At 38.7% G+C, this 205,365-nt stretch overlaps 1 protein-coding gene across 3 annotated transcripts; it reads right to left on the reverse strand.

Moving 5' to 3' along the window:
- Positions 1–19,618: 19,618 nt before the first annotated feature.
- On the reverse strand, positions 19,619–192,097 carry LOC126234613 (protein takeout-like). Of its 3 annotated transcripts, none has more exons than XM_049943339.1 (6): positions 191,995–192,097; positions 168,947–169,039; positions 164,228–164,363; positions 144,509–144,642; positions 57,708–57,857; positions 19,619–20,154 (listed from the first exon to the last, which is right to left on the reverse strand). In XM_049943339.1, exons 1-6 carry the CDS (start codon positions 192,071–192,073, stop codon positions 20,003–20,005), a joined length of 744 nt encoding a protein of 247 aa, XP_049799296.1. In that variant the 5' UTR covers positions 192,074–192,097; the 3' UTR covers positions 19,619–20,002. The 3 variants fall into 3 exon arrangements, with proteins under 3 accessions (XP_049799296.1, XP_049799295.1, XP_049799297.1); XM_049943338.1 differs by having other exon boundaries at positions 164,213–164,363; XM_049943340.1 differs by lacking the exon at positions 168,947–169,039 and having other exon boundaries at positions 164,213–164,363; positions 191,995–192,091.
- Between the last annotated feature and the right edge of the window lie 13,268 nt (positions 192,098–205,365).

A 205,365-nucleotide genomic window follows, 5' to 3' on the forward strand; every position in this document is an offset into this window, starting at 1 on the left:
AATAATAATAAGAAGAAGAATGAGAATAATAATAACAGTAATCTGAGACAGACACATAGGAATTGCAACTTAAATTTGAAAGAAACAGACTTTTTTTTATTCTCCTCAGAGGCAGTGAATGATTTACGTCACTTCATGGTGGTGCTGTTGGTGAGGTACCAGGGGAAGCACACTGCACCAGTATGGGAGGGCCTTTGAGGTGTAGTTATCACTTGACGCGAATAGTACTTGACCATTAATTAGCAACTAGGTACACGTAAGCTAAACTGTGCTGCTAGATTATCATATTGGCCACAAATTATGCTAATCAAAGTTCCACTTATGCACTAATAATTGTAATTATAATGACAGTTATAGCCCATTAATTACGTCTTGAATGAACAGAACCAGAGTCCAGATAAGTGGATTGTTACTTAAAATGCTAGGGGAAATGGTAGATTTATTTACAGAAGGAGAAGAATGGGTCCTCGTTGTCGTACGTTCATAGCTGCCTACTGTAATTGTCTACGGTGGTTCCTAGTATGTCTTACATAAGCTATAACGTCAACGTCAGAGCTGATTCTGACTGACCTTTTGTCCTACAAGATACCATTATTTGTTTATTAATCCATGTCATTTTGTAGGCATGAGCTTAATATGCATTACTTCTGATGGAAAACAATTTTCAAATTAAGTTAGGATTTGACTAAGAAATTTATCATTCACATTAGAGGCATTGTACGAACAACCTTGTTCATGTTTTTGAGAAGGTTACTAAACCAATCAATTTTTGGTTTACTGACTACTGTCTTCAACTCCGATTTAGTAGCTTTTGAATCCTGATCAGTATTAAGTTTTTAGGTACGGAACTGCTTGTCATGGTCTGAGTGATCATTGATTATTAGTTTTGTAACATAATTTTGTTCATTAGATCTCTCTACTAAAATTTCATTAAAGACTATTTCTGGACTATACTTACCCCAGGCAGCTTACAAGAAGAATTAAGTTGAATGAAGTAGAATGATAATGTTACTGACTGTAACAAATTCTCTGAAAGACTTGCCAACAAATCATTACTGAAAACACTATTCCTTTGTTTGTTTCTTTTGCTGTTTTGCTGTTAAATATGCCAATAGAGTTTCAAGGCGTATTATGGACGAATTGAATTACCTGCAGATGCTCGATGTAGCTTATTGTAATAAAGAATTTATTATGAAACTCTCGTTCTGTTGCATATGCTACCACATATGGCGCTCCCATCAAAATTTTTTGATGTCTGCGTTCTTCAATTTATCAAAATTGCTGGTTAATGTGGCAACTCCACTGTTCATCACCGAGAAACCACCTCAGTAGGTATCAACCAACAGTCCCACGTTGTTCAAATCATTAATCATAACCTAAGAACTAACAAAGTTTTTGTTCTACTCATGTGTTAACGATAATCATGAAAGATATAAGAAATGAACTTTTGACTCTTGAAACTTTAAAATACGGCTTCCTGAAAACAAACCGAAGCTTTGGCAAAATGTGTGTATTATATACCTACAATGACATTACTGAAAGAATTTGCGAAAATCCGATTAAATATACAATAATAAGGTGTATAAGAAAATTTGCAATTTACTATTACTGGACAATATTCATGAATTACCTGCAGATGCTCGGTGTAGCTTATTGTTATAAAGAATTTATTATGAAACTCTCGCTCTGTTGCATATGCTGCCACATATGCCGCTCCCCTCATTATGTTTTGATGTCTGCGTTCTTCAATTTATCAAAATTGCTGGTTAATGTGGCAACTCCACTGTTCTTTATTTCTGCTCTACAGACGTGAGACGTTAATCTATATCCTATAACTCTGAATATGTCTGTCTCAGTAATCACATGTGTTCTTACAGGTATCTTAAGGCCAACTAACGACTCGTATTCATCAGTAGAAATAAATTCTTGATATCTTTCGCTCCTCTGTTTTTGAATATTTTGTTTCAGTATAGATAGCTGAAATTTCGTTCTGACTAAACTATACTTGATAACTGGATTAAAATAAAATTTCTGGTGGTTGCTGAAAATTTTCAACTAACGGCAGCTTTTCTGTTTAAGCTAGATTTATGCTATTTTGTTTCTTTGTCCGACCAAATGCTTATTCCAATCCCAACCTCTCCTGAAACGTGCTTTCTTTCTGTTTTCACTGCCCTAAAATTATTGCTGCTCCTACACATGTAACCACTGGTATTTTACCATTCAAGGCACTGCCTCCTTCTGTTAACCAGTTGACTCTTCCCTTTCCTGTCGAGCTGAAGTCAGTGCCTAGTACAATCTCATCTACTAATAGAATCAATAGAAATGACGTAAATGTGTAACCCGGACCAGAGGCAAGCAACCTTATGATGGCAGTTTAGCTCTCTTGACAGACGGCTCAAATGAGGTTCCAAATGGTTTAAATGGCTCTGAGCACTATGGGACTTAATCTCTAAGGTCATCAGTCCCCTAGAAATTAGAACTACTTAAACCTAACTAACCTAAGGACATCACACACATCAATGCCCGAGGCAAAATTCGAACCTGCGACCGTAGCGGTCGCGCGATTCCAGACTGTAGCGCCTAGAACCGCTCGGCCACCCCAGCCGGCCTCAAATGAGGCATCTCGGAAACGATACTGATTGAAAACTGAGATGTCTCCAAGCTGACACATCTTTACCACGTTGCATTCTCTATTGTTCTCAAGATCTCTATAATCGGATTGTCTTTTTTAGTGAAATCTTAACTAGGAGATTCAAAGTTCTATGTCACCTCAACCAGACCAGCACTAAATGTAAAAAATTAATGTCCTGGCGTTTTGATGTTTGATCACCTTGAAACAATTTGTCTACACTTCTAGCATGACATCTATCTGAAAACAAAACTATCGCTGAAACTTGTTAAAACCGTGTGTTTGACTGGGATTTGAAATGGTACCTCTGCCTTTCGCAGGCAAGAACTGTGCCCACTGAACCATCCACGCACGACTCGCGACATGCACTTGCAGTACTACTTCCGCTAGTATCTTCTCTTTCTCGTTGCTGACATCCTAGCATTGTTATTTTCCACTGTCGTACTGGAAGTCTATTGTAACCTGTGCACACTTACATCTATCAGAGGTTTATCGGTTTCTAATTGAAGTAACAGGCCAAAATTACTTTTCACACCCACGATAAAGTACTCAGAAAATATCCTATTCCTGTACTTTGTATTACCTGTTTCACTTCTCACACATCCAGCCATAGCTTGTGCAGATCACTGCAAAAAAAAAATGGCTCTGAGCACTATGGGACTCAACTGCTGTGGTTATAAGTCCCCTAGAACTTAGAACTACTTAAACCTAACTAACCTAAGGACAGCACACAACACCCAGCGATCACGAGGCAGAGAAAATCCCTGACCCCGCCGGGAATCGAACCCGGGAACCCGGGCGTGGGAAGCCAGATCACTGCAACTCACATCTAATTCAGCCTGAGGGGCAGCAATTTTCTCTTTCTGTTCCACTGTTCCACTATCTTCCCATCTCTGCTGCACATCGTGAAAAACCACTCCGGAGTCTCATTTACCTGCTCCTTTCCCACACCATTACAATCACCTCAGTAGGAAAAAGAAAACAACAACAATGTCTGTTACACCATACTAATAATTTAAGGACACATCATGCCGTTTTCACCCACGACAGCTGATGATTTGGCAATTGTAAGTTTATTAAATTTTCTGAAATAAGTTATCGTCTGGCGTAACCTTCACTTTCGACTCTCCTACGCAACAGGTGTTTGCATTTGAACCAACGGCGGAACTTAACTTTCTTGTTTTCACATGCCGAGGCTATTACGTAAGTCGGTTATTCTCACATTAAGCAAGTAAATACCGTTTCTAAATTACATTCTGAATATATTTCTTCACGTTCGGTAAATGTTTCTTATCGTGGTCGTGAATGGAAGAACAACTTCCACTTCTCCGAAAAGGTAAGTTTCCCTATTTGTCTTGTATGGAATTTTATTACCAGCACCTCAGGTAGCTTTAGCTTAACCGCTACCCTAAATAGCTGTTAATAAATCGACTGCTAAAAATACGACAGAAAAATTTCTCCATTTGAATGGGGCTCCAATGTTACAATTTAAATTTCAAATGTGCCCACCAAAACGACTTAAATGTATATTTATTTTATATTTTAGTGAATTTATTAATAAATTTGTCATAAGACGGATAAAATAAACTTGTGACGGATACTTAATCTGTAAATGATGTCAGGTGTCCGTACCCTCCACTATACTATTCAGTATGTAATGTATTTGATTTCAGTGGTGCTTAAAATTCCAACAGTTTGACTTTTGGCTTAAGTTGAGCACTCCAATTGTCACGTAAGGAAATTTACTTCTGCTTACGTTTTACAAAGGTTTTACAGAGAACTTGAATATTTACATTACAACATCATTTTGTGCAAAATGATGTTTTCGATTTGTGATTTTAGATTACTGTTTATGACAAAGAAAAGTCTGCAGTCATCAAAGTAAATGAAGCAAGTATATAGTCCTGGTTGTACCTATATTTGTATCGTGCAGCACATGTGAAAAATTGTCGACGACGCAAATGTAACGAAAAAGATGCATCAAAAACAAATTATGTGCTAATGTTGATTACGACAGTGGGATCATGCATTATGCAAATTAGATCTGATGGTTAAATCTTTACCATATTAGCACTGAAGTACGACTTATTACAGAAAGTTGGGAGTGGAAGTTCATTTCTTTTTACAAACTATCCTTAGTTGAAGATGGGGTAATTGGAAAGAATGCAGCCCAAGTTATTGTTGGTAACTGAACAAACACAGAAACCTATTAGGTTTCCACTTTAGTGTTTGGGTGTCGTCCAGGAACAGTGAGAAACAGATATTCTCTAGAAGACCTTTGTGTCTTTTTTATTGTTTTTATTTTAATGTCTTGTATTTTAATCCTCAAAATAATCCGTAATTTCTATCAAAACTTTAAGATTTTGATACCCATGGTGTGCAAATTTCTGGCAAATTATGTTGCCCATATGTGGCCTCTGTTTCTGCAGTGGTCGGCAGTTATGGTCTTCCTTCAGTCTAGGCCAGAGTGACATCATTCATGTTTTCCCTCTTTAACACAAAACACAAAAGAACATGTTCTAGTACATTTCACTTCTGTTGTTTGCTATCTGCTTAGCTGGTGGTCGTGGAATATTTACTGTGTAGTACAGATTAATCCTGCAATAATACATCTGGATTGGTTGAACTCTACAAAATGAAAGCTATACTATATGCAACAAAAATTTGTGTAATGAACGATTAACTTAATTTTTTCGTCTATAACTGTGAAACTTCATCGTGAGTATCGCCAGTGGCCTTACCTCGCTGAATATATTAGTGTTCATCAGATTACGTAAGCTGAGCAATACGATAAAGCAGTGCTTGCATGTCTGTAGGCGACTACAGCTGTTATGAAATATATAAAATGTATTCGCAGTTGAGAATATGTACAACCTTCAGCAGTACAATAGAATGACAGTGATGAAAGTATGTGCCACACCGTGACTCGAACTCGGACTTCCCACTTGTCGCAAGATGACGCCTTATCCACTTTAGCTATCCAAGCACGCTTCAGCTCCAGATCCAAACTTCCGTATGTCGTCGTCCATGTGCCTGGCTGTGAAGCATGCTCAGGCAGAGAATGTTAAGGTGACTTCTCGTGGCATCCGGGTACTAGACCTATTCGCAACAGGGAATACATTTCATGCGTAACGTTGGAAGCTGAGGAAGTGAGTTAAAATTTGTATTGCTGCCAGGACTCGAACCCAGGTCTTTTTGCTTATTAGGCAGATATGCTGATCATTACACCACCACAACATTACGTTCAACACAGCTGCACGAACTACTCAAGTCAAATACCCTCCTCAACTGGAGTTTGTGTTTTTATTTCACTTCTTCAGCTTCCAACGATATCGTAGGTAAATTAGCCACTTAAATATCTTAGGGAAAATTTAATTTAAGATCTATACGATTTCATGCATAAGTTAAGCAACATTCGGCATGGCCGATACTTGGCTGTCTTTGTAGCAAGAGAGAGGAGACAACATGGCATAAGGTTCCTGATCACCAGACTCTTTGCCATTGTCCTAGGTCAAATTCCAAAGGTCTCCACAGCATCTCACGAAGTGACAGCATGTGACATCGTTGATAGTGATCCGTCCGTCGGATGGAAATGTTAAAGCTTGACGGCTCCCTTCGTGCTACTCGAGAGGAGTGGGAGATGTGCTGGCACTGTGTTTTACCGTCTCTCGTCTCTCATCATTCCCGATGTGAAAATGACACTACACTACACGCATCCATTACAGCCACCTACGCTTATGAGATTCACTTAAATACACGACTCTTACGTTCCGCGAAGGAAAGATGTCACTGCCCGCAAAGGACAGGGACAGGGAAAACCTTTCCAATTAGGCTGCTGTACCTGCTCTTCTCTATCTTCCAGCCGACAACGGCGCATGCATTTACTTTATCTGCAGTGTTATGAATGATAAAATGAATAATTTTCTCAGTCAAACACACTGTCAGTTAATCAATTATATTTTGAATAATATCAGTGATGTACTTTGCAGGAACACACTTATGCGACACTCCCTTTGTGGTGCAGTGCTAGTGCTGGCTTCTCACGGTCACCATTTTAAGGACCTACCTTGTGAACTCAAATTTACAAATGAAAGAAAACAGGCTCCGGTCACTATTTTTAACGAATTAACCGGGTTTCAACACTGCTAAGAGGTTGCTACCTGTAACGGCCCAAGTAACGAGCAGCACTTAGTGGCTCGCCATCACAGGTTTTTATCTTTAATATCTTTGTGACTAATGCCCTTTTGGCATATTTATTATTTTATAAATGACATATCCCCCCTATGAACCACGGACCCTGCCGTCGGTGGGGAGGCTTGCGTGCCTCAGCGATACAGATGGCCGTACCGTAGGTGCAACCACAACGGAGGGGTATCTGTTGAGAGGCCAGACAAACATGTGGTTCCTCAAGAGGGGCAGCAGCCTTTTCAGTAGTTGCAGGGGCAACAGTCTGGATGATTGACTGATCTGGCCTTGTAACATTAACCAAAACGGCCTTGCTGTGCTGGTACTGCGAACGGCTGAAAGCAAGAGGAAACTACAGCCGTAATTTTTCCCGAGGACATGCAGCTTTACTGTATGATTAAATGATGATGGCGTCCTCTTGGGTAAAATATTCCGGAGGTAAAATAGTCCCCCATTCGGATCTCTGGGCGGGGACTACTCAAGGGGACGTTATTATCAGGAGAAAGAAAACTGGCGTTCTACGAATCGGAGCGTGGAATGTCAGATCCCTTAATCGGGCAGGTAGGTTAGAAAATTTAAAAAGGGAAATGGATAGGTTAAAGTTAGATATAGTGCGAATTAGCGAAGTTCGGTGGCAGGAGGAACAAGACTTTTGGTCAGGTGAATACAGGGTTATAATTACAAAATAAAATAGGGGTAATGCAGGAGTAGGTTTCATAATGAATAAAAAAATAGGAGTGCGGGTTAGCTACTACAAGCAGCATAGTGAACGCATTATTGTGGCCAAGATAGATACAAAGCCCATGCCTCCTACAGTAGTACAAGTTTATATGCCAATTAGCTCTGCAGATGATGAAGAAATTGAAGAAATGTATGACGAGATAAAAGAAATTATTCAGGTAGTGAAGGGAGACGAAAATTTAATAGTCATGGGTGACTGGAATTCGTCAGTAGGAAAAGGGAGCGAAGGAAACGTAGTAGGTGAATATGGATTGGGGGGAAGAAATGGAAGAGGAAGCCGCCTTGTAGAATTTTGCACAGAGCATAACTTAATCATAGCTAACACTTGGTTCAAGAATCATAAAAGAAGGTTATATACATGGAAGAATCCTGGAGATACTAATAGGTATCAGATAGATTATATAATGGTAAGACAGAGATTTAGGAACCAGGTTTTAAATTGTAAGACATTTCCAGGGGCAGATGTGGATTCTGACCACAATCTATTGGTTATGAACTGCAGATTGAAACTGAAGAAACTGCAAAAAGGTGGGAATTTAAGGAGATGGGACCTGGATAAACTGAAAGAACCAGAGGTTGTAGAGAGTTTCAGGGAGGGCATAAGGGAACAATTGAGAGGAATGGGGGAAAGAAATACAGTAGAAGAAGAATGGGTAGCTCTGAGGGATGAAGTAGTGAAGGCAGCAGAGGATCAAGTAGGTAAAAAGACGAGGGCTAATAGAAATCCTTGGGTAACAGATGAAATATTGAATTTAATTGATGAAAGGAGAAAATATAAAAATGCAGTAAATGAAGCAGGCAAAAAGGAATACAAACGTCTCAAAAATAAGATCGACAGGAAGTGCTAAATGGCTAAGCAGGGATGGCTAGAGGACAAATGTAAGGATATAGAGGCTTGTCTCACTAGGGGTAAGATAGATACTGCCTACAGGAAAATTAAAGAGACCTTTGGAGAGAAGAGAACCACTTGTATGAATATCAAGAGCTCAGATGGCAACCCAGTTCTAAGCAAAGAAGGAAAGGCAGAAGGTGGAAGGAGTATGTAGAGGGTTTATACAAGGGTGATGTACTTGAGGACAATATTCTGGAAATGGAAGAGGATTTAGACGAAGACGAAATGGGAGATAAGATACTGCGTGAAGAGTTTGACAGAGCACTGAAAGACCTGAGTCGAAACAAGGCCCCGGAAGTAGACAACATTCCATTAGAACTACTGATGGCCTTGGGAGAGCCAGTCATGACAAAACTCTACCATCTGGTGAGCAAGATGTATGAGACAGGCGAAATACCTTCAGACTTCAAGAAGAATATAATAATTCCAATCCCAAAGAAAGCAGGTGTTGACAGATGTGAAAATTACCGAACTATCAGTTTAATAAGTCACAGCTGCAAAATACTAACGCGAATTCTTTACAGACGAATGGAAAAACTGGTAGAAGCAGACCTCGGGGAAGATCAGTTTGGATTCCGTAGAAATGTTGGAACACGTGAGGCAATACTAACCTTACGACTTATCTTAGAAGAAAGATTAAGAAAAGGCAAACCTACGTTTCTAGCATTTGTAGACTTAGAGAAAGCTTTTGACAATGTTAACTGGAATATTCTCTTTCAAATTCTGAAGGTGGCAGGGGTAAAATACAGGGAGCGAAAGGCTATTTACAATTTGTACAGAAACCAGATGGCAGTTATAAGAGTCGAGGGGCATGAAAGGGAAGCAGTGGTTGGTAAAGGAGTGAGATAGGGTTGTAGCCTCTCCCCGATGTTATTCAATCTGTATATTGAGCAAGCAGTAAAGGAAACAAAAGAAAAATTCGGAGTAGGTACTAAAATTCATGGAGAAGAAGTAAAAACTTTGAGGTTTGCCGATGACATTGTAATTCTGTCAGAGACAGCAAAGGACTTGGAAGAGCAGTTGAACGGAATGGACAGTGTCTTGAAAGGAGGATATAAGATGAACATCAACAAAAGCAAAACAGGGGATAATGGAATGTAGTCAAATTAAATCGGGTGATGCTGAGGGGATTAGATTAGGAAATGAGACACTTAAAGTAGTAAACGAGTTTTGCTATTTAGGGAGTAAAATAACTTATGATGGTCGAAGTAGAGAGGATATAAAATGTAGACTGGCAATGGCAAGGAAATCGTTTCTGAAGAAGAGAAATTTGTTAACATCAGGTATAGATTTAAGTGTGAGGAAGTCGTTTCTGAAAGTATTTGTATGGAGTGTAGCCATGTATGGAAGTGAAACATGGACGATAACTAGTTTGGACAAGAAGAGAACAGAAGCTTTCGAAATGCGGTGCTACAGGTGAATGCTGAAGGTAAGGTGGGTAGATCACGTAACTAATGAGGAGGTATTGAATAGGATTGGGGAGAAGAGAAGTTTGTGGCACGACTTGACTAGAAGAAGGGATCGGTTGGTAGGACATGTTTTGAGGCATCAAGGGATCACAAATTTAGCATTGGAGGGCAGTGTGGAGGGTAAAAATCGTAGAGGGAGACCAAGAGATGAATACACTAAGCAGATTCAGAAGGATGTAGGCTGCAGTAGGTACTCGGAGATGAAGAAGCTTGCACAGGATAGAGTAGCATGGAGAGCTGCATCAAACCAGTCTCAGGACTGAAGACCACAACAACAACAACAACAAATGACATATAAGTATTGCCAGTCTTTCTCGATGATTCCGTACTTATACCGTGTATCATACGTTTTTAGTCATAATTCTGTGAGCATGTTATAGACCATTCTTTGATTGAAATCCTGAGGAAGACACTCCTATCTGTATTGAAACCCGGTTAATTCGTTGAAAATAGTGAACGAGGGCTGTTTTCTTTCAATTGTAACTATTCACGGTCTCTGAACGTGCAGCCATGTACAAAATTTTGCAACTAAAATTTAGCTGACACCATTGAAGTCAGGTATTACTACCGACGCTAATAACGATTTGCTGACGAAAGTCGCTGCCGGTAGATCCGATTACAACAAAGGAATGGCTATCAACAGTCTATTAAATCATTAACCTGTACAATACCGGACAAAAAACGCTTGAACGCCCATGCCTCTGGGATATACCAGTCACAATGACTTTGTACTACTATTGTACGACTCATCACCTCTGAACCGTGGGCGATTTCGTGTGCCTTGATTTCAGGCATTATTCACTGGTGCTACTATTGGCAGCGCGAATCGATAGTAGTTTGTGCTGAATTATCTCTGGCAGACGGAGTCCTAGAGTAGACCTTGAGTAGCGTTAAGGAGGCAGTAAAAGGCAGGCAGCGAATGATAGTGGACTGCAGGGCATCAAGGGCCGAGTTCTGGACATAGCGGGACAGTCGGGCATTAGCCCCGTTTGTGTCAAGCGTTGGTGTAACTGGTAAAGTCAGAATTCCGTCACTGAGCTTAGTACGATGTCCTTCTGACAATGCCCGCTTACTTTCCCGGCTTTGATAATCCATGATGTACCGGACTGGGTGCTGGGAGACACACTGGATATTTCCAGCATCATCAAATATCTGCCGCATCGTACTTTTATGGTCAGTATATACGATATGCACACCTCTATTGCCTGCGCTTGGTGACTTATTGAAATATTTGTTTGACTATAATAATCTGAGCTAAGGCTCTGTTGCTTCAGATTATTTATATTTTTGATCAGACGAAAATTGGCTGTATACGTAATTGTGCCTGTACCGTACCACTGACAGCTTCAGTGCAGGGTATCTGAATTGGCTATTTGGTGGTTAACGTTAATGGTACATTTTGCCATTGATATGACCATCGGCTTTCTTCCGCTGTAGTATTGCGGGAGAATATTTTGACAATAAGCTGTGGCAAAAATTTTGCTGTTCAGATTGTGATCCTAAATGTTTTTAAGGACTTTGGGCTTAATCTTTTATTGTATTTTTTGTTTGTTTAACTGAAATTTCCTGTATTCAATACATGTGTTAAAACTGAGTTGTAGATTTTCATTTATTTTATGTATGAAACATGGGAGGAAGCACTACTTGTAAGATCTAATTATAAAGCTCATCCTTGTATTGCTAAGCTTGTTATTTTCCTTACACAACTCGTTTATGCTAGGTTCCTTGGTGGGTCATTTGGCTAAATTACTGTCAGATCTTATTCTCTCGGCATTTATTAAATTTTCCTGTATCAAATGTTATTCATCTAAATGGTTTAAGATACATTATCTTCGCCACTACTACGCGTTCTTGATATTTTGTAAATTTGGTTAGAAATCAGTTTTAGAAATTTGGTGGCATATTAAGAGGCCTTATGCTGACCATTTCTCAAGAAGGTTGCCATTAATAGTTGCTTAACTTCTTTGTTTGGCCGATATTTCACCTAAATGGTGTTTGTTAACAACCCTACTTTGTCTTCTGAGCTTCGCGGCTGGTTTTTCAGCAGCTGGGGCCTCGGGACTTGTTGCTGTTAAGTAGCGCCCTGGTGTTTATTGGCTGCATTTGGGGCATGTCTGCGATTGCCTTAGCACCCTGCTTCGCGCTGCTTGATAATAAATTCTGACTTAAGCGGTGGCTATATTACTTAATGTTCTCATCTGTTGAACATTATTTAAAGTTTTTCTGAAAGTCGTGCATCTCCTTTGGAATATGCTTGTAACGCCCATGTTATGAATTTCCGATAGCTAAGTTCCTCTAAACTTGCTTAAGCACGTGATGTTATCTTGATTATTACGTTTATTATTTGCATATACTTTAACCATAATTACTGGTCTGAGACTAAACTGGAATTGTACTTGCCTCATGTGTGGAAAACCTTAATCTATTTTGTTGTTTTGGTACTTGATAAAATTTTCTGATTTTATACTGATAGAATTTGACCGTTTTATACTTATTTTCCGGTTTCATAGTTATACTCGTACTGTGTTTTGTGCCTTGTTGAAATACAATAATTTTCTGTAAGGAACAAATTGCCTTACTCTGCCGCTTATAATTATTTGTAATTATTTTGTTCATTTATTTATGCTGTTATGCTGTGGTTAAGTAAAGGTAACGATTCAAACTACAAATGACGCTGCTATTCTGGGTACTCCCTTCCATACTTCCTCGTCCTACTCCATCACATGTTTAGGGATTTCAGTCTCAAAAAAATTTATAAAACTATTACACAGCAAACGAGGAAGATAACTGGTTCACATGGGATGAAGCGTACTTACAATTACCAAATTGTTGTTAAGATGAATGTCTGTGTACATTTTCTACGACTCATTCATTTTTCAATTCATTTCAATATTATGACGCGTTGCTGTATCACTACCCCATGTATTATTACATAAATTACGGGGTTAACCAGGAAACTTTGATTTATAGATCACGATTACATGGAGATATTAACCTTCTAGGTAGTCTGTTGGAATTCAGTAATAACCTAGATGCGTTTTTAATTAAGGACTAAATTCAAAGTTCATGAAGAGATAATTTACGCAGTGCTGCATAACTTGAATCAATTTTCTTTCGAGAAGGGAGTGGAAAGTGCTCTGTGAATGGCCGAGAAAAAGAAAGCATTTTTGTGAGAGGCTCGATGCGTAGAAGATGCTGGAACGATTTGATCAGTTTGAGTCTCTTTGCAGAAACTGTTGAAGGAAATTCTGCCTTCAATGAATGACAACGGAAGATCGAGGAAATGTAATTGACGATTTTCATTTTCTAGTTCACAAGTGAACATAATATTATTATGAAGATCATTAAACAGATTGGAAATGTGGTTGATCCCATCAGGAGGATCTTTGTAGACTACTAATATATTGTCAACGTATCTACAGTAGGACAAAATGACCAGATCTGTAGCTGAAAACAACGTAAAGAATTTCATGTCTAACGAATTGATAAAAAAATCGATAAGAATTCCGGCTAGCGGGTTCCCCATGGCTAAGCCGTCATTTTTTGGAACAGTTGCCCACTGAACTGAAAGTAATTGTACTTAACTTCAACTGTGATCAAATCCATGAAATCTGTAATTTATTAATCACAGATATCTTTCTTAAATCTACGCAGATTTTCCTCCACAATCTTAAGGGTTTCTTGCACGGGAACATTTTTGTAAAGGTTTTTTATGTCTAACGAAAACAATCTAGTAGCCTGATCACAGTCTATATCCTCTACTTTGTGAACAATAGCAGCACTATTTAAGAGAGAATAGCAATGAGTGAAGACTTTTTCAGCCGATCATGTAAAAATCTAGCAAGTTCATGATAAGCACTGTTCTGACTATTCGAAATCGGACGAATGGGATGGCCAAGCTTATGTGTCTTAAATTGCGCTCTTAATTTGGGAGGTTGTGGATTCATATTAATAAGTGACTCTTTGTGAAATGTGCAAGAAATTGGCGTAGTTAACAGCTAATCCGATTTCTTTCTGGAGGGAGGGAGTGGAAACGACTTGCAGTTAAGAAATACCATTTTCTTCGAAAAAAGACATGGTTTTCGAAATATATTCTTCATTACATGCAATTACTAGTGAAGAGCCCTTATCAGCTTTCGATATAAGAGCATCATTATCTTTAAGTTTCTTATTAATATTTCTAATCAAGGCCTTGTCATTACATGAGGCATTAGGGGAAGCAGCCTGACATTTACTAAAAATATTTATTACAGCATAAGCAATCCTGGTTTGCACAACACTATCGATTTTTATGCAATCTAAACCAGTTTTCAGGTCTACAAGGACATTCTGCACGACCTGATTGTTAGTCAAATCTGGTTTAACATTATACTTAAGCCCTTTTTCTAACAGACTAGTTTCAGCTTCTGTAAATTAATATTAGTCTTATTTAAAACTCAGTGATAAAAGACAAAGTCATTTTTTTAAAATTTTTCGGAAGATCTCTCAGGCGGAAAAAGGCAGAAAAGCTTACTGTTTTTCTTTCCATGCCTGTACATAACACCTTGTATATAATTCTCTAAATAGTCATTAATTTGTGACCATACAACATCGATATTAACATTAAACAAATCGTGACACAATTTTGTAATTTCAAGATACAGGCCGTAAGCCTCTGCATTAAGAGCATCTTTTTTGGCATAAAGCGATTTTACGTTATCATAAATTAATTATTTTACAATAGGCCTGAAGCTCAAAGGATCATTTTTACAATCTCTGAAGTTAATAAAAGCTTTTAAATAAGTGGGGAATTCCCTGCGTACACATTGCTTATTAAAACAGATAGACATGCTGGTATTTAATAATTTTTTCTTTAAATCTTTATATTTAGATACAGCCTTAGATACCCGGGCAGGCAAAAATCTTAAGATTTTTAACATTGCTGTCAATCAGCGCCTGTTGTATAACACAAAATTTTGAAAAACACAGCCCTCATTCGCAAACACAATTAATTTGTGACCTAGGTTTTGGTGTCACAAGGGACACCTTCTTCGGACAAAATTAAAACTAAATGTTACAGCATAACATACCAAAAAATACGAAAGCTACGTTCGTACCTGACAGCGTCACACAGTCAGAATTAAAATAAAATTCAACTCCAATTACAGCTTCGGATAAGCTTTGAGAAAAATTTTCTGGAGTATCAGGCACAGGAAATTCCTTTTGATGATTAGTAGTTCTTTTTGGTGAATAGTGTTCCAAATAGTAGAAGACAAGCTAGACCCACATCACAACACAATTCTCATAAAAGCAGTTTGAAGATATTAAAAAGCGATAATTTCATTATAACAGTTCTTAAGAAGCGAAGAAACTTTGAGAGAGGACAAGTTACTCTCTCGCCTATTTTTCATATACGGGAAATTATTAAAGGTTTTGTTACAACCTGAAGCACCTTGAGCAAGGTTCTAGAAAGTTAACACACTGAGCAGACATTGATGGAGCCTGGTAGGGCACTAAAAGCATGAGGTATTTTTATGGGTATATTATCATAGAAATGGCATGTTGTGAGTTGGAAGCAATTGGCGGCAAGTCCATCCCTCAGTAAATCTTGCCAGACAGTTCCACAGCTGTACAGGGCAGACAGAGCAGCCCCTCGTCATGACAGGTCTCCAGCAGAACAATGTCACACAATAGCTGCATTTGCGCCAGCCAAAGCCTGGGCTGGGGGGGGGGGGGGCAATGGACTGAAGGAATGCATCTACACAGTGGAGTCATAAACCGGGTATTGTGTGGAGAGCCATGTGTAATAAAAATTCACAAGCATTCATGTTCGTTGATACTGCAGATAGGCCTGTGAACCACTTCCATCAGCTGCTTCGGTTGTATAAGAAACACCATCGTTGAGAATCGTTTGGAGATAGAATCTTTATTACACCTCATAGCTAGGACTAACAAGCTCCAAGGCACAGGCGATTTAGATAAAGATCTTTAAGAAAGTATCCTATTGTTGGCATGGGAAGCAACATGACTTTGGAGAAAATCAATTCAGATTGCATTATCCACATTCTTAGGGCCAGAGTACTTAACTCACTTCTGCCACCCAGGATCCCTGTCCATTGTGGTCTTAAACCACCTGTTAGTTGTTTACAGTATTCAATCAATAACTTGTTTAACATAATTTGTCTGTTTTCTTCTTACTTTGAAAAATAAATGTCGTTGGAACTATAGTAAATTTTGCTTCATTCTCAGTCATTTAAACAGTTCCCACAGGGTTAACTTCCAACTTACCTGGCCTCAGTGCTAGGGATTACATAATGAACACGTGTAGAACATATACGTGATCATGCTGTTGCTACTATTTGTGATAATTACGGCAGGGTCAGACAGTACTGCCTACTGTGTTTTTGCGGATGTCCATATTCATTGGAAAGAGAATAACTGTAGATACTAGCTGCTATCATACAACTACAGAATACAAATTTGAATGCCAGCATCGACAATTAACACTGTTTAGTTCATTTTACTTCTGTAACATCCTATGTACTGACTAGTGTAAAGAACTGGATTTCACGTAAACTAAAAAAAAAAGTATCTAAAGTACAATGAGAAAAATGGACTCATTAGTAACAGATTTGAAAACATTAATATTAAAGACGTCATGTACTATCAAACATGTACTGGTTCTTTACAAGTGACCACCGTCTCAGATACCTGCCCCGGAACGTTGTTCATAATCTTCTACAGTTAATCGAAGAAAACCCTTTGATGATTCAGGGAACATTTACCAAGTATCTAGAGATGATTTCTTATTTTAAAGACTCTTGGTTGCAAAAGGTTTGACCAAAGTGAAGCTATCTAGTACACTTCGTAAATTTCATTATGCCTTACAAAATCGATATCATTATATTGATAATACCACTGAGAACTGTTTTCTGTTTACCATCAACTGTGACACTGCATATACTGACAGGACCATATTGAGAAGTAGAAATTGTGACCGTTACTGCAGTTTTATTTATTCCTGTTCTTTACGTTATTGAGGATCTGACATTCCACATTAACCAGGAGAACAAGACATGTCTCTTGTCATAAGTCCAAATTAATGAAAATAATTTGGGCTGTAGACGAAGTCTTTATGTTATGGAAATATAGGGGTGACAAATATTGACTGCATGAAATATTTGAAGTAATCATATGACTGTTTTCAATTCTTTCCTCGATCAAGTAGGGTGACGCAATGGTTGCAACGCTAGAAACGTTGCGGAATCGCAATTCAAATCCCTGGCCGGTGGTGCTGATTTACTTCCTGTGCTCTTACTCCATACAATTGCAACGAATTCTGGTGTAGTTCCTTCTAGAATGACATGTACGATACCTCTAAACATCCAAGTTCAGGTGAACCAATGCTCTCTTTTTAAGCAAGGAAAGAAGATCAGTTTCTAACGTCCCATCGACTACGTTGTCATTTTAGATGGAACACAAACACATATTGAGGAAGAAAGATGGGAGGGGGAGGTCGGTCGGGCCATTTAAAAGGAACCATCCAGATATTTGACCTCAACGGCGAAGGGAAATCATGGAAGTTTCTAATGACGTTGCTGTCAACGAGGTAACAAATTTCTTCTCGCAATGTGTTTCCTTTTAGTCACTGTCTGGTAATTGCAGGAAACGATACTGATTCGATTGTGTATGAGCACTTGTATGTTTTCGTGTGCTATTTTCTTTTAATGTTGCTGTAAACAGACTTGTAGGAGAAGAGGATCCAGTGCGCTGTTCTGCTGGTTGGGTGGGTGTCACATTCTGTTTCCCTCTCCCCTCTCCTTCCCCAAAACCCCAAAAAATCTCCACCACTTCCAAAATATTACGGATGTGTTAAAGTTTAATTAAAGTAAATAATAATGCTAACAGCTTGTTTCCATCAGTACTTAGTACATTAATTTATCATAACTTCCAAGAAATTGCAGTGCAGATGAATAGACGCACCCTTTTTGAATCATTCGCTCGACAATTTGAGATGTACATGACCATAACAAAAAGATTTTTTCTAAGACCTGTAGATGACAGGAAAGTCTGTCGAAACCAGTTGCCTTAAATAGAGACATATTTATGCGATCTAGGCTATCGAATGTTTTTAGCAAGTAAAACAGATCGGTCCTTCGGTCTTCTCAAAATGTGAAAATTCAGTCGTTGAAATGTTTTATGTTACCGATTAAGTCACCACGCTTAACGTGGGAAGTCCTCAAGCAACCAACTGAAAAGTATCCTGTGTTGAACATAATTTGTAAATTACTAAAATCCCCTACAATTTTCGAGACCCTTAGTTTTCAACCTACTTTCTTTTTTAGATGTCACCTGATAACTTACGAAATAGGTAAATGCAAAAATACAAACCAGTTCAGTGAAATATTCTGTGGGGGACTGCGTCATGATCACATGAACTGCCACCGATCCCCACTCCCTCCTCCTCCCATACCCAGCCCCCTCTCGCCCCAACTAGTCACACAAAGGCGCTTGGAGACCCTTCTGCGGTGATCCCTACCTGCTTCTGTCCCTCTGCAGTCCTAGCGTTCTGCATACAATGTAAGATTTTATGATTGGTTATTAAAATGTATATTATTCAGATCACCCACGTATATTTTCATACGTCTTTATGCCGGCAGAAGGTGTTACACATTCTTCATTTATTATGAAAGCTGATTTCCACCAAATAGTTTCCATTTCAGTTCAATATCGTTTCGTCATATAGTTTTTAAATTTCGGTACAATTATGTTACACAAGTGAGTTCATTTCTTGAATTTAACTACGTAATTCTTTTTCCAGTTCAGTAGACATATTCTTGAAGGTGTGAGTGAAAGAGGTCAGTTCCACAAATTTGCCCTTCTCCTTGCACAAAGGTACAAATTACATAATCGTAAGGTTTACACAATGTTAACGTAACTGTAATTAAATGATCGTTTTCCTACGTGTAGCTAATGATTCTAGTTTTGAATTCGTTACTCATCATTATATCAAAATATTCTGTAGCTCGCATACTTTGTCCTACACCAGAGGTGAAAAATATTTAATCCTCTAACCTCTCTGATTCTGTGGATATCCCCTCTCTTTTACATTGTCATGGGCCAGTTAGTCATGAACTTCTTTGCCCTTTTTTCCGACATCTCCAAATTTGTACCCGTTACGTTCAAAGTGGCAACTGTCATACTTGCCGCAACCCTTGACCATTTGCCAATTGCCCGGTCGCGGTGCGCAACGTCACTTCGATATTTCCTTGAAGTTATAGTGTTTGTTTGCAACTAACTTTAAGGGCTTCCCAACCTCTTGATGAGTAACTGGAGCAAGTAGTGAAGAGTCACCTTAAGACTCTGACATGTCCGGTTTTCAGTCACCACTGTCTTGGTCTTCATCAGAACCCCATCTGCCTTTAATTTTCGGAGTTCCCGCGGGATCTCCGCAACCATCGTGACGGTGCACATGTCTTATAAAACTTTCACAACGTTATGAAATAGTCTCAAGATATTAAATACTATGAAAGCTATGTGTCTAGGATTGTGGTGGTCTCAGGAGGTTAACTGCACCAAAAATTAATTGTATGATAACGTCAAGGGGCAGGAAATTGAATCGTAATCAGCATGTGTATATTACAAAATCTGATACTAGTCATAGTTTTTATTTATTCAGATTCAACTGCCAGACTAAAAAGCAGCTGTTAAATTGAGCATTAAGTAACCGACACTTCATTTGAATGTCCTAGGGCTTACCAGAGGAAGAGACCACTACATAATGGCTCTCCAATCTGAGAATGGTGTGTGTAAATAAATCTAACATTACACCTTTAACTAAGAAGTATAAAATAGTTTTTGAATTCTCTACAAAATTTCATTGTAGTGCTCATCGTTTACATTGCTTTGCCTTATAAATTGTGCATTTTTATAGTCCTTATCGACTTTTCTTTAGATATCCATTAGACAGTTTCATTCCACGCCTCATGATATTTCGCACTGTAAGCATATAACCTCTTACAGTGATGTTTCAACACGTAGCTGGCAGACGGTGCGGGAGGCCACCGCACCATTCCTCACACGTACTTCAGAAGACAGATCGGCGACTCATTCGAGGATCACCTTCCTGTAGGGCACGCCGTCAAAGATGGTGTCCACCAAGTTCTGCGCCACGGCTCGAAACGATTCGAACATCGCCGGCCCCACGTCGCCTACCAGAACCTCCCAGTTCTCATTCAGAACTTTGTTAGTGTTATCACCTGAAAGGAAAGGAAATGCATTTCAGTTCGTAAAACACCCAAACAAAATTTTCCAGAGGAAACCATTTTAATCTGATACTAAAGATTACAGTAGTGTCGATAATGATGCTAAGTTGATGTTCTGAAAATCCCACTTCCGTGAAATTAACTGAGAACCCCAGCTGTAATCAATGGTAACGGACAATCATTAAGCTATACAGTTATTTCTTGTAAAACACGGTAAGTGATATGCTTTATTCATGTTAGTTGATGATTCCACTATAAACAGACAGATAGATCTAGCTCTACATTCGTATTCTTACTAATTACTGCTTTGTGAAGATGTGTCCATGTAAACAAGTATGAGGAACATGGCTGTCAGTAGTAGTAACGAGGGCGATGTTCATGCCAGAAAAATGCTTTTCAGCGACGATTTGTACAAATATGATGATGAAGTGGATAACTAAGTCTCAAATAAAGATCCTAAATATGCTCCTGCTTCAAAAGTTATTGATAATAAAGTAAATTTGAATACTTAAACAAGTAAACAGTGCAAAGTTGTGTTCCTTGCCCTAATTTGCATGAATTTACATAACACTGTGAGTGCAGAAATCTCAAGGGCCACCATTAACATAGTTTACGAACTATAATGTGGAGACAATAAAATGAATTTTATACTGTGCTGAATAATAAATTTAATTTTGAGGTTGTTATGCTTTATTATTGCATAAATCTGTAATGCAAACCTTAGTATCGTAAACTGAAACGATGTGAATCTTTTAAATTTGAATTTTTAAGAAATTTCGGATTAATGTTTTGTTAACTCATCCAGCGAGTAAACGATCTTATGTCAGTGTTAACTCATGTTAAGTGCACTCAGTTTCCAAGTAAATAATATTAAGTATACATTGAAGTATTTTTAAGAACAAAATTTTGGATCGAATTTACGATTTTCAGAATAGGTTGTCATTCTAGAAAAACTGTGTATTTCAAAACAATGACTTACATAAATAAAAAAGTCACAGGTATTTTAAGTATATTATTTATGAGATTGTATTGAAGCTTTACTGCGCTATTTCAAGACAGTTAGTTGTTAGTGGTCTGGATGATCTCACAGACATCCTCCGGAAATTACTTAATGCCTTTTCTGAAAAATCTTATAACATGTAATCCGAAACCCCACACCTGACGGAAATATATTGGGTCTAATGGCAAGATGTCCTCATCGAAACTACTATCAGTAACCACAAGGAGGTATTGACAACAATTACTACCAAAGTACTGAGGGCAACTAAAGCAAGGTGAAAAATTATACGATGAGTAAACTAGATAAAAGCAGTCCTATTATATCTCAATGAGGAAACAGACACTTTCAGCACAGGAGAGGAGGTTGTAGTGGGGGCCTGAGGAACTCGCTGGTTTTGAGTGTGACCACTCGACTCTGCTCAGGAGCCTGCTCGTGAAGGGAACGGTAGCGGCAGGGTAGGGAACGACGGAAACGTGCCCGCCACGTGGTCGCGACAACACGTGGGCAACTCCACGTGAGACGCAGAAGGGTCGATTTTGACAGCGGTGCCATCTAAACGCAGCACGGGCAAGTCAATATTGTCCGACATCGACAATGTCTTCACATTTGAACATGTCGTGTGACGAACCTTGTGTTTTTACGAAGAGATGGATCCGCACAGTATTTGATGAATCACATTGAATATTTTCAGGAAGTACAACTTACAAACGCACTACGTATCTTACTACATCAAAAAATACGGAAATAGAAAATTTGAAGGACATGAGCTTACACAAGCTCTCTGAACAAGATGAAAGTAAATCAAGTGAGAGTGCCGTTCGGATGAGGTACAAAATTGAACCACTTTTTAAAAAATTCCCTTCGTCTTTTCATGGATATTGATATAACTCCCGCAGTAACAAGGGGGGTGAGGGGGTGGGGGGTGGGGGGAAGACGTAATGCCCATTTTAACACCATCTTTTGAAAATATTGTGTATAACCGAAAAATTTTGTGTTAGTACTAATTGCGACTTTTCACAACAAATATCATTCACATTTTCAACTTCAGAACCCTTATTACTCATCTATATACCTCTAGAAAGTATCTTGGAAATAAAACTTACAGATTATTAAAGAATTCTGTATTTTTTAAATTATTTTTGTGGTGGTCATGAAGCACCTCTCTTCTCTGTGTAAACATTATGGAAAGTGTTTTGGTACTGCTATGAACGTGCTAAAAGATATTTTCAGGTTGTGGACAATTCTTACACATCAGAACCTGCTTAAAAAGGATGTAGTTGGTAAAGTTAACAACAATTAATTAAATTTGTTTATTTTTAACTTTTTTGTGGGCGTGAAGTACCCCTCCCTCCCCCTGGTAGTACGTGTTATAGAAAATAACGTTGTTATTGCTAGGGTTGGAAGGGAGTGCTTCGTATTTGCAGCTAAATATTTACGTACACTTCGTCACGAATGGGGCCTGCCAGGTTAGCCAAGAGCGCTAATGCGCTGCTGCTTCCTGGTGCGCCAGCCCCAGCGGATTAACGACGAGGACCGGTTTGCAGGCCAGCCTGGATGTGGCTTTTAGGTGGTTTTCCACATCCCACTAGGTGAATACCGGACTGGTTTCCACGGTCCGCCTCAGTTCCACGACTAACAGGCATCTGAACCTGTTCGCCCTATTCCATGGATTACACTAGACACATACAGCTGGGATGCACTAATTCTGTCCAGGGGAGACAGGGTGGCGGCAGGAAGGGCATCCAGCCACCGCTTAACATTAAAATTGCCAAATCCGTACCTAACCAGGCCGACCCTGCGCAGCCGCGGGATACAGACGCAAGCAAAAGAAGAAGAAGAAGAAGAATTCACGTCATAAAAGGTGCCTTTGTCAAACACTCTGTATTGTACACAGATTATGGCAGAAGACGTTCAGAACCAACTTGTAAAATCTTTGTAAAGAGTTTGTTGCATATTCTTTATCGCTTAATGGAAGTGAGGATATTGCAGACATGCAACTGCATCTTACGTTCCTAGCTGTGATGAAAAAGGTTTTTTAGTTTGTCTAAAGATGTAGCCCCAGTCTCGTTGGCAAATGAATCAGGATTCGTAGCGAAACTGAATAGGAACGTGATAAACCATCGAGTACTCATATTGCGATGGTACACAGCCTCAATTAATTGATGCGCAACGCGGCGGTGTTGATAAAGCACATTCTATATTTCTCAAGCATATCCTTCATGATCGATATGCTCACTTACACAAGTCTCTTCAGTGATCCCCGCCCTATTTCCTGTGACGAAAGAGCGGGTCCAGTACTCATTGCTAGCAGACCAGCATCCACCGTCTGTTCACGAAGTACGCTGACTGCGAATCGCTGATGTAGAGGAACTAAAGCTCATGTTTGAAAAAATAGCGGACCATGTGCTGGAGAGATACGTATCCAGTAGAACAACTGGTTATGGAACGAATCCTCCACGGTGTACAGTCATTCTACAGAAGCTTCTAAAGAAACAGAGACTAATGCAAGATAAGCATAAACCAAAGCATAGAGCTATAGATGGATAGATGCTAAATGAAACACATGTAGCTGTCAAGAGAGCAATTCACGATGAATTCAGAGACTACCGTAGCGGAATATCATCTGATGTTTCCCAAAATTCAAAGAATTTCTGGTCGTGTGTAAAGTTTGCTAGTGTACCGAAGTTAACGTCCAGTCACTGGCGGATGAGACAGGAACTTAAGTTTAGGGTAGGAAAGCAAAATCTGAAATGCTTAACTCTATTTTCAATTGTTCCTTTACGAAGGTAAAGTTAGGAATACTTCTTCAGTTTAATTCTCGAAAGTTAAAAAGTCGGTAAAGAAGGCTAGGAGAGTATTCTTACTAGAAAGAGCAGATAAGCAGTTGTTAGCATCCCACTTAGTAAATGAATCGAATTCATTTACTTCCGGTACGATGGAAGTGGAAGAATTATGGGCAAATTTTAAACACATTGTAAATCACGCATTGGAGAAGTATGTTCCGAAAAAGTGGGTTACGGACGGAAAAGACCCACCGTGGTTTAACAGCGCAATTCGGAGAATGCTCAGGAAGCAAAGGCAGTTGTACTCGCGGTTCAAGAAAGATCGGGAGAGCGAGGACGGGCAAAAGTTAGTAGAGATTCGTGCTGCTGTAAAAAGAGCGATGCGCGAAGCATACAATCACTACCACCGTCATACCTTAGCAAAAGATCTTGCTGAAAACCCAAGGAAATTCTGGTCTTACGTAAAATCGGTAAGCGGGTCGAAGGCTTCCATCCAGTCACTCACTGATCAGTCTTGCCTGGCAACGGAAGACAGCAAAACGAAAGCTGAAATTTTAAATTTAGCATTTGAGAAATCTTTCACGCAGGAGGATCGTACATACATACCGCCGTTTGAGTCTCGTACAGATTCCCCTATGGAGGACATAGTGATAGACATCCTTGGGGCTGTGAAGCAGCTGAATGGGTTGAAAATAAATAAATAGCCAGGTCCTGATGGGATTCCAGTTCGGTTTTACACAGAGTACTCTACTGCACTGGCTTCTTACTTAGGTTGCATTTATCGCGGATCTCTTTCCCAACGTAAAGTCCCGAGCGACTGGAAAAAAGCCCAGGTGACGCCTGTATATAAGAAGGGTAGAAGGACGGATCCCCAGAATTACAGACCAATATCCTTAACATCGGTTTGTTGCAGGATTCTCGAACATATTCTCAGTTCGAGTATAATGAATTTATTTGAGACAGAGGAGTTGCTGTCCATGCATCAGCACGGCTTTAGAAAGAATCGCTTCTGCGAACGGCAATTCGCCCTTTTTTCACGTGATATCTTGCGAACCATGGATGAAGGGTATCAGACGTATGCCATATTCCTTGACTTCTGAAAGCGTTTGACTCGGTGTCCCACTGCAGACTCCTAACTAAGGTACGAGCATATGGGATTGGCTTCTAAATATGTGAGTGGCTCGAAGACTTCTTATGTAATAGAACCTAGTACGTTGTCCTCAATGGTGAGTGTTCATCTGAGGTGAGGGTCTCATCTGGAGTGCCCCATGGAAGTGTGGTAGGTCAGCTGTTGTTTTCTATCTGCATAAATGACCTTTTGGATAGGGTGGATAAAAATGTGCGGCTGTTTGTTGATGATGTACGGGACGGTGTTGTCGTCGAGTGATTGTAGGAGGATACAAGATGACTTGGACAGGATTTGAGATTGGTGTAAAGAATGGCAGCTAACTAAATATAGATAAATATAAATTAATGCAGATGAATAGGAAAAAGAATCCCGTAATGTTTGAATACTCCATTAGTAGTGAAGCGCTTGACACAGTCTCGTCGATTAAATATTTGGGCGTAACATTGCAGAGCGATATGAAGTGCGACAAGCATGTAATGGCAGTTGTGGGGAAGGCGGATGGTCGTCTTCGGTTCATTGGTAGAATTTTGGGAAGATGTGGTTAATCTGTAAAGGAGACCGCTTATAAAACACTAATACGACCTATTCTTGAGTACTGCTCGAGCGTTTGGGATCCCTATCAGGTCGGATTGAGGGAGGACATAGAAGCAATTCAGAAGCGGGCTGCTAGATTTGTTACTGGTAGGTTTGATTATCACGCGAGTGTTGCGGAAATGCTTCAGGAACTCGGGTGGGGGTCTCTGGAGGAAAGGAGGTGTTTTTTTCGTGAATCGCTACTGAGGAAATTTAGAGAACCAGCATTTGAGGCTGACTGCAGTACAAATTTACAGCCGCCATCTTATATTTCGTGGAAAGACCACAAAGATAAGAGAGATTAGGGCTCGTACAGAGGCATATAGGCAGTCATTTTTCCCTCGTTCTGTTTGGGGGTGGAACAGGGAGATAAGATGCTAGTTGTGGTACGAGGTACCCTCCGCCACGCACCGTATGGTGGATTGCGGAGCATGTATGTCGATGTAGATGTAGATTCTCGTACCACGAAAAGATGAGTGAAATAAGTATTAGTGTCAGTGACGTTGAGGAACAGCAGAAATCGTAGAAATTGAAGAAAGCACCAGAGCCAGATGGAATCTCTGTGAGACTCTATCCAGAATTTGCTGGCGAGCTAGTTCGTATATTATGATCTATGTAAGGTCCCTCGAAGAGAAAACGGTGTCCAGTAGTTGGAAGAATTCGCAGATCATACCTGGCTACAAGAATGTGGCAGGAGTGCCCCACAAAATTACCGCCCAATCTTAGAACATACTTTGAGCTTAGACATAATGAGGTATCTCGAAGAATGACATCCTTTATGCCAACCAGCATGGATTTCAAAACATCGATTATGTGAAACCCAACTCACACTTTCCTCACGTGACGCATTGAATGTCTTTGATCAAGGCAGTCAAATAGTTGATTTCCGAAAATCATTTGACTCAATATCGCATCTACGCTTATTATCAAATGTACGATGGTAAGGGCATCAAATGAAATTTGTCATTGTATAGAGAATTTTTTGGTAGCGAAGTGTTTTGGGTCCCTCACTATTCATGTGATACTTTAATGACCTACGGACAATGTTAATAGTAACCTCAGACTTTTCGCATACGAAGCAGTTAGCTATATTGAAGTACTGTCTGAAACAAGCTGCATAAATATTCATCTAGATACACATAAGATTTCAAAAGGGGTGCAAAGATTCGCACTGGCTTTAAATGTTCAAAAATATAAAATTTTATTAACAATATGAAAAAAGATAGTGTCCTATGACTATAATATTAACGAGTCGCAGTTGGACTGGGCCAACTTACACAAATTCGTGGGTATAAAGCAGCTGTAGGCATTTGAAATGGTATGATCACATAGGCTCAGCCGTGATAAAGCAGGCTGCAGACTTCGCGTTATTGATGGAATACTGTCGAAATGCTATCAGTCTAAAAATTAAAGTGCTTATAAAACACTCGTGCGTCGCAACCTAGACTGTTGCTCATGTGTGTGGGAGCTGTACCAAATAGGACTGATTATATGGGGATACTGAACGTATGCAGAGAAGGGCAGCACAAATGGACACAGGTTTGTTGGACCCATGGGAGAGTGTTACAGAGACGCGAAAGACACTGTACTGGCAGAGAATCGCGAGAAAACCTTACAGGAAACGACTTTTAATTGTCACTCCAGGAATATATTACAGCCCCTTACGTATCGCTCCAGTAGGGTCGTGAGGACAAGATTAGATTGATTACAGCATGCACAGAAGTATTGAAACAACCATTCTTCCAGCACTCATTACGTGAGTGAAACGGGCAAGAAACCTAATAATTGGTAAAATCGGGTGTACCTCTTGCCATGCACTTCACAGTGGTTTGCAAGGTGTAGATGCAGATGTAGAACTTGCCTATTACCATTGTTTACAGCCGATGTCTTCAAAATGTAATTTGAGCTCAGAGCTCGATCAAGAAATGTACGAAACAAGCATCACGCTGAAAATGTTTGACGTTGTAGAGGGTGTTCCTGTTTAATTCGATGCATACGGTATTTTTTGCAATCAAAGTTTCTTAAATATTTTCAAAGAAATTTCCGTCATTTCGCTGTAAGTTACTAGTGATTTATTTCACACCATCATTATTTCGGCTTTGTAGCCATTCTTACCTGCAAGTTGAACTGAAAAATAATTAAAAATATTACTTACATGTTACAAAATGTCCGACACGCCTAAATGACATGACATGATCCAAATAACATATGTCTCGCTTCATAAACCAGTCATCGTATTAGATTAAAATAAAGAGCAAATACAAATCATTGACAAATAATATCCAGCTTTACAGCTATTACAAGCTTAAATAATTACTTCTAACAAGGGAACATCCCCATCGCACCCCCCACAGATTTAGTTATAAGTTGGCACAGTGGATAGGCCTTGAAAAACTGAACACAGATCAATCGAGAAAACAGGAAGAAGTTGTGTGGAACTATGAAAAAATAAGCAAAATATACAAACTGGGTCGTCCATGCGAAAGATAGGCAACATTGAGGGCAATGTGACGCGAGAAGCGCCGTGGTCCCGTAGTTTGCGTGAACAGCTGCGGAACGAGAGGTCCTTGGTTCAAATCTGCCCTCGACTGAAAATTTTGCTTTCTTTATTTTCGCAAAGTTATGATCTGTCCGTTCGTTCATTGACGTCTCTGTTCACTGTAATAAGTTTAGTGTCTGTGTTTTGCGACCGCACCGCAAAACCGTGTGATTAGTTGACGAAAGGACGTGCCTCTCCAATGGGAACCGAAAACATTTGATCGCAAGGTCATAGGCCAACCGATTCCTCCACAGGAAAACACGTCCGATATTTTGTATACGACACTGGTGACAGCATGTGCGTCACATGTCAGGAATATGTTGTCGACCCACCTAACTAGTACACTTGGCGAATGGGTGAAAAGATTCTTCTACCTTGCCCGATTTAGGTTTTCTTGTGGATGTAATAATCACTCCAAAAAAGTGATGAAAACATAAGAGGTTTTCACATAAACTGAAAATAAAAAGTTAAAATTTTCGGTCGAGGGAAGATTTGAACTGAAGACCTCTCGTTTTGCAGCTGTTCACGCTAACCACTTTTTTTTTCTGCTGGATTTATTAGTCATAACATTCCACAGTAGTACATATTTTTCAACTGACATTTAAAAGTAATAAAACAAAGGTTCCTTGGCATTAAAAAAAATCCAAGTATAAACCAGATAGTGATGTTCGTCACTTGATCGTATTTGTTTTTCAAAGATCAAATTGTCTCTCGTTTCTTCATGTTCTGAATCGCATCATCGAAAATGGTGTTCACATGACTGTTCTTCTGAGGAAGTTGGCGTATGTATGATAATAATTATTCATGCGTAGTAGCTTGTGATGCTGGTCGGAAATGTACGTCCAAAAATCTCCTTCGCTCCTTTCTTTACTGGACAGCAGGTAAAATACCGCGTGTCCCTTCAACCAGTTGACGGCATTTTTCTTCCAGGTGGGGTATAGCTCCTCTTCCGGGTATAAAAGGCACGCTGGCGTTATCAAATACGGCGGTTTTCTCTGCATAGTTATTAATTTTTTTCTGATTGACAACCATATATTATTCGCATTTCCACAGACAAATTGATGTTCATCTGTATCAATCAGGTTGCAAGTGGCACACAAAGGGGAATCAGGCAGGTGAATGGAATGTAGTCTGGAGTTCGTTGGAAATTTCCTATTCACAAAGTAGTACCACAATGACCGCACTTTTGTTGGTAAATACGGGTGGTGTATGTTCCTCCAGATATCATGCCAAGAGTGACCGACGTATTTTTGTTCTATGATGTTCTTGGTCTGAAAGTTCATTAAGTTTTGGTATATTTTCTTGACTTTGATGACATCTTTCTCGGGTGTTCCCAGTCCAATGTAGCTATATTCTACGAAGAAATGTTTTAGGTGGTAAAGTTCATTTGGGATGTGGTGAACGTCTATTGGGGCGTCCTGGCTGGCCGGCGCTATTTCATTTAACAAGAATGCGGTGACACTATCGACTGACCGCTTCCACAGTTTATATGTTTTACAGACGTACAATGATTGTGCTTTATTGTACACGTCTGTGAGATTCAATCCACCATTCCCAGTCGGTAGAGTCAATGTTTGGTACTTGACTTTGAAGATGTGGCCGCGGCTGACGAAATGGCCAAAAGCAGCCAAAATCCTGTTCGCCACTTCCCTCGGCATTGGCAGGGCTTGAGCCACGTAATTTAATTTAGAGGACAAATAGATGTTGACGAGAGCCACTCTTTGTATCTCATCAAGAGTACGGAGATTGTGCTGACGTATACAGGCACGGATGGTGTTGAGGATTCTTCTGTAATTAACTGCGATGGTCTGCCGAATATTCCTTGTGTACTCCACTCCAAGACATGTCATGGTGACAATTTCCTTTATTGGCCCATGAATGGGAACTCCTAATCCGCTTCCAATATTCATTATGCCAGACTTATTCCTATTCATTTTCGCACCAGATACTTGTTCATATTTATTTATTATGTCGAGTGCTTTCTCTATCTCGTCGTTGTCTATGACAATAAATGCAACGTCATCGGCATATGCTCTGCAGACAATCCTACGGCCGCGTGTAGTGTATCCTTGTAGGTTGTGGCTCAGGCGAAAAAGCAATGGCTCGATTGCTATTGCAAAGAGTGACATAGACATCGGGCACCCTTGTCGCACCGAACTTTTCATTACAATGGGCCTACTGGACTGACCGTTTACCATAACTATCGATGTTGACTTCTGCAGAAGATTTGTAATAATGTTGATAAAACCTTGCGGGAAGTTCATGGCACGCATGGTGTGAAAAAGATAAGCATGATCGACTCTATCGAATGCTTTCTCAAAGTCCAATGATACGATGGCGCATTTTATTTTACAGGCTGCGGCAATGGAAATAATATCTCTGTAGTCGCACAGTGTTTGGTAAATTGATCTGTCTTTTCCTACGCTCGATTGATATGATCCAGTGACTGTGTTCAATACTGATTTTAATCTTTCGTTTATGATGCGGGCAAATATTTTATAGTCCGAATTTAGGAGAGTGATAGGCCTAAAATTTGTTACAGATTTTCCTGCAGGATGTTTCGGGATTAGAACAATGGTTCCTTCTAGGAAGTCGCGTGGGACGCCATTGGCGGGATTCATTAATTCGTTACAGATATACGCTAATTTGGGAATCAACTGCCTTCTGAACATTTGATAGAACTCGGCCGGGATTCCGTCAGGCCCAGGAGACTTATTTTTCGGGCTTCGTGTTATATCGTCTGCGACTTCTTCTTCTGTAATTTCAGTTAACAAGTTGTTTGCTTCTACCGGGTCGAGCCTGCGTGTGAATCCCGTCATGATGTCATTGTCCACCGGGATATCCCTTGTCGTTTTGCCTAATAACTCTGCGAAGTACTTGTGAATTTCGTTATTGATGTCACTTTGCTGCGTCAGTAACCTGCCGTCAGAAGATCTTAGTTCGGTTATTATTTTCCTGCGTTGCCCCTTCCTCTCATTAATCACATGATATATAGATGTTTGCTCTCCTTTTACAGCATCGATAAGTCCTGCTCTTACTTTATGACCTTCCAGCTGTTTCCGCTTCAGTCCGAGAAGTTTAGCCTGAATCCGTTTTATTTCCACGTAGTTGACGATTACGGACTCATCAGATTGATATAGGTCACGAAGGACTTGGAAGTAGTATTCTATCGTCCGTTTTTGCCAAACACTTTTCTCGCGGGAGTAATTCATCAGCGATTTTCTTATCGCGGGTTTCACACATTTCATCCACCATGTCAGTGCCGAGGTATAGGAAGTGAATTTGTTCTCGCACGCGTTCCATACGTTATTGAATATTTCGTGGTATTCAGGGTCTTTTAGATGCTCCACGTTCAACTTCCACAAGCCTCGTCCCCTGTACGTTTCTTGCCGTTTTAAGTTCATGGTACATATGTATGCAGCGTGATCCGAAAAGATAGTGGGCCATAACTCTGTCTGGAGAACGTGCGTTTCCAGGTCGACTGTTACATAGATCCTGTCGATGCGACTAGCGGAATGGTTCGTAATATGAGTGAAACCCGGCAATGCACCATTCTTGAGCTCCCAGGTGTCAATTAAGCGGACTTCTGTAATTACGGCTCCGAGTTCTGCACAGTTATTAAAATGCGGCGTCTGGTCTTTTGGAGACAGCACACAATTATAGTCACCTCCAAAAATGATATGCTCGTAGCGGCCACCGAAAAGGGGAACTATATCATCTTTATAAAATTCAGCTCTTCGCCTCCTGTTCCCGGTGCCAGATGGTGCATAAATATTTATAAAACGCGTATTATGAATGGTGACAGCTAGACCTCTGACGTTTACCAGTTTCTCGACATCTTTGATGATAATTCCTTCTTTGGCGAGTATCGCAGTTCCGAGGTCACTGTCGCTCCCTGGAATTACGACTGCATTGTAACCTGTGATGGCATCCAGTCTAATATCTGTTACTTCTTGTAACATAATAACATCAATATCAGCGGCGTAGAGCATGTCTTGCAAGTTATTAAGGTTTAATTCGCTACGGATCTTGTTTAGATTCAAAGTCTCGATTCTATAAGCTTGTAACGAATTCATGATTAATTAAGTAAGTATACAAGTCGTTATGACCCACTGTCGACAAAGTCTAAGGTTTTCCATGTTATGGCCGAGACGATGTCTCGTCCCTCATTTGCTTGTCTTTCTGCACTGGAATCTTTCCTCCTGGTAGGTTTGACACTTCCTTCATTTCCTCATCTGCGGGAAATTCTTCAATGTCATCTGCCCAATTTTTCGTATCACTGCGTTGAGACAACTCTATCTCTGGCCCACGTTGAGATGGAGTTCTGTTCTTTGTTTCTTTACTTGTGGACCGTTTCGTTTCGCCATCCTGTTGCGTCTGCGTTTTCACTTTTCGAAACTCGTCTTTTCCCGCTGTATGCGGGGTCTGTGGGTCTACGTCAAAATTGACGGATGTCATACCACTGATTTTGCGACCAATTTGTTGTGCCTTTTCACGCACTGATTGTACCTTTTGAGGAGCGTCAGGTGGAGCTATCCTCCGTTTTTTATGCTTTTTGGGAAGAGATCCGGATTTCTGTCGCTCTTCAGTCTCGGAAGACGTGCTGGGATCTTGTGCAGCATCCTCGCTCTCGTCTCTCTGTACATCTTGCTCAATAGTTCCGTCATTTTTGGAAAGACATCCTGCTTCTATGATGGGCGCCGCTTCAGGCGACGGAACGACAGTCGTTACTTCAGTAGAGCTAGTGGTCACTGACAAGTTTTGGTCGTCGTCTTTTCTGTCGCCACTGCTCTCCAAAGCGAAACTCGATGTCGTAGCAGTGTGGCCACGGGTGGCCGTAGCATATGTCACTGGTAAGGCCGTCATCGTCATGGGAAGGACTACTTCCCTCGCCGGTACCTGCGTCACTCTCCTCTGTATACATTCTGAACGTACGTGTCCAGTCTGTCCACAGCCGGAGCAAGTACGCGGCTGTCCATCATACATCACAATAGCTCTATAACCGCATACGTAAACATACGAGGGAATATGCTGCTGAAGATCTATTTTTATTTGCCTGACACCATTTAAAACTGGAAACGTTTGAAAGGTGGTCCACTTTTACGCAACATTACTAATGACCTTCCCATATGCTTTGAGGACGCAATTAATTTGTTCCGTAGTTATTTCAAAGGGAAGTTCAAAAATACGGACTGTTCTTATCCCGAAACCTGCATGATCTACTTTGACATCACCGACGTTTCCATCACAGTGATTAAATTTAAAAGATCCTCCACATCCTTCAATAATCCTATCACAGCATTTAGCATTCACCATCTTTACATAAACTGTGCTACTCACAATCGATAAGTGGATCCCAATTATATCAGTGGAACTGAGCTTTACTACAACGCGCAAGAACTGTTCTACTTCGAATGCTTTAGGTCGTGCAAAGCGTTCATCGAACGTGAACTTCAAAGTGTCTTTGCGAAGCGGTTGCGTCATATTCATGTTCGACCCATTTTCAAATATACAATTGGCGTGTAAGCCGCAAGAGCGCCCACTTACTTGTCAGCACGCGGCCGGCCGCAGCGAGCACGTAGACAAGGCCCGTCCGCACAGCTCGCCCACCGAAGCACGACTTGGCGCTGCTCAGGGACTCGTTGACACCGCAAAAACACACGGCAACACTAATTTGTAGGTGAACACACACTAAATTATCTGTATTTTTCAATATTTCTCGAGAACCACACGAAAACTGATGGTTGTTGACGTTGCTAACCAGAGATAACCCTACCACGGGACCACGGCGCTCCTCGCCTCACATTGCCCTTAATGTTGCCTATCTTACGCATGGACGACCCAGTTTGTATATTTTGCTTATTTTTTCATAGTTCCACACAACTTCTTCCTGTTTTCTCGATCGATCTGTGTTCAGTTTTTCAAGGCCTATCCACTGTGCCAACTTATAACTAAATCTGAGGGGGGTGCGATGGCGATGTTCCCTTGTAAGCGTCACGTCGTCGAAAGGGGCATTGTAGCTGGGCTTCCTTTCACACTAGTTCGATGCAAGTTCTGTTTAAACGGTATTCACTGATAGAATCCCTATCGTTGTTCGGCGAATTCATGATAAACTGGCAATGAAGAACTAGTTTTATTGAGCTGCTACGAAGACAACCCCAACCATATCAGTACCATAGAGTTGGAAGTCATGTTATTGGAAGAAGATGACAAGGGACTATACACGGCGTTCAGTTTAATTTATCTTGGTCACCTGGAACAATTTTTTGTCCGGAATCAAAATAACCCGCCAACTTGCTGGAGCTTAGAGTACACAAATGGAAACACAAGAAAAATACACGCTGATCTGCTCTGCTCACATAAATTCTTCGTAGATGAGCACTGTTTCTACCTTCCTTTCGATGTTGTATACTGTAGTCAAAGACACCTTCAACTGAAGATGGTTGACTAAATGAAGAGTATTTATTATCCTTGTGCTTACATTTGTTTATTGTCACCTCTAAAAACCGCACGAGCTACATTACCAAGGGGACCAGAGCTGTATGCTAGTACAGTCAATTTTGTGTTACGTTTTTAATGAAGTCGTGTTTACATAACTGGTACACTGTGATATGCATTTGAACATATCTTGAGAAGAAGGAAACGTATTACCGAATAAAAAGTATTGGATGCTATTTAAAAATTGACGTACTACTGTTCAAATCTTCAGTACGAGTAAAGTCGGAAGAAATATATCATGGTTCATTTTCCCCTCGTAGCTACATGTTTGCTAGATACCTTATTTATGGATGGTAAAAATAATTGGGACACTATATACACTACCGATCAAATGTTTTTGATCACTCATGATAAATAGTACAGTATATGCTGTACTTTATTTCAACGTACAAACGCATGGTACAACCCACATACACCAAGAAAGTAAGCATTTTCTTTCTCTACCATCAAGCACAATACCGTACTCCGCTAAGCCGGTGGGAAGCCCGGGTCCCCATTTCGCAATTAATAGGGAACGAGGAGTTGGAGGAGTAACACCCTGTTTAAAAAAAACCTTCATTAAACTGGCTCCGGTTGGTAGAACCATGTAAGGGCCACTTGCCAGGATACCTGTGTAGACCAGGTGTGTCCACATTCAAAGAGAACAAGTATTTTTGGACCTCATGTAACATACTCAACATTAACAAAGAAAAGAGAGGAGAGTAATTGCGCAACACCAGTGAGAGACTAGCATCGTGTAGCGAGAGTTTCACACTGAAAATATTCAGTTTATCATAATCTTATACAGGGTGTTCCAAAAAGAATATTCGTATTGCAAAGTATTATTTTGTCCACACTATCGATCGCTGCGCCTCGTTCGGCTATTGGAGAAACGAATTATAGTCTAGTTTACATTAAAAGCAGCTAGATGTCAATTGTCTTCTGTTTTGCTTGGTAGCCGTCATACGTTTAAAATGGCTAGTCCGCAGCAGAAATCATTTTGTGTTCACGAGTTTGCGAAGTGCAATTCCATGATTGCAGTGCAAAGATGTTTCAGCTTGAGGTACTAAATTGATCCACCGAATGAGTGGAACATTCGCAGATGGTATCGACAGTTTCTAGATAAAGGATGTGTATGTAAAGAAAAGAGTCCTAGCCGCTCTCGTATTCCTTGAGAAAATGTTGCACGAATTCAAACTGCTTTCCTACTTAGTCCTTCAAAATCAACTCGCTATACCAGTCGGGAGATACAACAACCGCCTACAACAACAATTTGTCGTGTTTTGAGACGTCATTTGGTTATGAAGCCGTACAAGTTACAGCTGCTACAAGCCCTGCGTCCTGATGACAAACGCAAACGTGTGGCATTTTGTAACGAGATATTGATGCTATTGACAATGATAACACTTTTGCACAACGCATCGTATTCAGTGATGAAGCGACTTTCCATGTTAGTCGTCGGTTAAATAAACACAATGTTAGAATTTGAGGCCTACAGAAGCCACATGCAGCCATTGCACATGTACGAGAGTCGCCCAAGTCAATGTATTTTGTGCGATATCCCGATCATCTGTTTTCGGCCCATTCTTCTTTGATGTAAACATGGCTAACGGTCAGCAGTATCTCGCTATGTTATGGAACTGATTGTTTCCGAGGCTGCACGAAGAGAACTTAAATTTTCAACAAGACGGGGCACCCCCTCACTGAAGAAGCCTAGTGCGTGAATATCTGAATGAAACTCTACCGAACGGTTGGATTGGTCGTCAAGGACCTGACGCCTTAGCATGACTCAGCTGGGCTCTACGGTCACCGCATTTGACACCCTCTGACTTCTTCCTGTGGGGTTTCGTTAAAGACAACATTTATGTACCACCACTCCCACAGAACCTGGAAGAGTTGAAGAACCGGATCCGTACTGCCATAACATCAATGACGAAGGACATGCTTGCCCGAGTATGGGAGGAATTTGAGTATTTATGTGTTATTGTTCGTGTCGCTGATGGAGGACATATTGAACATCTGCAAACTGATATTCTATTTGATACACGCTGTATCATCGGAATTTTATCAAACTTTTTCACCGATCGTATGATTGATGTTCACGTCTAGGGAAGCATTGACACCTGTTTTGGACCGCATGCGGTCTTCGGGCTGCGGGTTGGACACCCTGGTGTACATATCAACGGCAGCGACAGCGGAGAAAGGATCTGTTGGAAGGGTGAAGCTGGCGTAAGAGGCGAATTTCAGGTGCAGTACGATTCCTGTTACATTTACTCCGTACACTTACGAACAGGTCTTCCCTGTATTGTATTATTCACGGTCTTCCAGACCACGGAACGCGTTGGCACTAGTTTACTTGAACTCCAGCCAAGTGTACACCACTGTACATGGAGCTACGCCAACGTTTGTTGCTATTGTCCTATTAGACCAGCCTTCCTGATGCAGAGATAAAGTTACAGCACGTTTTTCACTTCGTCTCCTGCTTCCGCCAAATTAGGATGTAGTATGCTATGGATCTGATCGGCTGTCCGAGAACACTACTAGAGACTTTCAACATTCCGTAAAATAATGCGAATTAATCGTTACAGAGGCAGTTTAAGGAATGAGGGCTATTCGAATGGACCAGCCTTAGGTGAAGACAGCCAGCGTTGTTGTGGATATTCATTAGCGCTCCTCTATGCGAGCATTTAGTCAGATGCAAAACACAGGCACTTAGTCATTATGTTTTCATACTTGTTTTATTATCACAAGGGGATATGATAGAATATTTGAAACGAAATCCCTGTTTTAACCATAAATCCATAGTTTTGGTGTGGGGCCGAAATCTTTTTACTGGTCGTGGACACATTTTTAGGTTTGGGCCCTATTGGACCATGCAACGTAATACAAGGGCCATTTACACAGATTTCTCTCATCTTTCCTTTGTGGCCATAGTAGTTCGAATCTCTCAGAGCAAGTTGTTCGGGTTTCCTTCGGTTTTTATGCCAGGCCAACTGTCCAGTCGTGAATATTCTGCCTAAACATTTTCCTGTCCGGTGTATCAAGCTTGCTTAAGGTCTGCATCAATCCATCTCATCCAATTTTTGCTTTGCTGTGACTTCTGTAGAAGTCCGCAACCATGTAGTTAATCTGGTTGGCGCCTTTCGTTTAGTGTGCCTACAGAATTTCCTTTAACGATTTTTTCATACACAAATACTTGTGGTACACTTTTAAATTTATTTGTTTTTAATCTGTACATTCCTTCTTCTATGCAATTTGGATCTAAAACTTCCCTGATTACTTTTCCTTCTCTCTTTTGGATTTCTTCAGTGTCTCTCTTATTTACTTCGAGTGTTTCGACCCCATGAACATAGTCTGCTTCGGTGATTGTCTTACAGTATCTCATTTTTGGTGTACGCTGAGCAACATTTTTTGTTATTGACTTCTTCTGTAGGCCTGAAACCATTTTCCTAAACGTGACAACGAATTTCGTAACCAACCTATTCCAACCCGTTTCCTGAATGACATCGATTAAATATTTGAATTGAACTCTTGATTTTCCCATTTTTACTTCTTAGAATTTTGGGTGTCAGCTTGTTTCTTCGAATGATATTTGAAGCCCTGCTATTTCTGTCATTTTTGTAAAAAAATTATTTCTTTTTGTGCTGTTTGAATGCCACGACGTAGAATCGGTAGGTCGTCTACGAAAACTAAGCAGTCCAACCAAACATTGGTTTCTTCTAACTTGATTGGTTCCAATTTTTTGGTATTTTAGTTTCCCCAGTCTTGGATTTTTTTCCAAGCCACAGCGAAAACTAACTGAGAGTGTGCATCACACTGTGTTACATCTGTTATCATTAAACACGTTTCGTAATTTCTCCCCTGAATTTTACATTTTGTGCCACTACTGTTTCACTAATAAATTCATTAACCTTGAACCCAGACCTTGTTCCTCAGAATTCGTGTCATACTATCCATCAAGTAATAGATTTTTCTAAAATCTACAACTCTAGAAACTATTTTTTTACTAGAAAATTTTTGATGCTGAGAATTACGAGTGTTGCCCAGAAAGTAATGCCACGCTTTTTTTTTCTCAGCCGAAAATAATTCAACTAGTGCGAAGCGTTACAGATGTATTATTTGAAGTCTCCTTAGTGAGCGCGCTAAGTTTCTGTCACTTCCCACCGAACAGTTTCAAAATGGCGGCTGGAGGTGACGTACGTTACAAGAAACGTGTCGTCATGGAATTTCTCACTGCAGAGAAAGAAACTCTGGAGAATATACACAAACGCTCGTGCAAAGTCTATGGAGCATCTGCTGCTGACAGAAGTACACCGGTTAGTCGTCGCTGGGCACGGACGGTGAAGTCATGAGAAGGCGGTTCGGAGGAGATCCACGATTTGCAGCGGTTCGGAGAGACCATCCACGGCTGTCACACCTGACTTGTTGCAGCGAGCTGCTGTGATTCGCGAGAACAGATGTATTACGACTTGGCAGTTGGAAGACATTTTGAGGACGATGAGGAGGTGATTCATACCTCGGCTACCAGGACAGGATTGGTAGCGACAGGGCATACGCGCCCTTGTTTCGAGCTGGAGGAAGGCCATAGAACGGGATGTGGATTACATGGAAAAATAGAGGGGTGTAGATAAAACATCATTCTTTCATGTGTGTAATTCTCATTATGTTCAATAAAGAGTTGTTGACAAAAATGCGGTGCGTTACTTTCTGTGCAGTCCTCTTAGTTCCAGAATTGAAATGTCTTCTGGGCATGATCTATATGGTCTGAAACTTGTTCCATATTCGCAAATTTTGCGTTTCAAGTTGTTGTTGTGCTCGGTCCTGGAGGCACTGAAATAATATTCTGTATGGGACAGGCAGAAGGGAAAACAGTATGATCATTAACATCCTTTCGGCCTCGCTTTTTATGTAGTGGTTTGTATGTAGTGAATGTTTGGTTCCATTTTTCCATTGACTGCAATTTTGTCAGGTTGCCAAATATTTTTCGTGGATAATGTTATTTTGTTTACAGACTTTCAGGCCAGCTGATTCCAGGAATTCTGTAACAATTCCGTCTTCAAGAAACCTTTTATTATCTCTTATGTTTTAATTTGTAAGCTAATTTCTTCTTCATTTGCCGTATCCGGATTGGGTTTTAGGTGAATTTGTGCTGGAAGTCATTTTGTGAACTCAGTTTTTTTTTTAAATACTTGCGAAGTTCTCTGCTGTTCTCTTGCTTGTTAAGTGCCAATTGTTCATTTACCGTATTGAAGCAGATGTCTTTGGTTTGGTACCCATTTAGTTTTAATTCAAAGCTTTTATAATAGGTCCTTGAGTTGTTTGACCTGTGATATCGTAAGGAATGGACAACATACGCCATTACATCTTTTCTTATCTGGCATGAACGTCTTTAGTTTCGCGCCCATAGAAGGGCAGCCGGCCCAATGCCGACCTGACCACCTGCGTCCTGAAGGCACATATTACCTGCTATTTTAATGAAATTCCATTTCTGAGCTATTATATGCATAGATTAGCATAAAATACTATTTTTATTTGTTTTAATAAAATTTTGCAGGTAGTGTCATATTTGGTACCTGTGCATTAAAGCGTTGCGTAATATACATGAAAGGATGGAAAACACATTACGTCCTTATGTTGCAAATTTAAGCTTCAACTTCAACTAACGTAATTTTTTTGGTTACGTACTATGAAACTTCAAGAGACAGTTACGTTAACTTGTGATGCAATATTGCATTCTGTACAACGAATGAAGGTGAGACCCTAACGTCCTGTGATCCTACATTTCGATCTGCATTTCTGATGAGAATTTCTCACCTCTGGCATGTTTAAATCTTTTGATGATCAAGACCGAACCGGTGGCATAGCCCGAGGTACAGTTGGACATTTGGACTCATGCTGTCCATCATTCTCTTCTGAACTGCTATCATTTTGTTTAGCAAGCCTCTAGTAGTAGATCATATTTTTGACAATGTGAAGTTTGAATGCGTAATACTGCATAATTTTCTTTATTGCCCATTTATTTTGGATAGCATCCTGTCTGTAATCTAGCCATGCAGCAGCGATGACAAATTCCACAAAATGATGTATTATTTTTAGTGGCAATTTTTTTGTTCTCCCTCACATTTCGTGTTTCCCCACAACTCTTTCAAAATTTTGAAGTCAAAGGCCTGATATTTAGGCGTTAGTAGTTCAGTGTCCACCAAAACATTGATATGGCTAACATTTATAATTGTAATAATGGAATCCCGGGGTATCATGAGTGATACCATGCCGAAAACTGTTCGTTAGTAATGGTAATATCACTTTCAGCCACTGGATTTCTCGTCGTGTTAGTTCAAAAACATCTTAAAAACAAGATATAATAACATAAGAAGTAATAACAACTGATAAAGCTGTTTAATTTACCTTTTTTGTTCCACATGTCGTTGCAGTACAAAATCCGCTACTACTGAACCCGGCTGCCGTCTGCTGGGATCGGTAAGAATGTGAAACACTTGACAGACGGAAAAGCCGGCCGAAGTGGCCGTGCGGTTAAAGGCGCTGCAGTCTGGAACCGCAAGACCGCTACGGTCGCAGGTTCGAATCCTGCCTCGGGCATGGATGTTTGTGATGTCCTTAGGTTAGTTAGGTTTAACTAGTTCTAAGTTCTAGGGGACTAATGACCTCAGCAGTTGAGTCCCATAGTGCTCAGAGCCACAGACGGTAAGCGCATAACATAAAGCATACGATACCAGCAGCCCAACCCGTCAGAATCAACGCGCGACTAAATAAACGTATCATATACGATACCGAAGGACGCAGGAGGTTAAGCGTAGAAGTCGCGTCCTGGACTGATTTGTGGCACTGCAACCTGTGGTGGGCAAGGCGTAGTACAATGGTGCGAGGCCCTATACAGTGGGCGAGTAAATAAGTTTGTCTCGGCGTGTTTCTACTTCTATGCGTTTCTGCAGTCCAGGCCTGGCTGTTAAGAGGAGAGTCTTTAAGGGACGTTATCCTAACCGCATTAAGTTTGGCACACGACACTGAAGGTTGTGACTCCGGTACCGCAGGATGTTCACTAAACAATAGCTGTTCGGTGATGTCTTTGTTAAAGTTCTTCTTCTTCTACACTTATTGCTCTCTCTGGCCCTTGTACTTATCGTATATTACCCGTCATACCGTATAGCTTACTCCTGTCTTTCTCAGAATTTCGAACGTCTTTCACCATTTTACACCGTAGAACGCCTTTTATAGGCCGAAATATCCTATGATCATGTCTTGAATTTTCTTTATTCTTGCTTCCTTTATCAATCGCAAAGTCAAAATTGCCTCTCTGGTGCCCTACAGCTAAACTGATCGTCATGTAACAGATCCTCAATTTCTTTTCCGTTCTTTCGTATATTACTCTTGTCATCAACTTGCATGCATGAGCTGTTAATCTCCTAGTGCGATGATTCTCGCTCTTGCCAGCTCATGAAATCCTCGGAATTGTATGGATGATGTTATCTCGAAATTCAGATGGTATATCGTCGGACTCACATATTCTACACACTAAAGTCAATAATCGTTTCGTTGTCACATTCCCCAATGATCTCCGAAATTCTGATGGAATGTTATCTATACCTTTTGCCCCATTTGATCTTAAGTCCTAAACCTCTTCTAAATTCTAATACTGGATCCTCTATCTCTTGGCTATAGAATCTATCTCTTTTTCTATCACTTCAACAGGTAAGTCCTCTCCCTCATAGAGGCCTTCAATCTACTCATTCCACCTGTCCATTATCTCCTCCTCATTTAACTCACACATAATGTTACCACCCCTGCTTCCAATTTCACCGAAGGTTGTTTGGATTTTCCTATGTGCTGAATCAGTCCTTCCCACATTCACTTTTTTCGATGTCTTCAAAATTTTCATGCAGACATTTCGTCTTAGCTTCTCTGCACTTCCTCTTTATTTCATTCTTGTATTTCTGTATTCCTGAATTTCGCTGAACATTTTTGTACTTCCTTCTTTCAACGATCAAGTGCAGTATTTCTTCCGTTACTCATCGTTTCTTTGCTGTTACCTTCTTTGTACATATCCTTTTCTTTCCAAGTTCTGTGATTGCCTTATCCGGAGATGTCCATTCCCATTCAACGGAACTGTCTACTGAGCCACTCCTTATTGCAGTATCTATACTCTTGGAAAACTTCAAACGTAACTTTTCATTCCTTAGTACTTCCGTATCCCAATCCTTTGCGCATTGATTCTTTCTGACTAATCTCTTAAAGTTCATCCTACTCTTTATCACTACTACAATTTTGATATGAGTCTATCATCACTTGGGTATGTCGTACAATCCAGTATCTGATTTCTGAATCTCAGTCTGACCATGATGTAATCTAACTGAAATCTTCGCGCAACACTCCGCCTTTTCCGAGTATATCTTCTCCACTTGTGATTCTCTAACACGGTCTTCGCTATTACTAGCTGAAATGTACTGCAGAACTCAGTTAGTGTTTCTTCTCTCTCAATCCTAGTACCGTAACCCTTCCTTCTATATACTTTCTCAGCCTCTTTTTCTTTCACTTTCGACGTCGTCACGTATACCTGAACAATCATTGTCGGTGTCGGTTTGCTATCGATTCTGATGAGAATTCTTTCGTATCAACCGCAAAATACTTTCACAAAACAGGAGGTCAATCCTACAACGTGACACCACGGGAAGCGCTAAATAACGTGCCACAGCCATAGATTTACTAAAAATAAGTAGACCGCCCACTGGCGTTAGTGTAGCGTTCCCATATTGCAACCACCATTTGCAGGCCGCTTAGTAAATGATGGCAAATTTATGATAAAGCGTAGAAAACGCAATTCCTTTATAACACATGGAAATAACATTCATAGGGCCCATGTTTCTTTGTTAGGAACACGTGTGAAAATGAAATGGCAAGTTCAAGTTATATTGGAGATTATACTCATTAAAGTCCAAAATTACTGAAGGAAAACTATGATAAAATTGTTTAAAGGAAGGCAGATAAAACTTTTTCACGTAAAAAAAAATAAGGGGGAAAACCGAAGAATAGAATGTGGCAAGAAATTTTAAATGAGAACCGAAAGTGAAAAACTTATTGAATGGTAGAATATTTTCATTACCTGCTACTTCGTAAGTTTCATGCAGCATTTTGGAATCGATATTTTGCTGCATTTATGCTCCTGCTTGTACTAAACAATACCGACATTCTTGATTACAACTTCACGTCTTTTGCTGTAGCCCTAATACGTAAAAATAGTAAACTATTCATTTAAGAAGGGCTTTATTATTCAGCAGGAGTTATGAAGTAAACATACATTTCTTTCGTTCTTCGGTTTACTTTCGTTGTCTCTCGTCGACATCACTAGACCTTCAAATGGCGGCTCAGCCCGGGAACAGTTGCTTCACTTCTCCGCTACGGTGTAGCATGGACTTGCTGGCTATAATCTATCTCTTTGTTTGTAGCTCTTCCAAGGTTTGCGCGTGTCTTGTATCCAAATTTTACTGCCTGTTCACAGTCATTTCAACAATAGCATTTTTCCGCTTTTGTTTGGGAATTTGGTTTTCGGCTATTTTAGCAAACTTGTTGGAATTGGTCACAATTTTGTCATTGCATTTTGTAAAGTTTGTTTTCTAAGGGTGATAGTTGTGAAAGACATTCATTTAGTAGTAGTCTTTCGAATTATTCATTTTAAGCGAGTTCTGTGAAGCTAAGCTGTTGCATAGCCATTCAGTATCCGGTTTATCAGTTGCTGAGCATACCACTATCTTCGGCCTGTAAACGTAAGGTAAATCTGTAGGCAGTACTTCGGAGATAGAGTGAGATGGTTAACAGGAGACCTGTTGGGGGAGTGTAGCGCGTTATCGTGTCCCGTCCAACAGGAGAAAAAGTTTTATTCATTCTGTTTCTGCTTCCACCTCCCTACGGGAACTGTTATTTCCCGCTTCTCTGCACTTGCTGGAGCTGGCTTATGGACGATGTTTATTTGATTTGAGGTTACGATCCGACTGCCATTTTCATGCTACAACCTGTGAGGATTTCTCTAGCTACGTGGCGTAATATTTTGTTTGCAACTCTTTTAACTCTCTAGAAGTTCCTTCACTCGTGTTCAGATTTAACTTTCGTTGTTCAGAGAGATGTATCTTATTTGTTTACAGTGTTGGCGGTTCACTTGGCCCTTTTCATGCTACAATATATGTGGAGTGTTCTAGATGCGTGGCGTAATATTTTATTTGCAAGACTTTTAATTTTATAGATGTGCCTTCAGTCGTGTTCAGATTTAACTTCTGTTGTTCAGAGAAATAGATCTTACAGTGTTGGTAGTTCACTTCCTGTGAGATTAACGTACTGGCTTTGTTATATTCCCACTGCTTTAATATTCATTATTCTGGTGAGCATGGAATTTTATTGTTCTGCTTTTCATTTATCATGCTTTAGCAAGTGAATAAGACAGCCAATCAGGTGCAGTAAACAGCGGTTTTCAATTAACCTTAACCAGGTTTCAACGGATTTAAACTCGTCTGCTTCAGAAGAACACGAAACAAACTTCACGTAAGCAAAAACGCATTTAGTGAAGCAATTTAACATCTCCACATGAAATGTGTCGGCAAAGATCTGTACATCCATCTGTAAAAGTTAAAGCCAGTAAAACTAAGGGATTGTCACAGCAGTAAAATCAATCATATATAATGCCATACCATGTTACGAGCTACATGCCGACTCATATAGCTGGATTCACACATCCCTTGAAAATGAATTCATGGTAAGTGTTCTGACTGGGAAATTAAAACTTGGAAGTCATCAATTCGTCTTATTCAGTAGGTCGCTGAATATCAAGTGGTTATGGTACAAAAGAAAATATCTTATTTGTTGCTGTTCTGAGAAGTTTCTGAGCGAATTACTTATTGAGTGTAAGATATTATATGTTGTTGTTGTTGTGGTCTTCAGTCCTGAGACTGGTTTGATGCAGCTCTCCATGCTACTCTATCCTGTGCAAGCTTCTTCATCTCCCAGTACCTACTGCAACCTACATCCTTCTGAATCTGCTTAGTGTATTGATCTCTTGGTCTCCCTCTACGATTTTTACCCTCCACGCTGCCCTCTAATGCTAAATTTGTGATCCATTGATGCCTCAAAACACGTCCTACCAACCGATCCCTTCTTCTAGTCAAGTTGTGCCACAAACTTCTCTTCTCCCCAATCCTATTCAATACCTCCTCATTAGTTACGTGATCTACCCACCTTATCTTCAGCATTCTTCTGTAGCACCACATTTCGAAAGCTTCTATTCTCTTCTTGTCCAAACTGGTTATCGTCCATGTTTCACTTCCATACATGGCTACACTCCATAGAAATACTTTCAGAAACGACTTCCTGACACTTAAATCTATACTCGATGTTAACAAATTTCTCTTCTTCAGAAACGATTTCCTTGCCATTGCCAGTCTACATTTTATATCCTCTCTACTTCGACCATCATCAGTTATTTTACTCCCTAAATAGCAAAACTCCTTTACTACTTTAAGTGTCTCATTTCCTAATCTAATGCCCTCAGCATCACCCGATTTAATTAGACTACATTCCATTATCCTCGTTTTGCTTTTGTTGATGTTCATCTTATATCCTCCTTTCAAGACACTGTCCATTCCGTTCAACTGCTCTTCCAAGTCCTTTGCTGTCTCTGACAGCATTACAATGTCATCGGCGAACCTCAAAGTTTTTACTTCTTCTCCATGAATTTTAATACCTACTCCGAATTTTTCTTTTGTTTCCTTTACTGCTTGCTCAATATACAGATTGAATAACATCGGGGAGAGGCTACAACCCTGTCTCACTCCTTTCCCAACCACTGCTTCCCTTTCATGCCCCTCGACTCTTATAACTGCCATCTGGTTTCTGTACAAATTGTAAATAGCCTTTCGCTCCCTGTATTTTACCCCTGCCACCTTCAGAATTTGAGAGAGAGTATTCCAGTTAACGTTGTCAAAAGCTTTCTCTAAGTCTACTAATGCTAGAAACGTAGGTTTGCCTTTTCTTAAGCTTTCTTCTAAGATAAGTCGTAAGGTTAGTATTGCCTCACGTGTTCCAACATTTCTACGGAATCCAAACTGATCTTCCCCGAGGTCCGCTTCTACCAGTTTTTCCATTCGTCTGTAAAGAATTCGCGTTAGTATTTTGCAGCTGTGACTTATTAAACTGATAGTTCGGTAATTTTCACATCTGTCAACACCTGCTTTCTTTGGTATTGGAATTATTATATTCTTCTTGAAGTCTGTGGGTATTTCGCCTGTCTCATACATCTTGCTCACCAGATGGTAGAGTTTTGTCATGACTGGCTCTCCCAAGGCCATCAGTAGTTCTAATGGAATGTTGTCTACTCCCAGGGCCTTGTTTCGACTCAGGTCTTTCAGTGCTCTGTCAAACTCTTCACGCAGTATCTTATCTCCCATTTCATCTTCATCTACATCCTCTTCCATTTCCATAATATTGTCCTCAAGTATATCGCCCTTGTATAAACCTTCTATATACTCCTTCCACCTTTCTGCCTTTCCTTCTTTGCTTAGAACTGGGTTGCCACCTGAGCTCTTGATATTCATACAAGTGGTTCTCTTCTCTCCAAAGGTCTCTTTAATTTTCCTGTAGGCAGTATCTATCTTACCCCTAGTGAGACAAGCCTCTACATCCTTACATTTGTCCTCTAGCCATCCCTGCTTAGCCATTTTGCACTTTCTGTCAATCTCATTTTTGAGACGTTTGTATTCCCTTTTGCCTGCTTCATTTACTGCATTTTTATATTTTCTCCTTTCATCAATTAAATTCAATATTTCTTCTGTTACCCAAGGATTTCTATTAGCCCTCGTCTTTTTACCTACTTGATCCTCTGCTGCCTTCACTACTTCATCCCACAGAGCTACCCATTCTTCTTCTACTGTATTTCTTTCCCCCATTCCTGTCAATTGTTCCCTTATGCTCTCCCTGAAACTCTCTACCACCTCTGGTTCTTTCAGTTTATCCAGGTCCCATCTCCTTAAATTCCCACCTTTTTGCAGTTTCTTCAGTTTCAATCTGCAGTTCATAACCAATAGATTGTGGTCAGAATCCACATCTGCCCCTGGAAATGTCTTACAATTTAAAACCTGGTTCCTAAATCTCTGTCTTACCATTATATAATCTATCTGATACCTATTAGTATCTCCAGGATTCTTCCAGGTATACAGCCTTCTTTTATGATTCTTGAACCAAGTGTTAGCTATGATTAAGTTATGCTCTGTGCAAAATTCTACAAGGTGGCTTCCTTTTTCATTTCTTCCCCCCAATCCATATTCACCTACTATGTTTCCTTCTCTCCCTTTTCCTACTGACGAATTCCAGTCACCCATGACTATTAAATTTTCGTCTCCCTTCACTAGCTGAATAATTTCTTTTATCTCGTCATACATTTCATCAATTTCTTCATCATCTGCAGAGCTAGTTGGCATATAAACTTGTACTACTGTAGTAGGCATGGGCTTTGTGTCTATCTTGGCCACGTTCACTATGCTGTTTGTAGTAGCTAACCTGCACTCCGATTTTTTATTCATTATTAAACCTACTCCTGCATTACCCCTATTTGATTTTGTATTTATAACCCTGTAATCACCTGACCAAAAGTCTTGTTCCTCCTGCCACCGAACTTCACTAATTCGCACTATATCTAACTTTAACCTATCCATTTCCCTTTTTAAATTTTCTAACCTACCTGCCCGATTAAGGGATCTGACATTCCACGCTCCAATCCGTAGAATGCCAGTTTTCTTTCTCCTGATAACGACGTCCTCTTGAGTAGTCCCCGCCCGGAGATCCGAATGGGGGACTATTTTACCTCCGGAATATTTTACCCAAGAGGACGCCATCATCATTTAATCATACAGTAAAGCTGCATGTCCTCGGGAAAAATTACGGCTGTAGTTTCCCCTTGCTTTCAGCCGTTCGCAGTACCAGCACAGCAAGGCCGTTTTGGTTAATGTTACAAGGCCAGATCAGTCAATCATCCAGACTGTTGCCCCTGCAACTACTGAAAAGGCTGCTGCCCCTCTTCAGGAACCACATGTTTGTCTGGCCTCTCAACAGATACCCCTCCGTTGTGGTTGCACCTACGGTACGTCCATCTGTATCGCTGAGGCACGCAAGCTTCCCCACCAACGGCAAGGTCCATGGTTCATGGGGGAAGAAGATATTATATCATAGAACTATATTCCGGAGAGAGCGCTGTGCTGAAGATTTTGGACACCTTTGAGAGGTTTATTTATATATTTCTTATGACAATCGGAATGTACTGCACAGGTAGCAGAAATTTCCTATGAAACAATGTGTGTACTCGATAAACAACAGGTTTCGATATTCAGGTCTGGTGCGAAGAGGCACTGAAGAGGCGAGGAGGAGCAACATGTCAATTAAATGCAATATTTTAATTAAGGATACGTATCCTTATCTGAATATCTATTCAGATTATATCAGCAGTGTCAGAACTGGAAAAAGTTCATCCAGAAATCAGACTAACCTAACATGTACAGTTCTAATACACTCCTGGAAATTGAAATAAGAACACCGTGAATTCATTGTCCCAGGAAGGGGAAACTTTATTGACACATTCCTGGGGTCAGATACATCACATGATCACACTGACAGAACCACAGGCACATAGACACAGGCAACAGAGCATGCACAATGTCGGCACTAGTACAGTGTATATCCACCTTTCGCAGCAATGCAGGCTGCTATTCTCCCATGGAGACGATCGTAGAGATGCTGGATGTAGTCCTGTGGAACGGCTTGCCATGCCATTTCCACCTGGCGCCTCAGTTGGACCAGCGTTCGTGCTGGACGTGCAGACCGCGTGAGACGACGCTTCATCCAGTCCCAAACATGCTCAATGGGGGACAGATCCGGAGATCTTGCTGGCCAGGGTAGTTGACTTACACCTTCTAGAGCACGTTGGGTGGCACGGGATACATGCGGACGTGCATTGTCCTGTTGGAACAGCAAGTTCCCTTGCCGGCCTAGGAATGGTAGAACGATGGGTTCGATGACGGTTTGGATGTACCGTGCACTATTCAGTGTCCCCTCGACGATCACCAGTGGTGTACGGCCAGTGTAGGAGATCGCTCCCCACACCATGATGCCGGGTGTTGGCCCTGTGTGCCTCGGTCGTATGCAGTCCTGATTGTGGCGCTCACCTGCACGGCGCCAAACACGCATACGACCATCATTGGCACCAAGGCAGAAGCGACTCTCATCGCTGAAGTTGACACGTCTCCATTCGTCCCTCCATTCACGCCTGTCGCGACACCACTGGAGGCGGGCTGCACGATGTTGGGGCGTGAGCGGAAGACGGCCTAACGGTGTGCGGGACCGTAGCCCAGCTTCATGGAGACGGTTGCGAATGGTCCTCGCCGATACCCAAGGAGCAACAGTGTCCCTAATTTGCTGGGAAGTGGCGGTGCGGTCCCCTACGGCACTGTGTAGGATCCTACGGTCTTGGCGTGCATCCGTGCGTCGCTGCGGTCCGGTCCCAGGTCGACGGGCACGTGCACCTTCCGCCGACCACTGGCGACAACATCGATGTACTGTGGAGACCTCACGCCCCACGTGTTGAGCAATTCGGCGGTACGTCCACCTGGCCTCCCGCATGCTCACTATACGCCCTCGCTCAAAGTCCGTCAACTGCACATACGGTTCACGTCCACGCTGTCGCGGCATGCTACCAGGTTAAAGACTGCGATGGAGCTCCGTATGCCACGGCAAACTGGCTGACACTGACGGCGGCGGTGCACAAATGCTGCGCAGCTAGCGCCATTCGACGGCCAACACCGCGGTTCCTGGTGTGTCCGCTGTGCCGTGCGTGTGATCATTGCTTGTACAGCCCTCTCGCAGTGTCCGGAGCAAGTATGGTGGGTCTGACACACCGGTGTCAATGTGTTCTTTTTTCCATTTCCAGGAGTGTATATTTCATAATTACACTGAACCACCCTGTATCTCTGAAGGAGATAAAATTGCTGGTAAGGTATGAAAATATTCCACATCTACATCTACATCTACATGGATAGTCTGCAAATCACATTTAAGTGCCTGGCAGAGGATTCAACGAACCACCTTCACAATTGTCTATTATTCAAAACTCGTACAGAGCGCGGAAAGAATGAACACCTATACCTTTCCGTACGAGCTCTGATTTCCCTTACTTTATCGTGGTGATCGTTCCTCCCTATGTCGGTTGGCGTCAACAAAATATTTTCGCATTCGGAGGAGAAAGTTGGTGCTTGCAATTTCTTGAGAAGATTCCATCGCAACGAAAAACGCCTTTCTTTTAATGATTTCCAGCCCAAATCCTCTATCATTTCTGTGACACTCTCTCCCATATTTCGCGATAATACGAATCGTGCTGCCTAGCTTTGAACTTTTTCGATGTACTCCGTCAGTTCTACCTGGTAAGGGTCCCACACCGCGCAGCAGTATTCTAAAAGAGGGCGGACAAGCGTAGTGTAGGCAGTTTCCTTAGTAGGTCTGTTACATTTTCTAAGGGTCCTGGCAATAAAACGCAGCCTTTGGTTAGCCTTCCCCACAACATTTTCTATGTGTTCTTTCCAATTTAAGTCGTTCTTAATTGTAATACCTAGGTATTTAGTTGAATTTATAGCTTTTAGATTAGACTGATTTATCGTGTAACCGAAGTTTAACGAGTTCCTTTCAGCACTTACGTGGATAACCTCACACGTCTCGTTATTTAGGGTCAACATCCACTTTTCGCACCATTCAGATATTTTTTCTAAATCGTTTTGCAGTTTGTTTTTTCCTTCTGATGACTTTATTAGTCGATAAACGACAGCGTCATCTGCAAACAACCGAAGACGGCTGCTCAGATTGTCTCTCAAATCGTTTATATAGATAAGGAACAGCAAAGTGCCTATAACACTACCTTGGGGAACGCCAGAAATCACTTCTGTTTCACCCGATGACTTTCCGTCAGCTACTACGAACTGTGACCTCTCTGGCAGGAAATCACAGATCCAGTCACATAACTGAGACGATATTCCATAAGCACGCAATTTCACTACGAGCCGCTTGTGTGGTACAGTGTCAAAAGCCTTTCGGAAATCCAGGAATACGGAATCCATCTGAAATCCATTGTCAATAGCACTCAGCACTTCATGTGAATAAAGAGCTAGTTGTGTTTCACAGAAACGATGTTTTCTAAATCCATGTTGACTGTGTGTCAATTGACCGTTTCCTTCGAGGTAATTCATAATGTTCGAACACATTATGTGTTCTAAAATCCTGCTGCATATCGACCTTAGCGATATGGGCCTGTAATTTAGTGGATTACTCCTACTACCTGTGCAACTTTCCAATCTTTGGGTACGGATCTTTCGTTGAGTGAACGGTTGTATATGATTGTTAAGTATGGAGCTAATGCATCAGCATACTCCGAAAGGAACCTAATTGGTATACAGTCTGGACCAGAAGACTTGCTTTTATTAAGTGATTTGAGTTGCTTCACTACTCTGAGGATATTTACTTCTACATTACTCATGTTGGCAGCTGTTCTCGAATCGAATTCTGGAATATTTACTTCGTCTTCTTTTGTGAAGGCATTTCGGAAGGTTGTGTTTAGTAACTCGGCTTTGACAGCACTGTCTTCGATAGTATCTCCATTGCTATCGCGCAGAGAAGGCATTGATTGTTTCCTGTCGCTAATACACTTCACGTACGACCAGAATCTCTTTGGATTTTCTGCCAGGTTTCGAGACAAAGTTTCCTTGTGGTAACTGTTATAGGCGTCTCACATTGAACTCCGCGCTAAATTTCGAGCTTCTGTAAAGGGTAGCCAGTCTTGGGGATTTTGCGTCTGTTTAAATTTAGCATGTTTGTTTCGTTTTTTCCTCAACAGTGTTCTAACCCGTTTTGTGTATTAAGGAGGATCAGGTCCGTCGTTTGTTAATTTATATGGTATAAATCTCTCAGTTGCTGCCGATACTATTTCTTTGATTCCAAGCCACATCTGGTCTACACTTATATTATTAATTTGGAATGAGTGGAGATTGTCTCTCAGGAAGTCGTCAAGTGAATTTTTATCTCCTTTTTTGAATAGGTATATTTTTCGCTTATTTTTCTAGGATTTGAGGATTAAAATATTCAATCTCGCTACGACAACCCTGTGTTCACTAATCCCTGTATCGGTTTTGATGCTCGTTATTAAGTCAGGATTATTTGTTGCTAAGAGGTCAAGTGTGTTTTCACAACCGTTTACTATTCGCGTGTTCTCATGAACTAACTGCTCGAAATAATTTTCAGAGAATGAGTTTAGCACAATTTTGGATGATACTTTATGCGTACCTCCGGAATTAAACATGTATTTTCGCCAACATATCGAGGGTAAATTAAAGTCACCACCAACTATTATCGTATGAATTGGGTACGTGTTTGAAATCAAATTCAAGTTTTCTTTGAACCTTTCAGCAATTGTATCATCTGAATTGGGAGGTCGGTAAAAGAATCTAATTATTATTTTATTCCGGGTGCCAACAATGACGTCTGTCCATACTAACTCACAGGAAGTATCTACTTCAATTTTGCGATAAGTTAAACTACTTCTGACTTCAACAAACACGCCACCACCAACCATGTTTAGCCTATCTTTTTGGAACACCGTTAGGTTCTTCGCAAAAATTTCGGTTGAGCTTATATCCGGCTTAAGACAGCTTTCAGTGCCTATAACGATTTGAGCATCAGTGATTTCTATTAGCGCTTGGAGCTCTGGTACTTTCCCAACACAGCTACGACAATTTACAACTGTTTTACCAATGTATCTATGTTCTTCCCATGTTTAACCAGAACCCTTTGTCAGTGAAGCCCTTCTTGCGTTTTCCCGAGACTCTCTAACCTAAAAATTCGCCCACCCAGTCGACGCCACACAGCCCCTGCTACCCGTGTAGCCGCCTCCTGCGTGTAGTGGACACCTATTCATTGGAATCCGAAAGCCAACCACCCTTTGGCGCAAGTCGAGGAATCTGCAGCCTACACGGTCGCAGAACCGTCTGAGCTTCTGATTGAGACCCTCCACTCCGCTCTGTAATAGAGGTCCGCAATCGGTCCTGTCGACTATGCTGCAAATGGTCAGCTCTGCTTTCATCTTGAAGCAAGACTAGCAGTTTTTACCACTTCTGTTAGCCGCTCGAAACCGGAGAGAATCTCTTCTGATCCAAAGGGATACACATCATTGGTACCGACGTGAGCGACCACCTGCAGTTGGCTGCACCCTGTGCTCTTCATGGCATTCGGGAGGACCCTTTCCACATCTAGAATGACTCCACCCGGTATGCACACGGAGTGCACATTGATTTTCTTACCCTACTCTTCTGCGAAGTCCCTAAGGGGCCCCATAACGCGCCTAACGTTGGAGCTCCCGACTACCAATACCAATAATCCCACCCTCTGCGATTGCCCGGATTTTGCAGGCTGAGTGGTTTCCTCTGAAACAGGACAGGCGACAGCATCCGGCACAGCGACTGTGTCAGCCACTGACAGCACCTGGAACTTGTTTGTCAGACAACTCGGAGAGGCCTTGCGTGCGGCCGCCTGGGAACTCTTTCACCACCTGCTTCGCACAGAGGCGACCTCCCACTCGACCACAGGTGATGGGTCAGTCTCAATGCGAGCAGTAACTGGGTTTGCCACCGGTGAGGACCGATTGGAGGACTCTGACGTGCTGGACGTCCGTGGGATCCCCACGGCCGGCCCACAACAGTGGCGCCCATCCACTGCAGCCTCAAGCTGTGTAACCGAACCCATCACAGCCTGAAGCTGAGAGCGAAGCGTCACCAACTCGGCTCGCATCCGCACACAACAATCGCAGTCGCTGTCATTACTAAAGACAGTGGAAAACTGAACTATTCAGATAAACGGACTATCGGCACGTGCTGCGCAAATCTACTGTAGACCCTGACGAAAACGCACGAACTGTGTCTATTAATACGCAGATATTCAAAAACCTATCTACAGAAGCACTCTAATGAAACTAAATAATTTGCCCCCTGATTAGGAACTTTTAATATGTCACAAAATCGGTTTACCTTCTGACGCAAATGAAAACGCAAGAACTGTGGCTATTAGATATTAAATTTACACGCAGACACTCAAGAAACTAAACCATTAAAGTACCCAGATGGTATAATAAAATTAGCTCCTGGTCAGGAACTCGTAAATGACACAAAAACAGTTACTTCCCTGTTGCTGCGTCTGTCTCGGTCGGCAACTGCTGCCTGACTTCCATCATCATGCTCAGTTATATTGTATGTCTTAATTCTGTACATTTAATTTAGTTCCCATTCCATTAAAAGTTACTATGTAATTCAAGCTGAAAGATTTCTGTGTCACGATATGATTGCTGTAGTGTTTCTGATTGTTCCTGTTAGACCAAAACATTTTAACATTACCTCACAATAGCTTGGCAGAGTGGAACAGTGTACAACTATTACAACAAATTTGTATCAGTGAAGTTTGTAGTTCTTTGTAACAAGAATTTTAGCAGCTGTGTTGGAAATATTAAAAACTTGGTTATGATTTCAAAGTCCAAGAGCGTGCAGAGAAACTTAGAATCAAAGGGAGTTAAATGCATTATATCTGTTAATATAATGCGAGGAAGCTAAGTAATATAGTATCAAATGGAATCTATCTCCAGAAACATACGCAGGAGCTGTGGTGAACAGATATAAACTCATCGTCATCATCATCGTCAATAGTTCTTCTTAAATGCAGCAGGTTTAGGCATCCCTCTGTGTCTTGCGCTGTTATCTTCAATTCCACTTACTTATCGCTTTCTTCTCTGACACTGCCCTTTAGATGGTATTTCCTTCCTCCTCCCCCTCTTTTTTCTTTACTGTCCATTCGATCACTTGCTGGAGTAAGCATTCTTATCAAGACCTGGCTCAGCTGAAAGGTCGTCTTTCTCCTTGTGTTTACCATTCTTTCTAACTCTTTTCGATATTTCCATATAGTATGTAATTGATAATTTATTGAAGTACATTTTAAAGACAATACAGCAAGTAAAAGGAATTGAAAATCTAACAATCATGAGTGACTGGAACGCTTTAGTACGTGTGGAATAGAAGACTGTATTACTGGAGAATACGTGCTCCCTTGTAGGAACGAGAGTTGAGAAAGAGTAATTGAGTTCTGCAATAGTTTTCAGTTATTCATAGTGAGTATACTATTCAAAATCACAAGAGAAATAGATATACTTGGAAAATATCTGGAGGCCAGAAAATAGCAGCTTGATTACGTTATGGTCAGACGCAGGTTCCAAAATCAGATATTGGATTGTAAGGCGTTCCCAGGAGCAGATATAGATCAGATCATAAAATGGCAGCGAAGAAAACTATAGCGAAGTTTAAGAGGATCGCCCGAAGGAATCAGTGTGGAGGTAATTATATTACTGAAGTAGTGAGAATAGATTAAAGCTTTTGAAGTTATCTTGGCTGTAGATTCTGTAATAAGGAATACCGCGACAGTCATTTCAGTTGAAGATTAGAAATCTCTAAAATGGGCAGTCACAGAAGTTGGACAGACAAAATAGTAACAAGGAAGAAAACAGCGACGTAATCTTCAATAACTGAAGAAATTTTTGAATTGAAGGAAGAAGGAAGGAAGTTGAAACTGGTGATACCTGTAATAGCACAGACGCTTAGATACATAATTAGTTACGCTTAGAGGAGCCTGAAGATAATGCCAATAAGGCACCGAAACTGGTCCTCAAAATAATTCATGAAATTATGGCTGTCGTTATTTATTTTCTTCAAGATTCAGAACTGGAATTCAAAGTCTTGATCAAAGTATATCAATGATAAGATTCAATGATGAAATTGCTATTTTCAGACAAAGTGAGAAATAACTGCAGAATCCGTTGAATGGGATGAACGGTCTAAAGAGCAGACACAATGGTTTAAGTGTACGTAAACTGATGAAAAACGAAAGCGATGAGTAGTAGCGGAAATGAAATAAGCGATGAACTTAAGATCAAAGATGGTAACAAGGAAGTGGATGAAGTAAAGGAATTTTTCTGCCTTGGAGTCAAAATAACCTTACAAGGACAAATCAAGAAAGACATAAAACGTAGACTAGCACACTAACACAGACACTGCTGAACAAAGGAAGTGTACTAGTAACAAACATACGCTTCAATTTCTGAACTAACGTTTGGACGTTTGGAGCACAGCATTGTTGAAAGGGAATCACGGACTTTGGGAAAACATGCATTTGAGACATGGTGCTACAGAAGGATGCTGAAAAATAGGTGGATTGTTGAAAAGTGAGGCCAACTCAGAACAGGCGAAGGGAGGAACATGCGAAAATCGTTGATAAGAAGAAGACACGGGATTATAGAAAGTGTGTTAAGACATCAAGGAATAACTTCAGTGGTGCTTGAGAAAGTTACAAAGTATAAAAGCTGTAGAGGGAGGCAGAACTTAAGGTATTTCCAACAAATAATTGAGTATGCTACGTGCAGGTACTACTGAGTTCAGTAAGCTGGCGCAGGTGAGGAGATTCTGCATCAAACCAGCCAGAAAACTGGCAAATAAATTAATAAAAATAAAAACTTGCTTGCCAGTTTCTTTTAGTAATACCTTTAGCTCCAGTTTTAAAATCTTCTGATGTATTTAGGTAAGTAAATGAGGCTTGTTTCTCCAGAACACGAAAATCTGCCAGTAAATTATTAATTTGGATAAGCTGTTGAAACTCCATAAATTATTGGCACTTACGGAGAATTTGTCTGCTAAAGAAACTTTCTTATATAAGAATTAAACCACTGTAGACGCCCACACACGAAACAATCATACATCACAGTTCTACTATTAACGGATTTATTTGCATTAACTCAATTTCAGTTGTTCAGGTTAGATGACCTTCCAAATATGTAGTTTAGTTAACGCGATTCCGCATATGGCTGATGACAGGCAGGTTTTTCTAACAAAAAGTTCATTAGATATGTTATTACTTATATACTTTCCGATCACTCACCGAGAAACTTGTCACCATTGAACAGATTCTGCAGGTTAAGTGCCATGTGACCAATTTCACCTCTGGATTGTGCTACTGTTGCTTTTATGTGGTCAGTGTCACCATTTCTGTAAGGTTCGTAGTTTATTTTGTAGTGGATAGTCACGTTTTCTGGAAGAAAAAGGAAAATATGAATCAGACATTATATTATGATTATAATGTTATAGTATAAAGCTAAAGGTAAAATGAACCAGGAGTAACATCCTGTTGTTTATGTAGAACACACATGTGTAGGCACTGGAAATGACGGAGTTGGTCAAATATGTAGGGAGACGTAAAATAATGGCTACCCGAGAGTAGTACAATACTCAGTCCACACATAAGGAAAGGAACACAACAATAAACAAAACTGTGAAATTTATACTAGAATACTCAAAGCGTAAGGTAAGTGACACAGCTTGGTTCAAATGGTTCAGATGGCTCTGAGCACTATGGGACTTAACATCTGAGGTCATCAGTCCCATAGAACTTAGAACTACTTAAACCTAACTAACCTAAGGACATCACACACATCCATGCCCGAGGTTCGATTCGAACCTGCTACCGTACCGGTCACGCGGTTCCAGACTGAAGCTCCTAGAGCCGCTCGGTCACGGAGGCCGGCGACCCAGCTTGATAAAGTACAATTAAGCCCACGCAGAGTGCAAATACCGTGAGCAGCAATAACATAAATGGAGCAACGTGTGCCAGTGTTAATCACTGTTTCTATGGTCTCCTTAAGGAGGACCGAGCGAGGTGGCGCAGTGGTTAGCACACTGGACTCGCATTCGGAAGGACGAAGGTTCAATCCCGCGTCCGACCATCCTGATTTAGGTTTTCCGTGATTTCCCTAAATCGCTCCAGGCAAATATCGGGATGGTTCCATTGAAAGGGCACGGCCGACTTCCTTCCCTAACCCTATGAGACCGATAACCTCGCTGTTTGGTCTCTTCCCCCAAACAACCAACCAACCTTAAGGAGGGGATCACTGGTCTATCAGCACTGCAAGGCATTAGGAAGAGGACTGCAAGAATGTCATGCTTCACGAAAGCAACGCACCTCCTGAGAGCAACTCAGAACAGCCGTATGGTTTCCAACTCTCATTTTTTTAGTTATTTGCGAATTCTGGTGCTCTTTACAATCAAATACTGTGTGATGGTACTTTACAAGCTGAACCGGGACTCACGGGCAAAGTGAAGGGCTTGCCAGTGATCTGCTGTCGTGTTCCCCTCTTAGTTGATCGTTACAAATGCTAGGGTGCCTAGGATACATTCTTTTGCTCGCTCTAATCGACTATGTCGTGAGAATAATAGCAAATATCAGTCATAAATACCTATGTTCCTCTGAATTGCAGACTATTGGACGGCTGAGATTATATGGTGACTCCTAACGATGAAGATGACACATCTGACGGTACAGCAAAAATGAAAAGACTACTGCAACAAGTCTTCCGGCTTTTATATCACCGCCATACTGAGTCAACAAGCAAAACTGTGAGTATTAAGTATTAATCGACAGGTACTTGTTGCTGGTATAACAATCGTTTTCTGAGTTTCCCAGATTCGCAAGAAACACATTCCAGTCTCTGAGATACCCACATAATCGAGCAAACTCATTATCTGTAACAGGGAACAGATAAGCATACACAAGGAGCTGAAAAATTTGCTGTTATTTTTCTTTTTTTAAGACATGCTTTTTAAGGCATGTATCAGTATACTCTCCAGTGCTCACAGACATTAACTGCGATAGATAGCACTCAACTGAAAGTTCTTCGATTCTGACCTCTGCTGCGCGTCCAGTCTTTGCAGCTATGTGAACTATTTCGACACATCATGCGGGAGTCTGATTCGATAGCGAAATGTTCTCAAACGCAACTTCAATTGAGCCGTTGTAAATTTCAAACGATAGTCGATGCTTCGTGAACCTGATCCCTCTCATCATTGTCTGATTTACACTGGAGTAAACGAGTTGACTACCAGTTATGCTTGCAGAAGCGTTTGTGTTAGAGACATAGGAGGAGAGTACAGACATAACTTACAAAATCTTGTTATTGACATTTTTAGGGATATAACGGGGAATACTATACACGGATTTTGCTTGGAACAACTAAATATCTCAGAAAATATGTGCTACATGAAAAAGGACCCTTGTGAAAAGTTAGGGTTTTCAAAGGTCGCATATGTCTGCGCTAACACTAGCCACTCCATCCCCCAAACTCCGATAGGGGAAAAACTTTGTTTTCAAATGACAATGCTCCTTTTTTATCGCGGAATTGCATTCTAGAGCAAAAAACCTAGCGTTTGTCTGAAACAGTTTCATGCATTCAAGGTAGATGTTACCATTGAAAATACTAACTTTTTATCTGGAACATTTTTTCGAGATTTTTAGTTGTTCCAAGTTAAAACAAACAACCTATACAGTTAGAGCCGTGACGTAAAATTTCCCATTGTTCCAGTCGCATTTTCGTGTTTTCTCTTGTTTGCAGATAAGCATTTCTTCATACACTGTCACATTATAGCAACAAACTGCAACATTGCCCTAGTAAAAACGGCAACATAATAAAATTAATACAGTAAGTGCCTGTGTTTTGGCTTTACAAGAAATTAAATTCAGCTGGGAAGACTATCAATAAGACATGTGGATGTATGTGGATAAATGGGCACCCCATTCTTCCTCAGTGGCTGAAATCAGAGTAGGTTGGCTGCCGTGGTCTGTCGACTTCCTATCCCATTCCAAAGGTGTCCCGCCGCGTTCAGGTGTCGGGACTCGGAGCAGACCAGTCCCTTTCGAGAATGTTATTGTACACAAACCACTGTGTCACACCACTTTATAAAATGGCGGATTGTCATGTTGGTGTATACAGTCGTCGTCTCCTCTGATATACGCAGCATACAAAGCTACAAAAAGTCTAAATGTTTCTAAGAAAACGACACACAGACAGCAAAGATTCAGAAAATATCGTTCTTGCGAATCGACACTGGTCTTTCATTCACACAAAATAGTGAGTGGATTGCCAAGAGATCTGAGGGTCAACGTTAAAGGGTAAATTGTAATCAGTTAAATTGCAAAACGGTTGAAAAGTTAAATAGTAAATCATAAAAAAAACTTTATAAGTTGAGTGGGAGAGCGGTAAACGGTTGCTTTTTACTATCTTTTAACATCATCAGAAAATCGATATGACTTACAAATACGATTTTGACGAGATATCTGTATGGCTTTCTGATACTCATTCATTTCGGAGTGGACGAGGGGTTCTAGGCCCTACAGTCTAGAACCGCGCTACCGCTATGGTAGGCTCGAATCCTGCCTCGGGTAGTGGATGTGTGCGATGTCCTTAGGTTAGTTAGGTTTAAGTAGTTCTGAGTTCTATGGGACTGATGATCTCAGAAGTTAAGTCCCATAGTGCTCAGAGCCATTTGAACCATACTCGTTTACTTGTGGGAAACATGCTTGGGACTGTACGTCTACATCTTCATCTGTATGATCACTCTGCAATTCACAATTAGGTGCCTGGCAGAGGGTTCATTGAACCATCTTCGAGTTGACTCTCTTCTATTCCACCTTCTAACGACGCGCGGGGAAAACGAACACTTAAACCTTCCCTTTATTTCTCTTACTTTACTATTACGATAATTTATCACTGTGTAGTTGGGCTCCATCAAAATGTTTTCCCACTCTGAGGAGATAGATGCTGATTGAAATTTCACGAGAAGTTCCTGCTGCAGTGAACAACGCCTTTGTTTTAACGACTGTCCCAATTCGTGTGTCATATACATGGCATTCTCTCCCCTATTTCGCGGTGATACTTTCTCGATGTTTCCGTCAATACTGTTTGATGCGGATCACACACCTCACAGAAATAGTCCAGAGGATGGCGGACAAACGTAGTGTAAGCAGTCTCTTTAGTAGACCTGTTACATTTTCTAAATGTTCCTCAAATAAATCACAGTCATTGGTCGGATTTCACCACAACATTATCTACGTGATTTCCTCCAGTTTAGGTTATTCGGCTTTCAACACAACATTATCAATGTGATTACTCAAATTTAGATTATTCGTAATTGTAATCCCTAAGTATTTAGATGAATTTACAGCCTTTATATTTGCGTGATGTATCGCGTAACCCAAATTTTGCGCTTTGCTTTTAGTGGTCTTGTGGATGACTTTAGACTTTTCATTACTGAGAGTCAATTGCCACTTTTTGCACCATATAGATATCGTGTCTGAATCATTTTAAAATTCGTTTTGTTAATTTGATGACTTTTCAAGACAGTATGTAGTAGCAGCATCTGCAAAGAATCATAAGACGGCTGCTGAGATTGTCTCCTAAATAGTTTATGTAGATCAGGGGTAACAGAGGCCCTATAACCCTTTCTTAGGGAACGTCAGATATTACTTCTGCTTTACTCAATGACTTTCCGTCAGTTATTACAAACTGTGACCTTTCTGAGAGTAAATAACGACTCCAGACAACTGAGACGATACTTCATGGGCATGCACTATGATTACAAGTGGCTTGTGAGGCACTGTGTCAAAATCCCTCTGGAAATCTAAAAATATGGAGTCGCTTTGCTTCCCTTGTCGAAGCACTCACTACATCGTGAGAATAAAGAGCTTGTTGTGTTTACAAGAGCGATACATTACGTATAGGTGATGACTATTTGTCAGTAAATCGTTTCCTCCCAGCTAATTCGTAATGTTAGAGCACAGAATACGACCCAAAATCCTACTGCAAATCGACGTTAGATATATTGGTCTGTAAATCAGCGGATTTCTCCTATTCCCTTTCTTGGATATTGGTGCGACTTTAGCAACATTCCAGTCTTTGGATACAGATCTTTCTGCGAGCCAGTGGTTGTATATGATTGCTAAGTATGAAGCTATTGTATTATAATACTGTGAAAAGAACCATACAGGTATACAATTAAGTGTTTTAAGATGCTTCACTACACCGAAAATATCTAGTTCTGAGTTACTGATTTTGGAAGTTGTTCTTGATTCGATTTCTGGAATATTTACTTCATCTTCTTTCGTGAAGTAATTTCGGAAACCTGTTTTAGTAGCTCTGTTTTAGTGGCACCGTCATCAATAATTTCGCCATAGCTATCGCGCAGTGAAGGTAGTGATTGCGTCTTGTCACTGGTGTACTTTACAGGCGACCAGAATCTCTTCTGGGTTTCTGCCAGATTTCGGGAGAGAGTTCCAGTGTAGAAACTTATTAAAAGGATTTCGCGTTGAGGTTCGTGGTAAATTTCGAGCTCCTGTATAACTTTGCCTGTCTTGGAGACCTTGTGTTCTTTTAAATTTGGCATGCTTTTTTAGTTGCTTCTGCAACAGTATTCTGACCTTCCTTGTGTACCATGAGGGATCAGTACCATCTCTCAGTAATTTATTTGATATATATCTCTCAATTACTGTCGATACTACTTCTCTGAATTTAAACCACATCTGATCTAGGCTTACGTTGTCAGACTGGAAGGAGTGGAGCCAGCCTCTTAGGAAGGTTTCAAGTAAACTTTTATCTACTTTTTTAAAGAGATGTATTTCGCTTTATTTTTGATGGATTTGGGTGATACAGTATGATAACCTTGTGCTCGCTAATCCCAGTATCTCTTATGCTCCTTATTTGGTCAGGTTTATTTTTTGCTTAGATTTCAAGAGGTTCTGACTCTAAGCTGCACCCTCTCATATTATTTATGTAATGGCTAGGTGCAGTTTGTGAGTAACATAAATAAATTTTGATATTTTGATCTGTTCCGCCAATGTTATTTTACCATAACTTAAAATTAAATGCACAGAGCCTCCTCTATTCGAGGCTCGAGATTGCAGTTGTCTTGCAAGTAACAGCTGAGTGTAACAAGACAGCAAAATTTCGCTTACATGTTTTCTTGCTAGAAATGTGGAAGAGAAAGAGAGGGATTTATCTGTCGGAACGGAGCTGGTGGAAAACTTGGCGTTTCTAAGATAAGACTGTGAATGCGCTGACACTAATTCAGGATGTAGGTTCAGCAATATTCAGAAGTAATCTGTTGGGAAGTGTGGTATAAAAGTGTAGCTTCTATTCAACGAAAGAAGTGTCATATCTTTATAGCAACCAACATTGTTTTCCTTTCAGGAGCTCATGTTCAACCGATATATCCTGTACTTCACTATTAACCACCTTAAATTTTTAACTTACTAATAGCTCATTTAAGTTACTTTCATTCAATGTTGCTGTTTCTGCTAGCAGCTGGGGAGAGCAGCGTCGTTTCCTGAAAAATACACAAAATTCGGCACATGTAGCAATACCATACAAAAATGAAGTCAGTTCTTTCACCTACTAATTCTTCTGATTATGTAGTCTACCATTCATTTCCCTGTCATATCTATGAATGCATTCGGACATGTTTTTCATTCAATATTACAGAATATAAAAGCAGCAGCAGAGGATTTACGGTCTCATAGACTCCCGATGTTTGAGCAGGACAAAATCTGCAAGCAGCGCCACTGGAGAATCAGCAGCAGTTGAAGACTATTGGTAGTTGAACCTCATCGACTAATATTATTGTAATGGGTCAACTGGAAGCAAATTTGTTTAAGTTAAATGATCTTGAGTGTGTTACTCTCGACACACGTGAGCGGCACGGAAACTAGGCGTCGCGAGCAGTTCCGCGGCGAGGCTCGGCCGCGGCCAAGCGCATGCGCGAGCGCAAGCGCAAGCGCAGGCGCGAGAGACAAACTGTCTCAAAATTATTTAGAGCAAATATACATATAAACAAAATGTGGCTGAAAGTCGTCTTACAAATGGACAAACCTATCTATTGGTATGGCAACATTAAACAATTTACCTGAGAACAAACTACAAAGCCAAGGTATAAAAAATTTTTTACATTTAAATATTATAGTAAGAGGGCGCTCACACGTGGTCCTTATTTCTGGCCGGCGTGGCTTCGTCTACGTTCGCCTTAATGGTTTTAATTTTGACAGACATAATATTATGATTATGCGTCTTTATTGTTTTAATTTTTAATCTATGACATGGCCAGTGTTTGGCTCTCAAAATAATTTAATTTTTTGCAAGTATCACGATTTCTTTATTATTCAATCATTAGACTGATGATGCATTTCAGTGAGTAATATATGTCCGAATGTGGTTTAATTTATAGGTTCTGAAGAAGATTCAAATGGTTCAAATGGCTCTGAGCACTATGGGACTTAACATCTATGGTCATCAGTCCCCTAGAACTTAGAACTACTTAAACCTAACTAACCTAAGGACATCACACAACACCCAGCCATCACGAGGCAGAGAAAATCCCTGACCCCGTCGGGAATCGAACCCGGGAACCCGGGCGTGGGAAGCGAGAACGCTACCGCACGACCACGAGATGCGGGCTGAAGAAGATTCCATTACTGGAATCGAAACCTAGGTAAACGAGTAAAAATTAACTAGCAACTGTAGGCTGAAAAAATTGTTTATTTTTGATGACCAGTATGATAGAGATGAAAAATAATTCCGAGTTGTACTGCTACATATCGCGAAACACCATCATGAGAAACACTTAAATCTATTAACTTTGCAGTTTGTTAATACAGATGTATTTCGTTTACATAGGATACTTACTGATGCTAGAAAGTCATAGCTTTATGGTCATCAGCATTCAACTGCGGTATGTGATGTATGCATATGTTGTTTTCATTCACAGGATATGTTAGCTACTCATTTCGTTGAATGCTCACAGTTTAAACCAATCAACAGAATATTGCCTAATGGCAGGATAGAGTTAAAATTAACAAAATTCAACAAGAGACTGAAGCTACCATTAATATTTTATAATCAAATTGAATGCGAGTCAGAACCAGCTACTAGGTACTGTCGTAGCACTGACTCTATTTCGCATTCTGATCAGGTACATTTGCATAAACCATTCAGCAATGCCTACTACATACACTGTGACTATGACCACATATATTTCGACACGTTATACACGGGCAAAAACTGCATGGAATGGTTCACTCAACAGCTGTATGCAATCGCTGAGCGTGTGAATGGCTTTTCATTGCAAAATACAAAGACTGATATAAGTCCCAAAGAAAAATAAGGATTTTGCGTAGCAGAGTTCTTCCATATTTACTGGGAAATTTTGGGGAAGGTGATACTAAACACAGAAATCATTACCATTTCACCAGTGTGTCCCAAGGTACAGCATATCCCAGCTGCACTCTGGAAAAACAGGCCTCACTACACCGTACGAGTCGTATTCCACAATCTGAGGAATTACAACGGGCATTTCTTGATCATGAGTATTTGTGAATAAAAGATGTCAGATAGCAACGAAAAATTAAATTAAATCAGGTTGAGTTTCCCTTCTGCTGTCTAATACGGAATTGCATTAATCTTTCATGAAAAGTGCTGCACTTAGAGCAGGGCTGCAGTATAACTTTCCAACTTACGGATTCACTTTAGTTTTTTACATGTTCGCTTAATAAGTTTGCATCATACTAAAAATCAAATTAACTCAAGATAATGAGAAAATTTTTCCAACGATGGAGAGTTTAATCTAGTTAACCGGAAGGGAATTTAATAAGAATTTAAACTTCTTAACTGTGTGAAGGTGATCTTCCAGTACAATATATTTGTTGATCACCTTCACTCATTTAAGAAGTACAAATCTTTATTAACAGGTAAAATTATAACACAGGCCGAGTACCAAAGAGCTACCAGTGATTGAGATATACTTAAGAGTAAAACACACGGAAATTTTAACGATTCATATTTGAAAATTGAAATTGTACTGAAAGACGCAATAGAGGCGGTATAGTCCATCGTTCTTGCAGACAGTCACTTCGTAACAACAGCGTCATGGCCTATTATGTGGACAAAATTATTGAATCTCAGATTATATATCCTGGTGAGAATAGCGTATACAGCCAGGCGGCGTCAAAGTATGTTCCGGTGTCCTGTTTTGAATTTCTTCGTCTAGATAGTGTCGAATCTTTTGTGGTGGGAAACGAACCAGACAATTCCAACATAGGGTATATTTTAAAACTGGATCTCTAATACCCAGAGAGTTTTCTCGATTTCCATTCTGATCCACCATCCAATAGTAATACAGCAAGGAAATTATTATCTAACTTGCAAGATAAGTAAAACTACGTTATTCACCAAGGAATTTGAAACCAAGTTTACGACATAAAATGGTTTTAAAAAAGACTCCAGTAATTTTATCATTCAGGCAAGCTCCCTGGGTGTAGCCTTTCACTGAAATTAAAGCCTATAAATGCACGAGTGCAAGAAATGAGTTCCAGAAGAACTTTTTCAAACAGATAAATGATTGAGTGTTTGGAAAACCATGTCAAATATGAAAAAGAAGCTGCATTCGCGGTATATTTTTGTCCTTTTTTTCTTTTTTTAAGTTGCAGGTAACGAGAAAACAAATAAAAACCTCTTGTGTATGAAAATAAAAGACGACATTCTTCATAAAAATAACAATATCCTTTGAAAACGTAAAACATAAAAGGTAGCTATATTTCCGCAACGGCCTTCTTTTTTTTATTTATTTATTTGTTTATTTAATTATGTGTTTGTTACATGTGTAAGGAAAAAAAACTTAGAAGAGGAGGAGAAAAGAGAAGTGAAATAAAATAGGAATACTTTCCGCGCCATGCTCCACTTTGGCGCGCCATCGGAACAAAATGCATTCTATCATTGACCATTAAAGGGGAACGTGGGATCGTCCAGTCTTGGCTGGCACAGTTCGTTGAGATTCCAGCTTTGAGGCGGGTTGGTGAAAATACTCTGTAAATAGTTCGCGAAAGTGGCCCGATAGTGTCGATGTCGGCGAAGGGTGTGGTGATGTACTTGGAGGCGTGTCCAAAAGTCCGCCGGATCGACGATGTCGTCCCGGAAGAGGTAGTTGACAGCCATGCCACTGATCCATGTGATGGCGTGCCACTTAGCCGATGGAAAGTAGGTCGAGTCGGGATGTATCATCATGGTAGTAGAAACGTGATGTGGTGGTACTCGGAGGTAGAAATCCACAATCTTCTGTGCGAGGGTCCAGACAGCTGCTGCTGGCCCACACTCAAAACAATGTGAATCTGTATCTTCGACATTGCACTTGAGGCACAGGGGTGAGTCCACCAGTGCGGTGCGATGCAGTTTCTGTCTTGTAGTATACTTGCCGTTTACGAGAAGGTACCACATAAAGGTGGTGTCAGTGGTGTGATATGGTTGGTGTATCGCTTTCCAAACTGTAGGCCATGAAACCTGGGGGTGACGTGTTTCGACGGGGTTGCGGGGTGGAGACTTCCGGAGAAGACAATAGATGTCGCGGGTGGTCGTCTTCCTGGTCCTGGGGAGCTCGGTGCATATGTAGCTATACTCCAAAAAGAAACGGCCGATATGTGACATCGGAGGTGGGATGTGTGCCAGAGACGTCGGTGGGCGTCTCGAAAAAGGTGCGAGCTCAGTGGTCAACATTCCAGTAAAACTAGCATTTTGGCTTTTCTATAACCGGAGCATAGTATTGGTGTAAAGTGCCGTAGTCCTGGCTCTCACATTAACCAGATCGAGGCCACCGTCCCGCTTCGGTAAGGTGAAAGCTTCATACTGGTCTTTGAAAATGTGTCCAGAACAAATAAAATAGCCGAAAGCCGCCTGTAATCTGGCCGCCATTGTCGCAGTGATGAGGAGAATCTGCGCTATATGGGGTATCCGGGCTGCCAGATGGGTATTGACGAAGGTGACTCTCTGGCCCATATTCAGCGGCCGTAGTATGTGATTTTGTATGTTGGCCCGGATGCGTTGCAGTAGTGCCCGAAAATTGATCGCCGAGGTGCGGCGAATGTCTCGTGTGTACACCAATCCGAGACAACGAAGGGTGTCCACCAGTTGAAATGGGACTACGCTGTCTGCGGGAAGGCCGCGGCCGATTTTCATGGTGCATGATTTTGCCACGTTCATAGCGCTCCCTGCCCCTGCACTATAACGGGTAATCCACTGCATCGCAGCTTGTACGTCGACCGCCGAACGTACCACGAGGGCCAAGTCGTCCGCGTAAGCTCGGGAGCGGAACATATGATCCCGGAGTGGAATACCTGTCAAACGTCGCCGTAATCCGCAAATGAGTGGTTCCATCGCAATGGCATAAAGCACCGTAGACAAAGGGCAACCCTGCCGTACTGAGCGTTCAATCCGTATAGGTTCTGTAAGTCTGCCGTTGACGAGAAATCTGGACGTTGCTCCACGAAGGAGCCGCATAATCACTTGCGTGAACGTCGGGGGAAGTGCCATTCGGTCCATCACTGCGTTGAGGAATGCATGATTGACGCGGTCAAACGCTTGTTTGAAGTCGTTGGAGATTAAAGCGCCTGGCAGTAGTGAGTGTGTTGCCACAGCGATCACATCTCGATATTCACTGAGGGCTGTCTTTATATTACGATCGCCGCCTAAGGATGTTTGTTCGTGGGAAACAATGTCTCGTAAGACATGTTTGAGTCGCACTGCTAGAAGGCGTGTGAAAATCTTGTAATCGGAATTGAGTAACGTGATCGGCCGATAACTGTCGAGTCGTGTTCCTCCTGCGGGTTTCGGGACTGGTATAAGTAAGCCTTCCATGAAATATGGTGGCGGGTTCGCCGCGCCGGACAAAAGTTCCCAGTGCATGTCCCTCCATCATGGCATCATCAAATCTTGGAAGGTTTGCATGGGGGCTTAATTAAAATAGAATGCAAATAATTTTAATTTTTGCTTTAGTAGCTGTCTGTCCGTTTACGAAGTCTCGTAACGGTTGGCCCTGACTAGTATTATTACGCAATCTGACTGCTTAGAACAATAACAAAGAATGAAATGGAAATTTTCATTAACGCAATTAATTAATTAATTAATTAAGTCCCCAGCAACTATAAAACCTACGAAACCAAAGCACAAGTATCACTGTTCTGTGTGTGGGAGTGTGACTCAACGTACACATCTGGCACGGTTCTTCTTCAAAAGACAAGAATTTCAAATACCATTTATACTGAATTAATTAAAGAAAATACAAATACCATAATTACTCAAGAGAACCACAATTACACTCTAATCCAAGAACACAAGCCAGATGCTTTGTTGACTGAACCTGTAATGACACATTATTTAAAACATGGAAATAATGAAAAATAAATCAAGTTTCGTTACCTTCATATATTGACCAAAATCACTCTCATAATTACAATATATCTCCACACCGACTCGCTATTACCACATCTCAACAAGAACCTTTCAGCATCACATCTCAGCAAGCACTCCCTACTAGCACATCTGAACACGAACTGACTACCACGAGTCCTCGACAAGCACTGACTACTACGACATCCCAATAATCACTTCCCGTGGAGGCGGCGGAACAATAATCTCTAGCGATCTCTGTCGCTGTGGCTCAGTGTAGCCACCTTTCATATGCCCTTCCTCCACGGCTAGAATTTGATGGTATTTTTGCCAGCATTGGTGGTGAAAATACCACCAAATTCGTCAAAAAAATATAGACAAAAATAAAAGATAATATTAATACGTAAATACCATATAACTAGATAAAATTTTGGCTTTGCACTGATCTTTCAATAACCTAATATATAAAATACAGTAAGCAATACAAATTCTTTCATACATGTGACTTTACATAACAGTTTACACAAGTATCATGTGGTTAAACAGTTCAATCAATAGCGTCAGCAATGACGAATATGTGCAGGTAAGAGTCTCATAACTTTCCACAAACAGTAATACACAAAAAATCAGTTTATACAAATATTCACATAAACGCTTTCCATAGCCCAAGAATAAGCAGTTGACAGTTCCAGCAGTAGCACCCAGCAATGGTCAACAGGTGCAAATACCAACAAGTAACATTTTTTCAATAGAAGCAGTCCATCAGTGGCACCCGCAATGTTGATCAGGTGCACACAGCAACAGGTGACTTCATTTCAGTAGAAGCAATCCATCAGTGGCACCCAGCAATGTTGAGCAGGTGCAGACATCAACAGGTCACATCTTTTCACTAGAAGCAGTCCATCAGTGGCACCCAGCAATGTTGAGTAGGTGCAGACACCAACAAGTAACACCATTTCAGTAGAAGCAGTCCCTCCGCCACACACCGTAAGGTGGCTCGCGGAGTATAGATGTAGATGTAGATTAGTGGCACCAGAAATGTTGATCAGGTGCACACAGCAACAGGTGACTTCATTTCAGTAGAAGCAATCCATCAGTGGCACCCAGCAATGTTGAGTAGGTGCAGACACCAACAAGTAACACCATTTCAGTAGAAGCAGTCCATTAGTGGCACCAGCAATGTTGATCAGGTGCACACAGCAACAGGTGACTCCATTTCAGTAGAAGCAATCCATCAGTGGCACCCAGCAATGTTGAGTAGGTACACACAGCAACAAGTCACATTTATCAGCAGAAGCAGTTCCATAAAATCTAGTATCACTTATCACACTGTTCATCAGAGTTTATAAGCAGAAATTAAACATGTCCTAGTGGCACCAATCATGTAGAGAAGGTACAAGTAACAGTCCATAATTTTTTTTTACAATCACTGATCACACAGTTCATCAGCAGAAATTAAACATGTCCTTGTGGCACCAATCATGTAGAAAAAGTGCAAGTAACAGTCCATACTATTCACCATAACTACTGAGACAGTTCAGTCATGAACAATAGTTTGAATGCACATACAATTTCTTTAACAAAATATAATCAATGCTCTTACACTAAACATACAAATCATAATAAACACACAAATGATATCAGTTAATTGTCACATTAACTATTACAGTACACAATAACAGTTAACCTATAATATTTACGGGTGTCAGTGCAAGCCACAACAAACAAGTGAAATAATATTTAGGAGATAGGTTGGTAGGATTAGAAAAGGAAAACACACAAAACACATCCACTCATCTTTCATCCACATTAAGTACTACTGTGTAATTGAATAGTGTTAACTGTGTAAATGTAACTCTGTCCAAGATTTGATGTTCATCATGTGTACCAAGTACTAGTGGCAGCAATGTATAACAGTCAATAATAGTTAAGTCAACGTCATAGTCATCATGTCAAGACCAATGTTTGCCAAGCCAGATCAAATTGTACTGTTGCTGAACAACTGTCAGTGAGCCAAGATATGCAAATACTTCCTCTCTTAAAAAAAAAGTGTATACTGCTTATTGATTTAACAAAGTGTGTGTGTAGGCAATCTTCTTTCTACTTGAGTGTTCTAGTCTGCCATCTTCATCCTCCTTGTTCCATATAAACCCACAAAAACAATATGCTCCTCATTTACTTTACCTCTTATTCACCAAAACTCCAATAATCATCATCATCACTTAATCTTAATACTTCAATAATACCTCATTTACCTTACCTCTTGTCCACGAAACTCGAATAATCATCAACTTCACATAATCTCAATACCTCAATAATACGTCGATACATATAAACCTCAGCACCAATATCATTTCACTTCCATAACAACTCTTTCCTCTAGTCAGTCTCCTCGAACAAGTACAGACAAAATCCTAGTGCAACTTCAATTCAGCATCCCATATAATCCGAAGACACAGTGTCCACACACAACCTCTGTGTAATCCATCTGACCCAAATTTTCTAGTCATTATAAATTATAAGATACATTTTGGTTCCTTGTCCATCATTAAATAAAAGAAATGCATACATGACCTCTAACAGACTTTAGTTCGAATAACTCTCAGTGATTAAGTACGATTACGGAGTGTGAATGATCATAATATTTCACAGTGTGTACACCACTTCAAGAATCATAGCAGAAGCAAACATGTGGAGTATTTTTTTGTGTCAAGTGTCACTTCCTATTTCAATTGCTCACCAAAATGCAGTGTAATACTGTCAATGGTCTAAACCTAGTTTTGGTCTGTCATGTCGTTAGCTTCCTTCCTATTAGCATAAATTTATACAGCTTCCATAAAACCTCAGCTCATGTGACTTCTATGACTTTCTTGTACTAATGTCGTTCGTCGAATTACTGCAGTTCATTTTCTTATCTTAAAAATATAAGGCACTGAGCGTATGCAAAACAAGCAATAGCGAGTAAATATACCAGTAGAGAACAGAATGTCAACAAGTGGATGCAGCACAATCCCTATAACGAGGCTCTGCCAAGCGAACAATCTATAATTAATACCACAGTGTAACCTAAACTCTATGTTCGTACACTGTACATCAGCATTGCTATATTCTAAATTGAAGAGTAGTTATGACAACAAAACAGAAATGTGTAAATATGCAATCCATACGCACAGCAGCAAACATGCCTTACACAATAAACAGGTCATCACATCGACATAAGCAAATAAATGTTCATATGTAATCTTAATAAGTACCCATGAAGGCGCAAGCAGATAAATCACAAAGTATAACTTACATATCTAACCACATCAGCACAATTAATCAGGTGACAATTATAATTTAAATAAATAAGCACAGCAGGCACATAATTAAAAAATATGACATCAGTGAAAAAGCATAGCAGCCAAGCGATGCATAATATATACAAACAACAACCCTGTTCATTAGTCAATCATTTTAGAAATGAGTTAATGTGCGCAAGCACGTCGCTTCACTAGTAAATTCATAGAACATGAAATTAGCACAAAGTATGAATCACGTAATCGCAAGCAGCAAATTACGTCTAAAGTACGTACCTAAGTGGAATTATGTTACCTGAAAAATAAACTCAATTAATCGTTACCTTTTTAGTTTATTAGTTTCATCTTCGAAATTACATTCTTCCTGAAATTTTCTCGATAGTAAGTCCTCTTAACGTCGGACACACACAGAATTTACCTGAAGGTCTTAAATATTTTACACACCGTATCCTGAAAAATACTGAACGTTAATAACATAATTTTTGAAGTCATTATAGCTTTATACTGAATTTAGTCGGAGAAATTAGACTGTGTATTTGTTTACGTCTGTCAGTGCATTCGCACTGAGCGCTCGATCAGCTGTGGGCGCGTGACGTAGAAAGTGATTGTTTGCGGTCAACGACAGCCTTGTGCGGCGCGCAGACTGACTGTTGCTTTGAGTATGTGCCGCCGCCAAAACACAGCGCGGTATCCTTGTACTCTCTTCGTGTTTACATGTAGCTGTTGGTTTCTCAAAAGTATGTCATTCCACAAAAATTTTTACGTTCGATATATGATGTATTCCCTTAGAGCGCCGAGATTTAAGAGTTTCTACTTCAACAGTGTTATCATGAATAATTTGCGAACTCTAAATGGACCGTTATAAAGCAGAAAAAATTTGCGACACAATCCTTTTCCTTTGTGAGACAAACGATGAGACTTAATTAACACCTTCTGACCAACTGACAAAGTTTTTAAACGACCAGGACGCTTAGCTGATTTCTCTCTTCTAGCAGCTGCAGATGCAATATTTTGTAGAGCCAGGTTGACAACTTCAGAATGCCGCTGTTTCCGTGAAGGCGGAAAAGGAACGATTTCAGAAATGCGATTTGTTGGTACTTTATTTTTTAATATCAATAGAGGCGGTAAAGAAGTTGAATCATTAGGGAGTTCATTCAGAATATTTTGAAAAATATGAAGATACTGATCCCACGTTCTGTGATTCTGATGACAATAAAGACGGCACAATTTATTGATTTCCTTCATCCATCTCTCTGAAGGATTAGATTGAGGGTGAAAAAGTGAAATGAAAATTGGTTTAATTTTACGACGCCTTAGAGTACGAAGCCAAATTTTAGAGCGAAACTGTGATCCATTATCTGATATAACCTTATCAACATGACCAACTTCTTTAAGAAAATGTTTGATGAAAGCATTAGATACTGAACGAGCTGTTGCTTTTCGTAAAGGTGTAAAACACACATATTTTGATGTCAATTCCACTGCTACGAAAATGTACGCAAAACCATTAGTAGAACGAACCACTGGACCGAACAAATCGACTGCAGCCATGTCCTTTAATTTCGCTGGAATGATAGGAAACAACGGTGCTCTGTGAGATATCGTTGGCGGTTTAGCCTTTTGACATAATTTGCATTTGGCCAGAACGGATCGAATACGTTTTTCCATATTACTGAAGTAACAATTTTCTCGTAATTTATGAAAGCATTTTCTGGGACCAAAATGCGCATAACTGAAATGTGTGTACCAAATCAATTTATTGACCCACTCATCAGGAATACAAACTAACCAAACAGAGTTGTCGACCGATTTTCGTTTGAAAAGAATATCATTGCGAACTAAATAATACTGTCTGATCGCTACGCTTTCCTTTCTCCTCCACTTCTCCTTAATGTCCTTCCAGATTGGATCCTTATTTTGCTCCTTAGCGATGTCCTGGAGCGAAGACGAAATAAAGTTCTCAAACGCAACACCTTGAATGTACATCAAACAATAATGGTTTTCTTTGCCGTCCTCTTCAGCACTTTGTTTCAAACCCATAGGTGCACGTGATAAAGCATCAGCAACAATATTTGAAGATCCCTGTATGTAAACAATACGAAAATCAAATTCCTGTAGGTACAACGCCCATCGTGACAATCTGCCATGAGTTAATTTTGTCGACATAAGAAATTCCAGAGCTCGATGATCGGTGTAAACCTTAGTATGTCTGCCAAACAAAAATGTGCGAAATTTTGTGAAAGCCCAAACAACAGCCAAAGCTTCAAGTTCCGTAATCGAATAATTCTTTTCGGATTTAGAGAGAACACGACTTCCAAATGCAATAGTCTTCTGTACTACAACGCCGTTTTCTTCTATCTCTTGAAATAAATGTGCACCTAGGCCTTTGTATGATGAGTCCGTCGCCAAACAAAAATCTTTAGATAAATCCGGATGTGAAAGAAGTGGAGCAGCAACTAAAGCATCACGAAGTTGTTCAAATTCTGACTGAGCTTCCTCATCCCAACACCAATTAGAACTTTTTCCAGATAGTTCACATAAACGAGGTGTGGCCAAATTGTCCAATCTAACAAAACGTCTAAGAAAATTACAAACACCAAGGAAACTACGAACATCACGTTTTGTGGTAGGAACAGCATAATTACGAATAGCATCTAGTTTCTCTGGATCGGGAAGAATACCTTCTGTAGAAATAATGTGACCGAGAAATTTCACCTGAGAACGACCAAATTCTGATTTTTCCAAGTTCACTGTCATGCCAACTCGTGCAAAAATACGTAATAATGAATCCAAAATTTTGTTGTGCTCACTCCAAGAACGTTTAGCAATAAGAATGTCGTCAACATAGGAAGTAATATTGTCACGAAGACAAACAGGTAAAATTTCATTTAAGCTACGAATGAATGCTGCTGAAGATACAGTAAGTCCAAACGGTAATTTCCGAAACTGGTAACAGTTACCAAAGGCTAAAAAGGCAGTATATTTTCTACAATCAGGGTGGAGTTCTATTTGCCAAAAACTTGCGCGCATATCAATCGTGGATAAAACTTTAATTCCATGGAAATGTTGAAGAAGTTCATCTAAATTTTGTGGACGGTCAGTTTCCGGAATAATAATATTATTTATCTGTCTGGAATCCAGAACCAAACGAATTGACCCATCCTTTTTAAGAACAACGTGTAATGGGCTGGTATAAGGACTGACTGCTGGCTCAACAATGCCCTGATCTAACATGTATTGAAGTTCATTCTTAACCTTGTCTCTGTAAGCCAAAGGAATAGCGTACGTTTTCCCGCGAAATGGTGTGTGTTCTTTTACCTTAAATAAATATTGTAAGCCTTGTATAGTTCCTGTGTGATGACTAAACACTGTAGCATGTGAAGTCAATATGTGGTGCAGCTCTTCTTTTGCAACGTCATCTGGCACTTCAGCTTTCTTAACCTTTTCATTAATTAATTCTTCGCTACTAATTATATCCTCCATCGCGTCTCTGTATGTATTGTCATTGTCATGAATAAACACACTGTCGTCATAATGCTCAACGAAAGCATCAGAAGTAAGAAACCTTAAACATTTTGTATCTGATTCAGATCTTGCTAAACACTCGAAAAATTTCAAACATTTCGGCATTCCGGCAACAGTCAAATTCACACTTCCTTCTTTAAAGTTCAAAATTGCCTTATGTGTGTTAAGAAACTCCATACCTAATATAATCTGTGTACTGAGTAATGGAACAATAATAAAATTAGCAGACAATTCGTATCCTTGACAAATAAAATTTAGGTTGGTCTGTTGTTTAACTTCCACACCTTTTCCAGAAATCGCTCCTCGAATTGTAGTTTTAGAAATAGGTAACACAGGACAGGCAATAATTCTTTCACATATACGAAAAACTGATTCACTAATGACGTTCAATGGGCTCCCAGAATCTAAAACTGCAGTGAACTTATTCTTACCCACACATACTTCAATAACAGGATGTAAAAATGCGTCTACATTATTTTCCTTTTCATCTAGCAAAATGTCTCTCATGTCTTCCAGGCGTACGTAGTGTAAAGTCGTAGTGTCATTACTTTCCGAACCGTCTATATTGCTGCCAGAAGCCGAAGCTGCTAGTCATTGTCGATTGTTTGCGTCACGTCTTTGATTATTCGCGTCATTTCGCGGATCAATTTCTACTAATTGCACTTGTCTCTCTGAAGTTCTGTCACGTGGAGGATGCCAATTAGGTCCTTCCTGTCTGTTAGATGCAAATTCTTGGTTGTGTCTGTTATTAAAATTTCTGTTTTCCTGTCTGTCTGCATAACTACTTCTTGTATAATTTCGACTGTCACTTCTGAAATTATTGTTAGATCTACTACCCTGGTTATTTCTGTAGTAAGAATTTCTGTTATTGTATGAATAATTTCTATCTTGATGATACCGATTACTGTTTCCGTATGGTTGATCATTCCGGTAGGAATTACCGTTATTATAATTGTCTGTGTAATTTCTGTTAGAACGTCTGTTATTGTCATAAGGCTGGTATCTATTGTCCTGTCTGTTACGTCTGTCATTCTCAAAGTTACCCAAATAACGTCCGTTCCGATCACTATCCCTTTTCTCTGAAAATGTATTGTAATTACTGCTACTGAAGAAATTACAAGAAGTCCCGTCGTCGTTGTCATACTCAAGTTCTTGTAGCAAAGTCTTAAAAGTCTCAATGTCGTCTTTACATCTTCCGGCTAAAGCAATTTGTCTTATGGATTGTGGCAGCTTAGTTAAACAAATGCGAATTAATTCAGTCGGGCTGTAGGGGTTGGAAAGGAACTGATTCTTTCGAATCATGTCTTCAAAATATTCTGCTGGCGTGCGGAATTCAGACTGTTTGAAATTACGCTGCATAATAAGACTGTGTTTGACTCTGTCTTGCGTGTTTTCGGACCAATATGCCGATAGAAATGCATGATAAAAATCATTCAGATTATTACAATCTCTAATGAGTGCACGCATCCGCGTCGCCGGTTCGTTTTCTAAATATCCACACATAAATTCCAGTTTGTGACTTAGTGGCCAATTTGGTGGGAGTGCATACGTAAATTGATCTAACCATGCACATGGATGTATGTCATTCTTAGAATTGCGGAAGATCTTAAATTTCCGAACAGTCAAAAAGTGTTTATAGTCAAAGTTTTCGCCTCGTGGCGACAAAGACCTACCGCGTCTGTCCCAGTCCCAATGTCGATTATTGTCAAGTTCGCGCGCCTGGCGCTCTCTTGTTGCATCCCGTAAATGAAACAAATTACTTTCTTCAAACCCCTCTGCTACCTGTGATTCTAAATTTCTTTTGCTGTCTTTTCCTACAATTTCACCTTCGATTTGTTTGACTTGCTTTCGTAATGCCTCTACTTCCCTTTTAACGCGTTCATTAAACTTTCCCTGATTTTCAACATGCTTATTTATGTTCTGGTACTCTTCGGTTTCTGCAAATGCTAATGGAGCTGTATCATCCGAATCTCTGTCCCCATGTAAACTAAGATTTGTCAATTTATCTGAAATTTCCTCAACTCTTTCCGATAAGTCACCTATTTTTTCTCTCTGTTTACCTACGTCTTCCGTAAGTGTCGCGACTCGGGTTTCAGTGTTGACACATTTGGTAGTTAACTGTTCATATTGTTGTGTTAGGTTATTTATTCTGTCATTTGGTACGGATTCCTCGATTCTCTCAAATATCTCTTCCTTATCGTGTGCACGTTGTAAATTTAACTCTGAAAATTTTTGTACTATCACGCGATCTCTTTCTTCCTGTTCTCTATCCTGTTCCCTTTGTCTAATCTCTACTGCAACTAATCTACTATTGTGAGTATTCAAAATTGGTTGTACTTCTTCTCTGATTTCTCTCTTTAATTCATCTTTCATATTTTTAAAACAAGTCCCTATTCGTGAATCTAACCGTGTTTCCATTGTTTCCATCTGTGTTTTTAATTCAGATCTAAACTGTGTTTCCATTGTTCCCATATCATTTTTTAATTCAGATCCCAAAGTTCCCATCCGTGTTTCCATTCGTGTTTCCATTGTTCCCATCTGTGTTTTTAATTCAGATCCCAAATTTAATATTATACCCATCAACTGCTCCATTTGATCTGGTTCGAAATTCTTTTCGCCCCTATCATTTCTCGCAAAACCAGTTTCCTTCGTCATAGCTGTATAGCCATCTGTGTTCGATACTATTCCAGAATCTTCTGTCGTTAGTCTCGAATTCTGAAAATTTTCTAATTGTGAAAAGTTTTGAATTGGTTCCGGACTATTTTCCCGACTTATTACATTGTTTTCCACTTCATTATTCAACATACTGTTCTCTTGTGTTGGCGAGTTCGCCATGTCAACAATTTCATCATTCTCACTATTCATCATTTTTGCCTTTTTCATTGATCGCGTAATCATTTACAAAACAAACAAAACTCGTCACTGTACGAAAATTACACACAATGACTCTTTATCATCAACAATACCATTCACTCGAAATGTTTCCCTCAAACACGATTAACGAACAATTGAAATAATTGCACTAAATCGTCAAACGCGTATACAAGACAACAAATCAAATTCAGAGAAAAAATACCATTATAAGAATGACAATTACCAAATCTACACATGCAAAACAGACTATAATTACTAAACTACAAGTTACTACAACAATGCTACTGTCTACTATTTTTACAATCAGAAGATTCCAAGGGACGATCCTGGCAGGGTCGCCACGTGCATGGGGGCTTAATTAAAATAGAATGCAAATAATTTTAATTTTTGCTTTAGTAGCTGTCTGTCCGTTTACGAAGTCTCGTAACGGTTGGCCCTGACTAGTATTATTACGCAATCTGACTGCTTAGAACAATAACAAAGAATGAAATGGAAATTTTCATTAACGCAATTAATTAATTAATTAATTAAGTCCCCAGCAACTATAAAACCTACGAAACCAAAGCACAAGTATCACTGTTCTGTGTGTGGGAGTGTGACTCAACGTACACATCTGGCACGGTTCTTCTTCAAAAGACAAGAAATTCAAATACCATTTATACTGAATTAATTAAAGAAAATACAAATACCATAATTACTCAAGAGAACCACAATTACACTCTAATCCAAGAACACAAGCCAGATGCTTTGTTGACTGAACCTGTAATGACACATTATTTAAAACATGGAAATAATGAAAAATAAATCAAGTTTCGTTACCTTCATATATTGACCAAAATCACTCTCATAATTACAATATATCTCCACACCGACTCGCTATTACCACATCTCAACAAGAACCTTTCAGCATCACATCTCAGCAAGCACTCCCTACTAGCACATCTGAACACGAACTGACTACCACGAGTCCTCGACAAGCACTGACTGTCGACGTCGATGAACATTTTGAACAATATGATGCATAGAACGTTCTTCACCGTTAATCCTATCTTGGCTGCGTGCTCGTACAATGGCTCCCTCTAGACGGCATCTGGTCAAGGTTAAAATCTTTGCCTTGATGCGTTGAGCTTCTTTTAGACGATCCGGGGATGGAGGATGATCCATGAGTTCACGTAGAGCGCTATAGTAGAAATCAGTTGTGTAGTGATTCCACCTGGCTTTGGCTCTGCCATAGTGTGTCAATGTGCGTCGGATGGCCGGTTTTGCGCACAGCAACCACCACTGCAGTGTGGTCTCGTTACGCATAATGCGTTGAACACAGGTGTGCCACGTGTCGGTGATCTGTTGTCGACATTCAGGGTCCTGCAGTAGCGCGACATTGAGTTTCCAAGGTCCTGAACTGCGCCATATAGATTGTCGACGAAGGTTCATGGTACAGATGTAGATGTCACGATCCGAAAAGGCAGACGGCCAACGTTCCGCGTTGAGGAGAACTGATTTCAGAGCGTCAGAGATGTATGAGGGCCGTTCAGAAAGTAACCTCCGGTTGATTTAAAAAAATACACCAAGTTAAATAAAAATATTTTAATGTATACATCTTACAACTACATCTTTGCACTATTTTTCTACATAGTCTCCATAGCGATTGAGGCACTTATCGTATCTCTTCACAAGCTTTGAAATTCCTTCTGCATAAAAATCACCCGCTTGTGCCTGGAGCCAGCCTGTGACCGCACAGAACTTACGGTAACCCAATCTTGCTGTCACTATCTCGTACAAGAGAGTCTTAGAAATCTGTGGAAAACCAGTAGACAACTCCGACATTGAGAAACGTCGATTTTCACGAACTTTTGCATCAACTGTCTGAACGAGTTCGTCAGTCACCAATGATGGTCTACCACTCCTCTCTTCATCATGAACGTTTTCTCGTCCACTTTTAAATAAACGTACCCATTCACGGACAACTCCTTCACTCATAACTCTTGGTCCGTAACGGCACAAAGCTCATGATGAATAGCTGCTGCAGAATATCCTTTGGCTGTAAAAAACCTTATGACAGCACGCACTTCACATTTGGCGGGGTTTTATATTGCAGCACACATTTCAAACTGCCACAAAAACTAAACTAGCGCAGGTACGACGTTCACTCGACCACGACTTGATGCCGACTGACCTGTTGAGTGCGTGAACGCACAGATGGCGTCGCTACTCCCCCCACAACCCGCACTGTGACCAATCGGAGGTTACTTTCTGAACCACCCTCGTATATTCTATCAATTCGGCTGGCGGAGTGGCTCGTGATGTGTGTATACCCCGGGCGGTCGCCTTGTACCACTCGCCAAGTATCGAGGAGACGAAGGCGGCGGACGAGGAAGCGAAGTTCCGGACATGTGGTGAAATGGGGGTATTGGTCTGTGTGCTCGAGAACACAGTTGAAATCTCCACCTAAGATGAGGTGATCGTATCGGCCGAGGAATAAAGGCGTGATATCTTCTGCGTAGAACTGGGAGCGATCTCTCCGTTTATCAGTGCCCGATGGGGCGTAGAGATTTATGATTTTGAGTCCTTCAACTGTTATGGCCACCCCTCGCGCCGTTGGGAGGTATGCGACATCGGAAACTGCGATCCCTTCTCGTAGGAGGATGGCTGCGCCTGTGTGTTCCATAGCTGCAGGGGCGGCGTACGTCTCATATCCATAACACCCGGTCCAAGTTGCTGTCCTCAGTTCTTGTAACAGGGCGATGTCGATGTCCGCTGCTCTTAGCGTGTCACGGAGCAGTTGAAGTTTAACGTGGGAGCCGATATTATTAGTATTGATAGTAGCTATTCGGTACGCCTGATGGGAGAGCCGTGCTGCCGATAGGTTCGTAGCTGGTGATAATTGTCGTGGTGGATGCGTGAAGTCCATGTATGAAACGTCCCCTTTTAACAATTTTACATACGACTGTGCTTAACCTGACACACAATATTTTTTTTTTTTTTAGCGCAACGCAATCTGACTTTCAACACACAATATTTTGTTAGCGCAACGCAATCTGACTTTCAAAATTCTCTACAAGAGAATGGCCCTGACTAACATTAACCTATACGTCTCACAAATCACTTACCTCACCAAAAATCTTCGCTGTTCAAGCTACTGCAATACAGCGAGCGCCACTACTGCCAGCTAAATAAAAGATTCAAACTATGGAAGGCACTAACTACTGATAGGGATAGTTAGCAAATGAAAGATATTAATAGAGAACAAACAATGTATTTACCTTGATATCATGACAAATTACAAAACTCCACCATCTCACTCCCCACATCCACCACTGCTGGCGGCTCACCTCCAACTGCCCAGCGCTACGCGCTGTTCACAGCCAGCTGCCTAACACTACAATGGTTGAGTATTACAACAATGCAAAGCAGCCACAGACTGCACACGGCACAGCCGGTGATTTTCATACTGAGGTGGCGTTACCAATAAAAAAACCTAAACAGCCTACTTACACATGGAAGTAGCAAGAGTCGCCGTAGAAACTTCCCCCATTTTAGTGTTGGTCTAACGGAGGATCAGATCTCATTTCCGCATGGATGGAGGTGGGAAATCCGTGTCATCCGCCCATGAAAAATGTCCGTCAGGTTTGACATCGGCGAGAGGTGGCAGCGCTGGCCGAGTCGGCTCAATTGCGTCGGTGACAACAGGCGTGCTATGTTCCATGGCTTCTGGGGGCGGGACTTGCGCACGATCTCTGTTGGACGGTTCACCGTCTTGCGGATGACGCGTCTCCGTGGCAGAGGAGAAAGTGTTATCGTGTTCTCCGTCAGAGTGATGTGCCATCTCTTCGTCCTGTGGAGGGGGCTCAATGGTCGATTCTGGTGTCTTGCGACGTTTTTTTCGTCGTTTGGGCGACTTCTGCTTTAGGCAATGAGTTTCGGTGTCTGAGGAAGGAAGAGATTCACGTCGTTCCGGTACAAAAGCCGCGGGTGTTATGATGTGGTCGTTATTCTTCAGAACAGTCTCGTTGGTATCCTTGTGATCTTCTAGCGTGGGCGTGTCCGGCTGTTGGACATGTTCACGGGCGGCGTCGCCGGTGTCAAGGTGCTGGGACGCCTCCGGGTGTATCGGACCAGAGAGACGCTCATGAATGGCGTCTTGTGAGGGCTGGACGTGCACTGTCGCCGCATAGGTGACCGGAATGGTGGTTGTGGTTCTGTCGGTGTTCGTGTCGTCGTGCCTTAGTTGTGTGATGCGGCGTTGCAGGCATTCATTGCGGACGTGGCCTTCTTTGCCACAACCGGAACATGTTCGAGGTTGTCTGTCCGTCGTAAATGACCACCGCACGGCAGCCGCCGATAGAAACGTACGATGGAACGTGCCGTTTGAGATCGATTCGGACTTGTCTCACACCATTAAGCACCGGATACGTCGTAAACTGTGCCCATGTCTCGGCTACGTGGCTCTGGACTTTTCCGAACGGGCTTAGAGCCGCGATGACTTCATTTTCATTCACCTCAAAAGGCAGTTCGAATACACGGATCGTCCGAAGGCCAAGTCCTGCATGGTCGACATCCACAGGCCGAAATTTTAGTCCATGTCGTGTCCTTTGAATAATCTCATTGCAAGCAGCGTCGGAAGATATCTTAACATAAACGACGCTGCTAATGATCGATAGGTGTATGCCGCCCGCATCTCGTGGTCGTGCGGTAGCGTTCTCGATTCCCACACCCGGGTTCCCGGGTTCGATTCCCGGCGGGGTCAGGGATTTTCTCTGCCTCGTGATGGCTGGGTGTTGTGTGCTGTCCTTAGGTTAGTTAGGTTTAAGTAGTTCTAAGTTCTAGGGGACTGATGACCATAGATGTTAAGTCCCATAGTGCTCAGAGCCATTTGAACCATTTTGATAGGTGTATGCCGATGAGTTTGTCACGGAGGATCTTCACGTCTTCGCGTAGGAAGCGTTCGACGGCCAGTGCTTTCGGTCGTGCGTACTCATTTGAGAAGGTGAACTTAAGAGTGTTCTTCCTGTAAGAGTTGGCCATTAGAGCTTGTTCGACTGAGAAGCGCGGTGACGACGAAGTAAGCCGGCCGGAGTGGCCGAGCGGTTCCAGGCGCTACAGTCTGGAGCGGCGCGACCGCTACGGTCGCAGGTTCGAATCCTGCCTTGGGCATGGATGTGTGTGATGTCCTTAGGTTGGTTAGGTTTAAGTAGTTCTAAGTTCTAGGGGACTGATGACCTCAGATGTTAAGTCCCATAGTGCTCAGAGCCATTTTGACGACGAAGTAAACAAAACACTCCGCGCGCGCAGCGGCGTGGACGGCCGAGCGCGGTGCGCACTGCTGCCATGCCGAACGCAGACTGGCCAACTGAGCTACCCAAGCACGACTCAGACCCCGCCCTCACAGCTTTACTTCTGCCAGTACCTCGTCTCCTACGTTCCAAACTTTACAGAAGCTCTCCTGCGAACCTTGCAGAACTAGCACTCCTGAAAGAAAGTATGCTGCGGAGACATGGCTTAGCCACAGACTAGGGGATGTTTCCAGAGTGAGATTTTCACTCTACAGCGGAGTGTGCGCTGATAAGAAACTTCCTGGCACATTAAAACTCTGTGCCGGACCGAGACTCGAACTCTGGACACAGTTTTAATCTGCCAGGAAGTTTCATATTAGCGCACACTCCGCTGCAGAGTGAAAATCTCATTCTGGAAACACTTGCCCGTGCAAGGCAATGGTCCCGAGTCTCGGTCCGGCACAGAGCTTTAATCTGCCAGAAAGCTCCTTCTCAGGGGTGTGTTACTTTTAACTTGCCATTGATCTGAACAGACTTAATATATTCTTCGATAAGCCCACTGCAGTGGAAATGTTCACTTTTGATATTTCTAAAACCCTTATTTTAGGTCTCAACTATGGACATAGATTACACAAGTTTCTGGCAAATCATGTGATACTGTGCATCTGAGCCACTGGTAGCTTTGTCTTTCACACTACAATTCGAAATACCTACAAAGATGGCAGTACTGCTGTGCATAAAAGGTTCAATAGCTTAGGTTTCGCTGCAGATAAGAGATACAGTATTCCGCTGGTAAATAAAAAAGGGCTTGGTTTGATGAAAGACGAACCTTATCTTGAACCTATTACCGAATTTGTTGGTCTGCAAGCAAAAATGAACGCTCTTGAGACAGATCAGGGTGAATAATGCGCAGAGCAAAATTATATGAAACAGTCATCTGCTAATATATTGTCCAGAGACGATTCATAGGTAATAACTACTGTGCAGTCTGTAATTCATTGAAAGCAGTATGTTCTACTATTTGCAGAAGACAGGATTTATAATTAATTTAGAGAAATCAGCTTCAATTGAACTAAGATTTATTCAAATCACAATCGGTTTCGGGATTTTAAAATCCCATCTTCATGTCTACGAAATTATTGTTTTCGCTAAACGTAATATGCTGTCGGGCCAGTCAGAGCAAGAACTCCAACCATAGCCTGTTGGCGGAAACAGTCCGCCGCTGGGTAGCCGCACAGTAGACATGGCAGTCGAGCTGATGTCCCTAAATTTATTGTAATTTCTTTCAATTGTGGATGTCCTAAGTACCAGATCTTGTGAAGACAGGGGGCTGGGGAGCGGGAGACGAGTGCTTATGACCTGCTAGGTGACAGATAAGGGAGCTTGGCTTGTCAAGTAATAATAAGGTGGGTGTGGCTGCTGCCATCTTGGTTTATGACACCAATGATAGGCCACTGAGCTGGGTCATGTGATGTAACAAATTAACAGTTTTTGACTTGTAAACAAAGTGCACCAGGATCAGCATGGATATACTACTAAACGTAATAGTCCTTACCAGCTTTTGGAGGCTATTTGCAACGTAATGTCATTACTTGTTGTTGCCTCTCAGTTTCACAAACATAAATTGACATGCCAAATCATGGTCTCATAAAGATATTTGATGGCGTGTTTTACATTCTATTCGTCAGTACAACATATTGTGCTGTAGAGGTCTGTTATTTACGATGTATCCACATTCACCCTTAAGTTTTTCCATCCGATGATGCTACAGAATAACATTTGTAACTCTTTGGGAATGATCCTCATCTTGCGCATGGAGTGAGGTCGTGAACGGTGGCAATCTGGCACCATAATTTCCAAAGTCTTGCTATTAAGATTCCGACAGTTAGTATTTAAGACCACTTAGCACTGTAGGCAATCCACGCCACGGAAACAGATCTTGAGGTGTGCTGATCCACAAGAAATTCTGTCACTTATTGTCGAGCATGGTGCCATCACACAATCTGTATACATCACTGAAACCACAACTGTTGGCCTTTCCTAATCTACTCTTTATCTACATTACAACAATCTATGTTTAATGATGTTGATGATAAAATATGTGTGTTATTAATTTCTAGTGTCTGAGGCATCTTATAATTGTGACTCTGGACACTGGACAGCCTACCACTTATTCCAGTTACCTGGGTGTTTACACATGTCAATTGAGGTGATTCAAAGTGGAATTACAGCACACTGTAATTGTGGTATCATGTATTGATAGCACCCCACGGGCATCTTAAAATTGGCAACAGAACTGCAAGTTTCCGTCAACACCGATAGCGGTTGTGCGGACCCAATGGAGCATATCCACGCAGTCACCCCTCCAGCAGCTCTAGACCAGCAGCCCTCTGCCGCTGCAGTATAAGATGGTCAGCTGCAGCGACACAGCCCACTCACGGCTGGGGCCACTTTGTTAAATAACGCTAAGCAGACACCGCCTGCTCACCACACTGACACCATCGTTAGCTCTTCAGTTCAGAGAGCATCATCCTTGTTCACACTGAGAGCTGAAGTCTGTTTCTTGCTGCATGGTTTGTAATGAATTTTCATAAACTTGGAGAAATACAGGTTAACCAAATCTTCTGTTTAATACGTTAACTCGTTCGCTATCATTTCTGCACCTGTTCAGCCTTCCTACGTCGATAGTTGCCGCACCATTCTGTAGCCCTCGTCTCTTTAGCGTTTTGTAGGAAGTCGTACACATCAGTAATGTCTGTAGTATTGTAGCTCATGTTGTGTGCAAGACACTTCTGCAGCGCATACCTGAGTGCTCCTCTTGCGTTTCTTTCCATCAATAGCAAATGAAGGTACTGAGGAGAAGGGAAAATGGCATTATTCGTAAACTGTTCCATTCAGAGATATTATCAATAATCTCTACTGATTGTAGATTGCGAAGGGCTACTTTAACATCAGAGAGGAAGAACAGATTACTCCTCCTATGGTACTCAACATATGAGTTTGACGATAGAAGGATAAGTCACACCTTAGAACTCACAGAGATGATTATTCCTTTTTTTCTGCAGCAACTTGAATGGAAAATATTGTCAGAATATTTGTATTGTTAGCTTTCACACGACTTACTTTTGGACCTAAAAATACGCGTCAATTTCACATGCTGCTTTTTTAATTTTTTCAGTTGTTTGCACCTGACATATTTGACAGATTTTGAACGCTGTTTTCACAGTTCTTTTTGTACGTATGGAATTGTTAAACTACCTAAGGACTTCTCTTACTCTTCCGCTACAAGTGCGACTGTATAGAATGGTTCTGAATCAATTTGCTAGGTCTCCAGCACAGCAGCTGGTCGTTGCCTCGATAATTATCAACGTCACTCAGTTTTCGTCGACAAATTTATTAGGTGCTTTCCTTTCACCTGCGCACTGTTCCACCATACGCTGTGCACTGTAAGCTCTCCCCGGAAATATCAAGCGAACTGGCAGTATTCTTAAGACCCTGTAATCAGACCCTTGAGAAAGAGAGGCAACAGCTACGATCGCGTACAAAATTTAATTGAAGCTTGTGTTCGACGTTTCTGTTAGCAGTTAATCATAAGAGAAGGTAAGGTTCTATTGCAATACAATAAAATAGTATGCCCTTTTAGAGGTTTCAATTTCACTCAAGACTTGTTGTTACAACAGTGCATATGGAGTACATTAAATAATTACATTTAGACATCAATAGCACTGGCGGTATTTATCTACCAAGCACAGACCCCGCTGCAACACATAAATTTATTGTATCGTGTAGCCTCCACGGGCGGCAGTAAAGGCGTTGACGCTGGCATCCAGTCGATCGTAGATACGTTGTGCCACGTCTACTACTCGACCTGTTCATGTTGTTCTGTGCGAGTTGTTGGCTGACGAATAGCACGGGTCACTTCTCGTCCCGTCATATCCCACACGGCCTCGATTGCAGACAAATTCGGAGATGAAACTTCCTGGCATATTAAAACTGTGTGCCCGACCGAGACTCGAACTCGGGACCATTGCCTTAAGGTCCCGAGTTCGAGTCTCGGTCGGGCACACAGTTTTAATCTGCCAGGAAGTTTCATATCAGCCCACACTCCGCTGCAGAGTGAAAATCTCATTCTGGAAATTCGGAGATCATTTTGACCACGGAAGTTGCAGTACGTCTCGCAGAACATGTTAAGATTCATGGGCAGTGTGTGGGCGATAATTATCGTGTAGGAACAGCAAATCACCTTCCTGTTGCAAAAACCCCAAAAGAGCGTGTCTAACAAGATTCTGCACGTACCGAGAGCTGATTAGCCTCTGCTCTAAAAACGCCAAAGGTGTACGAAAGTTGCCGGCCGAAGTGGCCGTGCGGTTAAAGGCGCTGCAGTCTGGAACCGCAAGACCGCTACGGTCGCAGGTTCGAATCCTGCCTCGGGCATGGATGTTTGTGATGTCCTTAGGTTAGTTAGGTTTAACTAGTTCTAAGTTCTAGGGGACTAATGACCTCAGCAGTTGAGTCCCATAGTGCTCAGAGCCATTTGAACCATTTTTGTACGAAAGTTGTGGCTCATCGCACCCCAGACGATAAGGCGTGGGGTGGTTCAAATGGTTCAGATAGCTCTAAGCACTGTGGGACTTAACATCTGAGGTCATCAGTCCCCTAGACTTAGAACTACTTAAACCTAACTAACCTAAGGACATCACACACATCCATGCCCGAGGCAGGATTCGAACCTGCGACAGTACAGCGCGGTTAGGGACTGGAACGCCTAGACCCGCTCGGCCACAGCGGTTGGCTCGTGGAGTGGAGCCAGTACATAATGGACTAATGCACTGTACGAGACAGCACTCACCACGTCTATGTCGTACGTGGAAATGATCGTCACTTACGTGCAGGCAGAATCAGTTTCTTTGTGAAAACAGACATAATGTCTGATAGGATAGCCGCAACCAGTGATTTTACAATGTTAATTATAATCCGTCTTGACTGCAAAACTTTTATTCATATGACCGGTTTCGGTTCATCTAGAACCATCTTCAGATATGATATTTCGGTTACAGGAGTAACCCGTCCAAATATAGCAACTTTCACATGCTGCATGTGTGTCCTATGAGACATGATGTCTGTTTTTACAAAGAAACTGATTCTGCCTGGACGTAAGTGCTGTATTTGGACGGGTTACTCCTGTAACCGAAATATCAAATCTGAAGATGGTTCTAGATGAACCGAAACCGGTCATATGAATAAACATTTTGCAATCAAGACGGATTATAATTAACATTGCAGAGTCAGTTTCATTGCTGAAGACCACGACGCGCCATTCCAAGTGATGCTCTGACGGCGCCAATCGAGCCGTGCACGTCAATGTCTGGCACAAGTGGAAGACAGGCTAGATGTGTGTGGTGCGCCAACGCGCGCGCGCGCGACGCGTTTGTGTGTGTGTGTGTGTGTGTGTGTGTGTGTGTGTGTGTGTGTGTGTGTGTGTGTCCATAGTCCCACTGTTCATAACCGGTTCGTAACGGTCCGTGTTGCGCGTCAGGGCTCACAAGGAATGTTTTCTGTGGTAGCTGTACGATCTGCTAATTGTGCCCTTACAATACGACGATCCTGGCGGGCTCCCTGCTACGTGTACGTCCAGAACGTCTTCTACAGGACTGACAGTGGTCACGTGACCACTGATACCAGCATCCCGCCACTCGGAAGGCCACAGTTTGGCCCCTTTCAAACTCACTTAGTTGGCTGTAGGAAGCACGACCGTAGCATGGTTGCCTGCTTGTGTCACACGTTTGCACCACACTGGCCTTCTGGCTGTCAGGCATTCCGTATCAAAGGGTAGACACAGATAGGGGTTTACTAGCTACGCCACTACCGTGTATATTGGCGGACGACGCTGGAACCATTTTCAGCACACCTACTAGTTCCAGGTAATATATGTCATCATCGGATTAAAATCGACGTCGTCTTTCCAGGTATACTACTTTTTTCCAGCAGTACATGAAGTCCTTTAGCGTAGTCTATTCAACTTTCAACAATACAAACACGCTTAACCGTATCACACTCATTTACTCTGGTGGAACTGAAAACCTACGGAAGTCATTCGCCCTCAAAAAGTCACGGACGATTCCATATTCCTGTTTCAGTTAAATACTTCTCTCTGTGCACTGTTAGACGCTTTCTACCGTATTTCTGCGGACTCCCGTCTTTCGACTCTTTTAGTGGATGCTCACTGGACCGACTGCGTTCCACAACTGCCTTTGCACTATCAGCGCGACACGGAAATACACAGGCCGCCAGAAAAGGCGGGAAATTACAGAAAGTTCTAGAAGTTAAGGCTCGCCAGCTAGCGCTTGCTTCTAAGTAGCTCATCGGCAAGAATATCGATCATGTTATCCTTACAAGTAATGAATTCAGGGAATGGACCGAGGTAGAGGAAAGTCCAGCAGAAACTAAAAACTCCTCCTTCCTCCTTCTCCCCCCCCCCCCAAATTCATACCTATTTTTACATAATATTAAAAGTCAAAATAACGTATTAATTTAAATAATCATCTTGGCTAGTGTAATACAATAAGTAATAACCTAGTATTGTTATAAAACGTTTCATCTGTGCTGGTAGCCTGCTATTTATGAAGTTTGAAATCAATAATGCGCAAATTGTGATAACATTACATATACCAATACTGGGAAAAAGGATTTTTCTCAATATAAAGGCTGAGATCTTCTACACACTATGATAATAATAATCTTCCAACTTTCTAATAAGTTTCAACTTCTTGTACGCACCTATTTTAACAGGTAGCCAACAGCTTACAGTAGAAGGGCGATGTGAATATGCAGTGTTCGTGAGCTCCTAGACAGTTCGTCGAGTAAACTGATGTCTTAGTGTCGAAATACAATGCCGAAACAACAAACTTTATTTTCTTTCTTTGCCGGCCGAAGTGGCCGTGCGGTTAAAGGCGCTGCAGTCTGGAACCGCAAGACAGCTACGGTCGCAGGTTCGAATCCTGCCTCGGGCATGGATGTTTGTGATGTCCTTAGGTTAGTTAGGTTTAACTAGTTCTAAGTTCTAGGGGACTAATGACCTCAGCAGTTGAGTCCCATAGTGCTCAGAGCCATTTTTTTCTTTCTTTTCTTATAAAAAACAGTGTACTACAGAAGACAGAGATAATTGTGAGCCTATTTTGAAAGAACTGCTGATGAACTGCTTCCTGAATCTTCAGTTACTCTTCCTCAGTCTTCGAACGAAAACTATACTAATTCTGACTCATCCTTAAGCCTTCATCCTAAACAAAGTGTAGAACGCCAGTGTAATTGGATTGAAGGTACAATTGGATGTACTTTGGCGGCGATTAGTTGGGGCTTTTTGCAAATTGTGATGATGATTGTGTTTAGTTTGTGGGGCGCTCAACTGCACGGTCATCAGCACCCGTACAAAGTCCCAATTTTTACCCATTTCAGTTTTTGTTTTTTTTTTTTTTTTACAATTCAATCTAGCCACTGTAACGATTGGTGATGAAATGATGAGAATAGCACAAGCACCCAGTCCCCAGTCCCCCAACCCGGCGGGGAATCGAACCCGGGACCCCGGGACCCACAGGCAGCAACGCTCGCCGCTAGATCACGACCTGCGGACTTTTCAAATTGTGTGAAATACATTTAAAAATGATATCAAAGCTCTGCTAGAAACAGGGGGTAGTGTTAATTGCTGTACATCTAGATTTGGAAAAACTGCTAGAAGCACAGGGACACTAGAAAAGCACACAAAGTCAGAAAAACATTCAAAAGCCGTTGCACAAAATGAAACTGAAAGAATGTTAAATCGCCAACTAGTATCTTCTTTAATTCGATATGTGGTTTTTCTTTAGTAAGGAAGAAATCCCCCACACAACAAAATTTGGATGTCTAATTTGTAAGACAGTACTGAAAAGTGACATTAATCTTGAAAATCTGGTTAAATTTCAGTCAAAGTGTTACATATGCTAGCAGACATACTGCTTTATGATTGTTATTCTCCATATTAATGCGTTTCCTTAATGGTGGACTGATTTATAGGTTTTTTCTAAAAAACGTGATATCTTTGTTAGTTCGTTATGTTGCGCCGTCTCCTCCTTTTGAAGTGAAGCAATGGTTTTTATGTCTGGTTGAACTGAGGAGTACTACAGCTGAATCTATATTTACAGCAACTGATAGTGAACTAAAGAAACGTAAAGTTTTTACAGCAAATTAGTAACATGGTCTTTCGATGACACTGCTGGTTCTGTGACTGGGGTCGGTATGCTCAGTTGTCGGAGAAAAGAGGGCACGAGTTGCCGTAAATTTAGCAGAACAACTGTATTGTCATTGGCTGTAACCGTCTGTAAGAAAAAATACTCTATAATAAAACGCACACTACATATTATTGAGGACATTTGTTAACTTGTTCATGGTTCTCCTAAACGAGAAAATGTACTGAATGAAATTGGGAGTGCTTTAGAGCATCTGTTTTAAAAATTCTCGAATCTGTTGACATTCAAAGAGTGAGCACCTATCGCACAGTTCGTTCTATATTCCTATGCTACAAATTTATTATGATGACATGTGAAGATATGATGCACAAGGATGGTGCAAGTTAATCAAGTTTGGCAGGAGGAATATTCTTAGAAATAATGAGTTACAATTTCATTGTACCGTCAACGATTTTTGGCGATGCATTAAATGCTGTCTCAAACTTCAGTAAAATTTTACAAAAACAATCACTTAATGTTTCACAACTTCCTGTATTTGTTTCTCTAACTAAGTAAAGGTAAAAAAAAACTGCAAGTGGATGCAACAGAAGTTAGAAGTGGGCTTCTCACAGAGGACAAGAAACAAACTAGGGGGAACGTTAGGAAATTTGTAAAAAGTATGATTAATGGAATTGAGCAACGTTTCAGCGACAAGGCTATGAAATTGATAGAACTAAGTGCATATTCTGAAAGATATTTAACATTTCAACAATTTAGTGATAGTAATTGTTAGGTATTGTGCCTGATGTTAGGACTTCAAAATGCAGACTTGCATTCTTTTAAGTGTGTTACTTGTATCAAATCAAACAATGGGGAACGTTAGGAAATTTGTAAAAAGTACGATTAATGGAATTGAGCAACGTTTGAGCGACAAGGCTATGAAATTGATAGAACTAAGTGCATATTCTGAAAGATTTTAAACATTTCAATAATTTAGTGATAGTAATTGTTAGGTATTGTGCCTGGTGTTAGGACTTCAAAATGCAGACTTGCATTCTTTTAAGTGTGTTACTTGTATCAAATCAAACCAAATAGGGGGAACGTTAGGAAAATTGTAAAAAGTATGATTAACGAAATTGAGCAACGTTTCAGCGACAAGGCTATGAAATTGATAGAACTAAGTGCATATTCTGAAATATATTTAACATTTCAAGAATTTAGTGATAGTAATTGTTAGGTATTGTGCCTGATGTTAGGACTTAAAAATGCAGACTTGCATTCTTTTAAGTGTGTTACTTGTATCAAATCAAACAAACTAGGGGGAACGTTAAGAAAATTGTAAAGAGTATGATTAACGGAATTGAGCAACGTTTCAGCGACAAGGCTATGAAATTGATAGATCTAAGTTCATATTCTGAAAGATTTTAAACATTTCAAGATTTTTTTTAGTGATAGTAATTGTTAGGTATTGTGCCTGATGTTAGGACTTCAAAATGCAGACTTGCATTCTTTTAAGTGTGTTACTTGTATCAAATCAAACAAACTAGGGGGAACGTTAGGAAAATTGTAAAAAGTATGATTAATGGAATTGAGCAATGTTTCAGCGACAAGGCTATGAAATTGATAGAACTAAGTGCATATTCTGAAAGATATTTAACATTTCAATAATTTAGTGCTAGTAATTGTTAGGTATTGTGCCTGATGTTAGGACTTCAAAATGCAGACTTGCATTCTTTTAAGTGTGTTACTTGTATCAAATCAAACAATAGGGAACGTTAGGAAATTTGTAAAAAGTACGATTAATGGAATTGAGCAACGTTTGAGCGACAAGGCTATGAAATTGATAGAACTAAGTGCATATTCTGAAAGATTTTAAACATTTCAATAATTTAGTGATAGTAATTGTTAGGTATTGTGCCTGGTGTTAGGACTTCAAAATGCAGACTTGCATTCTTTTAAGTGTGTTACTTGTATCAAATCAAACAAAATAGGGGGAACGTTAGGAAAATTGTAAAAAGTATGATTAACGAAATTGAGCAACGTTTCAGCGACAAGGCTATGAAATTGATAGAACTAAGTGCATATTCTGAAATATATTTAACATTTCAAGAATTTAGTGATAGTAATTGTTAGGTATTGTGCCTGATGTTAGGACTTAAAAATGCAGACTTGCATTCTTTTAAGTGTGTTACTTGTATCAAATCAAACAAACTAGGGGGAATGTTAAGAAAATTGTAAAGAGTATGATTAACAGAATTGAGCAACGTTTCAGCGACAAGGCTATGAAATTGATAGATCTAAGTTCATATTCTGAAAGATTTTAAACATTTCAAGATTTTTTTTAGTGATAGTAATTGTTAGGTATTGTGCCTGATGTTAGGACTTCAAAATGAAGACTTGCATTCTTTTAAGTGTGTTACTTGTATCAAATCAAACAAACTATGGGGAACGTTAGGAAATTTGTAAAAAATACGATTAATGAAATTGAGCAACGTTTCAGCGACAAGGCTATGAAATTGATAGAACTAAGTGCATATTCTGAAAGATATTTAACATTTCAACAATTTAGTGTTAGTAATTGTTAGGTATTGTGCCTGATGTTAGGACTTCAAAATGCAGACTTGCATTCTTTTAAGTGTGTTACTTGTATCAAATCAAACAAACTAGGGGGAACGTTAAGAAAATTGTAAAGAGTATGATTAACGGAATTGAGCAACGTTTCAGCGACAAGGCTATGAAATTGATAGAACGAAGTGCATATTCTGAAAGATATTTAACATTTCAATAATTTAGTGATAGTAATTGTTAGGTATTGAGCCTGATGTTAGGACTTCAAAATGCAGACTTGCATTCTTTTAAGTGTGTTACTTGTATCAAATCAAACAAACTAGGTGGAACGTTAAGAAAATTGTAAAAAGTATGATTAATGGAATTGAGCAACGTTTCAGTGACAAGGCTATGAAATTGATAGAACTAAGTGCATATTCTGAAAGATATTTAACATTTCAATAATTTAGTGATAGTAATTGTTAGGTATTGTGCCTGATGTTAGGACTTCAAAATGCAGACTTGCATTCTTTTAAGTGTGTTACTTGTATCAAATCAAACAAACTAGGGGGAACGTTAAGAAAATTGTAAAGAGTATGATTAACGGAATTGAGCAACGTTTCAGCGACAAGGCTATGAAATTGATAGAACTAAGTTCATATTCTGAAAGATTTTAAACATTTCAAGATTTTTTTTAGTGATAGTAATTGTTAGGTATTGTGCCTTATGTTAGGACTTCAAAATGCAGACTTGCATTCTTTTAAGTGTGTTACTTGTATCAAATCAAACAAACTAGGGGGAACGTTAGGAAAATTGTAAAGAGTATGATTAATGGAATTGAGCAACGTTTCAGCGACAAGGCTATGATATTGATAGAACTAAGTGCATATTCTGAAAGATATTTAACATTTCAATAATTTAGTGATAGTAATTGTTAGGTATTGTGCCTGATGTTAGGACTTCAAAATGCAGACTTGCATTCTTTTAAGTGTGTTACTTGTATCAAATCAAACAAACTATGGGGAATGTTAGGAAATTTGTAAAAAGTACGATTAATGAAATTGAGCAACGTTTGAGCGACAAGGCTATGAAATTGATAGAACTGTGTGCATATTCTGAAACATATCTAACATTTCAATAATTTAGTGATAGTAATTGTTAGGTATTGCGCCTGATGTTAGGACTTCAAAATGCAGACTTGCATTTTTTAAGTGTGTTACTTGTATCAAATCAAACAATGGGGAACGTTAGGAAATTTGTAAAAAGTACGATTAATGGAATTGAGCAACGTTTCAGCGTCAAGGCTATGAAATTGATAGAAGTAAGTGCATATTCTGAAAGATATTTAACATTTCAACAATTTAGTGATAGTAATTGTTAGGTATTGTGCCTGATGTTAGGACTTCAAAATGAAGACTTGCATTGTTTCAAGTGTGTTACTTGTATCAAATCAAACAAACTATGGGGAATGTTAGGAAATTTGTAAAAAATACGATTAATGAAATTGAGCAACGTTTCAGCGACAAGGCTATGAAATTGATAGAACTAAGTGCATATTCTGAAAGATATTTAACATTTCAACAATTTAGTGATAGTAATTGTTAGGTATTGTGCCTGATGTTAGGACTTCAAAATGCAGACTTGCATTCTTTTAAGTGTGTTACTTGTATCAAATCAAACAAACTAGGGGGAACGTTAAGAAAATTGTAAAGAGTATGATTAACGGAATTGAGCAACGTTTCAGCGACAAGGCTATGAAATTGATAGAACTAAGTTCATATTCTGAAAGATTTTAAACATTTCAAGAATTTAGTGATAGTAATTGTTAGGTATTGTGCCTGATGTTAGGACTTCAAAATGCAGACATGCATTCTTTTAAGTGTGTTACTTGTATCAAATCAAACAAACTATGGGGATCGTTAGGAAAATTGTAAACAGTACGATTAATGGAATTGAGCAACGTTTGAGCGACAAGGCTATGAAATTGATAGAACTAAGTGCATATTCTGAAAGATTTTAAACAGTTCAAGATTTTTTTTAGTGATAGTAATTGTTAGGTATTGTGCCTGATGTTAGGACTTCAAAATGCAGACTTGCATTCTTTTGTGTTACTTGTATCAAATCAAACAAACTATGGGGAACGTTAGGAAAATTGTAAAAAGTACGATTAATGAAATTGAGCAACGTTTCAGCGACAAGGCTATGAAATTGATAGAACTGAGTGCAAATTCTGAAAGATATTTAACATTTCAATAATTTAGTGATAGTAATTGTTAGGTATTGCGCCTGATGTTAGGACTTCAAAATGCAGACTTGCATTCTTTTAAGTGTGTTACTTGTATCAAATCAAACAATGGGGAACGTTAGGAAATTTGTAAAAAGTACGATTAATGGAATTGAGCAACGTTTCAGCGACAAGGCTATGAAATTGATAGAACTAAGTGCATATTCTGAAAGATATTTAACATTACAATAATTTAGTGATAGTAATTGTTAGGTATTGTGCCTGATGTTAGGACTTCAAAATGCAGACTTGCATTCTTTTAAGTGTGTTACTTGTATCAAATCAAACAAAATAGGGGGAACGTTAGGAAAATTGTAAAAAGTACGATTAATGGAACTGAGCAACGTTTCAGCGACAAGGCTATGAAATTGATAGAACTAAGTGCATATTCTGAAAGATATTTAACATTTCAATAATTTAGTGATAGTAATTGTTAGGTATTGTGCCAGATGTTAGGACTTCAAAATGTAGACTTGCATTCTTTTAAGTGTGTTACTTGTATCAAATCAAACAAACTAGGGGGAACGTTAAGAAAATTGTAAAGAGTATGATTAACGGAATTGAGCAACATTTCAGCGACAAGGCTATGAAATTGATAGAACTAAGTTCATATTCTGAAAGATTTTAAACACTTCAAGATTTTTTTTAGTGATAGTAATTGTTAGGTATTGTGCCTGATGTTAGGACTTCAAAATGCAGACTTGCATTCTTTTAAGTGTGTTACTTGTATCAAATCAAACAAACTATGGGGAACATTAGGAAAATTGTAAAGAGTATGATTAATGGAATTGAGCAACGTTTCAGCGACAAGGCTATGATATTGATAGAACTAAGTGCATATTCTGAAAGATATTTAACATTTCAATAATTTAGTGATAGTAATTGTTAGGTATTGTGCCTGATGTTAGGACTTCAAAATGCAGACTTGCATTCTTTTAAGTGGGTTACTTGTATCAAATCAAACAAACTATGGGGAACGTTAGGAAAATTGTAAAAAGTACGATTAATGAAATTGAGCAACGTTTGAGCGACAAGGCTATGAAATTGATAGAACTGAGTGCATATTCTGAAAGATATTTAACATTTCAATAATTTAGTGATAGTAATTGTTAGGTATTGCGCCTGATGTTAGGACTTCAAAATGCAGACTTGAATTTTTTTAAGTGTGTTACTTGTATCAAATCAAACAATGGGGAACGTTAGGAAATTTGTAAAAAGTACGATTAATGGAATTGAGCAACGTTTCAGCGACAAGGCTATGAAATTGATAGAACTAAGTGCATATTCTGAAAGATATTTAACATTACAATAATTTAGTGATAGTAATTGTTAGGTATTGTGCCTGATGTTAGGACTTCAAAATGCAGACTTGCATTCTTTTAAGTGTGTTACTTGTATCAAATCAAACAATGGGGAACGTTAGGAAATTTGTAAAAAGTACGATTAATGGAATTGAGCAACGTTTGAGCGACAAGGCTATGAAATTGATAGGACTAAGTGCATATTCTGAAAGATTTTAAACATTTCAATAATTTAGTGATAGTAATTGTTAGGTATTGTGCCTGATGTTAGGACTTCAAAATGCAGACTTGCATTCTTTTAAGTGGGTTACTTGTATCAAATCAAACAAACTATGGGGAACGTTAGGAAAATTGTAAAAAGTACGATTAATGAAATTGAGCAACGTTTGAGCGACAAGGCTATGAAATTGATAGAACTGAGTGCATATTCTGAAAGATATTTAACATTTCAATAATTTAGTGATAGTAATTGTTAGGTATTGCGCCTGATGTTAGGACTTCAAAATGCAGACTTGAATTTTTTTAAGTGTGTTACTTGTATCAAATCAAACAATGGGGAACGTTAGGAAATTTGTAAAAAGTACGATTAATGGAATTGAGCAACGTTTGAGCGACAAGGCTATGAAATTGATAGAACTGAGTGCATATTCTGAAAGATATTTAACATTTCAATAATTTAGTGATAGTAATTGTTAGGTATTGTCCCTGATGTTAGGACTTCAAAATGCAGATTTGCATTCTTTTAAGTGTGTTACTTGTATCAAATCAAACAAACTATGGGGAACGTTAGGAAATTTGTAAAAAATACGATTAATGAAATTGAGCAACGTTTGAGCGACAAGGCTATGAAATTGATAGAACTAAGTGCATATTCTGAAAGATATTTAACATTTAAACAATTTAGTGATAGTAATTGTTAGGTATTGTGCCTGATGTTAGGACTTCAAAATGCAGACTTGCATTCTTTTAAGTGTGTTACTTGTATCAAATCAAACAAACTAGGGGGAACGTTAGGAAATTTGTAAAAAGTACGATTAATGGAATTGAGCAACGTTTGAGCGACAAGGCTATGAAATTGATAGAATTAAGTGCATATTCTGAAAGATTTTAAACATTTCAAGAATTTAGTAATAGTAATTGTTAGGTATTGTGCCTAATGTTAGGACTTCAAAATGCAGACTTGCATTCTTTTAAGTGTGTTACTTGTATCAAATCAAACAAAAAATTTGTAAAAAGTACGATTAATGGAATTGAGCAACGTTTCAGCGACAAGGCTATGAATTTGATAGAACTAAGTGCATATTCTGAAAGATATTTAACATTTCAATAATTTAGTGATTGTAATTGTTAGGTATTGTGCTTGATGTTAGGACTTCAAAATGCAGACTTGCATTCTTTTAAGTGTGTTACTTGTATCAAATCAAACAAACTATGGGGAACATTAGGAAATTTGTAAAAAGTACGATTAATGACATTGAGCAACGTTTGAGCGACAAGGCTATGAAATTGATAGTACTAAGTGCATATTCTGAAATATATTTAACATTTCAAGAATTTAGTGATAGTAATTGTTAGGTATTGTGCCTGATGTTAGGACTTCAAAATGCAGACTTGCATTCTTTTAAGTGTGTTACTTGTATCAAATCAAACAAACTAGGGGGAACGTTAGGAAAATTGTAAAGAGTATGATTAATGGAATTGAGCAACGTTTCAGCGACAAGGCTATGATATTGATAGAACTAAGTGCATATTCTGAAAGATATTTAACATTTCAATAATTTAGTGATAGTAATTGTTAGGTATTGTGCCTGATGTTAGGACTTCAAAATGCAGACTTGCATTCTTTTAAGTGTGTTACTTGTATCAAATCAAACAAACTATGGGGAACATTAGGAAATTTGTAAAAAGTATGATTAATGAAATTGAGCAACGTTTCAGCGACAAGGCTATGAAATTGATAGAACTAAGTGCATATTCTGAAAGATATTTAACATTTCAACAATTTAGTGATAGTAATTGTTAGGTATTGTGCCTGATGTTAGGACTTCAAAATGCAGACTTGCATTCTTTTAAGTGTGTTACTTGTATCAAATCAAACAATGGGGAACGTTAGGAAATTTGTAAAAAGTACGATTAATGGAATTGAGCAACGTTTGAGCGACAAGGCAATGAAATTGATAGGACTAAGTGCATATTCTGAAAGATTTTAAACATTTCAAGAATTTAGTGATAGTAATTGTTAGGTATTGTGCCTGATGTTAGGACTTCAAAATGCAGACTTGCATTCTTTTAAGTGTGTTACATGTATCAAATCAAACAAACTATGGGGAACATTAGGAAATTTGTAAAAAGCATGATTAACGGAATTGAGCAACGTTTCAGCGACAAGGCTATGAAATTGATATAACTAAGTGCATATTCTGAAATATATTTAACATTTCAACAATTTAGTGATAGTAATTGTTAGGTATTGTGCCTGATGTTAGGACTTAAAAATGCAGACTTGCATTCTTTTAAGTGTGTTACTTGTATCAAATCAAACAAACTAGGGGGAACGTTAAGAAAATTGTAAAGAGTATGATTAACGGAATTGAGCAACGTTTCAGCGACAAGGCTATGAAATTGATAGATCTAAGTTCATATTCTGAAAGATTTTAAACATTTCAAGATTTTTTTTACTGATAGTAATTGTTAGGTATTGTGCCTGATGTTAGGACTTCAAAATGAAGACTTGCATTCTTTTAAGTGTGTTACTTGTATCAAATCAAACAAACTATGGGGAACGTTAGGAAATTTGTAAAAAATACGATTAATGAAATTGAGCAACGTTTCAGCGACAAGGCTATGAAATTGATAGAACTAAGTGCATATTCTGAAAGATATTTAACATTTCAACAATTTAGTGATAGTAATTGTTAGGTATTGTGCCTGATGTTAGGACTTCAAAATGCAGACTTGCATTCTTTTAAGTGTGTTACTTGTATCAAATCAAACAAACTAGGGGGAACGTTAAGAAAATTGTAAAGAGTATGATTAACGGAATTGAGCAACGTTTCAGCGACAAGGCTATGAAATTGATAGAACTAAGTGCATATTCTGAAAGATTTTAAACATTTCAAGAATTTAGTGATAGTAATTGTTAGGTATTGTGCCTGATGTTAGGACTTCAAAATGCAGACTTGCATTCTTTTAAGTGTGTTACTTGTATCAAATCAAACAAAATAGGGGGAACGTTAGGAAAATTGTAAAAAGTACGATTAATGGAATTGTGCAACGTTTCAGCGACAAGGCTATGAAATTGATAGAACTAAGTGCATATTCTGAAAGATATTTAACATTTCAAGAATTTAGTGATAGTAATTGTTAGGTATTGTGCTTGATGTTATGACTTCAAAATGCCGACTTGCATTCTTTTAAGTGTGTTACTTGTATCAAATCAAACAAACTAGGGGGAACGTTAAGAAAATTGTAAAGAGTATGATTAACGGAATTGAGCAACGTTTCAGCGACAAGGCTATTAAATTGATAGAACTAAGTTCATATTCTGAAAGATTTTAAACATTTCAAGATTTTTTTTAGTGATAGTAATTGTTAGGTATTGTGCCTGATGTTAGGACTTCAAAATGCAGACATGCATTCTTTTAAGTGTGTTACTTGTATCAAATCAAACAAACTATGGGGATCGTTAGGAAAATTGTAAACAGTACGATTAATGGAATTGAGCAACGTTTCAGCGACAATGCTATGAAATTGATAGAACTAAGTGCATATTCTGAAAGATATTTAACATTTCAACAATTTAGTGATAGTAATTGTTAGGTATTGTGCCTGATGTTAGGACTTCAAAATGCAGACTTGCATTCTTTTAAGTGTGTTACTTGTATCAAATCAAACAAACTATGGGGAACGTTAGGAAAATTGTAAAGAGTATGATTAATGGAATTGAGCAACGTTTCAGCGACAAGGCTATGATATTGATAGAACTAAGTGCATATTCTGAAAGATATTTAACATTTCAATAATTTAGTGATAGTAATTGTTAGGTATTGTGCCTGATGTTAGGACTTCAAAATGCAGACTTGCATTCTTTTAAGTGTGTTACTTGTATCAAATCAAACAAACTATGGGGAACGTTAGGAAAATTGTAAAAAGTACGATTAATGAAATTGAGCAACGTTTCAGCGACAAGGCTATGAAATTGATAGAACTGAGTGCAAATTCTGAAAGATATTTAACATTTCAATAATTTAGTGATAGTAATTGTTAGGTATTGCGCCTGATGTTAGGACTTCAAAATGCAGACTTGCATTCTTTTAAGTGTGTTACTTGTATCAAATCAAACAATGGGGAACGTTAGGAAATTTGTAAAAAGTACGATTAATGGAATTGAGCAACGTTTCAGCGACAAGGCTATGAAATTGATAGAACTAAGTGCATATTCTGAAAGATATTTAACATTACAATAATTTAGTGATAGTAATTGTTAGGTATTGTGCCTGATGTTAGGACTTCAAAATGCAGACTTGCATTCTTTTAAGTGTGATACTTGTATCAAATCAAACAAACTATGGGGAACGTTAGGAAATTTGTAAAAAATACGATTAATGAAATTGAGCAACGTTTGAGCGACAAGGCTATGAAATTGATAGAACTAAGTGCATATTCTGAAAGATATTTAACATTTCAACAATTTAGTGATAGTAATTGTTAGGTATTGTGCCTGATGTTAGGACTTCAAAATGCAGACTTGCATTCTTTTAAGTGTGTTACTTGTATCAAATCAAACAAACTAGGGGGAACGTTAGGAAATTTGTAAAAAGTACGATTAATGGAATTGAGCAACGTTTGAGCGACAAGGCTATGAAATTGATAGAATTAAGTGCATATTCTGAAAGATTTTAAACATTTCAAGAATTTAGTAATAGTAATTGTTAGGTATTGTGCCTAATGTTAGGACTTCAAATTGCAGACTTGCATTCTTTTAAGTGTGTTACTTGTATCAAATCAAACAAAAAAAATTGTAAAAAGTACGATTAATGGAATTGAGCAACGTTTCAGCGACAAGGCTATGAAATTGATAGAACTAAGTGCATATTCTGAAAGATATTTAACATTTCAATAATTTAGTGATAGTAATTGTTAGTTATTGTGCTTGATGTTAGGACTTAAAAATGCAGACTTGCATTCTTTTAAGTGTGTTACTTGTATCAATTCAAACAAACTATGGGGAAAATTAGGAAATTTGTAAAAAGTACGATTAATGACATTGAGCAACGTTTGAGCGACAAGGCTATGAAATTGATAGTACTAAGTGCATATTCTGAAATATATTTAACATTTCAAGAATTTAGTGATAGTAATTGTTAGGTATTGTGCCTGATGTTAGGACTTCAAAATGCAGACTTGCATTCTTTTAAGTGTGTTACTTGTATCAAATCAAACAAACTAGGGGGAACATTAGGAAAATTGTAAAGAGTATGATTAATGGAATTGAGCAACGTTTCAGCGACAAGGCTATGATATTGATAGAACTAAGTGCATATTCTGAAAGATATTTAACATTTCAATAATTTAGTGATAGTAATTGTTAGGTATTGTGCCTGATGTTAGGACTTCAAAATGCAGACTTGCATTCTTTTAAGTGTGTTACTTGTATCAAATCAAACAAACTATGGGGAACATTAGGAAATTTGGAAAAAATATGATTAATGAAATTGAGCAACGTTTGAGCGACAAGGCTATGAAATTGATAGAACTAAGTGCATATTCTGAAAGATATTTAACATTTCAACAATTTAGTGATAGTAATTGTTAGGTATTGTGCCTGATGTTAGGACTTCAAAATGCAGACTTGCATTCTTTTAAGTGTGTTACTTGTATCAAATCAAACAATGGGGAACGTTAGGAAATTTGTAAAAAGTACGATTAATGGAATTGAGCAACGTTTGAGCGACAAGGCTATGAAATTGATAGAACTAAGTGCATATTCTGAAAGATTTTAAACATTTCAAGAATTTAGTGATAGTAATTGTTAGGTATTGTGCCTGCTGTTAGGACTTCAAAATGCAGACTTGCATTCTTTTAAGTGTGTTACTTGTATCAAATCAAACAAACTATGGGGAACGTTAAGAAAATTGTAAAGAGTATGATTAACGGAATTGAGCAACGTTTCAGCGACAAGGCTATTAAATTGATAGAACTAAGTTCATATTCTGAAAGATTTTAAACATTTCAAGATTTTTTTTAGTGATAGTAATTGTTAGGTATTGTGCCTGATGTTAGGACTTCAAAATGCAGACATGCATTCTTTTAAGTGTGTTACTTGTATCAAATCAAACAAACTATGGGGAACGTTAGGAAAATTGTAAAAAGTACGATTAATGAAATTGAGCAACGTTTGAGCGACAAGGCTATGAAATTGATAGAACTGTGTGCATATTCTGAAAGATATCTAACATTTCAATAATTTAGTGATAGTAATTGTTAGGTATTGCGCCTGATGTTAGGACTTCAAAATGCAGACTTGCATTCTTTTAAGTGTGTTACTTGTATCAAATCAAACAAACTAGGGGGAACGTTAAGAAAATTGTAAAAAGTATGATTAATGGAATTGAGCAACGTTTCAGTGACAAGGCTATGAAATTGATAGAACTAAGTGCTTATTCTGAAAGATATTTAACAATTCAATAATTTAGTGATAGTAATTGTTAGGTATTGTGCCTGATGTTAGGACTTCAAAATGCAGACTTGCATTCTTTTAAGTGTGTTACTTGTATCAAATCAAACAAACTAGGGGGAACGTTAAGAAAATTGTAAAGAGTATGATTAACGGAACTGAGCAACGTTTCAGCGACAAGGCTATGAAATTGATAGAACTAAGTGCATATTCTGAAAGATATTTAACATTTCAATAATTTAGTGATAGTAATTGTTAGGTATTGTGCCTGATGTTAGGACTTCAAAATGCAGACTTGCATTCTTTTAAGTGTGTTACTTGTATCAAATCAAACAAACTATGGGGAACGTTAGGAAAATTGTAAAAAGTACGATTAATGAAATTGAGCAACGTTTGAGCGACAAGGCTATGAAATTGATAGAACTGAGTGCATATTCTGAAAGATATTTAACATTTCAATAATTTAGTGATAGTAATTGTTAGGTATTGCGCCTGATGTTAGGACTTCAAATTGCAGACTTGCATTTTTTTAAGTGTGTTACTTGTATCAAATCAAACAATGGGGAACGTTAAGAAATTTGTAAAAAGTACGATTAATGGAATTGAGCAACGTTACAGCGACAAGGCTATGAAATTGATAGAACTAAGTGCATATTCTGAATGATATTTAACATTACAATAATTTAGTGATAGTAATTGTTAGGTATTGTGCCTGATGTTAGGACTTCAAAATGCAGACTTGCATTCTTTTAAGTGTGTTACTTGTATCAAATCAAACAAACTATGGGGAACATTAGGAAAATTGTAAACAGTACGATTAATGGAATTGAGCAACGTTTCAGCGACAAGGCTATGAAATTGATAGAACTAAGTGCATATTCTGAAAGATATTTAACATTTCAACAATTTAGTGATAGTAATTGTTAGGTATTGTGCCTGATGTTAGGACTTCAAAATGCAGACTTGCATTCTTTTAAGTGTGTTACTTGTATCAAATCAAACAATGGGGAACGTTAGGAAATTTGTAAAAAGTACGATTAATGGAATTGAGCAACGTTTGAGCGACAAGGCTATGAAATTGATAGAACTAAGTGCATATTCTGAAAGATTTTAAACATTTCAAGAATTTAGTGATAGTAATTGTTAGGTATTGTGCCTGATGTTAGGACTTCAAAATGCAGACTTGCATTCTTTTAAGTGTGTTACTTGTATCAAATCAAACAAACTATGGGGAACGTTAAGAAAATTGTAAAGAGTATGATTAACGGAATTGAGCAACGTTTCAGCGACAAGGCTATTAAATTGATAGAACTAAGTTCATATTCTGAAAGATTTTAAACATTTCAAGATTTTTTTTAGTGATAGTAATTGTTAGGTATTGTGCCTGATGTTAGGACTTCAAAATGCAGACATGCATTCTTTTAAGTGTGTTACTTGTATCAAATCAAACAAACTAGGGGGAACGTTAAGAAAATTGTAAAAAGTATGATTAATGGAATTGAGCAACGTTTCAGTGACAAGGCTATGAAATTGATAGAACTAAGTGCTTATTCTGAAAGATATTTAACATTTCAATAATTTAGTGATAGTAATTGTTAGGTATTGCGCCTGATGTTAGGACTTCAAAATGCAGACTTGCATTCTTTTAAGTGTGTTACTTGTATTAAATCAAACAAACTAGGGGGAACGTTAAGAAAATTGTAAAAAGTATGATTAATGGAATTGAGCAACGTTTCAGTGACAAGGCTATGAAATTGATAGAACTAAGTGCTTATTCTGAAAGATATTTAACATTTCAATAATTTAGTGATAGTAATTGTTAGGTATTGTGCCTGATGTTAGGACTTCAAAATGCAGACTTGCATTCTTTTAAGTGTGTTACTTGTATCAAATCAAACAAACTAGGGGGAACGTTAAGAAAATTGTAAAGAGTATGATTAACGGAACTGAGCAACGTTTCAGCGACAAGGCTATGAAATTGATAGAACTAAGTGCATATTCTGAAAGATATTTAACATTTCAATAATTTAGTGATAGTAATTGTTAGGTATTGTGCCTGATGTTAGGACTTCAAAATGCAGACTTGCATTCTTTTAAGTGTGTTACTTGTATCAAATCAAACAAACTATGGGGAACGTTAGGAAAATTGTAAAAAGTACGATTAATGAAATTGAGCAACGTTTGAGCGACAAGGCTATGAAATTGATAGAACTGAGTGCATATTCTGAAAGATATTTAACATTTCAATAATTTAGTGATAGTAATTGTTAGGTATTGCGCCTGATGTTAGGACTTCAAATTGCAGACTTGCATTTTTTTAAGTGTGTTACTTGTATCAAATCAAACAATGGGGAACGTTAAGAAATTTGTAAAAAGTACGATTAATGGAATTGAGCAACGTTACAGCGACAAGGCTATGAAATTGATAGAACTAAGTGCATATTCTGAAAGATATTTAACATTACAATAATTTAGTGATAGTAATTGTTAGGTATTGTGCCTGATGTTAGGACTTCAAAATGCAGACTTGCATTCTTTTAAGTGTGTTACTTGTATCAAATCAAACAAACTATGGGGAACGTTAGGAAAATTGTAAACAGTACGATTAATGGAATTGAGCAACGTTTTAGCGACAAGGCTATGAAATTGATAGAACTAAGTGCATATTCTGAAAGATATTTAACATTTCAACAATTTAGTGATAGTAATTGTTAGGTATTGTGCCTGATGTTAGGACTTCAAAATGCAGACTTGCATTCTTTTAAGTGTGTTACTTGTATCAAATCAAACAAACTAGGGGGAACGTTAAGAAAATTGTAAAGAGTATGATTAACGGAATTGAGCAACGTTTCAGCGACAAGGCTATGAAATTGATAGATCTAAGTTCATATTCTGAAAGATTTTAAACATTTCAAGATTTTTTTTAGTGATAGTAATTGTTAGGTATTGTGCCTGATGTTAGGACTTCAAAATGAAGACTTGCATTCTTTTAAGTGTGTTACTTGTATCAAATCAAACAAACTATGGGGAACGTTAGGAAATTTGTAAAAAATACGATTAATGAAATTGAGCAACGTTTCAGCGACAAGGCTATGAAATTGATAGAACTAAGTGCATATTCTGAAAGATATTTAACATTTCAACAATTTAGTGATAGTAATTGTTAGGTATTGTGCCTGATGTTAGGACTTCAAAATGGAGACTTGCATTCTTTTAAGTGTGTTACTTGTATCAAATCAAACAAACTAGGGGGAACGTTAAGAAAATTGTAAAGAGTATGATTAACGGAATTGAGCAACGTTTCAGCGACAAGGCTATGAAATTGATAGAACTAAGTGCATATTCTGAAAGATTTTAAACATTTCAAGAATTTAGTGATAGTAATTGTTAGGTATTGTGCCTGATGTTAGGACTTCAAAATGCAGACTTGCATTCTTTTAAGTGTGTTACTTGTATCAAATCAAACAAAATAGGGGGAACGTTAGGAAAATTGTAAAAAGTACGATTAATGGAATTGTGCAACGTTTCAGCGACAAGGCTATGAAATTGATAGAACTAAGTGCATATTCTGAAAGATATTTAACATTTCAAGAATTTAGTGATAGTAATTGTTAGGTATTGTGCTTGATGTTAGGACTTCAAAATGCCGACTTGCATTCTTTTAAGTGTGTTACTTGTATCAAATCAAACAAACTAGGGGGAACGTTAAGAAAATTGTAAAGAGTATGATTAACGGAATTGAGCAACGTTTCAGCGACAAGGCTATTAAATTGATAGAACTAAGTTCATATTCTGAAAGATTTTAAACATTTCAAGATTTTTTTTAGTGATAGTAATTGTTAGGTATTGTGCCTGATGTTAGGACTTCAAAATGCAGACATGCATTCTTTTAAGTGTGTTACTTGTATCAAATCAAACAAACTATGGGGATCGTTAGGAAAATTGTAAACAGTACGATTAATGGAATTGAGCAACGTTTCAGCGACAAGGCTATGAAATTGATAGAACTAAGTGCATATTCTGAAAGATATTTAACATTTCAACAATTTAGTGATAGTAATTGTTAGGTATTGTGCCTGATGTTAGGACTTCAAAATGCAGACTTGCATTCTTTTAAGTGTGTTACTTGTATCAAATCAAACAAACTATGGGGAACGTTAGGAAAATTGTAAAGCATATGATTAATGGAATTGAGCAACGTTTCAGCGACAAGGCTATGATATTGATAGAACTAAGTGCATATTCTGAAAGATATTTAACATTTCAGTAATTTAGTGATAGTAATTGTTAGGTATTGTGCCTGATGTTAGGACTTCAAAATGCAGACTTGCATTCTTTTAAGTGTGTTACTTGTATCAAATCAAACAAACTATGGGGAACGTTAGGAAAATTGTAAAAAGTACGATTAATGAAATTGAGCAACGTTTGAGCGACAAGGCTATGAAATTGATAGAACTGAGTGCATACTCTGAAAGATATTTAACATTTCAATAATTTAGTGATAGTAATTGTTAGGTATTGCGCCTGATGTTAGGACTTCAAAATGCAGACTTGCATTCTTTTAAGTGTGTTACTTGTATCAAATCAAACAATGGGGAACGTTAGGAAATTTGTAAAAAGTACGATTAATGGAATTGAGCAACGTTTCAGCGACAAGGCTATGAAATTGATAGAACTAAGTGCATATTCTGAAAGATATTTAACATTACAATAATTTAGTGATAGTAATTGTTAGGTATTGTGCCTGATGTTAGGACTTCAAAATGCAGACTTGCATTCTTTTAAGTGTGATACTTGTATCAAATCCAACAAACTATGGGGAACGTTAGGAAATTTGTAAAAAATACGATTAATGAAATTGAGCAACGTTTGAGCGACAAGGCTATGAAATTGATAGAACTAAGTGCATATTCTGAAAGATATTTAACATTTCAACAATTTAGTGATAGTAATTGTTAGGTATTGTGCCTGATGTTAGGACTTCAAAATGCAGACTTGCATTCTTTTAAGTGTGTTACTTGTATCAAATCAAACAAACTAGGGGGAACGTTAGGAAATTTGTAAAAAGTACGATTAATGGAATTGAGCAACGTTTGAGCGACAAGGCTATGAAATTGATAGAATTAAGTATATTTTGAAAGATTTTAAACATTTCAAGAATTTAGTAATAGTAATTGTTAGGTATTGTGCCTAATGTTAGGACTTCAAAATGCAGACTTGCATTCTTTTAAGTGTGTTACTTGTATCAAATCAAACAAAAAAAATTGTAAAAAGTACGATTAATGGAATTGAGCAACGTTTCAGTGACAAGGCTATGAAATTGATAGAACTAAGTGCATATTCTGAAAGATATTTAACATTTCAATAATTTAGTGATAGTAATTGTTAGTTATTGTGCTTGATGTTAGGACTTCAAAATGCAGACTTGCATTCTTTTAAGTGTGTTACTTGTATCAAATCAAACAAACTATGGGGAACATTAGGAAATTTGTAAAAAGTACGATTAATGACATTGAGCAACGTTTGAGCGACAAGGCTATGAAATTGATAGTACTAAGTGCATATTCTGAAATATATTTAACATTTCAAGAATTTAGTGATAGTAATTGTTAGGTATTGTGCCTGATGTTAGGACTTCAAAATGCAGACTTGCATTCTTTTAAGTGTGTTACTTGTATCAAATCAAACAAACTATGGGGAAAATTAGGAAATTTGTAAAAAGTACGATTAATGACATTGAGCAACGTTTCAGCGACAAGGCTATGAAATTGATAGTACTAAGTGCATATTCTGAAATATATTTAACATTTCAAGAATTTAGTGATAGTAATTGTTAGGTATTGTGCCTGATGTTAGGACTTCAAAATGCAGACTTGCATTCTTTTAAGTGTGTTACTTGTATCAAATCAAACAAACTAGGGGGAACGTTAGGAAAATTGTAAAGAGTATGATTAATGGAATTGAGCAACGTTTCAGCGACAAGGCTATGATATTGATAGAACTAAGTGCTTATTCTGAAAGATATTTAACATTTCAATAATTTAGTGATAGTAATTGTTAGGTATTGTGCCTGATGTTAGGACTACAAAATGCAGACTTGCATTCTTTTAAGTGTGTTACTTGTATCAAATCAAACAAACTATGGGGAACATTAGGAAATTTGTAAAAAGTATGATTAATGAAATTGAGCAACGTTTGAGCGACAAGGCTATGAAATTGATAGAACTAAGTGCATATTCTGAAAGATATTTAACATTTCAACAATTTAGTGTTAGTAATTGTTAGGTATTGTGCCTGATGTTAGGACTTCAAAATGCAGACTTGCATTCTTTTAAGTGTGTTACTTGTATCAAATCAAACAATGGGGAACGTTAGGAAATTTGTAAAAAGTACGATTAATGGAATTGAGCAACGTTTGAGCGACAAGGCTATGAAATTGATAGAACTAAGTGCATATTCTGAAAGATTTTAAACATTTCAAGAATTTAGTGATAGTAATTGTTAGGTATTGTGCCTGATGTTAGGACTTCAAAATGCAGACTTGCATTCTTTTAAGTGTGTTACTTGTATCAAATCAAACAAACTATGGGGAACGTTAAGAAAATTGTAAAGAGTATGATTAACGGAATTGAGCAACGTTTCAGCGACAAGGCTATTAAATTGATAGAACTAAGTTCATATTCTGAAAGATTTTAAACATTTCAAGATTTTTTTTAGTGATAGTAATTGTTAGGTATTGTGCCTGATGTTAGGACTTCAAAATGCAGACATGCATTCTTTTAAGTGTGTTACTTGTATCAAATCAAACAAACTATGGGGAACGTTAGGAAATTTGTAAAAAGTACGAATAATGAAATTGAGCAACGTTTGAGCGACAAGGCTATGAAATTGATAGAACTGTGTGCATATTCTGAAAGATATCTAACATTTCAATAATTTAGTGATAGTAATTGTTAGGTATTGCGCCTGATGTTAGGACTTCAAAATGCAGACTTGCATTTTTTTAAGTGTGTTACTTGTATCAAATCAAACAATGGGGAACGTTAGGAAATTTGTAAAAAGTACGATTAATGGAATTGAGCAACGTTTCAGCGTCAAGGCTATGAAATTGATAGAACTAAGTGCATATTCTGAAAGATATTTAACATTTCAACAATTTAGTGATAGTAATTGTTAGGTATTGTGCCTGATGTTAGGACTTCAAAATGAAGACTTGCATTCTTTTAAGTGTGTTACTTGTATCAGATCAAATAAACTATGGGGAACGTTAGGAAATTTGTAAAAAATACGATTAATGAAATTGAGCAACGTTTCAGCGACAAGGCTATGAAATTGATAGAACTAAGTGCATATTCTGAAAGATATTTAACATTTCAACAATTTAGTGATAGTAATTGTTAGGTATTGTGCCTGATGTTAGGACTTCAAAATGCAGACTTGCATTCTTTTAAGTGTGTTACTTGTATCAAATCAAACAAACTATGGGGAACGTTAGGAAAATTGTAAAAAGTACGATTAATGAAATTGAGCAACGTTTGACCGACAAGGCTATGAAATTGATAGAACTGAGTGCATATTCTGAAAGATATTTAACATTTCAATAATTTAGTGATAGTAATTGTTAGGTATTGCGTCTGATGTTAGGACTTCAAATTGCAGACTTGCATTTTTTTAAGTGTGTTACTTGTATCAAATCAAACAATGGGGAACGTTAGGAAATTTGTAAAAAGTACGATTAATGGAATTGAGCAACGTTACAGCGACAAGGCTATGAAATTGATAGAACTAAGTGCATATTCTGAAAGATATTTAACATTACAATAATTTAGTGATAGTAATTGTTAGGTATTGTGCCTGATGTTAGGACTTCAAAATGCAGACTTGCATTCTTTTAAGTGTGTTACTTGTATCAAATCAAACAAACTATGGGGAACGTTAGGAAATTTGTAAAAAATACGATTAATGAAATTGAGCAACGTTTGAGCGACAAGGCTATGAAATTGATAGAACTAAGTGCATATTCTGAAAGATATTTAACATTTCAACAATTTAGTGATAGTAATTGTTAGGTATTGTGCCTGATGTTAGGACTTCAAAATGCAGACTTGCATTCTTTTAAGTGTGTTACTTGTATCAAATCAAACAAACTAGGGGGAACGTTAGGAAATTTGTAAAAAGTACGATTAATGGAATTGAGCCTCGTTTGAGCGACAAGGCTATGAAATTGATAGAATTAAGTGCATATTCTGAAAGATTTTAAACATTTCAAGAATTTAGTAATAGTAATTGTTAGGTATTGTGCCTAATGTTAGGACTTCAAAATGCAGACTTGCATTCTTTTAAGTGTGTTACTTGTATCAAATCAAACAAAAAAAATTGTAAAAAGTACGATTAATGGAATTGAGCAACGTTTCAGCGACAAGGCTATGAAATTGATAGAACTAAGTGCATATTCTGAAAGATATTTAACATTTCAATAATTTAGTGATAGTAATTGTTAGGTATTGTGCTTGATGTTAGGACTTCAAAATGCAGACTTGCATTCTTTTAAGTGTGTTACTTGTATCAAATCAAACAAACTATGGGGAACATTAGGAAATTTGTAAAAAGTACGATTAATGACATTGAGCAACGTTTGAGCGACAAGGCTATGAAATTGATAGTACTTAGTGCATATTCTGAAATATATTTAACATTTCAAGAATTTAGTGATAGTAATTGTTAGGTATTGTGCCTGATGTTAGGACTTCAAAATGCAGACTTGCATTCTTTTAAGTGTGTTACTTGTATCAAATCAAACAAACTATGGGGAACATTAGGAAATTTGTAAAAAGTACGATTAATGACATTGAGCAACGTTTGAGCGACAAGGCTATGAAATTGATAGTACTAAGTGCATATTCTGAAATATATTTAACATTTCAAGAATTTAGTGATAGTAATTGTTAGGTATTGTGCCTGATGTTAGGACTTCAAAATGCAGACTTGCATTCTTTTAAGTGTGTTACTTGTATCAAATCAAACAAACTAGGGGGAACGTTAGGAAAATTGTAAAGAGTATGATTAATGGAATTGAGCAACGTTTCAGCGACAAGGCTATGATATTGATAGAACTAAGTGCATATTCTGAAAGATATTTAACATTTCAATAATTTAGTGATAGTAATTGTTAGGTATTGTGCCTGATGTTAGGACTTCAAAATGCAGACTTGCATTCTTTTAAGTGTGTTACTTGTATCAAATCAAACAAACTATGGGGAACATTAGGAAATTTGTAAAAAGTATGATTAATGAAATTGAGCAACGTTTGAGCGACAAGGCTATGAAATTGATAGAACTAAGTGCATATTCTGAAAGATATTTAACATTTCAACAATTTAGTGATAGTAATTGTTAGGTATTGTCACTGATGTTAGGACTTCAAAATGCAGACTTGCATTCTTTTAAGTGTGTTACTTGTATCAAATCAAACAATGGGGAACGTTAGGAAATTTGTAAAAAGTACGATTAATGGAATTGAGCAACGTTTGAGCGACAAGGCTATGAAATTGATAGAACTAAGTGCATATTCTGAAAGATTTTAAACATTTCAAGAATTTAGTGATAGTAATTGTTAGGTATTGTGCCTGATGTTAGGACTTCAAAATGCAGACTTGCATTCTTTTAAGTGTGTTACTTGTATCAAATCAAACAAACTATGGGGAACGTTAAGAAAATTGTAAAGAGTATGATTAACGGAATTGAGCAACGTTTCAGCGATAAGGCTATTAAATTGATAGAACTAAGTTCATATTCTGAAAGATTTTAAACATTTCAAGATTTTTTTAGTGATAGTAATTGTTAGGTATTGTGCCTGATGTTAGGACTTCAAAATGCAGACATGCATTCTTTTAAGTGTGTTACTTGTATCAAATCAAACAAACTATGGGGAACGTTAGGAAATTTGTAAAAAGTACAATTAATGAAATTGAGCAACGTTTGAGCGACAAGGCTATGAAATTGATAGAACTGTGTGCATATTCTGAAAGATATTTAACATTTCAATAATTTAGTGATAGTAATTGTTAGGTATTGCGCCTGATGTTAGGACTTCAAAATGCAGACTTGCATTTTTTTAAGTGTGTTACTTGTATCAAATCAAACAATGGGAAACGTTAGGAAATTTGTAAAAAGTACGATTAATTGAATTGAGCAACGTTTCAGCGTCAAGGCTATGAAATTGATAGAACTAAGTGCATATTCTGAAAGATAATTAACATTTCAACAATTTAGTGATAGTAATTGTTAGGTATTGTGCCTGATGTTAGGACTTCAAAATGAAGACTTGCATTCTTTTAAGTGTGTTACTTGTATCAGATCAAATAAACTATGGGGAACGTTAGGAAATTTGTAAAAAATACGATTAATGAAATTGAGCAACGTTTCAGCGACAAGGCTATGAAATTGGTAGAACTAAGTGCATATTCTGAAAGATATTTAACATTTCAATAATTTAGTGATAGTAATTGTTAGGTATTGTGCCTGATGTTAGGACTTCAAAATGCAGACTTGCATTCTTTTAAGTGTGTTACTTGTATCAAATCAAACAAACTATGGGGAACGTTAGGAAAATTGTAAAAAGTACGATTAATGAAATTGAGCAACGTTTGAGCGACAAGGCTATGAAATTGATAGAACTGAGTGCATATTCTGAAAGATATTTAACATTTCAATAATTTAGTGATAGTAATTGTTAGGTATTGCGCCTGATGTTAGGACTTCAAATTGCAGACTTGCATTTTTTTAAGTGTGTTACTTGTATCAAATCAAACAATGGGGAACGTTAGGAAATTTGTAAAAAGTACGATTAATGGAATTGAGCAACGTTACAGCGACAAGGCTATGAAATTGATAGAACTAAGTGCATATTCTGAAAGATATTTAACATTACAATAATTTAGTGATAGTAATTGTTAGGTATTGTGCCTGATGTTAGGACTTCAAAATGCAGACTTGCATTCTTTTAAGTGTGTTACTTGTATCAAATCAAACAAACTATGGGGAACGTTAGGAAATTTGTAAAAAATACGATTAATGAAATTGAGCAACGTTTGAGCGACAAGGCTATGAAATTGATAGAACTAAGTGCATATTCTGAAAGATATTTAACATTTCAACAATTTAGTGATAGTAATTGTTAGGTATTGTGCCTGATGTTAGGACTTCAAAATGCAGACTTGCATTCTTTTAAGTGTGTTACTTGTATCAAATCAAACAAACTAGGGGGAACGTTAGGAAATTTGTAAAAAGTACGATTAATGGAATTGAGCCTCGTTTGAGCGACAAGGCTATGAAATTGATAGAATTAAGTGCATATTCTGAAAGATTTTAAACATTTCAAGAATTTAGTAATAGTAATTGTTAGCTATTGTGCCTAATGTTAGGACTTCAAAATGCAGACTTGCATTCTTTTAAGTGTGTTACTTGTATCAAATCAAACAAAAAAAATTGTAAAAAGTACGATTAATGGAATTGAGCAACGTTTCAGCGACAAGGCTATGAAATTGATAGAACTAAGTGCATATTCTGAAAGATATTTAACATTTCAATAATTTAGTGATAGTAATTGTTAGGTATTGTGCTTGATGTTAGGACTTCAAAATGCAGACTTGCATTCTTTTAAGTGTGTTACTTGTATCAAATCAAACAAACTATGGGGAACATTAGGAAATTTGTAAAAAGTACGATTAATGACATTGAGCAACGTTTGAGCGACAAGGCTATGAAATTGATAGTACTAAGTGCATATTCTGAAATATATTTAACATTTCAAGAATTTAGTGATAGTAATTGTTAGGTATTGTGCCTGATGTTAGGACTTCAAAATGCAGACTTGCATTCTTTTAAGTGTGTTACTTGTATCAAATCAAACAAACTATGGGGAACATTAGGAAATTTGTAAAAAGTACGATTAATGACATTGAGCAACGTTTGAGCGACAAGGCTATGAAATTGATAGTACTAAGTGCATATTCTGAAATATATTTAACATTTCAAGAATTTAGTGATAGTAATTGTTAGGTATTGTGCCTGATGTTAGGACTTCAAAATGCAGACTTGCATTCTTTTAAGTGTGTTACTTGTATCAAATCAAACAAACTAGGGGGAACGTTAGGAAAATTGTAAAGAGTATGATTAATGGAATTGAGCAACGTTTCAGCGACAAGGCTATGATATTGATAGAACTAAGTGCATATTCTGAAAGATATTTAACATTTCAATAATTTAGTGATAGTAATTGTTAGGTATTGTGCCTGATGTTAGGACTTCAAAATGCAGACTTGCATTCTTTTAAGTGTGTTACTTGTATCAAATCAAACAAACTATGGGGAACATTAGGAAATTTGTAAAAAGTATGATTAATGAAATTGAGCAACGTTTGAGCGACAAGGCTATGAAATTGATAGAACTAAGTGCGTATTCTGAAAGATATTTAACATTTCAACAATTTAGTGATAGTAATTGTTAGGTATTGTGCCTGATGTTAGGACTTCAAAATGCAGACTTGCATTCTTTTAAGTGTGTTACTTGTATCAAATCAAACAATGGGGAACGTTAGGAAATTTGTAAGAAGTACGATTAATGGAATTGAGCAACGTTTGAGCGACAAGGCTATGAAATTGATAGAACTAAGTGCATATTCTGAAAGATTTTAAACATTTCAATAATTTAGTGATAGTAATTGTTAGGTATTGTGCTTGATGTTAGGACTTCAAAATGCCGACTTGCATTCTTTTAAGTGTGTTACTTGTATCAAATCAAACAAACTAGGCGGAACGTTAAGAAAATTGTAAAGAGTATGATTAACGGAATTGAGCAACGTTTCAGCGACAAGGCTATGAAATTGATAGATCTAAGTTCATATTCTGAAAGATTTTAAACATTTCAAGATTTTTTTTAGTGATAGTAATTGTTAGGTATTGTGCCTGATGTTAGGACTTCAAAATGCAGACTTGCATTCTTTTAAGTGTGTTACTTGTATCAAATCAAACAAACTATGGGGAACGTTAAGAAAATTGTAAAGAGTATGATTAACGGAATTGAGCAACGTTTCAGCGACAAGGCTATGAAATTGATAGAACTAAGTGCATATTCTGAAATATTTTAAACATTTCAAGAATTTAGTGATAGTAATTGTTAGGTATTGTGCCTGATGTTAGGACTTCAAAATGCAGACTTGCATTCTTTTAAGTGTGTTACTTGTATCAAATCAAACAAAATAGGGGGAACGTTAGGAAAATTGTAAAAAGTACGATTAATGGAATTGTGCAACGTTTCAGCGACAAGGCTATGAAATTGATAGAACTAAGTGCATATTCTGAAAGATATTTAACATTTCAATAATTTAGTGATAGTAATTGTTAGGTATTGTGCTTGATGTTAGGACTTCAAAATGCCGACTTGCATTCTTTTAAGTGTGTTACTTGTATCAAATCAAACAAACTAGGGGGAACGTTAAGAAAATTGTAAAGAGTATGATTAACGGAATTGAGCAACGTTTCAGCGACAAGGCTATTAAATTGATAGAACTAAGTTCATATTCTGAAAGATTTTAAACATTTCAAGATTTTTTTTAGTGATAGTAATTGTTAGGTATTGTGCCTGATGTTAGGACTTCAAAATGCAGACTTGCATTCTTTTAAGTGTGTTACTTGTATCAAATCAAACAAAATAGGGGGAACGTTAGGAAAATTGTAAAAAGTACGATTAATGGAATTGAGCAACGTTTCAGCGACAAGGCTATGAAATTGATAGAACTAAGTGCATATTCTGAAAGATATTTAACATTTCAATAATTTAGTGATAGTAATTGTTAGGTATTGTGCCAGATGTAAGGACTTCAAAATGTAGACTTGCATTCTTTTAAGTGTGTTACTTGTATCAAATCAAACAAACTAGGGGGAACGTTAAGAAAATTGTAAAGGGTATGATTAACGGAATTGAGCAACATTTCAGCGACAAGGCTATCAAATTGATAGAACTAAGTTCATATTCTGAAAGATTTTAAACATTTCAAGATTTTTTTTAGTAATAGTAATTGTTAGGTATTGTGCCTGATGTTAGGACTTCAAAATGCAGACTTGCATTCTTTTAAGTGTGTTACTTGTATCAAATCATACAAACTATGGGGAACGTTAGGAAAATTGTAAAGAGTATGATTAATGGAATTGAGCAACGTTTCAGCGACAAGGCTATGATATTGATAGAACTAAGTGCATATTCTGAAAGATATTTAACATTTCAATAATTTAGTGATAGTAATTGTTAGGTATTGTGCCTGATGTTAGGACTTCAAAATGCAGACTTGCATTCTTTTAAGTGTGTTACTTGTATCAAATCAAACAAACTATGGGGAACGTTAGGAAAATTGTAAAAAGTACGATTAATGAAATTGAGCAACGTTTGAGCGACAAGGCTATGAAATTGATAGAACTGAGTGCATATTCTGAAAGATATTTAACATTTCAATAATTTAGTGATAGTAATTGTTAGGTATTGCGCCTGATGTTAGGACTTCAAAATGCAGACTTGCATTTTTTTAAGTGTGTTACTTGTATCAAATCAAACAATGGGGAACGTTAGGAAATTTGTAAAAAGTACGATTAATGGAATTGAGCAACGTTTCAGCGACAAGGCTATGAAATTGATAGAACTAAGTGCATATTCTGAAAGATATTTAACATTACAATAATTTAGTGATAGTAATTGTTAGGTATTGTGCCTGATGTTAGGACTTCAAAATGCAGACTTGCATTCTTTTAAGTGTGTTACTTGTATCAAATCAAACAAACTATGGGGAACGTTAGGAAATTTGTAAAAAATACGATTAATGAAATTGAGCAACGTTTGAGCGACAAGGCTATGAAATTGATAGAACTAAGTGCATATTCTGAAAGATATTTAACATTTCAACAATTTAGTGATAGTAATTGTTAGGTATTGTGCCTGATGTTAGGACTTCAAAATGCAGACTTGCATTCTTTTAAGTGTGTTACTTGTATCAAATCAAACAATGGGGAACGTTAGGAAATTTGTAAAAAGTACGATTAATGGAATTGAGCAACGTTTGAGCGACAAGGCTATGAAATTGATAGAACTAAGTGCATATTCTGAAAGATTTTAAACATTTCAAGAATTTAGTGATAGTAATTGTTAGGTATTGTGCCTGATGTTAGGACTTCAAAATGCAGACTTGCATTCTTTTAAGTGTGTTACTTGTATCAAATCAAACAAACTATGGGGAACGTTAAGAAAATTGTAAAGAGTATGATTAACGGAATTGAGCAACGTTTCAGCGACAAGGCTATTAAATTGATAGAACTAAGTTCATATTCTGAAAGATTTTAAACATTTCAAGATTTTTTTTAGTGATAGTAATTGTTAGGTATTGTGCCTGATGTTAGGACTTCAAAATGCAGACATGCATTCTTTTAAGTGTGTTACTTGTATCAAATCAAACAAACTATGGGGAACGTTAGGAAATTTGTAAAAAGTACGATTAATGAAATTGAGCAACGTTTGAGCGACAAGGCTATGAAATTGATAGAACTGTGTGCATATTCTGAAAGATATCTAACATTTCAATAATTTAGTGATAGTAATTGTTAGGTATTGTGCCTGATGTTAGGACTTCAAAATGCAGACTTGCATTTTTTTAAGTGTGTTACTTGTATCAAATCAAACAATGGGGAACGTTAGGAAATTTGTAAAAAGTACGATTAATTGAATTGAGCAACGTTTCAGCGTCAAGGCTATGAAATTGATAGAACTAAGTGCATATTCTGAAAGATATTTAACATTACAATAATTTAGTGATAGTAATTGTTAGGTATTGTGCCTGATGTTAGGACTTCAAAATGCAGACTTGCATTCTTTTAAGTGTGTTACTTGTATCAAATCAAACAAACTATGGGGAACGTTAGGAAATTTGTAAAAAATACGATTAATGAAATTGAGCAACGTTTGAGCGACAAGGCTATGAAATTGATAGAACTAAGTGCATATTCTGAAAGATATTTAACATTTCAACAATTTAGTGATAGTAATTGTTAGGTATTGTGCCTGATGTTAGGACTTCAAAATGCAGACTTGCATTCTTTTAAGTGTGTTACTTGTATCAAATCAAACAATGGGGAACGTTAGGAAATTTGTAAAAAGTACGATTAATGGAATTGAGCAACGTTTGAGCGACAAGGCTGTGAAATTGATAGAACTAAGTGCATATTCTGAAAGATTTTAAACATTTCAAGAATTTAGTGATAGTAATTGTTAGGTATTGTGCCTGATGTTAGGACTTCAAAATGCAGACTTGCATTCTTTTAAGTGTGTTACTTGTATCAAATCAAACAAACTATGGGGAACGTTAAGAAAATTGTAAAGAGTATGATTAACGGAATTGAGCAACGTTTCAGCGACAAGGCTATTAAATTGATAGAACTAAGTTCATATTCTGAAAGATTTTAAACATTTCAAGATTTTTTTTAGTGATAGTAATTGTTAGGTATTGTGCCTGATGTTAGGACTTCAAAATGCAGACATGCATTCTTTTAAGTGTGTTACTTGTATCAAATCAAACAAACTATGGGGAACGTTAGGAAATTTGTAAAAAGTACGATTAATGAAATTGAGCAACGTTTGAGCGACAAGGCTATGAAATTGATAGAACTGTGTGCATATTCTGAAAGATATCTAACATTTCAATAATTTAGTGATAGTAATTGTTAGGTATTGCGCCTGATGTTAGGACTTCAAAATGCAGACTTGCATTTTTTTAAGTGTGTTACTTGTATCAAATCAAACAATGGGGAACGTTAGGAAATTTGTAAAAAGTACGATTAATTGAATTGAGCAACGTTTCAGCGTCAAGGCTATGAAATTGATAGAACTAAGTGCATATTCTGAAAGATATTTAACATTTCAACAATTTAGTGATAGTAATTGTTAGGTATTGTGCCTGATGTTAGGACTTCAAAATGAAGACTTGCATTCTTTTAAGTGTGTTACTTGTATCAGATCAAATAAACTATGGGGAACGTTAGGAAATTTGTAAAAAATACGATTAATGAAATTGAGCAACGTTTCAGCGACAAGGCTATGAAATTGATAGAACTAAGTGCATATTCTGAAAGATATTTAACATTTCAATAATTTAGTGATAGTAATTGTTAGGTATTGTGCCTGATGTTAGGACTTCAAAATGCAGACTTGCATTCTTTTAAGTGTGTTACTTGTATCAAATCAAACAAACTATGGGGAACGTTAGGAAAATTGTAAAAAGTACGATTAATGAAATTGAGCAACGTTTGAGCGACAAGGCTATGAAATTGATAGAACTGAGTGCATATTCTGAAAGATATTTAACATTTCAATAATTTAGTGATAGTAATTGTTAGGTATTGCGCCTGATGTTAGGACTTCAAATTGCAGACTTGCATTTTTTTAAGTGTGTTACTTGTATCAAATCAAACAATGGGGAACGTTAGGAAATTTGTAAAAAGTACGATTAATGGAATTGAGCAACGTTACAACGACAAGGCTATGAAATTGATAGAACTAAGTGCATATTCTGAAAGATATTTAACATTACAATAATTTAGTGATAGTAATTGTTAGGTATTGTGCCTAATGTTAGGACTTCAAAATGCAGACTTGCATTCTTTTAAGTGTGTTACTTGTATCAAATCAAACAAACTATGGGGAACGTTAGGAAATTTGTAAAAAATACGATTAATGAAATTGAGCAACGTTTGAGCGACAAGGCTATGAAATTGATAGAACTAAGTGCATATTCTGAAAGATATTTAACATTTCAACAATTTAGTGATAGTAATTGTTAGGTATTGTGCCTGATGTTAGGACTTCAAAATGCAGACTTGCATTCTTTTAAGTGTGTTACTTGTATCAAATCAAACAAACTAGGGGGAACGTTAGGAAATTTGTAAAAAGTACGATTAATGGAATTGAGCCTCGTTTGAGCGACAAGGCTATGAAATTGATAGAATTAAGTGCATATTCTGAAATATTTTAAACATTTCAAGAATTTAGTAATAGTAATTGTTAGCTATTGTGCCTAATGTTAGGACTTCAAAATGCAGACTTGCATTCATTTAAGTGTGTTACTTGTATCAAATCAAACAAAAAAAATTGTAAAAAGTACGATTAATGGAATTGAGCAACGTTTCAGCGACAAGGCTATGAAATTGATAGAACTAAGTGCATATTCTGAAAGATATTTAACATTTCAATAATTTAGTGATAGTAATTGTTAGGTATTGTGCTTGATGTTAGGACTTCAAAATGCAGACTTGCATTCTTTTAAGTGTGTTACTTGTATCAAATCAAACAATCTATGGGGAACATTAGGAAATTTGTAAAAAGTACGATTAATGACATTGAGCAACGTTTGAGCGACAAGGCTATGAAATTGATAGTACTAAGTGCATATTCTGAAATATATTTAACATTTCAAGAATTTAGTGATAGTAATTGTTAGGTATTGTGCCTGATGTTAGGACTTCAAAATGCAGACTTGCATTCTTTTAAGTATGTTACTTGTATCAAATCAAACAAACTATGGGGAACATTAGGAAATTTGTAAAAAGTACGATTAATGACATTGAGCAACGTTTGAGCGACAAGGCTATGAAATTGATAGTACTAAGTGCATATTCTGAAATATATTTAACATTTCAAGAATTTAGTGATAGTAATTGTTAGGTATTGTGCCTGATGTTAGGACTTCAAAATGCAGACTTGCATTCTTTTAAGTGTGTTACTTGTATCAAATCAAACAAACTAGGGGGAACGTTAGGAAAATTGTAAAGAGTATGATTAATGGAATTGAGCAACGTTTCAGCGACAAGGCTATGATATTGATAGAACTAAGTGCATATTCTGAAAGATATTTAACATTTCAATAATTTAGTGATAGTAATTGGTAGGTATTGTGCCTGATGTTAGGACTTCAAAATGCAGACTTGCATACTTTTAAGTGTGTTACTTGTATCAAATCAAACAAACTATGGGGAACATTAGGAAATTTGTAAAAAGTATGATTAATGAAATTGAGCAACGTTTGAGCGACAAGGCTATGAAATTGATAGAACTAAGTGCGTATTCTGAAAGATATTTAACATTTCAACAATTTAGTGATAGTAATTGTTAGGTATTGTGCCTGATGTTAGGACTTCAAAATGCAGACTTGCATTCTTTTAAGTGTGTTACTTGTATCAAATCAAACAATGGGGAACGTTAGGAAATTTGTAAAAAGTACGATTAATGGAATTGAGCAACGTTTGAGCGACAAGGCTATGAAATTGATAGAACTAAGTGCATATTCTGAAAGATTTTAAACATTTCAAGAATTTAGTGATAGTAATTGTTAGGTATTGTGCCTGATGTTAGGACTTCAAAATGCAGACTTGCATTCTTTTAAGTGTGTTACTTGTATCAAATCAAACAAACTATGGGGAACATTAGGAAATTTGTAAAAAGTATGATTAACGGAATTGAGCAACGTTTCAGCGACAAGGCTATGAAATTGATAGAACTAAGTGCATATTCTGAAATATATTTAACATTTCAACAATTTAGTGATAGTAATTGTTAGGTATTGTGCCTGATGAAAGGACTTAAAAATGCAGACTTGCATTCTTTTAAGTGTGTTACTTGTATCAAATCAAACAAACTAGGGGGTACGTTAAGAAAATTGTAAAGAGTATGATTAACGGAATTGAGCAACGTTTCAGCGACAAGGCTATGAAATTGATAGATCTAAGTTCATATTCTGAAAGATTTTAAACATTTCAAGATTTTTTTTAGTGATAGTAATTGTTAGGTATTGTGCCTGATGTTAGGACTTCAAAATGAAGACTTGCATTCTTTTAAGTGTGTTACTTGTATCAAATCAAACAAACTATGGGGAACGTTAGGAAATTTGTAAAAAATACGATTAATGAAATTGAGCAACGTTTCAGCGACAAGGCTATGAAATTGATAGAACTAAGTGCATATTCTGAAAGATATTTAACATTTCAATAATTTAGTGATAGTAATTGTTAGGTATTGTGCCTGATGTTAGGACTTCAAAATGCAGACTTGCATTCTTTTAAGTGTGTTACTTGTATCAAATCAAACAAACTAGGGGGAACGTTAAGAAAATTGTAAAGAGTATGATTAACGGAATTGAGCAACGTTTCAGCGACAAAGCTATGAAATTGATAGAACTAAGTGCATATTCTGAAAGATATTTAACATTTCAATAATTTAGTGATAGTAATTGTTAGGTATTGTGCCTGATGTTAGGACTTCAAAATGCAGACTTGCATTCTTTTAAGTGTGTTACTTGTATCAAATCAAACAAACTAGGGGGAACGTTAAGAAAATTGTAAAAAGTATGATTAATGGAATTGAGCAACGTTTCAGTGACAAGGCTATGAAATTGATAGAACTAAGTGCATATTCTGAAAGATATTTAACATTTCAATAATTTAGTGATAGTAATTGTTAGGTATTGTGCCTGATGTTAGGACTTCAAAATGCAGACTTGCATTCTTTTAAGTGTGTTACTTGTATCAAATCAAACAAACTAGGGGGAACGTTAAGAAAATTGTAAAGAGTATGATTAACGGAATTGAGCAACGTTTCAGCGACAAGGCTATGAAATTGATAGAACTAAGTGCATATTCTGAAAGATATTTAACATTTCAATAATTTAGTGATAGTAATTGTTAGGTATTGTGCCTGATGTTAGGACTTCAAAATGCAGACTTGCATTCTTTTAAGTGTGTTACTTGTATCAAATCAAACAAACTATGGGGAACGTTAGGAAATTTGTAAAAAGTACGATTAATGAAATTGAGCAACGTTTGAGCGACAAGGCTATGAAATTGATAGAACTGTGTGCATATTCTGAAAGATATCTAACATTTCAATAATTTAGTGATAGTAATTGTTAGGTATTGCGCCTGATGTTAGGACTTCAAAATGCAGACTTGCATTTTTTTAAGTGTGTTCCTTGTATCAAATAAAACAATGGGGAACGTTAGGAAATTTGTAAAAAGTACGATTAATGGAATTGAGCAACGTTTCAGCGTCAAGGCTATGAAATTGATAGAACAAAGTGCATATTCTGAAAGATATTTAACATTTCAACAATTTAGTGATAGTAATTGTTAGGTATTGTGCCTGATGTTAGGACTTCAAAATGAAGACTTGCATTCTTTTAAGTGTGTTACTTGTATCAAATCAAACAAACTATGGGGAACGTTAGGAAATTTGTAAAAACTACGATTAATGAAATTGAGCAACGTTTCAGTGACAAGGCTATGAAATTGATAGAACTAAGTGCATATTCTGAAAGATATTTAACATTTCAACAATTTATTGATAGTAATTGTTAGGTATTGTGCCTGATGTTAGGACTTCAAAATGCAGACTTGCATTCTTTTAAGTGTGTTACTTGTATCAAATCAAACAAACTAGGGGGAACGTTAAGAAAATTGTAAAGAGTATGATTAACGGAATTGAGCAACGTTTCAGCGACAAGGCTATGAAATTGATAGAACTAAGTGCATATTCTGAAATATTTTAAACATTTCAAGAATTTAGTGATAGTAATTGTTAGGTATTGTGCCTGATGTTAGGACTTCAAAATGCAGACTTGCATTCTTTTAAGTGTGTTACTTGTATCAAATCAAACAAAATAGGGGGAACGTTAGGAAAATTGTAAAAAGTACGATTAATGGAATTGTGCAACGTTTCAGCGACAAGGCTATGAAATTGATAGAACTAAGTGCATATTCTGAAAGATATTTAACATTTCAATAATTTAGTGATAGTAATTGTTAGGTATTGTGCATGATGTTAGGACTTCAAAATGCCGACTTGCATTCTTTTAAGTGTGTTACTTGTATCAAATCAAACAAACTAGGGGGAACGTTAAGAAAATTGTAAAGAGTATGATTAACGGAATTGAGCAACGTTTCAGCGACAAGGCTATTAAATTGATAGAACTAAGTTCATATTCTGAAAGATTTTAAACATTTCAAGATTTTTTTTAGTGATAGTAATTGTTAGGTATTGTGCCTGATGTTAGGACTTCAAAATGCAGACTTGCATTCTTTTAAGTGTGTTACTTGTATCAAATCAAACAATCTATGGGGAACATTAGGAAATTTGTAAAAAGTACGATTAATGACATTGAGCAACGTTTGAGCGACAAGGCTATGAAATTGATAGTACTAAGTGCATATTCTGAAATATATTTAACATTTCAAGAATTTAGTGATAGTAATTGTTAGGTATTGTGCCTGATGTTAGGACTTCAAAATGCAGACTTGCATTCTTTTAAGTGTGTTACTTGTATCAAATCAAACAAACTATGGGGAACATTAGGAAATTTGTAAAAAGTACGATTAATGACATTGAGCAACGTTTGAGCGACAAGGCTATGAAATTGATAGTACTAAGTGCATATTCTGAAATATATTTAACATTTCAAGAATTTAGTGATAGTAATTGTTAGGTATTGTGCCTGATGTTAGGACTTCAAAATGCAGACTTGCATTCTTTTAAGTGTGTTACTTGTATCAAATCAAACAAACTAGGGGGAACGTTAGGAAAATTGTAAAGAGTATGATTAATGGAATTGAGCAACGTTTCAGCGACAAGGCTATGATATTGATAGAACTAAGTGCATATTCTGAAAGATATTTAACATTTCAATAATTTAGTGATAGTAATTGTTAGGTATTGTGCCTGATGTTAGGACTTCAAAATGCAGACTTGCATTCTTTTAAGTGTGTTACTTGTATCAAATCAAACAAACTATGGGGAACATTAGGAAATTTGTAAAAAGTATGATTAATGAAATTGAGCAACGTTTGAGCGACAAGGCTATGAAATTGATAGAACTAAGTGCGTATTCTGAAAGATATTTAACATTTCAACAATTTAGTGATAGTAATTGTTAGGTATTGTGCCTGATGTTAGGACTTCAAAATGCAGACTTGCATTCTTTTAAGTGTGTTACTTGTATCAAATCAAACAATGGGGAACGTTAGGAAATTTGTAAAAAGTACGATTAATGGAATTGAGCAACGTTTGAGCGACAAGGCTATGAAATTGATAGAACTAAGTGCATATTCTGAAAGATTTTAAACATTTCAATAATTTAGTGATAGTAATTGTTAGGTATTGTGCTTGATGTTAGGACTTCAAAATGCCGACTTGCATTCTTTTAAGTGTGTTACTTGTATCAAATCAAACAAACTAGGGGGAACGTTAAGAAAATTGTAAAGAGTATGATTAACGGAATTGAGCAACGTTTCAGCGACAAGGCTATGAAATTGATAGATCTAAGTTCATATTCTGAAAGATTTTAAACATTTCAAGATTTTTTTTAGTGATAGTAATTGTTAGGTATTGTGCCTGATGTTAGGACTTCAAAATGCAGACTTGCATTCTTTTAAGTGTGTTACTTGTATCAAATCAAACAAACTATGGGGAACGTTAAGAAAATTGTAAAGAGTATGATTAACGGAATTGAGCAACGTTTCAGCGACAAGGCTATGAAATTGATAGAACTAAGTGCATATTCTGAAATATTTTAAACATTTCAAGAATTTAGTGATAGTAATTGTTAGGTATTGTGCCTGATGTTAGGACTTCAAAATGCAGACTTGCATTCTTTTAAGTGTGTTACTTGTATCAAATCAAACAAACTATGGGGAACGTTAGGAAATTTGTAAAAAATACGATTAATGAAATTGAGCAACGTTTCAGCGACAAGGCTATGAAATTGATAGAACTAAGTGCATATTCTGAAAGATATTTAACATTTCAATAATTTAGTGATAGTAATTGTTAGGTATTGTGCCTGATGTTAGGACTTCAAAATGCAGACTTGCATTCTTTTAAGTGTGTTACTTGTATCAAATCAAACAAACTAGGGGGAACGTTAAGAAAATTGTAAAGAGTATGATTAACGGAATTGAGCAACGTTTCAGCGACAAGGCTATGATATTGATAGAACTAAGTGCATATGCTGAAAGATATTTAACATTTCAATAATTTAGTGATAGTAATTGTTAGGTATTGTGCCTGATGTTAGGACTTCAAAATGCAGACTTGCATTCTTTTAAGTGTGTTACTTGTATCAAATCAAACAAACTAGGGGGAACGTTAAGAAAATTGTAAAAAGTATGATTAATGGAATTGAGCAACGTTTCAGTGACAAGGCTATGAAATTGATAGAACTAAGTGCATATTCTGAAAGATATTTAACATTTCAATAATTTAGTGATAGTAATTGTTAGGTATTGTGCCTGATGTTAGGACTTCAAAATGCAGACTTGCATTCTTTTAAGTGTGTTACTTGTATCAAATCAAACAAACTAGGGGGAACGTTAAGAAAATTGTAAAGAGTATGATTAACGGAATTGAGCAACGTTTCAGCGACAAGGCTATGAAATTGATAGAACTAAGTGCATATTCTGAAAGATATTTAACATTTCAATAATTTAGTGATAGTAATTGTTAGGTATTGTGCCTGATGTTAGGACTTCAAAATGCAGACTTGCATTCTTTTAAGTGTGTTACTTGTATCAAATCAAACAAACTATGGGGAACGTTAGGAAATTTGTAAAAAGTACGATTAATGAAATTGAGCAACGTTTGAGCGACAAGGCTATGAAATTGATAGAACTGTGTGCATATTCTGAAAGATATCTAACATTTCAATAATTTAGTGATAGTAATTGTTAGGTATTGCGCCTGATGTTAGGACTTCAAAATGCAGACTTGCATTTTTTTAAGTGTGTTCCTTGTATCAAATAAAACAATGGGGAACGTTAGGAAAATTGTAAAAAGTACGATTAATGGAATTGAGCAACGTTTCAGCGTCAAGGCTATGAAATTGATAGAACTAAGTGCATATTCTGAAAGATATTTAACATTTCAACAATTTAGTGATAGTAATTGTTAGGTATTGTGCCTGATGTTAGGACTTCAAAATGAAGACTTGCATTCTTTTAAGTGTGTTACTTGTATCAAATCAAACAAACTATGGGGAACGTTAGGAAATTTGTAAAAACTACGATTAATGAAATTGAGCAACGTTTCAGTGACAAGGCTATGAAATTGATAGAACTAAGTGCATATTCTGAAAGATATTTAACATTTCAACAATTTAGTGATAGTAATTGTTAGGTATTGTGCCTGATGTTAGGACTTCAAAATGCAGACTTGCATTCTTTTAAGTGTGTTACTTGTATCAAATCAAACAAACTAGGGGGAACGTTAAGAAAATTGTAAAGAGTATGATTAACGGAATTGAGCAACGTTTCAGCGACAAGGCTATGAAATTGATAGAACTAAGTGCATATTCTGAAATATTTTAAACATTTCAAGAATTTAGTGATAGTAATTGTTAGGTATTGTGCCTGATGTTAGGACTTCAAAATGCAGACTTGCATTCTTTTAAGTGTGTTACTTGTATCAAATCAAACAAAATAGGGGGAACGTTAGGAAAATTGTAAAAAGTACGATTAATGGAATTGTGCAACGTTTCAGCGACAAGGCTATGAAATTGATAGAACTAAGTGCATATTCTGAAAGATATTTAACATTTCAATAATTTAGTGATAGTAATTGTTAGGTATTGTGCTTGATGTTAGGACTTCAAAATGCCGACTTGCATTCTTTTAAGTGTGTTACTTGTATCAAATCAAACAAACTAGGGGGAACGTTAAGAAAATTGTAAAGAGTATGATTAACGGAATTGAGCAACGTTTCAGCGACAAGGCTATGAAATTGATAGAACTAAGTGCATATTCTGAAATATTTTAAACATTTCAAGAATTTAGTGATAGTAATTGTTAGGTATTGTGCCTGATGTTAGGACTTCAAAATGCAGACTTGCATTCTTTTAAGTGTGTTACTTGTATCAAATCAAACAAAATAGGGGGAACGTTAGGAAAATTGTAAAAGGTACGATTAATGGAATTGTGCAACTTTTCAGCGACAAGGCTATGAAATTGATAGAACTAAGTGCATATTCTGAAAGATATTTAACATTTCAATAATTTAGTGATAGTAATTGTTAGGTATTGTGCTTGATGTTAGGACTTCAAAATGCCGACTTGCATTCTTTTAAGTGTGTTACTTGTATCAAATCAAACAAACTAGGGGGAACGTTAAGAAAATTGTAAAGAGTATGATTAACGGAATTGAGCAACGTTTCAGCGACAAGGCTATTAAATTGATAGAACTAAGTTCATATTCTGAAAGATTTTAAACATTTCAAGATTATTTTTAGTGATAGTAATTGTTAGGTATTGTGCCTGATGTTAGGACTTCAAAATGCAGACTTGCATTCTTTTAAGTGTGTTACTTGTATCAAATCAAACAAACTAGGGGGAACGTTAAGAAAATTGTAAAGAGTATGATTAACGGAATTGAGCAACGTTTCAGCGACAAGGCTATGAAATTGATAGAACTAAGTGCATATTCTGAAAGACATTTAACATTTCAATAATTTAGTGATAGTAATTGTTAGGTATTGTGCCTGATGTTAGGACTTCAAAATGCAGACTTGCATTCTTTTAAGTGTGTTACTTGTATCAAATCAAACAAACTAGGGGGAACGTTAAGAAAATTGTAAAAAGTATGATTAATGGAATTGAGCAACGTTTCAGTGACAAGGCTATGAAATTGATAGAACTAAGTGCATATTCTGAAAGATATTTAACATTTCAATAATTTAGTGATAGTAATTGTTAGGTATTGTGCCTGATGTTAGGACTTCAAAATGCAGACTTGCATTCTTTTAAGTGTGTTACTTGTATCAAATCAAACAAACTAGGGGGAACGTTAAGAAAATTGTAAAGAGTATGATTAACGGAATTGAGCAACGTTTCAGCGACAAGGCTATGAAATTGATAGAACTAAGTGCATATTCTGAAAGATATTTAACATTTCAATAATTTAGTGATAGTAATTGTTAGGTATTGTGCCTGATGTTAGGACTTCAAAATGCAGACTTGCATTCTTTTAAGTGTGTTACTTGTATCAAATCAAACAAACTATGGGGAACGTTAGGAAATTTGTAAAAAGTACGATTAATGAAATTGAGCAACGTTTGAGCGACAAGGCTATGAAATTGATAGAACTGTGTGCATATTCTGAAAGATATCTAACATTTCAATAATTTAGTGATAGTAATTGTTAGGTATTGCGCCTGATGTTAGGACTTCAAAATGCAGACTTGCATTTTTTTAAGTGTGTTCCTTGTATCAAATAAAACAATGGGGAACGTTAGGAAATTTGTAAAAAGTACGATTAATGGAATTGAGCAACGTTTCAGCGTCAAGGCTATGAAATTGATAGAACTAAGTGCATATTCTGAAAGATATTTAACATTTCAACAATTTAGTGATAGTAATTGTTAGGTATTGTGCCTGATGTTAGGACTTCAAAATGAAGACTTGCATTCTTTTAAGTGTGTTACTTGTATCAAATCAAACAAACTATGGGGAACGTTAGGAAATTTGTAAAAACTACGATTAATGAAATTGAGCAACGTTTCAGTGACAAGGCTATGAAATTGATAGAACTAAGTGCATATTCTGAAAGATATTTAACATTTCAACAATTTAGTGATAGTAATTGTTAGGTATTGTGCCTGATGTTAGGACTTCAAAATGCAGACTTGCATTCTTTTAAGTGTGTTACTTGTATCAAATCAAACAAACTAGGGGGAACGTTAAGAAAATTGTAAAGAGTATGATTAACGGAATTGAGCAACGTTTCAGCGACAAGGCTATGAAATTGATAGAACTAAGTGCATATTCTGAAATATTTTAAACATTTCAAGAATTTAGTGATAGTAATTGTTAGGTATTGTGCCTGATGTTAGGACTTCAAAATGCAGACTTGCATTCTTTTAAGTGTGTTACTTGTATCAAATCAAACAAAATAGGGGGAACGTTAGGAAAATTGTAAAAAGTACGATTAATGGAATTGTGCAACGTTTCAGCGACAAGGCTATGAAATTGATAGAACTAAGTGCATATTCTGAAAGATATTTAACATTTCAATAATTTAGTGATAGTAATTGTTAGGTATTGTGCCTGATGTTAGGACTTCAAAATGCAGACTTGCATTCTTTTAAGTGTGTTACTTGTATCAAATCAAACAAACTATGGGGAACGTTAGGAAAATTGTAAAAAGTACGATTAATGAAATTGAGCAACGTTTGAGCGACAAGGCTATGAAATTGATAGAACTGAGTGCATATTCTGAAAGATATTTAACATTTCAATAATTTAGTGATAGTAATTGTTAGGTATTGCGCCTGATGTTAGGACTTCAAAATGCAGACTTGCATTTTTTTAAGTGTGTTACTTGTATCAAATCAAACAATGGGGAACGTTAGGAAATTTGTAAAAAGTACGATTAATGGAATTGAGCAACGTTTCAGCGACAAGGCTATGAAATTGATAGAACTAAGTGCATATTCTGAAAGATATTTAACATTACAATAATTTAGTGATAGTAATTGTTAGGTATTGTGCCTGATGTTAGGACTTCAAAATGCAGACTTGCATTCTTTTAAGTGTGTTACTTGTATCAAATCAAACAAACTATGGGGAACGTTAGGAAATTTGTAAAAAATACGATTAATGAAACTGAGCAACGTTTGAGCGACAAGGCTATGAAATTGATAGAACTAAGTGCATATTCTGAAAGATATTTAACATTTCAACAATTTAGTGATAGTAATTGTTAGGTATTGTGCCTGATGTTAGGACTTCAAAATGCAGACTTGCATTCTTTTAAGTGTGTTACTTGTATCAAATCAAACAAACTAGGGGGAACATTAGGAAATTTGTAAAAAGTACGATTAATGGAATTGAGCAACGTTTGAGCGACAAGGCTATGAAATTGATAGAATTAAGTGCATATTCTGAAAGATTTTAAACATTTCAAGAATTTAGTAATAGTAATTGTTAGGTATTGTGCCTAATGTTAGGACTTCAAAATGCAGACTTGCATTCTTTTAAGTGTGTTACTTGTATCAAATCAAACAAAATAAATTGTAAAAAGTACGATTAATGGAATTGAGCAACGTTTCAGCGACAAGGCTATGAAATTGATAGAACTAAGTGCATATTCTGAAAGATATTTAACATTTCAATAATTTAGTGATAGTAATTGTTAGGTATTGTGCTTGATGTTAGGACTTCAAAATGCCGACTTGCATTCTTTTAAGTGTGTTACTTGTATCAAATCAAACAAACTAGGGGGAACGTTAAGAAAATTGTAAAGAGTATGATTAACGGAATTGAGCAACGTTTCAGCGACAAGGCTATGAAATTGATAGAACTAAGTGCATATTCTGAAATATTTTAAACATTTCAAGAATTTAGTGATAGTAATTGTTAGGTATTGTGCCTGATGTTAGGACTTCAAAATGCAGACTTGCATTCTTTTAAGTGTGTTACTTGTATCAAATCAAACAAAATAGGGGGAACGTTAGGAAAATTGTAAAAGGTACGATTAATGGAATTGTGCAACTTTTCAGCGACAAGGCTATGAAATTGATAGAACTAAGTGCATATTCTGAAAGATATTTAACATTTCAATAATTTAGTGATAGTAATTGTTAGGTATTGTGCTTGATGTTAGGACTTCAAAATGCCGACTTGCATTCTTTTAAGTGTGTTACTTGTATCAAATCAAACAAACTAGGGGGAACGTTAAGAAAATTGTAAAGAGTATGATTAACGGAATTGAGCAACGTTTCAGCGACAAGGCTATTAAATTGATAGAACTAAGTTCATATTCTGAAAGATTTTAAACATTTCAAGATTTTTTTTAGTGATAGTAATTGTTAGGTATTGTGCCTGATGTTAGGACTTCAAAATGCAGACTTGCATTCTTTTAAGTGTGTTACTTGTATCAAATCAAACAAACTAGGGGGAACGTTAAGAAAATTGTAAAGAGTATGATTAACGGAATTGAGCAACGTTTCAGCGACAAGGCTATGAAATTGATAGAACTAAGTGCATATTCTGAAAGACATTTAACATTTCAATAATTTAGTGATAGTAATTGTTAGGTATTGTGCCTGATGTTAGGACTTCAAAATGCAGACTTGCATTCTTTTAAGTGTGTTACTTGTATCAAATCAAACAAACTAGGGGGAACGTTAAGAAAATTGTAAAAAGTATGATTAATGGAATTGAGCAACGCTTCAGTGACAAGGCTATGAAATTGATAGAACTAAGTGCATATTCTGAAAGATATTTAACATTTCAATAATTTAGTGATAGTAATTGTTAGGTATTGTGCCTGATGTTAGGACTTCAAAATGCAGACTTGCATTCTTTTAAGTGTGTTACTTGTATCAAATCAAACAAACTAGGGGGAACGTTAAGAAAATTGTAAAGAGTATGATTAACGGAATTGAGCAACGTTTCAGCGACAAGGCTATGAAATTGATAGAACTAAGTGCATATTCTGAAAGATATTTAACATTTCAATAATTTAGTGATAGTAATTGTTAGGTATTGTGCCTGATGTTAGGACTTCAAAATGCAGACTTGCATTCTTTTAAGTGTGTTACTTGTATCAAATCAAACAAACTATGGGGAACGTTAGGAAATTTGTAAAAAGTACGATTAATGAAATTGAGCAACGTTTGAGCGACAAGGCTATGAAATTGATAGAACTGTGTGCATATTCTGAAAGATATCTAACATTTCAATAATTTAGTGATAGTAATTGTTAGGTATTGCGCCTGATGTTAGGACTTCAAAATGCAGACTTGCATTTTTTTAAGTGTGTTCCTTGTATCAAATAAAACAATGGGGAACGTTAGGAAATTTGTAAAAAGTACGATTAATGGAATTGAGCAACGTTTCAGCGTCAAGGCTATGAAATTGATAGAACTAAGTGCATATTCTGAAAGATATTTAACATTTCAACAATTTAGTGATAGTAATTGTTAGGTATTGTGCCTGATGTTAGGACTTCAAAATGAAGACTTGCATTCTTTTAAGTGTGTTACTTGTATCAAATCAAACAAACTATGGGGAACGTTAGGAAATTTGTAAAAACTACGATTAATGAAATTGAGCAACGTTTCAGTGACAAGGCTATGAAATTGATAGAACTAAGTGCATATTCTGAAAGATATTTAACATTTCAACAATTTAGTGATAGTAATTGTTAGGTATTGTGCCTGATGTTAGGACTTCAAAATGCAGACTTGCATTCTTTTAAGTGTGTTACTTGTATCAAATCAAACAAACTAGGGGGAACGTTAAGAAAATTGTAAAGAGTATGATTAACGGAATTGAGCAACGTTTCAGCGACAAGGCTATGAAATTGATAGAACTAAGTGCATATTCTGAAATATTTTAAACATTTCAAGAATTTAGTGATAGTAATTGTTAGGTATTGTGCCTGATGTTAGGACTTCAAAATGCAGACTTGCATTCTTTTAAGTGTGTTACTTGTATCAAATCAAACAAAATAGGGGGAACGTTAGGAAAATTGTAAAAAGTACGATTAATGGAATTGTGCAACGTTTCAGCGACAAGGCTATGAAATTGATAGAACTAAGTGCATATTCTGAAAGATATTTAACATTTCAATAATTTAGTGATAGTAATTGTTAGGTATTGTGCCTGATGTTAGGACTTCAAAATGCAGACTTGCATTCTTTTAAGTGTGTTACTTGTATCAAATCAAACAAACTATGGGGAACGTTAGGAAAATTGTAAAAAGTACGATTAATGAAATTGAGCAACGTTTGAGCGACAAGGCTATGAAATTGATAGAACTGAGTGCATATTCTGAAAGATATTTAACATTTCAATAATTTAGTGATAGTAATTGTTAGGTATTGCGCCTGATGTTAGGACTTCAAAATGCAGACTTGCATTTTTTTAAGTGTGTTACTTGTATCAAATCAAACAATGGGGAACGTTAGGAAATTTGTAAAAAGTACGATTAATGGAATTGAGCAACGTTTCAGCGACAAGGCTATGAAATTGATAGAACTAAGTGCATATTCTGAAAGATATTTAACATTACAATAATTTAGTGATAGTAATTGTTAGGTATTGTGCCTGATGTTAGGACTTCAAAATGCAGACTTGCATTCTTTTAAGTGTGTTACTTGTATCAAATCAAACAAACTATGGGGAACGTTAGGAAATTTGTAAAAAATACGATTAATGAAATTGAGCAACGTTTGAGCGACAAGGCTATGAAATTGATAGAACTAAGTGCATATTCTGAAAGATATTTAACATTTCAACAATTTAGTGATAGTAATTGTTAGGTATTGTGCCTGATGTTAGGACTTCAAAATGCAGACTTGCATTCTTTTAAGTGTGTTACTTGTATCAAATCAAACAAACTAGGGGGAACATTAGGAAATTTGTAAAAAGTACGATTAATGGAATTGAGCAACGTTTGAGCGACAAGGCTATGAAATTGATAGAATTAAGTGCATATTCTGAAAGATTTTAAACATTTCAAGAATTTAGTAATAGTAATTGTTAGGTATTGTGCCTAATGTTAGGACTTCAAAATGCAGACTTGCATTCTTTTAAGTGTGTTACTTGTATCAAATCAAACAAAAAAAATTGTAAAAAGTACGATTAATGGAATTGAGCAACGTTTCAGCGACAAGGCTATGAAATTGATAGAACTAAGTGCATATTCTGAAAGAAATTTAACATTTCAATAATTTAGTGATAGTAATTGTTAGGTATTGTGCTTGATGTTTGGACTTCAAAATGCAGACTTGCATTCTTTTAAGTGTGTTACTTGTATCAAATCAAACAAACTATGGGGAACATTAGGAAATTTGTAAAAAGTACGATTAATGACATTGAGCAACGTTTGAGCGACAAGGCTATGAAATTGATAGTACTAAGTGCATATTCTGCAATATATTTAACATTTCAAGAATTTAGTGATAGTAATTGTTAGGTATTGTGCCTGATGTTAGGACTTCAAAATGCAGACTTGCATTCTTTTAAGTGTGTTACTTGTATCAAATCAAACAAACTATGGGGAACATTAGGAAATTTGTAAAAAGTACGATTAATGACATTGAGCAACGTTTGAGCGACAAGGCTATGAAATTGATAGTACTAAGTGCATATTCTGAAATATATTTAACATTTCAAGAATTTAGTGATAGTAATTGTTAGGTATTGTGCCTGATGTTAGGACTTCAAAATGCAGACTTGCATTCTTTTAAGTGTGTTACTTGTATCAAATCAAACAAACTAGGGGGAACGTTAGGAAAATTGTAAAGAGTGTGATTAATGGAATTGAGCAACGTTTCAGCGACAAGGCTATGATATTAATAGAACTAAGTGCATATTCTGAAAGATATTTAACATTTCAATAATTTAGTGATAGTAATTGTTAGGTATTGTGCCTGATGTTAGGACTTCAAAATGCAGACTTGCATTCTTTTAAGTGTGTTACTTGTATCAAATCAAACAAACTATGGGGAACATTAGGAAATTTGTAAAAAGTATGATTAATGAAATTGAGCAACGTTTGAGCGACAAGGCTATGAAATTGATAGAACTAAGTGCATATTCTGAAAGATATTTAACATTTCAACAATTTAGTGATAGTAATTGTTAGGTATTGTGCCTGATGTTAGGACTTCAAAATGCAGACTTGCATTCTTTTAAGTGTGTTACTTGTATCAAATCAAACAATGGGGAATGTTAGGAAATTTGTAAAAAGTACGATTAATGGAATTGAGCAACGTTTGAGCGACAAGGCTATGAAATTGATAGAACTAAGTGCATATTCTGAAAGATTTCAAACATTTCAAGAATTTAGTGATAGTAATTGTTAGGTATTGTGCCTGATGTTAGGACTTCAAAATGCAGACTTGCATTCTTTTAAGTGTGTTACTTGTATCAAATCAAACAAACTATGGGGAACATTAGGAAATTTGTAAAAAGTATGATTAACGGAATTGAGCAACGTTTCAGCGACAAGGCTATGAAATTGATAGAACTAAGTGCATATTCTGAAATATATTTAACATTTCAACAATTTAGTGATAGTAATTGTTAGGTATTGTGCCTGATGTTAGGACTTAAAAATGCAGACTTGCATTCTTTTAAGTGTGTCAATTGTATCAAATCGGAAGATTCGACTTCCGATGTTGCTGCTTTTATCTTAAGGGATGACATCACACATATCCAATGTCGAGACAGGATTCGAACCTGCGACCGTAGTGGTGGCGCGGTTCGAGACTGAAGCGCCTAGAACCGGTCGGCCACACTGGACGGCCAAAATTAACAAATAGGCTGTGTCAGGATACGCTTCAGTTTGTGTGAAGGTAACAACAGAATGGTACGACAAACTCATAGTACCTTCACTGATGATGTTATCAACAGTTATGCTGTAAATTTAAGTTTTGCACTTAATAGTATTATTTTATTGATTCTCGTAATGTTATCCCTGCTTAGTACTTACACAAAATTTATTTAAATATCGGAGATTAAAATAAGTTTTTAAATACTATTCCAGCAGCTATTTTTAAGTTTATTATCGCTAAAATTTGAAGCCTATAACATTCCGTCCCACCCATCAGGCGTAATATCCCCCCCTCGAGAGGGAACAGCTGTATTCGTCACTGATCCTTATAGTACTTTCACGAAGGCACCACAGTGACACAACGAACTGTTACAAATAGATTACTTCAAGACAGCTCCGAGACAGACGCCCTGTAGCCTGCATTCCACTGACCCCAAACCACCGCCATTTGCGTTCAATGGAATCAAGATAAAGCATTTTGAAGGACAGCATGGAGGTATGTTGTTTCTTCTGCTGAAAGCTGGTTCTGTGACGGTGCCAGTGATGGCAGTGTGTTGGTTAGAAGGAGACCAGTACAGGATCTAGAACCAACGTGTCTGCGTGCTAGAGACACTGGACGTACACCTGGAGTCATGACCTGGGGTGCAACTTCTCATGACAGCAGGAGCACTCCGTGATTATCCCACGCACCCTGACTGCAAATTTGTATGTCAGTCTTGTAATTGGCCTGTTGTGCTGCCATTCATAAACAGCAGCCGCGCGAGATTAGCCGAGCGGTCCTGGGCGCTGCAGTCATGGACTGTGCGGCTGGTCCCGGCGGAGGTTCGAGTCATCCCTCGGGCATGGGTGTGTGTGTTTGTCTTTAGGATAATTTAGGTTATGTAGTGTGTAAGCTTAGGGACTGATGACCTTAGTAGTTAAGTCCCATAAGATTTCACACACATTTGAATATTTTTTGAACCTGAACAGCATTCCTTGAAGTGTTTTCCAGCAGGATAACGCTCACCCACATGTCGCTGTTGGAACCCAACATGCTCTAACGAGTGTCAACATTTTTCGCCATGCTTCATCACCAGATCTGTCTCCACTAGAGCACATATGGGACATTATCGGACGACAACTCCAGTGTCATCCACCAAGAGACATGGAACTCCATTCTACAAACCGACATTCGGCACATGTACAACACAATGCATGCACGTTTGCATTCTTGCATTCAACATTCTGCCGGTTACACTGGTCGTTAATGCAACAGTACTTCACATTTGGAATGGCTTATCTCATGCTTACATTAAACTGTGATAATGTAATGTTAATGACTTAAATATGATACCTAGACATATGTCTTTCCCAAAATTTATTACTGTAGTTGCATTATTATTTGGTACTGCCATTTATTTCCGTCAGTGCAGTAGTTGACGTGGCTTGTGGGCGGAGTGTGCCGCAGGACCGTGTTGACATGGAGCAGGCCAAGTTCGGCAAGGAAGGCGGCGGCGCTGCTTTAAGACGTAAGAGCGGCCAGGGCCAGTGGGCAGATGGGGTTCACACGTGACGCCGTAATCGCAGAGAGGGCCTTTTGGGAATCTGCACTCCGCTCAATATCGAGAATACCGTAAGAATACCGGAAATTCAAGCTACATATGTTCGTGCAAGAGCATGCCTGATGTTTTGGGTCTGACTGTGTGCAGCTCAATTACGTTACGGCTTTAGTAGTCAGGGCGTGTGCTCGGTGTACTTGATGAAGATAGAGCTGAAGTCATTTGTGTAACTATATCGGTCTTTGTGTGTTTAAGAGAAATGGTGCTAGTAAATCAGGCCGGTTTCCTAATTTAGCTGGTGTTGTTAGGCTCTGCTTTTCTTTCTAAGGCTGGCAAGTGAGTGTCAGCAAAATTAAGATGCCAGTTTTACCCATTGCCTAGTGGTGCTGAACTCTTAGCCGTCACGGCGGCTTCAGTTAAATTGTATGGTCTTGGGCGCCGGATATCATTTCGTAAGTTAGTTTTATGTACCGGTGTACGCTTTGAACCTTAGGTTCAGATGGGAGGATACATCTTGTGTGGAGAATCGTATATGGTTGTTTGCTGTTTTATGTATGCAGTTATGAAGTTGCTTACTGGCTAGTGTGTCGTATTAGTAAAGTGCTCTTCCATTAAGATCTCTCATAACCTTTGGGTAATAAATATTTCGCATAAAATTAGCGATAATATAAGTTCACCGTAACTGCGTATTACGTGTGTTACAGGTTTAAGGTAGAGGTACGGGGGCGGTTGTTATAGTTATCAGAGTGTATTCATTTCTGTTTGATAAGGGCCTGAGACCTGCTGTGTGGTGCCGTTTGGTTACGTTTGTTCTTTAAAATCATCTTCCCACCTGTGTTCCTGTCTTGGCAATACTAATATTCTGTTATACTCAATGTTGTTCTTTAATCAGTTTCTGCGGAAGTGTGCTCTTGAGCTATTTTGATCAAAGTCACTAAAAGCTTAATTATTAAAAAGTAGTTTAACACACGCAGCTTCACTTGCTTACACTGTATGGCATGTTTTTTTAATCAAATTTTTTAATTTGTTCACACATTAAAACACCTTCTAAATATTTCAAGCTAATTAAGGCCTTAGAAGCACGGTCTTCTCCGAATTTACTTCTGCTCAAAAAGCAATTCTGGGTTTTAGAGTCCAAGGTTTTTGTAAACCCTACTTTTTGTTATTATGATAGTTCTTCATGTCTGACCCAGAAGTAAATACGTCTTTTCATAGATTTAGCTTTAAAAATTTCTTGATATAGTGAAATATCTTCTTAAAACTTTTCATCCCTTATGACACCTCCTCAGCGGTTGAATTTCCAAAAACAATCATACACGTGTTTTTTATTTATAACCGACATGCCAAATAACAATTTGCACGGATGTAGGTTTAGAAATACCTTAGTAGTTCTTTCATAATGTATTGTTTTAAGAAAAATCCTCTCATTATTTCACTCCAGAGGAGTTAAAATTCCAAAAATGCTGGAATGTCTTTCTTTATTCTGACACAGAGACAAGGCACAAATTTTCGTAGTTGTAGCTTCAAAACCGCCTTAACACCGACATATTTTGAAAAAAAAAAGTTTTATCGCCTGTTTCACCCCCTTAGGGATGTAATTTAGAAAAACACCTTCTTAAACGATGCCTACAGTATAAGATCTAGATCCTCTCCAATTGTCAAGTTTGTATCCTTAGCGTTTTGGGATTTGTTATGATAGGTCAGTAATTCAAGGCATTGTCTTTTATGTACATAGGTTGTGAACTGCCGTAAGTGATCGTTAACTGGTAACTGGTTTAATATTACTGCGGAGAATGTTTTGGTTTTGACCATTTCTGTTGACTGTATTGAGCTAAAAGGTTTTTGAGTACTGATGTGTAATGGCTGCCGTCTCTATTTAAGGTTGGATCTGACGTACCCTCCCCATAGCCTCTGAATTTATTTGGTTCCTGTCGTTTGATGGTAATGGAGAAGGTATGCTCGCCCTATTCCACACTTCGAGAAGCGAAAGATTGGGCTCAAAGCTAACCAAACCAGAGGCGCGTGGAACTGCATGGGGCAGTGTAAATTGTAAAAGTGTGTAAAGTGCATACTGTGAAATTATTTTATATAAAACTTGCATAGTCGTTAGGGTAAATATTGGAGCTGAAGACTTAGTTTGCTTTATCTGTCCTTTATCGGTTAAAGAAATTTCTGTTTACACCTCATTAAATTCTTCGTTTTCATGGAACTGGGAAAGTAACTAAAAGCGATTATATATATAGAGAGTTTTTTCTTGTTTCTAAAGTGTGTTTAAGTTATTCTTTTATTGCCCCTATGTGGATGTAAAGGACGGAAACTAGATCATACCCGTTTACGAATACTTGACCATCTCTTCGTGATGAGAATGGTCTCTGGGTTAATCTATGAAGTTTTATTACTTGAACCGCTTGCATTGTTTAGCTTCTGATTTTGGAGGAACTTCGTTGTTTTGACGTTTGTCAACACAAAAGAGAAAATAAAAGTTGGCTCACATTACAATTAAGTAAAATGTTATTTAACATGCACCATCACCTTACCCCTCCGAACCCAACCACAGCACCACCGCCTCAATCACAGTATGCGCATTCGGTAACTTCCTTGAGATTCTTGCTGTTTTGAGGTACACAGTACATACTAGTTTGACTTTTCAGTGCCGTGCTGCACTTGCTTTTGGGGTATTACTGTGTTCAGTATGAACGCCTGCTTTACCAGAGCTGACGGCCAAACTCACCGAGTTTCATTGTTCCCGTACCCGCTCCGTCCAATGGCAGCACAAGCACCTTGCCGGACACGTTGTACTTGAAGCTCATGTCCAGCACGGGGAACCACACGTCCAGCTCAAGGCGTCTCTCGCTCGGAAACGACCTGTAACACATCGTGCAGTGGTAGATCTCGCGATCAGTAATGGACCCGCTTCAAAACTCACTAGAATAACAGACCCAGGCAAACACTCTCTTAATTCGTAAATGCCTGTAGACAGATTTATCAGAGTCATATTTTGAGATCTTCCTTCACAGTCAATACACAGAGGTGACAAAAGTCATTGGGTTGACGGAGGAGATAGAAAAGATCCAAAGAAGAGCGGCGCGTTTCGTCACAGGGTTATTTGGTAAGCGTGATAGCGTTACGGAGATGTTTAGCAAACTCAAGTGGCAGACTCTGCAAGAGAGGCGCTCTGCATCGCGGTGTAGCTTGCTCGTCAGGTTTCTAGAGGGTGCGTTTCTGGATGAGGTATCGAATATATTGCTTCCCACTACTCATACCTCCCGAGGAGATCACGAATGTAAAATTACAGAGATTCGAGCGCGCACGGAGGCTTTCAGACAGTCGTTCTTCCCGCGAACCATACGCGACTGGAACAGGAAAGGGAGGTAATGACAGTGGCACGTAAAGTGCCCTCCGCCACACACCGTTGGGTGGCTTGCGGAGTATGGGTGTACCCAGGCCTGCCAACCCAAAGTTTGGTACAGATTTATTGATGACATCTTCATGATGTGTAGATAGCGATATACACTTATAGAGATGGCGGTAGTATCGCTTACACAAGGTATAAAAGGGCAATGCATTGGCGGAGTTGCAATTTGTGCTCAGGTGATTCGTGTTAAAAGGTTTCCGACGTGATTACGGCCGTACTACGGGATTCACAGACTTTGAGCGCGGAATGGTAGTTGGAGCTAGACGCATGGGACATTTTACTTGCCACATCGTTACTGAATTCAATATTACGTAATCCACTGTGTCAAGAGTGTACCCAGAACACCAAATCTCAGACATTACCTTACACCGCGGGCAACGCAGCGGTCGATGGCCTTCATTTAACGACCTACAGCAGCGGCGTTTGCGTACAGTTGTCAGTGCTAACAGACAAGCAAAACTGCATAAATCAGTGTGGGACGGATGATGAAGGTATCCGTTAGGACAGTGCAGTGTAGTCTATCGTTAATGGTCTATGGCAGCAGACGACCGACGCGAGTGCGTTTGCTAACAGCGCGACATCGCCTGCAGCGCCTTTAAGGAGTCATGACCACATCGGTTGGACAGTAGATGACTAGAAAACCGTGGCCTTGTCAGATGAGTCCCGATTTCAGTTGATAAGAGCTGATGGTAGAGTTTCAGTACGGTGCAGATCCCACGAAGCCATGGATCCAAGTTGTCAACAAGGCACTATGCAAGTCGGCGGTGACTCAATAATGGTGTTGTCTGTGTCTACGTGGTCCTCCGGTTCAACTGAACCGATTGACAGGAAATGGTTATGTTCGGCTACTCGGAGACCATTTGCAGCCACTCATGGACTTAATGTTCCTCAATGACGAGGGAATTGTCAGTGAGCCACAATTTTCGCGTTTCGCTTGAAGAACGTTCTGCAGAATTCGAGCGAATGGCATGGCCACCCAAACCGCTCGACATGAATCCTATACAACATTTATGGGGCATAATCGAGAGGTCTATTCGTCCACAAAATCCTGCACCGGCAACACTTTCGCAGTTATGGACGACAACAGAAGCTGCATGGTTCAATATTTTCGCAAGTGACTTCCAACGTCTTGCTGAGTCCACGCCACGTAGAGTAGCCGCACTACGGGGAGGGGGGCAAAAGGAGGTCCTACACGATACTGGGAGGTATACAGTAACTTTTGTCACCTTTGTGTATGGTATCATTAAGTAAATAAATCGGGTGAAAGTAAAGGAAAGTGGATGGGAAAGTGATAGGAAGGAGAATATACGACTTGTAGACGCACAAGACATTGCGGCTATGCAGCGGTGAGAGCTGAATAATTGTGGCGGACCAGGACGCTGATTCTCTGTTTCTCTGGAACGACTGCCTTAACCGCCTCGGCCATTCGTCAGACCCGAATTCACGACCTCCGGCTTACCGTACGGCAACGTACTCGGTCGATTAAACTCCTTGTCGCAGATTTATGATTCCCGTAGGAGTTCTAACGTTGATTGTGCATCCACACTGAAAGTTGATCACCGGCCGAAGTGGCCGAGCGGTTCTAGGCGCTACAGTTTGGAACTGCGCGACCGCTACGGTCGCAGGTTCGAATCCTGCCTTGGGCATGGATGTGTGTGATGTCCTTAGGTTAGTTAGGTTTATGTAGTTCTAAGTTCTAGGTGACTGATGACCTCAGCAGTTAAGTCCCATAGTGCTCAGAGCCATTTTGAAAGTTGATCAAATAGTTATCGCGCACGTAAGATTACAGATACGAGTGTTGTCTGTCTTGTCGGACATATCCGACAGCATAGAGAACACTCATGTCCATTGCGTCATTAAGTATTAGCCTTCGAGATGAGTGCTGTGATAGGCAAAAGTCAAATGATTTGATTGTATAGAAGACCGCCACGCCTTTTCATAGATTTCTAAAAACTTGATTTCAGCTGCTATGACATAACAATATTTAATACACAGCAGGTTAGCATTACATAGAAGTTCTAGAAGCTGCTCTCAAGGGTATTGCGAATAAAACTAAGGTTTCAGATTTGATCCATTATAAATGGTTCTGAAACCCTGCAACTGTGAATACAATATGTTCGTTTATAAATAAGTCATCTGCTACCAGTCACGATTTTCTTTATTTTATTTTTCGCACGACTCGTTCCGGCAAATAATTTCCATTTTCAAGTGCGTTTTTTATGTGATATCGATGTGTGAGAGTCTGCTTCATTTAGTTGACTTTACTGCAATATATATAAGAAAACACGCGATTTTTAGTTGGTTGTCGATCTTTTTGTGAAGTTAGTGGCGAAATTTAGAAGAATTTGTACTTACAGTTTCCTTACATTTAAACATCTAAAACATTTTAAAAGTCTACAACAAGTTGTATGTGATGTTTAGTATGTGTGAGACTCTGCACAAATGGACCACTGTAAGTACAAATTCTTCTAAATTTTGCCACTAACTTCAGAGAAAGATCGAAAAACAAACTAAAAATCGCAGTAAAGTCAACAAAATGAAGCAGACTCTCTCACATCGACAACTTCACATACATATGGCATAACAAACACAAAAAAACGCACTTGAAAATGGGAATTTTTTCCCGAAACGCGTCGTACTAAAAATAAAATAAAGAAACTCGTGACTGGTAGTAGATGAGTTATTTATAAACAAACCTATTATTAAGATTAAGGTATCAGAAGGAAAATGTATTTTGCAGTGAGAACTCAGTGGTAAATGCCTTTGAAATAATGAAGTTATGTTGCTGATCCTGCTTTGAAACTGTCCATTTATCATTCGTCTGCATAGGATTTACCAACTGACACTTCTGCACATGCTTTTTAAAGAGTCTCAAGATTTCCCCTTATTCGTAACTGTCTCTCACCTTTTAGAAATACACATATTTTTTCGGAATACGTGGAATAATATCTGCAGCTGGAAAGTATATTTGCTTACGTGTTATACTTAGGAGTTTGAAGTTTCATGCTGCAACCAGTATTTACTCTATATCTGAATATTTGTCATCCGTAACGTTTCTTTTGCATGTGCTGTTACAGGTGGGCGTGCTGGTAAGCATTTGTAAATATTAGAGAGGAGGTTGTTGGTCACAAGAAAAGTAAATTTCCTAATCTGATTGTTGGTCTAAGATGAAATATCTCTGTACGACAAAAAAGGAGTACTTCATGAGATATTAAGCAGTCTTCTTGTAAGTGCTTTTTCCTCGATGATCTTCTAGGACCATGAAACAATAATTTTCTTCCCCTTCTCGTACTCAAGCTGCATTCCATATGGTGCTCAATGTGGGCCTGCTACCAGGATTGTGTAATTCAGTGCTAAGGACGTATAACAAGAATGAAGTTACAGAGTCATTATTTCACCTGAGATTTATTCTGATAAATGTGGGGATAGTTTAGTCATTGCAGCCTCAAAATTTTGGTGAGTTAGGTGAGGAAACAATCTTGCAGTACATATTGTAATTGTGCTTTCGTGTCTCCTTAATCTTAATTGTGTTGCTTACTTTGTTTTCATGGCGCATTGAAAGCTACACAAGATCCGGGCATTTTTTTCGTAATGGTGTTCCCCTAAAACAGAGACGAAATATATGAAAGCAAAAAGCTTTTACGTTTTGCAGAGAAAAATTACACTTTGCTTGAACAAGAATTTAATTAGATAAACGTGATTTAATGAAAATTATTTCAATAGTAAAAGAGTCAGAATTATTAGATAAGAAAAATTATTTTCGTTGTTACTTGGCATCCAGCGAGAAAACAAGATAGAAAGGACAAAGGGAAAATGCAATATTTACTGCATTCGACATAGTGTTTGATGTGTTTGCAAGTACATATTTTCTCAAGCAAATAACTGTAGATGTCCTGAAATGTTTGGATGAGACGCTTCCTATTCTTTCAGAGGTCAGGAGTAAGAATATTTTACTACACTACCCTTAACAAGATCATCCACTATGAATTTTGCTTTGGTCAACAATAAACTCCATTATCATGGCTTCTTCCTACACTTTGTAACTATATTTCGTTTTTTTTCGTAAAAAGGATAGTCTCTTATAGCTTTACTTTCACCATTCAGATGCCAAACTGCACAGCAGTCGACTCAAACAATACCGGCAATTTTGGAGCCGACTTGTAAACGAAAATGACCACTCAAAACAAACAAGACACAGTACAGAAATAAAGCACAAGGAGCGCTGCAGTAAACGCTCTTGTCTCGAGTAGTCATTTCAGGGACGAGAGTCGACCGTGTAAAAGAGGTCTTACGTTATAATTCGCTTTGTAAGGTGGTGTTTAGGGAGGGAGGCGAGGAGTGGTATTCACCATTGACACATCCCAACACTATAGTCCGATTAAAATTACTTGATAGTTGTCTGTCACTTGCCGCTATGGTGTTGCCACATCGGCTGACGGCTACCGCTCGGTTATAGGTGACACACACACACGCACACACACACGCACGCACACACACACACACAAGTGCGCGGGAGTGTGCGCGTGCACGTGGCCAGGTCACTTTCTGTTAATGTATAATGCGGAACAATGTTCGTAACGGCCGCCGCAAGATATGAGAGAAATTCGATAGTCTCTAGACAGCTAGTAAGTGACCAATAACCGATAGGCGATAGAGAACGTGTTTTGTACCCATGAATTTAAACTCATGTCCTAAACCCACCATAACATCGTGATGTGCAAAGTTTCCGAGAAAACGGCTGTCAACAATCTGCGTGAGAACTAAAATCACGATAGCTTTGTCCACAGCGATTAAAGCTAATCTCTACGAGAAAACTGCAGACAGAAAAAAATTCATTTTGGGTGCCAAACGCTAACTGTAATTTCTTGCCAGCATTGGTTACGTGAAACTATCCTCACGGCTGGCGCGTTGCCAACCAATGGGCAGTCCCCGTTGGCACTTGGTTGCACGTTACAGGCGACACAGGCAGATTCCAGACGGGGGGAAAAGGTAGAAAGAAAAATAAGACCAAATAAAGTCAATAAGATGACGAAAATGACGCGGGAAAGAATTATAAATATAAATTAATATTTAAACCATAAATTGGACAAAAATATTAATCAGTCTCATTTGGTTGGACTTAGAAATAAAACAAATATCGTTACAGTTGAGAAGATTCGAACCTACGACACGACCTTCTGCATGTGAGGTCACTACGATAGCCATTGTGCTAAGCCACACGAACAGGCTGTGTAAGTTTTACAGTATTTACTTCTGCAGTGCTCCCATCGCAACGATGAATTGCAGCCTTCAAAAATTCGACTTCACGCAATATCGAAAATGTTCAAACCTCTTTGGATTCGTAAGGGACCAAACTGCTGAGGTCATCGGTCGCTAGACTTATAACACCACTTAAACTAACTTATGCTAACAACACACACAGCCATGCCCGAAAGAGGACACAAACCTCCGGCGGGAGGAGCCCCACAATCCGTGACATGGCGCCTCTAACCGCGCCGCCATGCAGTGTCGTGGGAAGCTTATCTACTGTAAGCCGACCTCTGTTATTATGATAACTGTGTATGTGATGCCGACTCGCGTCTTGTAAGGAAGTATCCAGTAGTGTTTGGTTAGCACTGTGTGTGAATTGTGTTTGTTTCATTAGCATCGTTTTGTGTGGGCGTTGTTTTTGGTGTGGTTATCGTTTGTCATGAAATACGAAATGAAAGTGCCATACCCATGATTGGGGATCAAGAAACACTGGAAAGAATACCGGACAAGAAACTGGAAGTGAAATGACCAATTGTTGTGGGAGTTTGGCAACGGTGAACGTTGAGGGCTCTGATAGGAGGAAAACAGCTAGGACGCGTGAAGTAATTTGAGTCGGAGTATAGTTTTAATCCCCTCGAAGGTATGTGTTGGGATTGGTAGTCCATTAACATGGAATGTCTCCCAGAGAAATGCATGACAGTAGTTTCATTTCCTCCAAACGGGCTCTATAGTCTCTCACAGGCCACAATCGTATGGGGACCACTTTGGCAGAGAGATTTTGTCCATTTGTTTTCACCTCTCTTTCCGTCGAAGTGAGGGTATTGTGTTGGAAGGGGCAGATTTCTTGAGGGTTGTAGGCCTAAGTTTGCCTGTTTCACAAGACACAATTTCATCTTATCTATTTTTTTACAATTACATTTCAGTCCAGCTGTGTCATTATTAATTGATATCAACACTTACATTTCATTACTGCTTATCTGGTTTGAATATATGGCTGTCACAGACATACGTTTAGACGAACTTCTACGTATATATGACATGCCTAAGGACAATCATATTAATAACAATATTTGATTACTACCGCACTCAACACTGCACTAGTTCTAATAATGTGCTAAGGAAGTTAACAGTAAGAGGAAAAGTCTTGAAACGGTTCCGGTTTTCATTTACGCTGGTTGAATGAGGTTAGATAAAACGTGCTGTATAAATCTCATTGTTCGTAAATCAATTAGTAAATGTGATCTATTTCTTGACCAATGTAAGTTCAATTGTCAGATATTTTTGAAACGAAAAACTTAACTTGCAACATAATTTTAAAAAAGTCAGTCTTAGTAATAGACCACAATCAGTACCGAATTCCTGTCCAGGTCACGTTTTTCAAAGAAGTTTAATTTTTTTTAATGTTTTCATTTATCAGCCAAAAGAATTACATGTGCATTTCAAAGTATTATGGCCAGCATTGCACACTGCTGAGGCTGTAGCTAGCATACTTTTTTTTTTTTTTTTTTTTTTTTTTTACGAGAGACCAGAATACATCGCGTTACACCGTTGCTGCTTTAGAGGTAAGACAATGTAAATATTTGTATGCACTCGCCATCATTCAATGTATTCCATACAAAGCTGAATAATTTTAATAAATATCCCGAAGTTCTCGTTTTAAAAGAACGTTACACTAATTTTATTTTTAAAGAACGCTACAATTTATTGATAGTTATACCGAATATTTTAAATAATATTGCCGTAATTTGAAGTGTAACATTCTTTAATATAGTAGTTAACCAGCAGTTTTGTCATTTCAACCCATACGTAAATTTCTATTAATATTCGACTCTGATTTTCTTATGAAACTTCTTAAATGTGACATCTTGGGTTGTCGGGTGTTCTGCCGGATATCAGCGTCGTACTTGCACGATATTTCGGTCACGTAGCTCGTAACCTTCATCAGGTGCGACCTGAGACTCGTCGCACCTGATGAAGGTTACGAGCTACGTGACCGAAATATCGTGCAAGTACGACGCTGATATCCGGCAGAACACCCGACAACCCAAGATGTCATTAGATCGCCGGGAAAGCCTGAAGAGTTACTTCTTAAATGTGTTATACTAACACATTGTAATGTTTTTAGATCTGGGTGTGGTTTCTAGTTCATGGTATTGATATCGAGAGACAGTGTTCTGTTACTGCTGTCCAGTCAGGGCCCGTGTTCTGTCTGTAATGATCTCGCCAAAGCTCGAAGTTTAGCCGTATTATTCCTTCTGTCGAAACAGTTGAAAGGCGTATGTACTCGTTGGCAGCGATGATGAGGCATTGTAGAATCTCTGACCAGAGCAGTTGCGCTCGAGGCGCAGTGCAGTACAGTAGTCTGTTGGAAGCAGTAGCCGAGTTATGTAGCGGAGAGGTGTCTGTGAGTAGTGGTAGCGTAGAGCAGTCGGCGGGCGTCGGCACCGCAATGGTCGAGATTCAGGACAAGGTATATTATTAAGCAGCTTTGCGATCAGCTAATAATGTTAATTAAGTGTAATTTCTGTAAGAATCGCCCCCAATAATAATTTTTATTTAAAAGCAATTTTTTAACAAAGAATCATTTGATTTCCTTTAAACAAAAAATTTTTCAATTAACTTCAAAAAAAAATTACTTATTGTGATGCATCTGCTGCAAGCTGTGGCGCAGAATAAGAGCAGAATTTTGACATGCAGTTTTACTAAGGTAAGAAATTATTTCTGATTTTTGCACAGGGCCAAAGACCGACATTTCGGTTTAATTGACTTTTGATTAACACTGTACTTTCTTTGTCATGGGATCATGTTTCATTATTTTATGGGTGCTTATATTTGGGTCAGATTGCTAATTATTATTTAATTGTCTTTGTCATTAATATTTTTGCGGGAAGGTTACGCTTGGCTCCCATTTACTAATAAATATAGTCATTTGAAATTTTCCGTGGGGGGGTTACACTAGGCGACACCCAGTCCAGGATCGTATTTCGTTGAGAATCTTTTGAAAAACAGTCAGATATCTGCTCTTATTTGCGTAAATATAATTATAATTTGGCGCAACGCTTTTACTAATTTGTGACTTTTCTTTCCTTAGATCATCGGCAATTCGTTGCTCTGTTGTATTTTGTTTGTTGCTTTTGCATTGTGCTTATTTGTTTTGTGAATAATTTTGACTATTGTAAAAATGCCGCGAAAAACTGTGAATAGTGTATCGCGAGGTATTTTGAATGAAATTTCCGACTTAAACAACGTGACCGATAGCAATTGTGACGCGCAGAGTAGTGATGACAATGCTGTGTTCACTAACAGTCAGTGCGTTCCAACCGCTAATGACGACTTTTACCTTAATGATGAACAAGCGAACTCAATTGTCTCCTCTGTTAATTTAACGACAATTGATGACGCGGGGCGTTCTGTTGGAATGAGCGCTGCCCAGCTTAACACACCCGGTTTGGTAAATTCAAATAACGTACAGACAAATTTCTCTAATGAAAATGAGCAGGATACACAAAGTACGCCTGATTTATTTAATTCCGAAATAATGTCTGACATTGTACATCCGACTGACAAACCTTTTTGTGAATCTCAGAATAACCAAATGGTTACAGAAAATGAGACAATTCCAGATCCAGCATTAATTAACACAGAGAACAGAAATGCTAATATTGTATCGGATCCAATTATGGCATTTTTGCAGCAAAATTTCAAACAATTTAAGGACAGTTTCAGACAACAGAGTGAAGATAACAAACAACTTAGTGAACAGGTCAGACAACAGAGTGAAAAATTAGATAACAATTCCAGACAGTTAAATCAAAAATTAGATAACAATTCCAGACAGTTAAGTGAACAAATTAGAGCCGTTGCCGCGCAATGTCATGATACTAAGGAACAGTTACGCGAGGAAATTGAGGCTTGTTCACGAAAAGGTAGCGAAGAAATTAAGTCTGTTGCTCAGGAATTAAGGGAAATGCAAACAGCTGCAACAGAAACACTCAGAGACGAAATTAGCGGAGTCGCTAAACAATGCTCTGAAAAAGCTACACAATTACGCGACGAGTTTAAAGCAATGACTGCAGAACTTTCGCGGACAATGGATGCCAAGATAGATGCGAAATTCGACCAACAGAACACACAGATTAACGAACGTCTTAGTCTTCACATACAAAACAGTGATACGCGTTTCCGCAAATTTATTGAAGATCAAAATAAAGTAAAACGCCAAGTAATGGAAACAATCACTGCTCAGAGACAGGAAGACAAACGTAAAATGTTTGCGAAGGCAAAAACGTATATAGACAACAATATTGCTACAGTGTCCGACGAAATTAATTCCATCAAACAGTTGAACGCGGAATTAGGTGATGAGATTTCTGACCTTAAATCGAAAACAGATACACACACAGCAGATATTCAATCAGTGACCGATAGACTCGAACAATTAGAACTAACACAGGATTCCGATGTCGTCAAAGCTGACGTTCGAAAACTGAACGAAACTACACGTAAATTGCAAAACCAGATTAATGCCACTGACACTAAAACCGATGATCAGGTAAAAATACTGACTGAAAAATGTGATGAATTGGCCAGTCGTATTGATGTCATCGAAAGTACTAATGACAATAAATCAGACGATACTTCACCGGTTTCATTTAATCAAACACCGGAATTTCAAAATCTACAGCAGACTATTAATGAAATTGATTCGTCTAATAACATGTTGCGCAGAAAGTTGTCTAGTTTACAACAGGAAGTAACAGAGATGAAAAGTATTTCAGTTAATAACGCATCACAGCAGACGCCACTTTTCGAGCATTTGCCAGAGTCGCGCAACGCGTATAATTTGGGTAATCTACAGAGAGTACGGGACTTAGATTCCGAACAACCGCAGTTCAACAGATTCTCTTACAATCCTGAACCTGTTCCATCACACAGAGACGATAATTTCGATTACAAACATTTTCTGTCAGTGAGAAAGTTTAAAGTGTTTAAAAACGACAGAACACAGATTCACCCGCTAGATTGGATCCAACAGTTTAGCTTTGCTTTTCCACCGACTTGGCCCGTTACGCATAAACTTGAATTTATTTGCAGCTTTTTGGAAGGCGAACCGGCAACTCGTATGAGGCCGATCGCGAGACAATGTTATTCAGTAGAAGAGTTTCAGAATGCCTTTCTATCTGCGTATTGGTCGAAGACGACACAGCACGGAATTAAAGATCAGTTAATTAGCTTACCAAATTATGAGAACTCCAATTTTCCCAGTGTGACGCAATTTTTTGAGCACATGGTGCAACGGAACCAGTACCTAAGTGAACCGTACAATGAATCTGCACTTATACAATTATGTATCTCTAAATTACCGCGGTCATTAAGAGTGTCACTTTTAACAGGTCAGCAAAAGGAAAATATTTCAGCATTCAGAGATCTGTTACAACTCTTGGAAGTACAACAATCTGATTATTCCTTTGTGAACAAAAATTTTTCGTATAATAACCAAAGTCAACAAACATACAGCAATTACGATAAGGGACGTAATTTCAATAGTAGAAGTAATAGACGATTTAGGAATGACAACCACCAGAACTTTAATAACAGACAAAATTCTAATTATCGGTATCGTCAAAATTATGAGCAACAGGAAGCACATTTTGGTAACAATAGACGTTTTCCGTCACAACCGCATGAAAGTCACCCGGTTAGCATACATAACCAACAATGTAATGCACAAGGTCAACCTAACTTTAATGTTTCGCCGCGTGGACGTATAGTCCCTGACACAACAAATAGTAACGCACGGCAGCAAAGAAATAACTACGTACAGAAAACTCAATACTTCAATTCCTATCGCAATGCACCGTATAGGAATGACTATTACGACAGACGTAGAAATAATGAGGACAATTTTCAGCGTACATCTAACAACAGTCGGTCATACCAACAGCAGAATTATCCGCAAGAACATTTTCTCATGAATGAACCCGACAGTAGGTATCATCCAGAGCGTAACACGTCTGGAAGAAGTAATAGAACAGTTCAAATAGTAGAAATGCCACGGAATCCTCCTGATAATAGTAACACGTCAGATAGAATTTGACTAGATACTGTACAGGACGCATCTTCCAATAACACCCGCACTACTTTTGACACGCAAAATGTTGTTCAAGAAAATGTAATTACTTTTGACGATATCAGAGACACACTTTTGCAGGAAAGACCAGTTGTTCAGAAAACCATTTCACATCCTGTCATCGAAATTAAAATTGGTTCATCGAAATTTTCAGCAGTAATTGATTCCGGATCACCTATGTCAGTTATAAATGAGGAGACTTTTAACGAGTGTAACAAAGAGAATACTTATCCCACATTACCTTTAGGCAAAACGAAAGTGAAAGGAGCAGTATCGAGTAAAGGAGTAGACGTTAAATTACAGACGCATTTATCATTTTGTATTGGAGGTCATATTTTTCACTCAAATTTTTGGATTGTTCCTTTATTGACAACAGAAGTAATTTTAGGTACTAATTTTCTCGTACAACACGACGCAGTGGTTGATTTTCAAAATTCTTATTTAATGTTGAAGGACGAAAATGTACAATTAGCTTTAGAGTTTCAGCATTCGTTATCTGCGGAAGAACAAACAATTAACCGCACAGAGGTCATTTCCGCAACACGTAACATAGACTGTAATTCCGCATTGTTCACAGACACGTACGTACATAACTATAACACTCCAGACGAAGCTGACTACGACGTAATGCAGATGATTCCCGATAAAGTTAAACAAAGCAGTGCAAATACAGACGACGAACGAACGCAATTACACAAAATTCTTTTACAGCAAGCTCCAGTTTTTGACAATGTTCCTGGTACTATGTCCGGATTTATGTACGAATTTCAAGTCAAACAGCACGACACATTTAAAGCAAAGCATTATCCTATTCCGTATATTCATAGAGAACAGGTTAAAAAAGAGTTGCAGGATATGCTTGACCAAGGTATTATTGAACCAGCAGTTAGTCCGTACATAAACCCGCTACATATTGTTAAGAAAAAAGATGGCTCACTTCGCCTTGTACTTGATTCACGTCACATTAATGACATTATTATTAATGAAACCGACCGACCACAGACTTTAGAGGAAATGCTACAGAAATTTCACGGTACAGCTATTTATTCTACATTAGATTTGAAATCGGGATTTTGGCAAATTCAACTTCATCCGAATTGCAGAAAGTATACAGATTTTCTCTGTTTTGGTGACTGTTATCAGTTTTGCAAATTGCCATTCGGCTTAACTATTTCTTCTGCAGCTTTTATTCGCGGTTTGAACACAATACTTCCGACAGAACTTAAAGACAGAATTACGACGTATGTAGACGACATTCTTATCGCAGAAGCTAACTGGACTGAACACAATCTGATTTTAGAACAACTGTTGCAAACCTTTCATGCACAAGGACTTACAATTAATCTCAGTAAATCGCATTTTGGCAAAACTTCTATAAAATTTCTTGGACACGTAATTTCAGCACAAGGCATCGCGCCTGATCCAGAAAAACTTCAAGCTCTACGTGACATTACTGTTCCCACAACGAAGAAACAATTACGCAGTTTTTTGGGCTTAATTAACTTTTTTCGCAAATTTATTCATCATTCTGCTTTAGACACACCTAGATTATGCCAATTAACAGGTAAAAACACTATTTGGTCATGGGATAAGCAAGCACACTCTGAATTTATGAACCTGAAACATGCTTTGTTGAATGCTCCACTTTTATCGCACCCCGATCTTACTAGAAATTTTTCCATTGCCACCGACAGTTCTAACACAGCTTTAGGCGTACACATTTTTCAGGAAATTGAAGAAGATGGCTCAACAGTAATTAAAAACATCGCATTTGCAAGCCGCATTTTGTCACCTGCTGAACGAAATTATTCCGTCACAGAATTGGAAACGTTATGTGTTGTATGGGCTTTTACGAGATTTAGGCATATTCTTTATGGAAGACACACGACCGTTTACACAGATCACAGAGCTATACAATTTTTACTTTCGGCTAAATTCACTCATGACAGATTAAGCAGATGGAAACTTTATTTACAGGAATTTAATTTTACGGTTGTTCACATTCCCGGTACACAAAATGTTATAGCAGACGCACTATCGCGTTCTCTCAGCAACAATCAGCAAGACGTAGCAACCAACTTCTGCAAAGCAAATTTCAGTGTCATGTACATTCAGCAAGTTGCATTTGAAAATTTTATTTCATCATCATTACAAGACATAGCACGAGAGCAGAATAAAGATAACGTGTGGAAAGAAATTAAACACCTTTGGCACGATAAGAATAATGTTACGATTAGGAACCACTACACTGTACGCAATGACATTCTGTTTCGCCGCTCTCATCCAGACAGCAACAATTGGTTATTATGCATTCCTGACGAACTGGTTAACAAATTAATCTGGTACACTCATTTAAGCTACGCACATTACGGAGCTAGAAAATGTTTTCTTATACTGAGACAGAACTGTTATTTTACAAACATGGAAAAACGTATACGACGAGTTTTAGCGTCATGTAAAATTTGCCAGAAAGCTAAGTCTGACACCACTTCACATATTCCTCCATTATACCCCATTATACCTGTTAAATTAAGACATATGGCCGCAGTAGACATTTTTGGTCCAATTCCGAGAACTAATAGAGGTTTTTGCTACATCTTTGTCGCTGTTGAACTCACTTCAAAATTTGTTACTTTCACTCCGTTACGCAAAGCTACTGCTAAAACTGTTTCGAAAGCATTTGTAAAGCATTTTCTATTTCATGTAGGGCATGTGAAGAAAGTAATTTCTGACAATGGATCACAATTTCGTTCTGCTATATGGACACGCATGTTACGAGCTAGAAACATTTCTCCGATTTATATATCCAAGTACCACGCTTCTTCGAACCCTTGTGAACGATTAATGAAAGAAATTGGTAAACTGTGTAGAATATACTGCCACAAAAGACATGTTAATTGGGACACACACATACACTCATTCCAAGATGTAATTAATTCCATTCCAAATGAATCCACTATGCTATCTCCGTCTGTAATACTGAAAAACGTTGAACCACCAAACAAAATCAAAGAATTAGTAACATTTCCTACATCTCGTCGATTACGACACCACGAAATAATTGACATTGCGCTGAACAACATCAAACGTGCCGCAGAGCGCCGGAGAAGACAGCAAAAACAGGTTTGTAGACGCCGAGATTTTCACGTTGGACAGAAGATATTAGTACGTACACACTATTTATCCAGCAAATTAAAAGGTAAGTGCAGTAAATTTGAACTTCTGTACGCAGGTCCATATCGGATTCGCAGCATTCCTCACCCCAATGTTGTACACGTCGAAACTCTGAGAACCAGAAAATCGAAAGGCAATCACCATATCTCCAATGTTAAACCGTTTATTGAGTGAACATACTTTATGATTTATCACGCCGTAATGCTATTTGCTAATTTTTATGAATATTTATGCAATTATATTCACGTGACTACTTATTGATGATTATCGTATTTTTTCTTGGCAAGTGCCCGGCAAGGTAAGGTTAGCAGGTCGCTCTTCTTGTCGTTACACACAAGACCGTGCATATTTTCCAGATGAACTTACGCATTTTATGAATAATTATGCAATTCTCTGTAATGACGCATTAATTTTATCAAATTGTCTCTCCATTGAAGTCTTTAATTATCGCTTCTATTAACTACACCATATACAAGCTGAGCACAACGAATGTCACATTTTGTCTTTCTTATGTATGTACGATTGTTCTCATGTTTTGTTTGTATGCACTGTGAACTAGTTAAGGTATAACACACACCATTTGACTTTGACATTTTGCCCTATGATATCTCAACATCGTGACTGTTTTACATTTTCCTTTTTTGCTGCTGCATTATGATATTGTCTGTACACTTTTTGCCTTTAAACACTGTCTATGCCTTTGACATATTACGTTTTCTGTCATGTTATGCTGTATGCTTAATTTTGTCACCATTAACCAGTTATTATTTAATGGGTATATGATTTAAATGCAAGACAATAATCTTTGTTCATCAATTTCAGAAAGAAATGATGCGTAAAGGAAATAAATTGAACAGAAATGGGAATTTCACCTACGGAATAAACGAAAGAAGATGCAATAACCTTATGAGGAAGAGTAAATGGATTAGGATTAACAAGCATTAACAAGAATATACTATACTCATCGTAGAGTAGCAGTCTTAACTAATTTTTTCTTTCAGAATACGAAGCGATTGATGCAAGCTGTCAGACAGAACTACACATCTTAGTTTTAAGTGATGTAATATGCTAGGTATAAGGAATAGTTATGTGATGAATAATGAAGTGATTTTTTTTGCAGATGATAATGAATGCTGATGATGAATAATGATGAAGAATATAATAATATGGATAATGAAGTTTTTCTTTACAGGTGGTGATAATAATGAAGTTATGATAATATGGATAATGAAGTTTTTCTTTACAGATGAGGATAATGTTGCAGTTATGTATTTATGCTATGTAGTTATTTAAGTATTTGTTGCAGTTTGCTTTGACAGCAGGTGTTATATGGCATAGTAGGATGACTGAAGATTTTGGAAAGGACAGCTATGGAACACATTTTTTATACACATTTCACTACCTGTTAATTCGAAGTTCACTACTTTTCAGCATAGTCTGCGTTTCTTCTTTCAGCTCAATAATCCATTTTGTATTTTTTTCAGGAGAAGCTTTTTATGATACTTACTAAACTTGTTACCTATTATACCTGTTCTAGTACTTGCATTTTTTTTTACCCACTTGTGTCTATCATTTATAAATGTGATAACCTTGCTACAGCTGACTCATAACGAATGACGTTACACAATCTTTTTATTTATAGGAACAACCTAGAAGCAATTTTTTCTCTTATTTCTTCTTGCTTTCCCTTATAATTACCCAAAGCAATGCATTGCTAGCAGAAAAAACAAAATGTATTAACAGTCCCAGATAATGTCACTAGTTTATGATAATTCTGAATAATACTGATCAGCTCTGAATAGTATGTCACTTGAATAATGACTTCTTAATGATACCAAAACATAATTGCCACTATCTATTGTAATGAGAGTACTTATTATGCCCATGCTTATTAATGCTATTAACTGATTTTTTTAATAATGATTTCTTAATGATATGAATAATACTGAATGATGACTAATGTTTTATACTATTCAATACTTGCTGGCCACTGAGTGCCCATAATTAATGTAATTACTTATAATGCCCATGCTTATTAATGCTATGATTGTAATTAACATTTTTCTAATGATGATTTCTTAATGATATGAATAATACTGAATGATGACTAATGTTTTATACTATTCAATACTTGCTGGCCACTGAGTGCCTATAATTAAGACTTTTTATGAACATGTTCTGTAATATTAAAATACATGGTACAGAAATGTTCAATGACTAGAGTATGGATACCGCAAACTACTTATGTAATCACTAATCAAGACTTGTGTGTTAGTTAATGTCCTTCACCTTCTGACCTAACTACCTGAAATTATTGTAACATCCATTTGTCTTGTCCATCCTCATTATCATGGAGCACTATATTTGGTTTTTGCACTAATTCTACGTTGGTGTGCCTCTTAAGAGCGTGGTGTTGACACGACATGCTGTCCACCACCGTAACCGATGAAGACGTTATTATGGTCCCACTGTTTGGTGTACCTGGTGTACTGCCAAATGATAGCATGGAATATTACTACGACGTTTCAGTGTCTTGATACGCTGATAAATACTTCTGGGAACGGAACTGCAGATTGTATCACTTAGTGTTGTGACCCTGTGGAAAGATATGGACTTTCAGTGCAGCTGTGTGCAAACTAAAGTGCTACAACCATGATGCAATCCTTTCCTTTCCTATCCTAATACTGAAAATCATTTTAGCTAACATCATTTATGTACATGGCCTATACATTTTTTTTCGATTTGTTGAACTCCAGTGCGAGTACACTTATATCACCTGTCGACATGATTTATTTTTTTGCCATTATGTATATTTGTTGTAAAAATACTAAAGACATTTTTCGATTTGTTCTGAAGTGCAGTATGTGTGCACTCTTGTCATCTATATTGTATATACTTTTTGTGATTTGATGATTTTTCTACCCTTGCGTTTATTTGTTATAAAAATGTTCAAAAGTTTTCAGTGCATGTGCACTTATGTGAATATGTTTTCAACTGGACTCCAGTGCCTGTGCACTCTTCTCAATTTTCGATATGATTTGTGTTCATTCTGTATACCTTTTATGATTTATGTCATTTGTTACTCATTGTATATACATTTCGTCTTCTGCTGATATGTTCTCCACTGCAGTGCATGTGCACTCATGTCCCTTGTCAACATGATTTTGTTAAAAAAAAATGCTACAGAATCTTACAGTGCGTGTGCACTTTGTTATTTGTCAAATAATTTGTATATACATTTTTCTGATTTGCTGATACGCTCTCTACTCATTGTACTTATATTTTGTCTTGTCTGTAATGTTTTGCAATCGGTGCATGCGCACAACATTTAATTCATATATTACATCCAAATATTTTGTAAATGTTAATTAATTAAAAGAAAAATTTGTTAAGATGGCAAGTCCAAATGACTCACCATCGCTGCCAAATTTTTTTGCCCCCCAGTGGAGGGTTATGAAAGGCGTATGTACTCGTTGGCAGCGATGATGAGGCATTGTAGAATCTCTGACCAGAGCAGTTGCGCTCGAGGCGCAGTGCAGTACAGTAGTCTGTTGGAAGCAGTAGCCGAGTTATGTAGCGGAGAGGTGTCTGTGAGTAGTGGTAGCGCAGAGCAGTCGGCGGGCGTCGGCACCGCAATGGTCGAGATTCAGGACAAGGTATATTATTAAGCAGCTTTGCGATCAGCTAATAATGTTAATTAAGTGTAATTTCTGTAAGAATCGCCCCCAATAATAATTTTTATTTAAAAGCAATTTTTTAACAAAGAATCATTTGATTTCCTTTAAACAAAAAATTTTTCAATTAACTTCAAAAAAAAATTACTTATTGTGATGCATCTGCTGCAAGCTGTGGCGCAGAATAAGAGCAGAATTTTGACATGCAGTTTTACTAAGGTAAGAAATTATTTCTGATTTTTGCACAGGGCCAAAGACCGACATTTCGGTTTAATTGACTTTTGATTAACACTGTACTTTCTTTGTCATGGGATCATGTTTCATTATTTTATGGGTGCTTATATTTGGGTCAGATTGCTAATTATTATTTAATTGTCTTTGTCATTAATATTTTTGCGGGAAGGTTATGCTTGGCTCCCATTTACTAATAAATATAGTCATTTGAAATTTTCCGTGGGGAGATTACACAGTCTGATACTCATATCCCCGGAATCACATTAAATACTTCTAGGACTTGATCACCTAAGTTAAACAGAATGTTATTTCAGCTCATAGCAACTACAAGAAATAGATGTTTGAAGAAAGCCATTTGTTTTTTATTGATCCGAAATTTAAAAATTTGCCTATGTCATAATTCTTTACTACGTATTATTTTTAATATTTATGAATTTTGGTCCAATACTTGAAAAGGTAAATAGTTTTTGTTTTAGATTTTTACGAGATGCCAAAGTTTCTGAAAGGAATTACTACACATACAGGAAAATATTTATTATCCAAGTTATTAGTTTCTACCTGCTCTCACCGCACCTTGCATCTTGCAGGTCTCCTTTTGCCTCTCCACGTATGACCACGTCCCTCATGGTGAACTTGAGTCCTTTTTCGTCCACCACTATTTCCGTTACTTTCAGTGGATCCTGCGGTAACAGTTTGATGCTGGGATCACCTGTCAAGACAAGAGAAACCAGTTTCAGCAGCAAGCATATGCTGCAGCGTTTATCTTCACTCTGTATGGACAGACCACTGAGTCCCAACACGAAACATAGTAAATTGTATTTCACTTCACTGTGTACCAGCATAGTGTTTTTCCAAAAAGGTTTCTGTCGCTCATGTGGCTACCAACACGTAGCGAACCCTCAAACATAGCTCTGATAATGACAAGTTACCCTCCTTGCTTCTCCTCCACCCACCAACCACACACACACACACACACACACACGCCCGCGCAATATAACTGCAGTAAGAAGCTCGACTATAGAAATAACGACATATCTACGACAACATATGTGAAAGAAGAACGAAACATCGGAAATCACTACATTATGAGATATTAGAATCACACCTATTAAAAAATCAGCATGCGAACTGTTTACCTGTATGTACAATATAAAACTGTGGTTCACATAATTATTGTTATAACAGTTTCCACACACCATGTCTTACAAATAAAATAGGAAGTGGCTCACCGAACACAACAGATAATGTTCCTGTGTATAGAAGTCAGTAGTTTCAGAAAAAAATATATGTTTATTTGAAAACCGTAAGATTCGCTTCACCAGTCCTTAAAATATTACAAACACATTTGAGAATGATTGTTCACGTGTATATTTGTGAATCTTTAATGCACTAAATTTTAATTTTGAAGAAGTGTTGACAAAAGGAGCGTGATTTCTCCATAAGCTAAGAAGCAGAAATTCTAAAAATACTTCAGAAAATGCTGTGTACATAAGGGTAATCGATAATTTCTGTAACACTATTTGCTATGAAACGTACAGTTTGGAGTTAGAATTGGTTTAACAACGAAATATGCTATTCTCTCTTCTGTTTGTAAGGCAACAAACTGACTAAACAAAGATTTGTGAATATCGAGTATCTTATTCGATTTAACTAAACCGTCTGATTTTGATGATCACAAAATATTACTGCCGAATTTGGATCAATGTGGGATAAGAGGAGTATCTCACAATTGATTTCTGTCATACTTTGAGAAGAGACAACAAAATATCGCTCTCCACGGTAACGTCGTGGCATCTGAATGGGGTACAGTAAACTGGGTAAGAGGGTGGGTGGAGGGGGGTATAAGGGAGGACAGACAGGGGCCAGCGGTGGCCCCAGTACTTTTTCTTGATATGCCTTCTAAAATAACATGTGATTCTAAAATATTTTTGTTTGCTGATGACACTACCTTTGTAGTGAAGGATGATGATTTTCACAGAGGCAACGTATCAAATCTACACTTCAAGACAAGATTCAGTTTTTACAGTTTCTAACACACAATTCAAATAAAAAAAACTACCTTCACACGGAGTAGCCGTTTGATTAGTGGGTCTCAAAAAATCAAATTCTTTCCTTTTCCGATAAGTGTTAAGCTGTCTTGGAAAGCCCATGTTCAGAATCTTCTTAAAACACAGAATGCTGCTCTTTTTATCAATACACCAATAACTGCTATACGTAATAGCTTAGTTTCGCTTCCTTTCTTTCGCAGAGAGGTTGTTTTATTATCTTAGAATGATAGCTTGAGCAATATGTGGTGTGTGTTCGCGAACGTTTTTTCGATCGCTGGTGAGGAGTCTGGGGAATCTGACACTGGCCGCTCAATATATATTTTCCTTAATGTCGTTTGTTGTTGACAGTATGAGTTTATTTCGAAGAATTAGTACTTTATAATCAGTTAGTACTAGGCAAAAATCCAGCCTGCATCAGGATCGCGCATTCGTCACTCTTTTTCAGAAAGGCGTCTAGTACTCTGCTGCATCCATCTTCAATAAGCTACAGCACGAATTAAAAAATCTTAGTAGTAATCCTTGTACTTTCTAGTCTAAACTGAAGAACTGCCTCACAGCTTCTTTTATGTCGGTGAGTCCCTGGAAAAATTTAAGCAAATTCCTTTGTTGTTGTTCACCTCAATATAAACATACAATGCTCGATTGGAGACAAATCTGGTTATCGAGCAGGCCAAGGCAGCATGTCGGCACGCTGTAGAGCATGTCGGGTTACAATAGTGGTATGTGGGCGAGCATTGTGGCGTTGGAAAACACCATTTGGAATGCTACTCGTTAGTGGCCAGACTGACGTACGAATTTGCAGTCAGGGTGTATGGGATAACCAAGAGCGTGCTGCTCTCATACTAAATCGCGTCCCACACCATAACTCCAGGATTAGGTGCAGTGTGTCTAGCACACAGACAGGATGTTTGCAAGCCCTGAACTGGCCTCCTTATAACCAACACATGGCCATCACTGACACCGAGGCACAAGCTGCTTTCATCGCAAAACACAACAGACCTCCATCCTGCCCTCCAATGAGTTCTCGATTGACACCACTGAAGTGACAAACGATGGTCGCTTGGGATTGGTGGAATGCACACTACGGCCGCCTAACTCGGAGCGGTCGTTGAACTAAACGATTCGTGACAGTTCGTCGTGTCACTATGGTGCCAAAGAAATTGCTGCTGCTAATACAGTACGATGAGACAGAGCCATAAGCCGAACAAGACGGTCTCTCCTCTCGATAGCAACACGTGACCGTCAAAAGCCCGGTCTTCTGCTGCTGTACATTCTCGTGTCCACCACTGCAAGCAATCATGTTCAATGGCTACGTTTCTGCCAAGTCTCTCTGCAATATTTCAGAAGGAACATTAAGCTTCTCGTAGTCCTACTACATTACCTCGTCCAAACTCAGTGAGGATGGCGTTCTTGACTAACATAAACTCATCACATCCAATCTGAAAGGTAACTAACCATCACGACCGTTGCAGAGTGTATTTAAAGCAAAACTGATTTGCATCCTCATACTAGCACTGTTACCGTCACACTTATGCGACTGGTGACCAACTTGAATAGACATCATCTTTTAGATGTTGTAACACGCTTACCAGCTTTCGTTTATGACACACCACTGGTACCTGGTGCTGCAATTTTTTTACCCTCTGTGTATATTCGGCAACTTTTAGTCTACGTAGGATTCATGTAAATTTTATTTTGCCCGCATCTCGTGGTCGTGCGGTAGCGTTCTCGCTTCCCACGCCCGGGTTCCCGGGTTCTATTCCCGGCGGGGTCAGGGATTTTCTCTGCCTCGTGATGGCTGGGTGTTGTGTGCTGTCCTTAGGTTAGTTAGGTTTAAGTAGTTCTAAGTTCTAGGGGACTTATGACCACAGCAGTTGAGTCCCATAGTGCTCAGAGCCATTTGAACCATTTTAAATTTTATTTTGCTTATTAGTAACTTTTCTGAAGTTAATTTCATGTTCTGACTCGTTCCCTGACTTAAGAGATTTACTCTTGACTTTGGTCCTATAACTTTGGAGCCAGACGAGTAAAACAAAGAAATAAACAAAACTGAGCTTAGTGGTTCACAAATCAGTCATTCTGGAAAGGTTTGTGTCATTGTTCTCTATACAGATGAGTGAGGAGAATCAGAAAAGAAAAATCACAACGCTCCAATAAAAACCATTAAATTATTAATGTCTAATGAAGATTGTATAAACTAGGATTAATGATTTACGAGACGTTCCGTAGCGTTGTGACATATGGCGTTAATTAATATATAGATGCAGTTATAAGTCTGGCAAAAAGAAATACTTTAAATTAAGAGATAAGACCCCATGAAGCAAAATGGTGAGAACGATGAAATCCACCTTGAGTCTAAAATGTATAGTCAAATGTACTGAGGAAAAAAATTATAGAATGCATTTCTTCTAAAACACGATATACCGTTAGTGCCATTTAAGTAAGAGACAAGAAAAAATCAAACAAAATAGGAAAAAGACCACTGTCTTAAAAAAATTAGAGAATAATACACTTTCATCACTATTTTCAACAAAACATTCAGTTACATATTTCATGTCATTACTTCTAGACACAGTCACAGAACACTTTTAGAATCACGATCTGCGTCAACCGCACATTTTCCCTCTTTTGAACCCACAATCTCAGCATAAAAAATTTTAAACCTTTGAAAGAACTTGTTCTGATTCCAAGTGAAAGAAAGAAAAATAAAAAAATACATGTAGTTCATACCGGTAAGTCAGGCAGCATATGGTGAATTGGTGTGTCCACAACTTGCACTGTCGTATTAAGCAAGAGAAAAAAACAGATAATTATAAAGGCAAACCAAGTGAAGCCTCACTTTTCCCACTCCTTATTTTAGGAAAGAACGTTGTCTTTATGTTAGTGCACAATTTGGCAAATTTTTAAATGTATAAATTTAAAACCATTTAAAGTGAAATAAATCATTTTGAAAATTGTCCTTAGATTCTGTTGTACTGCACTTTGATCTACTCCTGATATTATTAATATTATTACTATTCTTAATTTTCAAATAATTCATAAATAACTTTACTGCTGCTAGTATGTTATAGCGGTTAGTCATCCAGTTCAGACCTCAACTGAGTGGAAACAGTATAAGCAGTAAATACAGTAAAGCCTTTGTATCTAATAAAAAAAGTAGAAGAACATTTGTAATGCATGTCATTCTCATTTCTCCATAGCGAGAATGTCACTGTTTCCGGCGCATTCTGTTGCCTGCCCTCACCTTTCACCACATATGGAATTGCAGCACGACCATTCTTCAGTGCACATTCACTCATGTTTGGATCCTTCTCGCTGCAGGCTTTGATGTATTGTGCTGAAACAGAAGGGTCGATCATGAGATAAGAGCAACATTCCCTCGATGTGATAAGATAATAAACGATCATTTTTATACTTAGCTGATATAGATAAACAAGGTCAGAGCATACTGTATATTAAATCCCACTTTCATTTGAAACGCATTTGCAGAAAAGGAAACAAGACATACAAAACGCATCCATTAAACGTTCATCAGAGGGTACTACACAATTATTATAATTTCGGAAGGCCCAGAGGTATAATTTTATTTTCGAAAACAAACACAGTTTCTGCCAAAAAAAGATAATGTACGAAACTAAAGAACACAACCTACTGAAAACATTTTATAATTGGGCACATGTATTGGGCATTATACGCACATAAAAAAGTTTTCCCTCACCCCGGTTCCCAAAACTGCTGAAGACAGACGCTGACTGTGGATATTGTATCACAGACACAGTCCATTACACCGTTCAGAGATGTCATTAAACCAGGCCAAAGATGTAAACAACTATGCATGAGCAGCGCCTGTTAGACGGAGGGGTCCGACAGCCGATCAGTTCCAGTCATTCCACCAGGAAGGAGGTACACGGTTCTTGTTGTCTGTAGTTCCACAATGCCTAGAAGGTCAATACCGTGGTTCGATTGCATCCGCATTTTTACTTTGTGCCAGGAAGGGCTCTCAACAAGGGAAGTGTCCAGGCGCCTCGGAGTGAACCAAAGGGATGTTGTTCGGACGTGGAGGAGATACAGAGAGGAACTGTCTATGACATGCCTCACTTAGGCCGTCCAAGGGATCTACTGTAGTGGATGACCGCTACCTATGGCTCGGAGGAACCCTGACAGCAACACCACCATGTTGAATAATTTTTTTCGTGCAGCTATAGGACGTCGTTGTACGACTCAAACTGTGCTCAATAGGCTGCGTGATGTCCAACTATACTCCTGACGTTCATGGCGAGATCCATCTTTGCAACGACGACACAATGCAGCGCGGTACAGATGGGCCCACAAAATAACGAATGGAGGGCTCAGGGCTGGCATCACGTTCTCTTCACCCATGAATGTCGCATATGCCCTCAACCAGACAATCGTCAGAGGCGTGTTTGGAGGCAACCAGTCAGGCTGAACACCTTGGACGCACTGTCCTGCGAGTGCAGCAAGGTGGAGGTTCCCTGCTGTTTTGAGGTGGCATTATGTGGGCCGACATACGCTGCTGGTGGTCATAGAAGGCACCGTAACGTCTGTGCGATACGTGAATGTCATCCTCCGACCGATAGTGCAACCATATTGGCAGCATATTGGCGAAGTATTCGTCTTCATGGACGACAATTCGCACCCCCCATCGTGCACATCTTGTGAATGAGGCAAGAGTTCTAGGAGACACTGCTGATTATCTGTAAATTACTGGGACATTAATATTCGAGGAGGACTGAAATGATATTGGGAATAATACCCTTATGAAACTCAGGCTACTGGTCTCACAGCAACGTCTGTGTACACACCTTGATACACGTAGCGTTGGACATACAAACAATACCAGGGACATTAGCAAATGAACTGTTTGTATTACATTTTATCTGGAGACACTTTAGGGGAACTCTAGGGTTATCATAATTGTTATGAAGGAAAGAAGACCTAATAGAATTTTTTGTTAATTAGAAATAGGCTGAGGAAAATGAAGTTGTATGATTTCTGGAAAACACGAAAATTTGAAACAATGTTCTAGGTATTGAAAATATCTCAGAATATACACAAAGACTTCCTTAAAAATGAAAGAAATGTATTGTATCGAAATCATTAGTGTCGATGTACAAAAATAAGCATATTCAGATGAGAAGGTGGAAGACCAATACAAAGAGATACGGAAGTTAGTAAGTGATAGGAAATCTTGTAAGATAGTGCTCTGGTGGTTTAGTGTGGGACTACGAGAAAAACAAAATTATTGAGAGTGTAGCTCTGGAGTTAGCCCAGAAGAACTACATGTTTGTCATAAAACATACATCCAGAATAATACAAATCATAATGGACTTGTTTATAATGGAACAGAAATAATATGTAAGTGCATATAGCTTATGAGGTATTCCGCAACATACAATGGTCCTTAACAACTTTCGAATTCCACTTTATCACGGAGATGCAGACAAAAAATAGTAACAAAGCTGAAAATGAACAGACTCATCAGATGAAAAGTCAGATATACCGGCTATGACAATTAATTTAAGGCTAGGAACATATACTCACATTAAAGCACGTGCTGAAATAAAGATGAAAGTGTGGGAAGATATACTGAAGGTTTCGTAAACGAAACGATTGAAAATGGCATTACTTACAGCAAAACAGAAACTTCTGTAAAGTTAAGAAGGCCCGTGGCGCAATAAGAAACAAAAGAGAGTAATTTGTATAATCTTTTGAAAACTTTCTTCAATATTTGTGTAGTTCAACATACTGATCAAGCGCACTAAATACTGAAAAAACAGTTCTGGAAATTTGGCATCAGAGGAGCTTGAAGCCACCTGATGCGCAGGGAAGAGTAAAGGTACAATGATATGAGAGAGATTTAGCAAAAATGACTGAAGTTGAAGCAAAGTTAATACAAAAGGCTTGCAAAACAACGTACAGAATTTCTCAAGGCTTAGACTTCTTATCGTATTTGGGGAAATTCTGTAATTATGTTAGTTCAAAAGTAAGGTTGCAGACACGATACAAGAAATATATGAATGCCATCTTCCTGTTAGTAATTTGCTAGGTATACGCTAAAATTGTAATCAGCTATAAAAGAGCTATGAGTATGGATTCTCCTTTATCTGGGATTAGCAGTTTTTAAGAAAAATTTGTCATATTTCCAACAGACGTGAAACTGTTATTGGGAAAGACGCATAGATTCAAGCTTTGTTAGTACACTGAAGATTGTATAAGCCAATCCTGTGTTATTGTTTCTTTAAGACTTCATCCATATAGTGTGAAATACATGTTTGTAAGAAGAGTCAAAAATGGTTCAAATGGCTCTGAGCACTATGGGACTCAACCGCTGAGGTCATTAGTCCCCTAGAACTTAGAACTAGTTAAACCTAACTAACCTAAGGACATCACACACATCCATGCCCGAGGCAGGATTCGAACCTGCGACCGTAGCGGTCTCGCGGTTCCAGACTGCAGCGCCAGAACCGCGCGGCCACTTCGGCCGGCGTGTAAGAAGAGTCGCACAAAGACATTCTACATGACAAAATTATCCTGGACAACTTTATAGCAAATATGCAGAATGTTAAAATGGGAAAATAAAGATGTAATTTCGATTAAGGAAACGTGATATATGAACCAGAACTGTTAGAACATGACATTGTCTTCTTTTCATCAGCGCAGATGAACTTTAACAACGACTGGAAGAATGTGATCTATATCTACATCTGCATGCAGCTCCCCACTGCACCATCCAGTTAAGTACCTTTCTTGTTCCTTCGCAAATGGAGAGAGAGAAAAACGAGTGTCTATATGCTTATGTACGAACCATGATTACTCTTATCTTGTTTCCGTGGTCCTTTTGCAAGATTTATGATGGTGGCAGTAGGATCCTTCTGCAGTCTGTCACAAATTCAGATTTGCGAAACTTCCTTAAGGGTTCTTCGCAAAAAGAACGTCTTCCCATTTGAATTCACAGGTTACTTCCGTAATACCGTATGTATTGTTTGGAACTAGTATCCAAATCAATTACAATGCTACTACAATAATTTACAAAGAACACATGTTGTCAGTGAAGCCAAATAACCAACTGACGAGTTTTTAGTGTTCAGAGTAAATGAAGACAAGAAAATATGTAAACAGATTAGTGGGAATGGGAGAAAGCGCTTTTGGTGAACTAAACAGAGGAATTTGGTACTATGTTTCTGACGCCTATGAAACTGAAAGATTACAGTGTGTGCATATTTTAAAAATACTTGATTTCTCAGTGAGAGCTGCGTAATATTTCAAATTTGAGCAGCGGGAAACAATGAAGTCACAGAAATGGACATAGCTGCAGTGGAAGTCATAGTTAAAAGCATAATGAAACTAAAAAGTACTTGTAATCAGGCCGCTATACACTACATGAAACAACGAAGGTCTTTCCTAGATACCAACATATAATAAAACTGAGAAGTTTCCCTATTGGAATGTGGGCAGATAACAGTAGGAAACAGGCAGGGACAACATGGATGAATTCAGTTGACTACCCTCAAAAGTAAGCAGAAGACGTTTGACAGACATGTAGATAACGAAATGAATAATGATGATATGGAAATATGGTTTCTCTAATCCAAGTTTCGAGGTAATATCTACTTGTGCTTAAGTTATCCATATAGAGTTATTGAGAACTGGTAATCAGGGACAGGCGGGATCTGAGAAAATAATTTTCAACAGTCATTTTAAAAGGAATTTACTACACTGACGGATGAAGATCTTACTAAGAAAAAATTCTAAATTATTTGTCAGCTGAAGGCCACAAGCAGCTTCAAAATACTCAACACCTGAAGGCCCGAATTACAAGTGAGGACGGCAATTACAGGTTAAAAATTCTAAAACCTTTTTAAACAATCTTAACAAACTGTAACAAGCTATAGCTACGGCTGAAGGCCTTATCATGACAGAATTGAACATTATTTGTCGGCTGAAAGCCGCAAGCAATATTACAATTAACGGCTGAAGGCCTGAATTACAAGTGAGGAAGGCAATTATACGTTGAAACATTAAGGTAAATTTTAAACAATTATGACAACTTGACCAAGTAAGAAATAGTGATCCACAGACAGTGCTTCACAGACCGACCTGAGGAACGTCACTACAGCTGTGCGATGGGTGAAACTGGCAGCCAAGAGTAATGTTCAGCTAAGGAGGACAACTCAAACTAGAGACGGTTCAAAGGCTGATCAACCCTCTTACCAAGTCCACCTAACGCCAGATGGAATAATTCAGGCGAGGGTGAAGTGACAGATAGCACTGGGTCTCCAGAATCCGGTGTTTAAAACAACAAACGGCAGAAGGAATCACTATAACCTAGGTAGACAAGGAAAACAATTATCCATACCCCAGTCAAGGAAGCTGTCAAATTACACACCATGCCAAACAGCACCAGCAAGACGAGGAAGAGTGTACTGCCGCAAATTACGCTAACCTCCAGGTCAGGTAACTGGGGCGTTAGCGGCCACTAGGCAGTAAGATACCACTGGTTACATTTCACCAATAACAACACCAAATTCAAACTAATATCAAGCAGTACAAGGCGGCTAATAGCTTCCGCCAATCTGACAGACTCCACTTGTTGCGGTTGGTCTCACCGACCAATAACAGCGAGATTTCAAACAGTGTATGTTTCACTACTGGGTAAGGTTCACTCAACTTCAAACATCCTGGGTTCGGTCGTCGGCTACAGCCCCTCCATCCGACAGTGCCTGCTCGCCACCAACGGTCCCGACCTGCCCTCGCGCTACGGACCTCCTTGCTGCTTCGTCCGAAGCCGAACTACCTGACACACACGACGACCCAGAAATACAAGCGGTGGCAGCAAAGATAGTGCCACAGTATTGTCTATCTATAACCGTTGCTGCTGCCACTCGTGGACAAACACTACTAGAAAACTCAGTGGTGCCATTAATACAAGACGCCAAGTAATGAACGGCAATAACGCGAGCCGCACATGCCTCCGTTTTAAGTCAGGTCCTTTTATCTGAATGAAAAGGAGGAGGTCGTTTGAAACTTTTACACAGGGATATCGCTACTTACATTCATATTTGAATATACGTGGGTCAATGCCAGGCATAGCCACCTAAGTAACAGTATGATTATAGAGTAGACTATGATTAGCATGGCACCAAGTATCAGCAAATATTACTCTGGATATCCTTGTGTCTGGAATTTAGTACACTATTATAGGATAACCACCTTATGCCTTACTCCCTGCAGTGGTAAGGTGGCAAATGTTCCTCGATAGAGGTAGCTCCACCATTGGTTCTCCCACATCGAAAGAGGCCAGTCCAACATTATGTTCCGGAAGAGGGGAAGCAGTGTGGTTGATTGACTGATCTGGTCCTATAACATCAGTCAATGTGACCTCTTTGCGTTGATACTGCATACAGCGGAAAGGATGGGGGAACTACAGCCACTGTATTTCCTGACAGCAAGCGTCTCAACTGTATGACTGTATGATACAATGGTGATAGCATCATCGGGTAAAATTTTACGGAGGCGGTATAGTCCCAGTCAACGGTCGTGACGAAGTGGATCCAGCTTACCGAAACGCCGTCAGGCATGACCAGATCTTGGATGTGTGACCGTCCAGGTACACCGCATGCTATTGGAAATTTTTCCTGAGCCTGCAAGGCAGAGGGGACAGGAGGCTCAAATGGTTCAAATGGCTCTGAGCACTATGGGACGTAACATCTGAGGTCATCAGTCTCCTAGAACTTAGAACTACTTAAACCTAACTAGCCTATGGAAATCACACACATCCATGCCCGATGCAGGATTCGAAGCTGCGACCGTAGCAGTCGCGGGGTTCCGCACTGAAGCGCCTAGAACCGCACGGCCACCGCGGGCGGCGGGGGACAGGAGGGATGGTGGCGTAAAGCCCTTGTACACCAGTCGTTGCGCCAATGTCCAAAACCTCCCCGCAGTGTCTCATAAAGTGAGGGCATGCGACACTGTTGACTGTCAGCGTGCGAACTATTCAATGAAACATCATCGACATGGGATTTCGGAGCAGAAGACCCACTTGTGTATCCTTGATGACTGCACGACACAGATCTTTAAGCCTCGCCTGGGCCTGTCAACACCGACACTGGACTGCTGATGACTGGAAACATGTTGCCGGGTCGGACGAGTTTCGTTTCTAATTGTATCTAGCGGATAGATGTGTACGGGTATGGAGACAAACTCATGAATCCATGGACCCTGCATGTCTGCAGGGGAGTGTTCAAGCTTGTGGAGGCTCTGTAATGGTGTGGGGCGTGTGCAGTTGGAGTGCTATGGGACCCATGATACGCCTGGATGAGACTGACACGTGACACATACGTAAGCTTCCTCTCTTATCACCTGTATCGTTTCATGTCCACAGTGCACGCCGACGGACTTGAGCAATTCCAGCAGGACAATGCGACACCTCTCACGCCCAGAGAGGCTCCACAAACACTCTTATGAGTTTAAACAGTTCCACTGGCCATCAAACTCTACAGACATGAACATTGTTGTGCAAATCTGGGATGCCTTGCAACGGGCTGTCCAGAAGAGATCTGCACTCCATCGTACTCTTACGGATTTGTGGACAACCCATCGTGGTTCATGGTGTCAATTGCCTCCAATACCACTTCAGACATTAGTGAAGTCCATGCCACGAAGTGTTGCGACACTTACGCGTGCTCGCAGGGGACCTACATGATGTTAGGGAGGTGTACCAGTTTCTTTGGCTGTTCAGTGTAGTTATAAGACAGAGATTTTAAACTTGTTAAACAATTCTAGGACCATATACGGACCTTGCCTGTAATGTATTTGCTATGAACTGTAGATTAAAACAGAAGAAAGAGCAGAAAGGTTCGAAATTAAGGAGATGGCCGGTAAAAAACGAAAGAATCAGAGTCTGTCGACAGTTTGAAATTGAGCATTACGCAACAAATAATAGAAACAGGTAAAATACACTGACGGAAAAGAAATCGAGACACCAAAATGTAATATCTGTTGAGTAATAAGTACAGCTGTTTAGGTAAGATAATTAAGTGACTACTATTGCAAGATCACAAGTTAATGTAAGCGCCAGATACGCACCGCAAATGTCAAATGCTGGTACCTAACAGCCGGCGTAACCGACAGAACGTCGGCTGCAAGCATGCAAACGTGCATGCATTGTGTTGTACAGGTACCAGATGTCAGTTTGTGGGAGGAGTTCCATGCCTTTTGGTCGGTCAACACAGTGATGGTTAATGCCGATTGTGGGTGACGCTGGAGTTGTCGTCCGATGATGTCCCATATGTGCCTGATTCGAGACAACTGACGTACGAGTAGGCCAAGGCAACAAGTCGACACTCTGTAGAGCACGTTGGGTTACAACAGCGATATTTGGGCGAGCGCTATCCTGCTGGAAGGCAACCCCTGGAATGCTGTTCGTTAGTGGCAGCACGTCAGGTCAGATCAGCAGATTGACGTACAAATTTGCATTCAGGGTGCGTGGAATAACCACGAGATTACTCTTGCTGTCAGACGGAATCGCAGTCGTGACCACAGTTCCACAAGAAAATCTAGTGTGTCTGGCACGCAGACAGTCTGGTTTCAGTCCCTGAAGTGTGTTGCCGAAGCATCTCCATAACACTTGCGTGTTGTTCTAAACTACCGGTAACAGATCTAGCACGCGCTTCTGAATTGCTGCGATGCCTTCCGTTCATTCGACCTGATACGGATCCCAGACACTCGAGCACCACCCAAGAATAGGTCGGTCTAGTGTCCAAATGAAGCATACTTTCCTAGAATTCTCCCAATAAAGTGAAGTCGATCATTCGCCTTCTCTATCACAATCCTCACATGCTCGTTCCATTTCATATCACTAAGCAACGCTACGCCCAGGTTTTCAACGACGTGACTGTGTCCAGCAGGACACTACCAATGCTGAATCCGAACATTACTGGTTTGTTTTTCCTATTCATCAGCATTAACTTACATGTTTCTACATTTAGAGCTGGCTGCTGTCATTCATCGCAATAACTAGGAACTTTTTTCTATCTTGTATCCTCTTACAGTTACTCATCTTCGATACCTTACCGTGCACAATAACACCATCAGTAAACAATCGACGATTGCTGCCCACACAGTCGGCCAAAAGATTTATATATAGAGAGAGGACAACAGCGTTTGTATCAAAATTCCCTGGTCAGCTCCTGAAGATATCATTGTCTCTGATGAACTCTCGAGGACAACATACTGTGGTCTATAACTTAAGAAGTGTTCGAGACACTCACATATCTGTTAAACCTCTTCCATACGCTCTTTAACAGCCTGCATTGTGGCACCGTGTCAAATGCTTTCCGGAAATCTGGAAATACAGATTCTGCCTGTTGCTCTTCATCCATAGTTCGCAGCATACCATGTGAGAAAAGGACGAGCTGATTTTTCGAACGATATTCTCGAAAATCGTGATTCGTGGCCATAAGCTTCTCAGTCTCAATAATTTTTTTTATGTGCGAAATCAGAATATGCCAAAAGAATCTGCACCAAACATGTTAGGGATACTGGTCTGTAATTTTGCGGATTCTTTCCTTTGTCCTTCGTATACGCAGGTTTTTCCAGTCGCTTGGGACCTTCTGCTAGACGAGAGATTCGCGATAAATGTAAGTCAGGTAAGGGGTCATTGCGGCAGAGTACTCTTTGTAAAACGGAATTGGGATTCTTTCCGGAACTGGTGACTTATCTGAGTCCTTGACGTAACCGATTTGAAATAGTTCGTTGTATCGCTTTGTTGCTGTAAAGACATTCTGGACTAACATCAACTCACCACGTCCAATTCCAAAGGTAACTCACGACGTTTACAGTCTGTTTTTAAGGAAATCTGATTTGCATTCTCAATATGGCGCTACTAGAGCCACTCTTTGCAACTGGTTTGCGATTAGAGTATATATCAACTTTCGGATGTACAAAGACACCTACCCACTTTCGTTAATGTCGCACTTCTCCTTCTTTGCATTGCGATTTTTTTCCGTCAGTGTAATTATCGTAGAAGATGAAAGTGTTGCCGCCGGCCAGTGTGACCACGCGGTTAAAGGCGCTTCAGTCTGGAACCGCGCGACCGCTACGGTCGCAGGTTCGAATCCTGCCTCGGGCATGGATGTGTGTGATGTCCTTAGCTTAGTTAGGTTTAAGTAGTTCTAAGTTCTAGGGGACTGATGACCTCAGATGTTAAGTCCCATAGTGCTCAGAGCCATTTGAACCATTTTTGAAAGTATTGCCATGAGAGATGAAATAATAGGGCAGAAGAGGATTCATTAGGGAAATACATAAAGCCAGTCATACCTTTCCTTTAGGAACGAGAGACTTAGTTGAATTTACGAAAGGAGAAGACACAAAATTTAGCAGACGAATCAGGAGAAAGGGATGAGACATTAAAAATTAGGAATGTCATTAAATGAAAGATGGTGTGCTGTGAATTACAGTACGTTTAGATTCCCATCCCCTGCTGGGCGTATCGAATATTGTGCCCAAGTAGACGTTGCGGCCAGCTGAAGCGACCGGTAGAAAGCGCAACCGCTGTCTGAGACGCAGGCCGCCTGTCGAGGGTACCAGCACACGAGCCGGACTGGTTTTGGATTGGCCTGCGGATGAGCTGGACGGAGCAGTCGCGGCTGGGCGGCAAGAGGTGGAGCAGGAATACGGTGGGCTTCATTCCGTTGGCGGCGAATGACCGCCACATGGTGTTCTGTTGTGGATTGCAGGGGTTATTCCTAGTGCCGTCCGTCCCGTAAACGGGCTGACCACGCAATCTGGTGCTTGCTCGCTGAGCAACTGGAAGAAGGTAGTCGGAGAGCCAGCAAGGAAGGAAGCGAGGAAGGAAGACAGTGACGCCGGTCGCACAGCACAGATGGAGCTGCAAGTTGCGTGGCCCGCAGTGGGGCAGCCTGGAGTGGGGACCGGGCCTCAGCTAGCGGCTAATAGTGAAAGATAGAGAGGGAGGGAGAGGGAGAGGGACAGAGGGGATGGAGAGAGGAGTGGGAGAGAGGGAGAGTGAGAGAGAAAGAGACGTACCGGTGGTCTTCCACGCGAAAATTGACCTTGTGCTTGGGCTGTGGTTCTCCTTAATTGTGCCCCAGCAAGTGGATCATTCAGTATTATTCTGTGTATGATTCTCTCAGGGGCGGTGCCATTGCAGGTTCAACTCTGCTACCTCGAAATATTCTACCTTGGAGTGTTGTAAAACTAGCTTCCTTGGGAGTGTTTATTTACCACTGCTATTTAGACTATGATCTAAATTTTCTGCACCTACTAAACCGTTTCTCTTGTCGCTGTACGCCAGCAACGTGTGAACTCCGCTTAGCTAAGCTGTATTTGGGCTGCTGAATCAAGTTAAGCTTTTGAGAGATTTCTGTGCACTTGATGCTTTAGTTTAGACCTAGTATTCCTGACCTCTGACGTAACAGCCCATTTTGATTTATGTTCCTTCGAGTGGTGTATTACGTAGCTACAGATTTGCTGATTAATTCTGTGTACTCATTTTATTGTGAGGTAACATGCATTGTGTTAATTAAGTTCTCACAAAGAGGATATCTAGCGTAAGGTATACTAGCTCCTTGTGTAAAGCAATATTTGCTTTATTATTTTTTTCAAGTAACGTTGGCAGAAACTGTCGCAATCAATTTTCAGCGTTGTTCATTTTGAGACCATTTACCACTCCCACTATTTTCTGTGCAACAATGGTAAGGCAAGAATGGCTATAGAACAAATGCAAAGGCATAAGCTATAGGAAAGATAGATACCATGAATACGAATACTAAGAAATCATTAGAGATAAGAGAAACAGCTGTATGAATGACAAGAGCTTGAATGGCGAACCAATACCACGTAAAGAAAAGACAGAAAGGTGGAATGAATATAAAGAGAGCTACGCAAAGTGAACGAATGCGAAGACAGTATGGAAGGGGAACAGGAATTTGAAGAACATAAAACAAAAGACATGACATTGTGATAAGAATTTGGCAAAGCACTGCAAGACCTAAGTTCAAATAAGGTACCTGGCAGAACCCATAACGACAAAACAGTTCCACCTTTCTGCTGGGTATATGGTACGGGCGAAATACCATATATCTTCAAGAAATATGTAATAATCTCAATTCCAAGGCAGGCGTATTCTAGTGGACTTGAATGTTTCAACCCATTAAGTCATGTCATGGCAGCAAAATAATAACACAAATTAATCACAGAAGAACACCGTTCACATTGTGATTCTCTCTGCACATTGGTCTGGCATCCCCTATAGTATTCCACAAGCTAACTTTGTTCGTATCTTATGACCATGTCACCATGGCCTGATCGTATTAGGATAACATGGCGCCTCCTTTATTCAGATCTAAAAATGGTCAATCCGCACCGAAATCAGTAGTCCGGCAACAGTTACTTTGTGATTCGACGCGCAAGTCGCCGAAAGACTTGCACCAGGCGAACGGTCTACCCGACGGGAGGCCCTCGTCACACGAAATTTCATTTTTTCTTTGTGATTACTGACTGGAATGAAGAAAAGAAATTATAACTGTTACGTGTATTCTCATACCTTTTTAGCAAATAACATTACCAATAGGGAAAAACATTTCTGGAATCTAAAAGTCAAATACTTGTATGATAGATTTAATTGCATATTTTTTCACAAAGGGCACGTGGAATATTCTACTATCGGCAGCGGCACAGTTATATGGAAGAATTAAGTTATTTCATCATTAGAAGTGCTAATTAAAACTGTCGTATTGGAAAGTGCTTTCATCTGACTTTGCATGTGATTCATATACTAGGGAATTCTATTGGTGACATTTGGTTTAAGAGTCTTCCCAGGAATTAGTTTATTTGGAAAGGATCAGGTAACACTTAAAGGTTTCAGAACGATTATATAATAGTTGTTGTTGTTGTGGTCTTCAGTCCTGAGACTGGTTTGATGCAGCTCTCCATGCTACTCTATCCTGTGCAAGTTTCTTCATCTCCCTGTACTTACTGCAACCTACATCCTTCTGAATCTGCTTGGTATATTCATCTCTTGGTCTCCCTCTACGATTTTTAGCCTCCACGTTGCCCTCCAATACTAAACTGGTGATCCATTGATGCCTCAGAACATGTCCTACCAACCGGTTCCTACTTCTTGTCAAGTTGTGCCACAAACTCCTCTTCTCCCCAATTCTATTCAATACCTCCTCATTAGTTATGTGATCTACCTATCCAATCTTCAGTATTCTTCTGTAGCACCACATTTCGAAAGCTTCTATTCTCTTCTTATCCAAACTATTTATCGTCCATGTTTCACTTCCATACATGGCCCTACACTCTATACAAATACTTTCAGAAACGACTTCCTGAGACTTATATCTTTACTCGATGTTAACAAATTTCTCTTCTTCAGAAACACTTTCCTTGCCATTGCCAGTCTACATTTTATATCCTCTCTACTTCGACCATCATTAGTTATTTTGCTCCCCAAACAGAAAAACTCCTTTACTACTTTAAGTGTCTCATTTCCTAATCTAATTCCCTCAGCATCACCCGACTTTATTCGACTACATTCCATTATCCTCGTTTTGCTTTTGTTGATGTTCATCTTATATCCACCCTTCAAGACACTATCCATTCCGTTCAACTGCTCTTCCAAGTCCTTTTCTGTCTTTGTGAGGTAGGAGGTAAATTCGCCCGTCTAATAAATCTTGCATACACGTTGGCATATTTTATGGGAGACTAGAAAATCTCTCAGTAATTCTGAGAGGATGTCGTCTACTTCAGGTGCCTTGTTTAGAAGCAGGTTTTTTACTGTTCTGTCCAATTCTTATAGCATTGTCATAGCTTCCTTCTCTTCTTCCCTTTCCACAAAATTATTCTCAAGTTGGTTTGCGCTGTATAGCCATTCGGTATATTCCTTACACCTTCCAGGCCCCCCTCCGTTCTTAGTACTTGTTTGTATCTGAGTTCTTGAACTCATACAGCTTTTTCTCTTTTCTCGAAAGCTGTCTTTAATTTTCCAGTACGCGACAGGTATCTTTCCAATAGTCATACAAGCGTCTGTAGCTTTGCACTTCTCCTTTAGCCATTCGCAGTTGTTACTTTGCCATTTTCCACTTTCAGTCGAACTAATATTTTAGATGGCTTTTTTCCTCCTCTTACTGTCTTCTTGTATTATTTCTTTCATCAGTAACATTCAATACCTCGAGTGTTATCCAAAGATTTCTATTGGGCTTTATCGATTTGATAACCTGTTTCTTCAGTATTTCATCCTTTAAGATAACACATTCGTCTTCTGTTGTATTCTTTTTCTCGTTTCATTCAATCGTTGCTAACGCTCCTTTGAAACTTTCAACAACCACTGGTTCTTTCGATTAATTCACATCCCACCCCCAGAATTTCTTACCTTTTTGCAGTGTCTTCAGGTTTAAATAGGCAGTTCACAACCCACAAATTATTGTCAGAGCTGCGATCTCCCCCTGGAAATTTTAGCAACTTAAAATCTAGTTCTTACTAATATATATCAATTTAATAAGTCACAGCTGCCAAATAATAACGCGAATTCTTTACAGACGAATGGAAAAACTGGTAGAAGCCGACCTCGGGGAAGATGAGTTTGAGTTCCGTAGAAATGTTGGAACACTTGAGGCAATAGTTACCTTACGACTTATCTTGGAAGAAAGATTAAGGAAAGGCAAACCTACGTTTCTAGCATTAGTAGACTTAGAGAAAGCTTTTGACAATGTTGACTGGAATACTCTCTTTCAAATTCTAAAGGTGGCAGGGGTAAAATACAGGGAGCGAAAGGCTATTTACAATTTGTACAGAAACCAGATGGCAGTTATAAGAGTCGAGGGGCATGAAAGGGAAGCAGTGGTTGGGAAGGGACTGAGACAGGATTGTAGCCTCTCCCCGATGTTATTCAATTTGTATATTGAGCAAGCAGTAAAGGAAACAAAAGAAAAATTTGGAGTAGGTATTAAAATCCATGGAGAAGAAATAAAATCTTTGAGTTTCACCGATGACATTGTAATTCTGTCAGAGACAGCAAAGAACTAGGAAGAGCAGTTGAACGGAATGGAAATTGTCTTGAAAGGAAGATATAAGATGAACACCAATAAAAGCAAAACGAAGATAGGAATGTAGTCGAATTAATTCGGGTGATGCTGAGGGAATTAGGTTAGGAAATGAGACACTTAAAACAGTAAAGGAGTTTTGCTATTTGGTGAGCGAAATAACTCGAAGTAGAGAAGATATAAAATGTAGACTGGCAATGGCATGGGAAGCGTTTCTGAAGAAAAGAAATATGTTAACATCGAGTATAGATTTAAGAGTCAGGAAGTCGTTTCTGAAAGTATTTGTGTGGAGTGTAGCCATGTATGGAAGTGAAACATGGACGGTAAATATTTTGGACAAGAAGAGAATAGGAGCTTTCGAAATGTGGTGCTACAGAAGAATACTGAAGATTAGATAGGTAGAACACATAACTAATGAGGAGGTATTGAATACAATTGGGGAGAAGAGGAGTTGCTGGCACAACTTGACAAGAAGAAGGGACCGGTTGGCAGGACATGTTCTGAGGCATCAAGGAATCACCAGTTTAGTATTGGAGGGCAGCGTGGAGGCTAAAAATCGTTGAGGGAGACCAAGAGATGAATACACTAAGCAGATTCAGAAGGATGTAGGTTGCAGTGAGTACTGGGAGATGAAGAAGCCTGCACAGGGTAGAGTAGCATGGAGAGCTGCATCAAACCAGTCTCAGGCCTGAAGACCAACAACAACAACGCTAAAAATAGTAAAAGTGTTTCGCTATTTGGGCAGCGAAATAGATTACTAAAACCCAAGCGAAATCAACTGTTATGTCACACTGCTGACTACACACTGTTTGCTCAAGAGTACTGTGTGAAGTCTGCCCTGAAATTAAAATGACTTACACCTTCCTCAGCATGCGGTTTTTGTGTGTGGGTTACTGACGTTCGTCAAAGCAAATACAAATCAGCAGACGCTGCAGCTAAAGATAAATAATCTACTCTAATTTTTTTGTTTGTCATAAACAATCTGTGAGTTCGTGAGGCGTAAGGTGCAATGCACACAAGACAAAATCTTCACAACTTTAGTATGGGTCATAGAGATGGATTTCACTCTGAGAAAATGGTTCTTCAGAAATCATATTCTCATTATTGACAAAGAGACTGTTTAATTATGAAGACTAACAGTTTTAAAATTCCCTCATTGCAAAATTACAGACATCACAATAAATTTCGAAATTAGGATATAACTAAAAACGACGCATCGAATTCACTAGTCAAGGAAATTATTAGTTATCTGAGGGCCAAAGTTTTCTTACAATGAACAGTTCTGACAAGTATTTCATTTTGGCCCATGCCTTTATTACATTTAAAATTCCTCCAAAATGTTCTCCATCAATGTAAAGAACGAGAAAGTATTTAAATGACGTCTTTGCATGGCTATCTTTTCAGAGGTGGTTGCGGCACCTCGGCTCTTCAGTACACAGTGTAAAATCAAAATATCTTTCAGCAGTCTAATTTTCAATATGCTATTTTACTGGGCTACCAGTTTCGGCGATATATTACGCCATCTGTTACAAGGTCAGAGGTTAGAATCTTCTTACACGTCGGTCAGGGAGTTGAAGAAGGCGTAAGATATAGCCAAAACTGATATCCTAATAAACTGGAAATTAGACGGCTGAAAGGTATTTGATATGACATTCTCTATCACAGATTATTTTTCATCTCCGTAATAAAGTGGTCCACATAGCTTCTCCCAGATTCACAAGAAACAGATCTCATTCTATCAAAACGTCAACTGCTCGCTACTATGTCTTAAACAAGAATGCCCCAGTGCTGCATAGATAAAACTGAACACAGTCAGAGATCTTCTTTACAACTTATGTAGTGCGCTCATTCGTCTTCGTTCCAGTACAGTAACGATCAAAATTTTACAATAGCAGAAAACATATAAGAATTTTACAACACTAGCCTACGATGGTTAAGTTTTGAAACTTCTGATTATTGATTCCTACGTATCCTAGTGCGCTGAACCCGAAAATGGCCTTAATTCTGTTCCATCACGTCAGAATTTTTTTGCAAACTGCAATTAGTCAAATGTAGTATATGTAGAAAAATATCACAAATATGAGACATAATGACCGAGTGAAATAGGTTTGTTTCGTTTAAAAAGTATTATTTTACACCTTATAACAGACAGTACGATAATAGAATATAAAAATAAGAAACCCACGATTTTAATCGTTGTGTCGACGTCTCTTTGGACCATACGCGCCCTGTTTCAGGCTTTTCCGTGCACGTTCTCTTCAAGGATCATCTCAGTGAACATACAGCAACAATCAGTCATCGTTGTAGTTTTCCACCTTACTTGGCAACGCTTTTCTGTTTCTTTGACATCTTGATAGACTCTCTCGCCTATCTCTTGACTAACAACACAAGATTTGCAGGAATATAGTCCAGATATGAACGTAGGAAATGAACCTTCAAACTCATGAAACAGCCTAAATATTGGTACTTCCTCAGCATGGCCTGAACAACAGACTTGAGACTCGGACCCGTCTTGTTGCCCAGAAACTTAGTTGGAAGGCGACCCAGGCTTCATTGTCAGCGTCTTTAATTTCTTTTTCAGAATTTCCGTCTTTGCTAAGTTTTTTAATGTCCTTAGAGGTAAAGAGACCCTGTTTTACTTTCCCAGTTGATTAGGCTGGATATCTGTTACAAATACACTGGAAATGTTTACCATCTTCTGGTTAGGCTTTCACAAAGTGGTTCATCAGACCTAATTTAATGTGTAGAGGTATAAGGGGAAATTTTGTGATTTGATGAGAGGTATTTGGAGCATTAGATCACCTTTCATCATCCATTTACGATCGTCGTACTTAATTTTATGGAATTAACGTATATCTGTTTCCGTTGTGAACAGGACAACTTTAATACTTCGTTTCGACGAATTGATGAGTGGTCCCCAGTCAGTGCTTTAGAGCGGAACGTTGAATGTCTTACAGTTTTGAAGCCTCTTTGGTCGGATGTAAGCCACATATAAAATCTTTGAGTTCAGTTCGTGTAAAAGGTTGTGGTGTGGAGTTACCAACTTCGTAGATCTCTTCGTCATCTTCGGTTTCTTCACTTGATTCAATATCCAAACCATCTGTTTCACGAAGATGTTCTGGTTGCATTGGCAGTGGTACGTCTGGACCATGAGGAACAGGATGCAAAGCAGATGGCAGGTTAGGATAGACGATGTTTCTTTTATTCTTTATGCTGAAACTTTGAACACCGGTTGAACAAAAGTGAATCATCACTGTGATTTTGTGGCTCTCGCCGGACCATCGTAAAACCAATTCTGAAAGCATGTTGTCCACCCTTTCACCACTGTCTCAGTCATTCAACACACGTATAGTCAACATTGTCGGGTGTCCAACTTTTACTTTGGTCTCCTATTTTTATACCGAAATACATGAAATACATTTGCAGCGCAAACAATGTTATATACCCTTTTCTCCTTGACACCATCAACTGAACGAAAAATGTAAGAAAAGGATATGTAGTTTCTTACTGCCTTTTGATGCCAGCTCGGTCACTATATCTTTGCTTTTCAGCGAATATCCCCCGACACCGACATTTTTGATCAAGGAGGATACACAAGAACGGTTGTGCCAACGCTAAAAGTTGAGATGTACAACATGTTTAGTAACGAAAGTGCTGGAATCAGCCTGTTTTTGTGATGTCAACGATCCGTTTTCATTTTAAGCTGACAGACAGCAGAATTTACCATGTATTTATAGCTATCACTGTATCTTACATTTGTGACATTTTTTTATGTGTAAGTCATTTTGACAAATTGCGATTTACAAAAAATTCTGACGTGATGGAAAGAAAAACTAAAGTGATTTTTGGATTCAGTGCACAAACATACATAGGAATCCATCTGGCCGGCCGCTGTGGCCGAGCAGTTCTAGGCGCTTCCATCCGGAACCCCGCTGCTGCAACGGTCGAAGGTTCGAATCCTGCCTCTGGCATGGATGTGTGTGATGTTCTTAGGTTAGTTACTTTTAAGTAGTTCTAAGCTCAAGAGGACTGATGACCTCAGATGGTAAGTCCCATAGTGCTTAGAGCCATTTGAACCATTTGAAGCCATCGGTTGCCGGCCGGTGTGGTCGAGCGGTTCTAGGCGCTTCAGTCTGGAACCGCGTGACCGCTACGGTCGCAGGTTTGAATCCTGCTTCGGGCATGGATGTGTGTGATGTCCTTACGTTAGTTAGGTTTAAGTAGTTCTAAGTTCTAGGGGACTGATGACCTCAGATGTTAAGTCCCATAGTGCTCAGAGCCATTTTTTGAAGCCATCGGTTGTATCATAAAAAACACGATACAACCGAAAAAATGCGGACCCGTCCGTGTAATTAGTGAAACCAGTTCAAAGCGTACTCATTGTGTGCAGCCTTAACTACGTGCAATGGTATAAATCACTGATTTGTTATGTTGTCATTCAAAATCTCGAATGAATGGCTTCAAATGGCTCTGAGCGCTATGGAACTTAACAGCTGAGGTCATCAGTCCCCTAGAACTTAGAACTACTTAAACCTAACTAACCTAAGGACATCACACACATTCATGCTCAAGACAGGATTCGAACCTGCGACCGAAGCAGTCGCGCGGTTCCGGACTCAAGCGCCTAGAACCGCTCGGCCACACCGGCCGGCTCTCGAATGAAATTCGCAGCTGATCTTCGTTAACGATTCTGATGTCAACGATTCGTTTTCATCTTAAACCGACAGACAGCAGTTTTTTCTATGTATTGAAAGCTGTCATTACGTCTTACATTTGTGATTTTTTGTCGATGTATAACTCTTTTTGACAAATTGCTCGGCTATGATCTTGTGACTCTCAACACCACTTATGTGCCTGTTCCGTGTATTCAGTATGCCAACTGCACTGAAACAGTACTCATCAGTTAATACGCTTAGGCATAAACATGATTACAGATGCCTACACTAGCCATCGAAAACATAAATGGAGAAGAACTGTGAGGGACAGTGGATGACATAGTTATTCTATGTAAGATATGATGATATCATTTATTCATATTGGCTCATAATTCCACGACAGACCGACAGATACCAGATCCATCTCTCATTTCAGATTCTCGGTAATGACAGCTTGGTCAGGATGTGAGCGTGTAGACGGTGGCAACTGCGAAAAACATGACTACCTTGAGGAAAAACATGCTGTGTTCGTAAAGGAAAAATGTGTATTCCAGGGACGATTGGTACGAATCTGAGGATGTTGTGGCTAAGACTCGGATAAATGATGTGAATATGTTCCTGAATGAAAATATGCTCAAAATGGTGTTGCTAATAAGATAAATGTGAATATTTATTACAGTAAACGAAGTTGTGGCCTTTATTATAGTTCATGCGAATTTACGTAATAAGTTGATGATAAAATGTTAACGGTCACCCTTAACATCTTTTATGTACCGTAGTAACATGCCTGCTACGCTTTTTATGTTTTGCTGAATCGTGATTAATTTTTGAGAGTTTTATATTTCATTATTGCAAAAATTGTTAATGTAAATCTTAGAGCATCAAACACTGAAACATTTGGAGCTTTTTAATTTATATTTTTGGAGATTTCGCAGCACTGTTTCGTTAATTCAGCAAGGAAATAATTATAGGTAAGTCTACACTAACCAATATTGAGTGCTCTCCGTTTGCAAGTAAATAATGTAACGTACCCATTGACGGATTTTAAAAAGTAAAAGTTTTGGTACAATTTACCGTTCTAAAAATTTTTCTTTACTGTTGTATGTTAGAAAACAATGACTTATCTGAAGAATTAAAGTCACATGGCATATAATGTAAATATGTTACTTATCGGAATATTTTATTGTGATATTTCTGAAGACAATTAGCTCGTCCCTTATAACTGATTACAGCGGAGGTTTTCAAGTATAAGGTCTGAAGTCAGATGAACACAATACTTAAACCCTACGGATGGTAAGGATGCAGATACTGTTGGCCACGCCCAGTCCATTGCAGCTGATCGATTGGATGTTGATAGTTGTCAGCCACTCTAGGAACATTGTATCTTCAACGTCAACACGACAGTTATCCTTGCCTTCGGTGTAACTTTTTTGCAGTACATGCAAGTTCCTCGCGATCGTACTCAGTTTCACGCATCGTGCTGTGCTGTGCAGTGCTGCAACCCTAAGATCCGGAAGGATTAACCACATTTTTTTTTTATTTTTCGAGGTGTCTTGTAGAAAAGCTTGGAGTGAGGTCCAGCACTGTAGTCGTTCTCGTCACGTTATCTCGCCTGCTAGATTACATCACGGCCACGGCAGACGTCTGACGCCACTAACCGGTTTCTCACAGTCGACAGACCTTGCCCTAAATACCACGAGGTTGGTCTGTGAAGCTGTTTTTGAATTTTTACTCCCAGAATAATAACGGTTACGTGTAAGGCAACTGTGTTTCAGTTCATGTCTTTGATGGAGTAGGGTATTAACACCGATAATGCCTAAAAGTGATCATGTAGGCCGTTTTTTGGAGTGCTTCGTTTCAGTATTGTAGTGAGAAATTTCATACTATGTTGCAAAAGATATCACCAAGATAGCGGGTGTTCAATCTTCTTTGCCTACCGTCCACTTTTGTAATCTAACCAACCATTAGTTTCACAGTAACGGTGATATATTAAGCAGGCACGTAACTTTACATCATAAAATTTGCGAAGTAGAGTTGCAGCAAGTTAAAGCATATAATAACACTAATAATTGCTAACTGTATACTTTATGTAAAAATAAGGCTACATTTTCAGCTGTCCCCTTTGATGTATATCAGCAACACTTGTCGGCAGCTAAGGGTTTCGATTTAATTATTATTTCAGTCTAGAGAAGCTGCACGGCCATCAATAGTATCTGTTCTTTCTGGAACATATACCATCTTCATATGATGTAGATAAATACAACAAACTACACTACCTATTAATCTGAGAGAGTTCAGTAGTGGAAACACACGTCGCTTGAAGGGACTTAGAAAAAGCCTTTGACCATGTAGATAGGAAAATCTTGAGAAACGTATTACACAAGAAAGGATATGCTCAACAAATAATAAAGGCAATGGATAGCCTATGCAGAGGTACAGAGAAAAGAATGAAGACTATCTATGCTATATCAGAAAACATACAGACAAATGAAGGAGTCCGAGAACGGCGTAGCTCATCACCAACACTTATACGTTAATGATTGAGATATGGAAACATATTTTTTTTTAACACGGTACTTTTTTAGAGGATCTTGCTGCTGTACAGGATAGCGCGTCCTCGCTACAAAAATCCATCTATAGTCTGGACCAAATTTCTAATGAATACAGTGCGAAAATATCCATTCGAAAAACAGAAGTGATGGCTTTCAAATGGACAAAACTGCTGAACACTATGAACGTTATAGAAAACAAAACCACTGAACAAGGTAGTACTTCAGTTACCTGGGAAATATTATAAGCTACCAGAATGAACTTGACATTGACAACAGACTATAGAAAAATCAAATGATATGCGGAACAATCAACAGAGCATTGAGAAATAAAGTGAGAAAAGATACAAAATTCAAGATTTATGGTTATGGCCACCCAAATATTCCCATCTGGAAGTAAAACTTGGATAGTTACTAAAAGGCAAGAAAGTGGATTCCGAGTGGTAGAAATGAAATTTCTAGACGAGTTAAGGTCTGTAAAAGATTAGACAGACTAAGAAACGAAGACATTAGAGCAGAGAATGGGATATATGTTATAAATCAGGAGATCGATTATAATCGACAAAACTGGCTACAATATCTGCAAAAAATGGCAAATTGAAGACTACGAAAAGAAGCCTGAAATTGCAGACCTACGGGTGCAAAATGTACAGGAAGACCAAGAAAAAGATGGCTGGATATTTAGAAGGAGGAACGAGCCTGTGGCCTAGACCATGGTGCAAAATGATGTTTTACATCTGGGAAATTTGGAAATTTGTGGTAAGGTCTTGTGGGACCAAACTGCTAAGGTCATCGGTCCCTAAGCTTACACACTATTTAATATAACTTAAAGTAAACTTACGCTAAAGACGACACACACTCGTGTCATGTCGAACCTCCGACGGGGGGAGCGGCGAGGACCGTGGCAAGACGCCCATCTGGGCCTACATACATTCTCAGCTAATATTGTGATAGTGTGCGAACATACAGAAAAAGAGCTACTGGAGCCGGTGTGGTACTCACGCAAATCGCGGCATCTGGTTAGATGAGCCGCACACAGTAGCAGAAGCAGCAGCAGTGTGGAGCGGGTGCAGCGACGCATCGTGTGTGTCTGTGTGCGTGCGCTGTCCGGCCCGGGCAGCTACTGGCGTCCACGCCTGTCCTCCGGCAGCACCTGCTGCGTGGGAACCCTCACCAGTTTCGAAGCGCTCCACCTGAGATTCCTCAGCGGTCCTTCCACAGAAACTTGGGGTGGCGACCACTGTGTAAATCACTCGTCGCATTACAAATTCTTTCTATCATCCACTCTGTGGGTTTCATGTTCTACATCTACATCCACATCTATATCCATACTCCGCAAGCCACCTGACGGTGTGTGGCGGAGGGTACCTTGACTACCTCTATCGGTTCCCCCTTCTATATCAGTCTCGTGTTGTTCGTGGAAAGAAGAATTGTCGGTATGCCTCTGTGTGGGCTCTAATCTCTCTGATATTATCCTCATGGTCTCTTCGCGAAATATACGTAGGGGGGAGCAATATACTGCTTGACTCCTCGGTGAAGGTATGTTCTCGAAACTTCAACAAAAGCCCGTACCGAGCTACTGAGCGTCTCTCCTGCAGAGTCTTCCACTGGAGTTTATCTATCATTTCCGTAACGCTTTCGCGTTTACTAAATGATCCTGTAACGAAGCGCGCTGCTCTCCGTTGGATCTTCTCTATCTCTTCTATCAACCCTATCTGGTACGGGTCCCACACTGCTGAGCAGTATTCAAGCAGTGGGCGAACAAGCGTACTGTAACCTACTTCCTTTGTTTTCGGATTGCATTTCCTTAGGATTATTCCAATGAATCTCAGTCTGGCATCTGCTTTACCGACGATCAACTTTGTATGATCATTCCATTTTAAATCATTCCTAATGCGTACTCCCAGATAATTTATGGAATTAACTGCTTCCAGTTGCTGACATGCTATATTGTAGCTAAATGATAAGGGATCTTTCTTTCTATGTATTCGCAGCACATTACAGTTGTCTAGATTGAGATTCAATTGCCATTCCCTGCACCATGCGTCAATTCGCTGCAGATCCTCCTGCATTTCAGTATAATTTTCCATTGTTACAACCTCTCGATATACCACAGCATCATCCGCAAAAAGACTCAGTGAACTTCCGATGTCATCCACAAGGTCATTTATGTATATTGTGAATAGCAACGGTCCTACGACACTCCCCTGCGGCACACCTGAAATCACTCTTACTTCGGAAGACGTCTCTCCATTGAGAACGACATGCTGCGTTCTGTCATCTAGGAACTCTTCGATCCAATGACAAAATTGGTCTGATAGTCCATATGCTCTTACTTTCATTCCGCTAAGTCTTAAATTTCCTCACCTGTGACCTACTTAATCTACTTCTCTCATGTGTTAAACAAAAATCGTACAGTCATACTATTCTCCAATGTCGATACACTTAGCGTAAGCCATTTTGACCGACTGTCAATTAACAGCATATCCAGAAGGTTTTACAATATATCCATCTGCTTGCTCCTAGCAAGTATACGAAACATGTTTAACGTGTTCAAAGCTGAGTCCGTTACCAGTTGTCACGTAAATGCTTAACAAATGTAGAATTATTTTCTCAGTCAGTCTGTTGTGTTCGTAAAAGTCTTCAGTGTGCATACAGGTTGCCCTAAGTAATTCATAGGGCATCAATCACATTTAACCTCGTAGCGTCTACGTGATCTGCTCATAACAGTCGTACGCTGAAAACATCAGCATTCAGACAATTCTACATCACTTGGATTCTTAATAAGAAGAAATAAAACCTATATTATTTTATGTTTTGAAGTGCTAGTATTGCCTTCTGACAGTATCACCAAAGTACAGGCTATCAATAATTAAAGTTCAGGTTTAAAAATGCTGTAGAAAGAGCAATTCAACTCAAATTGAACAGCATATTATTGACGCAGGGGGGAAAAACGACAATTTTGCCAGTAGATGGAGCTGTAAGCGTCTTTGCTTAAATGGGGTCGGCTACCAATGACAGATGAATCGAAGTACGCGCCATTACACGATCCGCATTGTTCAGTGTGCATGACTGCACAAGTTCCGCAGTCAACAGTTGTGGCACGGTTAACTAGGTAAACCCATTCACCACAGCAAGGTCGTACCACATCGGATGGATAAGAACAAAATAACATCTGTTTTTAATTGTGCAGGGGCTAAAAATCGCATAAAAAGCAAAATTATGTAGGTTTGTAATTGTTGTGCGACTGGAGCAGTGTATGATCAAACTGTTTTAACCCACAAGTTGAAATCGAGAAAAAGTATGTTCCACAACAGATCTAAGTGTCTCGGAGGTCACGATCAGAATGTGTTGCGCAATGCGTGCCCTCACTTCAGCACCGTTAGTAACTGGAGCACTGAATGCAACATTTTTCAGGTAGCCAGAAGTCAGATTAAGATCAGGTGATATGGACTGCCAGGCTGTAGGGAAATGACGGCTGGTAATTGGTTCAAATGGCTTTGAGCACTATGGGATTTAACTTCTGAGGTCATCAGTCCCCTAGAACTTAGAACGACTTAAAGCTAACTAATCTAAAGAAATCACAAACATCCATGCCAGAGGCAGGATTCGTACCTGCGACCGTAGCGGTCGTGCGGTTCCAGACTGTAGCGCCTAGAACCGCTCGGCCACCCCGGCCGGCACGGTTGGTAATTCTAGCATATCCGAGATGCCTCTGCAGCAGCCGCTTCACTGACTGAGCAATGTGCGGAGGAGCGCCATCTTGCATAAAAATGATCCTACACACACGTCCACGCAGTTCAAGGGTTGGAATGACTTTGGTGTTCAAAAGACTCTCATAGCGTTTATCAGTGACGGCATAAGTAACAAGACCCGCAGGACTAATGCCTCGAAAAAATAGGACCCTACGATGAACGATGCCGTAAACCAACTCCAACAGTCACCTTTGCGGTATGAAGCGGTACCGCTTGATGCACATATGGATTTCCCGTTCCCCATATTCTGCAATTCTCCGTATTGACTTATCTTCGGAAACAGACAAGGGCTTCGTCCGTCCACAGAATGGTCAATCCATGGTGATTCGTTGTCCACTTCTATGCGAGCAAAATATTCCAGAGCGCACGTTTATCTTGCTGGCAGGTCAGGAGGAAGTAACTCCTGAGCACGGGTGATTTCGTATAAAGAGCTATACAGGATGTTTCGTAGGATTTTATGCGGCGTGCTCGCAGGCACGTCCAACATTCGGGCAAACCTCTATGCATTGCATGTTTGCACATCGCCGTTCGACCCCTTCTGCAATGTCGTGGCCACATCTTCGACAGACGTCAGATCAACTGCTTCCCTCCCTCTTCCACAGTGCTCTTCAAAAGAAGCTCTCTTTTAAAATTGTGTAATCATTTTCTCCATACACATAGCAGACATTAGACCATTGCCTATTTTCATACCCTTGAGTGGTGGTACTTCTGCAGGGCTGCTAGGGCAGTCACCATTTTGGTAAATGAGCTATATCAGCAGTACGCCATCTTTCATGGAAATAGACGTACTGATCGCCTCAGACACAAATGATGAACAGCTTTGTACCACACGTCTGCTAGTGTGCATATTCTGACGCTTATGGCGCTATCTATTGCTCGAATTTTCGTTAACTTTTTTTTCTTTCATGACGTTTCCCTCTGTGTTAATAATACTCGGTTCAAATTGGACGTAATTCTGAGAAGTAGTTCTCTTACTAAAGCATTTTGAAACTGGAACACTAATTATTATATCCTGTATATTATCCCATTATGTTCCAGAGTCCTTTAAGTGTTTGCAAGGAGCTTGGGCGCTGAGAGAGAGGGAAAACCTCTTCACTTTTGATAAGAGGCATGTAGTGACTCTGCAGGATGGGAATGAGATGAGCGAAGAAACATTACAAGCAAAAATCGAATATCACTAAAGTAAATCTCATTTTTTAACAGAATACGTTCGTTTTTAATATTAATAATGCTGTGAATCTACGGCAGCATTCAACGAGACCTGGGACTGTGGTTCAGATCACTCTTCCAAGTATTCATCACCACCACTGGTTCTGACAAGCAGCGGAATGTTCACGCTTATGTCAATCACTATTCATAAATAAAACAAAGGAGAATCTGGGATGGAATATAACAATAATATGAAGGGGATCGTTGCTATTCACCATATAGCAGAGATACTGATTTATGGATAGAACAATAAAAAGACTGTCAGAAAATGAGCTTTCAGCTAACAAGGCCTTCGTCAAAAGTAGACAACACACACACACACACTCAATGAGAGACAACTCACACCCATATGACCATAGTCTCTGGCTGCTAAGGCCACATTGCGAGCAGCAGAGCATTATGGGGGAGGCGTCTGGTGGTGGGGGTAAGGAGGAGGCTGCGTTCGGAAGGGGGATTGTGTTACACACTGGGGGGGGGGGGGGGGGTAGAGGAAAAGGAGACAAACAAAAAGCCTGAGCGTGCGTTGGTGGAACAGAGGGCTGTGAAGTGCTTGAATGGGAACAGGGAAGCGGCTTGATGGGTAAGGACAGTGACTAACAAAGGCAGAGGCCAGGAAAGTGGTGAGAACATTCGACATAGTGCTGGGAGAATTCCCACCTGCGCAATTCAGAAAAGCCGGTATTGGTGGGATACATGCAGATGGCAAAGGTTGTGAAGCAGTTAATGAAATAAACAACATCATAACAAGTTTGTCTGCTTGGCCATCCTCCGCAGCAACCATAGAAATAGTCTACTTGTTTTGTAAATAAAACTGCCTTTTCCTGCTGCCACTTAATTTCTTTTTCCCAAACGAGTTTCGCTTGTTTCTTTTTAAGGCACCATCAGTCAGATCTATAACGACACAGTATTGTTATTTTTGGGCTATCAAACAGTTCACGTTGCAGTTTTTACGTAAAAAATAAATTACTTACGATTTGCTGATCTGCGTTTTCTCTCATCTAGTCTGTAGATCGCACAAGCACTTTATCACCGACATATAAAAAAATGGCTCTAAGCACTATGGGACTTAACATCTATGGTCATCAGTCCGCTAGAACATAGAACTACTTAAACCTAACTAACCTAAGGCTATCACACAACACCCAGTCATCACGAGGCAGAGAAAATCCCTGACCCCGCCGGGAATCGAACCAGGGAACCCGGGCGTGGGAAGCGAGAACGCTACCGCACGACCACGAGCTGTGGACTACCGACATATAAGCACAACTTTGAGTTCTGACCTTTTTCACACTACTCACCATGTTTCTCCTTCTCCTTTGTGGTGCACTATTGTTCTTTTTCCACTCAATATAACTATTTCTTTGGGCACTTCTCTTAACAACGTAAATATTGCGACTCCATTACGTGGTTCCTCATCTTTGTTGTAATTACCTACTCTTTGGCAACCTATGTATATGTTCAAAACTAACTTATTTTTATGATATTTACATCGTGTGTGTATATGAGTGTGAGACAGAGAGAGAGCAGAGGAGAGTTTTGTGTGAGTATGTGTGTGTGTGTGTGTGTGTGTGTGTGTGTGTGTGTGTGTGTTTGTTGGGGGGGGGGGGATGGGAGGGTGGTGGTTTCAATTGTATGGTGTTGAATATGAATGTACTAACTGTTAGCGAGTGGTTGAAAGCTTTGGTGGCAGCTGACTTGACTTTTCGTTTCAATGTTCTGTTGAGCAGTTATGGATAAGTGAGTATAAAGATGTTGGGTGCTATTATTATTACATTGGATGGTATTATTATATTAATCCTCTTTGGAAGCATTCCTCTATTATTTTATCTATTAGTGTAAACAATGAATTGCTTGGCATGTGTACTTAATCATTCAACTGGGTTTTCCTTTCTGTTTTGGTTTTCTGTATGTGTTAATTTTCTTGCAGGGTTAGGAGGTGTCTTTTATTGTTGATTCTAATTATTTCCATGTCTCCTTCTATAGTGGTTGGTTTGTGGTTATGTTCTCTTAGGTGTTCTGCAAATGTGAGGTGGTTGGTCTCATACTTCCAGGCTGTCATGTGTTCCTTGTATCTGACATCAAATGTTCTACCTGCTTGTCCTATGAATCCACCTTCACAAGTCTTACACTGTAGTTCATATATACCTGCTGTCTGGTATATGTCTCTGTTGACATCTGTATCTGACATCAAATGTTCTACCTGCTTGTCCTATGAATCCACCTTCACAAGTCTTACACTGTAGTTCATATATACCTGCTGTCTGGTATATGTCTCTGTTTTTTGTCAGTTTCGGGGTGTATTTTTGTATAAAGTTGTCTGTTGAGTATGCTATGTTTATTCCCTGTCTTTTGAAAATGTTTGTGATTTTATGGGTACGTTTGTGTTTGTATGTGATTGTGTACCATCTTGTGTTTTCTTTCATCTTTTTCTGATTATCCTGTGTAGTTGTTATGGGTCTGTGTGTTTGTGTTTGGTTCTGTTGTGTTGTTCTCTGTGCTTTGGTGCTTTCTGACTTTTTTTTACTTTTAATTTTTTTGCTTAGCTTTGTGACTATGTTACTATTGTAACTATTATTTTGTGCTATCTGCATTATTATGTCCAGTTCTTTCTGGTAGTTTTCTTTGGTGAGTGGCACTGCATTGAGTCTATGGAGCATGTGTCGCAGTACTGCTTGCTTTTGTGAGTGTGAATGGTACAGGGATTGGGGAATGATAATGTCCATTGCTGTGGGTTTACGGTAAATTAAAAAGAAATATGCTTATTGTTTTGTTTTTTGATTGTTGTGTTCAGAAAGGTAATTTGGTTGTTATGTTCTCTTTCAATTGTGAATATTATATTTTTATGTATCTTGTTGATTTCAGTATATACTTCTTCAATTTTCGTTTGTGGTTCATCTTTTAAGCAAAGGATATCATCCATATACCTGAACCAATATAATAGGTTGTATTCTTTTGCTACTATTTTTGTGAAAATGATCTGTTTATTGTGGTTTACAAAATTATTTGCTAAGGCTCCTGAAACTGGGGACCCCATTGGTGATTCGTGTTCTTGTAAATAAAGTTCAGTATTGAATTGGAAGTAATTTTGTTCTGATATGAGCTTTATTAATGTGCATATTTCCTTAATCTGTTCATAAAGGAGTTAACTAGAAACTTTCAGTTTCTTATCTATGATTTCTGTTGTTTCTGTTACTTGTTTGTAGGAATATATCTTTCTATATCAAATGAGAGGAGTGTTGCTCTGTCTAGGATTTTTATATCTTTTATTTGTTGTGTCAGCTGTGTAGTGTTTTTAATGGTTCTGTCTTCTTGTACTATGAAATTTTCGGAGAGTAATTTTAGCATGTATCCTGGAAGCTTGTAAGTGGAGGATTTTCTGGAATGTAATATGGGTCTCACAGGAAGATTCAGTTTGTGATTTTTGGTTGGGTTTGGAGGATAGGTGCAGCTTTATTTATCTGTGTCAACTTTCTTTTCTCTGTTTTCTCCAGTACGCTCCATCGTTTAGCCACTTTCTCAAAGTCCTTCTCAGTAACAGGAACTCGACTCTGGCATAAGTTTACACATCATATTAGAGAACTGAATAACGTCTCCAATTTTATTCGCTGCACACACTCGTTACTCTTGTACATCTTACTTTCCAACCAAATCTAGTTATCTTAGTTGGTGCAATATCAGAAAACATTTTTTTTGTACACTTATACGTTTTTTTTATATCTGCCACTATTATTATTGTTGTTATTGCTATTATCAATAATAGGGTCATCAGAAACAGTAGCGGAAATACTAGCATTATTAACTTTATTAGCTCACAGGCACTTTAAACACTCAGATCAGTTTAATAACATTTGTCATATTACGACTGTTATTTCATATGTAATTATGATGTGAAAAAGAAACTCTTTGTGTGAAATCCTGGTCTGACGTAAGAGAACACCTGATGGCCGTAAATCAAATCAGATTAAACAAATACCGGTACATAAAAAATATAACTAGCCCTTGTTCTATTTATTGCGGAACTTCCGACTAGACTTCACAACTCTCTCACAAAATACTGGTACCGTGTGTTACTATATTACTGGTAGCATAGCATGATGCAATACCACAGTCCGCTGCAGTAGTGGGCTAGATTTCCACTTGCCTATGTGGCCAGAGGGGTAGGGTGGGGAGTGGGGGGAGGGGCGCTGTCACAATGGAGATGGGCACAGCGACTGTACACCGAGGTGACAAATGGCATGGGACAGAGATTTGCACACGTACAGAGGGCGGTAGTATCGCGTGCAAAAGGTATAACAGGGCAGTGCATTGGTGGAGCTGTCATTCGTACTCAGGTGAATCATGTGGTAACGCTTTCCGTCGTGATTATGGCCACACGACGGGAATTGACAGACTTTGAATCCAGAATGGTAGTTGGAGATAAACGCATGGGACATGCCATTTCAAAAATCGTTAGGGAATTCAACATTCTGGGATACGCAAGGTCAAGAGTGTGCCAAGAATACCAAATTTAATGCATTAGCTCTCACCACGGACAATGCAGTGGCCGACAGCCTTCACTTAACGGCCGAAAGAAGTATTGTTTGCATATTGTTGTCAGTGCCACCAGACATGTAATACTGCGTGAAATAACGGCAGAAATAAATGTGGGACTTACGACAAACGTATCCGTTAGGACAGTTCGGTGAAATCTGTGGTTAATGGGCTATGGCAGCAGACGATCGACGCGAGTGCCTTTTCTAACAGCACGACATCACCTGCAACACCTCTCTTGGGATCGTGACCATATCGTTTGAATCCTAGACGACTGCAAAACCGTGGCTTGCTGTCCCGATTTTAGTTAGTAACAGCTGATAATGGGCTTCGAGTGTGGCACCGCCGCCCCTGAAGCCATTGACCCAATTCGTCGACAAGGCAGTGTGCAAGGTAGCGGTGGCTCCGTAATGGTGTGGGTTGAGCTTTCATGGAATGGACTGGATCTTCTGGTCCAACTGAATCGATCATTGACTGGTAATGTTTGTGTTCGGCTACCTAGAGACAATTTGCAGCTGTTCATGGACTTAATGTCCCCAAACAATGATGGAATTGTCACGAGGACACAATAGTTCGCAGCTGGTTTCAAGAACATTGTGGACATTCGAGAGAACCATTTGGCCACTCAGTTCGCCTAACATCAATCCAATTGAACATTTATGGGAAATAAGCGAGAGGTCAATTTATGTACAAAATTCTGCACTGGCAACACTTTCGCAATTATGGACGGCTATAGAGGCAGCATGGCTCATTATTGCTTTAGGGAACTTCCTACGACTTGTTGAGTCCACGTCACGTCGAGTTGCTGCACTAAGCTGAGAAATGAAGGTCTCACACTATATTAGCAGGTATCCCATTGTCATCACAGTGTAAATACTCGCCGTTCAGCAGTAAGTCTTTTTCTAAGACTTTCGACACCAGCTGACGTCGTTTCCACGTCACCTGACGGTCCTATGTGAGGCCAAGCAGCATCAGCTTTGCCTAACAACATCATCACCCAGCTGCTGGACTACAAACCACCGATAGTCCTCATGATTCTGGGTCTGGAGACGGGAGAACATCCTGTAAGGTGTCTCCTTTCAGCACTGCAGGTGTCTCTAAGAGCCCTGCATTCAGTGACCCCACAGAGCCATCTATAGATCATAAACACAGTGCCGCGCCCGCGGTGGCATTTCGCTGAAGCAGCATACACGTATTGCTGCAGGCCGAGCACGCCAACAGGTCTTACGCTGAAATAGTAACTGCTGCCTAGGAAACTACAAGCGCTACCTAGATCCCGTCAACAACTCCTGTCTGGGAATTCGGCTGAAGAAATTATATTATTACTGATGCCGTGCTCACCATGGTACTGTTGAAACACAACCCACAGTTCCCCCCCCCCCCCCCCCCCCCATACACACACCGTTCTGGAACAGATATGAAATTACTGGCATTACATTCTGGTGCAACTCTAAACAGCCACAAGTGTAGTTACTAACCAACACAGACGCTCAATTATTGCAAGACTTTCCGTTGTATATATTAGGCACTCTATGTAGTATCAAGATGACGGAAGTCCCGATCATTCTGTACAGATAACTACCAGATAATTCTGTTGTGCACATGACTCAACAGATACACAACAGTACTATGACAGGCCGGCACTCATCTTCTCATTTCCGAGAAGCAGCCTCCAGATGGCGCTTGCTATTAGGGTCCATTTTCTGCTTTACCGTCACGTCGATCAGCGTGTGGCATTTGTCAGCCGGTAGTGTAGCTAGCTACTGAAGAGAGCCTTGTCAACAGCGCTTCTGCCTAGTACTGCCAGGAATGGAGATCCTTCCACCAACAACGCGCCACGGACACATCTGACAGTAGAGATCTTGCACTCAGACAGTATATTTCAGTGCCAGCAGCTAGCTCAGTTCAGTTCCTGAGTTACGCTACGGAGTGCAGTCCCTGAGCTCGGTTCAGAGGACAACATTTCTGGCTTAGAGTTGCTATTTACAGGGAACCATGACAGTCAATGTCTGCATGATTACTTCCAGTCATAGTGACAATATCAAAGACTGTCAAGAGACATCAAAGTTAGTTAGATTTCCTTGTGTTAAGTATTGGACATCACGTTGTTGAAGTTATGTTGTCTCTGACGTCATAGTGCCAGTATTTCGGAACTCAAATAATGACGATGTAGAGCCTGTCACAGTATGCCCTGGTCGCCACGTTCGATCGCCATCTTGTATTCCTGGTCACCCATTTCGGATTATGACGTCTTACTAGAGCCATACCAGTAAATCAATTCTGGGTCAATATGTCAGAGTTCAACACTGTTGTAAATAGCTTAATAGGTCTGAGTTGAATTGTGACGTTATAGAGCTATGCCAGTACGCCCTAGTCGCCATCTTGTATTCCAGGTCAGACATATAGGATTCTGACATCGTAGTTCGGCAGATGCTTGTATTCCAAGTCTTAGATTGTGATGTCATAGAGCCAATGTCAGTATTCCAAGTCAGCCAGCATGGCAATGCCCCATTTTGAATTTCCCACTAATTTATACTTAGGATAATAGCCCTACTATCACATGAAACACATTCACACTATTGGGCTATTTTTGAATTTCCAGCCAAAATTTTGAATTTCCCCCCCAAAATTTGAATGGTTCGCCATTTTAAACAGCTCAAATGACATTTGTCAGACGGTGGTCAGGTGGGGTGTGGATGGTTTTGAGTGTGTGAAGTTCGGCTGCGAGTGTGTTGGGTGTTGGGTGGGATGAGGATGGTGGAGTGGCAGCAGTGGAGGGGTGGTGATTCGGAAGTGGGCAGGGGGAAAACCCATGAATCATCGATAGCGTCATCGATGACGTCATCAGTGACACTGTGCTTCAACTCTCCTTACATACCTACATATTTCTGTGGTCAGTGCTAAGTGAACTTCAGACAGTGTAAAGAACGATGCCACTGCACAATAGACGAGGGAAACGAGTTATTTTGAATGACGAATGACATTGTACCCTGTGGCAATCTGATAGAAGGGTTCAGGTTTGGCGAATGCCTGGATAACATTACCTGTCATAGCATATAGTGCCATCAGGGAAATATAGAGGGCGTGGTGCCACAGTATGGGTGTGTTTCTCGTGATCATAGTGTGGACTCCTTATTGTGCTTAAGGAAACCTTAAATGTGGAAAGATATGAAAACACTTTACATCATTGTGTATTGCAGAAAGTAGAAGGACAGTGCAGAGACTGTGATTGATTGTATTAGCATGACAATAACATTCCAGATCTGAACACAATGGAACAGTTTTAGAATGAGTTAGAAAGTTGACTTCCCTTCAGACCGCAACATCCAATATCACTACCTTCTCTAGTTTCGGTTCTAGAGGAGGAATGGGCTGTAATAAGTTGGATATGCCAGATAGGTAGCGAGGTTTTCACTCGTTGTATTTACTTCTGCAGTTACTTAGTGACTGAACTGTTTAATACCTCTGCTCACATCTATACTGATAACAAATAACTAAAACGGTCGTGTTTCTGTATTCGTTTCTCTGTTTGTCTGTCTGAACATACTTCCTGAAAACTCTAAACGAATTTTCATAAGACTGTCAAAGGTAACTTGCGTGTAGCCTGGGCACAGGATAGCCAGTAGTTTCTGAAAATCGAACCACTATAAAAATGCAATAACTGAAATTTTATCGATACTAGTAATATAAATGCCACAGTATTTCCGTCTGTTACGTTCTCATGACCAACTCGCTGAGCCAATTTCGACTAAATAAATGTATGATACTGCTTTAAAGGATATTACCACAATCCAGCGCATATTGTCGAGACACTTTCTGGTGTGAACCCTGTTACCTTTTGAGAGCTGGAGCGACACTAGCGCACCAGGCGGAGAGAAAGCAGTCAGTTACATGTGTCATAAGAATAATTTTTAAAATTGTTTTCTGCTTCATTGACGAAATGGTTGTCGTTATTTTGCGATCCATGCTACTAAATTACCAAGAGACACGAACTATCGTGAAATACATGTAAAAACAATAGAATCACATTGATTCAGTGACACAGGCTAGAACTTATTCACAAAGAAATACTTTCGAGTACGTGTATATTTGCGGATTACTCCGCTGAAACCAAGAAAATGTAAATACGCATTTCAAGCACGAGAAGAAAATATTTGTGTTGTTGTCTGTTATTATTATTATTATAGGCACTACCCTTGAAATTAAAAAAAAAAGGAGTCTAATGATTCACCCATTCGTACACTCCACTCGACTTTCTAATACACGAACATTTTTGTAAATGCAATTCCTTTTGCTTCAAAAGCGAATGTGTTGAAGATTCTTGCCGTTTATAGCTCGAATTTATAACAATAAAGGAATTGGTTTCTTCTGTGTTGGGAAACAGGCTTATTAGTTTTGACGGTTTGGTTTCCCCTTAAGCTACTAGTATGGTGGCTTCTTTGGTACGTTAAATGATGTAGGTACTATATTCCATATAGATTTTCCACGTTCCATATTCGCTGATGTGGCTGAAAGTGTAGCGAACAAAAGTTCGCTTTGTTGTATAGATATACGAAGTCATTCTGCGAAAGTTCAAGTCTTCAGGTGTATACAGCAGTTTTTTTTATTAGTTGAAAACGACATTATTTTGTAAATATCTATACTTTATAAGAGAATTGTAAATAAACTGTTTTGTAATGTACCGTCTTGTACCTCACAGAGATTCTTAGGAAACCATAGAATGACAATTGTGGTACCAGTTCTTACTTATTGTAGATTTTTATGGCACTAAATACACTCCCTATCGTAGCAACTATCTTGAAAATAAACATAAACGTTAGTATTCGCACTCATCCGATATCGTATTCAGAACTGTCACTTGCTGGCCGCTCTGTGGTTA

This window comes from Schistocerca nitens, chromosome 2, assembly GCF_023898315.1.
Source record: "Schistocerca nitens isolate TAMUIC-IGC-003100 chromosome 2, iqSchNite1.1, whole genome shotgun sequence".
NCBI classification, from domain to species: Eukaryota; Metazoa; Arthropoda; class Insecta; order Orthoptera; family Acrididae; genus Schistocerca; species Schistocerca nitens.

Bases quoted from the DNA above. Each gene is read 5' to 3' on its own strand.
- LOC126234613 (XM_049943338.1), bottom strand. From the start codon at position 192,073: ATGCGTCGCTGCACCCGCTCCACACTGCTGCTGCTTCTGCTACTGTGT. The intron at 164,364-168,946 runs GTGAGGGCAGGC...TTGTCTTGACAG, and splicing joins AATTCCATATGTGGTGAAAG to GTGATCCCAGCATCAAACTG. The intron at 57,858-144,508 runs GTGAGTTTGGCC...TTTTTCTTCCAG, and splicing joins TACGGGAACAATGAAACTCG to AAAACGTGACTATCCACTAC.